This window comes from Periophthalmus magnuspinnatus, chromosome 18 (genome assembly GCF_009829125.3).
Source record: "Periophthalmus magnuspinnatus isolate fPerMag1 chromosome 18, fPerMag1.2.pri, whole genome shotgun sequence".
Lineage (NCBI taxonomy): Eukaryota > Metazoa > Chordata > Actinopteri > Gobiiformes > Gobiidae > Periophthalmus > Periophthalmus magnuspinnatus.
The window spans coordinates 26,027,778-26,288,233 of record NC_047143.1 but is presented as its reverse complement, the minus strand read 5'-3'; the positions used below and the strand labels follow the sequence as shown (position 1 = coordinate 26,288,233).

General features: G+C 41.5%; 15 protein-coding genes and 1 non-coding gene across 20 annotated transcripts in view; 6 read left to right on the top strand and 10 right to left on the bottom strand.

Annotated features, from left to right (window-relative positions):
- The window catches only part of LOC117386109 (mucin-5AC-like), a gene marked incomplete at both ends in the record, with an annotated part of 4,545 nt that extends 364 nt beyond the window's left edge, over nucleotides 1-4,181 (bottom strand). The window contains 3 exons of the mRNA XM_033983418.2: nucleotides 1-116; nucleotides 1,698-2,939; nucleotides 3,267-4,181. The exon at nucleotides 1-116 is cut by the window's left edge and continues 364 nt beyond it. Of these exons, the coding sequence (XP_033839309.2) occupies nucleotides 1-116; nucleotides 1,698-2,939; nucleotides 3,267-4,181 (2,273 nt within the window). The remainder of the gene's footprint in view (nucleotides 117-1,697; nucleotides 2,940-3,266) is intronic.
- Nucleotides 4,182-21,188: 17,007 nt separating this feature from the next.
- Nucleotides 21,189-21,879, bottom strand: LOC117386108 (integumentary mucin C.1-like; the record flags this gene model as incomplete). Its single annotated transcript, XM_033983417.1, has 2 exons — nucleotides 21,189-21,221; nucleotides 21,325-21,879. Coding segments are annotated over 2 exons (588 nt in total), but the record flags the coding sequence as incomplete, so codon positions are not given.
- A 357-nt stretch (nucleotides 21,880-22,236) lies between these two features.
- On the bottom strand, nucleotides 22,237-32,361 carry LOC117386594 (mucin-2-like; the record flags this gene model as incomplete). Its single annotated transcript, XM_055228902.1, has 5 exons — nucleotides 22,237-23,889; nucleotides 26,512-26,803; nucleotides 28,061-28,266; nucleotides 31,210-31,610; nucleotides 31,755-32,361. Coding segments are annotated over 5 exons (3,159 nt in total), but the record flags the coding sequence as incomplete, so codon positions are not given.
- Nucleotides 32,362-36,162: 3,801 nt separating this feature from the next.
- On the bottom strand, nucleotides 36,163-44,513 carry LOC129457081 (mucin-2-like; the record flags this gene model as incomplete). Its single annotated transcript, XM_055228901.1, has 2 exons — nucleotides 44,492-44,513; nucleotides 36,163-37,175 (listed from the first exon to the last, which is right to left on the bottom strand). Coding segments are annotated over exons 1-2 (1,035 nt in total), but the record flags the coding sequence as incomplete, so codon positions are not given.
- Nucleotides 44,514-50,939: 6,426 nt separating this feature from the next.
- LOC117386595 (mucin-2-like) lies at nucleotides 50,940-57,974 on the bottom strand (the record flags this gene model as incomplete). Its single annotated transcript, XM_033984002.2, has 2 exons — nucleotides 50,940-51,015; nucleotides 57,277-57,974. Coding segments are annotated over 2 exons (774 nt in total), but the record flags the coding sequence as incomplete, so codon positions are not given.
- Nucleotides 57,975-62,431: 4,457 nt separating this feature from the next.
- Nucleotides 62,432-64,420, top strand: LOC117386107 (uncharacterized). Of its 2 annotated transcripts, XM_055228959.1 has the most exons (4): nucleotides 62,520-62,730; nucleotides 63,392-63,493; nucleotides 63,557-63,703; nucleotides 64,225-64,420. In XM_055228959.1, exons 1-4 carry the CDS (start codon nucleotides 62,569-62,571, stop codon nucleotides 64,363-64,365), a joined length of 552 nt encoding a protein of 183 aa, XP_055084934.1. In that variant the 5' UTR covers nucleotides 62,520-62,568; the 3' UTR covers nucleotides 64,366-64,420. The 2 variants fall into 2 exon arrangements, with proteins under 2 accessions (XP_033839307.1, XP_055084934.1); XM_033983416.2 differs by having other exon boundaries at nucleotides 62,432-62,730; nucleotides 63,392-63,703.
- A 2,777-nt stretch (nucleotides 64,421-67,197) lies between these two features.
- Nucleotides 67,198-75,510, top strand: LOC117385938 (uncharacterized). Of its 2 annotated transcripts, XR_008649098.1 has the most exons (9): nucleotides 67,243-67,353; nucleotides 68,162-68,271; nucleotides 68,357-68,441; nucleotides 68,525-68,720; nucleotides 69,513-70,528; nucleotides 71,386-72,185; nucleotides 72,909-73,115; nucleotides 73,184-74,737; nucleotides 74,895-75,490. XR_008649098.1 is itself a non-coding variant. In XM_033983219.2 (8 exons), the coding sequence occupies exons 1-8, from the start codon at nucleotides 67,262-67,264 to the stop codon at nucleotides 73,432-73,434; spliced, it is 2,757 nt and encodes a 918-aa protein (XP_033839110.1). In that variant the 5' UTR covers nucleotides 67,198-67,261; the 3' UTR covers nucleotides 73,435-75,510. The 2 variants fall into 2 exon arrangements, 1 of the variants encoding a protein (XP_033839110.1); XM_033983219.2 differs by having other exon boundaries at nucleotides 67,198-67,353; nucleotides 73,184-75,510.
- A 221-nt stretch (nucleotides 75,511-75,731) lies between these two features.
- Nucleotides 75,732-81,028, bottom strand: LOC117386106 (butyrophilin subfamily 1 member A1-like). The gene is made up of 9 exons (XM_033983415.2): nucleotides 80,983-81,028; nucleotides 80,796-80,861; nucleotides 80,177-80,530; nucleotides 79,816-80,109; nucleotides 79,658-79,753; nucleotides 79,552-79,581; nucleotides 79,445-79,477; nucleotides 79,319-79,357; nucleotides 75,732-78,979 (listed from the first exon to the last, which is right to left on the bottom strand). Exons 1-9 carry the CDS (start codon nucleotides 80,984-80,986, stop codon nucleotides 78,402-78,404), a joined length of 1,494 nt encoding a protein of 497 aa, XP_033839306.1. The 5' UTR covers nucleotides 80,987-81,028; the 3' UTR covers nucleotides 75,732-78,401.
- A 3,017-nt stretch (nucleotides 81,029-84,045) lies between these two features.
- Nucleotides 84,046-89,867, bottom strand: LOC117386104 (butyrophilin subfamily 2 member A2-like). 2 transcript variants are annotated; one of them, XM_055229080.1, is made up of 10 exons: nucleotides 89,805-89,852; nucleotides 89,699-89,739; nucleotides 89,514-89,579; nucleotides 88,888-89,241; nucleotides 88,527-88,820; nucleotides 88,369-88,464; nucleotides 88,267-88,296; nucleotides 88,161-88,193; nucleotides 88,035-88,073; nucleotides 84,390-87,712 (listed from the first exon to the last, which is right to left on the bottom strand). In XM_055229080.1, exons 2-10 carry the CDS (start codon nucleotides 89,700-89,702, stop codon nucleotides 87,138-87,140), a joined length of 1,491 nt encoding a protein of 496 aa, XP_055085055.1. In that variant the 5' UTR covers nucleotides 89,703-89,739; nucleotides 89,805-89,852; the 3' UTR covers nucleotides 84,390-87,137. The 2 variants fall into 2 exon arrangements, with proteins under 2 accessions (XP_033839304.2, XP_055085055.1); XM_033983413.2 differs by having other exon boundaries at nucleotides 84,046-87,712; nucleotides 89,699-89,867.
- A 2,842-nt stretch (nucleotides 89,868-92,709) lies between these two features.
- On the bottom strand, nucleotides 92,710-98,512 carry LOC117386103 (butyrophilin subfamily 1 member A1-like). Its single transcript, XM_033983412.2, has 9 exons — nucleotides 98,359-98,512; nucleotides 98,174-98,239; nucleotides 97,548-97,901; nucleotides 97,187-97,480; nucleotides 97,029-97,124; nucleotides 96,927-96,956; nucleotides 96,821-96,847; nucleotides 96,695-96,733; nucleotides 92,710-96,370 (listed from the first exon to the last, which is right to left on the bottom strand). Exons 1-9 carry the CDS (start codon nucleotides 98,360-98,362, stop codon nucleotides 95,796-95,798), a joined length of 1,485 nt encoding a protein of 494 aa, XP_033839303.1. The 5' UTR covers nucleotides 98,363-98,512; the 3' UTR covers nucleotides 92,710-95,795.
- Nucleotides 98,513-101,346: 2,834 nt separating this feature from the next.
- Nucleotides 101,347-107,231, bottom strand: LOC117386102 (butyrophilin subfamily 1 member A1-like). The gene is made up of 9 exons (XM_055229079.1): nucleotides 107,054-107,231; nucleotides 106,866-106,931; nucleotides 106,240-106,593; nucleotides 105,879-106,172; nucleotides 105,721-105,816; nucleotides 105,619-105,648; nucleotides 105,512-105,544; nucleotides 105,386-105,424; nucleotides 101,347-105,062 (listed from the first exon to the last, which is right to left on the bottom strand). Exons 1-9 carry the CDS (start codon nucleotides 107,055-107,057, stop codon nucleotides 104,488-104,490), a joined length of 1,491 nt encoding a protein of 496 aa, XP_055085054.1. The 5' UTR covers nucleotides 107,058-107,231; the 3' UTR covers nucleotides 101,347-104,487.
- Nucleotides 107,232-107,654: 423 nt separating this feature from the next.
- mfsd8 (major facilitator superfamily domain containing 8) lies at nucleotides 107,655-112,654 on the top strand. Its single transcript, XM_033983221.2, has 12 exons — nucleotides 107,655-107,979; nucleotides 109,087-109,166; nucleotides 109,295-109,338; nucleotides 109,599-109,839; nucleotides 109,915-110,028; nucleotides 110,090-110,234; nucleotides 110,310-110,368; nucleotides 110,449-110,557; nucleotides 110,649-110,783; nucleotides 110,849-110,952; nucleotides 111,076-111,293; nucleotides 111,353-112,654. The coding sequence occupies exons 1-12, from the start codon at nucleotides 107,927-107,929 to the stop codon at nucleotides 111,554-111,556; spliced, it is 1,506 nt and encodes a 501-aa protein (XP_033839112.1). The 5' UTR covers nucleotides 107,655-107,926; the 3' UTR covers nucleotides 111,557-112,654.
- Nucleotides 112,655-114,704: 2,050 nt separating this feature from the next.
- Nucleotides 114,705-114,786, bottom strand: trnal-aag (transfer RNA leucine (anticodon AAG)). Its single transcript has one exon. It is a non-coding gene; the product is annotated as a tRNA-Leu (tRNA).
- An 8,813-nt stretch (nucleotides 114,787-123,599) lies between these two features.
- Nucleotides 123,600-136,124, top strand: slc3a2a (solute carrier family 3 member 2a). Its single transcript, XM_033983220.2, has 11 exons — nucleotides 123,600-123,682; nucleotides 126,768-126,975; nucleotides 127,608-127,792; nucleotides 130,199-130,372; nucleotides 130,695-130,789; nucleotides 131,130-131,266; nucleotides 131,511-131,617; nucleotides 132,543-132,745; nucleotides 132,934-133,008; nucleotides 133,427-133,646; nucleotides 134,404-136,124. The coding sequence occupies exons 2-11, from the start codon at nucleotides 126,785-126,787 to the stop codon at nucleotides 134,541-134,543; spliced, it is 1,527 nt and encodes a 508-aa protein (XP_033839111.1). The 5' UTR covers nucleotides 123,600-123,682; nucleotides 126,768-126,784; the 3' UTR covers nucleotides 134,544-136,124.
- A 9,052-nt stretch (nucleotides 136,125-145,176) lies between these two features.
- Nucleotides 145,177-166,386, top strand: LOC117386101 (transcriptional-regulating factor 1-like). Of its 2 annotated transcripts, XM_033983410.2 has the most exons (12): nucleotides 145,177-145,242; nucleotides 146,852-146,926; nucleotides 152,629-153,815; nucleotides 154,455-154,627; nucleotides 155,358-155,551; nucleotides 157,263-157,423; nucleotides 159,259-159,362; nucleotides 159,489-159,549; nucleotides 162,903-162,991; nucleotides 163,763-163,888; nucleotides 164,439-164,539; nucleotides 164,624-166,386. In XM_033983410.2, exons 3-12 carry the CDS (start codon nucleotides 152,654-152,656, stop codon nucleotides 165,027-165,029), a joined length of 2,577 nt encoding a protein of 858 aa, XP_033839301.2. In that variant the 5' UTR covers nucleotides 145,177-145,242; nucleotides 146,852-146,926; nucleotides 152,629-152,653; the 3' UTR covers nucleotides 165,030-166,386. The 2 variants fall into 2 exon arrangements, with proteins under 2 accessions (XP_033839301.2, XP_055085035.1); XM_055229060.1 differs by lacking the exons at nucleotides 145,177-145,242; nucleotides 146,852-146,926 and adding an exon at nucleotides 151,827-151,898.
- Nucleotides 166,387-190,171: 23,785 nt separating this feature from the next.
- LOC117385935 (pyruvate carboxylase, mitochondrial-like) overlaps nucleotides 190,172-260,456 on the top strand; it is a 683,990-nt gene continuing 613,705 nt past the window's right edge. Inside the window, exons 1-9 of the mRNA XM_033983216.2 lie at nucleotides 190,172-190,297; nucleotides 192,962-193,098; nucleotides 204,591-204,684; nucleotides 207,102-207,192; nucleotides 214,204-214,369; nucleotides 214,493-214,638; nucleotides 225,178-225,295; nucleotides 226,138-226,205; nucleotides 229,267-229,350. Coding sequence (XP_033839107.1) covers nucleotides 192,963-193,098; nucleotides 204,591-204,684; nucleotides 207,102-207,192; nucleotides 214,204-214,369; nucleotides 214,493-214,638; nucleotides 225,178-225,295; nucleotides 226,138-226,205; nucleotides 229,267-229,350 — 903 coding nt within the window. The 5' untranslated portion in view covers nucleotides 190,172-190,297; nucleotide 192,962. The remainder of the gene's footprint in view (nucleotides 190,298-192,961; nucleotides 193,099-204,590; nucleotides 204,685-207,101; nucleotides 207,193-214,203; nucleotides 214,370-214,492; nucleotides 214,639-225,177; nucleotides 225,296-226,137; nucleotides 226,206-229,266; nucleotides 229,351-260,456) is intronic.

The following is a 260,456-nucleotide window of genomic DNA, read 5'->3' as shown; positions in this document are numbered from 1 at the left end:
GCCACTGTCGTAGTCGTTGGAGTAGCTGATGTGGTTGTAGGTGCAGCTGTCGTAGTTGTAGGTGCAGCTGTTGTTGTTGTTGGAGCAGCAGTAGTGGTTGTAGGTGAAGCTGTCGTAGTTGTAGGTGCAGCTGTTGTTGTTGGAGCAGCTGTAGTGGTTGTAGGTGCAGCTGTCGTAGTTGTAGGTGCAGCTGTCGTAGTTGTACGTGCAGGTGTCGTAGTTGTAGGTGCAGCTGTTGTTGGAGCAGCTGTAGTGGTTGTAGGTGCAGCTGTCGTAGTTGTAGGTGCAGCTGTCGTAGTTGTAGGTGCAGCTGTTGTTGTTGGAGCAGCCTTAGTGGTTGTAGGTGCAGCTGTTGTAGTTGTTGGGGCAGCTGTCGTAGTTGTAGGTGCAGCTGTCGTAGTTGTAGGTGCAGCTGTTGTTGTTGGAGCAGCTGTAGTGGTTGTAGGTGCAGCTGTTGTAGTCGTTGGAGCAGCTGTAGTGGTTGTAGGTGCAGCTGTCGTAGTTGTAGGTGCAGCTGTCGTAGTTGTAGGTGCAGCTGTCGTAGTTGTACGTGCAGGTGTCGTAGTTGTAGGTGCAGCTGTTGTTGAAGCAGCTGTAGTGGTTGTATGTGCAGCTGTCATAAGTGTAGGTGCAGCTGTCGTAGTTGTTAGTGCAACTGTTGTTGTTGGAGAAGCTGTAGTGGTTGTAGGTGCAGCTGTCGTAGTTGTAGGTGCAGCTGTTGTTGTCGTTGGAGCAGCAGTAGTGGTTGTTGGAGCGGCTGTCGTAGTCGTCGAAGCAGCTGTTGTGGTTGTAGGTGCAGCTGTCGTAGTTGTAGGTGCAGCTGTTGTTGTCGTTCGAGCAGCAGTAGTGGTTGTAGGTGCAGCTGTTGTAGTTGTTGGTGCAGCTGTTGTTGTTGGAGCAGCTGCAGTGGTTGTAGGTGCAGCTGTTGTAGTCGTTGGAGCAGCTGTAGTGGTTGTAGGTGCAGCTGTTGTAGTCGTTGGGGAAGCTGTCGTGGTTGTAGGTGCAGCTGTCGTAGTTGTAGGAGCAGCTGTCGTAGTTGTAGGTGCAGCTGTTGTAGTCGTTGGAGCAGCTGTAGTGGTTGTAGGTGCAGCTGTTGTTGTTGGAGCAGCTGTAGTGGTTGTAGGTGCTGCTGTTGTAGTCGTTGGGGAAGCTGTCGTGGTTGTAGGTGCAGCTGTCGTAGTTGTAGGTGCAGCTGTCGTAGTTGTAGGTGCAGGTGTCGTAGTTGTAGGTGCAGCTGTTGTTGTTGGAGCAGCTGTAGTGGTTGTAGGTGCAGCTGTTGTAGTTGTTGGGGCAGCTGTCGTAGTTGTAGGTGCAGCTGTCATAGTTGTAGGTGCAGCTGTTGTTGTTGGAGCAGCTGTAGTGGTTGTAGGTGCAGCTGTTGTAGTCGTTGGAGCAGCTGTAGTGGTTGTAGGTGCAGCTGTTGTTGGAGCAACTGTAGTGGTTGTAGGTGCAGCTGTCGTAGTTGTAGGTGCAGCTGTTGTTGGAGCAGCTGTAGTGGTTGTAGGTGCAGCTGTTGTTGTTGGAGCAGCTGTAGTGGTTGTAGGTGTAGCTGTTGTAGTCGTTGGAGCAGCTGTAGTGGTTGTAGGTGCAGCTGTTGTAGTCGTTAGGGAAGCTGTCGTGGTTGTAGGTTCAGCTGTCGTAGTTGTAGGTGCAGGTGTCGTAGTTGTAGGTGCAGCTGTTGTTGTTGGAGCAGCTGTAGTGGTTGTAGGTGCAGCTGTTGTAGTCGTTGGAGCAGCTGTAGTGGTTGTAGGTGCAGCTGTTGTAGTCGTTGGAGCAGCTGTCGTGGTTGTAAGTGCAGCTGTCGTAGTTGTAGGTGCAGCTGTCGTAGTTGTAGGTGCAGCTGTTGTTGTTGGAGCAGCTGTAGTGGTTGTAGGTGTAGCTGTTGTAGTCGTTGGAGCAGCTGTAGTGGTTGTAGGTGCACCTGTTGTAGTCGTTGGGGAAGCTGTTGTGGTTGTAGGTGCAGCTGTTGTAGTCGCTGGGGAAGCTGTCGTGGTTGTAGGTGCAGCTGTCGTAGTTGTAGGTGCAGCTGTCATAGTTGTAGGTGCAGGTGTCGTAGTTGTAGGTGCAGCTGTTGTTGTTGGAGCAGCTGTAGTGGTTGTAGGTGCAGATGTCGTAGTTGTAGGTGCAGCTGTCGTAGTTGTAGGTGCAGCTGTCATAGTTGTAGATGCAGCTGTTGTTGTTGGAGAAGCTGTAGTGGTTGTAGGTGCAGCTGTCGTAGTTGTAGATGCAGCTGTTGTTGTTGGAGCAAATGTAGTGGTTGTAGGTGCAACTGTTGTAGTCGTTTGGTCAGCTGTCGTGGTTGTAGGTGCAGCTGTTGTAGTCGTTGGAGCAGCTGTAGTGGTTGTAGGTTCAGCTGTTGTAGTCGTTGGAGCAGCTGTCGTGGTTGTAGGTGCAGCTGTTGTAGTTGTAGGTGCAGCTGTTGTTGTTGGAGCAGCTGTAGTGGTTGTGGGTTCAGCTGTTGTAGTCGTTGGAGTAGCTGTTGTGGTTGTTGGGGCAGCTGTAGTGGTTGTTGGTGCAGCTGTTGTAGTCGCTGGATCAGCTGTCGTGGTTGTAGGTGCAGCTGTTGTAGTTGTAGGTGCAACTGTCGTAGTTGTAGGTGCAGCTGTTGTTGGAGCAGCTGTAGTGGTTGTAGGTGCAGCTGTCGTAGTTGTAGGTGCAGCTGTTGTTGTCGTTGGAGTAGCAGTAGTGGTTGTTGGAGCTGCTGTCGTAGTCGTTGGAGTAGCTGTTGTGGTTGTAGGTGCAGCTGTCATAGTTGTAGGTACAGCTGTTGTAGTCGTTGGAGCAGCTGTAGTGGTTGTTGGAGCCGCTGTCGTAGTCGTTGGAGTAGCTGATGTGGTTGTAGGTGCAGCTGTCGTAGTTGTAGGTGCAGCTGTTGTAGTTGTTGGAGTAGCTGTTGTGGTTGTTGGGGCAGCTGTAGTGGTTGTTGGTGCAGCTGTTGTAGTCGTTGGAGCAGCTGTCGTGGTTGTAGGTGCAGCTGTTGTAGTTGTAGGTGCAGCTGTTGTTGGAGCAGCTGTAGTGGTTGTAGGTGCAGCTGTCGTAGTTGTAGGTGCAGCTGTTGTTGGAGCAGCTGTAGTGGTTGTAGGTGCAGCTGTTGTAGCCGTTGGAGCAGATGTCGTGGTTGTAGGTGCAGCTGTTGTAGTTGTAGGTGTAGCTGTTGTTGTTGGAGCAGCTGTAGTGGTTGTTGGAGCAGCTGTAGTGGCTGTAGGTGCAGCTGTCATAGTTGTAGGTGCAGCTGTTGTTGGAGCAGCTGTAGTGGTTGTAGGTGCAGCTGTTGTAGTCGTTGGGTCAGCTGTCGTGGTGGTAGGTGCAGCTGTTGTAGTCGTTGGAGCAGCTGTCGTGGTTGTAGGTGCAGCTGTCGTAGTTGTAGGTGCAGCTGTTGTTGTTGGAGCAGCTGTAGTGGTTGTAGGTGCAGCTGTTGTAGTTGTAGGTGCAGCTGTTGTAGTTGTAGGTGCAGCTGTTGTTGTTGGAGCAGCTGTAATGGTTGTAGGTGCAGCTGTTGTAGTCGTTGGAGTAGCTATTGTGGTTGTTGGGGCAGCTGTAGTGGTTGTTGGTGCAGCTGTTGTAGTCGTTGAAGCAGCTGTCGTGGTTGTAGGTGCAGCTGTCGTAGTTGTAGGTGCAGCTGTCGTAGTTGTAAGTGCAACTGTTGTTGTTGGAGAAGCTGTAGTGGTTGTAGGTGCAGCTGTCGTAGTTGTAGGTGCAGCTGTTGTTGTCGTTGGAGCAGCAATAGTGGTTGTTGGAGCGGCTGTCGTAGTCGTCGGAGCAGCTGTTGTGGTTGTAGGTGCAGCTGTCGTAGTTGTAGGTGCAGCTGTTGTTGTCGTTCGAGCAGCAGTAGTGGTTGTAGGTGCAGCTGTTGTAGTTGTTGGTGCAGCTGTTGTTGTTGGAGCAGCTGCAGTGGTTGTAGGTGCAGCTGTTGTAGTCGTTGGAGCAGCTGTAGTGGTTGTAGGTGCAGCTGTTGTAGTCGTTGGGGAAGCTGTCGTGGTTGTAGGTGCAGCTGTTGTAGTTGTAGGTGTAGCTGTTGTTGTTAGAGCAGCTGTAGTGGTTGTTGGAGCAGCTGTAGTGGCTGTAGGTGCAGCTGTCATAGTTGTAGGTGCAGCTGTTGTTGGAGCAGCTGTAGTGGTTGTAGGTGCAGCTGTTGTAGTCGTTGGGTCAGCTGTCGTGGTGGTAGGTGCAGCTGTTGTAGTCGTTGGAGCAGCTGTCGTGGTTGTAGGTGCAGCTGTCGTAGTTGTAGGTGCAGCTGTTGTTGTTGGAGCAGCTGTAGTGGTTGTAGGTGCAGCTGTTGTAGTTGTAGGTGCAGCTGTTGTAGTTGTAGGTGCAGCTGTTGTTGTTGGAGCAGCTGTAATGGTTGTAGGTGCAGCTGTTGTAGTCGTTGGAGTAGCTATTGTGGTTGTTGGGGCAGCTGTAGTGGTTGTTGGTGCAGCTGTTGTAGTCGTTGAAGCAGCTGTCGTGGTTGTAGGTGCAGCTGTCGTAGTTGTAGGTGCAGCTGTCGTAGTTGTAAGTGCAACTGTTGTTGTTGGAGAAGCTGTAGTGGTTGTAGGTGCAGCTGTCGTAGTTGTAGGTGCAGCTGTTGTTGTCGTTGGAGCAGCAATAGTGGTTGTTGGAGCGGCTGTCGTAGTCGTCGGAGCAGCTGTTGTGGTTGTAGGTGCAGCTGTCGTAGTTGTAGGTGCAGCTGTTGTTGTCGTTCGAGCAGCAGTAGTGGTTGTAGGTGCAGCTGTTGTAGTTGTTGGTGCAGCTGTTGTTGTTGGAGCAGCTGCAGTGGTTGTAGGTGCAGCTGTTGTAGTCGTTGGAGCAGCTGTAGTGGTTGTAGGTGCAGCTGTTGTAGTCGTTGGGGAAGCTGTCGTGGTTGTAGGTGCAGCTGTTGTAGTTGTAGGAGCAGCTGTCGTAGTTGTAGGTGCAGCTGTTGTAGTCGTTGGAGCAGCTGTAGTGGTTGTAGGTGCAGCTGTTGTTGGAGCAGCTGTAGTGGTTGTAGGTGTAGCTGTTGTAGTCGTTGGAGCAGCTGTAGTGGTTGTAGGTGCAGCTGTTGTAGTCGTTGGGGAAGCTGTCGTGGTTGTAGGTGCAGCTGTCGTAGTTGTATGTGCAGCTGTCGTAGTTGTAGGTGCAGGTGTCGTAGTTGTAGGTGCAGCTGTTGTTGTTGGAGCAGCTGTAGTGGTTGTAGGTGCAGCTGTTGTAGTCGTTGGAGCAGCTGTAGTGGTTGTAGGTGCAGCTGTTGTAGTCGTTGGAGCAGCTGTCGTGGATGTAGGTGCAGCTGTTGTAGTTGTAGGTGCAGCTGTTGTTGGAATAGCTGTAGTGGTTGTGGGTGCAGTTGTTGTAGTCGTTGGAGTAGCTGTTGTGGTTGTTGGGGCAGCTGTAGTGGTTGTTGGTGCAGCTGTTGTAGTCATTGGAGCAGCTGTCATGGTTGTAGGTGCAGCTGTCGTAGTTGTAGGTGCAGCTGTCGTAGTTGTAAGTGCAGCTGTTGTTGTTGGAGAAGCTGTAGTGGTTGTAGGTGCAGCTGTCGTAGTTGTAGGTGCAGCTGTTGTTGTCGTTGGAGCAGCAGTAGTGGTTGTTGGAGCGGCTGTCGTAGTCGTCGGAGCAGCTGTTGTGGTTGTAGGTGCAGCTGTCGTAGTTGTAGGTGCAGCTGTTGTTGTTGTTGGAGCAGCAGTAGTTGTTGTAGGTGCAGCTGTTGTAGTCGTTGGGGAAGCTGTCGTGGTTGTAGGTGCAGCTGTTGTAGTTGTAGGAGCAGCTGTCGTAGTTGTAGGTGCAGCTGTTGTAGTCGTTGGAGCAGTTGTCGTAGTTGTACGTGCAGCTGTTGTTGTTGGAGCAGCTGTAGTGGTTGTAGGTGCAGCTGTCATAGTTGTAGGTGCAGCTGTCGTAGTTGTAGGTGCAGCTGTTGTTGTTGGAGCAGCTGTAGTGGTTGTAGGTGCAGCTGTCGTAGTTGTAGGTGCAGCTGTCATAGTTGTAGGTGCAGCTGTTGTTGTTGGAGCAGCTGTAGTGGTTGTAGGTGCAGCTGTTGTAGTCGTTGGAGCAGCTGTAGTGGTTGTAGGTGCAGCTGTTGTAGTTGTAGGTGCAGCTGTTGTTGGAGCAGCTGTAGTGGTTGTAGGTGCAGCTGTTGTAGTCATTGGAGCAGCTGTCGTGGTCGTAAGTGCAGCTGTCGTAGTTGTAGGTGCAGCTGTTGTTGTTGGAGCAGCTGTAGTGGTTGTAGATGCAGCTGTCGTAGTTGTAGGTGCAGCTGTTGTAGTCGTTGGAGCAGTTGTCGTGGTTGTAGGTGCAGCTGTCGTAGTTGTAGGTGCAGGTGTCGTAGTTGTAGGTGCAGCTGTTGTTGTTGGAGCAGCTGTAGTGGTTGTAGGTGCAGCTGTTGTAGTCGTTGGAGCAGCTGTAGTGGTTGTAGGTGCAGCTGTTGTAGTCGTTGGAGCAGCTGTCGTGGATGTAGGTGCAGCTGTTGTAGTTGTAGGTGCAGCTGTTGTTGGAATAGCTGTAGTGGTTGTGGGTGCAGTTGTTGTAGTCGTTGGAGTAGCTGTTGTGGTTGTTGGGGCAGCTGTAGTGGTTGTTGGTGCAGCTGTTGTAGTCATTGGAGCAGCTGTCGTGGTTGTAGGTGCAGCTGTCGTAGTTGTAGGTGCAGCTGTCGTAGTTGTAAGTGCAGCTGTTGTTGTTGGAGAAGCTGTAGTGGTTGTAGGTGCAGCTGTCGTAGTTGTAGGTGCAGCTGTTGTTGTCGTTGGAGCAGCAGTAGTGGTTGTTGGAGCGGCTGTCGTAGTCGTCGGAGCAGCTGTTGTGGTTGTAGGTGCAGCTGTTGTAGTTGTAGGTGCAGCTGTTGTTGTTGTTGTTGGAGCAGCAGTAGTTGTTGTAGGTGCAGCTGTTGTAGTCGTTGAGGAAGCTGTCGTGGTTGTAGGTGCAGCTGTTGTAGTTGTAGGAGCAGCTGTCGTAGTTGTAGGTGCAGCTGTTGTAGTCGTTGGAGCAGTTGTCGTAGTTGTACGTGCAGCTGTTGTTGTTGGAGCAGCTGTAGTGGTTGTAGGTGCAGCTGTCATAGTTGTAGGTGCAGCTGTCGTAGTTGTAGGTGCAGCTGTTGTTGTTGGAGCAGCTGTAGTGGTTGTAGGTGCAGCTGTCGTAGTTGTAGGTGCAGCTGTCATAGTTGTAGGTGCAGCTGTTGTTGTTGGAGCAGCTGTAGTGGTTGTAGGTGCAGCTGTTGTAGTCGTTGGAGCAGCTGTAGTGGTTGTAGGTGCAGCTGTTGTAGTTGTAGGTGCAGCTGTTGTTGGAGCAGCTGTCGTAGTTGTAGGTGCAGCTGTCATAGTTGTAGGTGCAGCTGTTGTTGTTGGAGCAGCTGTAGTGGTTGTAGGTGCAGCTGTTGTAGTCATTGGAGCAGCTGTCGTGGTCGTAAGTGCAGCTGTCGTAGTTGTAGGTGCAGCTGTTGTTGTTGGAGCAGCTGTAGTGGTTGTAGATGCAGCTGTCGTAGTTGTACGTGCAGCTGTCGTAGTCGTTGGAGTAGCTATTGTGGTTGTAGGTGCAGCTGTCATAGTTGTAGGTGCAGCTGTTGTTGTTGTAGCAGCTGTAGTGGTTGTAGGTGCAGCTGTTGTAGTTGTAGGTGCAGCTGTTGTTGTTGGAGCAGCTGTCATGGTTGTAGGTGCAGCTGTTGTTGGAGCAGCTGTAGTGGTTGAGGGTGCAGCTCTCATAGTTGTAGCTGCAGCTGTTGTAGTTATTGGAGCAGCTGTAGTAGTTGCATGTGCTGTTCCTGCCCCTTTTACATTGAGACATAACATATTGTTTGATCATTTAGTGGAAATTACAGAGTAACTTCTTTTGATTTTATTTACTGAAGCTTAGCGTGGGAAAATTTGTAATTACTTAACCTTGAGCTAGATAATAAATGGATACTTATTGTATTTACTTAACTCATACATATAGAACAAATAATTATCAGAATCAGTACATTCAGTTTTAAAATACTAAACAAAAACAAAATGAACTTTCATTATCATTTTGATCATCATCATATTTCTCTCTCTCTCTCTCTCTCTCTCTCTCTCTCTCTATATATATATATATATATATATATATATATATATATATATATATATATACACACATATATATATATATATTTGGTAGTAAATTATCAATATTCTCTGTTTATTCAGGCAAAGCAGAGAATCTCTGTAGAAATCAACATAATTGTTTAAAGGCTTTATTTCACTGGATAAATTAGTTAACAGTTTTTTCTTTTTTTTCTGGCAGATTCAGGTCTTTTTCTCACTGCTGTCTCATTTTGGGCTGCAACTAACAATTATTTTCCTAGTCGTCCAGTGAATGATGATTTAGTCGATTAGTTTTTAAATACATTATCAGCCAAATAAATGTTGAAATATGGGAACTGAAGGCTGTAGGATTTTACAAATGTGTTTTACTGATAAAATGTATAAATTGTTATTCTATGTTGACATCTTGATTCAATAATAACAATGCTTTGCTATAATAGGACCTTTTCGTGTGTTTCAGAGTCTCTAGAGTCCAGATAACAATTACAATGATCAAAATATCAGTAGGGTAATTTTTTTTTAAGATGACTAGTCATAATTGCATTGTAGCCCTTATGTCATTCTGCAGTTTTTAACACCATACTTTAGCAAAGATGGATAATAAAACACGCACTAATGTATTGGAATAGAGTTATTCTTTCACTTGATGGGATGCAGTACAGTTACTTTCTAGAATTGAAAGAAAACATTGAGGTACCTGATCTGGTTTGAAACTGCATTGTTTTAGTGCAGAAAATGGACAACACAGATCTTGTGACGACTGCATGTGCAATTTTTTTGTGATAAATAAATGCAAAACGAACAGTGCAACGAACATAAACTTGTTTTTAAATCATGTTTTTTCCACTATAATATAATGCAGCTTGGTGAAAAAGTATTCAGAATACAGTACTCTGTATGGTCCATGTAACAGAATACATTACACATAGTATAATAGTATACAGTATAACTAAACTAACTAAATATAATTTTCAAAGTATTCTTCCCATCGATATATATATATATATATATATATATATATATATATATATATATATATGTATATATATATGTATACACACACACATATATATATACACACGCACACACACACACACACACACACACACACACACACACACCCCTATATATATATATATATATATATATATATATATATACACACACGCACACATACACACACACATTCGTTCATAAATATTTTTAACACTTACCCATTGCAATCAATAATATTGTCATGACGCCTCCAAAACCCATATTTTCTGTGATCCTTTTTCATGAAAGACACAAGAAATATTATCCATCATCATCATGATATCACTTTTTTCTATCAATACCACATTCATTTTAACATTTAAAAAAATAAAACTTTAAGTGACTGCTTGGGAAATATTATGGTATTTTATGTGCAAGTCAAATCGCAGGTATAAAAAACTTAAAATATGATCATACTCACAAGTGAGAAAATAATTCCAAATTCCCTTTTGTGCTGTTTCTTTTAAAATGGAAATAACCATTGAACTGATGTCGTTTATATATCCTCACAGCAAAAGGGCGCTGGCTACATACACTTATGTCCTTTATTATTTTAACTTATTGTATTGTTAAAATCATTATGACACGCTCTTCAAAATTTCTCTGGTATTTTATATTTATTTACTTTTGATATTAACACAACAACAGTAGATCTATTTTCTACCTCACCGCAGAATGTGTGCTCCCAGTAGTCGCCCATCCAGCCACGCCCCACCCTGCTTCTTAAACGGATGAAACGAATTATATAGAAGACAAAGTATTTCATTTGATTTTGAATTTAACTTTTTTTTTCAATTGCTTTAGCACTTTTTTGAAACTTTTTATAAATCTGACAAATTTTTGGCACAGAAGACACAAAACAAAATGCTTAAAATCCAAAATGTTTGAAAAAGTTAATTTTGTGAACAAAACATTAAACATTATTGTAAAAAGGAAACTTTGCAGTTAAAATATAAACACAGTGATGAGATGTATAAACTTAATCTATCCATCATCCAGACCCTGGCTGGAGAATGCTCTGACACTTTTAGATGTGTAGTGTGACAGAGTCAGAGACCTGTAGGACCAGTATGTTTCTGAGTGAGGCATGTTCTGTGAATATTGTCAAATATCACTCAAATATTTAGGAAACAAAAAGCACAATTTTCAAATCTGTGTTTTTAGCTGTTTGTATCTGGACTTTGTGTGATTTGGGCTCATTGTCTCTGAATTAAAACTTGGACGCAGGTTTTCACTGCAAATGTCTTTTACATTGTGGTTTCTAGTGCTTCTATGTCTGTTTATAAAATGTATTCATATTTTGATTCCTGTGTGTTCTCTTTTATTGTTTGTGTGTTTGGTCTTTGGACTTTGGTAAGGGTGTCCAGTATTTAGACAAACTAAAGTATAAAAAGAGTCCAGAAATTATAATCTGTGTTTAAATAGTTAATTGTATCATTGAGTTTTAGGTTCTGCAAAATGTGTTTTGTAATTTTAATATGAGTGTTAAGACTTGAAAATGGATATAAGGTTGTGCCAACGTGAACTGAGTGTTTGCTCACTGAGTGGCAAGTTTTGACATTTCTGCAGAAATCTATTCTTTAGTGTCAAAGCGACACTGGATAGGGCGTTGCCAGCTGTTGGACTTGTGATCAGCCTGTGGTACGGCAGCATAAAATCCTCATTAGCTGCTGTATAAGAAGCGTGTTGTTTTTTTTAAATCCACGCCTTACCAGTTTGTTGTTGGTACTACGCCTCTGTTGTTGTGTTTGGAGGTTGCCTGCCTGTTTCCTCGCCTGTTCCACACCTGCCTGCACCTCTGACGACATCCTTCTCCTATTTCTAAATATTTTTGTACTTGTATTTATTGATGTAAAGCAATCACACTCTCTTCAAAATAGTTTAAACTTAATTATCCAATGTAAGTATAAACAAAAAATAACAAATTTATATGTTAAACAATCTGAAAATTAACTAGACAATTTTGTTAGTAACAAAAACTATTTAGGTAATCACATGAGGCCATCAATGTTTATGTCTACTTATTGTGAAGATAATGGGGTAGGGGTAAAAACAATTTGCTCTTCATCCCACTCCTGCCTTTAATGTGAATGTATCATGTGTTTTTCCCAATTCCATGATTCTACAAATAGTATGATCTTTATGTTTTGAACAAGTTGGGACATAAAATAGACACATAATTAAACATGCCCAATGTAATTAATAGCACTATTGTGACTCATCTACTCCTCATATTGTCCGCAAACCTTTGTTAAGGAAGACAAAAATCATGGCTTTACATTATTTTAGTTTTTTCAATTACATGTAACTTACATGTGATTGAATAAAAAACTAAAATAATACATGCTGTATTGTAATACTATATCTTACATGATGCAAGACATAGTATTAAATAATATTCACAAGGAAAACCAAATAGTTGTCTTTGCAATGATTTAACTTGATCTGAGTGCCTGTTTGTATCCACGGGCTTTGATGGTTTAGTCATTACAGGTGATTTTAATGTCCATGTGGATAATGTGTGTGACAGAAATGCTAAAGAGCTCAGTTTTGTCCTTGAAATCTTTGGTCTGACTCAGCACGTCAGCGAGCCCACCCACAACAGAGGACACACTCTGGACCTGCTCATTATAAAAGGAGTAAATATTTAAAATGTCAGTGTGGTGGATGTTGCTCTGTCTGATCATTTCTGTGTCTTCTTTGACATGTCTGTTATTCACAAACCAGGTCCTACAGTTGTTCAAAGGAGACACATAAATGATAACACAGGTGCACTGTTTGTGGAAATGATACACTCAAGCCTCATGTTCTAATGTTGATGATCTCTTGCCCTCTGTGACTTCAAGTCTTTTGAATGTTCTGGAGACCATTGCTCTGATGAAGATTAAATGCTCTTGCTTTGCTCTTATCAAAGTGACAAATAACATCCACTTGAACACTGATGCAGGTAAAGTCTTAGTCTTGATCCTGTTGGATCTGAAGTCATAGTCTTTGGCTGACAGAAACATAGAGAAAGTGTCAACAGCCTCCTCCAGTCTGTCTCTCTAAAACCTTCAATTCAGGCCAGAAAGCTGGGATGTAATAATGTAATAATGTAATAAAATATATTGCAAAAGTCAAAGGTACACTGTATAAACCAGACTTGCAGAGACTTATCCATGCATTTGTCTCCAGTAGATACAGACTACTGTAACGTCCTGCTCACTGCAAGACAACTGCAGTACACCCAGAACACTGCTGCTTGTGTCCTGACTAGAACCAGGAAGTACTTCACACATGTGTCCTGTGGCTCAGTGCACAGCACTGGCTCCTGTGGCTCAGAGACCTTAAAGCAGCTCTGCTTGTGAACAAGTCTCTCCATGGACCAGCACCAAAGAACATCTCCAACATGTTAGTGCCATATGAACCATCTCACACTCTGGGGACTTCAGAGACCAGACCAGGGCTAAACCAGGGCTAAACCAGGGCTAAACCAGGGCTAAACCGGGACTAAACCAGGGCTAAACCAGGGCTAAACCAGGGCTAAACCAGGGCTAAACCAGGGCTAAACATGGGGAATAAATGAATAACTGAAAGGTTTTTTATTCTACCTCTTTTAATATTAATTTTATAATAATTATTTATGTTTTGATTTGTTGTATTGTTATGCCTTTTTAATTCTGTAAAGGACTTTGAATTACTTTGTATACAAATTGTGTCATACTAATTAAATTGCCTTAATGTGTTAAGAGTCAGGTTTTAAGGAGTTTCATATTTATCTCTTATCCAAATAACTGAAAAATAATTTTAAGCAGCCCGAAATGTGCAATTTGTAATCTGTAACCAAGTGCAAGGGAAAAGTCAGGTGTTTTAATAATGGATAAATAAATACACACATAACACTCCCAATCCACTGACTTGACCTTTTAGGTTTTGTGCCAAAAGAGCACCAAGAATAATAGTTTATATTATTCTTTGTTCAATGTTGCACCATAATTTGTGAATTTTGTTTCCTGACAATGGCAATAAAACTGGTGTAACTGAGCCAAGTTTATAGGCCACCTTACTCGCACATGCCTTTTCATGTCTGCACATACATTTTCTATAGGATTGAGATCAGGGCTTTGTGACAGCCCATTCCAAAACATTGACTTTGTTTTCCTTAAGCCACTTTGCAACCAGTTTGGCAGTATTCTTCGGGTCATTGTCCATTTGAAAGACCCATTCATCCCCAAGTTTTAACTTCCTGGGCGATGTCTTGAGATGTTGCCTCAGTATTTCCACACGATGTTCTTTCCTCATGATGCATCTATTTTGTAAAGTGCACCAGTCTCTCCTGCTGCAACCCCACAACATGATGCTGCCACCCCCGTATTTCACAGTTGCGATGGTGTTCTCAAGCCTGCAAGTTTCCCCCTCAAATGTAACAATGCTCATTATGGCCAAACTTTTCAACTTTAGTTTGGTCAGACCACAGGACATGTCTCCAAAAATGAAGGTCTTTGTCCCTGTGCATTTGCAAACTGTAATCCAGGGGTGTCAAACTCAATTTCACCGAGGGCCACATTAGCAAAATGGTTCGTCTCAAATTTGCAAAGATATAAAAAATATGTCTGTGTAACTGCAGAACTCCCGATAAACTGACATTTATGTTTACCTTGTCACGGGCCACATAAAATGACATGGTGGGCCGGATTTGGCCCCTGGGCCTTGAGTTTGACACATGTGCTGTGTCTTTTTTTAGGTTTCTTTTGCAATAATGTCTTCCTGCAGAGTGGCATTACATCTCATTAAAATAACCTATTGGATATTTTTTTTTTAGTAGTCTCTTGGATTTCTGAGTTTCCTTTTATTATATTCTATTGATTTTTCAAGTTATCACTTTGATCTATATCCAAAAGATCAGAGGACTCAGACTTCTAATTATTTTGTTCAGGTCACACTTGATAAATAAAACACAAAACACACAGAAATAATCTTAAACAACTGTATTCTGATCATGCTAAGTTAAACAGAATGTACAAATAAATAGCAAACAAATTCACAAATCTGTCAAAACATCACAGAATACATTATAATTTAAAGTTATAATATAGCTGCTGTTTGCTGTCAGTGAGATATAATGCATATTCCGTGCCTGAACTCATAAGCTACTAAGCAATGTTGGAACTGAATAGTAGTAGAATACTAGTGCTATTTTTGTATCAATAATCAAGCTAAACAAAAAAACATATTTAAGAGTACTGCAAAAAACAACAACACTACGTTCAATAAATATTACTATAGTCTACAGATTACAGGCTTAAATAAACACCCGGAAACAGAAACTACGTACATAGTGTACACAATGTAGTCGCTCTGTGAGGTGTGATGATAAATGTGTGGATCGTGCTGGAGTCTATAGACGAGACAGTAGATAAGAAAAAAATATGATGAAAAATGTATTGCCAAAGCTGATCTTGAGGGTTGTTCCACTTGATGCTGCAACACATTTAATATTTTAAGATTTATTCAATGGTTCAATATTTTCTTTGTAACTGGTTATAAAATAATTTATAAATTACCTGCAGTTGTTGTTGTTGTTGGAGCAGCTGTTGTTGTTGTTGTTGTGGGAGCAGCTGTTGTTGTTGTTGTTGTTGTTGTTGGAGCAGCTGTTGTTGTTGTTGGAACAGCTGTTGTAGTTGGAGCAGCTGTTGTGGGTACTGGAGCAGCTGTTGTTGTGGTCGCAGGTTTAAAAGCAGGAAAAGAAAATATGAATTAAAATTAAGTCATTTATTTGTGAGATTGTTGCTTTACGTTGTTTTGTTATACATACCGGTCACAACAGTGTTACCAAAGGTGCTATTCCCTCTCTCGAGAGCCTGAGCAAGATTGGATCTTGATGGAAGATTGGCAGTAGGCACCGAAGACGGAAATGTAATTGTCATTTCTACATCAGTGGCACTGACTCTGATTTGTTGCGCAGATTCCCTGTGTTGAAAAACATCAAATAAAAAACAAACATTGAATATTAACTCACATGAACTAATTATTATGAGCCAACATCATGTGTGGAGCAACACCAATGTGTAAATGTAGTGTAAATATTGAGCAGATCGATCCATGTTTAGAATAGGATAAATGGTGAAAGGCTTTTGAACATTCACCCATAATTAAAAATAAGTAAAAAGTAAACCATTGGCTTAGCTCTTACCTAAATCCGTTTACACTGCATACAGAACCTGGAACTCCATAGGCTTCGTCGAGTTTTTCTTTGCACTAAAACAAAAATATTTCATCAATATGTTAAAATTAAGAGCCACATTTTCAAAATAAACAGATGTACTTACATTTTTCTCTACTTTGGTTTTGAGATTTTTATAATCTTCACTGGTACTGTCTGCATAAGTGGCACGATAGGGTTCAAATTTCAAAGTGGTTTGGGTTTCATACGTTGACGGTGTGGCTGTAGGGGCAGCTGTTGTTGTTGGGGCATCGGTTGTTGTTGTTGTGGGGGCAGCTGTTGTTGTAGGGACAGCTGTTGTGGTTGTAGGAGCACCGGTCGTGGTTGTTGGAGCAGCTGTTGTAGTCGTTGAAGCAACTGTCGTGGTTGTAGGGGCAGCTGTTGTGGTTGTTGGAGCAGCTGTTGTTGTTGTTGTTGTTGGAGCAGCTGTTGTTGTTGTTGGTGCAGCTGTTGTGGTTGGAGCAGCTGTTGTGGGTACTGGAGCAGCTGTTGTTGTGGTCGCAAGTGTAAAAGCAGGAAAAGAAAATATGAATTAAAATTAAGTCATTTATTTGTGAGATTGTTGCTTTATGTTGTTTTGTTTTACATACCAGTCACAACAGTGTTACCAAAAGTGCTATTCCCTCTCTCGAGAGCCTGAGCAAGATTGGATCTTGATGGAAGATTGGCAGTAGGCACCGAAGATGGAAATGTAATTGTCATATCTGCATCAGTGGCACTGACTCTGATTTGTTGCGCAGATTCCCTGTGTTGAAAAACATCAAATAAAAAACAAACATTGAATATTAACTCACATGAACTAATTATTATGAGCCAACATCATGTGTGGAGCAACATCAATGTGTAAATGTAGTGTAAATATTGAGCAGATTGATCCATGTTTAGAATAGGATAAATGGTGAAAGGCTTTTGAACATTCACCCATAATTAAAAATAAGTAAAAAGTAAACCATTGGCTTAGCTCTTACCTAAATCTGTTTACACTGCATACAGAACCTGGAACTCCATAGGCTTCGTCAAGTTTTTCTTTGCACTAAAACAAAAATATTTCATCAATATGTTAAAATTAGGAGCCACATTTTCGGAATAAACAGATGTACTTACATTTTTCTCTACTTTGGTTTTGAGATTTTTATAATCTTCACTGGTACTGTCTGCATAAGTGGCACGATATGGTTCAAATTTCAAAGTGGTTTGGGTTTCATAAGTTGACGGTGTGGCTGTAGGGGCAGCTGTTGTTGTTGTTGTTGGGGCTTCTGTTGTTGTTGTGGGGGCAGCTGTTGTTGTAGGGACAGCTGTCGTGGTTGTAGGTGCAGCTGTTATAGTTGTAGGAGCAGCTGTTGTGTTTGTAGGGGCGACTGTCGTAGTTGTAGGGGCAGTTATACTGGTTGTAGGGGCAGCTGTTGTGGTTGTAGGCGCACCGGTCATGGTTGTTGGAGCAGCTGTCGTGGTTGTAGGTGCAGCTGTTATAGTTGTAGGGGCAGCTGTCATGGCTGTAGGGGCGACTGTCGTAGTTGTAGGGGCAGTTGTACTGGTTGTAGGGGCAGCTGTTGTGGTTGTAGGCGCACCGGTCATGGTTGTTGGAGCAGCTGTTGTGGTTGTAGGTGCAACTGTCATGGTTGTTGGAGCAGCTGTTGTAGTCGTTGAAGCAACTGTCGTGGTTGTAGAGGCGACTGTCGTGGTTGTGGGGGCAGCTGTTGTGGTTGTTGGGGCAGCTGTTGTGGTTGTAGATGCACCCGTCGTGGCTGTTGGAGCAGATGTACTGGTTGTTTGGGCAGCTATGGGGGTTGTAGGTGCAGCTGTTGTAGTTGCTGGAGCAGCTGTAGTGGTTGTTTGGGCAGCTGTTGTGGTTGTAGGTGCAGCTGTGGTGGTTGTAGGCACAGCTGTCGTGGTAGTTGGAGCGGCTGTTGTGGTTGTAGGGGCAACTGCAATGGTTGTTGGGGCAGCTGTTGTAGTTGTAGGAGCAGCTGTTGTGGTTGTAGGGGAAACTGTAGTGGTTATAGGGGCAGCTGTTGTGGTTGTTGGAGCAGCTGTTGTAGATGCAGCTGTTGTAGTTGTTGGAGCAGCTGTGGTAGTCGATGGAGGAGCTTTTGTAGTTGTAGGGGAAGCTGTCGTGGTTTTAGGTGCAGCTGATGTTGTCATTGGAGCAGCTGTCATGGTTGAAGGCGCAGCTTTTGTAGTCGTTGGAGCAGCTGTCCTGGTTGTACGGGCAGCTGTTGTGGTTGTAGCGGCCGCTGTTGTTGTCGTTGGTGCAGCCGTTGTGGTGGTAGGGACAGCTGTTGTAGTCGATAGAGCAGCTGTTGTGGTTGTAAGGGCAGATATTGTAGTCATTGGAGCTATAGTGGTTGTAGCTGCTGCGGTTGTTGTCATTGGAGAAGCTGTCATGGTTGTAGGGGCAGCTGTTGTAGTCGTAGTTGCAGCTGTAGTGGTTGTATGGGCAGCGGTTGTGGTTGTAGGGGCAGGTGTTGTGGTTGTAGGGGCCGCTGTTGTCGTCATTGGAGCAGCTGTTGTGGTTGTAGGGAAAGCCGTTGTAGTTGTAGGGGCAGCTGCAGTGGTTGCACGGGCAGCTGTTGTTGTGGTCGGGGCAGCAGTTGTAGTTGCAGGGGCAGCTGTAGTGGTTGTTGGAGCAGCTGTTGTTGTTGTAGATGAAGTTGTTGTAGTTGTTGGAGTAGCTGTGGTGGTTGTAGGTACAGCAGTGGTAGTCGATGGAGCATTTGTTGTAGTAGTGGGGGAAGCTGTGGCGGTTATTGGAGCAGCTGTAGTGGTTGTAGTGGCTGCTGTTGTAGTTGAACCTGCAACTATGCTGGTTGTAGGTGCAGCTGTTGTAGTAGTTGGGACAGTTGTTGTGATTATCGGGGCAGATGTCGTGGTTGTAGGGCCACCCATAGTGCTTGTATGGGAGGCTGTTGTGGATGTAGGTGCAGCGGTAGTGGTTGTGGTGGCAGCCGTTGAGGTTGTAGGGGCAGCTGTTTTGGTCGTAGGAGCAGCTGCTGAAGTTGTAGGTGCAACTGTAATGGTTGTTGGTGCCGCTGTTGTAGTCGTTGGAGCAAGTGTTGTGGTTGTTGGGGCAGCTGTTGTGGTTGTTGGAGAAGGTATTATTGTAACTGGAGCAGCGGCAGCGGTTGTAGGGGAAGCTGTTGTAGTTGTTGGAGCAGCTGTTGTGAATGTAGGGGCAGCTGTTGTGGTTTTTGAGGCAGCTTTAGTTGTAGGGACAGCTCTCGTGGTTGTAGGGGCCGCTGCTGTAATCGTTGGAGCAGCTGTAGTGGTTGTAGTTGTTGGAGCTGCTGTTGAGGTTGTCGGCATAGCTGTTGTTGTCGTTGAAGTAGCTGTTGTGGCTGTAGGGGCAGCTGTTGTAGTCGTTGGGGAAGCCGTCTTGGTTGTAGGGGCAGCTGTTGTGGTTGTAGGGGCAGCTGTTGTGGTTTCTGGGGCAGCTATTGTGGTTGTAGGGGCAGCTGTCGTGGTTGTAGGTGCAGCTGTTGTAGTTGTAGGTGCAGCTGTTGTTGTCGTCAGAGCAGCTGTAGTGGTTGTAGGTGCAGCTGTTGTGGTCATTGGAGCAGCTATAGTGGTTGTAGGTGCAGCTGTTGTAGACGTTGGAGCAGCTGTCGTTGCTATAGGTGCAGCTGTTGTTGTCGTTACAGCAGCTGTAGCGGTTGTAGGTGCAGCTGTTGTAGTTGTTGGAGCAGCTGTTGTGGTTGTAGGGGCAGCTGTTGTGGTTTTTGAGGCAGCTGTAGTTGTAGGTGAAGCTGTCGTTGTTGTAGGTACAGCAGTTGTTGTCGTTGGAGCAGCTGTAGTTGTTGTAGGTGCAGCTGTTGTAGTCATTGGAGCAGCTATAGTGGTTGTAGAAGCAGCTGTTGTAGTTGTAGGTGCAGCTGTTGTTGTCGTCAGAGCAGCTGTAGTGGTTGTAGGTGCAGCTGTTGTGGTCGTTGGAGCAGCTATAGTGGTTGTAGGTGCAGCTGTTGTAGACGTTGGAGCAGCTGTCGTTGTTATAGGTGCAGCTGTTGTTGTCGTTGCAGCAGCTGTAGCGGTTGTAGGTGCAGCTGTTGTAGTTGTTGGAGCAGCTGTTGTGGTTGTAGGGGCAGCTGTTGTGGTTTTTGAGGTAGCTGTAGTTATAGGTGAAGCTGTCATTGTTGTAGGTACAGCAGTTGTTGTCGTTGGAGCAGCTGTAGTTGTTGTAGGTGCAGCTGTTGTAGTCATTGGAGCAGCTGTAGTGGTTTTTGGTGCAGGTGTAGTTGTTGGAGCAGCTGTCGTAGTTGTAGGTGCAGCTGTCATTGTTGTAGGTGCAGCTGTTGTTGTCGTTAGAGCAGCTGTAGTGGTTGTAGGTGCAGCTGTTGTTGTCATTGGAGCAGCTGTTGTGGTTGTAGGTGTAGCTGTTGTCGTTATAGGTACAGCTGTTTTTGTTGTTGTTGGAGCAGCTCTAGTGCTTGTTGGTGTAGCTGTTGTAGTTGTTTGAGCCGCTGTCGTAGTCATTGGAGCAGCTGTAGTGGTTGTAGGTGCAGATGTTGTAGTCGTTGGAGCAGCTGTACTGGTTGTAGGTGCAGCTGTTGTAGTTGTTGGAGCAGCTGTTGTCGTTGGAGCAGCTGCAGCGGTTGTAGAAGCAGCTGTTGTAGTTGTTGGAGCAGCTGTAGTGGTTGTAGGTGCAGCTGTTGTTGTCATTGGAGCAGCTGTAGTGGTTGTAGGGGCAGCTGTTGTAGTCGTTGGAACAGCTGTAGTGGTTGTAGGTGCAGCTGTTTTAGTCGTTTGAGCAGCTGTCGAGGTTGTAACTGCAGATGTCGTTTTTGTAGGTGCAGCTGTAGTTGTCAGTGGAACAGCTGTAGTGGTTGTAGGTGCAGCTGTTGTAGTCCTTGGAGCAGCTGTTGTGGTTGTTGGGGCAGCTTTTGTAGTCGTTGGAACAGCTGTAGTGGTTGTAGGTGCAGCTGTTGTAGTCGTTGGAATAGCTGTCGTTATTGTAGGTGCAGATGTAGTGGTTGTAGGTGCAGATGTTGTAGTCGCTGGAGCAGCTGTTGTGGTTGTAGGTGCAGCTGTAGTAGTTGTAGGTGCAGCTGTTGTTGTCGTTGGAGCAGCTGTAGTGGTTGTAGGTGCAGCTGTTTTAGTCATTGGAGCAGCTATAGTAGTTGTAGGTGCATATGTCTTAGTTGTAGGTGCAGCTGCGGTAGTCGTTGGAGCAGCTGTAGTGGTTGTAGGTGCAGCTGTTGTAGTCATTGGAGCAGCTGTAGTGGTTGTAGGTGCAGATGTCGTAGTTGTAGGTGCAGCAGCTGTTGTCATTGGAGCAGCTGTAGTGTTTGTAGGTGCAGCTGTTGTAGCTGCTGGAGCAGCTGTAGTGGTTGTAGGTGCAGCTGTTGTAGTCGTTGTAGCAGCTGTAGTAGTTGTAGGTGCAGCTGTTGTAGTCGTTGGAGCAGCTGTAGTGGTTGTAGGTGCAGATGTCGTAGTTGTAGGTGCAGCTGTTGTAGTCGTTGGAGCAGCTGTAGAAGTTGTAGGTGCAGCTGTTGTACTTGTTGGAGCAGCTGTCGTGGTTGTAGGTTCAGCTGTAGTGATTGCAGGTGCAGCTGTTGTAGTCGTTGGAGCAGCTGTCGTGGTTGTAGGTGCAGATGTCATAGTTGTAGGTGCAGCAGCTGTTGTCATTGCAGCAGCTGTAGTGTTTGTAGGTGCAGCTGTTGTAGTCGTTGGAGCAGCTGTAGTAGCTGTAGGTGCAGCTGTTGTAGTAGTTGGAGCAGCTGTCGTGGTTGTAGGTTCAGCTGTAGTAGTTGTAGGTGCAGCTGTTGTAGTCGTTGGAGCAGCTATCGTGGTTGTAGGTGCAGATGTCGTTGTTGTAGGTGCAGATGTCGTTGTTGTAGGTGCAGCTGCGGTAGTCGTTGGAGCAGCTGTAGTGGTTGTAGGTGGAGCTGTTGTAGTCGTTGAAGTAGCTGTTGTGGTTGTTTGGGCAGCTGTAGTGGTTGTTGGAGCCGCTGTCGTAGTCATTGGAGTAGCTGTGTTGGTTGTAGGTGCAGCTGTTGTAGTCGTTGGAGCAGATGTAGTGGTTGTAGGTGCAGATGTCGTAGTTGTAGGTGCAGCTATTGTAGTCGTTGGAGCAGCTGTAGTGGTTGTATTTGCAGCTGTTGAGGTCATTGGAGCAGCGGTAGTGGTTGTAGATGCCGCTGTTGTAGTTGCTGGAGTAGCTGATGTGGTTGTTTGGGCAGATGTAGTGGTTGTTGGTGCAGCTGTTGTCGTTGTTGGAGAATCTGTCGTGGTTGTTGGAGCCGCTGTCGTAGTCGTTGGAGTAGTTGTTGTGGTTGTAGGTGCAGTTGTTGTAGTCTTTGGAGCAACTGTAGTGGTTGTAGGTGCAGCTGTTGTAGTCGTTGGAGCAGGTGTAGTGGTTGTTGGAGCAGCTGTTGTTGTCGTAGCAGCAACTGTCGTGGTTGTTGGAAGAGATGTCGTGGTTGTTGGTACATCTGTAGTGGTTGTTGGAACAGCTGTTGTGGTTGTTGGGGCAGCTGTCGTGGTTGATGGGGCACCTGTCGTGGTTGTTGGGGCAATTGTTGTTGTGGTTGGCGCAGCTGTAGTGGTTGTTGGAGCAGCTGTTGTGGTTGTTGGGGCAGCTGTTGTTGTGGTTTGAGCAGCTGTTGTGGTTGTTGGAGCAGCTGTTGTGGTTGTTGGGGCAGCTGTCATGGTTGTTGGGGCAGCTGTTGTTGTGGTTGGAGCAGTTGTTGTGGTTGTTGGGGCAGCTGTAGTGGTTGTTGGAACAGCTGTCATGGTTGTTGGGGCACCTGTCATGGTTGTTGGGGCAATTGTTGTTGTGGTTGGCGCAGCTGTAGTGGTTGTTGGAGCAGCTGTTGTTGTCATAGGAGCAACTGTCGTGGTTGTTGGAAAAGATGTTGTGGTTGTTGGCACATCTGTAGTGGTTGTTGGAACAGCTGTCGTGGTTGTTGGGGCAGCTGTCGTGGTTGTTGGGGCAGCTGTTGTTGTGGTTGGTGCAGCTGTTGTGGTTGTTGGGGCAGCTGTAGTGGTTGTTGGAACAGCTGTTGTGGTTGTTGGGGCACCTGTTGTTGTCGTTGGAGCAGCTGTTGTGGTTGTTGGGGCAGCTGTCGTGGTTGTTGGGTCAGCTGTTGTTGTGGTTGGAGCAGCTGTTGTGGTTGTTGGGGCAGCTGTAGTCGTTGTTGGAACAGCTGTCGTGGTTGTTGGGGCACCTGTTGTTGTCGTTGGAGCAGCTGTTGTTGTTGGAGCAGCTGTCGTGGTTGTTGGGGCAGCTGTTGTTGTTGTTGGAGCAGCTGTTGTGGTTGTTGGGGCAGCTATTGTGGTTGGAGCAGCTGTCGTGGTTGTTGGGGCAAATGTTGTGGTGGTTGGCGCAGCTGTAGTGGTTGTTGGAGCAGCTGTTGTTGTGGTTGGAGCAACTGTCGTGGTTGTTGGGGTAGCTGTTGTTGTTGTTGGGGCACCTGTCGTGGTTGTTGGAACAGCTGTCGTGGTTGTTGGGGAAGGTGTTGTCGTTGGAGCAACTGTTGTGGTTGTTGGGGCACCAGTTGTGGTTGGAACAGCTGTTATGGTTGTTAGGGCAGCTGTAGTGGTTGTTGGAACACCTGTCGTGGTTGTTGGGGCAGCTGTTGTTGTCGTTGGAGCAACTGTCGTGGTTGTTGGAGCATCTGTAGTGGTTGTTGGGGAAAATGTAGTGGTTGTTGGAACAGCTGTCGTGGTTGTTGGCCCAGCTGTTGTTGTGGTTGGAGCAACTGTTGTGGTTGTTGGGGCAGCTGTTGTGGTTGTTGGCGCACCTGTTGTGGTTTTTGGGGCAGCTGTCGTGGTTGTTGGAGCAGCTGTTGTGGTTGTTGGGGCAGCTGTGGTTGTCGTTGGAGCAATTGTCGTGGTTGTTAGGGCACCTGTTGTTGTCGTTGGAGCAGATGTTGTGGTTGTTGGGGCAGCTGTTGTTGTCGTTGGAGCAGCTGGTGTTGTTGGAGCAGCTGCCGTGCTTGTTGGGGCAGCTGTTGTTGTCGTTGGGGCAGCTGTTGTTGTCGTTGGAGCAGCTGTTGTGGTTGTTGGGGCAGTTGTCGTGGTTGTTGGGGCACCTTTTGTTGTCGTTGGAGCAGATGTTGTGGTTGTTGGGGCAGCTGTTGTTGTCTTTGGAGCAGGTGTTGTTGGAGCAGATGTCGTGGTTGTTGTGGCAGCTGTCGTGGTTGTTGGGGCAGCTGTTGTTGTGGTTGGAGCAGCTGTTGTGGTTGTTGGAGCAGCTGTTGTGGTTGTTGGGGCAGTTGTCGTGGTTGTTGGGGCAACTGTCGTGGTTGTTTGGGCAGCTGTAGTGGTTGTTGGAACAGCTGTTGTTGTCGTAGCAATTGTCGTGGTTGTTGGGGCAGCTGTTGTTGTGGTTGGAGCAACTGTTGTGGTTGTTGGGGCACCAGTTGTGGTTGGAGAAACTGTTGTTGTGGTTGGAGCAGCTGTTGTGGTTGTTGGGGCAGCTGTCGTGGTTGTTGGGGCAGCTGTTGTTGTGGTTGGAGCAGCTGTTGTGGTTGTTGGCGCACCTGTTGTGGTTTTTGGGGCAGCTGTCGTGGTTGTTGGGGCAGCTGTCGCGGTTGTTGGAGCAGCTGTTGTGGTTGTTGGGGCAGCTGTTGTTGTCGTTGGAGCAATTGTCGTGGTTGTTAGGGCACCTGTTGTTGTCGTTGGAGCAGATGTTGTGGTTGTTGGGGCAGCTGTTGTGGTTGTTGAAGCAGCTGTTGTTGTTGGAGCAGCTGTCGTGCTTGTTGGGGCAGCTGTTGTTGTCGTTGGAGCAGCTGTTGTGGTTGTTGGGACAGCTGTAGTGGTTGTTGGAACAGCTGTCGTGGTTGTTGCAACACCTGTTGTTGTCGTTGGAGCAGCTGTTGTGGTTGTTGGGGCAGATGTTGTTGTCGTTTGAGCAGGTGTTGTTGTTGGAGCAGCTGTCGTGGTTGTTGGGGCAGCTGTTGTTGTGGTTGGAGCAACTGTTGTGGTTGTTGGAGCAGCTGTTGTGGTTGTTGGGGCAGTTGTCGTGGTTGTTGGGGCAACTGTCGTGGTTGTTTGGGCAGCTCTAGTGGTTGTTGGAACAGCTGTTGTTGTCGTTGTAGCAATTGTCGTGGTTGTTGGGGCAGTTGTTGTTGTGGTTGGAGCAACTGTTGTGGTTGTTGGGGCACCAGTTGTGGTTGGAGAAACTGTTGTTGTGGTTGGAGCAGCTGTTGTGGTTTTTGGAGCAGCTGTTGTGGTTGTTGGGGCAGCTGTCGCGGTTGTTGGAGCAGCTGTTGTGGTTGTTGGGGCAGTTGTCGTGGTTGTTGGGGCAGCTGTTGTTGTCGTTGGAGCAATTGTCGTGGTTGTTAGGGCACCTGTTTTTGTTGTAGCAGATGTTGTGGTTGTTGGGGCAGCTGTTGTTGTCGTTGGAGCAGCTGTTGTTGTTGGAGCAGCTGTCGTGCTTTTTTGGGCAGCTGTTGTTGTCATTGGAGCAGCTGTTGTGGTTGTTGGGAAAGCTGTAGTGGTTGTTGGAACAGCTGCCGTGGTTTTTGCGACACCTGTTGTTGTCGTTGGGGCAGCTGTTGTTGTCATTGGAGCAGGTGTTGTAGTTGGAGCAGATGTCGTGGTTGTTGTGGCAGCTGTCGTGGTTGTTGGGGTAGCTGTTGTTGTGGTTGGAGCAGCTGTTGTGGTTGTTGGAGCAGCTCTTGTGGTTGTTGGGTTAGTTGTCGTGGTTGTTAGGGCAACTGTCGTGGTTGTTTGGGCAGCTGTAGTGGTTGTTGGAACAGCTGTTGTTGTCGTTGTAGCAATTGTCGTGGTTGTTGGGGCAGCTGTTGTTGTGGTTGGAGCAACTGTTGTGGTTGTTGGAGCATCTGTTGTGGTTGTTGGGGCAGTTGTCGTGGTTGTTGGGGCAACTGTCGTAGTTGTTTGGGAAGCTGTAGTGGTTGTTGGAACTGCTGTTGTTGTCGTTGGATCAATTGTCGTGGTTGTTGGGGCAGTTGTTGTGCTTGGAGCAACTGTTGTGGTTGTTGGGGCACCAGTTGTGGTTGGAGAAATTGTTGTAGTTGTTGGAGCAGGTGTTGTGGTTGTTAGGGCAGCTGTTGTGGTTGGGGCAGCTGTTGTGGTTGGAGCAACTGTCGTGGTTAGTGGGGCAGCTGTTGTTGTGGTTGGAGCAGCTGTCGTGGTTGTTGGAAAAGATGTTTTTGTTGTTGTTACATCTGTCGTGGTTGTTGGGGCAACTGTTGTGGTTGGACCAGCTGTCGTGGTTGTTGGGGCAACTGTTGTGGTTAGAGCAGCTGTAGTGGTTGTTGGAGCAGCTGTTGTGGTTTTTGGGGCAGCTGTCGTGGTTGTTGGAGCAGCTGTTGTGGTTGTTGGGGCAGCTGTTGTTGTCGTTGGAGCAATTGTCGTGGTTGTTGGGGCAGTTGTTGTTGTGGTTGGAGCAACTATTGTGGTTGTTGGGGCACCAGTTGTGGTTGGAGAAACTGTTGTTGTGGTTGGAGCAGCTGTCGTGCTTATTGGGGCAGCTGTTGTTGTCGTTGGAGCAGCTGTTGTGGTTGTTGGAACAGCTGTAGTGGTTGTTGCGACACCTGTTGTTGTCGATGGAGCAATTGTCGTGGTTGTTAGGGCACCTGTTGTTGTTGTTGTTGGAGCAGATGTCGTGGTTGTTGTGACAGCTGTCGTGGTTGTTGGGGCAGCTGTTGTTGTGGTTGGAGCAGCTGTTGTGGTTGTTGGGGCAGTTGTCGTGGTTGTTGGGGCAACTGTCGTGGTTGTTTGGGCAGCTGTAGTGGTTGTTGGAACAGCTGTTGTTGTCGTTGTAGCAATTGTCGTGGTTGTTGGGGAAGTTGTTGTGGTTGGAGCAACTGTTGTGGTTGTTGGGGCACCAGTTGTGGTTGGAGAAACTGTTGTTGTGGTTGTTGGGGCAGCTGTTGTGGTTGTTGGGACAGCTGTCATGGTTGTTGGGGTAGCTGTTGTTGTGGTTGGAGCAGCTGTTGTGGTTGTTGGCGCACCTGTTGTGGTTTTTGGGGCAGCTGTCGTGGTTGTTGGAGCAGCTGTTGTGGTTGTTGGGGCAGCTGTTGTTGTCGTTGGAGCAATTGTCGTGGTTATTAGGGCACCTGTTGTTGTCGTTGGAGCAGATGTTGTGGTTGTTGGGGCAGCTGTTGTGGTTGTTGGAGCAGCTGTTGTTATTGGAGCAGCTGTCGTGCTTGTTGGGGCAGCTGTTGTTGTCGTTGGAGCAGCTGTTGTGGTTGTTGGGACAGCTGTAGTGGTTGTTGGAACAGCTGTCGTGGTTGTTGCAACACCTGTTGTTGTCGTTGGAGCAGCTGTTGTGGTTGTTGAGGCAGATGTTGTTGTCGTTGGAGCAGGTGTTGTTGTTGGAGCAGCTGTCGTGGTTGTTGGGGCAGCTGTTGTTGTGGTTTGAGCAACTGTTGTGGTTGTTGGAGCAGCTGTTGTGGTTGTTGGGGCAGTTGTCGTGGTTGTTGGGGCAACTGTCGTGGTTGTTTGGGCAGCTGTAGTGGTTGTTGGAACAGCTGTTGTTATCGTTGTAGCAATTGTCGTGGTTGTTGGGGCAGTTGTTGTTGTGGTTGGAGGAACTGTTGTGGTTGTTGGGGCACCAGTTGTGGTTGGAGAAACTGTTGTTGTGGTTGGAGCAGCTGTTGTGGTTTTTGGGGCAGCTGTTGTGGTTGTTGGGGCAGCTGTCGCGGATGTTGGGGCAGCTGTCGCGGTTGTTGGAGCAGCAATGGTGGTTATTGGGGCAGTTGTCGTGGTTGTTGGGGCAGCTGTTGTTGTCGTTGGAGCAATTGTCGTGGTTGTTAGGGCACCTGTTGTTGTTGTAACAGATGTTGTGGTTGTTGGGGCAGCTGTTGTTGTCGTTGGAGCAGCTGTTGTTGTTGGAGCAGCTGTCGTGCTTTTTGGGGCAGCTGTTGTTGTCGTTGGAGCAGCTGTTGTGGTTGTTGGGAAAGCTGTAGTGGTTGTTGGAACAGCTGCCGTGGTTTTTGCGACACCTGTTGTTGTCGTTGGGGCAGCTGTTGTTGTCATTGGAGCAGGTGTTGTTGTTGGAGCAGATGTCGTGGTTGTTGTGGCAGCTGTCGTGGTTGTTGGGGCAGCTGTTGTTGTGGTTGGAGCAGCTGTTGTGGTTGTTGGGTTAGTTGTCATGGTTGTTAGGGCAACTGTCGTGGTTGTTTGGGCAGCTGTAGTGGTTGTTGGAACAGCTGTTGTTGTCGTTGTAGCAATTGTCGTGGTTGTTGGGGCAGCTGTTGTGGTTTTTGGGGCAGTTGTCGTGGTTGTTGGGGCAACTGTCGTAGTTGTTTGGGAAGCTGTAGTGGTTGTTGGAACTGCTGTTGTTGTCGTTGGAGCAATTGTCGTGGTTGTTGGGGCAGTTGTTGTTGTGCTTGGAGCAACTGTTGTGGTTGTTGGGGCACCAGTTGTGGTTGGAGAAATTGTTGTAGTTGTTGGAGCAGGTGTTTTGGTTGTTAGGGCAGCTGTTGTGGTTGGAGCAACTGTCGTGGTTAGTGGGGCAGCTGTTGTTGTGGTTGGAGCAGCTGTTGTGGTTGTTGGAAAAGATGTTGTTGTTGTTGTTACATCTGTCGTGGTTGTTGGGGCAACTGTTGTGGTTGTTGGAACAGCTGTCGTGGTTGTTGCGTCACCTGTTGTTGTCGTTGAAGCAGCTGTTGTGGTTGTTGGGGCAGCTTCTGTTGTGGTTGGAGCAGCTGTTGTGGTTGTTGGGGCAGCTTCTGTGGTTGTTGGGGCAACTGTTGTTGTTGTTGGAGCAGCTGTTGTTGTTGGAGCAGTTGTCGTGGTTGTTGGAAGAACTGTCGTGGTTGTTGGGGCATTTGTTGTTGTGGTTGGCGCAGCTGTAGTGGTTGTTGGAGCAGCTGTTGTTGTCGTAGGAACAACTGTCGTGGTTGTTGGAAAAGATGTTGTTGTTGTTGTTACATCTGTCGTGGTTGTTGGGGCAACTGTTGTGGTTGGACCAGCTGTCGTGGTTGTTGGGGCAACTGTTGTGGTTGGAGCAGCTGTAGTGGTTGTTGGAGCAGCTGTTGTTGTCGTAGGAACAACTGTCGTGGTTGTTGGAAAAGATGTTGTGGTTGTTGTTACATCTGTCGTGGTTGTTGGGGCAACTGTTGTGGTTGGAGCAGCTGTTGTGGTTGTTGGGGCAGCTGTAGTGGTTGTTGCAACAGCTGTTGTAGTTGTTGGGGCACCTGTTGTTGTCGATGGAACAGCTGTTGTGGTTGGAGCAGCTGTCGTGGTTGTTGGGGCATCTGTTGTTGTGGTTTGAGCAGCTGTTGTTGGAGCAGCTGTCGTGCTTGTGGGGGCAGCTGTTGTTGTGGTTGTTGGGGCAGCTGTAGTGGTTGTTGGAACAGCTCTCATGGTTGTTGCATCACCTGTTGTTGTCGTTGAAGCAGCTGTTGTGGTTGTTGGGGCAGCTTCTGTTGTGGTTGGAGCAGCTGTTGTGGTTGTTGGGGCAGCTTCTGTGGTTTTTGGGGCAGCTTCTGTGGTTGTTGGGGCAGCTGTCGTGGTTGTTGGGGCAACTGTTGTTGTTGGAGCAGCTGTTGTTGTTGGAGCAGTTGTCGTGGTTGTTGGAAGAACTGTCGTGGTTGTTGGGGCATTTGTTGTTGTGGTTGGCGCAGCTGTAGTGGTTGTTGGAGCAGCTGTTGTTGTCGTAGGAACAACTGTCGTGGTTGTTGGAAAAGATGTTGTTGTTGTTGTTACATCTGTCGTGGTTGTTGGGGCAACTGTTGTGGTTGGACCAGCTGTCGTGGTTGTTGGGGCAACTGTTGTGGTTGGAGCAGCTGTAGTGGTTGTTGGAGCAGCTGTTGTTCTCGTAGGAACAACTGTCGTGGTTGTTGGAAAAGATGTTGTGGTTATTGTTACATCTGTCGTGGTTGTTGGGGCAACTGTTGTGGTTGGACCAGCTGTCGTGGTTGTTGGGGCAACTGTTGTGGTTGGAGCAGCTGTAGTGGTTGTTGGAGCAGCTGTTGTTGTCGTAGGAACAACTGTCGTGGTTGTTGGAAAAGATGTTGTGGTTGTTGTTACATCTGTCGTGGTTGTTGGGGCAACTGTTGTGGTTGGAGCAGCTGTCGTGGCTGTTGGAGCAACTGTTGTGGTTGTTGGAACAGCTGTCGTGGTTGTTGCGTCACCTGTTGTTGTCGTTGAAGCAGCTGTTGTGGTTGTTGGGGCAGCTTCTGTTGTGGTTGGAGCAGCTGTTGTGGTTGTTGGGGCAGCTTCTGTGGTTGTTGGGGCAACTGTTGTTGTTGTTGGAGCAGCTGTTGTTGTTGGAGCAGTTGTCGTGGTTGTTGGAAGAACTGTCGTGGTTGTTGGGGCATTTGTTGTTGTTGTTGGCGCAGCTGTACTGGTTGTTGGAGCAGCTGTTGTTGTCGTAGGAACAACTGTCGTGGTTGTTGGAAAAGATGTTGTTGTTGTTGTTACATCTGTCGTGGTTGTTGGGGCAACTGTTGTGGTTGGACCAGCTGTCGTGGTTGTTGGGGCAACTGTTGTGGTTGGAGCAGCTGTAGTGGTTGTTGGAGCAGCTGTTGTTGTCGTAGGAACAACTGTCGTGGTTGTTGGAAAAGATGTTGTGGTTGTTGTTACATCTGTCGTGGTTGTTGGGGCAACTGTTGTGGTTGGACCAGCTGTCGTGGTTGTTGGGGCAACTGTTGTGGTTGGAGCAGCTGTTGTGGTTGTTGGGGCAGCTGTAGTGGTTGTTGGAACAGCTGTTGTGGTTGTTGGGGCACCTGTTGTTGTCGATGGAGCAGCTGTTGTGGTTGGAGCAGCTGTCGTGGTTTTTGGGGCATCTGTTGTTGTGGTTTGAGCAGCTGTTGTTGGAGCAGCTGTCGTGCTTGTGGGGGCAGCTGTTGTTGTGCTTGTTGGGGCAGCTGTAGTGGTTGTTGGAAAAGCTTTCGTGGTTGTTGCAACAGCTGTTGTTGTCTTTGGAGCAGCTGTTGTGGTTGTTGGGGCAGCTGTTGTGGTTGTTGGAGCAGCTGTTGTTGTTGGAGCAGCTGTCGTGCTTGTTGGGGCAGATCTTGTTGTCGTTGGATCAACTGTTGCGGTTGTTGGGGCACCAGTTGTGGTTGGAGAAACTGTTGTCGTTGTTGGAGCAGATGTTGTTGTTGGGGCAGCTGTCGTGGTTGTTGGGGCAGCTGTTGTGGTTGTTGGGGCAGCTGTAGTGGTTGTTGGAACGGCTGTCGTGGTTGTTGGGGCACTGGTTGTTGTCATTGGAGCAGGTGTTGTTGTTGGAGCAGCTGTCATGGTTGTTGGGGCAGCTGTTATTGTGATTGGAGCAGCTGTTGTTGTGGTTGGAGCAGCTGTTGTGGTTGTCTGGGCAGCTGTAGTCGTTGTTGGAACAGCTGTCGTGGTTGTTGGGGCATCTGTTTTTGTCGTTGGAGCAACTGTTGTTGTTGTTGGAGCAGCTGTCGTGGTTGTTGGGGCACCTGTTGTTGTCGTTGGAGAAACTGTTGTGGTTGTTGGGGCAGCTGTCGTGGTTGTTAGGGCACCTGTTGTTGTCGTTGGAACAGCTGTTGTTGTTGGAGCAGCTGTCGTGGTTGTTGGGGCAGCTGTTGTTGTGGTTGGAGCAGCTGTTGTGGTTGTTGGGGCACCTGTTGTTGTCGTTGGAACAGCTGTTGTTGGAGCAGCTGTCGTGGTTGTTGGGGCAGCTGTTGTTGTGGTTGGAGCAGCTGTTGTGGTTGTTGGGGCACCTGTTGTTGTGGTTGGAGCAGCTGTTGTGGTTGTTGGCGCACCTGTTGTGGTTTTTGGGGTAGCTGTCGTGGTTGTTGGAGCAGCTGTTGTGGTTGTTGGGGCAGCTGTTGTTGTCGTTGGAGCAATTGTCGTGGTTGTTAGGGCACCTGTTGTTGTCGTTGGAGCAGATGTTGTGGTTGTTGGAGCAGCTGCTGTGCTTGTTGGGGCAGCTGTTGTTGTCGTTGGAGCAGCTGTTGTGGTTGTTGGGACAGCTGTAGTGGTTGTTGGAACAGCTGTCGTGGTTGTTGCAACACCTGTTGTTGTCGTTGGAGCAGCTGTTGTGGTTGTTGGGGCACCTGTTGTTGTCGTTGGAGCAGGTGTTGTTGTTGGAGCAGATGTCGTAGTTGTTGTGGCAGCTGTCGTGGTTGTTGGGGCAGCTGTTGTTGTGGTTGGAGCAACTGTTGTGGTTGTTGGAGCAGCTGTTGTGGTTGTTGGGGCAGTTGTCGTGGTTGTTGGGGCAACTGTCGTGGTTGTTTGGGCAGCTGTAGTGGTTGTTGGAACAGCTGTTGTGGTTGTTGGGACAGCTGTAGTGGTTGTTGGAACAGCTGTCGTAGTTGTTGCGACACCTGTTGTTGTCGTTGGAGCAATTGTCGTGGTTGTTAGGGCACCTGTTGTTGTTGTTGGAGCAGATGTCGTGGTTGTTGTGGCAGCTGTCGTGGTTGTTGGGGCAGCTGTTGTTGTGGTTGGAGCAGCTGTTGTGGTTTTTGGGGAAGTTGTCGTGGTTGTTGGGGCAGCTGTCGTGGTTGTTGGGGCATCTGTTGTTGTGGTTTGAGCAGCTGTTGTTGTTGGAGCAGCTGTCATGGTTGTTGGGGCAGCTGTTGTTGTGGTTGGAGCAGCTGTTGTGGTTGTTGGAACAGCTGTCATGGTTGTTGCGGCACCTGTTGTTGTCGTTGGAGCAGCTGTTGTGGTTGTTGGGGCAGCTGTTGTTGTGGTTGGAGCAGCTGTTGTGGTTGTTGGGGCAGTTGTCGTGGTTGTTGGGGCACCTGTTGTTGTCGTTGGAGCAGATGTTGTGGTTGTTGGGGCAGCTGTTGTTGTGGTTGGAGCAGCTGTTGTGGTTGTTGGAGCAGCTGTTGTGGTTGTTGGGGCAGTTGTCGTGGTTGTTGGGGCAACTGTCGTGGTTGTTTGGGCAGCTGTAGTGGTTGTTGGAACAGCTGTTGTTGTCATTGGAGCAATTGTCGTGGTTGTTAGGGCAACTGTTTTTGTTGTTGGAGCAGATGTCGTGGTTGTTGTGGCAGCTGTCGTGGTTGTTGGGGCAGCTGTTGTTGTGGTTGGAGCAGCTGTTGTGGTTGTTGGGGAAGTGTTCGTGGTTGTTGGGGCAACTGTCGTGGTTGTTTGGGCAGCTGTAGTGGTTGTTGTAACAGCTGTTGTTGTCGTAGCAATTGTCGTGGTTGTTGGGGAAGTTGTTGTGGTTGGAGCAACTGTTGTGGTTGTTGGGGTACCAGTTGTGGTTGGAGAAACTGTTGTTGTGGTTGTTGGGGCAGCTGTTGTGGTTCTTGGGGCAGCTGTCGTGGTTGTTGGGGCAGCTGTTGTTGTGGTTGGAGCAGCTGTTGTGGTTGTTGGCGCACCTGTTGTGGTTTTTGGGGCAGCTGTCGTGGTTGTTGGAGCAGCTGTTGTGGTTGTTGGGGCAGCTGTTTTTGTCGTTGGAGCAATTGTCGTGGTTGTTAGGGCACCTGTTGTTGTCGTTGGAGCAGATGTTGTGGTTGTTGGGGCAGCTGTTGTTGTCGTTGGAGCAGCTGTTGTTGTTGGAGCAGCTGCCGTGCTTGTTGGGGCAGCTGTTGTTGTCGATGGAACAGCTGTTGTGGTTGGAGCAGCTGTCGTGGTTGTTGGGGCATCTGTTGTTGTGGTTTGAGCAGCTGTTGTTGGAGCAGTTGTCGTGCTTGTGGGGGCAGCTGTTGTTGTGGTTGTTGGGGCAGCTGTAGTGGTTGTTGGAACAGCTGTCGTTGTTGTTGCGTCACCTGTTGTTGTCAATGAAGCAGCTGTTGTGGTTGTTGGGGCAGCTTCTGTTGTGGTTGGAGCAGCTGTTGTGGTTGTTGGGGCAGCTTCTGTGGTTGTTGAGGCAGCTGTCGTGGTTGTTGGGGCAACTGTTGTTGTTGTTGGAGCAGCTGTTTTTGTTGGAGCAGTTGTCGTGGTTGTTGGAAGAACTGTCGTGGTTGTTGGGGCATTTGTTGTTGTGGTTGGCGCAGCTGTAGTGGTTGTTGGAGCAGCTGTTGTTGTCGTAGGAACAACTGTCGTGGTTGTTGGAAAAGATGTTGTTGTTGTTGTTACATCTGTCGTGGTTGTTGGGGCAACTGTTGTGGTTGGACCAGCTGTCGTGGTTGTTGGGGCAACTGTTGTGGTTGGAGCAGCTGTAGTGGTTGTTGGAGCAGCTGTTGTTGTTGTTGGAGCAGCTGTTTTTGTTGGAGCAGTTGTCGTGGTTGTTGGAAGAACTGTCGTGGTTGTTGGGGCATTTGTTGTTGTGGTTGGCGCAGCTGTAGTGGTTGTTGGAGCAGCTGTTGTTGTCGTAGGAACAACTGTCGTGGTTGTTGGAAAAGATGTTGTTGTTGTTGTTACATCTGTCGTGGTTGTTGGGGCAACTGTTGTGGTTGGACCAGCTGTCGTGGTTGTTGGGGCAACTGTTGTGGTTGGAGCAGCTGTAGTGGTTGTTGGAGCAGCTGTTGTTGTCGTAGGAACAACTGTCGTGGTTGTTGGAAAAGATGTTGTGGTTATTGTTACATCTGTCGTGGTTGTTGGGGCAACTGTTGTGGTTGGACCAGCTGTCGTGGTTGTTGGGGCAACTGTTGTGGTTGGAGCAGCTGTAGTGGTTGTTGGAGCAGCTGTTGTTGTCGTAGGAACAACTGTCGTGGTTGTTGGAAAAGATGTTGTGGTTGTTGTTACATCTGTCGTGGTTGTTGGGGCAACTGTTGTGGTTGGAGCAGCTGTTGTGGTTGTTGGGGCAGCTGTAGTGGTTGTTGGAACAGCTGTTGTGGTTGTTGGGGCACCTGTTGTTGTCGATGGAGCAGCTGTTGTGGTTGGAGCAGCTGTCGTGGTTTTTGGGGCATCTGTTGTTGTGGTTTGAGCAGCTGTTGTTGGAGCAGCTGTCGTGCTTGTGGGGGCAGCTGTTGTTGTGCTTGTTGGGACAGCTGTAGTGGTTGTTGGAAAAGCTTTCGTGGTTGTTGCAACACCTGTTGTTGTCGTTGGAGCAGCTGTTGTGGTTGTTGGGGCAGCTGTTGTGGTTGTTGGAGCAGCTGTTGTTGTTGGAGCAGCTGTCGTGCTTGTTGGGGCAGATGTTGTTGTCGTTGGATCAACTGTTGCGGTTGTTGGGGCACCAGTTGTGGTTGGAGAAACTTTTGTCGTTGTTGGAGCAGGTGTTGTGGTTGTTAGGGCAACTGTTGTGGTTGGAGCATCTGTCGTGGTTAGTGGGGTAGCTGTTGTTGTGGTTGGAGCAGCTGTCGTGGTTGTTGGGGCACCTGTTGTTGTTGTTGGAGCAACTGTTGTTGTTGGAGCAGCTTTCGTGGTTGTTGGAGCAGCTTTTTTTGTTGTAGGAGCAACTGTCGTGGTTGTTGGAAAAGATGTGGTTTTTGGGGCAGCTGTTGTGGTTGTTGAGGCAGCTGTAGTGGTTGCTGGAACAGCTGTCGTGGTTGTTGGGGCACCTGTTATTGTCGTTGGAGCAGCTGTTGTGGTTGTTGGGGCAGGTGTCGTGGTTGTTGGGGCAGCTGTTGTGGTTGTTGGGGCAGCTGTCGTGGTTGTTGGGGCAGCTGTTGTTGTGGTTGGAGCAGCTGTTGTGGTTGTTGGGGCAGCTGTAGTGGTTTTTGGAACAGCTGTCGTGGTTGTTGGGGCACCTGTTGTTGTCGTTGGAGCAGCTGTTGTTGTTGGGGCAGCTGTCGTGGTTGTTGGGGCAGCTGTTGTGGTTGTTGGGGCAGCTGTAGTGGTTGTTGGAACGGCTGTCGTGGTTGTTGGGGCACCTGTTGTTGTCATTGGAGCAGGTGTTGTTGTTGGAGCAGCTGTCGTGGTTGTTGGGGCAGCTGTTATTGTGATTGGAGCAGCTGTTGTTGTGGTTGGAGCAGCTGTTGTGGTTGTCTGGGCAGCTGTAGTCGTTGTTGGAACAGCTGTCGTGGTTGTTGGGTCATCTGTTTTTGTCGTTGGAGCAACTGTTGTTATTGTTGGAGCAGCTGTCGTGGTTGTTGGGGCACCTGTTGTTGTCGTTGGAGCAACTGTTGTGGTTGTTGGGGCAGCTGTCGTGGTTGTTGGGGCACCTGTTGTTGTCGTTGGAACAGCTGTTGTTGTTGGAGCAGCTGTCGTGGTTGTTGGGGCAGCTGTTGTTGTGGTTGGAGCAGCTGTTGTGGTTGTTGGGGCACCTGTTGTTGTGGTTGGAGCAGCTGTTGTGGTTGTTGGGGCACCTGTTGTTGTGGTTGGAGAAACTGTTGTAGTTGTTGGAGCAGGTGTTCTGGTTGTTAGGGCTGCTGTCATGGTTGTTGGGGCAGCTGTTGTGGTTGGAGCAACTGTCGTGGTTGTTGGGGCACCTGTTGTTGTTGGAGCAACTGTTGTTGTTGGGGCAGCTGTAGTGGTGGTTGGAACAGCTGTCGTGGTCATTGGCCCAGCTGTTGTTGTTGGAGCAACTGTCATGGTTGTTGAGGCAGCTGTCGTGATTGTTGGGGCAGCTGTTGTTCTGGTTGGAGCAGCTGTTGTGGTTGTTTGGGCAGCTGTTGTGGTTGTTGGAACAGGTGTCGTGGTCGTTGGGTTAGCTGTTGTGGTTGGAGCAACTGTTGTCGTTGTTGGGGCAGCCGTGGTGGTTGTTGTGGCAGCCGTGGTGGTTGTTGTGGCAGCAACTGTTGTGGTTGTTGGGGCAGCTGTCGTGGTTGTTGGAGCATCTGTAGTTGTTGTTGGAGCAACTGTCGTTGTTGTTGGAGCAACTGTCGTTGTTGTTGAGGCAGCTGTTGTTGTGGTTGGAGCAACTGTCGTGGTTGTTGGGGCAGCTGTTGTTGTGGTTGGAGCATTTGTCGTGGTTGTTGCCGCAGCTGTTGTTGTTGGAGCAACTGTCGTGGTTGTTGTGGCAGCTGTAGTGGTTGTTGGATCACCTGTCGTGGTTGTTCGGGCAGCTGTTGTTGTCGTTGGAGCAACTGTCGTGGTTGTTGCCGCAGCTGTTGTTGTTGGAGCAACTGTTGTTGTTTTTGGGGCAGCTGTTGTTGTCATTGGAGCAACTGTCGTGGTTGTTGGAACAGTTGTCGTGGTTGTTGGGGCAACTGTTGTTGTTGTTGGAGCAGCTGTTTTTGTTGGAGCAGTTGTCGTGGTTGTTGGAAGAACTGTCGTGGTTGTTGGGGCATTTGTTGTTGTGGTTGGCGCAGCTGTAGTGGTTGTTGGAGCAGCTGTTGTTGTCGTAGGAACAACTGTCGTGGTTGTTGGAAAAGATGTTGTTGTTGTTGTTACATCTGTCGTGGTTGTTGGGGCAACTGTTGTGGTTGGACCAGCTGTCGTGGTTGTTGGGGCAACTGTTGTGGTTGGAGCAGCTGTAGTGGTTGTTGGAGCAGCTGTTGTTGTTGTTGGAGCAGCTGTTTTTGTTGGAGCAGTTGTCGTGGTTGTTGGAAGAACTGTCGTGGTTGTTGGGGCATTTGTTGTTGTGGTTGGCGCAGCTGTAGTGGTTGTTGGAGCAGCTGTTGTTGTCGTAGGAACAACTGTCGTGGTTGTTGGAAAAGATGTTGTTGTTGTTGTTACATCTGTCGTGGTTGTTGGGGCAACTGTTGTGGTTGGACCAGCTGTCGTGGTTGTTGGGGCAACTGTTGTGGTTGGAGCAGCTGTAGTGGTTGTTGGAGCAGCTGTTGTTGTCGTAGGAACAACTGTCGTGGTTGTTGGAAAAGATGTTGTGGTTATTGTTACATCTGTCGTGGTTGTTGGGGCAACTGTTGTGGTTGGACCAGCTGTCGTGGTTGTTGGGGCAACTGTTGTGGTTGGAGCAGCTGTAGTGGTTGTTGGAGCAGCTGTTGTTGTCGTAGGAACAACTGTCGTGGTTGTTGGAAAAGATGTTGTGGTTGTTGTTACATCTGTCGTGGTTGTTGGGGCAACTGTTGTGGTTGGAGCAGCTGTTGTGGTTGTTGGGGCAGCTGTAGTGGTTGTTGGAACAGCTGTTGTGGTTGTTGGGGCACCTGTTGTTGTCGATGGAGCAGCTGTTGTGGTTGGAGCAGCTGTCGTGGTTTTTGGGGCATCTGTTGTTGTGGTTTGAGCAGCTGTTGTTGGAGCAGCTGTCGTGCTTGTGGGGGCAGCTGTTGTTGTGCTTGTTGGGACAGCTGTAGTGGTTGTTGGAAAAGCTTTCGTGGTTGTTGCAACACCTGTTGTTGTCGTTGGAGCAGCTGTTGTGGTTGTTGGGGCAGCTGTTGTGGTTGTTGGAGCAGCTGTTGTTGTTGGAGCAGCTGTCGTGCTTGTTGGGGCAGATGTTGTTGTCGTTGGATCAACTGTTGCGGTTGTTGGGGCACCAGTTGTGGTTGGAGAAACTTTTGTCGTTGTTGGAGCAGGTGTTGTGGTTGTTAGGGCAACTGTTGTGGTTGGAGCATCTGTCGTGGTTAGTGGGGTAGCTGTTGTTGTGGTTGGAGCAGCTGTCGTGGTTGTTGGGGCACCTGTTGTTGTTGTTGGAGCAACTGTTGTTGTTGGAGCAGCTTTCGTGGTTGTTGGAGCAGCTTTTTTTGTTGTAGGAGCAACTGTCGTGGTTGTTGGAAAAGATGTGGTTTTTGGGGCAGCTGTTGTGGTTGTTGAGGCAGCTGTAGTGGTTGCTGGAACAGCTGTCGTGGTTGTTGGGGCACCTGTTATTGTCGTTGGAGCAGCTGTTGTGGTTGTTGGGGCAGGTGTCGTGGTTGTTGGGGCAGCTGTTGTGGTTGTTGGGGCAGCTGTCGTGGTTGTTGGGGCAGCTGTTGTTGTGGTTGGAGCAGCTGTTGTGGTTGTTGGGGCAGCTGTAGTGGTTTTTGGAACAGCTGTCGTGGTTGTTGGGGCACCTGTTGTTGTCGTTGGAGCAGCTGTTGTTGTTGGGGCAGCTGTCGTGGTTGTTGGGGCAGCTGTTGTGGTTGTTGGGGCAGCTGTAGTGGTTGTTGGAACGGCTGTCGTGGTTGTTGGGGCACCTGTTGTTGTCATTAGAGCAGGTGTTGTTGTTGGAGCAGCTGTCGTGGTTGTTGGGGCAGCTGTTATTGTGATTGGAGCAGCTGTTGTTGTGGTTGGAGCAGCTGTTGTGGTTGTCTGGGCAGCTGTAGTCGTTGTTGGAACAGCTGTCGTGGTTGTTGGGTCATCTGTTTTTGTCGTTGGAGCAACTGTTGTTATTGTTGGAGCAGCTGTCGTGGTTGTTGGGGCACCTGTTGTTGTCGTTGGAGCAACTGTTGTGGTTGTTGGGGCAGCTGTCGTGGTTGTTGGGGCACCTGTTGTTGTCGTTGGAACAGCTGTTGTTGTTGGAGCAGCTGTCGTGGTTGTTGGGGCAGCTGTTGTTGTGGTTGGAGCAGCTGTTGTGGTTGTTGGGGCACCTGTTGTTGTGGTTGGAGCAGCTGTTGTGGTTGTTGGGGCACCTGTTGTTGTGGTTGGAGAAACTGTTGTAGTTGTTGGAGCAGGTGTTCTGGTTGTTAGGGCTGCTGTCATGGTTGTTGGGGCAGCTGTTGTGGTTGGAGCAACTGTCGTGGTTGTTGGGGCACCTGTTGTTGTTGGAGCAACTGTTGTTGTTGGGGCAGCTGTAGTGGTGGTTGGAACAGCTGTCGTGGTCATTGGCCCAGCTGTTGTTGTTGTTGGAGCAACTGTCATGGTTGTTGAGGCAGCTGTCGTGATTGTTGGGGCAGCTGTTGTTCTGGTTGGAGCAGCTGTTGTGGTTGTTTGGGCAGCTGTTGTGGTTGTTGGAACAGGTGTCGTGGTCGTTGGGTTAGCTGTTGTGGTTGGAGCAACTGTTGTCGTTGTTGGGGCAGCCGTGGTGGTTGTTGTGGCAGCCGTGGTGGTTGTTGTGGCAGCAACTGTTGTGGTTGTTGGGGCAGCTGTCGTGGTTGTTGGAGCATCTGTAGTTGTTGTTGGAGCAACTGTCGTTGTTGTTGGAGCAACTGTCGTTGTTGTTGAGGCAGCTGTTGTTGTGGTTGGAGCAACTGTCGTGGTTGTTGGGGCAGCTGTTGTTGTGGTTGGAGCATTTGTCGTGGTTGTTGCCGCAGCTGTTGTTGTTGGAGCAACTGTCGTGGTTGTTGTGGCAGCTGTAGTGGTTGTTGGATCACCTGTCGTGGTTGTTCGGGCAGCTGTTGTTGTCGTTGGAGCAACTGTCGTGGTTGTTGCCGCAGCTGTTGTTGTTGGAGCAACTGTTGTTGTTTTTGGGGCAGCTGTTGTTGTCATTGGAGCAACTGTCGTGGTTGTTGGAACAGTTGTCGTGGTTGTTGGATCACCTGTCGTGGTTGTTGGCGCAGCTGTTGTTGTTGTTGGAGCAACTGTCGTGGTGTTTTGCGCAGTGACCATTCCGTGTGCCATTACTACCCCTTTCCCAGTGAAACATAACATAATGATACATTATTTAGTAAAACATACAGGGTAACTCTTTTTTTTTTTTTTTTTTTTTTTCCCCTTAAGGTAATAATGTCAAGATTTATATTACTTAACACTGACCTAGATTTCAATTTGAATTCTTACACCTGTGTATTTACTTAAAAATTTGTTTTACTCACTGTATAAACATGCACAACTTTCCAGAATCTTGGATCAATAATGATTCATCCAGTTTTAAATGCTAAACAACTATATATATATATATATATATATATATATATATATATATATAATAACTTTTAATATCATTTCCATCATCTCTGTGAGTTTTTTTACTCCAAACATAAGGGAAAAAAGAGCACAGTCTGCGGCCCGGACGCCTTGAAATAAGTTTGAATGTAAATACATCTTAATGCAATCCAGATTAATTAAGGAAACATACTTGAAATATATGCATGTCACGGGCAGAAGGAAATCAGGAATTCTAAAACCTGTCTGAAGTGGTCTAGTAAAGAAGGAAATAATCAATATTCTCTACTTTCCTGTACTCTGATTGGAATTGGAATACATTACAAAATATATTTTAATGCAGGTATTCAGTATTCCGTAACTTAATACATTTTCAAGTAGTAGTAGTAGTGTGTGTGTGTGTGTGTGTGTGTGTGTGTGTGTGTGCGTGCGCGTGTATATGTATGTATATATATATATATATATATATATATATATATATATATATATATATATATATACATACATACATATACACACACACAGATACACATATATATCACATTTTTAACACTTACATATTAAAATCCATCGTATTGTCAAGATGCTCCCAAAACCCATATTTTCTGTAATCCTTTTTATGGAAGACACAAAAAATATTATCCATCATCATCATGATATGAGTTTATGTATTTAGTAAAATCAAACCTAACTGCTTGGAAAATATTATGTAATTTTTTTCAAGTCATATAGCAGGCATAAATGATCATACTCACAAGTGAGAAAATAATTCCAAATTTCCTTTTGCAAATGCAAATAAAGTTGGAGCGCTTGCTGTTTATATATCTTCACTGCATATGGGGGCGGCTACATGCACTTATAAGATTAATAATTTCAACCTCATTATCTTGTTAAAGTCATCATGGCACGCCCTTTAAATTGTCTCAATTATTTTTTCAATTTAATCAGGCATTGGGATTATTGATATTGGAATAAAGCCCTACCTTCATTGGGTGGCAGTGCAGTGCATTCATTTGTAACACTGTGTCTGGATGACTGTAATTCTTTGTATGTAGAGTTGGACTAAGGTTCCCTGAAGTGTGTGAGAATGTAGAACGCTCCAGTTTGTCTGCTGACTAATATTCTGAGAGCAGTGCACATTATGCCTGCTCTGTGCAACCTGCACTGGTCAACATTACAGTTCAGGTGCAGTTTAAAATAGTATTGATTGTTTTATAAATACCTGCACTTTATTTGAGAGAGTTATGCACCCACAGCCCTAAGGTCCTGCTGTCTGTATCCACAGCTTTAGTCTAGACTAAAAACACACCTATTCTCCCTGGCATTTAATACTAGCTAGCAACAACCTATATTGGTATTTTTAATTTTATTCTATGCGTTTAATCCACTCCTCTGATGTATGGTGTTGCATTTGTCTTGTCTTTGATATTGTGACTATGTGAAGCACTCTATTCATCTGAAGTCGTTTTAAATGTGCTATATAATAAACTTGAATTGAACTGATTCAAGTTTGTGTGAATCAATTCAATTCAATGAGAGACAGACTTCAGACAGAGAATCACATTGTCTATTTAAAAGTATATCTAGGCCAGTGGTCATCAATTATATATTCTTCAGATAGATATAAGCCAGTGTTCATCAGTGATTTGACCAGAACTGAAGAAGCGGCTTGGATGAGCAGCAAAACATCTTCACTCCTACAACTTTTTGTCCAGCTGACAGATTTAACTATTTGCTTTTACTCACATATACAATAAAACAAATTCCTTCTCTCTCTATCTCTCTTTCGTGCCTCTCACTTGCTCATGTGTATCTGCCTGTCGAAGCTTCCAGTCTGAATCTACCCATGTGTCTTAAGATGTGTGTGTAATCCCTCGTCCATGTATGATCCACAGTAAAAGAAGATTTCAAATCTGTCAAATGCTAAACTGTTAAATGCTAAAACTTTTTGTCTAGTTGACAGAATAGATTTTTTCTTTTACTGTGTGGATTAACCTTAATGCAGGGACGGCGCCAAGGGGAGGTGGTTGTGCTGAGATTGATGACCTTAGCACCCCTTTACCTCTTCTAATCAAAAAATGTCTGGCAGCGCCCCGCCTTAACAGCACATAGCAGACCAAAAACTATAGCAACAGTTGAGAGTCCATAAACACATTTTACACCACCTAAGTTTTTAGCCAGTTTTCATTTTTGGACAATGATTATTATTTGTGGACATCTTATTCACGATGTGGGAGCAAAACAGCTGATGCCCTAACCCTACCCTGTGGACCCGATTCAGTAGCGCAAGTATATCGCTGCTGCACATGAGATCAGAAAGATCAGACTTCTTCAGAAAAGCAACATAGCACATGTCTATGTGTGTGGACGAGAGTTTGAGACTGTTGTCTGGAGCATTTATCCACAGCTCAGTTCGAGGCTACACTCAGTGCGCTGTAGAGCAGCGGAGGAGCCTGGGAGGGAGTGGAGGCCAGTTGGAGGCCAATTGTTTTGATCTAAAACAAATAACTTGTGTTTTGAATCTTTGTGAGAAGTACCTTACAATAATTGACCTATGTCATGCTCCTGTGGGAGGACCCCCAGACCCCCCTCACATAGTTCTTTTTTGCTTTCTGTCATTTTTGTAATATTCTTATTGGTCCCTCAGCTAATATAGCCTACACCCACATGCACAAAGCAAAATCATATTTGTTTACTTACATAAAAAGCGCCAGATCACATATATTTGTATGAATGGGTGCTGATTAGGCAATTTGGATCAACTTAATATCAGCGACAGTCTCCTCCTGCATCTACGCAGGTGAATGAGTCTGCCTGTACAGCTGAGTCTGGTTCTGTCTGCGCAGGTGAGTTTGGATCTGTCTGCGCAGGTGAGTTTGGATCTGTCTGCGCAGGTGAGTTTGGATTTGTCTGCGCAGGTGAGTTTGGATCTGTCTGCGCAGGTGAGCCTGGGTCTGTACAGGTTGTTGGGGCAGCTGTTGTGGTTGTAGGTGCAGTTGTTGTTGTTGTGGCCATTGCTTGTGGCTGCTGCCGTTAGAACTAATTTCCACATCTAAGTGCAATGAGTTTGCAGTATTCTTTAATGACAAGGTTCAGGGCATTAAAATTTACATCAATTCCACAATGCAAATAACAACCTTCACCCACCTGGACACTTAGAGCTGACTCACTTTGCGCCTGTAACTGACAAAACTGTCCAAGAGATTATCACCAGTCTGAGTTCATCTACATGCTGCCTCCATGTGTTACCCACTAAACTTGTAAAGTCTGTGCTCCACAGTTTGCTGTCACCATTCACTTGCATAGGTAATATGTCACTTCAATCTGGAACATTCCCAAGAGCTTTGAAAACTGCGGTTATCAAGCCTCTCCTAAAGAAGAGCGGTCTTGATGCCACAATATTGAACAATTACCGACCAATCTCAAATCTGCACTGGTTTTCTGTAGCTCAAAGAATAGACTTTAAAGCAGCTCTGCTTGTGTATAAGTCTCTCCATGGCCCAGCACCAAAGTACATCTCCGACATGTTAGTGCCATATGAACCATCTCGCACTCTGAGGACTTCAGGGACCGGCCTCCTGCTGGTGCCCAGAGTCAGGACTAAACATGGGGAATCAGCATTTCAGTTTTATTCAGCTAATACCTGAAACATTCTTCTTGAAGATGTGACACAGGCCTCTACTTTGACAATGTTTAAATCCAGACTCAAAAAACAGTTCAGTTTATCTGTGCATATGACTGAAAGGGTTTTATTCAGCATTTTTCTGTTTTAATGGTAATTTTATGATTATTTGTGATTATTAATGTTTTTATTTGTGTGATTTTTATGTCTTACTTATCCTGTAAAACACTTTGAATTACCTTGTGTATGAATTGTGCTGTACAAATAAACTTGCTTTGCCTTGTGCTGTTCCTTTCCCTTTCACATTGAAACATAACGTAGTGATTCATTATTTAATCAAACATAAAACATAAGTATTTTCTTTTTCTTTTAACATTTTATTTCCTGAATCTAAGACTAGGAAGATTTTTATTACTTAATATTGACCTAGATATGAATTGGATTCTTACACCTGTGTAATTACTTAATTATATGTTCTCACACTATAAGTATGTATAACTTGTCATAATCTTAGAATGATAATTATACATACAGTTTTAAAATGCTAAACAAGAAGAAGATCAGATCAGTTTCCTTAACCACTAAAAACGAGGACTTGAAATAACATTGAAAGTAAAATAAATACAAATAAAATAAAACTTTAAGTGACTTCTTACGAAATATCATGGTATTTTATTTGCAAGTCATATAGCAGGTATAAATGATCATACTCACAAGCAAAAACATAGTTTTCTTTCGCTCTGTTTATTTTCTAATGAAAATAAAGCTTGAATTCATGCCTTTTACATATCTTCACTGCATATGGGGCGGCTACATGCACTTATAAGATTAATAATTTCAGCCTCATTATCTTGTCAAACTCATCATGGCCCGCCCTTTAAATTGTCTCAGTTATTTTTTTTATTTATTTAATCAGGCATCGATTTCTGTAATTCTTTGTATGTACAGTTGGACTAAGGTTCTCTGAAGTGTGTAGAGAGAATGCAGAACGCTCCAGTTTGTCTGCTGACTAATATTCTGAGAACAGTGCACATTATGCCTGCTCTGTGCAACTGGTCAACATTACAGTTCAGGTGCAGTCTAAAATAGTATTAATTGTTTTATAAATACTTTATTTGAGAGTCTTATACACCCACAGCTCTAAGGTCCTGCTGTTTGTATCCACAGCTTTAGTCTAGACCAGACATGAGCAAACTACGGCCCGGGGGTAACGGGCTTATTAATCCGGCCCACTGAATGTGATCAAATTATATTAAAATTGGTAAGGGTAAACCATGTTCAATTTACCTTTTCCCTGTAATGCCAACATTTCCCCAAAAGATGGCTCACGTCAGCTACATCAACCTTGTTCGCATGAATTACTCTTTTATTCTCTCTTGTAAAAATTAACTTATCAAAGAAAAGAAATGTGGACAGTGAGCGTCAAGTATTTAATACAGAGTGGACAAGAAAATATTTTTTCACTGAAGTTCGATCAAAGGCTCTATGCCTAATATGCCAAGAAACATATCAATGACAATATCAGCCGTCACTTTGGTACAACCAGTCAACGCAGGAACGGGCGGCTACGGCTCAGAGGTCGGCACCTAATTTACAGACTCAGCAAAGTTTTTTTCACCGGTAAACAGCGATTCAAGAGTCAAGTACCAAGACAAGTTTTTTGCTGGTATTCAAATTAGCATAAGCTAGAAAGACTTTCTCCAAAGGCAAGTTTATATATATATATATATATATATATATATATATATATATATATGAGAGAGTATGTGTCAGGCCCCCAGTCCTGTTTAAGGAAGGATTATCTTTCCTAAGAAAAATTGCTTCTTTAACTCCACTCTTTAACCATTTCTTTTCTCTGGCCCAGATCTGAACCTCACTCTCTTCAAACGAGTGGTTAGTGTCTTTAAGATAGAGATGTACAGCAGACTGGGGTCCTCTCACACCGGTGTTGGTTCATTCTCTTATGGAGCAGCTGTTTAGTTTCTCCAGTGTGACGCTGCACTCTTCACTTCACTGAATGGAGTAGACACATTACTTTGTTTATGACTCGGGGTTTTGGTCTTTTGGGTGGACCGGTTTCTGTCTTAAAGTGTTTGTAGGTGTGAAATATACTCAAATCTCAAACTGTCTGAAAATTCAAGTGAAGTTTTTCAGACAAGTGGTGCCCACAAACACAGAAGGAAAAGTGAAGGAGGAACAACACGTGGAGAAAGGCGTCTCTGCCTGTGGACGTCCAAAATGGGCCTTCAATAGATCTAAGAGAGCGAAAAAACAGGACAACAGGGAATCTGAACCCAGAAGGAAAAGTGTAACTATCCCTTACACAGTGGGTGTGTCTGAAGAACTTCAGAGAATTTTCAGACTGTATACTCATCACAGTATTGGATGAGCAGGTCTTCACTCCTACAACAATTTGTCCAGTTGACAGATTTAATTTTGTCTTTTGCTATGGATCAGACCTGGACGACTGAGGAATTACACAGACTACTTTTGGAAGATATTACACAAAGCAGCAGTGTGTTTCAGGTGCACCTTTTAAATATATAAACAGTTGTGTCTCTAATTAACTCAAATGTCAATAAACCTCAAAATCAGAGGCTTCCAAACACATGACATCATCATCTGGGTTTTCCCAACTTGTTTAAAGGCAGAGTAATATTACTGTATGTAAACTTCAAACTTTAATGGAACTAATGAAACATTGACAAAGAAAAATGTCTTTATTGACATTATTCTGGCTTCAAGAAAACAGAAATAATTTTGGTAATCCTAATTGACATAAAACAGGAAAGGATTAGTCTGATTTCATGTCAGACTGTCAAAAAAAAGTGCATGTGTCTTTTTATATATTGTATGTAAACTTCTGGTTTCAACTATAAATGTTGAACCTGATTATTTCTATGAGTGACTAGACCCAAGAATACATGAATTAAGTTCATAATTACTTTATTAAATTTCAAAGAATTTGAAAAAAAGAATTTTAGTTAAATAAACACAGCAGAAAAATTCTGAAATATCTATCAAATCTATCAATTTTAATGTAATTTGACCACGTTCGGTGGGCCAGATTAATTAGCCCAAAGGGCCGTGTGTGGCCCCCAAGCCATAGTTTGCCCATGTCTGTTCTAAACCCGAGCAATAAGGTTATATCACCATATTCTGAATCATGTTAGTATTTCTTGATCCTTCATAACTGTGACACTGCATGTCACTATAGTAAACCATTTGACTTTTTACTGTTTATCTTATCTTTTATCTGGGTCATGATAAACTTAAGTAAGCTCATCTAAATGAGCAATTTATTTTATTTTTTTGTCTGGTTTTGTCTGGTACAACAACAAGATCTGATCATTTTATTTATTACTGAAATCTCTGTATTTTTTCTTTTTACTCATTAACATAACCTATTGGATATTTTTGGAGCAGTCTCTAGAATTTCTGAGTTTCCTTTTATTATATTCTATTGATTTTTCAAGTTATCACTTGGATCTATATGAATGAATGAATATTGTTTATTTGAACAGGCATAATATAAAATAAATATATCCAAAAGATCAGAGGACTCAGACACCTTATTATTTTGTTCAGGTCACACTTGATAAATAAAACACAAAACACACAGAAATAATCTTAAATTAAAACTGCAAGCAGTGATAAAGGCCTTCACCACCCCTTGCAACCACGGGGTACATGCCACCATAGAGTTCCTGCCTCTTGTTCCCGCTGACATCGCCCCTCCCCCCAAAATCAGCGACTGAGTAAAACGACTCCATTCATTCCTATGAGAGTATTTCAGACATTTTCACTCCTGTACGGTTAGAAATAGAGGTATGTCTTCATTGGCTTTTTTGTTCAGTATGATGTGGGGAGTATGTCTACCAAATTTCAATGGTCTATGACAAAGTAATTTTTTTCATTCCATTTTCTCAAAAAGCCCATGTAGTTCAAATGAGAAATGTCAGACATTGCCATGGCAACACACTTTCAAAAACAGGTATGTTCTCATTGGCTTTTTTTGTTCAGTATGGGAATACAGATGTCCATGCAATATTTCAAATGTTTTTGACAAAGAAAAACTTTTTGGATCCCATTCAAAATTTCAAGGGGGCGCTGTGGAGCAATGGATTGTCAGTTATGTAAATTGTATATCATTAGGTTCAGATCATCAGTGTGACCAAAAGTTATATTAATGTCGCTTTGCAGGACACTGCATTGTTGAGTTAAATGCAAGTAAAGACTTAAAAAAAAAAAACGCATTTTGGTTTGCGTGTTGGCCACACCCACATTTTATTACTTATCAAAATCCAAAAGAGTAGCCAATAATTCCACATGGGTCTAGTTCATTTTAACCAGTTTGCGCGTTTCTTGAATGAACATCCATGGTGTAAAAAATTCAAACATGAGAGTAAAAATTTTGAAAAATCTGGGTTCCGCCCACAATGGCCGACTTCCTGTAAGGTTTAGGGTGGGGTCATAATATAATTTTTTACTTGTCTTGACATGTTCTATGTTTGTACTAAATTTCATTTGTCTACGATGAAAAAGGTCTCTCATTTTTTTGCACATGAAAATACAAACTTTTTCACCAACTTTGAATTTTAGGCCATAGTTTGATGAGTGTAGAGCATCTATTTAGTCTACAACAAAGTGCAGTACTCTGAACCCCATTCATTTCAATGACACATTTATTATGTTACCACGGTAACATAGTTGCAAATAGAGGAATATTCTCATTGGCTTTTTTGTTCAATTTGTCAAGCCAGATGTTCATGCCAAATTTAAAATGTTTTTGACAAAGTATTTTTTTGGTGCTATTCAAAAGTTCAAGGGGGCGCTGTGGAGCAATACAATGTCTGAAATATGAAAATTTATATCATTACATTAAGAATAAGATTTTGAACAAAACGTACATTGATGCCGGGAAATAGGACACTGCATGTTTGAGTTAAGGCCATTTAAAACTTCAAAAAACGTCTTTTTTCTTTGCAGGCTGGCCACACCCACATTTTTATAACTAAAAAAATTCAGGAGAGTAGTCTAAAATCCCACATGGGTCTAGTTGATTTTGACCAATTTGCAAGTTTCTTGAATGAAAATCCGAGACGCAAAAAAAAAAAAAGGGGGGGGGGCTCTGCCCACAATGGCCGGCTGTAGGGTTTAGGGTGGGGTCATAATATAATTTTTTACTTGTCTTGGTATGTTCTATGTTTGTACCAAATTTAATTTGTCTATGATGAAAAGGGTCTCTCATTGTTGTAATGTATTTTGATATTTGAGGTGGCGCTATTGAGTCATTTTGATATGTAAATTTTTTGAACATCAAAATAATACATTTTTCACCAACCTTGAATTTTGGGTCCAATAAAATTAACTTCGTTTTTCACGTTAAGTTCTAATTTTCGATACCACTCACTGACATGTTGGGGCATGTTTACTACTTGATTTTTGGCATTTTCTGGGCTCCTCGCCGGGACGTTGTCCCAGGCTCGGACCTCATATCTGTATTCTGATCATGCTAAGTTAAACAAAATGTACATATAAATAACAAAGATATTCACAAATCTGTCAAAACATCACAGAATACATTATAATTTAAACTTATAATATAGCTGCTGTTTGCTGTCAATGAGATGCTTTGTGGCTACAACACATTCTCCATGCCTGAGGTCATAAGCTACTAAGCAAGGGTGGAGATGAATAGTACTAGTGTTATCTTTGCATCAACCATCAACAAAAACAAAAAAAATTAAGAGGAATACAACAAAAACACTATATTTAAAATAAATATTACTATGTTATATAGATTACAGAAACTACATACATAGTGTAGTGGGGGCAGCTGTTGTAGTTTTGGAGCAGCTGTTGTAGTTGTAGGTGCAGCTGTCATGGTTGTAGGGGCAGCTGTTGTAGTTTTTGGACAAGCTGTTGCACTTGTTGGAGCAGCTGTTCTGGTTGTAGGTGCAGCAGTTGTAGTGTTTGGAGCAATTGTTGTTGTGGTTGGAGCAGCTGTGGTGGTTGTAGGTTCAGGTGCATTTGTTGTAGTTGTAGGAGCAACTGTTGAAGTTGTTGGGCCAGATTAATTAGCCCAAAGGGCCATGTGTGGCCCTAAGGCCATAGTTTGAACATGTTCTAAACCCGAGCAATGAAGCATATTCCGAATCATGTTAGTATTTCTTGATCCTTCATAACTGTGACACTGCATGTGACTATAGTAAACCATTTGACTTTTACTGTTTATCTTATCTTTTACCTGGGTCATGATAAACTTAAATAATCTCATCGAAATGAGCAATTTATTTTATTTTATTATTTGACGACAACAAGATCCAATAATTCTATTTAATAACTGAAATCTTCTTTCTTTTTACTCATAACATAAACTATTGGATATTTTTTTTTAGCAGTCTCTAGAACTTCAGAGTTTCCTTTTATTATATTCTATTGATTTTTCAAGTTATCACTTTGATCTATATCCAAAAGATCAGAGAACTCAGACACCTTATTATTTTGTTCAGGTTACACTTGATAAATAAAACACAAAACACGCAGAAATAATCTTAAATAATTGTATTCTGATCATGCTAAGTTAAACAAAATGTACATATAAATAACAAACAATTTCAAAACATCACAGAATACATTATAATTTAAACTTATAATATAGCTGCTGTTTGCTGTCAATGAGATGCTTTGTGGCTACAACACATTCTCCATGCCTGAACTCGTAAGCTACTAAGCAAGGGTGGAGATGAATAGTACTAGTGCTATTTTTGCATCAACCATCAAGCTAAACAAAAAACATCTTTAAGAGGAATTCAACAAAAACACTACATTTAAAATAAATATTACTATGTTCTACAAATTACAGAAACTACATACCTAGGGTAAACACTGTAGTAGCTGTGTGAGGTGTGATAATAATAATAATATGTGGATTGTGCTAGAGTCTATAGACGAGACAGTAGATAAGAAAAAAACATGACGAAAACTGTATTGCCAAAGCTGATCTTGAGGGTTGTTCCACTTGATGCTGAAAAACATTTAATATTTTAAGATGTATTTATTGGTTCAATATTTTCAATGTTACTGGTAATAAAATAATTAATAAATTACCAGCAGTTGTTGTTGTTGTTGTTGTTGTTGTTGTTGTTGTTGGAGCAGCTGTTGTTGTTGTTGTTGTTGTTGGAGCAGCTGTTGTTGTTGTTGTTGTTGTTGTTGTTGTTGTTGGAGCAGCTGTTGTGGTTGGAGCAGCTGTTGTGGGTACTGGAGCAGCTGTTGTTGTGGTCGCAGGTTTAAAAGCAGGAAAAGAAAATATGAATTAAAATTAAGTAATTTATTTGTGAGATTGTTGCTTTATGTTGTTTTGTTTTACATACCGGTCACAACAGTGTTACCAAAAGTGCTATTCCCTCTCTCGAGAGCCTGAGCAAGATTGGATCTTGATGGAAGATTGGCAGTAGGCACCGAAGATGGAAATGTAATTGTCATATCTGCATCAGTGGCACTGACTCTGATTTGTTGTGAAGATTCCCTGTGTTGAAAAACATCAAACAAATATTGAATATTAGGTGACATTATTAATTATTGTCAGGCAACATCATGTGTGGAATAATATCAATGTGTAAATGTAGTGTAAATATTGAGCAGATTGATCCATGTTTAGAATAGGATAAATGGTGAAAGGCTTTTGAACATTCACCCATAATTAAAAATAAGTAAAAAGTAAACCATTGGCTTAGCTCTTACCTAAATCTGTTAACACTGCATACAGAACCTGGAACTCCATAGGCTTCGTCAAGTTTTTCTTTACACTAAAACAAAAATATTTCATTAATATGTTAAAATTAGGAGCCACATTTTCAAAATAAACAGATGTACTTACATTTTTCTCTACTTTGGTTTTGAGATTTTTATAATCTTCACTGGTACTGTCTGCATAAGTGGCACGATATGGTTCAAATTTCAAAGTGGTTTGGGTTTCATAAGTTGACGGTGTGGCTGTAGGGGCAGCTGTTGTTGTCGTTGTAGCAGCTGTTGTAGTTGTTGGAGCAACTGTTGTGGTTGTTGGGGCGGCTGTTGTTGTCGTTGTAGCAGCTGTTGTAGTTGTTGGAGCAACTGTTGTGGTTGTTGGGGCAGCTGTTGTTCTCGTTGTAGCAGCTGTTGTAGTTGTTGGAGCAACTGTTGTGGTTGTTGGGGCAGCTGTTGTTGTCGTTGTAGCAGCTGTTGTAGTTGTTGGAGCAACTGTTGTGGTTGTTGGGGCGGCTGTTGTTGTCGTTGTAGCAGCTGTTGTAGTTGTTGGAGCAACTGTTGTGGTTGTTGGGGCGGCTGTCGTGGTTGTTGGGGTGGCTGTTGTAGTTGTTGGAGCAACTGTTGTGGTTGTTGGGGCAGCTGTTGTTGTCGTTGTAGCATGTGTTGTAGTTGTTGGAGCAACTGTTGTGGTTGTTGGGGCGGCTGTTGTTGTCGTTGTAGCAGCTGTTGTAGTTGTTGGAGCAACTGTTGTGGCTGTTGGGGCAGCTGTTGTTGTCGTAGCAGCTGTTGTAGTTGTTGGAGCAACTGTTGTGGTTGTTGGGGCAGCTGTTGTTGTCGTTGTAGCAGCTGTTGTAGTTGTTGGAGCAACTGTTGTGGTTGTTGGGGCGGCTATTGTTGTCGTTGTAGCAGCTGTTGTAGTTGTTGGAGCAACTGTTGTGGTTGTTGGGGCGGCTGTCGTGGTTGTTGTAGCAGCTGTTGTAGTTGTTGGAGCAACTGTTGTGGTTGTTGGGGCGGCTGTTGTTGTCGTTGTAGCAGCTGTAGTAGTTGTTGGAGCAACTGTTGTGGTTGTTGGGGCGGCTGTCGTGGTTGTTGGGGTGGCTGTTGTAGTTGTTGGAGCAACTGTTGTGGTTGTAGGTGCAGCTGTCGTGGTTGTTGGGGCAGCTGTTGAGGTTGTTGGAGCAGCTGTTGTGGTTGTTGGGGCAGCTGTCGTGGTTGTAGGTGCAGCTGTTGTGGTTGTTGGGGCAGCTGTTGTAGTTGTTGGAGCAATTGTTGTGGTTGTAGGTGCAGCTGTCATGGTTGTTGGGGTGGCTGTTTTGGTTGTTGGAGCAGCTGTTGTGGTTGTTGGGGCAGCTGTCGTGGTTGTTGGGGCAGCTGTTGTAGTTGTTGGAGCAACTGTTGTGGTTGTAGGTGCAGCTGTCGTGGTTGTTGGGGTGGCTGTTGTGGTTGTTGGAGCAGCTGTTGTGGTTGTTGGGGTAGCTGTCGTGGTTGTTGGGGCAGCTGTTGTAGTTGTTGGAGCAACTGTTGTGGTTGTAGGTGCAGCTGTCGTGGTTGTTGGGGCAGCTGTTGTAGTTGTTGGAGCAACTGTTGTGGTTGTAGGGCCGGCTGTTGAGGTTGTTGGAGCAGCTGTTGTGGTTGTTGGGGCAGCTGTCGTGGTTGTAGGTGCAGCTGTTGTGGTTGTTGGGGCAGCTGTTGTAGTTGTTGGAGCAATTGTTGTGGTTGTTGGGGCAGCTGTTGTGGTTGTTGGAGCAACTATTGTGGTTGTAGGGCCAGCTGTTGTAGTTGTTGGAGCAACTGTTGTGGTTGTAGGAGCAGCTGTCGTGGTTGTTGGGGCGGCTGTTGTGGTTGTAGGGGCAACTGTAGTGGTTGTTGGAGCAGCTGTTGTAGTTGTTGGAGCAGCTGTTGTGGTTGTTGGGGTGGCTGGCGTGGTTGTAGGTGCAGCTGTAGTGGTTGTTGGGGCAGCTGTTGTGGTTGTAGGTACAACTGTAGTGGTTGTAGGTGCAGCTGTTGTAGTCATTGGAGCAACTGTCGTGGTTGTAGGGGCGACTGTCGTAATTGTAGAGGCGACTGTAGTGGTTGTTGGGGCAGCTGTCGTGGTTGTAGGGAAAGCTGTTGTGGTTGTTGGGGCAGCTGTTGTGGTTGTAGGGGCAGCTGTTGTAGTCATTGGAGCAACTGTCGTGGTCGTAGGGGCGACTGTAGTAATTGTAGAGGCAACTGTCGTGGTTGTTGGGGAAGCTGTCGTGGTTGTTGGGGTGGCTGTTGTGGTTGTAGAGGCAGCTGTTGTAGTTGTTGGAGCAGCTGTCGTGGTTGTAGGGGCAGCTGTTGTGGTTGTAGGTGCAGCTGTAGTGGTTGTAGGAGCAACTGTTGTGGTTGTAGGAGCTGTTGTAGTTGTTGGCGCAACTGTTGTGGTTGTAGGTGCAACTGTCGTGGATGTAGGTGCAGCTGTCGTGGTTGTTGGGGCAGCTGTTGTAGTTGTAGGAGCAGCTGTCGTGGTTGTAGGTGCAGCTGTTGTGGTTGTAGGCGCACCTGTTGTAGTTGTAGGGGCAGCTGTCGTGGTTGTTGGAGCAGCTGTTGTGGTTGTAGGGACAGCTGTTGTGGTCGTAGGAGCAGCTGTCGTGGTTGTAGGAGCAGCTGTTGTAGTTGTAGGAGCAGCTGTTGTGGTTGTAGGAGCAGCTGTTGTGGTTGTAGGGGCAGCTGTTGTAGTTGTAGGAGCAGCTGTTGTAGTTGTTGGAGCAGCTGTTGTAGTTGTAGGAGCAGCTGTCGTAGTTGTTGGAGCAGCTGTTGTGGTTGTAGGTGCAGCTGTTGTAGTTGTAGGAGCAGCTGTTGTGGTTGTAGAAGCAGCTGTTGTGGTTGTAGGAGCAGCTGTTGTGGTTGTAGGGGCAGCTGTTGTAGTTGTAGGAGCAGCTGTCGTTGTAGGAGCAGCTGTCGTAGTTGTTGGAGCAGCTGTCGTAGTTGTTGGAGCAGCTGTTGTAGTAGTTGGAGCAACTGTGTTGGTTGTTGGGGCAGCTGTTGTAGTCGTTGGGGCAGCTGTTGTAGTTGTAGGAGCAACTGTGGTGGTTGTTGGGGCAGCTGTTGTAGTCGTTGGGGTAGCTGTTCTGGTTGTTGGGGCAGCTGTTGTAGTTGTTTGAGCAGCTGTTGTAGTCGTTGGAGCAGCTGTTGTGGTTGTAGCTGCAGCTGTTGTAGTTGTTGGAGCAGCTGTTGTAGTTGTTGGAGCAACTGTTGTGGTTGTAGGAGCAGCTGTTGTAGTTGTTGGAGCAACTGTTGTGGTTGTTGGGGCAGCTGTCGTAGTTGTAGGGGCAGCTGTCGTGGTTGTTGGAGCAACTGTTGTGGTTGTAGGAGCAGCTGTCGTGGTTGTAGGAGCAGCTGTTGTAGTTGTTGGAGCAGCTGTCGTAGTTGTTGGAGCAGCTGTCGTAGTTGTTGGAGCAGCTGTCGTGGTTGTAGCAGCAGGTGTTGTAGTCGTAGGAGCAGCTGATGTCGTGGTTGGGGCAGCTGTGGTCGTGGTTGGGGCAGCTGTTGTCGTCGTTGGGGCAGCTGTTGTGGTTGTAGCTGCAGCTGTTGTAGTTGTTGGAGCAGCTGTTGTGGTTGTAGGTGCAACTGTTGTAGTTGTTGGGGCAGCTGTTGTGGTTGTAGGTGCAACTGTAGTAGTTGTTGGAGCAGCTGTTGTAGTTGTTGGAGCAACTGTTGTGGTTGTTGGGGCAGCTGTTGTAGTTGTAGGGGCAGCTGTTGTGGTTGTTGGGGCAGCTGTTGTTGTCGTTGGGGCAGCTGTTGTAGTTGTAGGGGCAGCTGTTGTGGTTGTAGGTGCAGCTGTTGTGGTTGTAGGAGCAGCTGTCGTAGTTGTTGGAGCAGCTGTTGTAGTTGTAGGAGCAGCTGTCGTGGTTGTAGGTGCAGCTGTTGTAGTTGTAGGAGCAGCTGTCGTAGTTGTAGGTGCAACTGTTGTAGTTGTTGGAGCAGCTGTTGTAGTTGTTGGAGCAGCTGTTGTAGTTGTAGGTGCAGCTGTCGTAGTTGTTGGAGCAGCTGTTGTGGTTGTTGGAGCAACTGTTGTGGTTGTAGGAGCAGCTGTCGTGGTTGTAGGAGCAGCTGTCGTAGTTGTTGGAGCAGCTGTCGTAGTTGTTGGAGCAGCTGTCGTGGTTGTAGCAGCAGGTGTTGTAGTCGTAGGAGCAGCTGTTGTCGTGGTTGGGGCAGCTGTTGTCGTCGTTGGGGCAGCTGTTGTGGTTGTAGCTGCAGCTGTTGTAGTTGTTGGAGCAGCTGTTGTGGTTGTAAGTGCAACTGTTGTAGTTGTTGGAGCAACTGTTGTGGTTGTAGGAGCAGCTGTTGTAGTCGTTGGGGCAGCTGTTGTGGTTGCAGGTGCAACTGTTGTAGTTGTTGGAGCAGCTGTTGTAGTTGTTGGAGCAACTGTTGTGGTTGTTGGGGCAGCTGTTGTGGTTGTAGGTGCAACTGTTGTAGTTGTTGGAGCAGCTGTTGTAGTTGTTGGAGCAACTGTTGTGGTTGTTGGGGCAGCTGTTGTAGTTGTAGGGGCAGCTGTTGTGGTTGTTGGGGCAGCTGTTGTAGTTGTTGGAGCAGCTGTTGTGGTTGTTGGGGCAGCTGTTGTAGTTGTAGGGGCAGCTGTTGTGGTTGTAGGTGCAGCTGTTGTGGTTGTAGGAGCAGCTGTCGTGGTTGTAGGGGCAGCTGTTGTAGTTGTAGGAGCAGCTGTCGTAGTTGTAGGTGCAACTGTTGTAGTTGTTGGAGCAGCTGTTGTAGTTGTTGGAGCAACTGTTGTGGTTGTTGGGGCAGCTGTTGTAGTCGTTGGGGCAACTGTTGTGGTTGTAGGAGCAGCTGTTGTAGTTGTTGGAGCAGCTGTTGTAGTTGTTGGAGCAACTGTTGTGGTTGTTGGAGCAACTGTTGTGGTTGTTGGGGCAGCTGTTGTAGTCGTTGGGGCAACTGTTGTGGTTGTAGGAGCAGCTGTTGTAGTTGTTGGAGCAACTGTTGTAGTTGTTGGGGCAGCTGTTGTAGTTGTAGGGGCAGCTGTTGTGGTTGTTGGTGCAGCTGTTGTGGTTGTTGGAGCAACTGTTGTAGTTGTTGGGGCAGCCGTTGTAGTTGTAGGGGCAGCTGTCGTGGTTGTAGGAGCAGCTGTCGTAGTTGTTGGAGCAACTGTTGTGGTTGTAGGGGCAGCTGTCGTGGTTGTAGGGGCAGCTGTCGTGGTTGTAGGAGCAGCTGTTGTAGTTGTTGGAGCAGCTGTCGTGGTTGTAGGTGCAGCTGTTGTAGTTGTAGGAGCAGCTGTCATAGTTGTTGGAGCAACTGTTGTGGTTGTAGGGGCAGCTGTCGTGGTTGTAGGACCAGCTGTTGTAGTTGTTGGAGCAGCTGTCGTGGTTGTAGGTGCAGCTGTTGTGGTTGTAGGAGCAGCTGTCGTAGTTGTTGGAGCAGCTGTTGTAGTTGTTGGAGCAACTGTTGTAGTTGTTGGGGCAGCTGTTGTAGTTGTTGGAGCAGCTGTCGTGGTTGTAGGGGCAGCTGTTGTAGTTGTTGGGGCAGCTGTTGTGGTTGTAGGAGCAACTGTTGTGGTTGTTGGGGCAGTTGTTGTAGTCGTTGGGGCAACTGTTGTGGTTGTAGGAGCAGCTGTTGTAGTTGTAGGTGCAACTGTTGTAGTTGTTGGAGCAACTGTTGTGGTTGTAGGTGCAGCTGTTGTAGTCGTTGGGGCAACTGTTGTGGTTGTAGGAGCAGCTGTTGTAGTTGTTGGAGCAACTGTTGTAGTTGTTGGGGCAGCTGTTGTAGTTGTAGGGGCAGCTGTTGTGGTTGTTGGGGCAGCTGTTGTAGTTGTAGGGGCAGCTGTCGTAGTTGTAGGTGCAGCTGTTGTGGTTGTAGGAGCAGCTGTTGTAGTTGTTGGAGCAACTGTTGTAGTTGTTGGGGCAGCTGTTGTAGTTGTAGGGGCAGCTGTTGTGGTTGTAGGTGCAGCTGTCGTAGTTGTTTGAGCAGCTGTTGTAGTTGTTGGAGCAACTGTTGTAGTTGTTGGGGTAGCTGTTGCAGTTGTAGGGGCAGCTGTCGTGGTTGTAGGTGCAGCTGTTGTGGTTGTAGGAGCAGGTGTCGTGGTTGTAGGTGCAGCTGTTGTAGTTGTTGGAGCAGCTGTCGTGGTTGTAGCAGCAGCTGTTGTAGTCGTTGGGGCAGCTGTTGTCGTGGTTGGGGCAGCTGTCGTAGTTGTTGGAGCAGCTGTCGTGGTTGTAGGGGCAGCTGTTGTAGTTGTTGGAGCAGCTGTCGTGGTTGTAGGTGCAGCTGTTGTGGTTGTAGGAGCAGCTGTCGTGGTTGTAGGGGCAGCTGTTGTAGTTGTTGGAGCAGCTGTCGTGGTTGTAGGGGCAGCTGTTGTAGTTGTTGGAGCAGCTGTCGTGGTTGTAGGTGCAGCTGTTGTGGTTGTAGGAGCAGCTGTTGTGGTTGTAGGAGCAGCTGTCGTGGTTGTAGGTGCAGCTGTTGTAGTCGTTGGGGCAGCTGTTGTCGTGGTTGGGGCAGCTGTTGTAGTTGTTGGAGCAGCTGTCGTGGTTGTAGGGGCAGCTGTTGTAGTTGTTGGAGCAGCTGTCGTGGTTGTAGCAGCAGCTGTTGTAGTCGTTGGGGCAGCTGTTGTCGTGGTTGGGGCAGCTGTCGTAGTTGTTGGAGCAGCTGTCGTGGTTGTAGGGGCAGCTGTTGTAGTTGTTGGAGCAGCTGTCGTGGTTGTAGGGGCAGCTGTTGTAGTTGTTGGAGCAGCTGTCGTGGTTGTAGCAGCAGGTGTTGTAGTCGTTGGGGCAGCTGTTGTCGTGGTTGGGGCAGCTGTCGTAGTTGTTGGAGCAGCTGTCGTGGTTGTAGGGGCAGCTGTTGTAGTTGTTGGAGCAGCTGTCGTGGTTGTAGCAGCAGCTGTTGTAGTCGTTGGGGCAGCTGTTGTCGTGGTTGGGGCAGCTGTCGTAGTTGTTGGAGCAGCTGTCGTAGTTGTAGGGGCAGCTGTTGTAGTTGTTGGAGCCGTTGTCGTGGTTGTAGCAGCAGCTGTTGTAGTCGTTGGGGCAGCTGTTGTCGTGGTTGGGGCAGCTGTCATAGTTGTTGGAGCAGCTGTCGTGGTTGTAGGAGCAGCTGTTGTGGTTGTAGGAGCAGCTGTCGTGGTTGTAGGTGCAGCTGTTGTAGTCGTTGGGGCAGCTGTTGTAGTTGTTGGAGCAGCTGTCGTGGTTGTAGCAGCAGTTGTTGTCGTGGTTGGGGCAGCTGTTGTCGTGGTTGGGGCAGCTGTTGTAGTTGTTGGAGCAGCTGTCGTGGTTGTAGGTGCAGCTGTTGTGGTTGTAGGAGCAGCTGTTGTGGTTGTAGGAGCAGCTGTCGTGGTTGTAGGTGCAGCTGTTGTAGTCGTTGGGGCAGCTGTTGTCGTGGTTGGGGCAGCTGTTGTAGTTGTTGGAGCAGCTGTCGTGGTTGTAGGGGCAGCTGTTGTAGTTGTTGGAGCAGCTGTCGTGGTTGTAGCAGCAGCTGTTGTAGTCGTTGGGGCAGCTGTTGTCGTGGTTGGGGCAGCTGTCGTAGTTGTTGGAGCAGCTGTCGTGGTTGTAGGGGCAGCTGTCGTAGTTGTTGGAGCAGCTGTCGTGGTTTTAGGGGCAGCTGTTGTAGTTGTTGGAGCAGCTGTCGTGGTTGTTTCAGCAGCTGTTGTAGTCGTTGGGGCAGCTGTTGTCGTGGTTGGGGCAGCTGTCGTAGTTGTTGGAGCAGCTGTCGTGGTTGTAGGGGCAGCTGTTGTAGTTGTTGGAGCCGCTGTCGTGGTTGTAGCAGCAGCTGTTGTAGTCGTTGGGGCAGCTGTTGTCGTGGTTGGGGCAGCTGTCATAGTTGTTGGAGCAGCTGTCGTGGTTGTAGGGGCAGCTGTTGTGGTTGTAGGAGCAGCTGTCGTGGTTGTAGGTGCAGCTGTTGTAGTCGTTGGGGCAGCTGTTGTAGTTGTTGGAGCAGCTGTCGTGGTTGTAGCAGCAGTTGTCGTGGTTGGGGCAGCTGTTGTCGTGGTTGGGGCAGCTGTTGTAGTTGTTGGAGCAGCTGTTGTGGTTGTAGGTGCAGCTGTTGTGGTTGTAGGTGCAGCTGTTGTGGTTGTAGCAGCAGCTGTTGTAGTCGTTGGGGCAGCTGTTGTAGTTGTTGGAGCAGCTGTTGTGGTTGTTGGAGGTACAATTGTGCTTGCATCGATAATTACTCCTTTTACTGGAATTACAACAAAAAATATTTATATGCCTACATTTGTTTTTGTTTTTTTAATATTAATTTTGATTAACTACATCTATCGCTTATTTTATTTATAATTTTCATCAAATTGCAGGGTTTATAATAACATTTTTAATAAATTTTTACTCACCTAATAAAATTAATAGCACAGTTGTGATTTTTCCAGGTCCCATATTGTCTATAAACCTTAGTTAAGGAAAACATAAAAACATAATCAATTACAGTTCTATTTTTGAATCGTTTATAACATATAGTATTAAATCATACTCACAAGAAAGTGCAAATAGTCCTGAATTCTTCTCGATGTGATGATAACTTCTCAAGGTTCTCTTCCAACTTGTTCCTTTTGAGGAGCACCTGCCTCTTAATATACCTTTGTGGCCCGTGACGTGTAGTTGATGATACACTGAGCTGAAATGTTAGTTTTGTGATGTCATTCACGGTTGGCTTAGCGTCATTAAGACACTCCTTTCACAAGATATTTTGGTATTCTCACACTGATATAAATTAGTTTTTTTTAATTCTGTTTAATTCAGAATGATATTTGTATTTGCTTAGCGTAAATACACATTTTACAGTTGTTTTTTTCAAGATTTAGAGAAATATCACAAATTTTATACTTTGCCAAATGTAGGATATCTGTTCGGTTTAATAAAGAACTGTTATAAATGGATTATTTCCCTGTGAACATTTTTCAATACTTTTGTACATTTTTGTACAGTTTCTTTTAACAGACATGAGAAATATACCACAACACAAAAAGAAATAAAGAGTTGAAGAAAGGGGAGGTACATATTTTGCATCTGTAAAGTTACAGCTTTTATTCTCATTTTATTTGTGTATATATCAGAGCAGCAGTCGTACATCATCTTGATACATCTTCTATCTTTAGTTTGCTGCCTGTTTGTCTCTTAGGCTTTTGCAAATAAAATACAATCTTGAATATAAATTATCTCAGGAAACATGGTTACAATCTTCCACTGACAATTCAACTCTTGCGACTGTGATTTGACAACTGGTAAGATATGAGACATAGAACATAACTCACAACAGCACCACCGTGTGGTAATATGTGTACATCAGATCTCCACAGAAAAGCCTGTGTGTTTTCAATATGTCCCATTTACAGTTTAAATCATTGTTATTTGCCTTCAAATGCTATGGTCTTCTCTGCCCCATCCACCTGGACTCAATTATGAACTAGGAAGTAGACAACAAATCTACTGGTTAAAAATGCTCTGTGATTCTGATAATGCCAGCACAATGTTTTGACTGGCCACATACCATTTTATTGGATAATATCTGATCAGGAATTCTGTGCCAACAATAATTAACATTTGTGTACAGGTGAAACAGGTCATTTATGGGACAATGTGTTCTGCTGTGCTATATACACTGTTGGAATAACACAATGAGGTGAACAAAGATAGCCAAAAAATTCCCAGCATGTCCACAATGATCTTTGGAGCCTTGAGTCCTCCAGGGAAACCTAAAATGGCAAGCTCCTTAAATTAATTAAAGTTTATGTGTGTTCAGTCAGCAGCACCAAATCTAAAAAAGGAGTCCCAATTTGAAGTTTACTACTGGATCTTACTCCAACAAACAGAATGTATTTCCTTGTTTTGTTTGTTAATTTATCCGTGCAATAGTTTTTGCCTGTTTTAACTTTAACAAAAATAGGCCACAGTGCTTATTTTGCAGACTGTTAAGAGCACAAAAGGCACATAAAACCTGTGGATATGACTGAAAGGTTTTTATTCTGCCTCTTCTCCTTTAATGTTAATTTTATGATGATTATTTATGTTTTGATTTGTTGTATTGTGATTTTAATGTCTTTCTTATTGTGTAAAGCACTTTGAATTACTTCGTCTACTAACGGTGCTGTAACTTGCCTTGTCTTGTCTAAAACCTAGGCCTTTGCTTCCCCCTTGTGGTGACAGGAGGTACTGCTGGCGTCCTATGACCGAAAAATGAGCCTGTCCTTTTGGTCCTATGAAGACTGTTAGAAGACCCCTCTCAGGGACAGCATGAGACAGCATGAGACAGCATGAGACAGCATGAGTTGTGTATCATTGGGCACGACATTTCAGACAGGAGAAAGGCACACAGTTACTGGAAACACACAAGCAAAATGTATAGCGCGGGTTGGTTGACATTAAAATATCTCTTTTAGTAACATATACAATTATTCACTTGTGTAATTAATTTAGCGCTCAGTTTTTCAAGAGTACGGGATGAGAGAGTCTAACCCACTCTCACCTCACGGTGCATACCCGTCTAAAGAACTGCCCAGACAGCGTTTTGGGATGGATGACAATTGTTCTTTCTGTGATGTCAATATTGAATCGACAGAACACTTTTTGAATGTATGGTTTCTAAAGCCTTTTGGGATGATATTCACTACTGGCTCTTCCCCGGGATTACAAATTTAAAAGACTTTACCAGCAAGGACATCATCTTTGGTATTCTTATGCATGACAAAAAATGTGAAATGATCTTAAACGTGATCTTTGTTATGGGTAAATTCTTTATCCACAAGTGTAGTTTTTTAAAAACCAGACCATCCTTCCTCTCTTTCCATAAAGAACTTTGTGTCTTTTTCTCATCTGTAAGTTTTATGGAAAAGAAAGGTGCTGTAAAAATGTAGTAGATTATCTAAATCTCATGGATAACCCCTGGTGTGTGTGTGTGTGTGTGTGTGTGTGTGTGTGTGTGTGTGTGTGTGTGTATGTATGTATGTATATATATATATATATATATATATATATATATATATATATATATATATATATATATATATATATATATATATATATATATATATATATACTCGTTATTTATTTTTCTATATTTTTTTGTTTATTTATCTTTTATCTTATGCATTTCGTCATAATACTCTGTCTGTTCTGACTTTTAATTGTGGAACTGTTCTGTTATGCCACAAATGTTGTATATCTTTACTATTATTGAATAAAATAATAATAATCTCACGGTGCATCACCCTAAAGTGCCCCCCACTGCTCACGGAACCAACGGCGCTGAGAGCAAATGTGACAGGGACAGCTCCACACACAGCTACTCCCCATATTATTTGTTTATATTTCATTAGCTCGACAAGATTTTGTAATGGTAACGTTTAATAAAATAAAATAAAAATAAAAAAAATAATTTTAAAAAAAGGAAAAAAAGCTCCACACACAGCACCGGGGGACAACAGCGCCACCCACAGCACCGGGGGACAACAGCGCCAGCCACAGCACCGGGGGACAACAGCGCCACCCACAGCACCGGAGGGGCACTGCGGCTCTGCGGCTCTGCGGCTCTGCGGAGTCGGACCATCACCCCCGGCTCTGACAAACAGCGGGACACTGAACCGGGGCTTGACTAATATTTACAACATTACGGAAAATCTGCCGTCGACGTGCAGCTTGTTGGTCCCGCAGACAGAACACGGCCAAATGGCAGCGCGGGAGACGCAGATGAGCGAGGACCCGCCGGAGCAGGAGGAGCAGCGGGGGTCCGGCGCGGGGCTCCCGGGGTCCGGCGCGGGACAGGCGGGCAGAGCGGTGGCTCTCGCTCGGCTGCTGCACCGTGAATGCTCCCATCTCCTCCAGCTGTTTGTAAGACGAGTCTCCCTTTATGTGGTTTTATTTGCACTAGACACAATCCTCTCTTTTTACTCGTAGACCTTCATAACTGTTTTGGCAGGTTTAAAACTAGCTAGCTTACCTGCACGCACTGTAGGACTTACTCTGTTTCACATGTAGGCCTGTTGTATTTACATTGTTTCACATGTAGGCCTGTTGTATTTACATTGTTTCACATGTAGGCCTGTTTTATTTAGAATGTTTCACATGTAGGGCTGTTTTATTTAGATTGTTTCACATGTAGGGCTGTTTTATTTAGAATGTTGCACATGTAGGGCTGTTTTATTTACATTGTTTCACATGTAGGGCTGTTTTATTTAGAATGTTGCACATGTAGGGCTGTTGTATTTACATTGTTTCACATGTAGGGCTGTTGTATTTAGAATGGATGCTTAGATGCAGAGCAGAATCACACCAAGAGCCGTCCACCCAGTGTTTTCTCTCCTGGGAATGTAAAGTGCATTGGATTTTCTTCCATCCTGCTGTAGCTGCTGTCGCCTGTGTTAAAGCTGTTGACTCATACATTATTTAGCCTACACTTTTCACTTCAATGTCAGATTAGTCTAGAATATAGCAAAAGAAGTGCACATTGTGGTGTTTCTTAGTTTAACAGAGTAATTGTTGTTGCTTTTAGAAGGAGAAGGAGGCGTTCTTTGAGAACTACACCCCTGATGGTGGTCGTATAGTGTCCTTATCTGCAGCGTCTGAAGAGCCCAGCACTGAGGAGCAGGTACTGGTGATGCACTCAGCACTGCGGCAGTGTCTGGGGCTCATTCACTGTGTCATACTGAAAGAAGAGGAGGAGTGGGGTGAGTTGGAGGGAGACTATGAAAGCATGAGGAAAAACGTCCACCAGCGGCTGGAGTACCTGCTTCACACCACCAAAGCCTTGATGGAAACTGAGGAGACAATCCTGGAAGTCACTCCAGATCATCAGTGCACTGAGGTACAAGCCACGTCTTATGCAGAAACAGAGCCACATATTTTATATCTTGGTTTCACCTTTTCATTTAATTTAATAATAGTTTAACATACTCTTCTAAATCAACGCCTTTCTGAGTGTGGTACTGACATCTCAAGGTCTAGTGCAAGTTTAATAGCACCTCAAATCTATCGTGTAATATTCCAGTTTCATATATTTAAACAACAACATCAGCTGCACGGATTTGTTCTAGTTAGTGCTGTTTTTGACTACAAATGTTTGGACTTTGCGTAAGGAATGCAACATCCCAAACACCCACTATACAAATGATGCACAAACAACGGCATACCACACGAACAGGCAGTGCTTTCACAGAAGAAACACAATAACTACAAGACAAAGCCCAATTAGTAAAAGAGGCTTCAAGGCATTAAGGCTCAGACAATGTTTAATTAGTACATTTTGAAGTTTTTATCTTAACAATTAACTTAAAAGAATAAAATCTGATATGTGACTTTTACGAATGTTCCTACTGTCTTACACAGGAAGTCGATGGTTCTGCTGGGGTGTTTGCACTCAAAATGTGGACCTATAGAGTGTTGTTGGAGCTTGTCCACTGGGCTGACCATGCAGCAAACACTCTTTACAAACTCCAGTCGGAGAGGGAGGAAAAAGACCAAAATTAAACTCAACGGCTCTGAATGAACTCATGTGACACTAACAGCCAGCTTCCCCTGTTAAAGGCCCATGTTACACTATTTTCTTATCTGTGTTTTGATGTCGTTTCCTCGTCACAAAACAGACGTGGAGCTGTGTTTTGTTTCATTCACACATGTTTAACAAACCTGCAGATTTAGGCTGAGTTCTTCTCTCAAACTGAAAACACTCTGTTCCACCTTGTGATGTCATCATGTGGTGATACAGGAAGTGCTCCACTGTGTTTTTAAACTCCACACACCTTCACAAGAGTCATTTGGATCATTTCAGCCCTAGAACTGCCAATCTCTGCTGAAAAAAAGGGGCTGTTAGCTTGAAAACTACCACTTCATGACATCACAAGGTGGAACAGAGCGTTTTGAGCTTTGTAGATGTAGACAGACTAATAATAAACATGTGTGAATGAAACAAAACACAACTCCAGGTCTGTTTTTGAGGAGGAAACAGCGTTATAACATGGCTAAAACCTCAAAAGAATCAACGTTGCATAATATAGGACCTTTAAATATTCCAAATCAAAATGAAACTGTGGAATCAAGGCGTGTGAACACTCGACGAACTATTTAGCCAAAACATTACAAAAGCTCCTTGAACAAAGCCTTTTCAAACAGCTTTTGCCAGACATTGGTATTTCCAAAGCAAGTGCTAAATGACCTTCATTTTCCCGCAGCTGCCTGTAGAGTTATAACTTAAAATGACTGAATTGTGAAGTGGTTTATTTAGGTATTATTTTTGGATGTAACGTTGTATTTATTTTATTTATGTAACTGATACTAACAAATGCATTATATTTAGAATGTAGCCAAAACACGACTGTTATACTGTGACCTAAGTGCAACCAAGTCTGTACCTTTTACTATTTCAAATCTAATATTCCTTTACTAAACGTATTTATTCAGATCACTTTCATGTTTTGATAAATAGATAGAATGCCTGTGTCGTTTTGGTTTGAGACACTTTCTGGTGTTCAGATGTTTGCTGCTCACATTTCTCCTGATAAAACTGTATACTTGAATGTGCTGCTACACTGTCATTACCCATTATTGTATTGTTTGGCATTGGAGAAGCTGCAGTAAAGCTTTTAATAGTTGTCAAAACGTGACCGTAAACTTTCTACACTGTAGCATTTCTAACACACATGTGTGTAACTCAGCTGTGACTTGACTAATTTTGTAACATTGTGGATTATTTTATTTTTGTGATAGATTACAGTGTGCATCAAACAATAAAACAAATATAACCCCTTAGATGTCTAGACTTGCACTTTTAAAATGGCTTGTAAAAAACGAGCACCTGATGTGTTTATGCATTTTGAGTTATGCTTCCCTGTGTATCTCACTTATTACTCAGAAATTTGGGGAAATGCCTGTAAAACAACCGTATATCCTGTAATTAAACTACAGAAAAGGGCAATAAGAAGAATTAATAAAGCAGGATTCCATGATTCTACTAATGAACTATTTATAAACTTGAATATTATAAAATTAGTTATGTTAAAAAATGTTGACGGTTCTGTTTTGTGAACAGGGATATATCCATTGGCATCAGTCCTTCTTTAAATAGTCGCTGTTACTTAAAAGGTTTGCTTCAGTTTGAATCTAGTAAAATAAGAACTAACGTGACTCAAAGATGTGTCTGTTTGAGGAATGAGACTTTGGAATAATCAATGATGAATGTATGTTAATTAAAACTGTCTAAATTAAAAACAAACTTTAAAACATGGTTTCATTCATACATATACACTCCTGTAATTAATGAAGAAAATGTTTTGTTTTGTCTTTTTCAAAAAATTGTGAATAACCAAAATAAAATTCATTCATTAAAAAGAATAAAGAGAAATAAGAACCTGACACTGTTTTATATTTAGGAGAAATTGTAGTATTGATTATAGTATTGACTGTAGTATTGACTGTAGTATTGATTGTAGTATTGACTGTAGTATTGATTGTAGTATTGTAGTACAGTATTGACTGTAGTATTGTAGTATTGACTGTCGGGTTACAGTATTGGATTATTGACTGTGGTATTGTAGTTTTGTAGTATTGACTGTAGTTTTGTAGTATTGACTGTAGTATTGTACTATTGTTGTATTGACGTAGTATTGTAGTACTGTACTATTGTAGTATTGTAGTACTGTAGTATTGTAGTAGTATAGTACTGTTGTATTGACTGTAGTACTGTAGTATTGTAGTACTATAGTATTGTAGTACTATAGTACTCTTGTGACTGTAGTATTGTAGTACTATAGTACTCTTGTGACTGTAGTATTGTAGTACTATAGTACTCTTGTGACTGTAGTATTGTAGTACTGTAGTAGTATTGTAGTACTATAGTACTCTTGTGACTGTAGTATTGTAGTACTATAGTACTCTTGTGACTGTAGTATTGTAGTACTATAGTACTCTTGTGACTGTAGTATTGTAGTACTGTAGTAGTATTGTAGTACTATAGTACTGTAGTATTGTAGTACTATAGTACTCTTGTGACTGTAGTATTGTAGTACTGTAGTAGTATTGTAGTACTATAGTACTCTTGTGACTGTAGTATTGTAGTACTGTAGTAGTATTGTAGTACTATAGTACTCTTGTGACTGTAGTATTGTAGTACTATAGTACTCTTGTGACTGTAGTATTGTAGTACTATAGTACTCTTGTGACTGTAGTATTGTAGTACTGTAGTAGTATTGTAGTACTATAGTACTGTAGTATTGTAGTACTATAGTACTCTTGTGACTGTAGTATTGTAGTACTGTAGTAGTATTGTAGTACTATAGTACTCTTGTGACTAGTGTTTGTGGCTGATGATGGTTGGTGTTGTGCGCATGCGCGCTGCTTCCTACAGGAGCCTGAGAGGACGGGACTCCTAATGGCGGAGAGTGTGCGCTCGCCTTTTGACTACCGCGAGCCCCCGACCCTCGACAGTGACGGGGATGGCAGCAAACCGCCGCCGCCTCCGGGGTGAGTGCTGCCCGGTGTGTCCTGCCCGGTGTGTCCTGTCCGTCTGTGGGTTTACAGTGTTTGAGCAGAATGTGCACGGTTTCATGTAAATATGCAGAAAAAGCGCCTGAGTAAATGTGTTCCGGGCGGTTTGTTTGGTGTAGCCGTGGATATTCCGGGTGCACTTGTCCTCTGTCCCGTGTACAGCCCGGGGACTGTCGAGTCCTTGTTGATTTTCTTGTGTTTGATGAGAGTAAAAGTCCCGATGTTTAGCCGTTAGGGGCTAATGAGCTAGCCCTTAGCAGCAGTGTATGCTAGCACATACACGGACTGTGCCTTCTGTTTGGGATCTCAGTCCTTCTGTTTACTCTGCATGAGCCACCGTCACGACTTTATCAGCTGCTCAGTCTGTGGTCACTGTGTGGTCACTGTGTGGTCACTGTGTGGTCACTGTGTGGTCACTCTGTGGTCACTCTGTGGTCACTCTGTGGTCACTCTGGTCACAGTTGCCTCAGTGCACAGGGACTGAGAAGATCCATGTGTGGTGCAAAATGTAAAACCTGGTTTGTCTGTGTAATCCCTCAGTCGTCCAGGTCTGATCCATAGTAAAAGTTGAAGTTATAGCTGTCATCTGTTCACTTTACAACGTTTTGTCCAATTGACAGATTTAATTTCAGTGTTTACTATAAAACCTGGTATGTTTTATAGACATAATGGTTTTATCTGCAACATCAAAGTTCGTCTTAACCCTTTTACATCAGCTCTGTGCACATCCCAGAGCCTTCTTCAGTTATTCATTTCGTTGTATTTTTGCGTTTTGCTTCTGCAGCCGGGTGTGTGGCAGAAAGAGAAAGGGGACTCCTGTGAAGGTGTGTGACCGAGTGTATGTAACAGAAGATGAGGAGGAGGAGAGCATGTCTGAACACAGCTACAGTCCTGGTAGGTCTGCTGTCCTCTGAAGATTAAAAGCCATATATGTTTGACTCCGATAATACATGATTTACCTTCTGGGATCATCTCTCAGGTGAGGGCCAGTACCCGGAGGGAGCAGAAGACCGCCTCGCTCCACCTGGAAGTCCATACTACCTCCCTGATCCAGCCCAGCTTTGGTAAGATAGAACTTAAACTATACAATTAAACCTTCCTGGAGTCAAGTGTTGTATTTGCATTGTTTTGGTCTGTGTGTTATTAGTGTGCCAGAGCTCGGAGAGGACGGAGGCGCTGGTGTGGGGGGCCCAGTCCTGTTTCACCCTCCTCCAAACTGTCGTATTCGGGAAGTTCACTGTGGCTCCCAAGTACGGCTGGTCGTCATCGCGATACGTGACATCGCCAAAGGGGAGGAAATCACTGTCGACTACAGCCTTGGTGACTGGGGCGACACTGCAATGGTGAGCTCAAATATTCAATAAGTGGGCGCTGCTATCGTGATTCGGATTGTTTTATTTTGCATGAGTTTGCTGATAGAATAGGTTCTATACGGACTACAGAGCCGTTTTGAAGCTTCCCAGAGAATCGGTGCAGTGTTGACTTGTTACACATAAACATTGAACATTTGACACAAATCAACCTACTTTAGATGATATTTTGGTGTCAAAACTTTTCCCAAATGCTTAATCGAAAGGAACGGGATTCCCACATAACCAGAAAAGTCACCCCAAAGAAGCACGGTGTAGTTGCATTTACAGAAAAAGTGGGCGGGGCTGAATAAGATCAATAAGAAGCTCCATGGATAAGCTCCATGTTTAAACAACTTTTATATAATTCTATTTTCTTATCAGTGAAAATAACTACGGGCCATCGACAGAAATTTGGGGCCTGGGTCAAGAAGCCTCACAATTCTGGGCCCCTGACATCCTGGGGCCTGGAACAACAAACCTTTTTATCCTCCACTGTCGACGCTCCTGCGCTTACATGGGTTTTTTCTGCACATTCTGGAGATATAATGATGATTATCTTAGTTGGGGATTATCACAATTATAAGGTGATATATAAATGTTCCATGTACGATTAATGTCGACCCTTTTTATCACGATAAATGAAATTATTGTTTATTGTCCCATCCCTAGTCAAAACCAGGATTAATGTTATTGTTGATCCAAGTCTAAAATATATACCCAAGCTGCACTTAATTGTTTTGTTATATTTATTAACTGGTCTATAATGTGTTTGCGTTGCACCAGGAGGACGACGCCGGTCCACACCCGCTGTCCCTCTCCGTGTCGGATTACCTCACTCCCTCCTGGTCCCTGTCCCCGTCCTCTTCCCCGCTGACCCACTCTGAGGCCAGCGACTCGGACCGCGAGGAGGACGAGGAGGAAGAAGACGACGACGACGATGACGACGACGAAGAGGAAGAGATCGAGGACATTCGAGGCAGGATGCTTCGGCGACGCAAAAAACGCAAGATCCCCCTTTCCATCAACTCCAAAAAGAAAAGCCCCCCGACTACATCGCACAGAGGTCCGGGCCGCCCTTGCTCCTCTTTCTCTGCGGTTAGGTCCCAAGTTCAAGCGCCTCTGAGCGCCATAGCTCCCCCTACGACTAACATCAACAATAACATTAATATAAACATCAGCAGTTCCAGTAGCACAGTATTGAATCATCGGCAGCATTGTCCTTACTGCGGGCGCCATTTCCGCTCTCTGGCCCGTCACCTGGAGAAGTACCACAGCAACCAGCCTGAAGTAAGGACTGCAATGGAAATGGCTCACCTTCATAATCACTCAAATGGGAACGCCTCGCACAATCACTCCACGATGTCCACCTCGGCAACCCAAAACCATTCGTTCGCGGTCCCACAACACTCAAGCGCTCCCTCTCTTTTCTCCATAGACAGAGACTCGCCAGCGGGACGCTCCAGCCAAGTCTCTTTCTCACTTTCACCGCAATCTTCGACTCAGCACTCCAGCAAAAAGGGATCTGGTTTATCCTCAGGGAGCCCAAAACCTCACGCAGCGCCCCCTGTTGTTCAAAGGGTTAAAAGTCCATCTCCTCCTGTATCTTTGCATAAGAAAGGACGGAGGATGAAGAAGGAGAATAACACGGTTCCCCAAAAGCCTGAAGTGGACAGTTTGGGAACCCAAGATGAGCTGGTACCTCCCCCGACGCCAGAGCCCGATGTGGATCCAGAGGAAGATTTAGACTTATGTGCTGGAGAAGTAGAATTACCTGCTCAAAAGAATGGAGAGATGGGGAGGTTTGTATGTTTAGTGACTCCTAGAGCTGGCGACTGTTATTTTTTTCATTTAGTGAGAGCTTGTAGTTAAACGATACATTGAAAATTACCTAAACTATTCTAACGTACACTAACCATGATTTAGAACCAAAAAACAGAACAGTTTTTTTGTTGTATTTGACTATATATATATTCCCACTCATATTTTTATATCAAGTGAAACATTTAAGGTCCTATGAGCTTCTAGTCATGTTTTAAAGCTGTTTCCTCCTCAAAAACAGACCTGGAGTTGTGTTTTGTTTCATTCACACATGTTTGAGTAACACTTTATTATTAGTCTGTAACATCTCCAAAGCTCAAAACGCTCTGTTCCACCTTGTGATGTCATGAAGTGGTAGTTTTCAAGTGAACAGCTCCTTTTACCTTTAGTTCAGTCGAGATAAGTGGCAATTCCAGAGGCTGAAATGATCCAGATGATTCTAGAAATGAAGGTGTGTGGAGTTTAAAAACACAGTGGAGCACTTCCTGTATCACCACATGATGACGTCACAAGGTGGAACAGTTTTTTGCGTTTGAGAGGGTGTGCTTGTGATGAGGAAACAATATTATAACAGATCCGAAAACGGCGTAAAATGGGCCCTTTTAAGCTTAGAAAAATTACTGTCAGCAGCTTATAAAATAGTTTGTGCTTGGAACAAAATGATACTGAGTCTGTTCACAATATCTGACCCAAAGCACATCATTGCAAATGGGCCAAGTGGCATTTGATTTTTATGTATAACAGTCACTTTTTGTAGTATTATGTGACCTCAAACATGTTTTTTGTTGTTGTTTTGTTTGGATCAGTGAGTCATTTATTCTTCTGTATTTCCTCCCAGTTCGAGCAAACCGCACACGTCTTCGCTCCTGTCCTCGCTCTCCTGCCTGGTCCGGTACCTGTGTCATCAGCAGCACTCGTCCTTCCAGTCCCTCACCCGCTCCCCTCACTCTGCCGAAGCTTGGCGCCTCCTCTGCCACTCCAGCTTGTCCCTCCTCATCCTCTACAACCGACACCGTGAATGTGAAGTCGCTAAGCTCACCATCCAAGACTATCGCAACCGCTCTTTGCCCCACGGAAACCCCCCCAGCAGCCCGGCCTCGGGTATGGAGGCTCTCCTCACCCCCTTCGAACGCCACATCTTGTGTCACCTGCCGCGCGCTGGCGTTTTGGGCAAAAGAGGCCGCGTGCAGCCGCTCATTCTGCCGCCACACTCGGAGTCCTGTTTAGACCTGCTTCTCCAAACCAGCCCGAACGTGGGAGTAGATCCGCAGAGCCCTTACGTGTTCTCGCGGCCGTATCATTCGCCAGCGACGCCGTTAAGAGGTACTGACCTTTTAAGGAACTTGGCTCGGGCCAGCGGTGCAAAGAACCCTGGGCCGCTGACAGCCGCACGAGCGAGGCGGCAGGTAGCCATCCTCACTCAGCTGCTGTTACTGGACGAGGGGGAGGGGCAGTCGGCAGCGATCAAACGCCTGGAGGACTTTCTAGATCGGCAATATCAGGTGAACCAGAACTGTGCCGGTATTATCCAGGATCATTCACTCATGGGTCGGGTGGGTCGAGTTGTACTTTATGGAGAGAAGCAAGGGGTGCTTTTCCGAGGAATGAGTCTGCAGCAGATCTGCCTAGAGTTGGATGGTAAGAAAATACAAAATAGTTTGTTACATATAATTTTCTTTTTTGTTTTTTAAGGCCCTATATCACACAAAATAAATTCTTGTGAGCTGTAAGCCATGTTTGAATACTGTTACCTCATCAAAAACCTGGTGCTGTGTTTTGTTTGAGTAAGGCTTCAGGAGTAACATCTCCAAAGCTCAGAATGCTCTGTTCCACCTTGTGATGTCATGAAGTGGTAGTTTTCAAGTTAGCAGCTTCTTTTTACCTTCAGTTCAGTAGAAATTGGCAATTCCAGGTCTGAAATCATCCAAATGATTCTAGTGAAGCTGTATGGAGTTTAAAAACACAGTGGAGCACTTCCTGTATCACCACATGACATCACAAGGTGGAACAAAGTGTTTTCTGAGGTGGAACAGAGTGTTTTGAAAGAAAAACAAAAAGAATGAAACAAAACACAACTCCAGGTTTGTTTGTGATGAGGAAACAACATAACAGCAGAAAACAGTGTTAAATGGGACCTTTTAATATTGGCTTTCTTTTTTTATTTTGCCTTTGTGTTCCAGTCGCTCATTTATTTGTATATTTACAACATAAATGTGACACAGTGCAGATACAACAGAAATATGTTCGTCAGTATATTTATGCAACTTACGTTATTGTTTGAAATAAATTACTTTTTAAGGGTTCTTTATGTAAAGAAAAACATTCAACAATTAAAAAATCTTCAAATCTTTTTTTCTACAGTGATGTCTGGCAACTCTGCAGAATCTTTTTCCGAAGAGTCTGAGGCTGAGCAGGTGAAGGAGGAGGTGAAGCAGAAGGTGGAGGCCCCTGTGAAGAAAAAAGGCCGAGGACGACCTCCGAGGAAGAAGAAAACACCAGGTGCAGCTCGTCCTGCGGCTCCAGCCACGCCCAAGGAACCCAAGAAGAAAGCCACGCCACAGAAATCAGGTAAACATAAACATCATTACAATATACCTTTTCTGTGGAAATTAATAGCTGATTTTTTATTTTTTCAGGAAAGCGAGGTGTATTGAAGCGTCCGTGGTCGGAGGCGGAGCGTTTGGCAGTAGAGACTCATTTAAAGCAGAACCTCCTTGAGCATCGAGTTCCTGCTAAAGCAGACTGTGAGCGCTGCCTCCAGCTGTGCCCGATGCTCGTGGGCAACCACCGAGACTGGAGGGCCATAAAGTTTTATGTTCACAACAGAATCCAGCTCCTCAAGAAGCAGGACAGGAGGCTGATCGCGGCCGCAGCCACTGTCTCATAGGGTAAGTGCAGAGCAGAGGTCAGGGGTGGGCAAAACTTCCAGAGAGACACGTTTGAATATGGAGAGCCAGATCTGTACTACTGCGACTACTGCTACTTTTACATTTTGGTACAATTAGTTTGGACAAAATGATTTTCACTGCAAATAGTTTACAAAGAAATTAACTAGGAATAAAAAGGCCCAGTCTGCATGTTTGATTATAACAGCTGAGTAAACTGTGGGTTTAAACCATAGACTGTTTATATAAATGGACATAGCTAACCTGCTAGCCGCCGCGTTACAAACAGGAAGTGATCTTGGGCGTGCTTCTGGATCTATTTCACTTTACATTAAAAATGATCACCCCTCTCTCTCTGTACCTGCTGCTGTCAGACTCATTTTGGTCTTAAATGTTCGTATTAACCCTCTACATGATCCTGGGTTTTTTATTTCAGTATTTTGTCTGTAAATCAAGATATGAACATTAATAACAGACAAATCAGGTGCCTTCTTTCCCTGAGGTCACTCCCGCTAGCGTTAGCAACAGGTTTGATTGACAGCGTTTCTAAGCGGGAAAAGGCATTATCTTCATCAGCGTCGCTCTGGATTGGCTCTTTGGTTGCTATGATACTCACGATCGGAATTACAAATATGAAACTCTGCTCCAAATTCGCCGCTATAACTGCTCTAGCCTCGATGAGCTTCATTTGACTCGAGCGTAACGTTGTGGGTGACGTCACACTCACTCAGTCCACTTCTTTATACAGTCTATGGTTTAAACAGCTATTGAGTCTTCAAAAAGGCCCAAGTTAGACAAAATACTGCTATTTTCAAAGTTTGTCAGTTAGAAATATTAACTTGTTCACAAAAAGCCCACCTCTGCTTAGGCACCAGCTTTGACAAACGAACATTAACCCCACAGTTTGGGTCTGGACGGGGGTTTTGTGTCACAGCGTTGCCTAAAATTGGGTTCATCTGTTTTGTTTTTTTGTACTTGAGGTGATGATGAGGGAACTCCCCAAACATTCACTGTTAAACAAGCTGTGAATGTTTTCATATTGTATGTAATTTCTACTTTGCATAAAAGATTGACGATGAAAAAACTAGAGTTGGCTTCTGTGGAAAGCTAATGACCAAACCTGAATGTGCATAACTGTGGAGGAACAGTTTTTTTCAATGAATAAACCTTTTGTTATCGGGACTGATGTAGACTGTGTTTGTAGAGTTTGTTTCATATCGAGCAGAGTGTAAAAAAAAAACGTATTCTTGGACTCAGCAGTGCAGTGGTTCTTGCATACCTCGAGTCTAAACCTTTCATAAATATGTAAGTATTAATTAAGGCACGTCTACTTGAATTCATTGTACAGGGCATCAATTAAGTCGCTTTACAATTTTAAAATTCAATCACAAAGGCACTTGGTAAAATACATTAATTCGATTTGTTCTGTTGTACTCGGTTTTTATCACATTATATTTTTAAGTTCAGACATTCTGTTGATTAAAGAGGCATCTTTTTGAATGAATGTGGCACAACTGCAGCACCATCATTGTCCAGCAGATGGCGCCACCACACTGGGCTCTGCATGTTTGTGAGTTTCTCAAACATTTCCAGCCCGATGGATGGACCAGTTCTGTTTGCACCACATTCACCAGATCTCACACCTCTGGATTTCTTTCTACGTGGCTGTGTTAAATATATCGTGCATCGAACAAACATACGAGACATCACTGAACTAAAGCAAAAGATACAGATGAGACTGAACCATCGATGAGGCTCTGCTGCAGAAATCCAGTCCCGTCTTGATGTGCTTCATGTGACTAATGGAGCTCATATAGAGGTGAATTAAATTAAGTCACTTTGGAAAGCACAAGTACAACAGAACAAGTCTGGTTAAGGTCTGATCAACTGCCTTTGAAATACATTTTTAAAGTGTAAAGAGACTTCCTGGACACTCTGTATATCATTTCTTTATTTGTTGCAACATATGTTCACATTCACAGTGTAAATACATGAAAACTTGTTATAAAGTCAGTATTGTGTAATGGTGTATATAATGTAAATGCTACCTGTACTTATTAAAATGTATGACATTATTTAATGTTTTTTCAAACTGGATTTCTGACTTTAAACCAAATGGACAAGAACATGGCAATATTTTTGTTTATTTATAGAAACAGGCAAAAAACAAACTGCAAAAACAGCACTATAAAACAAAACTATATAAAATGTATTAGAATGATGAAATGTACTTCCAGTTTTAACGACAAATGTTAATATTAAAACTAAATATCACTGACACAATAATCCTAAAGCTGGATAAACAAAGTAAAAACAGTTGGTTTGTACCGATAATGATTCAACCAAGTTATATTTTCAAACATCTACAGCTCAAATCTCATACAACAGAAAAATAACAACTGCAGAACAAACTAAACGAGTCCACGATAAACTGACTCCCAAACATTACTATTCCATCTAATCACATATTGAACAAACCGTCGATATAATAATAATCATGACACACTTAATTACATTGTTAGTTCATCACACAAAATGAAAGTACATACAAAAAATAAAACTTTTTTACAGGATACATTCAAAATAACTGTCTGTGACCCTTTTTCTTCTTACATCTCTGACACTAAGAGACACGTTCAAAACATCATGATCAGCCGGTGTTTAACCTTATATGTGTTAAGAAGAGGCAGCACAAATTTGTCACATTAAACTTACGTCTTACAATCCTTCAAATGAAATAAAAAATATAGATATATGTACAATTCTGCTGACAGAGAAGACATTGATCTTTTTGTAGGCTCCATAATTGAGAGAATTATGAGCATTTATCGATCCAAGACTTCATTCAGACTGGACTATTTAAGGTGCACTGCGTAACTTTTCTGGAGATTCACGACCTACTTGTCTCCATGGAGATGTTATTGCTTTGCCTGGAATGTTTCACGGTATGACATTAAACATATCCATCTGGAATTGGTTTATTATGGGCGTTTGTGCTGCTTAAAAATACATCGGTTCCTTCTGTGAATACGGGCGACGCTCCACAGATCTGAACTGTAACGTAGCGTCGTGCTTGTCTCCCGTGGGATGGACGGATTTCGTTTATACTGCGGAACGTTCTAGACAAAGCTGTAGCATTTCCATGTGGACAAATGTTCCACAGTGCACCTTAAAGTACGGCTGTAGTCGACTTCAGAAAACTTGTCCTGCTGATCGATTATTCGCTAAACGAGGGGGCGGGGCAAAAGTGTTTATGTATCTGACCCAAACTGCACTGACAGCACAAGACACAACAGCACCAGAGTCAAGCAAAAACAGCTTTTTATACAGAAAACAGCACGAGGAAGCAATGCACTTACATAAAAAACAGATTAAACCATTAAATCATGAGTTTAATCTGACTTTTTACACATAAATATATTTAAAAAATCAAATCTTCAAGCTCACTCACTCACTTTTTTTTCTTTTCTCCTGTTGCCCCATAGAAATACTTATTATATCTAAATAAAACGATTAGTCGACCAACTGCAAACTCTTATCGTTAGTATACCGTAAATTTTGGACTATAAGCCGCGACTTTTTCTCCCACGCTTTGAACCCTGCGGCCGATACAACAGTGCAGTATTTATAGAATTTTACTGGATAACGGCCACCGGGGGGCGCTCTCTAGCTGTAAACGTAAAAGTGAGACAGACGTGGGGAAAGATTATGCTCTGAAGAATTCACTAGTTTTGATTTTGAGCTGTCATTTTGTGCTTCATGGAAAACACACGAAGAAATGGACACGATGCAGTTTTTAAGATAAAGAAGGAAATGGAGCCACTGCACGTAAGTTTGACCATTAAAGAAGGAAATGGAGCCACTGCACATGAGCTCGGCATCAATGAATCCAACTCGGTCAACGTAAAAAGACGACAAAAGGAAATAAAAGCAGAGGCCCCGTGTTGGTGCAGCTTTATTCCCTAAACCTGCAGGTGTGTTCATCCCGTGTTGATGTCGTGTTGGTGTCCATTTTCAGGCACAGTTTAAAAAAAAGCGTGTCTGTGCATCATCTTTCTGCGTAAATATCTCGCGTTACAATATGAAAACCTGTGGCTTATATTCAGGTGCGCTCTATAGTCCCAAATTTACGGTAAGTATTTTGTAGAGTGCACAGGTTTTATTCCCTGTGATCCAGCACACACACTTGTTTCATACTTTATGAACATGTGAGTCTGGTCACTGGTGAATCCCCTCGTTTTCAAATGGGCGTGATTGACAGGTGGATTAGCCAATCAGAGACATGCATGGTAAATGGTCAGAATTTTATATCGCGCTTTTCCATCTTGAATGCATTTAAGGAATCACTCACACATTCATACACCAGTGCACACAGACACTAGGGGCGAGGTGGGTTAAGTGTCTTGCCCAAGGACACAACAGTGTTCATCTATGGGACTGGACCGTCCATATCGGAAAAAATAAAGAAAAATTATCATGGGGCTGAAAAACGTGGTGGATTTCTGCAGAATCAATGACCGAAGCCTAAACTCTGTTAATCTGAGGTGAGATCAATTTGATTTTATTTGTAAATCATAGACGACCAATGAGCTCCTTCATTTCACATGTCACTGGAATAAACTGATCTGATTGGACTGTATAAAAGAGAGAGATCTGTCTTTGCGGCAACACGTTTTCGACTACCGCACATAAAATAATAAAAGTAAAATAAGTGGCTTTCATGGTTTTACTTTTTATATAAAAAAATCTGTGAAGATAATCCTAACCTGTGTAATCCCTCATTCCAGGTATGTCCTAATCCTAAACATTAAAACTAAAGTATACATGCAGCTAGACAACATTTTATTTATCGTATCATAATAAAAAAAGAGCCACTGGATTTAACACTTTTGATCATTAGATTAGACAATGACACCAAAACTGTACATTTTAACCTGCTGAGGGATTTTCAGGTGGATTCTGATTGGATTTATGTAACATTATTAGTCTCATTTTCAGAGCCTTTGTCAACTTTATGTTTAATCTTCATTGGCGCTTTGTCCCCTTTACCTGGATTGAAAAGAGGAAACACCTCCCCTGAAAATTTGGTGCAGAAACAGCCAATGAGACTTTTATTTTGCACATTGTAGAATGCAAGTTTTTCACCGTCATAATCTAAAAACACACCAACCCTTTTTGGTTGGACTTGAATCGGGATTAAAATCTCAGGATTTGAACCGAATTTTAAGACTCCAGCTTTATCATGAGAAGAGGAAAGGAACCAAAAACCATTACCAAATGTTGGAGAAAGATCACGGTCTTTGGGGATCTGTGAGTGACTTGTTACACCAATCCACCAGGACGTTTTGGGGGGAATTTCTGTATTTCCAGTTATGTCCAGAGAGACTTCCCAGTAGTGCTTCCCAGAAGTGAATCCAGGTGTTCCTGTGACAGCTGTGATACAGGTGACTCTGTCTCCGTCAGGAAATTCAACATCGCGAGGATCTCTCAGTAGATTACCTTTTATTGTAATAAATGTATTATCACTCTTTTCAATCTCAATGTTCTCTGTGGAAAAATACAAAAATACAAAATCACATTTAGCCTTTAACAGTGTTTCCCAAACTTTTTCTCCCAGCGACCCTTATTTTGGATATGATTGTTCAAATCAGTCCCTGATAAACTACGATCTTTTAAGACAAAACATACTTTTTTCTGGTTAACAGAGATGTTACAGAACAGTAATGGTTATAAAATACTTTACAGAGGCAACATATCATGACTTCATTAAATTCTCATAATCTATCTCCTCTTTTCTAATAATCTCTGGGAATCTGCTGAGAATCTTTGGGGACGAGCCTATAATGTTGTGTAACAATTTAACAGAATTTAAAAAAGGCTGTTTACCATAATGTGTTTTAGCTGCGTCCAGATCTGATATCACAACTGCAAAAATAAAAACACATTTAAAGGCACAGTTCAAATCTCTATCCATTTGTGATCACACACACTTGAATGCTGCTTGTATCTCACCTGTGGAAAGAAGTTTCTGAGATTCGCCTGGATCTTTAAAACAGAAAAAAGTAGCATTAACAAAGAATCAGAGTAAGCACTTGTAAAAGGGACATTTAGCTTCTTACCTTCAGCACTGGCAGGTTTAGAAACTGAACCTTTACCAAACATAAATCCTGATTTAGATATTGATATATTGACATTCAAAATTATTGTGTTTAAATGTTTGTTTACCTCTATATTTCTTGAACAAAAAATATCCCAGTGTGGCAATAAGTGCGATTAATGTAACTGCAAATAGGATCCATCCTGCACCTGAAGACCCTGAATCTGAAAAATACCAAGATTGTGTGAGTCGGCCACGGTTTTAATAAATATATTCACTTTTCTACCTTCTTTTTTTGGAGGAATGATGTTATTCAAGTCAATTTTTCCCTGCATGAGTTTTTCTCCAGGTAAACCCACAGAACACGACAGTGCAGAGGAGCTGGGCACAATCATCCAACTGTGGACCGAAAAGAGGCCAGACGAGGCTTTTCTGTAGACCGGAGCTTCAGGGGTGAGCGGCGTATTACCACTGGACCACTGCAGCTGAGGCTCGGGGTACCAGCCGTCCGACTCACAGCTCACATTGATTTGGTTGTTTTCCTTCACGACTGGTGTCAGCAAAGGTGACGCTCCAAGTTCTATAATAACATAAAATATTTCATTTGGATCGACACTTGTATTTGTATAATATTTTTAAATACTTACGTTTCACAATGAGGTTGACACTTGCCCTGTCGTGATGCTTGTCACTGCTAACATAACACGTGTATTTTCCTTCATCCCCAACTGTGACTTTTTCCAGTTTAAGGGTCACGTCTCCTTCCTTCAAACCTGTTGAGGAGGCATGCTTCTGGCCAAATGAAACTCTGCCACTGTAAGTTGGCAGAGGGACACTAGCCTTGTCCTTGTACTGCATAATGGGAGCGTCAAATTTGTCACGATGAAACCAGTTGACCTCCATGTCTTCAGCGCTCTGTTGTGGACTGAGCCAGCATGGTAAAACTGCAGTCTGCATGGTGTGGACCGACACGTTGGAATCCACAGACACCACAAAGTTTTCTGACAAAAGTGAAACAAAATAAGTGAAATCTGGTCACTTTTTTCATAGACAAAAAGTCATTAATTTCATTGCACTGACACATTTAGACACATTTAGTTTCACTTTCACATCTGGGAAATTGGGGAACAAAACCTTTCTAAAACTTTTCTGACATGAGGATTAGGTTAAACTGTTCCATTTGTCTTGAGATGTGAAAGATAATCCTCTTCCCTCCAGTCTGCTCTGGGGCCCCTGTCTCACCTGTAAATGCTGAAGGTGACTCACCTGGCGCAGCGTCACTGAGCCACACACAAAGAGAAACTTTGAGCCAGAAGACGAGATATTGTGAATCTGTAAGAAAAAAACACATTATGTTTTATTTTTACTGCATAGTTTTAAAGTAGAACTTGTGCATGTCGCGCACAAAGACCAACTGTCATCACAGGCCTGTGCGCTGTTAAACGGTCCTTACCCATCCTGAGCCTGGAGCAGCTGGACTCTGCAGAGCTGGAACTACATCTTACAAACACATGTGATTGTAATATAATAATAATATAATATAATTAATTAATTATATTATATAATATAATATAATATAACCCTATTTATGCGCGAACTCAGATTGTACCTAATATTTGTACAACGCCCTTACGCGAAGCAGCAAGTCGGATTTAAATTTCAGTTTTAACTTTCGTTTTCCAAAAATGGACAGAGGAGGAGCTTCAATTTTTATTTTTATTTATTTATACATTTTTTGCTTTTGAATAGAGCAAATTGCACAATGTTTGAGTTATTATTTTGCTACTCTGGTTTCATCTGTAGAAGGAGTTTTGAGTCTGTAGACGTGAAAGCTAAAATAACAACACATTTACGCTCACGTGCTCACTGTGACGTTCAAACTGTGTGCGGAAGTAGAGCGGAAGTAGTTAAGTGCACTTCAAAATAAAACTTTTAGTGCAAAATTATAAAACTAGGTCTGCAATAAATAAATTACACTTTATAAAACAATACAATTAAGCTAAATCTTTGTTGATGCTCAAACGATTATTTTGTGCTATAAAAACACTCACCCGCTGTCACTGCACTGAGGAGTTTGATGTTTTATTTCGAAAGGATAACCGGAAATGTGTGTAATCTGTGTCAAACATGACTGAGGAAGTTGGATCAAAGGATCGTAGTCCACTTTGTAAATTATTATATTAGTTTTTTTTGTTAACATGTAGTTTTATGACGTTGACATTAATAAATCAGAATCTCGGTACAAACGCAGTGTTTGCGGAACGGCGCCATGTTTTGTTTGCGTCAACGGTTGAGACGTTGATCGTTTGTTTTTAAATGTTCTGTTTGGACTAGATCACTGCTCATTTTAATCTTTATCTTTATATTTTTGTTTAATTTTGCTCAAGATGTCTGAAATAGTCGATGACACCACTCCGTTGCTTAGAGATGATCACAGCAGGTCAGTCCAGTGTAAAGTACTGTTACTGTGTACTTTTACTCTAGTACAGTTTCAAATGGATACTTTTTACTTTTACCTCACTACTTTTCAGAGCAGTGGCTGTACTTTCTACTTTTTTTTTTAATCATTGTTTAAGGCCTGCAAAAGCTGTGGGGTTTATTTTTATCTGATCGATTTTTTATTTTTATTTTTTTTCAGGAAAGCGAGGTGTATTGAAGCGTCCGTGGTCGGAGGCGGAGCGTTTGGCAGTAGAGACTCATTTAAAGCAGAACCTCCTTGAGCATCGAGTTCCTGCTAAAGCAGACTGTGAGCGCTGCCTCCAGCTGTGCCCGATGCTCGTGGGCAACCACCGAGACTGGAGGGCCATAAAGTTTTATGTTCACAACAGAATCCAGCTCCTCAAGAAGCAGGACAGGAGGCTGATCGCGGCCGCAGCCACTGTCTCATAGGGTAAGTGCAGAGCAGAGGTCAGGGGTGGGCAAAACTTCCAGAGAGACACGTTTGAATATGGAGAGCCAGATCTGTACTACTGCGACTACTGCTACTTTTACATTTTGGTACAATTAGTTTGGACAAAATGATTTTCACTGCAAATAGTTTACAAAGAAATTAACTAGGAATAAAAAGGCCCAGTCTGCATGTTTGATTATAACAGCTGAATATGACTTTAAACTATAGACTGTTTATATACACTACCTGGCCAAAAAAAAGGTCACACACTCTGGTATTTGGTTGTTCCTTTAGCTTTGATTACGTCACATTCGCTGTGACATTGTTTCGATTTCGCTTCTGCAGTGGCACAAAATTTATTTCCATCCAGTGTTGCATTAATTTTTCACCTGTTGCATTGATGCTGGTCGAGTCTGACACTGCACAAAGCTTCTCCAGCACATCCCAAAGATTCTCAATGAGGTTAAGGTCTGGACTCTGTGGAGGACGATCCATGTGTGAAAATGACGTCTCATGCTCCTGATCCACTCTGTCACAATTTGAGCCCGATGAATCCTGGCATTGTCGTCTTGGAATATGCCCAAAAATCCATTGATGGAATAACCTGGTCATTCAGTATATTCAGGTGTCAGCTGACCTCATTCTTTGAGCACAGACTGTTGCTGAATCTAGACCTGACTCGTACCTATAGGCTCTTACCTATTTGCTTAGTTAAATCCAGGTGGAGATTTTTTTTTTGGCCAGACACTGTAAATGGGCATAGCTAACTTGCTAGCCACCGTGTTCCAAATAAGAAGTGATCTTGGTGCGCTTTCAGCTCCATTGACTCTGGCTCCAATTCACTTTACATTGAAAAAGTGTGTCCTCTCTCTCTGTCACTGTTGTAGTGAGCCTCGTCATTCTGGTCTTAAAATGTTCGTATTAACCCGCTCTACATGATCCTGGGGGTTTCTGTAAATCAAGATATAAACATCAGTAACAGACGAATCAGGCGCCTTCTTTGAGGTCGAACCCACTAGTGTTAGCAACAGGTTTGATTAACAGCGTTGCTAAGCACCCACTACCTGCTAAACCAGCGGTGCGGGCAGGAACCATTACCTTCATCATCGTTGCCCTGGATTGGCTCTTTGGTTGCTATGATACTCGGGGTATAAGAAGAAATGTCTCCCTTGACTTTTTGACTGAATCTGTGGCACCACAACTGCAGCATCTTCAACCATCACTGTCCAGCAGATGGCGCCACCACACTGGGCTCTGCATGTTTGTGAGTTCCTCAAACATTTCCAGCTCGTGGGACCAGTTCTGTTTGCACCACGTTCACCAGATCTCACACCTCTGGATTTCTTTCTACGTGGCTGTGTTAAATATATCGTGCATCGAACAAACATACGAGACATCACTGAACTAAAGCAAAAGATACAGATGAGACTGAACCATCGATGAGGTTCTGCTGCAGAAATCCAGTCCCGTCTTGATGTGCTTCATGTGACTAATGGAGCTCATATAGAGGTGAATTAAATTAAGTCACTTTGGAAAGCACAAGTACAACAGAACAAGTCTGGTTAAGGTCTGATCAACTGCCTTTGTAATACATTTTTAAAGTGTAAAGAGACTTCCTGGACACTCTGTATATCATTTCTTTATTTGTTGCAACATATGTTCACATTCACAGTGTAAATACATGAAAACTTGTTATAAAGTCAGTATTGTGTAATGGTGTATATAATGTAAATGCTACCTGTACTTATTAAAATGTATGACATTATTTAATGTTTTTTCAAACTGGATTTCTGACTTTAAACCAAATGGACAAGAACATGGCAATTTTTTGTTTATTTATACAAAACAAGCAAAAAACAAACTGCAAAAACAGCACTATAAAACAAAACTATATAAAATGTATTAGAATGATGAAATGTACTTCCAGTTTTAACGACAAATGTTAATATTAAAACTAAATATCACTGACACAATAATCCTAAAGCTGGATAAACAAAGTAAAAAGAGTTGGTTTGTATCGATAATGATTCAACCAAGTTATATTTTCAAACATCTACAGCTCAAATCTCATACAACAGAAAAATAACAACTGCAGAACAAACTAAACGAGTCCACGATAAACTGACTCCCAAACATTACTATTCCATCTAATCACATATTGAACAAACCGTCGATATAATAATAATCATGACACACTTAACTACATTGTTAGTTCATCACATAAAATGAAATACATACAAAAAATACAACTTTTTTTTTTACAGGATACATTCAAAATAACTGTCTGTGACCCTTTTTCTTCTTACATCTCTGACACTAAGAGGTCGTGTGCTTGATCAAGAGTTTAACGACGTTCAAAACATCATGATCAGCCGGTGTTTAACCTTATATGTGTTAAGAAGAGGCAGCACAAATTCGTCACATTAAACTTACGTCTTACAATCCTTCAAATGAAATAAAAAATATAGATATATGTGCAATTCTGCTGACAGAGAAGACGTTGATCTTTTTGTAGGCTCCATAATTGAGAGAATTATGAGCATTTATCGATCCAAGACTTCATTCAGACTGGACTATTTAAGGTGCACTGCGTAACTTTTCTGGAGATTCACGACCTACTTGTCTCCATGGAGATGTTATTGCTTTGCCTGGAATGTTTCACGGTACGACATTAAACATATCCATCTGGAATTGGTTTATTATGGGCGTTTGTGCTGCTTAAAAATACATCGGTTCCTTCTGTGAATACGGGCGACGCTCCACAGATCTGAACTGTAACGTAGCGTCGTGCTTGTCTCCCGTGGGATGGACGGATTTCGTTTATACTGCGGAACGTTCTAGACAAAGCTGTAGCATTTCCATGTGGACAAATGTTCCACAGTGCACCTTAAAGTACGGCTGTAGTCGACTTCAGAAAACTTGTCCTGCTGATCGATTATTCGCTAAACGAGGGGGCGGGGCAAAAGTGTTTATGTATCTGACCCAAACTGCACTGACAGCACAAGACACAACAGCACCAGAGTCAAGCAAAAACAGCACGAGGAAGCAGTGCACTTACATAAAAAACAGATTAAACCATTAAATCATGAGTTTAATCTGACTTTTTACACATAAATATATTTAAAAAATCAAATCTTCAAGCTCACTCACTCACTTTTTTTTCTTTTCTCCTGTTGCCCCATAGAAAAACTTATTATATCTAAATAAAACGATTAGTCGACCAACTGCAAACTCTTATCGTTAGTATACCGTAAATTTTGGACTATAAGCCACGACTTTTTCTCCCCACGCTTTGAACCCTGCGGCCGATACAACAGTGCAGTATTTATAGAATTTTACTGGATAACAGCCACCGGGGGGCGCTCTCTAGCTGTAAATGTAAAAGTGAGACAGACGTGGGGAAAGATTATGCTCTGAAGAATTCACTAGTTTTGATTTTGAACGGTCACTTTGCGCATCATGGAAAACACACGAAGAAATGGACACGATGCAGTTTTTAAGATAAAGAAGGAAATAGAGCCACTGCACGTAAGTTTGACCATTAAAGAAGGAAATAGAGCCACTGCACGTGAGCTCGGCATCAATGAATCCAACTTGGTCAATGTAAAAAGACGACAAAAGGAAATAAAAGCAGAGGCCCCGTGTTGGTGCAGCTTTATTTCCTAAACCTGCAGGTGTGTTCATCCCGTGTTGATGTCGTGTCGGTGCCAATTTTCAAGCACAGTTTAAAAAAACCGTGTCCGTGCATCATCTTTCTGCGTAAATATCTCGCGTTACAATATGAAAACCTGTGGCTTATATTCAGGAGCGCTCTATAGTCCCAAATTTACGGTAAGTATTTTGTAGAGTGCACAGGTTTTATTCCCTGTGATCCAGAACACACACTTGTTTCATACTTTATGAACATGTGAGTCTGGTCACTGGTGAATCCCCTCGTTTTCAAATGGGCGTGATTGACAGGTGGATTAGCCAATCAGAGACATGCATGGTAAATGGTAAATGGTCAGAATTTTATATCGCGCTTTTCCATCTTGAATGCATTTAAGGAATCACTCACACATTCATACACCAGTGCACACAGACACTAGGGGCGAGGTGGGTTAAGTGTCTTGCCCAAGGACACAACAACAGTGTTCATCTGTGAGACTGGACCGTCCATATCGGAAAAAATAAAGAAAAAATATCACGGGGCTGAAGAACATGGTGGATTTCTGCAGAGTCAATGACCAAAGTCTAAACTCTCTTAATCTGAGGTGAGATAAATTTGATTTTATTTGTAAATCATAGACGACCAATGAGCTCCTTCATTTCACATGTGTCACTGGAATAAACTGATCTGATTGGACGATCAGGTTTGACGGGTTTAAGGACGTGGGACCAGACTCATATCAATCTGTATAAAAGATACAGAGAGATCTGTCTGGATTTGTGGCAACAGGTTTTCGACTACCGCACATAAAATAATAAAAGTAAAATAAGTGGCTTTCATGGTTTTACTTTTTATATAAATGTTTATGTAAAAAATCTGTCAAGATAATCCTACCCTGTGTAATCACCTCAGTTCAGGTATGTCCTAATCCTAAACATTATAACTAATCGTATCATAATAAAAAAAAGAGCCACTGGATTTAACACTTTTGATCATTAGATTAGACAATGATACCAAAACTGTACATTTTGACTTGCTGAGGGATTTTGAGGTGGATTCTGAGTTGGATTTATGTAACATTATTAGTCTCATTTTCAGAGCCTTTGTCCAGGTGTATAATCTTCATTGGCGCATTGTCCCCTTTACCTGGATTGAAAAGAGGAAACACCTCCCCTGAAAATTTGGTGCGGAAACAGCCAATGAGACTTTTATTTTGCACATTGTAGAATGTGAGTGTTTCACCGTCATAATCTAAAAACACACCAATCTTTTCAGGTTGGGCTTGAATCGGGATAAAAATCTCAGGATTTGAACCGAATTTTAAGACTCCAGCTTTATCAGGAGAAGAGGAAAGGCTCCAAAAACCATTACCAAATGTTGGAGAAAGATCACGGTCTTTGGGGATCTGTGAGTGACTTGTTACACCAATCCACCAGGACATTTTGGGGGGAATTTCTGTATTTCCAGTTACGTCCAGAGAGACTTCCCAGTAGTGCTTCCCAGAAGTGAATCCAGGTGTTCCTCTGACAGCTGTGATACAGGTGACTCTGTCTCCATCAGGAAAATGAACGTCTCCATTTTCTCTCAGTACATTCCCTTTTATTGTAACATATGTATTATCACTCTTCACAATCTCAATGTTCTCTGTGGAAAAATACAAAAACACAAAATCACAATTAGCCTTTAACAGTGTTTCCAAAATTTTTCTCCCTGTGACCCTTATTTTATCTCATTCCCTGATAAACTACAATCTTATAAGACAAAACATACTTTTTCTGGTTAACAGAGATGTTACAGAACAGTAATGGTTATAAAATACTTTACAGAGGCAACATATCATGACTTCATTAAATTCTCATAATCTATCTCCTCTTTTCTAATAATCTCTGGGGACCTGTTGAGAATCTTTGGGGACGAGCCTATAATGTTGTGTAACAATTTAACAGAATTTAAAAAGGCTGTTTACCATAATGTGTTTTAGCTGCGTCCAGATCTGATATCACAACTGCAAAAATAAAAACACATTTAAAGGCACAGTTCAAATCTCTATCCATTTGTGATCACACACACTTGAATGCTGCTTGTATCTCACCTGTGGAAAGAAGTTTCTGAGATTCGCCTGGATCTTTAAAACAGAAAAAGTAGCATTAACAAAGAATCAGAGTAAGCACTTGTAAAAGGGACATTTAGCTTCTTACCTTCAGCACTGGCAGGTTTAGAAACTGAACCTTTACCAAACATAAATCCTGATTTAGTTATTGATACACATTCAAAATTATTGTGTTTAAATGTTTGTTTACCTCTATATTTCTTGAACAAAAGAAATCCCAGTGTGGCAATAAGTGCGATTAATGTAACTGCAAATAGCACCCATCCTGCACCTGAAGACCCTGAATCTGAAAAATACCAAGATTGTGTGAGTCGGCCACGGTTTTAATAAATATATTCACTTTTCTACCTTCTTTTTTTGGAGGAATGATGTTATTCAAGTCAATTTTTCCCTGCATGAGTTTTTCTCCAGGTAAACCCACAGAACACGACAGTGCAGAGGAGCTGGGCACAATCATCCAACTGTGGACCGAAAAGAGGCCAGACGAGGCTTTTCTGTAGACCAGATCTTCAGGGGTGAGCGGCGTATTACCACTGGACCACTGCAGCTGAGGCTCGGGGTACCAGCCGTCCGACTCACAGCTCACATTGATTTGGTTGTTTTCCTTCACGACTGGTGTCAGCAAAGGTGACGCTCCAAGTTCTATAATAACATAAAATCTTTCATTTGGATCGACACTTGTATTTGTATAATATTTTTAAATACTTACGTTTCACGATGAGGTTGACACTTGCCCTGTTGTGATGCTTGTCACTGCTAACATAACACGTGTATTTTCCTTCATCCTCAACTGTGACTTTTTCCAGTATAAGGGTCACGTCTCCTTCCTTCAAACCTGTTGAGGAGGCATGCTTCTGGCCAAATGAAACTCTGCCACTGTAAGTTTGCAGAGGGACACTTGCCTTGTCCTTGTACTGCATAATGGGAGCGTCAAATTTGTCACGATGAAACCAGTAGACCTCCATGTCTTCAGCGCTCTGTTGTGGATTGACCCAGCATGGTAAAACTGCAGTCTGCGTGGTGTGGACCGACACGTTGGAATCCACAGACACCACAAAGTTTTCTGACAAAAGTGAAACAAAATAAGTGAAATCTGGTTACTTTTTTCACAGACAAAAAGTCATTAATTTCATTGCACTGACACATTTAGAACAAAAGCTTTACTTTCACTTTCACATCATCTGGGAAATTGGGGAACAAAACCTTTCTAAACCTTTTCTAACATGAGGATTAGGTTAAACTGTTCCATTTGTCTTGAGATGTGAAAGATAATCCTCTTCCCTCCAGTCTGCTCTGGGGCCCCTGTCTCACCTGTAAATGCTGAAGGTGACTCACCTGGCGCAGCGTCACTGAGCCACACACAAAGAGAAACTTTGAGCCAAAAGACGAGATATTGTGAATCTAAGAAAAAAACACATTATGTTTTATTTTTACTGCATAATTTTAAACTAGAACTTGTGCATGTCGCGCACAAAGACCAACTGTCATCACAGGCCTGTGCGCTGTTAAACGGTCCTTACCCATCCTGAGCCTGGAGCAGCTGGACTCTGCAGAGCTGGAACTACATCTTACAAACACATGTGATTGTAAAATATAACCCTATTTCTTCGCGAACTCAGATTGTACCAAATATTTGAACAACGCCCTTATGCGAAGCAGCAAGTCGGATTTAAGTTTCAGTTTTAACTTTCGTTTTCCAAAAATGGACAGAGGAGGAGCTTCAATTTTATTTTTATTTATTTATACATTTTTTGCTTTTGAATAGAGCAAATTGCGCAATGTTTTAGTTATTATTTTGCTACTCTGGTTTCATCTGTAGAAGGAGTTTTGAGTCTGTAGACGTGAAAAATAACACATTTACACTCACGTGCTCACTGTGACGTTCAAACTGTGTGCGTCAGTAGAGCGGAAGTAGTTGAGTGCACTTCAAAATAAAACTTTCAGAGCACATTACACGTTACATAAATACATTAATTACACGTTATAAAACTATACGATTAAACTAAATCTTTGTTGATGCTCAAACAATTATTTTGTGCTATAAAAACCCTCACCCGCTGTCACTGCACTGAGGAGTTTGATGTTTTATTTCGAAAGGATAACCGGAAATGTGTATAATCTGTGTCAAACATGACTGGGGAAGTCGAATAAAAGGATCGTAGTCCACTTTGTAAACTATTATATTAGGTTTTTGTTAACATGTAGTTTTATAACGTTGACATTAATAAATCAGAATCTCGGTACAAACGCAGTGTTTGCGGAACGGCGCCATCTTTTGTTTACGTCAACGGTTGAGACGTTGATCGTTTGTTTTTAAATGTTCTGTTTGGACTAGATCACTGCTCATTTTAATCTTTATCTTTATATTTTTGTTTAATTTTGCTCAAGATGTCTGAAATAGTCGATGACACCACTCCGTTGCTTAGAGATGATCACAGCAGGTCAGTCCAGTGTAAAGTACTGTTACTGTGTACTTTTACTCTAGTACAGTTTCAAATGGATACTTTTTACTTTTACCTTATTACTTTTCAGAGCAGTATCTGTACTTTCAACTTTTTTTTTTTTTTTTTTTATCATTGTTTAAGGCCTGCAAAAGCTGTGGGGTTTATTTTTATCTGATCGATTTTTTTATTTTTTTTTTTTTTATTTTTTTAGGAAAGCGAGGTGTATTGAAGCGTCCGTGGTCGGAGGCGGAGCGTTTGGCAGTAGAGACTCATTTAAAGCAGAACCTCCTTGAGCATCGAGTTCCTGCTAAAGCAGACTGTGAGCGCTGCCTCCAGCTGTGCCCGATGCTCGTGGGCAACCACCGAGACTGGAGGGCCATAAAGTTTTATGTTCACAACAGAATCCAGCTCCTCAAGAAGCAGGACAGGAGGCTGATCGCGGCCGCAGCCACTGTCTCATAGGGTAAGTGCAGAGCAGAGGTCAGGGGTGGGCAAAACTTCCAGAGAGACACGTTTGAATATGGAGAGCCAGATCTGTACTACTGCGACTACTGCTACTTTTACATTTTGGTACAATTAGTTTGGACAAAATGATTTTCACTGCAAATAGTTTACAAAGAAATTAACTAGGAATAAAAGGCCAAGTCTCCATGTTTGATTATAATAGCTGAATATGACTTTAAACTATAGACTGTTTATATACACTACCTGGCCAAAAAAAAGGTCACACACTCTGGTATTTGGTTGTTCCCTTAGCTTTGATTACGTCACATTCGCTGTGGCATTGTTTCGATTTCGCTTCTGCAGTGGCACAAAATTTATTTCCATCCAGTGTTGCATTAATTTTTCACCTGTTGCATTGATGATGGTCGAGTCTGACACTGCACAAAGCTTCTCCAGCACATCCCAAAGATTCTCAATGGGGTTAAGGTCTGGACTCTGTGGAGGATAATCCATGTGTGAAAATGACGTCTCATGCTCCTGATCCACTCTGTCACAATTTGAGCCCGATGAATCCTGGCATTGTCGTCTTGGAATATGCCCAAAAATCCATTGATGGAATAACCTGGTCATTCAGTATATTCAGGTGTCAGCTGACCTCATTCTTTGAGCACAGACTGTTGCTGAATCTAGACCTGACTCGTACCTATAGGCTCATACCTATTTGCTTAGTTAAATCCAGGTGGAGACATTTTTTTGGCCAGACACTGTAAATGGGCATAGCTAACTTGCTAGCCACCGTGTTCCAAATAAGAAGTGATCTTGGTGCGCTTTCAGCTCCATTGACTCTGGCTCCAATTCACTTTACATTGAAAAAGTGTGTCCTCTCTCTCTGTCACTGTTGCAGTGAGCCTCGTCATTCTGGTCTTAAAATGTTCGTATTAACCCGCTCTACATGATCCTGGGGGTTTCTGTAAATCAAGATATAAACATCAGTAACAGACGAATCAGGCGCCTTCTTTGAGGTCGAACCCACTAGTGTTAGCAACAGGTTTGATTAACAGCGTTGCTAAGCACCCACTACCTGCTAAACCAGCGGTGCGGGCAGGAACCATTACCTTCATCATCGTTGCCCTGGATTGGCTCTTTGGTTGCTATGATACTCGGGGTATAAGAAGAAATGTCTCCCTTGACTTTTTGACTGAATCTGTGGCACCACAACTGCAGCATCTTCAACCATCACTGTCCAGCAGATGGCGCCACCACACTGGGCTCTGCATGTTTGTGAGTTCCTCAAACATTTCCAGCTCGTGGGACCAGTTCTGTTTGCACCACGTTCACCAGATCTCACACCTCTGGATTTCTTTCTACGTGGCTGTGTTAAATATATCGTGCATCGAACAAACATACGAGACATCACTGAACTAAAGCAAAAGATACAGATGAGACTGAACCATCGATGAGGTTCTGCTGCAGAAATCCAGTCCCGTCTTGATGAGCTTCATGTGACTAATGGAGCTCATATAGAGGTGAATTAAATTAAGTCACTTTGGAAAGCACAAGTACAACAGAACAAGTCTGGATAAGGTCTGATCAACTGCCTTTGTAATACATTTTTAAAGTGTAAAGAGACTTCCTGGACACTCTGTATATCATTTCTTTATTTGTTGCAACATATGTTCACATTCACAGTGTAAATACATGAAAACTTGTTATAAAGTCAGTATTGTGTAATGGTGTATATAATGTAAATGCTACCTGTACTTATTAAAATGTATGACATTATTTAATGTTTTTTCAAACTGGATTTCTGACTTTAAACCAAATGGACAAGAACATGGCAATATTTTGTTTATTTATAGAAACAGGCAAAAAACAAACTGCAAAAACAGCACTATAAAACAAAACTATATAAAATGTATTAGAATGATGAAATGTACTTCCAGTTTTAACGACAAATGTTAATATTAAAACTAAATATCACTGACACAATAATCCTAAAGCTGGATAAAAGTAAAAAGAGTTGGTTTGTATCGATAATGATTCAACCAAGTTATATTTTCAAACATCTACAGCTCAAATCTCATACAACAGAAAAATAACAACTGCAGAACAAACTAAACGAGTCCACGATAAACTGACTCCCAAACATTACTATTCCATCTAATCACATATTGAACAAACCGTCGATATAATAATAATCATGACACACTTAACTACATTGTTAGTTCATCACATAAAATGAAATACATACAAAAAATACAACTTTTTTTTTTACAGGATACATTCAAAATAACTGTCTGTGACCCTTTTTCTTCTTACATCTCTGACACTAAGAGGTCGTGTGCTTGATCAAGAGTTTAACGACGTTCAAAACATCATGATCAGCCGGTGTTTAACCTTATATGTGTTAAGAAGAGGCAGCACAAATTCGTCACATTAAACTTACGTCTTACAATCCTTCAAATGAAATAAAAAATATAGATATATGTGCAATTCTGCTGACAGAGAAGACGTTGATCTTTTTGTAGGCTCCATAATTGAGAGAATTATGAGCATTTATCGATCCAAGACTTCATTCAGACTGGACTATTTAAGGTGCACTGCGTAACTTTTCTGGAGATTCACGACCTACTTGTCTCCATGGAGATGTTATTGCTTTGCCTGGAATGTTTCACGGTACGACATTAAACATATCCATCTGGAATTGGTTCATTACGGGCGTTTGCTGCTTAAAAATACATTGATTCCTTCTGTGAATACGGGCGACGCTCCACAGATCTGAACTGTAACGTAGCGTCGTGCTTGTCTCCGTTGGGATGGACGGATTTCGTTTATACTGCGGAACGTTCTAGACAAAGCTGTAGCATTTCCATGTGGACAAATGTTCCACAGTGCACCTTAAAGTACGGCTGTAGTCGACTTCAGAAAACTTGTCCTGCTGATCGATTATTCGCTAAACGAGGGGGCGGGGCAAATGTGTTTATGTATCTGACCCAAACTGCACTGACAGCACAAGACACAACAGCACCAGAGTCAAGCAAAAACAGCACGAGGAAGCAGTGCACTTACATAAAAAACAGATTAAACCATTAAATCATGAGTTTAATCTGACTTTTTACACATAAATATATTTAAAAAATCAAATCTTCAAGCTCACTCACTCACTTTTTTTTCTTTTCTCCTGTTGCCCCATAGAAAAACTTATTATATCTAAATAAAACGATTAGTCGACCAACTGCAAACTCTTATCGTTAGTATACCGTAAATTTTGGACTATAAGCCACGACTTTTTCTCCCCACGCTTTGAACCCTGCGGCCGATACAACAGTGCAGTATTTATAGAATTTTACTGGATAACAGCCACCGGGGGGCGCTCTCTAGCTGTAAATGTAAAAGTGAGACAGACGTGGGGAAAGATTATGCTCTGAAGAATTCACTAGTTTTGATTTTGAACGGTCACTTTGCGCATCATGGAAAACACACGAAGAAATGGACACGATGCAGTTTTTAAGATAAAGAAGGAAATAGAGCCACTGCACGTAAGTTTGACCATTAAAGAAGGAAATAGAGCCACTGCACGTGAGCTCGGCATCAATGAATCCAACTTGGTCAATGTAAAAAGACGACAAAAGGAAATAAAAGCAGAGGCCCCGTGTTGGTGCAGCTTTATTTCCTAAACCTGCAGGTGTGTTCATCCCGTGTTGATGTCGTGTCGGTGCCAATTTTCAAGCACAGTTTAAAAAAACCGTGTCCGTGCATCATCTTTCTGCGTAAATATCTCGCGTTACAATATGAAAACCTGTGGCTTATATTCAGGTGCGCTCTATAGTCCCAAATTTACGGTAAGTATTTTGTAGAGTGCACAGGTTTTATTCCCTGTGATCCAGAACACACACTTGTTTCATACTTTATGAACATGTGAGTCTGGTCACTGGTGAATCCCCTCGTTTTCAAATGGGCGTGATTGACAGGTGGATTAGCCAATCAGAGACATGCATGGTAAATGGTAAATGGTCAGAATTTTATATCGCGCTTTTCCATCTTGAATGCATTTAAGGAATCACTCACACATTCATACACCAGTGCACACAGACACTAGGGGCGAGGTGGGTTAAGTGTCTTGCCCAAGGACACAACAACAGTGTTCATCTGTGAGACTGGACCGTCCATATCGGAAAAAATAAAGAAAAAATATCACGGGGCTGAAGAACATGGTGGATTTCTGCAGAGTCAATGACCAAAGTCTAAACTCTCTTAATCTGAGGTGAGATAAATTTGATTTTATTTGTAAATCATAGACGACCAATGAGCTCCTTCATTTCACATGTGTCACTGGAATAAACTGATCTGATTGGACGATCAGGTTTGACGGGTTTAAGGACGTGGGACCAGACTCATATCAATCTGTATAAAAGATACAGAGAGATCTGTCTGGATTTGTGGCAACAGGTTTTCGACTACCGCACATAAAATAATAAAAGTAAAATAAGTGGCTTTCATGGTTTTACTTTTTATATAAATGTTTATGTAAAAAATCTGTCAAGATAATCCTACCCTGTGTAATCACCTCAGTTCAGGTATGTCCTAATCCTAAACATTATAACTAATCGTATCATAATAAAAAAAAGAGCCACTGGATTTAACACTTTTGATCATTAGATTAGACAATGATACCAAAACTGTACATTTTGACTTGCTGAGGGATTTTGAGGTGGATTCTGAGTTGGATTTATGTAACATTATTAGTCTCATTTTCAGAGCCTTTGTCCAGGTGTATAATCTTCATTGGCGCATTGTCCCCTTTACCTGGATTGAAAAGAGGAAACACCTCCCCTGAAAATTTGGTGCGGAAACAGCCAATGAGACTTTTATTTTGCACATTGTAGAATGTGAGTGTTTCACCGTCATAATCTAAAAACACACCAATCTTTTCAGGTTGGGCTTGAATCGGGATAAAAATCTCAGGATTTGAACCGAATTTTAAGACTCCAGCTTTATCAGGAGAAGAGGAAAGGCTCCAAAAACCATTACCAAATGTTGGAGAAAGATCACGGTCTTTGGGGATCTGTGAGTGACTTGTTACACCAATCCACCAGGACGTTTTGGGGGGAATTTCTGTTTTTCCAGTTACGTCCAGAGAGACTTCCCAGTAGTGCTTCCCAGAAGTGAATCCAGGTGTTCCTCTGACAGCTGTGATACAGGTGACTCTGTCTCCATCAGGAAAATGAACGTCTCCATTATCTCTCAGTACATTCCCTTTTATTGTAACATATGTATTATCACTCTTCTCAATCTCAATGTTCTCTGTGGAAAAACACAAAAACACAAAATCACATTTAGCCTTTAACAGTGTTTCCCAAACTTTTTCTCCCTGTGACCCTTATTTTATCTCATTCCCTGATAAGCTATGACCTTTTAAGACAAAACATACATTTCCTGGTTAACAGAGATGTTACAGAACAGTAATGGTTATAAAATACTTTACAGAGGCAACATATCATGACTTCATTAAAATTCTCATAATCTATCTCCTCTTTTCTGATAATCTCTGGGAATCTGCTGAGAATCTTTGGGGACGAGCCTATAATGTTGTGTAACAATTTAACAGAATTAAAAAAGGCTGTTTACCATAATGTGTTTTAGCTGTATCCAGATCTAATATCACAACTGCAAAAATAAAAACACATTTAAAGGCACAGTTCAAATCTCCATCCATTTGTGATCACACACACTTGAATGCTGCTTGTATCTCACCTGTGGAAAGAAGTTTCTCAGATTCGCCTGGATTTTCAAAACAGAAAAAGTAGCATTAACAAAGAATCAGAGTAAGCACTTGTAAAAGGGACATTTAGCTTCTTACCTTCAGCACTGGCAGGTTTAGAAACTGAACCTTTACCAAACATAAATCCTGATTTAGTTATTGATACACATTCAAAATTATTGTGTTTAAATGTTTGTTTACCTCTATATTTCTTGAACAAAAAATATCCCAGTGTGGCAATAAGTGCGATTAATGTAACTGCAAATAGGACCCATCCTGCACCTGAAGACCCTGAATCTGAAAAATACCAAGATTGTGTGAGTCGGCCACGGTTTTAATAAATATATTCACTTTTCTACCTTCTTTTTTTGGAGGAATGATGTTATTCAAGTCAATTTTTCCCTGCATGAGTTTTTCTCCAGGTAAACCCACAGAACACGACAGTGCAGAGGAGCTGGGCACAATCATCCAACTGTGGACCGAAAAGAGGCCAGACGAGGCTTTTCTGTAGACCGGAGCTTCAGGGGTGAGCGGCGTATTACCACTGGACCACTGCAGCTGAGGCTCAGGGTACCAGCCGTCCGACTCACAGCTCACATTGATTTGGTTGTTTTCCTTCACGACTGGTGTCAGCAAAGGTGACGCTCCAAGTTCTATAATAACATAAAATATTTCATTTGGATCGACACTTGTATTTGTATAATATTTTTAAATACTTACGTTTCACGATGAGGTTGACACTTGCCCTGTTGTGATGCTTGTCACTGCTAACATAACACGTGTATTTTCCTTCATCCTCAACTGTGACTTTTTCCAGTATAAGGGTCACGTCTCCTTCCTTCAAACCTGTTGAGGAGGCATGCTTCTGGCCAAATGAAACTCTGCCACTGTAAGTTTGCAGAGGGACACTTGCCTTGTCCTTGTACTGCATAATGGGAGCGTCAAATTTGTCACGATGAAACCAGTAGACCTCCATGTCTTCAGCGCTCTGTTGTGGATTGACCCAGCATGGTAAAACTGCAGTCTGCGTGGTGTGGACCGACACGTTGGAATCCACAGACACCACAAAGTTTTCTGACAAAAGTGAAACAAAATAAGTGAAATCTGGTTACTTTTTTCACAGACAAAAAGTCATTAATTTCATTGCACTGACACATTTAGAACAAAAGCTTTACTTTCACTTTCACATCATCTGGGAAATTGGGGAACAAAACCTTTCTAAACCTTTTCTAACATGAGGATTAGGTTAAACTGTTCCATTTGTCTTGAGATGTGAAAGATAATCCTCTTCCCTCCAGTCTGCTCTGGGGCCCCTGTCTCACCTGTAAATGCTGAAGGTGACTCACCTGGCGCAGCGTCACTGAGCCACACACAAAGAGAAACTTTGAGCCAAAAGACGAGATATTGTGAATCTAAGAAAAAAACACATTATGTTTTATTTTTACTGCATAATTTTAAACTAGAACTTGTGCATGTCGCGCACAAAGACCAACTGTCATCACAGGCCTGTGCGCTGTTAAACGGTCCTTACCCATCCTGAGCCTGGAGCAGCTGGACTCTGCAGAGCTGGAACTACATCTTACAAACACATGTGATTGTAAAATATAACCCTATTTCTTCGCGAACTCAGATTGTACCAAATATTTGAACAACGCCCTTATGCGAAGCAGCAAGTCGGATTTAAGTTTCAGTTTTAACTTTCGTTTTCCAAAAATGGACAGAGGAGGAGCTTCAATTTTATTTTTATTTATTTATACATTTTTTGCTTTTGAATAGAGCAAATTGCGCAATGTTTTAGTTATTATTTTGCTACTCTGGTTTCATCTGTAGAAGGAGTTTTGAGTCTGTAGACGTGAAAAATAACACATTTACACTCACGTGCTCACTGTGACGTTCAAACTGTGTGCGTCAGTAGAGCGGAAGTAGTTGAGTGCACTTCAAAATAAAACTTTCAGAGCACATTACACGTTACATAAATACATTAATTACACGTTATAAAACTATACGATTAAACTAAATCTTTGTTGATGCTCAAACAATTATTTTGTGCTATAAAAACCCTCACCCGCTGTCACTGCACTGAGGAGTTTGATGTTTTATTTCGAAAGGATAACCGGAAATGTGTATAATCTGTGTCAAACATGACTGGGGAAGTCGAATAAAAGGATCGTAGTCCACTTTGTAAACTATTATATTAGGTTTTTGTTAACATGTAGTTTTATAACGTTGACATTAATAAATCAGAATCTCGGTACAAACGCAGTGTTTGCGGAACGGCGCCATCTTTTGTTTACGTCAACGGTTGAGACGTTGATCGTTTGTTTTTAAATGTTCTGTTTGGACTAGATCACTGCTCATTTTAATCTTTATCTTTATATTTTTGTTTAATTTTGCTCAAGATGTCTGAAATAGTCGATGACACCACTCCGTTGCTTAGAGATGATCACAGCAGGTCAGTCCAGTGTAAAGTACTGTTACTGTGTACTTTTACTCTAGTACAGTTTCAAATGGATACTTTTTACTTTTACCTTATTACTTTTCAGAGCAGTATCTGTACTTTCAACTTTTTTTTTTTTTTTTTTTATCATTGTTTAAGGCCTGCAAAAGCTGTGGGGTTTATTTTTATCTGATCGATTTTTTTATTTTTTTTTTTTTTTTTTTTTTTTGGAAAGCGAGGTGTATTGAAGCGTCCGTGGTCGGAGGCGGAGCGTTTGGCAGTAGAGACTCATTTAAAGCAGAACCTCCTTGAGCATCGAGTTCCTGCTAAAGCAGACTGTGAGCGCTGCCTCCAGCTGTGCCCGATGCTCGTGGGCAACCACCGAGACTGGAGGGCCATAAAGTTTTATGTTCACAACAGAATCCAGCTCCTCAAGAAGCAGGACAGGAGGCTGATCGCGGCCGCAGCCACTGTCTCATAGGGTAAGTGCAGAGCAGAGGTCAGGGGTGGGCAAAACTTCCAGAGAGACACGTTTGAATATGGAGAGCCAGATCTGTACTACTGCGACTACTGCTACTTTTACATTTTGGTACAATTAGTTTGGACAAAATGATTTTCACTGCAAATAGTTTACAAAGAAATTAACTAGGAATAAAAGGCCAAGTCTCCATGTTTGATTATAATAGCTGAATATGACTTTAAACTATAGACTGTTTATATACACTACCTGGCCAAAAAAAAGGTCACACACTCTGGTATTTGGTTGTTCCTTTAGCTTTGATTACGTCACATTCGCTGTGGCATTGTTTCGATTTCGCTTCTGCAGTGGCACAAAATTTATTTCCATCCAGTGTTGCATTAATTTTTCACCTGTTGCATTGATGATGGTCGAGTCTGACGCTGCACAAAGCTTCTCCAGCACATCCCAAAGATTCTCAATGGGGTTAAGGTCTGCACTCTGTGGAGGATAATCCATGTGTGAAAATGACGTCTCCTGATCCACTCTGTCACAATTTGAGCCCGATGAATCCTGGCATTGTCGTCTTGGAATATGCCCCGTGTCATCAGGGAAGAAAAAATCCATTGATGGAATAGCCTGGTCATTCAGTATATTCAGGTGTCAGCTGACCTCATTCTTTGAGCACAGACTGCTGCTGAATCTAGACCTGACTCGTACCTATAGGCTCATACCTATTTGCTTAGTTAAATCCAGGTGGAGACATTTTTTTGGCCAGACACTGTAAATGGGCATAGCTAACCTGCTAGCCACCGTGTTCCAAATAAGAAGTGATCTTGGTGCGCTTTCAGCTCCATCGACTCTGGCTCCAATTCACTTAACATTGAAAAAGTGTGTCCTCTCTCTCTGTCACTGTTGCAGTGAGCCTCGTCATTCTGGTCTTAAAATGTTCGTATTAACCCGCTCTACATGATCCTGGGGGTTTCTGTAAATCAAGATATAAACATCAGTAAAAGACGAATTAGGCGCCTTCTTTGAGGTCGAACCCACTAGTGTTAGCAACAGGTTTGATTAACAGCGTTGCTAAGCGCCCACTACCTGCTAAACCAGCGGTGCGGGCAGGAACCATTACCTTCATCATCGTTGCCCTGGATTGACTCTTTGGTTGCTATGATACTCGGGGTATAAGAAGAAATGTCTCTGCAGCACCTTCAACTATCACTGTCCAGCAGATGGCGCCACCACACTGGGCTCTGCATGTTTGTGAGTTCCTCAAACATTTCCAGACCGTTGGACCAGTTCTGTTTGCACCACGTTCACCAGATCTCACACCTCTGGATTTCTTTCTACGTGGCTGTGTTAAATATATCGTGCATCGAACAAACATACGAGACATCACTGAACTAAAGCAAAAGATACAGATGAGACTGAACCATCGATGAGGCTCTGCTGCAGAAATCCAGTCCCGTCTTGATGAGCTTCATGTGACTAATGGAGCTCATATAGAGGTGAATTAAATTAAGTCACTTTGGAAAGCACAAGTACAACAGAACAAGTCTGGATAAGGTCTGATCAACTGCCTTTGTAATACATTTTTAAAGTGTAAAGAGACTTCCTGGACACTCTGTATATCATTTCTTTATTTGTTGCAACATATGTTCACATTCACAGTGTAAATACATGAAAACTTGTTATAAAGTCAGTATTGTGTAATGGTGTATATAATGTAAATGCTACCTGTACTTATTAAAATGTATGACATTATTTAATGTTTTTTCAAACTGGATTTCTGACTTTAAACCAAATGGACAAGAACATGGCAATATTTTGTTTATTTATAGAAACAGGCAAAAAACAAACTGCAAAAACAGCACTATAAAACAAAACTATATAAAATGTATTAGAATGATGAAATGTACTTCCAGTTTTAACGACAAATGTTAATATTAAAACTAAATATCACTGACACAATAATCCTAAAGCTGGATAAAAGTAAAAAGAGTTGGTTTGTATCGATAATGATTCAACCAAGTTATATTTTCAAACATCTACAGCTCAAATCTCATACAACAGAAAAATAACAACTGCAGAACAAACTAAACGAGTCCACGATAAACTGACTCCCAAACATTACTATTCCATCTAATCACATATTGAACAAACCGTCGATATAATAATAATCATGACACACTTAATTACATTGTTAGTTCATCACACAAAATGAAAGTACATACAAAAAATCAAACTTTTTTACAGGATACAATCAAAATAACTGTCTGTGACCCTTTTTCCTCTTACATCTCTGACACTAAGAGACACGTTCAAAACATCATGATCAGCCGGTGTTTAACCTTATATGTGTTAAGAAGAGGCAGCACAAATTTGTCACATTAAACTTACGTCTTACAATCCTTCAAATGAAATAAAAAATATAGATATATGTACAATTCTGCTGACAGAGAAGACGTTGATCTTTTTGTAGGCTCCATAATTGAGAGAATTATGAGCATTTATCGATCCAAGACTTCATTCAGACTGGACTATTTAAGGTGCACTGCGTAACTTTTCTGGAGATTCACGACCTACTTGTCTCCATGGAGATGTTATTGCTTTGCCTGGAATGTTTCACGGTACGACATTAAACATATCCATCTGGAATTGGTTCATTACGGGCGTTTGCTGCTTAAAAATACATTGATTCCTTCTGTGAATACGGGCGACGCTCCACAGATCTGAACTGTAACGTAGCGTCGTGCTTGTCTCCGTTGGGATGGACGGATTTCGTTTATACTGCGGAACGTTCTAGACAAAGCTGTAGCATTTCCATGTGGACAAATGTTCCACAGTGCACCTTAAAGTACGGCTTTCGACTTCAGAAAACTTGTCCTGCCCATCGATTATTCGCTAAACGAGGGGGCGGGGCAAAAGCGCTCAAAACGACTGCGTGTTTATGTATCTGACCCAAACTGCACTGACAGCACAAGACACAACAGCACCAGAGTCAAGCAAAAACAGCTTTTTATACAGAAAACAGCACGAGGAAACAATGCACTTAGATAAAAAACAGATTAAACCATTAAATCATGAGTTTAATCTGACTTTTTACACATAAATATATTAAACAAAAATCTAATCTTCAGCTCACTCACTCACTTTTTTTTTTCTTTTCTCCTGTTGCCCCATAGAAATACTTATTATATCTAAATAAAACGATTAGTCGACCAACTGCAAACTCTTATCGTTAGTATACCGTAAATTTTGGACTATAAGCCGCGACTTTTTCTCCCACGCTTTGAACCCTGCGGCCGATACAACAGTGCAGTATTTATAGAATTTTACTGGAGCCACCGGGGGGCGCTCTCTAGCTGTAAACGTAAAAGTGAGACAGACGTGGGGAAAGATTATGCTCTGAAGAATTCACTAGTTTTGATTTTGAGCTGTCATTTTGCGCTTCATGGAAAACACACGAAGAAATGGACACGATGCAGTTTTTAAGATAAAGAAGGAAATAGAGCCACTGCACGTACGTTTGACCATTAAAGAAGGAAATAGAGCCACTGCACGTAAGTTTGACCATTAAAGAAGGAAATAGAGCCACTGCACGTGAGCTCGACATCGATGAATCCAACTTGGTCAACGTAAAAAGACGACAAAAGGAAATAAAAGCAGAGGCCCCGTGTTGGTGCAGCTTTATTTCCTAAACCTGCAGGTATATTCATCCTGTGTTGATGTCGTGTCGGTGCCAATTTTCAGGCACAGTTTTTAAAAAAGCGTGTCCGTGTAGTGTCTTTCTGCGTAAATATCTCGCGTTACAATATGAAAACCTGCGGCTTATATTCAGGAGCGCTCTATAGTCCCAAATTTACGGTAAGTATTTTGTAGAGTGCACAGGTTTTATTCCCTGTGATCCAGAACACACACTTGTTTCATACTTTATGAACATGTGAGTCTGGTCACTGGTGAATCCCCTCGTTTTCAAATGGGCGTGATTGACAGGTGGATTAGCCAATCAGAGACATGCATGGTAAATGGTAAATGGTCAGAATTTTACATCGCGCTTTTCCATCTTGAATGCATTTAAGGAATCACTCACACATTCACACACCAGTGCACACAGACACTAGGGGCGAGGCGGGTTAAGTGTCTTGCCCAAGGACACAACAGTGTTCATCTGTGGGACTGGACCGTCCATATCGGAAAAAATAAAGAAAAAATATCACGGGGCTGAAAACATGGTGGATTTCTACAGAATCAATGACCGAAGTCTAAACTCTGTTAATCTGAGGTGAGATAAATTAGATTTTATTTGTAAATCATAGACGACCAATGAGCTCCTTCATTTCACATGTGTCACTGGAATAAACTGATCTGATTGGACGATCAGGTTTGACGGGTTTAAGGACGTGGGACCAGACTAATATCAATCTGTATAAAAGAGAGAGATCTGTCTTTGCGGCAACACGTTTTCGACTACCGCACATAAAATAACAAAAGTAAAATAAGTGGCTTTCATGGTTTTACTTTTTATATAAATGTGTATGTAAAAAATCTGTGAAGATAATCCTAACCAGTGTAATCCCTCAGTCCAGGTATGTCCTAATCCTAAACATTATAACTAAAGTATACATACTAGACAAGGTTTATTTATCGTATCATAATAAAAAAGAGCCACTGGATTTAACACTTTTGATCATTAGATTAGACAATGACACCAAAACTGTACATTTTAACTTGCTGAGGGATTTTGAGGTGGATTCTGATTGGATTTATGAAACATTATTAGTCTCATTTTCAGAGCTTTTGTCCAGGTGTATAATCTTCATTGGCGCTTTGTCCCCTTTACCTGGATTGAAAAGAGGAAACACCTCTCCTGAAAATTTGGTGCAGAAACAGCCAATGAGACTTTTATTTTGCACATTGTAGAATGTGAGTGTTTCACCGTCATAATCTAAAAACACACCAACCCTTTTTGGTTGGACTTGAATCGGGATTAAAATCTCAGGATTTGAACCGAATTTTAAGACTCCAGCTTCATCAGGAGAAGAGGAAAGGATCCAAAAACCATTACCAAATGTTGGAGGAAGATCACGGTCTTTGGGGATCTGTGAGTGACTTGTTACACCAATCCACCAGGACGTTTTGGGGGGAATAGTTGCATTTCCAGTTATGTCCAGAGAGACTTCCCAGTAGTGCTTCCCAGAAGTGAATCCAGGTGTTCCTCTGACAGCTGTGATACAGGTGACTCTGTCTCCATCAGGAAAATGAACGTCTCCATTATCTCTCAGTACATTCCCTTTTACTATAACATATGTATTATCACTCTTCTCAATCTCAATGTTCTCTGTGGAAAAATACAAAAACACAAAATCACATTTAGCCTTTAACAGTGTTTCCCAAACTTTTTCTCCCTGTGACCCTTATTTTATCTCATTCCCTGATAAGCTATGACCTTTTAAGACAAAACATACATTTCCTGGTTAACAGAGATGTTACAGAACAGTAATGGTTATAAAATACTTTACAGAGGCAACATATCATGACTTCATTAAATTCTCATAATCTATCTCCTCTTTTCTGATAATCTCTGGGGACCTGCTGAGAATCTTTGGGGACGAGCCTATAATGTTGTGTAACAATTTAAAAGAATTTAAAAAGGCTGTTTACCATAATGTGTTTTAGCTGTATCCAGATCTGATATCACAACTGCAAAAATAAAGACACATTTAAAGGCACAGTTCAAATCTCCATCCATTTGTGATCACACACACTTGAATGCTGCTTGTATCTCACCTGTGGAAAGAAGTTTCTGAGATTCGCCTGGATCTTTAAAACAGAAAAAAGTAGCATTAACAAAGAATCAGAGTAAGCACTTGTAAAAGGGACATTTAGCTTCTTACCTTCAGCACTGGCAGGTTTAGAAACTGAACCTTTACCAAACATAAATCCTGATTTAGTTATTGATACACATTCAAAATTATTTTGTTTAAATGTTTGTTTACCTCTATATTTCTTGAACAAAAAATATCCCAGTGTGGCAATAAGTCCGATTAATGTAATTGCAAATAGCACCCATCCTGCACCTGAAGACCCTGAATCTGAAAAATACCAAGATTGTGTGAGTCGGCCACGGTTTTAATAAATATATTCACTTTTCTACCTTCTTTTTTTGGAGGAATGATGTTATTCAAGTCAATTTTTCCCTGCATGAGTTTTTCTCCAGGTAAACCCACAGAACAAGACAGTGCAGAGGAGCTGGGCACAATCATCCAACTGTGGACCGAAAAGAGGCCAGACGAGGCTTTTCTGTAGACCAGATCTTCAGGGGTGAGCGGCGTATTACCACTGGACCACTGCAGCTGAGGCTCGGGGTACCAGCCGTCCGACTCACAGCTCACATTGATTTGGTTGTTTTCCTTCACGACTGGTGTCAGCAAAGGTGACGCTCCAAGTTCTATAATAACATAAAATATTTAATTTGGATCGACACTTGTATTTGTATAATATTTTTAAATACTTACGTTTCACAATGAGGTTGAAACTTGCCCTGTCGTGATGCTTGTCACTGCTAACATAACACGTGTATTTTCCTTCATCCTCAACTGTGACTTTTTCCAGTTTAAGGGTCACGTCTCCTTCCTTCAAACCCGTTGAGGAGGCATGCTTCTGGCCAAATGAAACTCTGCCACTGTAAGTTTGCAGAGGGACACTTGCCTTGTCCTTGTACTGCATAATGGGAGCGTCAAATTTGTCACGATGAAACCAGTTGACCTCCATGTCTTCAGCGCTCTGTTGTGGACTGAGCCAGCATGGTAAAACTGCAGTCTGCGTGGTGTGGACCGACACGTTGGAATCCACAGACACCACAAAGTTTTCTGACAAAAGTGAAACAAAATAAGTGAAATCTGGTCACTTTTTTCATAGACAAAAAGTCATTAATTTCATTGCACTGACACATTTAGAACAAAAGCTTTACTTTCACTTTCACATCATCTGGGAAATTGGGTAACATAACCTTTCTAAACCTTTTCTAACATGAGGATTAGGTTAAACTGTTCCATTTGTCTTGAGATGTGAAAGATAATCCTCTTCCCTCCAGTCTGCTCTGGGGCCCCTGTCTCACCTGTAAATGCTGAAGGTGACTCACCTGGCGCAGCGTCACTGAGCCACACACAAAGAGAAACTTTGAGCCAGAAGACGAGATATTGTGAATCTGTAAGAAAAAAAACACATTATGTTTTATTTTTACTGCATAATTTTAAAGTAGAACTTGTGCATGTCGCGCACAAAGACCAACTGTCATCACAGGCCTGTGCGCTGTTAAACGGTCCTTACCCATCCTGAGCCTGGAGCAGCTGGACTCTGCTGAGCTGGAACTACAATTTACAAACACACGTGTCTGTAAAATATAACCCTATTTATGCGCGAACTCAGATCTTACCAAATATTTGAACAACGCCCTTATGCGAAGCAGCAAGTCGGATTTAAGTTTCAGTTTTAACTTTCGTTTTCCAAAAATGGACAGAGGAGGAGCTTCAATTTTATTTTTATTTATTTATACATTTTTTGCTTTTGAATAGAGCAAATTGCGCAATGTTTTAGTTATTATTTTGCTACTCTGGTTTCATCTGTAGAAGGAGTTTTGAGTCTGTAGACGTGAAAGCTAAAATAATAACAACACATTTACACTCACGTGCTCACTGTGACGTTCAAACTGTGTGCGTCAGTAGAGCGGAAGTAGTTGAGTGCACTTCAAAATAAAACTTTCAGAGCACATTACACGTTACATAAATACATTAATTACACATTATAAAACAATACGATTAAATTAAATCTTTGTTGATGCTCAAACGATTATTGTGTGCTCTAAAAACCCTCACCCGCTGTCACTGCACTGAGGAGTTTGATGTTTTGTTTCGAAAGGATAACCGGAAATGTGTATAATCTGTGTCAAACATGACTGAGGAAGTTGGATAAAAGGATCGTAGTCCACTTTGTAAATTATTATATTAGTTTTTTGTTAACATGTAGTTTTATAACGTTGACATTAATAAATCAGAATCTCGGTACAAACGCAGTGTTTGCGGAACGGCGCCATGTTTTGTTTGCGTCAACGGTTGAGACGTTGATCGTTTGTTTTTAAATGTTCTGTTTGGACTAGATCACTGCTCATTTTAATCTTCATATTTTTGTTTAATTTTGCTCAAGATGTCTGAAATAGTCGATGACACCACTCCGTTGCTTAGAGATGATCACAGCAGGTCAGTCCAGTGTAAAGTACTGTTACTGTGTACTTTTACTCTAGTACAGTTTCAAATGGATACTTTTTACTTTTACCTCACTACTTTTGAGAGCAGTATCTGTAAATACAGCACAAATCAAAATCACTACATTTGAAGCCTTATAAGACCACAAAATATGCACAAAACACTTTTTTTTTACTCCTTAAGTTCATTTTTAAACAGGTATTTTAATATTTGATTATTATATTATTTTAATATATATATATATATATATTTTTTTCATTTGATGCTTGAGTACTTTTTTGCTTTTACTTAAGTACATTTTACAGTGGTACTTTTTTTGGTAGCTTTTTTGAGAGCAGTGTCTGTACTTTCTACTTTTTTCTATTATTGTTTAAGACCTGCAAAAACTGTGGGGTTTATTTTTTTCAAGTTAATTGTTTGAGCCACAAAAATAAGTAAAAACAGATAGAAAAAAAATCGATTAATTAGTTTCTACTGAACAAAATACAGCACAAATCAAAATCACTACATTTGAAGCCTTATAAGACCACAAAATATGCACAAAACACTTTTTTTTAACTCCTTAAGTTCATTTTTAAACAAGTATTTTAATATTTTTACTTAAGTTGAGTTTTTTTTTTTTTTTCTTCATTTGATGCTTGAGTACATTTTTTGCTTCAGTATCTCTACTTTTACTTAAGTACATTTTACAGTGGTACTTTTTACTTTTACCTCACTACTTTTGAGAGCAGCATCTGTACTTTCTACTTCTTTTTATTATTGTTTAAGACCTGCAAAAGCTGTGGGCTTTATTTTTATCAAGTTAATTGTTTGAGCCACAAAAATAAGTAAAAACGGGTAGAAAAAAAAAAGATTAAATAGTTTCTACTGAACAAAATACAGCACAAATCTAAATCACTACATTACAGTTCATTTTTAAACAGGTATTTTAATATTTTAATTTCCGTACATTTTTTTTATTAGATTTTTTTTACCCGAGTACTTCTTCGCTCTAGTATCTGTACTTTTACTTGAGTAACAAAACTGCGTACATCTTCCACACGCGCTGTAATGTAAATTCCCCCTAAACTCTGCTCTAAACTGCTGTTGTGTTGTTTGCAGTGACTCTCAGGATGCCGTGTACGACAGTCGATGGAGGTCTATTCGAGTCATGTACTTCACCATGTTTCTCAGCAGTGTCGGTGAGGCAGTAATCTTCAAATTATCATGTTTTGATGTCGTAAAGATTATAAATAAACCCATTGCTTTTGATATGTTTATTGTGTATAGGTAGTACCTCCTATAGTTTGTTCTTAATGTCTTTTTTAAGGTTTCACCATTGTCATAACATCGCTGTGGCCCTATTTACAAAATGTAAGTACAAGATTTTGCACTACTTTCTATATTTGAATTAAAACCTGTTGGGCGACTATTCAGGCAAACTTGGAAGATCGCAGACTTTGTCACTATTGCACAGTATCATCAAGGCGTTTTAATGTTTTTTCTGTGTAACTGTAGTGTATTGTGTGAATATTGTCATTACATAAGTCCACTCATAGACAAAAATTGCCTTCGTTATGAATAGTCCTGAGCTTTACTGTGTGTGTGTGTGTGTTCACTTTTTCTTTTCATAGACTGACCCGAGCGCTGATGCTAGTTTCCTGGGCTGGGTGGTAGCTGCCTATAGCCTCGGTCAGATGGTAGCCTCGCCTATGTTTGGTCTGTGGTCGAACCATCGTCCTCGCCGGGAGCCGCTCATCTGCTCCATCACCATCAACCTTTTAGCTAACATCTATTACGCTTACGTTCGTCTCCCAAAGACAGGGAATAAGTACCACATGCTGATAGCGAGAACTTTTGTCGGTTTTGGAGCAGGTACGGGAAAGACTTTTTAAAATAATATTTAGATTCATGTTTAACTTTTTACTAAACAAATTCCTCGTGTTGTAGGTAATGTTGCCGTGGCGAGGTCATATGTCGCCGGAGCTACATCTCTGGATGAAAGAACTGGTGCCATGGCCAATATGAGCGCTTGTCAGGCTTTGGGTTTCATCCTGGGTCCAGGTATGGATCTGCTCGTGCTAAGTTAAGTATAGAGGAAAAACCAACAGTAGTTTTTCTGTAGCTCTTCAGGCCTGTCTGTCCTTCATTGGCGAGCGTGGCATTACACTCAAGTTCATCGACCTTCAGCTTAATATGTACACGGCCCCTGCTATTCTGGCTGCAGCTTTGGGTGTCATCAATATTTTACTGGTTTTGTTTATACTGAAGTAAGTGAAAATGACTCGTTTGTTCACATTTGAATTTATGAAATAGTTTCATCTTAATTATCAAACTTTCATCAGAGAGCATCATGTTGACGATGATGGGAGATGTGTTCAGCCAAGCATCAACTACATAGATGGTATTTGCATAAGTTCTTTTTGGCACATTCTAGCACCTGCAATAATGAGCTCGACTCACATAATCTGGTCATTTCTTTAGATAATGTTGAAGACAGTGTTGAAGCTGCACAAAATGTGGACCAGGTGGCGGTGTTGACGTCAAATGTTCTCTTTTTTATTGTTATGTTTATCTTTGCTATATTTGAAACGTAAGTCTAAGGGTTTGATCTGTCAGTGGAATTATTGAGTTTTTGGTTTGTTTTGGGGTTTTTTTTCACTTTTTTTTTCTTCTTTTTGCAGTATTGCGACGCCTTTATCTATGGACATGTTTGCATGGACGAGAAAAGAAGCTGTGTTATACAACGGGATCATAATTTGCTGTATTGGATTTGAATCCATCCTGGTGTTTCTTGTTGTGAAACTGGCCTCTCAGAGGTTATTTATAACCTGTATTTTGACAAATAAATGTTTGCTGCTTCTTAAACTGTCTGTGATTTCAGGTTTGGTGATCGCCCTGTGTATTTAACAGGCCTGGCTTTTATTTTCTGTGGGTTTTTTATTCTGCTTCCTTGGGGAAATCATTACCCTAAAATACAGTGGGCAGGTTTGTCAAACCTTAGAGTGTTACAGTGTGTGCCATGCAGAATACATGTGTACATACGTCAGTGCTGTATGTCTGCTCTAGGTTTGTAATGACTGTTTGTGTGTGTGTATTTTCACTTTACAGATCTTAAAAACAGTACACAGGTACTGGCCCTATCGTCTTTGTCTAACAGCACAGTGGAGCCCACTGGATGCCCGTATGTGCAGACCTGGTGCCAGTACACCCCGGCCATAAACATTGCTCAGTACATCTCCGCTGATTTCCTTATTGGTGTGGGTTACCCAACATGCAATGTGATGTCGTACACACTGTACTCCAAACTACTGGGACCCAAACCACAGGTAAAATGAAGTAATATTTAATGGTCAATGTCTAATGACTAATCATAATGTTGAATCAGGGCGTGTACATGGGATGGCTCACAGCGGCCGGCAGTGGAGCACGGACACTTGGTCCTGTCTTTGTGTCAAACATCTACACTCACCTTGGACCTCGATGGGCTTTCAGTCTGATCTGTGGCTTGGTTCTTGGAGCCATCGTTCTCCTGGTCGCAGTTTACAAAAGACTTATTGCTTTCTCTGTTCGTCTTGGAAGGACTGGCTGAATAAATCAAAGAGAACTTTTCTATTTAACATTTTAACTGACAAATACAGGGACATTTTCCCAGGCTTAAGAGTCAATGTTATTACAGCCTGATCTAAGGATGAGGCTAATCTCTCCTTAATTTAAACAATAACGGTGAATGTTCTGCAGAGTAACATGTTTGGACGAAGGTGCACCCAGTCCAGCTTTTTCAATTCAGAGACTGATACTGTAGCTTTAAGGATCTGCCGATCCCGATATCAACTGACACCAGAGCAGTGACGGAAAACAGCATTTATTTACTTAAGACCAAAATAAAATAAGACTAAACTGACTAAAATGTGTTATAGAGCTGTTATTTATCTCTCAAAGTACAACAGAACAACTTTTTATGAATCAAAATTCAAACATTTTAGAGCCGACTATGAACAGAAAATAGTGTTATTACATCGATTTTATATGTTCAACCAGAATATCGACTGAACCGATATTTGGAAGCCGATATTCGATCCATAAATGTGTTCAATATGAGCACCAATATTCAATATCAGTATCAAATATCGGTGCATCCCCAGTTTGGGCCTGGACTTTTCCCAGGTGATACTTGTTGATTTTTTTTTTGCATTTCTTTGGGGGAATCAAGAGCTTCCATTTGTTTTTCATCTAGTTTGTGAAAGTCCAGGTCCTGGTCACATTCTGACTCACCCAGTAGTGCTTCACAAAGACTGAAATATCAAGAATAATGTAATGACGAACACGATTTTAACTTTCTATTAAAGTGACAGGCCTTCATAGTCTTTAAAAATGTCATTAATTTTGTGTCTGTTTTTTCTCCTGATTCAAAGCCCTGTGCAACGTGAAGTCCATCTTTTTAGTTTGCATTTGGTTATATTTCATCTGAAGTTTAATGCGTTTCTTCAATCCATTTTATTTTAATTACGTTTCTTTTTTCTCTGTTGTATTCTCCAACAAACAAAAAAAAAAACAATGCCTTTATAGATTATTCCAGTCCTCAGTTTTTCCATAAAGTCTTAGTCCCTGAACCGTGACAATAGAATGAACCTCTATGTGGTTTATTCTCAAGTTTAATAAAGACGGTTGGTTTGTCCTTATTCGGTGCATAAATATTTACTTTTACCTAATGTGATGAGAATCCGTCCTTCGTCATCTCTTATTTCTTCAACACATAACAGATGGAACAATCATTTACGAGATCAATATTTCTCGTGTTGACTATTTCTTTGCACAAACGAGAAATATTTGGTTAATTTCCTGAACTACGATCAAATTTGAGCCGTAGAAAGTCAAATTATGAACTTCTCTGACTCATTATAGACGCAGACTCACTACTTAAAGAGCTGCGTTCTGTTATTTACTCATTGCAGCTCATGTTTTTAACGATATTGCACATTTAGAATAGTTTTTGTGGGTAATTCTGCTTTATAGTTTGGTGTCAGTATTATTGTTTATCATCTATATGGTCATGGTTATGGTTGTCACATGTTTATACAGCGTTTTTCCACGTTCAAGTCACTCAAAATGCTCAAAATGTGTTCTCGTGACAGGCCTAAGAGTGAATTGTAAATGCCTTTTTCTAAGTGTTACTACAGCCCTACTGTCCCTGGACTCATCACTCTGAAAAACAGTCTTCACATAGTTGTTTCGATTGCTTCTTGTCTAATCAGGGCGTTTTGCAAGGACACAACATCACAATTTTTAGATTTGAAGAAGCTTAAGACTTTATTTCTCTTTGTAGGATGTGTCCTTTAACAATCCAAGTCACTTTAACTCCCCTAATGTTTAGTTTGACCTCTGTAAACGTGTTTTGTTTGACGAAAGCATCTTGTAAACCACATGTGTCAAACTCAAGGCCCGGGGGCCAAATGCGGCCCGCCACGTCATTTTATGTGGCCCGTGAGACGGTAAATTAAAAGGCATGACTGTCATTTTAAAGTAAATCCAGGCAAGAAAGTTGTAGGTGAATATAAGTTTGTGCTTCATGGAGAAAAACCTGTATGTTTTTTGTGTTTTGAGGCGGCGTCGGTTGTGAAAAAGTAGAATCTGAGTCAGCATTTTGACACCAACCCCTGATAAACTGACATGTATTATTTGCGACTTGAATAAGCAAGAGTTATTTAACAACAGAAAGAGCTATTTAACAAGTTAATAAGTAGTTAAATTTATTTTACATGACATTTGGTTACATTTAGTGACATTTACACTGCCGTAGTTATATCTGGCCCTTGATGGCGGCCATTTTGTTCATGTGGCCCTCAGTGAAAAATGAGTTTGACACCCCTGTTGTAAACACCCTATGTTAGCGATGGTCAGTTAAACTTCCATTTCACTCCCTCTTGTGAACACCCGTCCTAACTATGTGCCGTTACAGTCTGGACAAAGAGGACAGGAGCTGATGGAGGTCAATCTGAGTCACATACCTCCCTGTGTTCTTGGTGAGCATTTACAGAAGTTTTGTGCAAAGGGGATGTGGCTAAAATTTGGGTTTACTTAAGATATAGTTGGTTAATTGTTTCTAACTGAATGCAATGATTTGTTTTCAAGGTTTTACTATTGTCATGACATCACTTTGGCCATATTTACGAGGAGTAAGTTGAAAAGAAAAACTGGAAAAAGCTCAAATGTGATACAGCTGCAGTTGCCTGACAGGTCAGATTATTATTATTTGACTAAAACTGTAATTTTGTTAAACACAGAAGAGACAACAGCCCTTGAGTATACACTGGGAGTGAATATTTAAAGCGTGAGGGGATTTATGTGGATCAGTTTACATGTCTTTACACAATATGTAAGATTTGATTGTAATTAGTAAATAGTTTGAACAGTTCAGTGTCTTTGTTTACATGCACAGCAAAATCTGATTACAATCTGATTTTTGGATTAGATTAGATTATTAAATGAAGCGCAAAACTCAACATCTGATCTAGCTAATCAAGGCAACCATAATCAGAATGAAATTAGGTGATTTTGCTGTTTATTTGTCATTTTAACAACATTAAAACTCAAAAAAATATGTGTTAATAGTTAGTTTCAGTTGTGACAGTTTTATTGAACCATTTTTATAACTAGAATGTTTGACACTTGGTTTTGAGCAGACAGAGTAAAGAGATATTAGAAGTGTAATTATTCCTACATAATAAGTGTAAAAGTCTTGGCAGCGGTGGGATTCGAACCCACGCCCCCGAAGAGACTGGAGCCTTAATCCAGCGCCTTAGACCGCTCGGCCACGCTACCGTATACCACAGTGCGCAGACTCTACAGGTCACATGTTCAGCTCATTTTCAGCTCATTTCAAAACACAATTATAAAAGTTTGCGTTGTTTTTTAACAGACCGAACAGACACGCACTTTTACTCATAAAACGTTCTCCTCAGTAAACGTTATCAAAGTTTCCTGACTCGAGTCTAGATCAACCTCATTTTCTGGACAGTTTATGTTTACTTAGTGTCCTACATAATAAAACAAACTATTTTACACGAATTTAACACAAAACAAAAAAAAAATCCTTCAGAGAGATTAGTAAAATACTGTGTTGTTGACGTTGTAATGATTTTTCTGTCCTTTAGAGGGCGCCCACGCTCTTCTGCGCATGTGCAAAGAGCTGAAACAGGCTGCACTGTGGCACATCTGGGCCTGGGTGTGGTCACGTTACACTGATGGGTGTTAAAGATAAAGACAGTCACAGTTTGGTTCAATAGTGACTCATGATCCATTTGAAACAGACAAATAAACAAATATAAGACAAAAATAAGTTGGATAAACACATTTTAGACTCCACAGTGACAATAGGGGCAAGATTATTATGTCATTATCTGAGTTTATTCGGCGTTATAGCCTTTAAAAACCTTCAGTGTTGTTCACCTGCAGCAGATTGAAGTCTAAAGGTGAGCGACAGGCTACAACAGCTATTTTTTAAAACAATATCACCTAATTTAAAACAAACTTAATCAAATTCTTAATATGGGAGCACAGACTGCAGCAGGGGCGTCAGACTGAGGGGGTAACGGGGTCTATTACCCAGGGCCCAGTGCAGAGAGGGGCCCCTCAGAAAGTCAGAAATGGGCCTTTTTTCATTAGACAACACGAGGCCGAACAAGATGATTTTTCTGTCCAATTTTTCTGTCTTTTTTTCTTATTTTTCTGTCCAGCTTTTTTTTTTTATTTTGTTTTATAGGCTGTGGTCTGATAATCACTCACTAAATGGAAGGGAAAACGTCCATTCGATAGAAAATAGGTGAATGTTTTACCTTGATTGGACCGCGTCAGTTTCAGCCTCATCATGCGGTTTCAGCTCTGAAGTCGTCTGGGTTGAAAACATGTAAAAGTCTGTTATCTTAAAAAGTAATAATAATGTACGTTTTTATATGATACAAATGATGTCTCTGTCATAAAGCCCTGAGCACATCTGAACTGAAACTACTACTAAAACTGTATCTCTCATAACTGTAGAAGCTTAAACTACTTATTTTTACAGTTACAGCAAATTTAGGATTTTTTTTTTTTTCACAGCTTTATTTAAAACACACCCAATGCCGAGAAATGGATCTAGAGTTACATCTAAAATATGAACTTCTGTAATCGCACTTCTGTCTAACACATTATAGCCATAAATGTGACTTTATATCACGTGGCCTTTTTTTTTTCTTTTTTTTTTTGTACTTCCCCAGTTACAGCAGAAACAGTCAAAAGTCTGGACACACCTTCTCAGTTAGTCTTTTTTAGTCTCGAAAAATATTTTATAGAGTTATTTCCCTTTTTTTTTTATTTACTACATCCATCCATATATGTTACTTCATATATCTGAGGTCTTCTCTGTGTATTTAAAATGTAGAAAGTAGTAAAAAATAAAGAAAAAAACACTTCTTACTTTTAATGTATGTCCTCAGATTACATTTAAAGAATTTACATAAAGTTTAGCAGAGGATGGTTTCGATCCATCGACCTCTGGGTTATGGGCCCAGCACGCTTCCGCTGCGCCACTCTGCTGTGGCCTGTAGAGGGGGCGCGAGAGCCATGAACACTCTGACAACCGCCGAAGAAAACCTATACTCACCTATACTATATTTATACACTTTTTTTTTATTTTTTATTAATAGTAAAGGTTAATAAAATTTGTGGCAAAGTAGAAAAGTTCCATAATTAATACTCAGAACAGACAAAGTGTATCTGTGCTCAAAATAAATAAATAAATAAAGATATAAATAAATAAATAAATAAATAAATAAATAAATAAATAAATAAATAAATAAATAAATAAATACATATATAAATAAATACATATATAAATAAATAAATACATATATAAATAAATAAATACATACATACATACATACATACATACATACATACATACATACATACATAAAGTATTACATAGGAATGCAGATGAGGAAAATATTAAATTAAATGAATAAGTGCATAATAATACAACAGGTTAAGAAAGGATAATAATAAATAACATAATCATATATAAACATCTATGCACAATTCTAGGGGTTGTCCATACGTTTTAGATCATCTATCACATTTTAAAATTTTATAGCATCTTTCTTTTCCATAAAACAAACAGATGAGAAAAAAATGACAGTTCTTTATGAAGTGTGAGGAAAGACGGTTTGTTTTTAAGAACCTACACGTGTGGATAAAGATTTTACTCATAACAAAGATTATGTTTAAAATCATTTCACATTTTTTGTCATGCATACGAATAACACAAATGATGTCTTTTGCTGGTAAAGTCTTTTAAATGTGGAATCCTGTGGTGTATATCGTCCCAAAAGGCTTTAGAAAACATACATTCAGAAAATAAGTGTTCTTCTGATTCAATATTTACATCACAATAAGAACAACAGTTTTCATCCGTCCCTAAGCGCTGTCTGAGCAGTTCTTTAGACTTTTAAATGGACGTCCTTAGCTTTAGTTTCAAATAGATTGTACAAATTTTCTTCTTTTCCTGAGACGAAAACAACTGTGAGTTAGAACTTGGATTTGAAACACTGTACAGGAGAAAAGAGCGTCATTCAAGAAGGGGTGTTTCTTTCACTCTTACATAATACTGACCATTGTTGTGTTGTTTTCACAGGGGGAGGGGCAGAGGCTCACAGAGGGGGCCACCATAGACCCAGAGACTGTATAAATATGTTCTTTATACAGTCTATAGGGGGCAGCAGAGTGAAAAGAAGAGCACGTGCACTGAACTTGTCCAAAATCTTAAACTGAAGCTCTGAAGCAGGGGTCTCAAACTCAAGTTATCTGGGTGAAACTGGGCCACATCAGGTATTCCACACAAAAAAATTGTTAAAATCTTCTCAAACGTCATCACTGTTTTCAACGTACATGAGGAAATACGCCAATTCTTGTGGATTTTATGGAAATACGTCGTTATTTGTTAAATCTTCCGTGACGGTAGTACACAGCGTGAGTGACGTGTGTGTTTGGGGTGTACAGATTTGGCAGAACCTGGTAATTCCACACTAACATTATCTTTTATATTGTCCCGCGGGCCACAAAATATCATCTCGCGGGCCGCAATTGGTCCTCGGGCCGCGGGTTTGAGACTTCTGCTCTAAAGTAAACAAACCAAACTAGTGCAAAAACTGAGCACATTCTGATTCAATGTGCAAACCCAGAACACACAAAGCATTTAAACCAGAGGGGGAAGAAGTACAGTTTTGTGAAGTAAAAGTACAGATACGGGAGCAAAGAAGTACTCGAGTAAAAGTAAAAGTAACACATGGAAAAAGTATTAAAGTACCTGTTTTAAAAATGAACTTAAAGAGTAAAAAGTAAAAGTGTTTCGTGCAGATTTTGAGTCTTATAAAGCTTCAAATGTGGTGATTTTGATAAAGATTTGAACTCGATTTTGTTCAACAGAAACAAATGATTCGCTCGTTTTTTGTTTTTTTTCCCCCAGTTGTTTTTTATTTGTATATTTTTGTCATTTTTTGTCATATTTTTGCCCCAGACCTTTCAGCAGGTCCTAAACTACAATAAAAATACTTTAACTTTTCAGTCCAGTTCAAAAATTTAGTGGAGTAGAAAGTACAGATACTGCTCTCAAACGTAGTGAAGTAAAAGTAAAAAGTACACAGTATAAAATGTACTTAAGCTGCATGTTTACTTAAGTACAGTACTTTACTAGCTTTACTTTATTACATTTCATCACTGATTTAAACTTGGCGATCAGGCTTTTCAAGATGCCAAACGCTGGTGCATCGCTCTTAGGAATGTACTTCAACTGTACTTCAAACGTACTGTACTTGGCCACTTCATCATTCTCTGTGTATACACTTGTAGTACAGTAGACGCAGAAGTACTCCCACACATTCACAGCTCTTGCTACAACCAGAAAAAACGATTGCACCACCCTCCAAACCCATTTCCTAACACTTTAAAGGAGTTTTTATTTAGTCGGAAAAAAAACAAAGCGTGATTGTTTCTTGTTTCTCTTATTTAATTTTAACTTTGTCCTGAGGAAACCGTGAGTGGGAAGGCCACTGTTCCACTCAGACACAATGCCATGAAAGGGACCTGGACTGGTTTGAACTGGCTCTGCTTTTCTCTCCAGGTTTTTCTTTTTTTTTTTTCCTTCGAGCTCACACAGCCTCGAAAAACAAACTCCAACAGAAGGATCAGACAGGATTGCAGCCGCATAGCTCTGTGGGCCCCGCGTCGCTCCAGGCGTTTGTCAGAACACGCTGCTCCTGTTCACTGTATGTGCGATAAAAATGATCATATTTACACTAAGCAAGACGAGGAAAGTGTCTCTGTACAGAACAACTGGTACACAAAAAGTCATTCAAAGTGCTCTACAGAATAAGAAACACGTTAGAATCACAATACGACAAATCGAAACATAAATAATCATCCTAAAAAGAACATTGAAAGAAAAAAGTGAAGAAGAAACCCCTTTCGGTCACAGCAGATAAACAGAAGCGTCTGGAGGATTTAAACACTGTCAAAGTCGAGGTCTGAGTCACATCTTCAGGAAGAATGATCCAGGTTTAAACTGAACGAAACTGAAGCACTGATTCAACAGGTTTAGACCCGGTTTAGTCCTGGTTTAGTCCTGGTTCAGTCCTAGTTTAGTCCTGGTTTAGTCCTGGTTTAGTCCTGGTTTAGTCCTGGTTTAGTCCTGGTTTAGTCCTGACTTTGGGATCAGCAGGAGGCCAGGACTACACCAGGTCTAAACTAGGACTAAACCGGGACTAAACTAGGACTGAACATGGACTATTTGTGAAGTACTTCCTGGTTCTAGTCCTGACCCGAGCTGCAGTGTTCTGGATGTTCTGGATGTTCTGGATGTTCTGGATGTTCTGTTCTGGATGTTCTGTTCTGTCTTGAAGCTCTTTTGGAGAGTTCAGGACGTTACAGTCGTCTAAACTACTGCAGACTGGAGGTTAAAGCTCTAAAAACTACTTCAGTGTGACCTGGTTTATTTGTAAGTTGTATCTAAAAGAAAGTAGTTGAATACTTCAGTCATGTACATGTGTACTGCAGCAGATATGCACAATAATGTAAGAAGGGAAATGGTTGGAGATAGAAACATGAGATAACAAAGTACTTCAAACTTAAACTTGCATAATCTCATCCAGCAGCAGGAAAGACAAATGTAATACAACTCTCTTATAGTGATAGAAGTTATAGTAGTAGCCTAATAGTAGTAGTAGTAGTACTTTCTATTACATAACATTTTTGTGACATTTTGATATTAACACTAACGGCCCTATATTACGTAAAACTGACTCTTGTGTGCGTTAAGTCATATTCTAATGTTGTTCCCTCCATAAAAACAGACCTGGAGTTGTGTTTTGTTTCATTCACACATGAGTCACACTTAATTATTCGTCTGTAACATCTGCAAACCTCAAAACGCTCTGTTCCACCTCGTGATGTAATCAAGTGGTAGTTTTCTGTGCTAAAGGACCGTGGAGGTAAATTAGCAGAGCGGCTAACGTGCGTCCTCTGCCAGTCCCCCTTCTGACACTAAGCCACAGGCAAATGTTAAAGCCACAGTATGGAACTTTTAGCCTCAGTTTAAGCTTTATTTATTTAGCTTTTTTATTTATTTTTTAACTTTTCAGCTAGACCTAGTTTTGCTTTACGCTCTGTTCATTTCGTTGTCCTGAGTGAGTCGTCCACCGCCTCTGCTCTGATGGCGTAAATGCTCTTTTTGGGTTAATAAAACTTGTTAAAATTACAAAAAAAAATAAAATAAAAGTGGGAGTTTTCAAGTTAACAGCTCCTTTTACCTTTAGTTCGGTCGAGATAAATGGCAATTCCAAAGCTGAAATGATCCAAATGATTCTATAAATGAAGGTGTGTGGAGTTTAAAAACACAGTAAAACACTTCCTGTATTACCACACGATGACATCACGAGGTGGCAGCTCTGTGACTTATGCTTTCTAGAAAACATAGCCGAGCAGAGCGCATTTCTATTCATAGCCCAGTAAAACCAGTGGACATGTTCCAGTCTAAATCACAAACATGTTTACTCGCGCCCCTCCCCCTTTTCTTCAGTACAGTCTGCCCTTTACTCCATTTCCCCTAGCCCCGCCCCCTCCAGCAAAGACCACGCCCACTCCTCTGTCTCTGGCTCAACTTGTTTTTCCCATGGTCCCCCCCTGTGATTCTCCACCTCCTCCTCAGCGAGTGTTATTTTGATCCGGCAAAGTCGACCGTCGGAGAGGTGTTTTCGAATATCGCAGGGGCTATGTTTAGAATATAGTGGAGTAAATTGGAAAAGTACTACACAGAAGTAACACGCACAAACGCCATGTGTCTGTGTTAGCAACGTCAACAAGTCTGGGGTCGGGTGTATCGCTCAAATCTACAACTACGAATACAATTATGATTAAACTTTGTGTAGTAGTGTTTGTTCTGACTGAGCGAGGCGTTAAAAACAAAGAAGTAACTACATAGGATTAACTACCACAACGCAGTATCTCCATGTATCTGTACTAGAGACGCCGATTTAAGTATTTAAGTGTGGTGTTTAGAGTTGATTGGTCCAATAAAAGTACTTCTTACGTTGATTAATTGCGAGTAACAGCAACATCGCGCAACTCAAGCCAGTGCGAAATCGACCGGAATCTCAAACTGTCTGAAAATTCTCCAAAACTGCGTATGAAACAGTTACACCTTTCCTTCTTGGTTCAGATTCCCTGTCGTCCTTTTTTTTTTTTTTTTTTTGTAGCTCGCTTAAATCCATCGAAAGCCCCATTTTCGACATCCACAAGCCGAGAGGAATATTGTTACTGTGACCAAAACGTGTCTAATTTTGAATCAGTATCTCTAAATTTACACTTAAATGAACACTTGTGCGAAATACTTGTACTTTTTACTCTTTTACATTTACATTACAGTACATTTTGAAACAAGCACTTAAGCAGACGTACTTCATTACACTTTTAAACAGGTACTTGAATAGATTTGCTTAAGTAGACTGATACTTTTACTTGAGTACCTCTTTACCCCTCCAAGTACTTTCACTTAAGTACCAAAACTGAGTACTTCATCCACCATCTGCTAAAGAAACGTGCTTGTGCTGCATATAGTGTATTTAAATTTCAGAAGAATACCACTGAGTACTAATCCACTCTTGCCATAGTATTTGTCTTACTCGCAGTAGCAGTAGTACTCACTCTTGATTATTTTACTCAAAGTTGAAAAGCACAATATCACTCTCAGCAGAAGAGATTACACTTGATTACATTTAGTTTTGATCAGCAGATAATTACAACGACTGTGAGAAAAGTCGTTTTGTAAGAACCCGACCTACATTCGTACATTTTCGCTGCTGCTGAGGGCAAATTCATGTTCTAACATCTCCATCTGCCCTGGAACAAATATCCTGCACCGCTCCCCGCTGCTGTCCCGGGTTCAAACAGAGCACACAGAGGCGTTTACACTGTGTTAGTTTAGTGCTAAATGTGTAAATATTCAAATACTTCTTTCACAAACTTGGGTTAGCGTTAGCAATAGTGTTATTTCTTTATGCTATAACCCCGACTTCCATTCTACAGTCTTCAAACCGCTATGATCATATTTTTATTTCTCATTCTGTCCAAAATATCTAAAGTAAAAGTGTCTGACAGATATTGCAGCTATGGTTCTTATTCTTGTTTTGAAATAATGCACACGCTACCTGGCCTTTAACTGAGAATTTTATGTTTGATTTGTCCTCAGAATCCAAAGAGACAAACTCTATGAAGCAAAATGAAGTGTTAAACCCATAAGATCTGACTTTAAATGACTGTAAAATTATTCTTCACACTTATGTTCTTGTTTTATTAGAACTGAAAACTTAAATGCCCATATGACACAACAAAAACACTTCTGTCATTTAGGACAAAACGCTGCTGCTCGGGTCCTGACTAGAACCAGGAAGTGGCTCCTGTGGCTCAGAGACTTTAAAGCAGCTCTGAGTGAACAAGTCTCTCCATGGACCAGCACCAAAGAACATCTCCCACATGAGCCACATGAGCCATCTCACATGAGGAGGACGTCAGGGACACGCCTTCTGATTTAGACCTGGTTTAGTCCTGGTTTAGTCCTGGTTTAGTCCTGGTTTAGTCCTGGTTTAGTCCTGGTTTAGTTCTGGTTTAGCCCTGGTTTAATCCTGGTTTAGTCCTGCTTTATGTTTTGATTTGTTGTATTGTGATTTTAATGTCCTTCTTATTCTGTAAAGCACTTTGAATCACTTTGTGTACCAATTGTTCCATACAGATAAACTTGCCTTGTCTTGTGTGGGCTACTCATTAAAGCCCATGATGGTACATTTTAGGACCTTTAAATTGTGCACTTTTTGATTATATTTCTGTAAAGTACTTTTTGATTGTGAAAAGGCCATGGGTTGTAGGAAAAGTTATGTAAAAGCTGAAGCGTGCACAGGACACGAGTGTAAAAACATCACATCCACAGACCTTATCTCAAATAACCAGTGCAACGTAACGTGAGAAGAAACAAACAGACGTGCGCGCTGATTGGCCAGAGCTTAGAGATATGGGCGGGGACTTTCAGTCTAGTACAAATACCACGGGAGAGAGGCTTAAGCGCTTAGAAAACAAGGATTTAACTAAGAAAAAGGCGAACAAACGACACGGACTGTGTGTTTTCGGCTTATTGCAGGTATTCATACTTATTTCCACTCTTTTTCTGTATTTCCTGTGTGTGTTTTTCGAGTTTGACGACTAAATGAGCACCAAAGGGTTTCCCTAGTGCGGGATGACGTAGCGCAAGATTTCATCAGCTCGTAAAAAGCGCACGAGACGATTTAGAGCTTTTCCTCCTGATCAAACAAAAAAAATTAATTATTAAATATATGTTGTTGGGGTTTTTTTTACATTTTAGCACTGTTATGTTTCTTGCCAGTGCTTAAAACGAGATATTGAGTTAAAATATTCGGATCAAAACCGATTTAACAAATAACGACTATTTATTTAATGTTTCTTAATTTAGTAAAAAAAATAAAAAAAATAAAATTAAATTAAAATAATAATAAAAAAGATGAATATTATGGATTTTATGCTTCATAATTTAATAAATACATAAATAATAAAAAACATGATAAATATAACGCATTCTTAATATAATAATAAAAATATAATGAAAAAAATATAAGTGATAAATATTCATATGATAGTTATTTTTTATTATTATTATTTTTATTTTTTTTAGCTGAAATGTCCGTTGATAACGTTAGCTTGTTTCTATTTTTTTTTACAGAATGTATTTAACGTGCAGATATAGGTGTGCTTTTATGTTGTTAACTAGTCAAACATGTTTAAAAAGTAGTTTTTCGTGATAAATGTGCAGTATTTTTGCTGTATTCCTCACTTTATCCTGTCATATGTGTTTCATTCATACAGTTGACGCCGGTCTGTGCCACGTGACGTAGCTTTAGCCGCTAAACTGGTTCAATGGGATCACAGTGGCGCCCATTGTAAAGTTCATTACCGTTAATTACACAGTTGTGCCCTAGATTTTGAGTTTTTAGGCCCGAGCCCCTACAGGGCGTAGGGCCTATTGCTTCCGCAACGATGAGTGCGAAGCACTCATCGTTGCAGACTGTCTTCACGAAGTTGCGCGCGAAGCGCGCAACTTCGTGGCAGCACCGCGACCTTGCACAGACTCCTGTGTCCTAGCAACCCATGCCGTAGGCATGGGTTTTCATACTTGTTGTTGCTAGCATGTCAGCGTCAACATCGAGTCAATGGGCGAAGCCCATTGACTCGATGTTGACGCTGACATGCGTTAACAAAACTCAATAGGAGGAGTCGTCCCCCATCGCCCCCTGCACAGACTCCTGTGTCCTAGCAACCCATGCCGTAGGCATGGGACAGACATATTTGTTGTTGCTAGCATGTCAGCGTCAACATTGAGTCAATGGGCGAAGCCCATTGACTCAATGTTGACGCTGACGCAGCGCGAAGCGCTCATGTCCCCAAACACACTCCTGGCATCGAGCCCTATCCAAGCCCCCATGCCTGCGGCATGGGCCATACTTGTTACTGCTAAAATGAATGGAAGTCAATGGGACGTCAATGGCGGACCCCGACGCCATGGCGAATGACGAGCGCGTTAGCGCTCGTCATTCGCCATTGACCCCACGGTGACGTGGGGAAAGTCGAGAGCTTTCAAAAAACGTATAATTTGTCATTCTAATGTTATCGGATATATTGTTTTTGCTAAAAATATTATTATTTTTTTTATTTTTTTTATTTTTATTTCTTCCTGTTCTGCTCTTTGAGCAGTAATTTGACCCCCTGAACATATTCAAAAACTCACCAAATTTTGCCCAAAATTCAGGTCTGGCGAAAAATTTATTTTTTTATGTGGTGCATCATTGGACATAAAAAAATGGCGTGACAGCGCCCTCTGCAAAAGTCAAAATACATTGCGTCAATGGGAGACATCGCGACGTCAAGTTTGGCGTAGAGCCAACAAATTTGGTACACGCATTCTTCAAGTGATGCCAAATAAAAAAGATTATTATGGCCACGCCCCCTGACGCACTGGAAGTCGGCCATCTTCGATTGAAAATTCCAAAATGCCGAGTCAGCGTTTTCGCTGACCTCGCATTTTCGTCAACTCCTCTGAAGGCGCTTCACCAGCAGGGCTGAAATTCACTGTACATCATCTAGACAAGTGGGGCATCTAAAGTTATCCAATTTATGATGAACCCTTTTACGGTTTCCGTGCGGCGTAGCCGCAAATTTCCATCGGAATTTTTGCAATTTTCAAAAGGCAAAATTTGCTCCCGTTTGCGCATGCAAAGTCCGATTTCGCTCAAATTCGAATCAGTTGTAAAACTTTCGGGCCTAAAGCTACTCATTATCACAGAAAGTAAATTGGCGCGATAGCGCCCCCTACAGAACATCTAATACATTTGTATGGAGGACCGAAAATTTTGTTTTCCCAAATGTTACCAAATTTGACACAAAATTCCATTGGGTCATCCCAATCAATAAAGTCAATCAGACCTATGTCGTCTTTTGCACCGTGTTGCCATGGCGATGCGCCAAACTGCCAATGTTATCCTAATGGGAAACCTCACAATTTTTCCCATTCATGGGAAAAATATTAGTTTCATGGAATAATGTGAAATTTGGCACCATGACTCGTCATGTCATCCTGATCAAAAAAGTCAATCAGACCCATATCATATTTTTCATTGGATTGCCATGGCGATGCGCGAGAGCGCCCATGTTATCCTAATGGGAAAATTTCCAAATTTTCGTACATTTCAAAGTCTTATAACGACTTATTACCGTCAACGACGGACATAAAATTTGGCACAGTGATTCTTCAGGTTGTCCCCGTCAAAAAAGTCTAGGGGGCCAAGTTTGTATTTTGTACGGTGTTGCCATGGCGATGCCTGGAAAAACCCAAATTTTGCCATTTTGTGCATCAGCACTTCCGATGTGTTTTGACTTGTTTGGTGACAAGTGCAGCCCAAAGCACCAATAAAAAAGGGACAAGTGGCGCGTTAGCGCCACCCACAGGGAGTGCCGGGTCGTCCGAGTGCGAAGCACGGCCCGCGAGGGCCGTTCGATGCCGCTTGCGGCTTTAATTTACTATTGTTCTTAATGTAAGCACCAGTTATGTCTTTGTTTCACATAGTTTTAAGCATTTTCCTCATTGTTCTACTCACTGAACTACTCCCATTCATATCAATAGCATTTAAAATGACAAACTATTTCATCTGTTCAAGGCGAATAGCTGTGAACCATGACAAAGGACACGGAGATCGACATGAAGGAGGTGGAGCTGAATGAGATGGACCCGGAGAAGCAGCCCATGACGGGTGATGGTCAGACCGGGGAGAAGAACGGCACCATTAAACTCAAAGTCCCAGAAGATGAGGTCACGTTCACCGGGCTGTCCAAAGAGGAGCTCATGAAGGTTGCTGGGACTCCTGGGTAAGATATAGAATAATAATAATAAAATAATAGAGCTGTTTTTGATGTTTCTAAACAACTGCGGCAAGAAATGTATCACAAGAATGTTTCTGGTGACAACGAAAGAACAAAAAATGACGTCCAATTACACAAAATCACCATTAAGGTCGTAAGAAGTATCGAAACTCGGATGCTAATTGATACTAAAACTACTATCGAAACTAGATGCTCATGTCACCAAGTATTGGTAACAAAAAAGTCCCATTCGCAAGACAGAAATTGTGCTTTCCTGAATATCTTTAGCTCATCTTTTACAAGTATAAGACACATAGACCAGTATACACCCGTGGACCACTATGAACCTACTGGACACTGAGGGATTACAGATATACGGCCACATGGGAATAGAACACAAAGTACTACCATTTAATGTGGAAAATCACATTCTATTGTCTAAAGAAAGATGTTTTTTATTATCATTGTGGTATCGGAATTGGTATTGAGTATCAAGTATATTCCTCAGTATCGAAAAAGTTTGACATTTTAGTACCATGACATATTTGCGAAGCTTCCAAAATGGCTTCACTACTTCTGTTCACAAACTCATAGCAGTCAGTTTCAACTATTTAAACGTATTTTGTGTGTGTTTGCAGATGGGTGCGCACTCGCTGGGTGCTGCTGATCCTCTTCTGGCTCGGCTGGCTCGGCATGTTGGCCGGAGCCATCGCGATCATTGTGAAGGCTCCTCCCTGCAAACCCATCCCCGAAATGAACTGGTGGAACGAGGGGCCGCTGTACCAAATCTCTGACCTGGAAGCATTCTCTGATGGACTGGAAGGTAATGTCCAGTTGTCATTGACCTGAAAATAGAACTGCATTCTTCTCTGGAGTGTCTGGGTGAACAAAACAAGAGCTCAGATGGTCAGATAGCGGTTTAGGATGAATCAGCGTTGGTTTAACTGTGGATGTGGTTCAGTGATGCTCCTCACGTGAGAACTTCTGTCATCAACATCAAAATGGCATCAAATTTTAGTTAAAAAAAAAAAAAAAAAAAACGCAAAAATTACAAGTAAAAAAAGAGACTGTGGAAATCTTTTGTCAAAAACTAAACAAAAAAAATTGGGGAAAATATTTGGCTTGGAAAGTAGCTTCAATCCTGACCTAAATTGGCTTTGGATTTCTAACTTTTAACTACTCTGCTAAAAATGGTTTTAAGAAGACTCCTTGGCACAGTCTCACTTTTGTTAGTACGTTTCGATCCCACGGACCTTCCTCAAAGTTATTCATTTTATTTTTTTAACTACTGCCAACTATAACCTTTTTAAACTTCAACATAAGACCGGATTAAACCGTGACTAACTAAGCCTAAAGAATCATGGCCACTTGGAAGACCACAAAAGCCTTTTCAGTGGTACATAAAGAAGACATGAGTGCACTGTTTTTGTTTAGCTCCCAGATACGAAACTGCTTCAATCCTGACCTAAACTGTTATTTTGGGTTGTTTTTTTTTATTATTATTTCTGCTTTAACTACATTTAACCATTCAAATCTTATACCACTACCTTATTTGTCTCACTCTTGGTTCACTTTTATTAATGTTTCGATCCCTCAGACCTTCCTCAACAAAAAAAAAAGTTATTTATTAAATGTTTTAACTACTACCAACTATAATCTGTTAAAATTAACAAGACAAAGTAAGCCTAAAGAACCATGCTGTGAATTTCAGTGCTACACAAAGAAGACATGAGTGCACTGTTCTTGTTGAGCTCACAGAACAATCCTGACCTAAAACAGTTTAACCACTGACCTAAAAGGGTTTTTTAAGAAGACTCCCACACAAACGCACTCTTGGTTCACTTTTATTAATACGTTTCGGGCACTCTGACCTTGCCCAAATAAAAAAAAAAGGCATTTAATTACCTACTACCTTTATAATCTTTTAAACTTGACATGATTAACTAAGCCAAAAGAATCAAAGCCACAAAAACCTTCCAAGTGCCGTATAAAGAAGATATGAGTCCACTTCTCCCAGATGCCAAACTGCTGATAAGGCTTGTTCTCCAGAATGCTCAAAGTCTAAAGGACACAAAAAATACTGAGTCAGTCTCTTGCCATATCAGTCACCAGATTGTCTGTCTGCTGCTAACCTCCCTGACCCTATTTATTACAAAAGTACTGATTCAACATGCCCTGCTTAATGTGCGTAACAGCATTTACACAGCTGCTGTTCTCAAAGGCGTTGCTAAGGAACGCTCGGGCCTCCTGCGGGCGTTTGGACGACTTCCAGGGAGAACATGTGACCTGGTGTTCGGTCCATGTGAGCTCCGGTACAAGGAGAAAGTGTTTATGTGTAGGAAACTATTCACGTGATCCTTCCCCTAGGCCTCAAGATATAAATGTCACACAGACGCAGTACTTTAATACACATCCATGGTGTTCAGAAGGGTGAAAAATTGAAAACCGTTTGCTGTAGTGATTAACAATTTAAAACAAAAATAGCTATTGAATGGGGAAAACATTTGTGTACAACAGAAAGTCGAAATCGGTGAATAATTACAAGACCAGTGGTGGTAAAAGTACTCGTAATTTTTTTTTTTTTGGTCAAAGATCTGTACTTTTACTTAAAATCAAGTAAAAGTACCACATGAAAAAAATTGCTTAAGTAAAAATGTTAAAAATGTACTTGAATAGTAAAAAGTAGACATATTTTGCGCAGATTTTGAGGTCTTTTCAAGCTTCAAATGTCGTAATTTTGTTAAAGATTTGAGCTAAAAATTAACACTCAGCCTTTTCAAGCAGGTCTTAAACAATAATAAACAAAAATACTTTGTACTTTCTACTCCACTACATTTTTGAACATGCCTGAAAAGTAAGATACTGCTCTCAAATGTAGTAAAAGCAAAAGTAATCCACTGTAAAATGGACTTCAGTACAAATCTATCTGTACTTTACTTCAGTACAGTACTTCACGACTGTTCAAGACACTATTTAAAGCAGAACAGTAATGCAAAAGGCACATAATGAACTCCACGGGGATCGGCCTGGATTAGAAACAGAGCGAGTAACTGGAGCGAGTGTTGGGCCACACTGTGTGAAGAGTCGAATATTATGAACTAAACATGTGCATTAGCGTGACATAATTTCCTTCCTGCCTCAATAACCGTAATTTCACCACTTCCGTTTTAACACATGCTCTTTGTGTAGTCACGTTTCTTCTTTTTTTGTTTTGTTTTTTTACCTGTAGGTGTGGAGGCCAAGTTGGACAACATGAACCAGCTAAAGGTCAAAGGTCTCATCATAGGCCCTCTTCACACGGTCCAAGCCGACCAGCCCGCCACCCTCAACCTCAAACTCATCGATCCCAGCCAGGGCTCGGAGGCCGCCCTGCTGTCCGTGGTGAACAAGGCTCAAAAGAAGGGTAGGCGTCTAGTTGGTTTGTTTATTTTAGGAGAATATTTTCACATTTTGATGGAAATTGAAGCCACCATCAGGCGAGGAAGTGGCTCAGTTGGTAGAGTTTGTCCACGGATTTGAACGATGGCAGTTCAAATCCCTCTCTTGACTTAAACATCATCGGTAGAGCGTTCAGATCCACTGTCCAACAGGTTGGCGGTGTGATTTCAGCTTCCATAGTCGTTGTGTCCTTGGGCAAAACACTTAACCCACCTCACCCCCAGTGTCTGCGTACAAAAGTTCTATATAAAAATGTGATTGTTTACCATTTACCGTCTTGTCTTTAGGTATTTCTGTGATTCTCGACCTGACTCCGAACTACGAGGGATCATCTCCCTGGTTCTCTGAAAATGCTGATGCTGATTTGATTGAAAAAGTCAAGGTATGTAGTAAAATATATATATATAGAATCGGTACTATTCAATACACCTTTTCCTGAACAATATTATCTAGAACCAAGACACAAAATGATACATAAATCTATTAAAATGCAGTTTTATTGAGCAGATACACAAACACTGCTGGGTTTCAGATGTTTATTTTTTGAAATGCAGTGAGTTCTTAGGTCAGGTCACTACTAGAAATGATCAGGTTCAACATTTTTAGATTTACCTTTTGAATATTTCATGACTCATTCAATGTGATTAAAGGGAAAACTGTCTCTTGCTTCATCTGAGATTATAATTTAGTTGTTTTGCACTAAAAGTTATTTTAAATTTTAGGACGCAGCTGAGTACTGGTTGAAATTAGGCGTGGATGGCATCAAAGTGTCCGATGTCACTGTCCCGGCTCAGTCTCCGGATTGGTCCAAACTGGCGGCCGTCGTCCAGGGAAACCGCACGGAGGGCACCAAGAACAAGTGAGTGGAGCTTTCACTGGGTAGAGAATACAAATACTTTTAAATTCAGGACATAATGGGTGAATAAGAGGTTGAAAACTTGGGACAGATTGTACCTTTCAAAAAAAAAAACAACTTGATATTTTAGAGGCCAGGTCAGAGCAGGGTGTGGGTCAGGAAGAGGCCTCAGCGCAGTGTAAGTGTGACCCCTTGTGGAGAGAAGAAGTCACAACAACACATAAAACTTTGCTCTTTTTTGTTGCAGGCTGCTGATGGGTGTGGCCAAAGGAATTTCACCTCCAGATGTTTCTCAACTTGTGAACACCTCAGGCATCGACCTGCTTCTGTCCGACCTGCTCACCACGCAGAACGGTAACGCCGCAGTTTGGGATAATGAGAGGGAATCTTAGCAATTAAGTGTAACAAACAAACCTAGTAATGGAAACGGTCACAAAAATGTAAATTAAAGCGGAGATGGTGAGTGATTGTGTCTAAGGTGTAAAGATTAAAAAAAATTTAAATAATGTAAATAAAAAAAAAGGATTTGTACAATTTTTAGAGTGGAAAAAATTTAAGCAAAAAATAATCTTTGCACAATTTACACTGCCAGTCAAAAGTTAGTAAATTAAAACATATATAACTGCACACACAAAATACTACACGTGGCAAAAACCAATAAAACACCAAGATAACCTGCCGAGCTAGAGCCAAATTCAATCTCATTCAGTGTTTTTTTTATTTTTATATAGATATACATACAAAAGACATCAAATATATGAAGCAAAATGTGTGGAATTATGTAGTAAAGAAAACCCCTTAACTCTAATAAATATTTTTGTCTACGTTGAGGATTTGAATATATATTTAAAAAAAATCATAGTTCATTTACTTTATTTTTTCCCACTTTACTACATAACTCCACATATCCTACCTCATATCTGATGTCTTCTGTATGTTTATAAAATGTAGAAAGTAGTAAAAAAAAACAAAAAAAAAACATGAATGAGAGTGTGTGTCCAAACTTTTGACAGGTAGCTTGTGTTTAAACTATTATTGAGCATAAATAAGTGAGAAGTTGGAACTATGACCTGAAATGTGTAGGATTCTGGTATTCGTTTTGTCAGAACATGTTTTGTAGAGGTCTTAAGTGCATCGTCGGCAGGTTTAATACAACACACAGCCCCCAGAGAGACAGAATGAGACTAAAAGTTTGCAGAGAATGTGACAAAAGTACATCTGAGCCTCGTCATAAACTCTTCATTAGTGCAGTGATACTTACGCCGTTTACCCTCTGCAGCTGTGATGGAGAAGCTCACCAGCATGGACTTGCTCAGTGAACTGAAGATGCAGTTGGGATGGGGAGTGGGCGCGGCTCAGGGGGAACAGCTGACCAATCAAATCTCAGCTCCAGGACTGACCCGCCTCTACCAGCTCCTGCTCTTCACGATGCCCGGGACGCCTGTGTTCACCTACGGAGACGAGATCGGCCTGATGGGACAGGTAGACCGCTTGTTTTTTTCTAGTAAAGATCATTAATTGTTTTTCTACACCTGTTGGATTTATTATTTTTGTGTTGTTTTGTGAGTATGTAATATAACATCTCACAAAAACGACATGTACATTGATGGAAAAACTGATTTAAAGACCCAAAACGTGCCACAACTGTAACGCCGTCTGATTTCTTTCAGGGCGGAGCTTCTCCTAAAATGGTTTGGGACATTGAAAAGGAACCAGCAGAGGGCAGCGTTAACGAGACGGCCGAGGTAAGTCTACAGTCTCACCCTTTCATTTTATATTACTAATAAACAGATGGAGAGAAGACTTTAAGAAGTTACTCGAGTAAATGTGAGGGACTATCCACCTCTGGTCACGAGTTACATTATTCAAGATTTGTGTTTCTTGCTCTTTTCCTTCAGATATGAGTTGGTTTTTTTTCTCATTTTTACAAAACTCCATTATTTGTTTGAATGTTTTGTCCCTAAAAATTACATCAACTCCAACTTGATCAGATCTTGCTTCCCAAAAGTTACTCTTTAAGTTGAGTACTGGAGTAATTTCTTGGACCACTACTTGGCAAATGGTCTCAAGTACAATTTTGGGCCACTCTAGCACCTCTAACTGCTAACAAAAATAATCCTCAACTACTATTTTTAAATGTTAAACTTGTGTCTTTTTTTCCAGGCTATTCGTAAGGAGCGAGTGGAGACTAGAAAATGGTTCAGATCTCTGAGCGACTTGAGGGGGAAGGAGCGCTCTCTGCTCCACGGCGACTTTTACAGACTGGAGGCTTCCAACGAGGCGCTGTCCTTCCTCCGACTGTGGGACCAGAGCGATCGTTTCATCACAGTCCTCAACTTCGCCTCCGCTCCAGAAACCATCACGCTCAAACTTCAAGCAACAGGTTTGTGCATTTAAGTAAAATATTTTGATATAATAACATTAGAAAACTGTCCTCTCTCTGTACCTGCTGCTGTCAGACTCGTCATTTTGGTCTTAAATGTTCGTATTAACCCTCTACATGATCCTGGGGTTTTTATTTCACTATTGTGTCTGTAACTCAAGATATGAACATTAATAACAGACAAATCAGGCATCTTCTTTCCCCGAGGTCGCTCCTGTTGCATTAGAAACAAGTTTAAATAACTTAGTCCACCTTTTTTTACAGTTTATGGGTAGAACAATAATTTTTGGGATCAATATTTATCACGGGGATTTTTTCCTTGGGACTCGTTGGGAACTTTTTGTTATTCTATGATTAGATTTGAGATGTAGAGGGTTGAATAAATGACTTCTATGACCCGTTATAGATACAAACAAACTACAAAAGTGTTTCATTCTGCTATTTTTATCAATTTTATATATTTAGAATGTAGTTTGTTTGTTTCAGTGACAGAAAGAGCATCTGTTATAAACCAAAACCAGCCAAATCACTAATGCAACTGCTTCAAACTCTGGTATATAATGACTGAACTGACACTTAAGGCGTAACCATGGGCTGAAATCCGGATCCTCCCCAGAGCAACACTTTAATATGCAAATAACATCTAAACAAACCGCACCTAAACCACAAAATGAGGATTACTGGACCAGACGTCAAAGGTTTCCCTCCTTAAACTAACAATGTGGTGTTTGTTTTTTTGTTTTTTTTGTTTCTACAGAAGGAGTGGAGTTACCAGAACAAGCCAAAGTCCGGCTCTCCACTGATCCAGATCTAGAGCCGGAGACGATGTTGGACCTACACTCCATCAAACTGGGGCCCGGACAGGGGGTCCTCCTGCAGTTCCCTTATGTGGCGTAAAGAGGGCGCTGTCACACAGAAGAGATTACACATAGATGAGTTCATGATGCAAAAAGAGCGAGAAGAAATGGGAAGATAAATGTGTCATAAACAAACTTCACTTCTGAACTAAGGAAATCAGTCTCAAGTATTTTATAAGAAGCACTCCGTTTGAGTCGAATACGTCTACGACTTCGTGAAACATTCCATTCCTGTTGCTAGGTCTGTCACGATGGCACATTTTGAAGCTACACAGAAATACGATAATGACACTACATGTATTTATTGTGACAGACCTACTTCTTGGGCATTTCTATTTCTTTTTTTTTTCCATTTTGTATTTGGCCTTGTTAAGAATTTGGCTTGTCTAGTTTTACTCGGGTGGTTGAGGGTTTTGTAAATTGAACTTTGAGTGTTGGTGAAAAAAAAGTTACAATGCAGTTTTTGTCCAAGTCAATGTGGAAACTAAACAAGTGATGATGAAGAAGAATAAACAAGTTCTCCTCTCTCTACTTCTGTCTGTCGTATGTGTCCAAACCAGACTGTTTAACCTGCTGGCCTCCGCGTTACCAATCAAAAGTGAGCATGGACGCACTTCCGGCTCTGACTCCACGGCTCCAATTCACTTTACACTGGAAAAAAATGTCACTATTGATGAAACTTACAGCTCTTTTATGGGATTTGTTCATTTAAAAAGCCGTTTAAAAGACAGAAGCCAATGTGGGAACTCATTTTAACAACAAACTAATCAGAGACGAGGCTTAAATGTGTTTAAACTGGTTCAAACTGAGAGTGGAGTGAGTTTACGCTTTGGAATTATGCAAAATCGACCTAAAATGTTCCACTACAATAATAATAATGAAAAATCAAGCTGTTATTATGATGCCAAATATATTTTTCGGTGTAAAAAGTTGTGCTCCTGTGATGATTCTTGTTTTGTTGCAGCGTTAATCAGGATAAAAGTGCATACAAATCTGCAAAAAATCGATTCTTTTACAAAAAACAAGATCCGATTCTAGCTTTTCTCATTAAGGAACCGTTCAGAAGATCCGATTCTTTCATGAATTGTCACCTCTCGCTCTGTAATGATCTTATTTATTCAGTTTAAATGTTTCTAAACTATAAAAATCCCATGTAATTCCTCACGTTAACTACTTACTTTTGAAATGTTTTAAACGACGATAAACCGTTGAAATTGCAGTAAACGTTTCTGCCGTATTTCGAACTTTTTATCGTCTACATTTGGTTTAAGTTAAATTTAGTGATGCCACAAACAAAGCAGCTTCTTTGAAAAGGGGAATATGCTTCATGTCAAAGCTCTGCAGCGTTTCAAAGCAGATCTGTGGCCGACGCGTGTTTCCCATAAAGACGCCGCCAAGAAACGGTTTTAAACTTTGAATAAACTCAATGACACAGACGCCATTTTAATCCCACAATAATATGACGATCTGGATTAGATAAAAGTTTGTTTATTGATTAGATAATATTTATTTACATGCAGGAATTTGTCTTTAAACTGAGAAATCACAATAACAGATTTGAAGTTTGAAGTAAATATAGACAATACACGATAATACCGAAACTAATTTATGCCACGGACACAAAAAACAAACAAAAAATGAGCGGATTTACACCACAAAAACTATTCTAAATCTACAATATTGTTAAAAAAATCACGAAACAGTTGAAAGAAACACTTTAGTTTGCATCTGTAATGAGTCAAACAAGCAATTTACTCAAACTTTTACAGCTTAAATCTTAAAATATGATTAAAAAATAACCAAAAATCTCATAGTAGCGCAAAGAAAATGTGCACAAGATAAATACTGAGCCCAAATATACTGTTACAACTTTAATAAACAGAACAATAAATCAATAAAAAGTGATTACAGAGACTTTTGTAACGGCTTTTTTGAATCAGCTGTGCTCAGGTTTTGTGTTATTCTGTGTGAAATAAATAAAGTGTCTGCGCTTCCAAAAACAAACACACTTCATATAAATCTATCGCTACATCTTTATACAGTTTATGGTTGAAACGTGGATTGATTTATTTAATTCTGGTGTTTTTTTGTTTTGTTTTTTACATTTTTACACGTTTTTTGTATTTTTTGTCTTAAAAGTGACGGTTTTAACCTCTCTGTCGTGTTCAGAGTGTTGCCGTGACGATTCCAAGTAAGTTTTATTATTATTCCAGGGATAATTTTGGGATAAATTTGAATTAATTGAACGTAAAGTTTGTTTACAGATGGCAGCGCTACATCACAAGAAGAAAACATTATCAGGTCTGCATGTCCTCTAAGTCAGTGAGCATGTGTTCTCGTCCCTCATTATTATCTTTTCCATAATCTCCCATTAAAAAGATGCTATCGTCTTTTTTATTTTATTTAATTAAACATGACGTCTGATACATTTTAGTGTTTATTATTTGCTCTGTAACTAAAGAGCGTCTGTAAACTTCCACTGAAACCTTCAGTCAGAACATCTTCCACGATTACTACAACTGTACTACGATTACTGCAAGTACTTTATTACTGTCAGTGTATTTTGTGGTATTTAGAGCTGGAGAGTGGCCCGGGACGAGGGGACGAGGGGACGAGGGGACGAGAGGACGAGAGGACGAGGATCAGAGTCACTGCTGCAGACGTCTGAGGGTCCGGTACGTGACTTTTAATAAACTTTTTGGTGGTACTTTGTGTTGTGTCTAAACTTTTTTCCCAAATACGCGTGAACTTTATCGAGTGTTTATCGCGAGGCCGTGTGTGTAGGTACAAGTGATGTATTTGTGCAGAATCAGAATGACTTTTATTCAAGGGGGAATTCTGTAAAGTTTGATCCTGTGTGGGTAAGAAAAGAAGAAGAAAATGAAAATAAGATATAAATATGTTTTGCAGCACAGATGGAGGATGTAACCAGGTAAAAGTAGTAAAATATTGTGCTTAAGTGTACATTTATGTGTCTGTACTTTTTACTTTTACTTCAGTACATTTGAGAGCAGTATCTGTACTTTTACTCCACTACATTTTTATTTTTTATTATAGTTTGAGACCTGTAGAAAAGTCAGAAGGTTTATTTTTAACACGTTCAGAATAAAAAAAAACAAAAATAAACAAATAAAAACAGCTGGAAAAAAAACTCGATCGATTTCTGTTGTTTCTGTTGAACAAATTCCAACTCAAATCTTTATCAAAATCACCACATTTGACGCTTTATAAGACTCAAAATATACGCAAAATACTTTTACTTTTTACTCTTTAAGTACATTTTTAAACAGGTACTTTAATACTTTTACTTAAGCTGATTTTTTCATGTGATACTTTTACTTTTATTCTACACTTTTCTCTTTTAATGTTCATTTTACGATGATTGTTTATGTTTTGATTTGTTCTTTTGTGATTTTAAAGTCTTTCTTATTCTGTAAAACACTTTGAAATACTTTGCGTACAAATTGTTCTATATAAACAACCTTGGTTTTCCTCCTTGAGTTTTGTTTTTGTTTTGTTTGTTTTTTTTGCTTTTCACGTTCATAATTTAAACAAACAAAAATTAACAAATAAAAACAGCTGGAATGATCAATTCAATAAGAAAATTCAGCTCAAATCTTTATCAAAATCACCACATTTGAAGCTTTAAAAGACTCAAAATCTGTACAAAATACTTTTACTTTTTACTCTTTAAGTACATTTCTAAACAGGTACTTTAATACTTTTACTTAAGTTGATTTTTTCATGTGATACTTTAACTTGAGTATGTTTTTACTTCAGTATCTGTACTTTTACTTCAGTATGTGCAGTTTTACTTCAGTATTTGTACTTTTACTTCAGTATCTGTACTTTTACTTCTGTTTGTGTACTTTTATATGTGTACTTTTACTCTATAAGACTCAAAATCTGCGCAAAATACCTTTACTTTTTACTCTTTAAGTGCATTTTTAATACTTAAGTTGATTTTTCCTGTGATTTTTTTTGTACTTTTTTGGTCAAGTATCTGTACTTTTACTTAAGTTACAATATCGAGTACTTCTTCTAACACTGAACAAACGACTCCCATGTTTCTTCTTAGTGTTTTTTTACCTTTTACCTTGTACTTTTTCTCTTTTTATCACCTTCTAAAGCTGAACCAGACGGTGTTTTGTGATGTTTTGTGTTCCATCCCCCACATCACCCCAGCGCCGGCTCTGGGGGTAAAGTGTGAGCGTGTTTTTTTTTGGGGCTAATTCGGAGCCGTCTTGTGGTGCTCAGGGGAGGTTTGTGCGTAATAACGGGAATCAGGGCCCGTCACAGAGCCCGAAACCATCCTCCGACTCACTCACTCAGATCACGTCTCATTTTTACTGTGACTTCCAGCGTGACCTTTACATCACATCTGCAGACGCTGCCAAACCTACGTGAACACGCCTCTGGTATGATTCACTCTGCACTTACAGTACATGGAAGAACTACACACGCTTGGTATTTAAGTAAAAGTACAGATACGGGAGCAAAAAGAAAGTACTCAAGAAGACGAGGGAAGTTTATTTAAGTCGTTCAAAGTGTTTTACAGAATAAGAACGACATTAAAATCACAAAACAACAAATCAAAACAGAAATAATCATCATAAAACTGACATTAAAAGAGAAAAAATACAGAATAAAAGTAAAAGTATCATGAAAAAATCCGCTTAAGTAAAAGTATTAAAGTACCTGTTTAAAAATGTACTTAAAGACTAAAAAGTAAAAGTATTTCACACAGATTTTGAGTCTTTTAAAGCTTCAAATGTGTTGATTTTGATAAAGAGTTGAGCTTTTTGTTCAACAGAAACAACTGAATCCATCGTTTTTATTTGTTTATTTGTCGTTATATTTTTTCTTTACTCAAATTATTGAGCATTTATCGCTTTTTTGCATTTTCAGCAGGTCTCAGACAATAATAAAAAATACTTTTACTTTTCAGGCCTGCTCAAAAATGTAATGGAGTAGAAAGTACAGATACTGCTCTCAAATGTACTGAAGTAAAAGTAAAAAGTACACACTGTAAAATGTGCTCAAGTAAAGTACAGATACCTAAAAATTCTACTTGAGTACAGTACTTTACTACTTTTACTTCATCACGTTTCCAGGATTAACCGTGCACATTTTAAAAGATTAATCCTGGTTCAGTCCTGGTTTAGTCCCAGTTTAGTCCCAATTTAGTCCCAGTTCAGTCCCGGTTTAGTCCTGGTTTAGTCCCAGTTTAGTCCCAATTTAGTCCCAGTTCAGTCCCGGTTTAGTCCTGGTTTAGTCCCAGTTTAGTCCCGGTTTAGTCCTGGTTTAGTCCTGGTTTAGTCCTGATGTAGTCCTGGTTCAGTCCTGGTTTAGTCCTGGTGTAGTCCTCGTTTAGTCTTCGTTTAGTCCTGATCTCGTCTGTTTCACTCAAGTCTCAAATCATTTTGTGGTTTTGCACTTTCAGTATATTTTTGTTGTTTTTTCATCTTTCTATTGTTTTGTGTAAGTTTGAAAAGATGAAAAATCTTCCCAGATGATTATTATCTGGAGAAAAGTGCAGCATTATTTCATGTTTTGGAGTTTCTGTGTGTTCATAGATATTATATAAGTCGCCTGCTCTTACTTGAATATTTATACTCTATATTTGAATTACAAACAAGTTCTTTCTTTCTTTCTTTCTCTTTCTCTTTCTCTGTAGTGACTGTCGGACACGTCTGGTCTCTGCTGGTTTTAATTTGTGAGTTTGAAATAAAACATTGGCGAGTTTCTGTGAAGCAAAGAGAAAATTTAGATTTTATTAAAGAAAACTTTACAAAATTACAGTATTTTAGTCAGTGGTGGAAGAAGTACTACTTTTTTTTACTTAAGTAAAAGTACACTCACTGGAGCAAAAAAATACTAAAGTAAAAGTATCACATGAAAAAATGGACTAAAGTACCTGTTTTAAAATGTACTTAAATCAGGGGCGAGGGCCACATCAGCAAAATGGCTGCCATCAAAGGGCCAGATGTAAAATAGATGTGACTACTTTTTTAACTTGTTAATTAACTGTTTCTGTATTTATTACTTATTCAAGTTTCAAATACTGCATATTAATTTGTATAGATGTAAAAACATGGCTGTGTAACGACATATCTCTTGATAAAATGACATGTTAAGACCGTCGTACCTTTTAATTCACCCTGTCCAGGGCCACATGAAATGATGTGGAGGGCCACATTTAGCCCGTGGGCCTTGAGTTTGACACATGTGACTTAAAGAGTAAAAAGTATTCAGTATTTTAGGATCTAATAAAGCTCTAAATGTGGTGATTTTGATAAAGATGTTTTTATTTGTCTCACACGATAATAAAAAATACTTTTACTTTTCAGTCCTGTGCAAAAATATAGTGGAGTAAAAGTACAGATACTGCTCTCAAATGTACTCAAGTAAAAGTAAAAAGTGTCAACTGTAAAATCTATTTAAGTAAAGTACAAATACCTAAAAATTCTACTTAAGTACTGCACTTTACTACTTTTACTTTATTCCGTTCTGCTCCTATGAGGACAGGATTGTACCTTTTTGTTTCGCAGGACGAGCTCTGGTTATATCAGAGGAAGCACGTGCCTTAAAACGTCCAGTCCAAATGCGATGGTTTTGTAACGTGAAACAAATAAACACGATACTTTAGTAGAAGAAGAGTTGTGCTTTTACAATCCTGCATCAAACCTCAGAGCCACAGAACTAAAGTCTCAAAGTGTGAATCTGTTTTGGCGTAAAATAAAACACAGTGAACCATGAGCAGCAACAAAACCAGGTCAGATTTAAACTTTCAGATCTTTGTCACGTTTTTACATAGATTTACTCTGAATTAACACAAACAAAACGGGACTGAGTGAGCTTAGCGACGCTGTCAATCAAACCTGTTGCTAACGCGGGCGGAAAGAAGGCGCCTGATTCGTCTGTTATTAATGTTCATATCTTGATTTACAGACACAAAAGTGAAATAAAAACCCCAGGATCACGTAGAGCGAGTTTATACGAACATTTAAGACCAAAACGACGAGTCTGAGTCACAGTTTTTTAATAGAAAGTGAATTGGAGCCAGAGTCGATGGAGCAGGAAGCGCGCACATGATCACTTCCTGTTTGGAACGCGATGCTAGCAGGTTAGCTCTGTCCATTTAAATAAACAGTCTGTGGTTTGGTCATATTATCGTAAAAAAAAATGAGAAAATGCGGCTCAAACGAAACACCAAAAGTCCCATAACTGCTGATTTTTCATTACATTCTTAATTACAAGTTAACTGCATGTAATTAAAGCACAAAATACGTACGTTTAAAGCCATACTGTGGTATTTTAAAGGTAAATTAAAAGATCTCTTTTTCTCTCCTTTCTATATTTGTGTTACTATTAATATATGTGTGTATTTATCTATTTTTTATTGTGGAAACTATGAAAATAAACAGTTTGAAACAAAAAAAAAGCATCTCCGTGGAACCCCACTCCCACCCGCACCCACCCGCACCCACCCGCCGTCGACTACTACAAACCAACGTGATTTTTTTTTTTTTAACTACAAACCATATTTTAAACCCCAAAAAAAATCCTTCAGTCTTGATTTATGAACTTCCAAAACAAAATCAGGTTTGTGTTCATATTTTTAAGTCAAATATAAAAAAACACCGAACTGAAAAACACCGTGAACCAAATAAAACGCAAACGAAAAGTGGCGTCCACACCTCTGCCCCACGCCCGATACAGAAACTGTGTCACAGTCATGTAAAAAAAACACGACACAAACACAGTACTACAGTTTCACTCTGTCAGATCATTATCAGGTGGAACGTCACAAAGTACAAGTAGTAAAGTACTGCGGTGAAGTATACATTTATGTGTATGTGTGTTTTACAGTGTGTACTTTTTACTTTTACTTGAGTACATTTGAGAGCAGTATCTGTACTTTCTACTGCGCTACGTTTTTGAACAGGACTGAAAAGTAAAAGTATTTTGTCTTATAGTTTGGGACCTGCTGAAAAGTCTGAGCAAATTCAAATATACAGATAAAAATATATCGTTTCAGTTCAGTCAAATTCAGCTCAAAGTTTTATCAAAATCACCACATTTGAAGCTTTAGTCAAAATCTACACAAAACACTTTTATTTTTTACTCTTTAAGTGCATTTTAAACAGGTACTTCAATACTTTTACTTTAGTACATTTTTTCATATAATGCTTTTCAATTTTTTTTACTCTATCTGTCTTCTCTCTCTGTCCTCGCCTCTCTGTGTCCTCTATCTGTCCTCTGCTTTCCTCCTCTCCTCTCTTTGTGTCCTCTCCTCTCTGTCTCCTCTCTGTGTACTTTCCTCTCTGTGTCCTCCCCTTATTGTGTCCTCTCCTCTCTGTCTCCTCTCTGTGTCCTCTTCTTTCTGTGTCCTCTTCTCTCTGTGTCCTTCCCTCTCTGTACTCTTTTCTCTCTCTGTCCTCTCCTCTTTGTGTCCTCTCTGTGTCCTTCCCTCTCTGTCCTCTCTGAGTCCTCTCCACTCCGTGTCCTCTCCTCTCGGTGTCCTCTCTTTGTCCTCTCTGTCTCCATATATCTAACTCATCTCCAAATCGTCCTCTATAACCTCTATCCTCAGTGAGCTTCATTTTGGAGCTGATCTCTGGGGGTGACGTCTCACTCCCTCCGTCACGTCTCACTCCCTCCGTCACGTCTCACTCCCTCCGTCACGTCTCACTCCCTCCGTCACGTCTCACTCCCTCCGTCACTTCTTTAAACTCTCTGTGTGTCTTTTTTCTCTTTTCCTGTGGCGATGTCATAAACTTCAAACATATCAGGTCAAAATTATCAGCGAGATACGAAAAAATACGTCAAATCGATCTAGAAACTTTAATCCTGTGTTTATAAATGAACTTCTGGCTCCAATTCACTTTCTATTGTAAAAACGTGGCCTCTCTCTGTATCTGCTGCTGTCAGACACATCATTTTGGTCTTTGTTTCTCTAGAACATGTGTCAAACTCAAGGCCCGGGAGCCAAATGCGGCCCGCCATGTCATTTTATGTGGCCGCGACAAGGTAAATTTAAATGTGCGTCATGTTAAAATGTCAGTTTCTCAGGAGTTACGCAGTTACACAGACATATTTTTTATATCTTAGCAAATTTGACACAAACCATTTTGCTGATGTGGCCCTCGGTGAAATTGAGTTTGACGCCGCTGCTCTAGAAAATCTCACACACATCGTTCATGTCAGTGCAGATCTGTGTTTAAAGTGTGTGTTTTTTGTCTTTTGTCCTTTGTAGATCTTACATTTTTATTTTATGCTGCATTTGTACAGATCACCGGGCTGTTCTCTGTTCTGTTGTTTTATTTGTGAAGTTTAAACCATAAAAATGAGCATAAAACGAACACTTTACCTGGAGTTTATCTGTAATAATGAGCCTCAGTCAAATCAAACGCACAGATGTGAGTGACTGACGCTGCTCCACCAAAGCGAAAGTATTTTTTTTTCATTTTTGTTTCCAGCCTCAGAATGACACAGCTCAGAGTCTCTGCAGCAGACGACACACACAGCACCTCAGCTCTGCACACGAGAGACGACCCAGAGACGAACCAGAGACAAACCAGAGACGAACCAGGGACACAGACGAGAGAGACACATGTGAGACACCAGAGACACAGCAAAGACACAGGCAAGAGCGGCTTTAAATGTGACTTTTATGCACGTTTTAACCCATCATAATGTACTTTTGGAGTATTTCTTTACACGTTTATCCATCTGAGTCTCTTGATCAACTTTTTAGCCTCCTTTTTTTGCGTCAAAATGTTGTTTTTAACTCAAAAATTAGATTAAAAAGCAGAAATAGTTTGTTTTCTTCGTTGTTTTTTGGCTTTTCTACTATATGGACAACTCATACTAAGCTATTATGTAATGTAGTACGCTCAGGATGGAATGTAACAAAGTAAAAGTAGTCAAAAGTACTGTACTTAAGTAGGATACAGTGTGTACTTTTTACTTTTACGTCACTACATCTGAGAGTAGTATCTGTACTTTCTACTCTGCTACGTTTTTGAACTGGAAAAGTAAAGTATTTTTATTATCGTGTAAGACCTGCTGAAAAGTCTGAGGTTTTATTTTTATGATTAAAATTTGAGTAAATTAAAATCAACAAATAAAAACAACTAGAACGATCGATTCAAAACAAAATCCAGCTTAAATCTTTGTCAAAATCACTGTATTTGAAGCTTTTTAAGACTCAAAACCTGAGTGAAATACTTTTACTTTTTACTCTTTACGTGCATTTTTAAACAAGTACTTTAATACTTTTACTTAAGCAGTTTTTTCACGTGATACTTTTACTTTTACTTGAGTATTTTGTCTGTACTTTTTTGTACTTCTCCTCTGATCTAACGTTTTCTGACCTTGTTTCTTCAAATACTCGTCCGTTCACTTCGCAATAAAATTAAAAAACAACTATCGATCAGTACGGACGACTTTATACTTTACACTGCGGGACTTTATCTGAGTTCTGTTGTCACGGAAACCAGTTTGGCATTTTTAATAAAAGACGTTTGCAGAGGAGGGAGGGTCTGAGGACAGAGGTGGGGGGGGGGGGCTCTGGAACAGCCCATTTTTTACATTATTGGTCAAATAAAAAATTATAACTTCTAACTATTTACCGACATTTTTTTTTCTTTTCCCACGCTCACGCAGATCTAAACCGGCCGATGTCCACGTTTGGCGTTGGCGAGCGACGGTCCGAGGTTTCTTACATAACTCAGGTGAGATACGACTTTGACGATGGCGTTTTGACTCATTTCTTTTTCATTTTAACGACAGAAAACGAGTGATTTAACAGTGTTACCAAAAACATGTGTGTTCTACAGTTAAGTAAACATGACAAATACAAAAAAAAAGTTCCGTATTTGTTTGTTTCTGGTTGTAAATCCCCTTCGTAGGCCTGTCTGGAGCAATATTGAGGCTCAAAACTTCTCGTGGGCACAGTTTCTTCGCAAAAAACGAGGAAATTTCGGATATTTTTGTTGTTTTACGCTACAATTTAAGCCGCAGCCTGTTGAAAAAGTCACTTCTCCGCCTAAATATCGCTTCATTCTGCTGTTTACTTCACGATTCTGTCTATTTAAAAATGGTTTACGTTGCGTTTGCGTCGTTATCGTGACAGGCCGACCTCTTTGGCACCTGTAGATTACGCTCTTTTTGTTGATTTATTTCAAAATTCACACGTTAGATTTGACATTTGTGGAGCAGCGCTAATGCTACGACCTCATTTCACATCTGTAAACGTAACACGACCAACGACTGCTTTTGCGTCTCTCGGTAACGCCGCACATCTGCACGTCACCGAACCCTGAATCTTGAAGTTCCCTTTGCGCTTTTGCAGTACAGGTTTTTTTTTTTTTTACTATAGGTATTTTGCAGCTAAAGCTTCCGGAGTCTTTGTTTTTCACATTTCAAACATAAAAAAGGTTCAAAGTGGCTTCCCCCAAACTGTGCTCAAGACTCACAGCGAACACACGGAAAAATCCTGTTTTTGTTTTAAAAAATAGGTTTAAAACAAAGAAAAACGGCACGAAAAACTCCACGCCGCCATCGTACGTACGTCTTATACTCCAGGCCTGTTTGGAACTGTGTTTTAATTTGTATTTATTTGTTTATTTATTGATTTGATTTGTTTTAGGGCACTTAAACACTTGAGTTTCTTTAACAGTGGAACATAAGTGTTGACAGGAGCGCGGTTATGCTAACAGAAGCAAGAACAGAACAAAAAAATGAAAGAAAACGTATTTAATCCTTTCTCCATGTTCAAATTTAAAATAATGAGCGTTCTGCAGAGTTTTTATGTCAAACTATATGGACGATTTACACGAACGAACAGAAACAAACACACATACTGAGGAGCTTGCTTAAAATGCTAACGCTCAAATGCTCAGTTGGATTAGCTCAAGTTCAGAGCTCTCGAGTAAAAATCGCTCGAAATGTGAACAAAAACTGCGCTAAAGCTGCTTCATATGGATCTGCGTGCCACCTGAGACGTGAAACTGTTTGTGTATTTTGTTTATTTGTGTCGAGACAAAGACAGGACAGTGTTAGCATTAGCTTTAACATTAACTCCTTGTACCAAACTGCAGCTTTGTCGTCCCAGAGCAGCAAATTTCCAACTAATCAGATTCTAAAGTAGCTCTACGTTTACCACAGACGTCCCCAAACGTCACTGTAAGTCTAAAACACAGACATTTTTGTGTTTGTTCAGATTAAAGTTAGTTCTGTCCATTGAACATATGAAAAAATTCTTATCCCGTTGCATCTCTGAAGTTCCGTGTTTATGCGTAAAACGATATTCATTATTTCTATGTCTTCTTCTTTTTACAGATGATGTTCTTTGAGCGAACACAGCGTTTTCTGGAGACTCCGCAACAAGAAACAAGATCGTTAAACGGTTAAATAGTAAGTGCAAAACATATTTACATAAAAAACATCTTCATTTATTTGTACGTGAGTTAAAACGTAAACATTTATTTAGCTGGTTTTTCACATTTCAAAAACAGTGACTATTTTAAAAGTGCAGCTTCACGGTCCAAATCAAAGTTTTATCTCCCAACAATTTCATTTCAAGACTTTTTTTTCTTTCTTTTTTTTTTTTTTTTTTTACTTCTGAAAATCAGTAAAAGTTAGATTGACGAGTTCGTGCAAACCAAACCGTACAAACGCGTCGAGAGATGCTTCAGATTGATCACAAAGGGCCCTCATTTGCATACGCCGCTGCACTCTGAACCAAACTGTGGGAAACCAGCGAATTTTTAAATGTGAATGAAAGTTTGTGAGAAAAGACAGAGCAGTGAGGAGGAGTACGGAACATTATCACCGACTCTCTGAAGCTAAAAACGAGGGAGAAGCATAATTTTGACTTTTGAAAACTTATATTGGTGAGCTTTTCGAAACTTGGTCGTGATCAGCGTAGTATTTTTTAGTAGAACGAACGTTTGTGAGAAAAAACAGAGCAGTGAGGAGGAGTACGGAACATTATCACCGACTCTCTGAAGTTAAAAAGAAGGAAGAGGTCAAGTTTGGACTTTGGAAAACGTTTTTTTGGATTTTTTTTAGTGAGTTCGTCCCATGTCACGATTAGTGTTTTAACAAAATACCCCAAATATGTATTCAGCCTACTTTTTTTTGTAGAAAGTGAGTAGAAAGTTTGTGAGCAGATGACAAATACGGAACATTATCGCCGTCTCTGTAACGCTAAAAAGAACGGAGAAGCAGAATTTGGACTTGTGAAAACTTATATTGGTGAGCTTTTTGAAACTCGGTCATGATCAGCGTAGTATTTTTAGTAGAATGAAAGTTTGTGAGAAAAAACAGAGCAGTGAGGAGGAGTACGGAACATTATCACCGACTCTCTGAAGCTAAAAAAAACAAAGAGGCTGAATTTGGACTTTGGAAAACGCATTTTTTTAGTAAACTCCTTGGACCCGTGTCATGATCAGCGTTGAAACTATACTCAAAAAATATGTATTCAGCCTACTTTTTTAGTAGTATTTTTTGTGGCACTTTCAGTCTTTCATTTGGTGGTGTTTTTCGAGTACATATTTAAAGTTACGCTCTTAAAATCAAAGGAATACACTGCAGTATTCCAACGTATAGTTTAGGCTTCCAGCTTTGTGTTTTTTTAGTGAGAGAAACACAAAACGCAGGTCTTTAAGTGAGCATGGGTTCATTTCTTCTTCTTCTTCTCTTTTTCTTTTAAACTAATTTAAATAAACACATTACAATCACATATTTTTAACCTTTACTATAAGGAAGATGAGAAGTATTCAGCGTGTAAGCGTCTAAGTATTCAGCGTTCTGTAACTACGTACTGTATATTTTCAAAGTATTTTTTCCCAATACGGAGTTTAAAAATACATGAAACAACAATTCTGTAAAATTATTTCGATTCTGTACCAGTTCTCAAGGATCTTACTTCAGTAAATAAGACTTTTAACACTTTTAAATATAATAGTTTGATTATTTGACAGTGCGTTTAGAACAGTATGACTTCCAGAATTACTCAAAAGCAAAATATTACACAAGAAAAAACATTCCGTACTGTAGTAATGCCTGGTATGCTAATCCCGGGTTAGCGGGTCAGCTCGTATGACTATTTCACACATTCTTCCTTCAGATACGCCGTACACAAAACCTCAACATTTACATGAACCCGCCTACATCGTTTGGACTTTCTGCACATAAGAACAACAGTATTACAGATTTTTATTCATTTGCGTGCAGTAAAGTCCATTTTGTTTGACGTTTGCCCCTTTTTCTAAACTCCGGCGCGTCCTCAGTCGCTCTGGTCTTGCTGTAGTTTACGTGTGATATTTGGCTAACGCTTTACGTGCTGTTAATCTCCGTAGAAAACATATTTATCGTCAAAGTCAAAGCGGCGTTTGTTTGCGTTACGTGCTGTTCTGAGGCGCGTCGCATCCGTACACAATCTGTTTGTGAAGGACGCAAATGCTAAAATAATAGTTTCACTTTTAATTTCTCGTTTGACACTTGCTTATTAAGTTTAAAAACTGAGCTAGGACTCGCCCACGCGCGCACAACGGACACAACGGCTAACGGTGCTAGCGTCACTGCAGCAAACGTTTTCCCATTCCAGTACGTAGCTTTCACCTCTGAGATCAGAAAAAACGCTGAAAGACACATTGTTTTAGCGTCTGATTTAAATAAATGCTGTTTGTTTTGTATTTGGCCTCGCGTTTTTTTTTGTGCTAACCAGAATCTGTCACTCAAACTCCAGCAACATTTTGTGTTCGGTCACAGTCGCGCAGCAGCGTTTATACGACACACAACACATCGACACGTTAGCGAGAGCGACGGCCTCAGCTAACTCAACGCTGCATCTGTTTTGAGCTGTTGTTAACGGCAACACAATTTACTACAAGAGGAAAGAGAGTTATTTTGGTGCAGTTTCAGAGTGTCTATCTTTGACGTTTGCTGTTTGTGTGTGTTGTGTGCGTTGTGTGTGTTTGCAGTTTGTGTGAGCTCTTGTGAAAGTGGCTAAAAGGCAAAAGGGCCCATTTTGGATTGTGGTGGCGAGTGGGTGGGATGGCGGTGTTTCCCTGAGCCTCTTCGTCGGTCGCTCTCGTACTTCCTGTTTCACACTCTCTACTTCCTGGTAAACATTTCGCACTATGACTGTTTGTGTATGGGTGGCTATGACTGGAATTACACCTGTGTGGATGCAGTCACATGTGTTAGAAAGATTTTAGGTTCAAATAGTGTTCGTTTTTTATTATTTTTAGTTTTATTTTTTATCATTCTCAATATGGGGTGAGTAAAGAATATTCCTGTAACTTTGGACGATGGGGATGGAGGCCATTTTGAACGTCGACCGCTCAAAAACGAGAAACTAATTTAAACAAACTTTTTTAATACACAAAATAAAGTACTTGGACACGTTCGCTACCAGTCAAAAGATTGGACACGCCCTCTCATTCAGTGCTTTTTTTTCTTTACTTTTACAACTTTCTCCATTTTTTATACACACAGAAAACATCAGACATATGAAGTAACAAATATGGAATTATACAGTAAAAAAATAATCCTCAATGTATTAACATTTGGCTTTGTTGAAAAATATTTAGTAGAGTTATTTAACTTTTTTTCTTTGCTACATAATTCCGTATATCTTACTTTATATATTTGGTGTCGTATGTGTGTATAAAATGTAGAAAGAAGTGAAAAAAAATTAAAGAAAAGAAAAAAATTTAATGAGAGGGCATGTCCAAACTTTTCAACTGGCAGTGTAGCCAAAAAATATATATATATGAAAATAGCAATATGATGGCATGGGTATAAAATGTAGAAAGTAGTGGGAAAAAAATGAAAAAAAAAAAATAAAAATAGCATTAAAATGTGGAATATACATTTAAAAAAAAAAAGTAGAAAATACTGAAAAAAAATAAGAAAGAAATTATGTGTAAATTATTGTATTTAAATATTAAATTTTGCTACATAATTTCATATATTTAATGTCTTATGTGTGTATAAAATATAGGAAGTAGTCACAAAAAAAAAATTAAAATTGAATGAGTGGGTGTGTCCAAACTTTTGACTGGCAGTGTAGCTGAAAAAAAAAAAAGGTTATAAAAATAGCAATAAAACAGCATGAGATTATAGTAAAGTAATGAATATATATTTTTGGAAACGTATTTAAATATTGAATTTAGCTACATAATTCCATATATGTTACTTTATATATTTGATGTCTCATGTGTATAAAATGTAGGAAGTAGTGACAAAAAAAAAAAAAAAGAAAAGAAATTGAATGAGAGGGCGTGTCCAAACTTTTGACTGGCAGTGTAGCTGAAAGGAAAAAAAATGTATATAAAAATCGGAATAAGGCAGCACGACAATATAGTGAAATAATGACTATATATATTTTTAGAAATTTATTTAAACATTGAATTCTGTCTCGGCAAAACACATTTTTCTCTTCATCTTTTTTTTAAAATGACTTAAAAAACAGACAAACAGACATAGATTCCAAAATATGAATTACACCTTAAGTTCATATAAAACAAAATCAGATAAGATGAGTAAAGACGTAAAGACACGGCTCAAACACACACTTGCACACACTCTTACACACACACACTGCGCTGGGGTGTTGTAGATAAAGATAGCTGAAGATGGGAGATCCGTCAAATGTTTGTTTCCTCAGGATGTGGTTACCGCGACGACAAAGGCACACAGAGAGAGAGAGAGAGAGAAAGAAAGAGAGAGACACCTGCTCTTCTCGGGCTTCAGTGACGTTCGTGCGGTGTGTGTTATCAGCGGTTTTACTCTGGCCATTTGATGTAACGCTCAAGATGTTTTGCGATTCTTGTGGGGACCCGGGTTTAGAGCGAACAATCGAAAGGCTTAACAATGGAAGGAAGACTGAGACGGGCGCGAAAAGAGTCAAATCTAAACCGTAGCACGAGTATTAAACGCCGCGAGTCTCGTATAAAAGTCGACTCAGTGGGGGTTTCGTGCACAGACTAACCCGCTAACCTCCCACTTCTGACACCTCCACACTCAAAAAAACGCATGTGATTCTCGTGTTCGTTTCAAGCCTTATCTCGCGGTTCTGACTTCTGCAAAACATATTTACATTAGCGTTCAAAGGAAGCACATCGCTTCAAATCGTCCTCACACGACAGCGACACCAGCCTGGGCGTGCGTTCTCGCCGTTCTGATTGGAAGCCGAGATGTGCTTGTGTGTAGGTGCCAAATCTCAAATGGGGAAATTATGAACGGAGAGAGAGAGAGAACGAACGCAGACACGTGAGCATGAAGTCTCCAGAACACCTCGCTTTACGGAGTGTACACAGTGCTAAAGTATAACCTGCAAGTTTTTTTGTGAAAAGGAAATAACGAGTCGAGCCTGGTAAAGACAAAAAAAACCTCAAAACGTATTCAGTGTTTGGCTTTTGATGTGCCGTCTCCACAGTGTTTCTCTATCTGACTCTCTGCCCTATTTACTCAAGTTTGTGGTTTATCGAAGGCGTACAGTGGCCTAAGGGTTTCATGCTAACTAATGATGTAAAGACTGTCGTGTTAACTTAAATGTCAACGCTAAGCTAGCCTCTCTGTAGCATTTTAACATGTGCTGCGTCACGTTAAATAGTAATAGTTCTGTGTATAACTTCACTTCCCATCGTGTCATTCTGGTCAAAGTTAAAGTCGCCTGTTAATGTTCCGCGAACGTCTTTAGCGGCACGGAGACAAGCGGGTAGATCTGTGGAAAGGCGGTGCTGCGAACAATGAGGACGCTTGTGAGTTTATTTGCGAAGTACGTGAGTGTTTTTGAGCAATAAACGCACGTGTGATTCTGTTTATGCCGGAGAGAGTCGTTTTTTTCTGAGTTACTTCTGCAAATTTGGACAAAAAGTGACCGTGTACTAGTAGTATTTTTATTTAAAATCTGAATTTCTAAACAGTATTTTTCCCGATGAAGACTTTATGTTAGTTTATAGCACTAATATCACCGCGTTAACAATTGCAGAGGGCGCCATTTTGATTTCGTGAGCATAATCTGGTTGTAAATGTAAAGTTTTAAAGGGGATGTCTTCACACTTTCCCAATGCTTTTTTAAACTTTCTCTCTTTGTCTCGTAGGTCTCGCTAACCTCTCACCGCCAAAATGGAAGACTGTTCACCAACCCACGCCTTCCCCAACCTCCACCTACCCCAGCCTTTCCACATCGTCCTCCCCGACCACCACAGCTCCGAGCCGGGATACGCCTCCGCTCAGCCGCCCTTAAATTTACCCACGCAGCACGACCAGACCATCCCCTGTTTCCCGAATTTTACCGACGACCAGCACGAGGTCTGCAACGAGGGAGAACGCAGCCTTCTCAGCACGAACAGCTTGGACGAAGAGTTCAACATGGGCGGACATTTTGAAGGCGAGGAGCGGCACTCGTGGTACATCCCGAAAGAATCCTGGGACGGGAACGCCGAAAGCTCTACTGATGATTATTATGCTAATTGCTACAGAGGCCACAGAGGGACAACAAGCTACAATAGTTGTTCGCAATTGACTTATAACAGGAAAGCTAACGCTGGCTACGTCGCTAAACAAGCTAATGCTACGTATTTCAGAGATAACGAACATAACTCAGGTCATATTGGGTTAGATTATTCCAGGACCAGTTCAGTAACGAGCGATTTGGACAGAGAGGACTTCACGGGAGGTTTACACGAAGAGCAGCTGCAAACGTCGGAAGCGGATAGCGGCGATCCGTGGCTAACCGGAGAAACGGTCTGGAAAGAGGAGCCGTGTCCTTCCAGCGTCACGCCTCAAAAGAGTCTAAACAACAGGACTTACACGCAGAAACTAGACTCCTTCTCGGACGCGTTCATGTCCCAAGCGAAAAGACGGCTTCCGGTTATAACCACGACTGATTCGCACAACTGGGACGCCGCCGTTAGACCCCGATTGAGCTGCTCCCTGGACTCGGACTCCTCGTCTCCCTCGCTCCCGTCGTTCCCTTCGCCTCCGACCTCCCACCTCCTCAGCCCGCCTCCTACGCCGCTGCCTCCCGCGTCCCACTCGCCCTCCAAAGTGGACTCCCCTGGTGGCGGAGGCGTGTTGGTGCACGTGGGAGCGCAGGGGGGCGAGGCGGTCGGAGCGCTCCAGTTCTTCCCGGTGCGGCCTCCGTCTCTGCTCGGTCCGAACTCGCCTGGGATGGTCTGGAGGTTCCCGCTGTTGTCCCACTGCTTTAAACAGTTAGCGGGAGATGCTAGCGGCTCTGAGGGGAATGCTAGAGCCTCCGTCGCTAGCACCTTAAACTACAATACGGGTAAGATCAAACACAACGCATTTAAAGCTGCACTGCGTAACATTTCTGCTCGATCGTGCGCCACCCGCTTGTCTCTATGGACTTATTATAGCTTTGCGTAGAATGTTCCACAGTAGAGCTTTGAAGCATTACACTTCTATCTCAATGCAAAACAAGCAAACAGAGCCAGCAGACCAGGTGTCAGGTCAGATCTGTGGAGAGGAGGCTCCCCCTTACACTAAGAATGCATGTTTTTCGAGGTAAATTTGAGCAATAAAAACACCTATAATGAAATAAATATTAGACGCATACGTTTAATGCCATAATGCAGAATATTACGGTTAAACAAGACCATGGAGACATGCCCACTATCAGAAAAGTTCCACCGTGCAGCTTTAATAATGTTTGCAGGGTTATATTGTAGATTTAATATATTTCATATACTTGATTCTTTTGTTGTTTTGTTATATTAATACATCTTTATACCTTCATTTAAAATATTTTATGTTTTTTGTGGCTAGATTTATAGTTTTATTTTTACAGCATTATCTGAATACAATTTATTATTATTATTATTATTATTATTATTATTATTATTATATGTTATTTTTATTTTTTTTTTATATTTAATTTTTATATTTATTTATTTATTTTTTTTAGGCCCACATACCGTCCCGTCACTGGTGTCGTCCTCTCCTCTCGTCCCTGTTCTTCAGACTCCCAGAGGCCTGTGTTCAGCTGTACATCCCTTCATCTATCATCCATCTAACCATCAAAACGAGGAGAATACAAAACAGAAATCCTCCTCTCTTCTCGGGACGTCACACGATCAGGTAACAGGATTTTATTTTTAATCTACAAACAAATCAAACAATATTTTAGATTAAAGGTGCTATATTAAACTTATATATATTATACAAAACTGACTCTTGTGAGGTTTAAGTCATGTTCCCTCATCAAAAACAAACCTGGAGTTGTTTTTTTGTTTCACACATGTTTGAGTCACACTTTATTATTAGTCTGTAACATCTCCAAATGTCAAAATGCTCTGTTGCACCTTGTGATGTCATCAAGTGGTAGTTTTCAAAGTCGTTAACAGCTCCTTTTACCTTTAGTTCAGTAGAAATCGGCAATTCCAGGTCTGAAATGATCCAAATGATTCTATAAATGGAGGTGTGTGGAGTTTAAAAACACAGCGGAGCACTTCCTGTATCGCCACATGATGACATCACAAGGTGAAACAGAGTGTTCTCAGTGTGAGAGAAGAACAAAACACAACTCCAGGTCTGTTTGTGACGAGGAAACGACATTAGAACAGATCAGAACATAGCGTAATATCTCAAAACCACCCACGTCCCCCGACCTTTTACTTCTGTTAATCGCTATGGCAACAACAGTCCTAATTTTCGATGGATAGGAAGAGCGCGTAAGTCGCTTCCTGTTTGTTAATGTCTATTTCGGTGTAAGTGTGTCACAGATGTTGCCATGATAATATCTTTTGTACCACACTCATATAAAACCAGCGCAGGTGGTACAATAAAAACTTATCTGTCGTTCTCACAGGATCCAGGATGCCCCGTCTACACCGGAACCACATTTCCCAGCATGCTTCAGTGTGAAAGCAGGCAGAGACGTGCCCACTTCACTCCCCAGCCTCTGCTCAACCCGTTACGAAGAGGAACGGGGCTGTACTCATCTGTGTGTCACAAAGGCCGAGAATGTGGAGAGGGACGGCAAGATGGAGCGGGGGTTTTACCGTGAGAAAATACACACTTTTTTTTTTTTTTTACAATTTGAGAATTTATCTTTGTTTTATTTTTTTATTTACACGAAACACAATCACATTTTTTTTGTTACTTATTTATTTATTTACTTTTATTGCCAGAAGTAAATAGACAACTCACATCAACAAAGTGTCCTGAGACTGGGCCTTCACATTTTTACATAATTTCTTTCTTTTTTTTTTTTTTTTTCTTTCAAGTTTATTATTACTTATTTTATTATTTTTAATTTTTTTTTTTACGATTTGAAAATATTTATCATTATTTTATTTTTTTATTTACACAAAACACAATCACAAAAAACACATTATTTATTTATTTATTTTTTTTAATATTTATTTATTTTTTTACTGAGCCTTGACAGTTTCACATAATGATTTTTTTTTTATTTTTTTTTTTACAATTTAAAAATATTCATCTTTGTTTTATTTTTTTATGTACACAAAACACATTTTTTTATTTTCTTATTTATTCATTTTTTTACTTTTACTGCCACAAATAAATAGTCAAATCACATTAACAAAGTGTCCTGAGACCGAGCCTTCACACAGTTTTACATAATTCCTTTTTATTTATTTATTTTTTTCAAGACTAATAAATTGTCCGATTTGAAAATTGGATCCCAGTTTCTTTCCAAACTTGTCACTTTTAGCCGTAGTTGAGCTGCTGAAACTTCATCGTATAAACACGCAGCAGATCGTGGACATTTTTCTCGCAGTCGTCAAGAAAAGACACGGCAGAAAACACTGATCATGAGAGAAGTATATCAGAAAAAACACACTCAGAACTAAAATGTGTCACATGTAAAAACATAAACAAACGTGTAAAGAAAACACAAGATTCATGAGCTGGAACAAAGATGCATTTCAGTCTTTTTGTACTTTTCTTTCAACTGTAGAAGAATTATTCTGAATGAAACAACACTGAGATTTGACCGTTTTGATTTTTAAACCCTTCACGATCTATTCTTTTTTACTGGAAGCGTCGCAGCGTCTGTTTATTCACCTGAAAAACATATTTAAACATTAGTAATGACAGCGACTGCACTGAATAACCTTCATTTATTCATGGATTTCAGTTTGTCGGCGCCATTTTGAGGACTTTTTACCGCGCCGAAGCTGTACTATTTTGATTTAATATTATCAGAGTTGGACGTAATGAATTAAAAGCAGTAAAGTGCTGTACTTAAGTAAACATTTATCTGTATCTGTACTTTACATCAGTACATTTTACAGTGTGTACTTTTTACTTTTACTTCAGTACATTTGAGAGCAGTATCTGTACTTTCTCCACGACATTTTTGAACAGGACTGAAAAGTAAAAGTATTTTTTATTAGGAAAAGTCTGAGGATTTATTTTAACACGTTCATAATTTGAGCAAAAAATAAAAATATACAAATAAAAACGACAAAATTCAGATAAATATATAAAAAAAAAAAATCAAAATCACCACATTTGAAGCTTTAAGACTCAAAATCTGCACGAAATACTTATATATTTTTAAAACAGGTACTTTAATAGTTTTACTTAAGTCGATTTTTTCATGTGATACTTTTATTTGGGTATTTTTTGCTCCTAAAGTAACAAAACTAAGTACTTCTTCTTCCGCTAATTGAGCCCATTGACACACACATTTCACGTGTTTCTTTCTTTTATAATCATTTCATTCTCATCCCTCGCTCTGCAGATGCATAAACGTGGGGCCAGACTTCCAGGCGGATATTCCTCCGTGTTTGTTTGACGATGGGGCGGAGGAGCGGTCACATGACGAGGACGAGTCGCCACGGGAGCATCTGCTGTGGAAACCGTGGAACGAGCTCACGTACAGCTCCGCCGCACAAGAGCGAGGTGAAATACTGCACGGGAGGATTTGTGTGAAAAAGTACAACAACAGGGAAAAGTCTGGATACACCGTCTTATTCAAGGCTTTTTTTGTTTATTTTTATGATTTTCTTTTACATTTTATACACACACAGAAGCATCAGATATATGAAGTAAGATATATGGAGGTAGTAGTAAAGAAAAAACTTTAAATAACTACTAAAAATAATTTGTCAAAATATATTTAGTAGAGTTTTTTTCACTTTTTCTGTTGCTTCATAACTCCATATATTGTACTTCATATATTCAGTGACTTCTGTCTGTATATAAAATGTAAAAAGTAGTACAAATAAAGCAAAAAAACTAAACTTTGAATGAAAGGGTGTGTCCAAACCTTTGCCTGGTCGTGTACTATCAGTCGTGTACTATCAGTCGTGTACTATCAGTCGTGTACTATCAGTTGTGTACTTTCAGTTGTGTACTTTCAGTAGTACATGAGTAAACTTCAGTGAAACGTTTGCTGGAGTGACTTTGTGGAATATGTAAATGTGTCTTAGTTTCACATTACACTGGTGAAAGTTCTGTATGTGCAGGTGTGGGTAGTAATCAGGTACATTTTCTAGTAGTGAACTTTTATCACTACTTGAGTAATATTTTTAAAGTAACAGTACTCTTACCTGTGTAAAAGTTGTGGTTCCTCTTCCCAGTGTGAGTGAGTCTAAAGTGACATGAGTTTTATGTAACAATATGAAATATGGCTCACCTGGTTTGGACCTGGTTCAGTCCTGGTTTAGTCCTGGTTCAGTCCTGGTTTAGTCCTGGTTTAGTCCTGGTTCAGTCCTGGTTTAGTCCTGGTTTAGTCCTGATTTAGTTCTGGTTTAGTCCTGGTTTAGTCCTGGTTTAGTCCTGATTTAGTTCTGGTTTAGTCCTGGTTTAGTCCTGGTTTAGTCCTGGTTTAGTCCTGGTTCAGTCCTGGTTTAGTCCTGATTTAGTTCTGGTTTAGTCCTGGTTTAGTCCTGGTTTAGTCCTGATTTAGTTCTGGTTTAGTCCTGGTTCAGTCCTGGTTTAGTCCTGGTTTAGTCCTGGTTTAGTCCTGGTTTAGTCCTGGTTCAGTCCTGGTTTAGTCCTGGTTTAGTCCTGGTTCAGTCCTGGTTTAGTCCTGGTTTAGTCCTGATTTAGTTCTGGTTTAGTCCTGGTTTAGTCCTGATTTAGTTCTGGTTTAGTCCTGGTTTAGTCCTGGTTTAGTCCTGGTTTAGTTCTGGTTCAGTCCTGGTTTAGTCCTGGTTTAGTCCTGGTTTAGTCCTGGTTCAGTCCTGGTTTAGACCTGGTTTAGTCCTCGTTTAGACCTGGTTCAGTCCTGGTTCAGTCCTGCTTTAATCCTGCTTCAGTCCTGGTTTAGTCCTGGTTCAGTCCTGGTTTAGTCCTGGTTCAGTCCTGGTTTAGTCCTGGTTTAGTCCTGGTTTAGATTTGGTTTAGTCCTGGTTAAGTCCTGGTTTAGTCCTGGTTCAGTCCTGGTTTAGTCCTGGTTCAGTCCTGGTTTAGTCCTGGCTTAGTCCTGGTTTAGTCCTGCTTTAGTCCTGGTTTGGACATTTGTGTTTCTGTCTCCAGATTTCATTTTTGTCTCATTTTTGTGTCTATTCTTAAAAAAAACACCAAATGTTGTGACTCATTTAACATTTTGTTCCAATTCCATGAACCTCACGTCATAAACCAGATACTTCTTCCCGATAGTTACTCTTCAAGTTACTTTTCCTTGCGTAGTACTTTTCCTAAACACTCATTTGTTGCTCCAGTACTTTACATTTCTCCTTGAATACCCTCATTTTGAAGTATCTGAGTATGTGTGTACATTTGTGTCTCAGTGGAGAAGCTGCTGCAGATGTGTAGTTCCAGTTGTCTACCAGGAGGGGGCACTAACACAGAGCTGGCCCTGCACTGCCTGCACCTCTGCCATGGAGACGTCCTGGTATGCACGAGCACACGGGGCTTTTTTCTCCTTTTAGTTTCACTTTTTTAACCTAAACTAGATCTATCGAAATGTTTAAGTCTTTTTTCTTCTTGTAAAGTTTAATGATGTGTTTGTTTTGTTTAGGCGACTCTGGAGATGCTGCTTTTTACCCGTCCCAGACCAGCAGGGGACTACCACTACCCCGGTAACCTTTGACCTATATCTGTCAGCTCCAACACAAAAGTCCCACACAGACTGCAGTTTATGTGTTAGTCTGTTAGTTTTGTTGCTTAAAACAAGACGAGATACTCAAGTAAAAGTAAAAGTATCACATGAAAAAAGCGACTTAAGTCAAATTATTAAAGTACGAGCAAAACGTCAAATTAAATGTGGAGATAATCGATTAAAAATGACACATATTTTGTTCAACAGCAGCAAAACAAATCAGTTTCTCAAAGTTTTTTTTAATGATTTTTCTGTATTTATTTTTGTTTTGTTCAGGATGTTTCCACGAACATGGTAAAAATAACTCCTCAAATCAGACGAAAAGTACTTTTTACTTTGCAATCCTGTTCAAAAATGTAGTGGAGTTGGAAGTACAGATACTGCTCTCTAATGTATTGAAGTAAAAGTAAAAAGTACACACTGTAAAATGTATTTATGTAAACTACAGATACCTAAAAATACCACTTAAGTACAGAACTCTACCAATTTTACTTTGTTACGTTTCAAAACTGATGCAGTCAATTAAATTTACAAGGAATCAAAAAATAGACTAAAAATAAGCAGTTCAAGGACAGTGGGAAAAAGATTTGCTATTAGACCAAAAATATCACAGTGCAACGTGGAAAAGTGATGAGAAAATGAGCGAAAAGTGAAGTATTTTAGCTGTGAACCCAAACCACAAACAAACAACGTCCTGGTCCAGCTCCTCCTCACTTTGCACAAGTGATCTGAACTTTAGCTCAAAAATACATGTACTTTACTGAAATAGATGAGCGTGGTGACCTGGTTTAGACCTGGTTTAGTCCTGATTTTGTCCTGATTTAGTCCTGGTTTAGTCCTGGTTTAGACCTGGTTTAGTCCTGGCTTAGTCCTGGTTTAGCCCTGGTTTAGTCCTGGTTTAGTCCTGGTTTAGTCCTGGTTTAGCCCTGGTTTAGTCCTGGTTTGAACATTTGTGTTTCTTGCTCCTTCAGATTTGATTTGTCTCATTTTTGTGTTTGTTGTGTCAGATTTTGTGTCTTATTTAACCTAAACTGCATTTTCCCACATAAATATATGATCATTTAAAGAGACCGAACAGTCCCGCGGATCATTTAAAGGGGCAGAACAGTCCCGCGGATCATTTAAAGGGGAGGAACAGTCCCGCGGATCATTTAAAGGGGAGGAACAGTCGTGTAAATCATTTAAAGGGGAGGAACAGTCCTGTGGATCATTTAAAGGGGAGGAACAGTCCTGTGGATCATTTAAAGGGGAGGAACAGTCCTGTGGATCATTTAAAGGGGCAGAACAGTCTCGCGGATCATTTAAAGGGGCCGAACAGTCCCGTGGATCATTTAAAGGGGCAGAACAGTCCCATGGATCACTTAAAGGGGCAGAACAGTCCTGTAGAGGCGTCACAATAGGGTCTTTGTGGACTTGGACTTGCACCCTGTCCCCCTTTAAACTCTGTGTGAGGACAGACCAGCCATTGTTCACTTTGGTCTCTAAGTGCAACTAGAAATTTAAGAATGAAAGAACGTTTGCAGAACAAGCTCGCACCCCGGTTATGTAAGATGGGATTTTGTGCGTTTGGAAAAAATGTCATAGCAGGTTAAAGAGGGTTTGTACGGTGTAAGTGGCCGGTTTGATCAAAATTGGTCCAAAAAAGGAGCAGGAGTGAACCAACAACAGGGACTTCACATACAAACACACTGGTTTATAGACTGAATATTTGTTTTTTCCCCACACAGACGTCTGTTTGATGTCTCTCCCCACTCCTCACCCCCGTTTCACAATGATTAAAGTCCTATTTAAAGCTCCTATATCACACAAAACTGACTCTTGTAGCTTTAAGTCATGTTCTAAAGCTGTTTCCTCCTCAAAAACAGACCTGGAGTTGTGTTTTGTTTCATTCACACATGTTTGAGTAACACATTTCCACCTTGTGATGTCATCAAGTGTTATTTTTGAAGTTAACAGCTCGGCAAAGGATGGATATGTAAAATAGAGGAAGTTGTGTGGCAAAAGTGCAGGCTGATACTTCCTTTAACATGATTTTTATGGCTAAAAAAGAAAAGAAAACAAGTCTAGGCGAGCTGTAATGGTCTATAATGTGCACACACTGGAGCACTTCTTGTATCACCACGTGACATCACAAGGTGGAACAGAGTGTTTTCTGTTTGAGAGAAGAACTCAGACTAAATGTGCAGAGTTTGTTTGTGTTAAACGTGTGTGAATGAAACAAAACACAACTCCAGGTCTGTGTGTGACGAGGAAACGACATTAGAATATGGATTTTAAAACAGCGTCACATGGGCCCTTTAAGTTGAGCTTTAGACAGGTGCTTCTTGGTCCTGTCTGTCTCTCTTGCTCCTGTCCCTCTCGCTCCTGTCTGTCCTTCTCGCTCCTGTCTGTCCCTCTCAGTCCTGTCTGTCTCTCTCGCTCCTGTCTGTCTCTCTCGCTCCTGTCCGTCCCTCTCAGTCCTGTCTGTCCCTCTCAGTCCTGTCTGTCCCTCTCAGTCCTGTCTGTCCCTCTCGCTCCTGTCTGTCCCTCTCGCTCCTGTCTGTCCTCCTTGCTCCTGTCCGTTCCTCTCGCTCCTGTCCGTCCCTCTCAGTCCTGTCTGTCCCTCTCAGTCCTGTCTGTCCCTCTCAGTCCTGTCTGTCCCTCTCGCTCCTGTCTGTCCCTCTCACTCCTGTCTGTCCTCCTTGCTCCTGTCTGTCCCTCTCGCTCCTGTCTGTCCCTCTCAGTCCTGTCTGTCCCTCTCAGTCCTGTCTGTCCCTCTCAGTCCTGTTGGTCCTGTCTGTCCCCCTCGCTCCTGTCCGTCCCTCTCGCTCCTGTCTGTCCCTCTCAGTCCTGTCTGTCCCTCTCGCTCCTGTCTGTCCCTCTCAGTCCTGTCTGTCCCTCTCGCTCCTGTCTGTCCTCCTTGCTCCTGTCTGTCCCTCTCGCTCCTGTTGGTCCTGTCTGTCCCTCTCAGTCCTGTCCGTCCCTCTTGCTCCTGTCTGTCCCTCTCGCTCCTCTCGCTCCTGTCTGTCCCTCTCGCTCCTGTCCGTTCCTCTCGCTCCTGTCTGTCCCTCTCGCTCCTCTCGCTCCTGTCTGTCCCTCTCGCTCCTGTCCGTCCCTCTCGCTCCTGTCCGTCCTTCTCGCTCCTGTCCGTCCTTCTCGCTCCTGTCCGTCCCTCTCGCTCCTGTCCGTCCCTCTCGCTCCTGTCCGTCCCTCTCGCTCCTGTCTGTCCCTCTCGCTCCTGTCTGTCCTCATTATTGACACCTGTAATGGAAAGTCAGTGTTGTGTGTAATGTGTCTATTATCGGGGGCAGACGTTCACCTCGTGTTTGTCCTGTTTGTTTGACTTGTCTCCAGGAGCTGATGTTTGGACAGAGAGAGAGACGAGACTCTTCACTGCAGCCGTGGAGACGCACGGAAAAGACTTGAGCCGCATCCGCACGACGGTAAAAGAGTCTGAGCAGAGTGAGGAGAGCAGAGGGACGAGAGCAGAGTGACGAGAGCAGAGTGACGAGAGCAGAGTGACGAGAGCAGAGGGACGAGAGCAGAGGGACGAGAGCAGAGGGACGAGAGCAGAGTGAGGAGAGCAGAGGGACGAGAGCGGAGGGACGAGAGCGGAGGGACGAGAGCAGAGGGACGGAGGGACGAGAGCAAAGGGACGAGAGCAGAGTGACGAGAGCAGAGGGACGAGAGCAGAGTGAGGAGAGCAGAGGGACGGAGGGAAGAGTGACGGAGGGAAGAGTGACAAGAGCAGAGTGACAAGAGCAGAGTGACGAGAGCAGAGTGATGGAGGGGAGAGAGCAGGGGTTAAAATCCAAGTGTTAAACAGTCGGGTGTTAAAATGGTCGGTGTTAAATGACGGGCGATACTTTTCAGTCCCCTTCATAAATGTAGTGGAGTATAAAGTACAGATACTGCTCCCAAATGTACTGAAGTAAAAAGTATCCACGGTAAAATGTACTGAAGTAAAATACAGATACTTAAATGTATACTTCAGCACAGTACTGGCTCTAACATTCTACAGTACGGCATAAAACTCGTCCATCTCCGTGAAGAATGCTCCACCTCTAGAAAGTTCCACACTGTCACTTTAAGTCACTTTCATATAAGTCGTGTTCGTTGTCGTTGGAGCATTTGAAGTCGTTTTGAATGAGCTTAAAGTGATAATGTTGTTCTTTATTTTTCACGTTCGCAAAATACGTTTGTGTGTGTCGCAGGTAAAGACCAAAACACTTCGTCAGTGTGTGGAATTTTACTACCTGTGGAAAAGACTCAGAGACAAGCAAAAAACCTTCACCGTAGAAGAAGACGGGACAGTTGAAGACACAGAGCGACTGAAAAAGGTCAAAGGGCATATTATGTTCTGATCTGTGTTATAATGTTGTTTCCTTATCAAAAACACACCTGGAGTTGTGTTTTTTTGTTTCATTCACACACGTTTAACACACAAACAAACCTGCATATTTACGCCGAGTTCTTCTCTCAAACTGAAAACACTCCGTTCCACCTTGTGATGTCATCATGTGGTGATACAGGAAGTGTTTTTAAACTCCACACACCTTCACTTCTAGAATCATTTGGATCATTTCAGCTTCTGGAATTGCCAAATCTCTACTGAACTAAAGGTAAAAGGAGCTGTTCACGTAAAAAAAATACCACTTGATGACATCACAAGGTGGAACAGAGCATTTTTCAGGTTTGGAGATGTTACAGACTGATAATAAATGAAACAAAACACAACTCCAGGTCTGTTTTTGATGTATGAGCAGTTTTGCGTAACGTATCAGCTTTAAAAATCGCCCTCGTTGCTGTTTTTGCCAGTGTTTTTTGACAGATTTAGTCACATTCAGCTTGGAATGTAGTCTCTGGTTTACAATTGGCTGTTGCTTTTAGGCACCGCCCACCAGGCAGCCAATCACGCGTCGGATCCGGCTGGAGGAGATGGTCCCTGTGCCCTTAGTGGCCGGCTCGTTCCCGTGTAAGCTCTGTGGAAAGTGAGTATTTAAGTGGGTGCAGTTATTCCGCTCCAGGGCAGCGTTTGCACATGGTTTAAATTTACTTTGCTCATGTTGTTCCAGGATGTTTTACAAAATCAAATCTCGCAACGCACACATGAAGATCCACAGACAACCGCAAGAAGATTGGACGGAACGGAAACTCCAGCAGCAGATGTTAAACCGAGCTCTGAACCGCGGCCTCGTAGTTCAACCGCAAACATTTACAGAAAACACCGTCGCCAACGGCAACGGGATCAGTTTGTTGGACCCCGGCGTTCAGGACCACAGTTTGAGTTTACTGGCGTTTAACAGTCCCGCTTCCCACGTTATCCCCAGCGCAAACGCGTCGCAAGAGCCCGCCGGCGTGTTGCAGTTCCAGTCCATGTGGAGTTCGTTTGGGCAAAACTCGGACGCTTCTTCGTTTTACTGCGGCGCAGAAGTGAAGGCGGAGGCGGGGGGAGGAGCGGCCGCCGTGAAGTGGAAATAATTTCACAAGTAATACGAAAAAAGTACTGAAAATTGAGGTTATAATTGTTTTTGTTTGCAGATTTGTATGTTTTTTATATATTTTTTTATTATTATATTTGTATTGATTTTGCGGGACAATATATACGTACGTCTTACAATCGTCCGTCCATTTTCTTTCACTTATCCGAGGCCGGAGTCTGAGCAGGACCTCTCAGACTTCCCTCACCCCAGACGCTTCCTCCAGCTCCTCCAGTGGGACCCCAAGGTGTTCCCAGGCCAGACGAGCGCCTCCTCCTGGTGGGACATGCTCTTATAATCAGACAGGCACAATGCAATTAACAAGAACGTCGCTAAGTAGCAGAACAAAATTTGGGTAATAAAGATAAAATGAGATAAATCAGGTCGTATTTGGTTTACAAAGTCATCCACGGTTTGCATTTACTCGCAAATTTCTCTGTTTCTGATCTTTAAGTACTGTTAAAGTCAGTTTCTGTAAAATATAAACGGAAAACATCACATCAGAGTCCATCAACTTTCCAGTTTTGGTGCTTCTTTCTCGCTAACAACATGATCTAAACATCCTCATATTCAAGTTCTTTTTACAGTTAGCGTCAGGTTTATCCAAATAGAACAAGTCAGAAGTATAAATCAAAGATATTCTTCAAAATTAATTATGTTCTAGTCGTTTCTTCTCATGGAGCCGCTGAAGTTGTATTTGGAGTGATTCATGTTTGAGTTTAATCTTTAATCCGCTATTTTCAAGACGCCATTTTGTCAATAAATCCCTGTTTTCACCTCCACTGTGACACGCCCACTGTGACACGCCCACTGTGACACGCCCACTGTGACACGCCCACTGTGGCACGCCCACTGTGACACCCCCACTTCCTTCTCCAGTTTTGTTTCCTTAATCGTTGATACTCGTAGGATTCGGCAGCGTCGCGTCGTCATTTTGGTACAAATTTTTAAAAACCTGCTGCTCTAGTGTGACGTGCATCTGTCCATAGGGGGCGCTGCAGCTACACGGCGCTTTGTTGTGATGAGGTTTACGGCGACGTCAGCTCCTATTGGACACCACAGTTTCTTTTATTAAGTCGTTTTAGATGAATATTGTGATTTAAAACTTGCAAATTATAACAGAACGATCCACGAGTGTCAGAGACGGCCAAGTACAAAAAAAAAAAAAAAAAAATCAACACAATTTGCCATTTCTTCCTCACACTTTGAGCTGGACTTCTATAAACCTCACTACATTTTTCCAGATCTGTTCTCTCCACATTAACGATGCCACCGTTTCCGTATACGTTTATTCGTCTCATCTCATTCCTCTTCAACTTTAACTTCCCATTTTTCGCTTTTTTTCACTTTTTAAATGTTCAAACCCTGTGTACATCTTCAAACTATATATATTTTTGTGTTTAGTTTGGACTGTTTTGCCAAAATAAACATGTGAATAATTTGTGAATCCACTGCATAATCTTGCTTGTTAACGTGACGCTCTGAAATCACACTGGAGCACTTCCTGTATTACCACCTGATGACATCACAAGGTGGAACAGTGTGTTTTACTCAGCCTAAATCTGCAGGGTTTGTGTGTTAAACATGTGTGAATGAAACAAACGCAGTGTAATGTGGCCCTTTGACTGCAAGAATCTATAGAAACGTTGTTCTCTCATCTCTTGGAAGCTTTAGCGTTTGTTATTTTCCGGAACTTTCCACAACATCCGAGGAAAATTGCCATCCCGTATTTGAAATTGGCTTCTATGAGGAGTAAACTCAGTATCGTATCCATCCCGTCTCAGCAGCTCACAGGACGTTATCGAGTTATTCTTTGGAACAGTTTCACATCGCGCTTTAAAAGACACTCAAAGACATCGATTTAACGGTTTATGTAACGTAATATCCCTAATTAGAGCTTTAACTGGAACCCCATGTGTTCTACTGATTTACATGAGGGATTACACAAGTTTTATAACGTTTTTATTTGTTTTACTTGAGAATAACTCCTTAAACCGCGTAAAGAAAACCCTTCGTCCCTTTGGCCAACGCCTCAGTGCTGGATGAAGTACTCAGTTTTGTTACTTAAGTAAAAATACACTTGGTACTCGCCTCCCGTAGAACGACTGACGCACCACCAAACCTCCCCCAAAGATTTCTGCCGCAGCTTCCTACTGTAGCGCATCCAACCTCGACTAAAAATGCTCAAATTGCAACCGCGGAGTGTTCAAAATGAGACTACAAAAATAAAAGAAAACCATATTAGTTTTTATAAATCACTACAGGGGGCAACTACATTTAAACTTGGGTAAAACAGAGACGCAAACATGGCAAAAGGAGTGATTTAAGACTCTAAATAAACATGTTAAGTGAGGCCCCCTATTGAACAACTTGGCCCCCCCATAACTCCTCTAATTAAAAAAAATCTGGCGCCGCCCCTGGAAACAAATGATCCTTTTGTTTTTGCTTAATTTGATTAATTATTATGTTAATTTTAATAGGAAAACTGTTACAAACAACATTTACAAACCTATTTCAAACTGATTACTTCTTATTCGCTGGTGTAGTACTTTTAAAACGTATATTTCTTCGTATTTTACTGACTCCATGTGTAGTTTTGTTCGACTGAAACAATTGAGATGTTTTTATTTGTGTATTTTTTTGTGTGATTAAATTATGAACGTGCTAAAAATAAACTAAAACTATGATGAAAATACTTTTACTTTTCCAGTTCTAAAATGTAGTGGAGTAGAAAGTACAGATACTGCTCTCAAAAGTAAAAAGTACACAGTGTAAAATGTACTTAAGTGAAGTACAAATAGCTAAAAATTCGACTGTGTTCACTGATTTTCACAGTGATTTTCAAATATGTGAGTAAGAAGTAACACAATATACAGTATTGTTGTTGTACCCGGTGCGCTGTGTGTTTAACCAAAATAAATCCTCCCTCTTCTTGGCAAAAGTCCAACATATTTTGAACAGCGTGCGTTCACTGTTCCTCTAAATGTTGCAAACTGTATTTACAAAACACAGGCTTTTACGCAAATGTGTAAACTTTGTGCGGTAGAACGAAAGAAGAAATCACAGCGGAATTAGAGAAGAAGAAGTAAACAAAGAGAGAAAGTGGGTTAAGTGAGAGTGAAAACACAGGCTATAGTGTGTGTTCATGTCTGTATTAACACGCTGAACGCACACAAACACTGGTGGCGGCCATCTTGGAAATACCCCCCTAAAAATATCCAACATTAAAGACGCTGTGTTCTGATCTGTTCTAATGTTGTTTCTTCGTCACAAACAGACCTGGAGTCGTGTTTTGTTTCATTCGCACACGTTTAAACACAAACCCTGCACGTTTAGACTGAGCAAACGCCCTGTTCCACCTTGTGATGTCATCGTGTGGTAATACAGGAAGTGCTCTGCCGTGTTTTTAAACTCCACACGCCTTCATTTCTAGAATCATTTGGATGATTTCAGCTCTGGAATTGCCACTTTTCTCGACTGAACTAAAGGTAAAAGTAGGAGGAGTTAACTTGAAAACTACCACTTGATGACATCACAAGGTGGAACAGAGCATTTCGAGGTTTGGAGATGTGTTACTCAAACATGTGTGAATGAAACAAAACAAAACTCCAGGTCTGTTTTTGATGACGTAACAGCTTTAGAACATGACTTAAAGCTCACAATAGTCCATTTTGTGTGATATAGGAGCTTTAAATAGGACTTTAAACATTGTGAAATGGGGGTGAGGAGTGGGGAGAGACATCAAACCGACGTCTGTGTGGGGGAAAAAACAAATATTCAGTCTATAAACCAGTGTGTTTGTATGTGAAGGTCCCGTCGTTGGTTCACTCCTGCTCCTTTTTTGGACCAATTTTGATCAAACCGGCCACTTCTACTTCAAAACGCAAAAGGAGCTGTTCAAAACTCCCACTTGATGACATCACAAGGTGGAACGGCGCATTTTGAGGTTTGGAGATGTTACAAACTAATAATAAAAAGTTACTCAAACACGTGTGGATGAAACAAAACTCAACTCCAGGTCTGTTTTTGAGGCGATAACAGCGTTAAAACACGACTTAAAGCTCATAAGAGTCAGTTTTGCGTAATATTGCTCCTTTAAGATAAGAGTTCCCCTGCGCTGATTGGCCATTAGGCTCTTTGACTTCTACAGATACAAGACGCCAGACATTTTATTGACCGCTTTCAGAGATATCGCTTGACGGGAGCCACAGTAAAAACGCTAAATATAAATAGGTTTAAGGCTTTAAAGGTTCCATATTCCACCAAACTGACTCTTGTGAGCTTTAAGTCGAGTTATAAACACAAGTCCAGGTCTGTTTGTGCAAGAAAACGACATTAGAACACAAAAAAAACAAGAGAAAACAGTGTAATACGGAGCCTTTAATGATTATTCTGCAAGTAATTAAAATGCATGTCCGGCACAGTTCATGTTTGGAGAAATTCCTGCCTCGGTTTCATTGTGTCCAGAGTTACAAATAGCTGTGATGTAACAGTTTGGCACAGCGTGATTGGCCGACTTGGCACACGGCTCCTTCACACAGTTTTTCAGGAAAGAAACAAAAATATTGACATGTAAAAGGTTAAATCAAAGCGTTTTTAATCACGTTTTGGTTGTTTCTTCTCATTGACCCTCTGAAGTTACATTTACAGTGATTCACGTTTGAGTTTAACCTTTAATCGACTATTTTCAAGACGCCATTTTGCCGTTAAATCCCCGTTTTCACCTCCACCTGTGACGTACGCGCTTCCTTCTCCGCTTTTATTTTCTTTTTTTGATACTCGTAGGATTCGGCAGCGTCGTGTCGTCATTTTGGTACAAATGAACAAAAAAACAAAACAAAAAAAACTCTGATTGCTGCTCGCTGGTGTGACGTGCAGCTGTCCATAGGGGGCGCCAACAGCTACACGGCACGGAAATCAGCAAAAATGTGTCTTTTATTAAGTCGTTTTAGGTGAATATTGTGATTTAAAACGTGCAAACTATAACATAATGATCCACGGGTGTCAGAAGTGAGAACCATAGAGACACAAGCACATTAGAGTTGATTTAAAGTTGTTATAATCTCAGAGTTCGTGCAGATTTAAGCGACAAACTGACGAGCTGCAGGTCTGTGCAAACTGTGTCATGTCTGAAGTTGATGCAGGTTTGAATGAGGCTCTGATTTGCACATTTAGTCTAATGTGCCCTCCCTGGAATGTCATTGACACAGGGTTTTATCTGCGTCGATAAGTGAACAAACACACGTTGAGAAATAGTGTGTGTGTGTGTGTGAGTGTGTGTCAGAGGCAGCGTAACCACCCAGACCTATTTTTCACATCTTTTAATCATGTTCTAGTTGTTTCGTTCTCGTTTACCCTCCCCAAGTTGTTTTTGAAGTGATTCGTGTTTGAGTTTCATCTTTAATCGCTTATCTTCAAGACGCCATTTTGCCGATAAATCCCCGTTTTCACCTCCCCTGGTCCACGCCCACTGTGACGTCCTCCAGTTTTATTTTCTTTTTTTGATACTCGTAGGATTCGGCAGCGTCGCGTCGTCATTTTGATACAAATTTTAAAAAATCCGCTGCTCTAGTGTGATGTGCAGCTGTCCATAGGGGGCGCTACAGCTACACGGAGCTTTGTTGTGATGAGGTTTATGGCGACGTCCGCTCCCGTTGGACACCACAGTTTCTTTTCTTTATTTTTTTATTCATATTTTAACATTTTACAGCCGTCCCATCCCTCACCCCTGGGCCCCGGGTCAGCGCAGGAACAGAAAAAAAAAAAAAAAGTATATATACATACAAACATATCTCAATATACATGTACATGCACACAAAAAAAATAAATAAGTAAATAAATAAATAAGTAAATAAATAAATAAGTAAATGAGTAAATAAATAAATAAATAAGTAAATGAGTAAATAAATAAGTAAATAAATAAATAAGCAAATAAATAAGTAAATGAGTAAATAAATAAGTAAATAAATAAGTAAATAAATAAATAAATAAGTAAATAAATAAATAAGTAAATGAGTAAATAAATAAATAAATAAGTAAATGAGTAAATAAATAAGTAAATAAATAAATAAGCAAATAAATAAGTAAATGAGTAAATAAATAAGTAAATAAATAAGTAAATAAGTAAATAAATAAATAAGTAAATGAATAAATAAGTAAATGAGTAAATAAATAAGTAAATAAATAAGTAAATAAATAAATAAATAAGTAAATAAATAAGTAAATGAGTAAATAAATAAAAAAATAAATAATAGCCAAGTATGTTAAGCCTAATAAGTGATGGTACTAATGGAAAGCAATAATACGGGCACAAAAGTTGACCAGAAAACAAAACACAAACCGCACAGAGTATGTAAAAAAAAGATAAAATAAATACATAAATAAATCAGAAAAAAATAAAAATAAAAATAACACTTTTCTAACACGGAAATCAGTGGACTTGTCTCTTTTATTAAGTCATTTTCGATGAATATTGTGATGTGTAAAATGTGTAAAATATAACAAAATGATCCAAGAGTGTCAGAGATTATAGGACTGATTTAAAAAAGTGATGCTACAGTACATTTTTTAAGGCTGACCATAGTTTTGTTCAAACTGTACAAGTCAATACAGTTAACCTTTGATCTTGAATCTAATTAAATGATGATTCTGCTCTGAATCTCCCGGCTGCTTCCACCTCTGGCTCTGTGTATTTGGACTAAAGCCACAGTTCTATTGTGCAGTTTTCAAAGGCCTGTTTAAAGCGGCTGTAATCAAACCCGTGTCTTTTTAAAACCTGCTCCACTTCAGACAAAGACGAGCTTCATAACTGCACATCGTTTTTTCTTCACGGTGCATTTATTACATGATCAGATTCTGTTTTTAAACTCAGCCAAGTCTCCCGCGTCCTTCTCATTTGTACATTTTTTGAAAGTGTTTCTTATAATCTCTCGCGTCGGACTTTCATATCTCGAGTTGACCGACTTATCTGGCGAAACACTCATGAAAAAAAGTAAAAAAAGAAGTGGTTTCCAGTTTGGGCACCACGCCTGGCTGTAAATCCCCTGTGGAAATAACTGATAAACCCAACGCCCATCACTCAAACTGCTGATAAAAACTGCAATCAATGTTGTTTTTTAATTAGATATTTAGCAAACCTTTCCCAAAACCATCAGAGAATGCAAATCTGTCAGTATAATCGCGCTTTTGGGTGGCCTTGCATAATAATTACGCATTAGTTATTCAGTGGCGCACGTTTGAAGCGCGCGCCCCCGTCCTCTGCTCTGATTGGCTGAGAGCTGCAGAGGGGGGGCGTGCCCGGTTGCGTCACGTCACACGGAGGGATGGAAGCTTTAGAGGAGAGAGAGGAGAGGCAGATTAGCACAGAGCAGAGCCGAGGCAGGCGCAGAAGACTCCTATATCCGCCAGACGCACACAGGAGCCAGCTGCTAGCCACGTTAGCTCCCACAGACTGTTAGCCACTAGCCGCACGCTCCTAGCTCCTCTGACAGCACATGTGGGACTGAGCCAGAGCGTGCCAGTGCGTGCCAGAGCGTGCCAGTGCGTGTGTGTGACGCAGCTCGGCCGTCCCGTGGCGTCCCGAAGTCACTCCAGTGCGCGTCCATAAGCTCTCCCCCCCTCTCTCTGTGCGCTCCTCTTCCTCCTCCGTGCGCTCCTCCTCTTCTTGCTCTTCCTCCCCGCGTGCGGAGAGGGACCCGCAGCGCGCACACTTTGTTTACACGCGCTGTCCGGTGGCTCCAGAGCGGATCCTGTGGGTTTAAAGGGCTCGTCCTCAGCGCGGAGCACGTGAGTACAGCTCTGGAGAGGGGCACGTGCGCGTCTGGATGAATGAGAGCGCGTGAGCTGTCAGCGTGGACCTGCGTGCGTGTCTGTGCGTGTCAGTGCGTGTCTGTGCGTGTCTGTGCGTGTCTGCTGTGGGGTGTCCTGGACCTGCTCTCTCCAGGTGTGTGTGTGTGTGTGTGTGTGTTTGTGTTTGTGGGAGCCTGAGTTGCTAAAATGCTACACGCTCTGCAACTTCTGCAACTTTACGCGTCTGTCAGTCACATGATCGATTAAAATGAGGTGAGACGATTAACCGGCGTGTGTCTGGAGCTGGTGTGTGTTTGGAGCTGGTGTGTGTTTGGAGCTGGTGTGTGTTTGGAGCTGGTGTGTGTTTGGGTTGTGTTTGTTTTGTTTTTTTTATAAGGAGGAACGAGAAGTGTTTAGTTTGAAGGAGTTGTATGAATGAACAGCGCGTGAGGAGGAGCAAGTGTCAGTTTACACGCACGCACACCCACACGCACACGCATGCACACACACACGCACCCCCGCATATACATGCATACACACACACACACACACATATATATAGACATTTACACACACATGCACACCCCCACACAAACATATGCACAAATATACACACACATATATATACATGCACATATATACACACACTTATATACACAACATTTAAACACACACATACATGCACATAAATACACATACATATACACACACACAGACATATATACATGCACATAAATACACACACATACACAGAGTCCTTGTGTTTAACTCTTATCCTGTGTTGTTTACATTGTGTAGTTGTGTAATCCTCCTGTGATGTTGTACGTTGCTCCTCGCAGATACACAGACGCGGCTCGTTTCATCCAGACTGTCTGGGCTCATGACCTTTGACCTTTGATTGTGTCTAGTTCTGGTGTTTTTATGGGTTGGTTAATGTGCAAACTTTGCTCTGTGTGGAAACGGCCTTTACTCTCGTTTTTGGACGTAATAAACCGTAAACCAGGGAGTCCTGACTTGACCTTTGACCCTGACAGTCCCAGGTTTGACCCCTGTGCCCCCCCTGTCCCAGCAGATTTACACAAAAGCAGTGATTTCCTGCAGTTTTATACAAGAAATGTCCCAGTTGTCACTATTTTTGACCAATTTGATCCCCGCTAATAGTAAAGTAAAGTATTTGTTTAGCCAAATTAAAGAAAAAAATGCTTGAAAATGCTGAAGTCTCTCAGATTAAATGGATTTATAGTTCTTGAATCAGGCAGAAATGGACTGAGCGCATAACATTTCTCCATAATAATCAGTTTTTAATTAATTATTATTACCAACCAGGCCAAAACACTGCACCATATACATATAAATATACACATACATATAAATATACACATAGATATACATATAACCAGTGATGGGAAGAATACTGGCTACACAAGTACTGTATAGAGTACTGTTTTCTGAATACTTACGTACTTTTACACTAAGCTGCTTTATATTATAGTGAAAAACATGACATTTTTGTTATTATGCATTTATTTATGTCTAATTAGCGACGAATAATCACACCTGCCTCACCACAAACGCTGTATTTGATATTTTTCTCACTAAAACTGCAGTTCAAAGCCAAAACTACATGATAAAATACCTTTAAGTATTTCTTTTATTCAGTAAAGTAACTCTGAATACCACTAAGGCTGAGTATTATTAAGAAAAGTGAATCAAACGTCAAATATTTTGCATAAATTAGTTTCTTTCCTTTAAACAAGCCGCACAATTGTAGCTCTGTGATGGAATAATTTGATAAAATACAGAAAAAAATATATCGATACAGCAGCCCATGATATCGATTCTGTATCATTACATTAAACAATACGATATATCGATATTCCAGTATTTTTGCACAGCCCTAAATATCATCAAATGAGAATAAAAGTACTCAACCTGATCACCGTTTACTTCTATTTTAAGCGTAAAAATCAAATAAAAAGCATCTTATTAGTTTGTGAGGTGGAGGAGGAGGATGTGTTTGTCGCCACGGTAACCACTGATAAAACAGGAAGAGACAAAAACACTGGGACTGAACAGGGACATGTTGATGCGTTTATGAGTAAATTGAAACAAACTCGCCAAAGTAAATGTTTTTGGACCAGAGCAGGACTAGAGTAGACGCTGATGGACCCGTCTGAGGACCTGGACCACATTTTGAGAAGCACAGATCTGATAATACGTCCGAAATTGAGTGTGTTTAGTAGATGAAGCAGTGGAGTGTGTGGTCAGTGTCTTAATGTCATGTTCTGTACAAATACACACATCAGGGGTTACTTCACTCGAATAAAAGTAAAATGGAATAGAGATGGAAAGAATAAACATTTAAAACAGGAACTGAAGTCCAGATTTTTGATATATTTTTTCCTTTAATTATAATATTTTTACCTTTAATATCGCCTGAAATTTGTAAAAACAGTTCAGTTTTACTTTCTCAAAACAGAACCAAAATGTTACTTAATATAATGTGAATTTGTACTTTTGGATGATGCAAACGAAGTGGACACAGCGGATTAAAAACATGTTTCAATTAAATTTAAGTTTATTTCTAAAGAACATTTAAAACAGATGGACAACTTCACATAGCTTCACATAAAAGTCAATAAAAAAGAACAATAAAATAGTAAAATATCGTGTCTAGCTAGTGTTAAATACCAGGGAGAAGAGGTGGGTTTTCAGGCGAGTCTTAAACTGCGTTAGGATCTGACAGGCAGAGGGCGCTGTTCCATAGTCTGGGCACTGCCACAGAAAAGGAACTCTGGGTTTGAGTCTGGGGCAAGGACACATAGAGCGCAGACGGAGGACACATAGAGCGCAGACAGAGGTGCACATAGAGCGCAGACGGAGGACACGTAGAGCGCAGACGGAGGACACGTAGAGCGCAGACGGAGGACACGTAGAGCGCAGGAGGACACGTAGAGCGCAGACGGAGGACACGTAGAGCGCAGACGGAGGACACGTAGAGCGCAGACGGAGGACACGTAGAGCGCAGACGGAGGACATGTAGAGCGCAGACGGAGGACACACAGAGCGCAGACGGAGGACACACAGAGCGCAGACGGAGGACACACAGAGCGCAGACGGAGGACACACAGAGCGCAGACGGAGGACACACAGAGCGCAGACGGAGGACACATAGAGCGCAGACGGAGGACACATAGAGCGCAGACGGAGGACACATAGAGCGCTTTGGGAGTGACTGGATAGTAGACATGGGATGATATTTAAATTTTATGTGACGATTATCATGGCCAAAATAATTCCGCTTAACGATTATATCACAATCAATTAAAACTTTAACAGAGAATATTATGTATTATCAGGGCCGTCAACTGAAATTTGGAGGCCCAGGGCAATAAGCCTCCGAAAACTTTTTATCCAGTTTTATCCATTTTTTTTCTCCGGATCAGACCTGGACGATCGAAAGACGACACAAAAACACAAAAACACAAACACAATAACACAGTTTAATTGCTATAAACAAAATAAATGTAAAATATGTGTAAATGTGGACGTGCTGAAATGAAAAAGACGCTTGTTTGTTTAGCGTCGTGTGTTTTCAGGTTGGAACAGCAGGGGGCGTCCATCATGTTGACTCAGCTGCTCAAACGGCGACTTTGAAAGAGAAAGAGCATCAGAGTCGAACCAAGTTACAGAATACTGAATACTTGGAGTACTTATACAGTGAGTTACTTTTAAATTATAGAGTAAAGACGCAAACGTAGGATTAAAAACAGATTTAAGTTTGTTTCACTGATCAGAAGAGCAGAGTTTTATGTTTGAAAGTCTAAATCGTCTGATCAAATACCTCCATGTGTTTCTTTAGTTTAAAAAGTAACTGTAATCTTATACTACTATAGTTACTATAAATGACTATTCTGAATATGTAATCTCTGTGTACTTTAATTTAAGTTTTTAATTATCAGCACAGACTAAAGTCAAATCTACGCAAATGTTTTCAACTCATAATTTGTCCTGATTCAGATAAGATCTATTTTCACTTTATAATAAGTTTGAATATCTTTAACAAAGCATGAACAAAGGGTTACTTCATAATGAACAACAAGTGTACTAAGAGTGAGTCAGGCAAACCCTAGCTCCTAACCTTAGCTCCTAACCCTAGCTCCTAACCCTAGCTCCTAACCTTGGCTCCTAACCCTAGCTCCTAACCCTACCTCCTAACCTTAGCTCCTAACCCTAGCTCCTAACCTTAGCTCCTAACCCTAGCTCCTAACCCTAGCTCCTAACCCTAGCTCCTAACCTTAGCTCCTAACCTTAGCTCCTAACCCTAGCTCCTAACCCTAGCTCCTAACCCTAGCTCCTCACCCTTGTCCTAACCTTAGCTCCTAACCCTAGCTCCTAACCATACCTCCTAACTCTAACCCCTCTAGCCCTAAATCCTATCCTGAACTCTCAGCCATAGTTCATAGCTCTAGCTCCTAACCCTTGCTACTACCCTTGCTTCTATCCTAACTCCGAAAGCCTAACTCTAAACCCTAAATCCTATCTCTAACTCCCAACCCTAGCTCCTAACTCTAACTCCTACTCTAACACCTATAGCCCTAATTCCTAACCTTTGCTATTACCCTTGCTCCTAACCCTAGCTCCTAACTCCTAATGCCGAACCCTAACCCTAGCTCCTAACCCTAGATCCTAGCCCTTGTCCTAACCCTAGCTCCTAACCCTAGCTCCTATCCCATCTCCTAACTCCTAATGCTGAACCCTGACTCTGAACCCTCACTCTTAGCTCCTAACCGTAGCTCCTGATAATGACACGAGCCTAATCGCTGTGTCTTTATGATGAAGTTTTACCAGTTTGCACGAGTTTAACAGTGAAGTTCTGAACCTCTCCTTTAAGGTGGAGGAATGTTCCACAGTATGACATTAAACTTAACTAAACTATTCCAATATTAGGCATAGAGACAATTATGGTGGAACATTTACCAGAAAAGATACATATTGCACCATTATATTATATTAATGTCCATCTAAAACATAATTTAAACAGTATTATATCTGTGAACAGTTTTATCTTTCATCAATTTTCAAATCCAGTGCCATTTCCTCAATCGTCCGCGGTCTAGAGATTCATAAAACGTTTGAGAAAACTAGTTTAGGAGTTCAGAGGTAAATCCCGTTGCCAGATAAAGTGCAAACACAGCAATAAAAAAATGTGAACCTTTAGAACGGAGGTAAGTCGAGGCGGAGGAGTCAGGAGCGTGGACTGTGAGGTTAAAACATTCATTAAACGGAGAAAACATCGCGTTTACAAACAGAAGACGAGGAAGAGGAAGGAAAGAAGGGAGAACTCCTCGATATTTGTGGTTTATTTATTGATTCTCATTTAGCGACGAAGACAGAGCATAGGACAACTAGTGCGTTCTGTGAATCTGAAACGACACAGACACGTTTAGACTTGTGATTATGTCTGTCAACCTCTGTAATTATTCTGTGATGTAATCTGTTCTTTTCTTTTATGTAACTTTGGAAACACGTTTTTGGATCCAGTCGTGTGAGTTCCGTGCACTTGTTTTAGTGAACGGTGTCGACAAATGTCTCGGGGCAGAATGAAGTGAAGTGGCTGCTGTTCTGAGCCTTTAGCCTCCCTGAAAATGTATTTGTGAGGGATTACTTCACTTTTTTGTTGAACTTTGCTTCACAAAAATGGAATTTATTTGAAAGGACAAGCAAAACTGGAGACTTTCGTGCCACAAATGAACTTTAATAATGTGGAGACGAACATTTATACTCACACACTCCTGTTTTTAATGTTTTAAATGGACCTATGTACTTATTTATTACTTATTATTTTTGTATTTTTCTGTATTGGATGGAAAAGTGAGTTTCATTGGGCTCAGAAAAGTGCGTGAGTGTCTTGCTCAACGACACATCAGCAGTTTATAAAGTGAATATGTGATGGGATACGTGAACCTTTAGTAGAGTTTGAGTCTTTTTTACAAATCTCTGCTCACTTTTTTAGTTGTTTTTTGTGTGTAATGCAGTTGGATGAGCATCTTTCAGTCGGAGTCTAACATTGCGAGACGGGGCCAGCGCCTTAAAGGTTCTATATAAGACAAAACTGACTCTCGTGAGCTTTAAGTTACGTTATAATGGTGTTTCCTCCTCAAAAACAGACCTGGAGTTGTGTTTTGTTTCATTCACACATGTTTGAGTCACACTTTATTATTAGTCTGTCACATTTCCAAAGCTCAAAACGCTCTGTTCCACCTTGTGATGTCACGAAGTGGTCGTTTTCAAGTTAACAGCTCCTTTTACCTTTAGTTCAGTCGAGATAAGTGGCAATTCCAGAGCTGAAATGATCCAAATGATTCTAGAAATGAAGGTGTGTGGAGTTTAAAAACACAGTGGAGCACTTCCTGTATCGCCACACGATGACATCACAAGGTGGAACAGTGTTTTCAGTGTATGCAAGTGTTTGTGTGTTAAACATGTGTGAAAGAAACAAAACACCACTCCAGGTGTGTTTGTGATGAGGAAATCAGAAAATAGTGTAATACGGGCCCTTTAAACAGTGTAATATGGGCCCTTTAAGAGTGTAATATGGGCCCTTTAATGGAGTAATATGGGCCAGTTTAACAGTGTAATATGGGCCCTTTAATAGTGTAATATGGGCCCTTTGATGTCTATGTTTTGAAAGTAGTTTAGACATATTTACTTTGTATAATATTAAAATGCGTTTGTTTATTTTTAATTTGTGTTGCCTCATGTTGGGACAAGGCCATGGCGTGTGCGGTGTATGTTTGTGTTTCACGTCGCACGTCTGTGTCAAAACGAGCACTTTGAACAGACCAAAGTTAAACTATAAACTGGAGAATACCTCTGCACCACCGCGTTAGTACTTCAAATACACGTGGTACTGTGTTTGTACTCCAAAGGTTTTCGCTGTGGAGTGAAGTGATTGTAGGAGCAAATATTAAGGATGAAGGTCAGCAGAGGTCACTGAGGTCATCTGGAGTTTAGCGAGTCACGCTCCATGTGGTCAACAGCTGTAATGACGTCCACTGCCCCCTGCACAAAAGAAACAGAGTTTAAATTAGAAAGTGAAAGATATTGTTGTTTGTATACATTGTTTCCCTGTTGTTTCAGTGTTTGTTGTTATTTCAGTCTTGTTTGTTTCAGTGTGTGTTGTTTGTGTTTGTTGTTTCAGTGTTTGTTTGTTGTTGTTTCAGTGTTTGTTGTTATTTTAATGTTTGTTGTTTCAGTGTCGGTTGTTGTTTCAGTGTCGGTTGTTGTTTCAGTGTCAGTTGTTGTTTCAGTGTCTGTTGTTGTTTCAGTGTCGGTTGTTGTTTCAGTGTCTGTTGTTGTTTCAGTGTGTTTGTTGTTTCAGTGTCAGTTGTTGTTTCAGTGTCAGTTGTTGTTTCAGTGTCTGTTGTTGTTTCAGTGTCGGTTGTTGTTTCAGTGTCGGTTGTTGTTTCAGTGTCGGTTGTTGTTTCAGTGTCGGTTGTTGTTAAAGTGTCGGTTGTTGTTTCAGTGTTGGTTGTTTCAGTGTTGGTTGTTTCAGTGTTGGTTGTTGTTTCAGTGTCGGTTGTTGTTTCAGTGTGTGTTGTTTGTGTTTGTTGTTTCAGTGTTGTTTGTTGTTTCGGTGTCGGTTGTTGTTTCAGTTTTGGTTGTTGTTTTGGTGTCGGCTGTTGTTTCGGTGTCGGTTGTTATTTCAGTGTGTGTTTGTTGTTTCAGTGTTGTTTGTTGTTTCAGTGTCGTTTGTTGTTTGTGTTGGTTGTTGTTTCAGTGTCGGTTGTTGTTTAGGTGTCGGTTGTTGTTTAGGTGTCGGTTGTTGTTTCGGTGTCGGTTGTTGTTTCAGTGTCTGTTGTTGTTTCAGTGTCGGTTGTTGTTTCAGTGTCGGTTGTTGTTTCAGTGTCGGTTGTTGTTTCAGTGTCTGTTGTTTCAGTGTCGGTTGTCTCGTTTCGGTGTCGGTTGTTGTTTCGGTTGTTGTTTCGTGTCAGTTGTTGTTTCGGTGTCGGTTGTTGTTTCAGTGTAGTGTCGGTTGTTGTTTCAGTGTCGGTTGTTGTTTCAGTGTTGGTTGTTGTTTCAGTGTCGGTTGTTGTTTCAGTGTCAGTTGTTGTTTCAGTGTCGGTTGTTGTTTCAGTGTCGGTTGTTGTTTCAGTGTCGGTTGTTGTTTCAGTGTCGGTTGTTGTTTCGGTGTCGGTTGTTGTTTCGGTGTCGGTTGTTGTTTTGGTGTCGGTTGTTGTTTCAGTGTCGGTTGTTGTTTCAGTGCCGGTTGTTGTTTCAGTGCCGGTTGTTGTTTCAGTGCCGGTTGTTGTTTCAGTGTCGGTTGTTGTTGTTTCGGTGTCGGTTGTTGTTTCAGTGTCGGTTGTTTCAGTGTCAGTTGTTGTTTCAGTGTCGGTTGTTTCAGTGTCGGTTGTTGTTTCAGTGTCAGTTGTTGTTTCAGTGCCGGTTGTTGTTTTAGTGTTGTTTTTTGTGTCAGTGTTGGTTGTTGTTTCAGTGTCGGTTGTTGTTTAGGTGTCGGTTGTTGTTTAGGTGTCGGTTGTTGTTTCGGTGTCGGTTGTTGTTTCAGTGTCTGTTGTTGTTTCAGTGTTGGTTGTTGTTTCAGTGTCGGTTGTTGTTTCAGTGTCGGTTGTTGTTTCAGTGTCTGTTGTTTCAGTGTCGGTTGTCTCGTTTCGGTGTCGGTTGTTGTTTCGGTTGTTGTTTCGTGTCAGTTGTTGTTTCGGTGTCGGTTGTTGTTTCAGTGTAGTGTCGGTTGTTGTTTCAGTGTCGGTTGTTGTTTCAGTGTTGGTTGTTGTTTCAGTGTCGGTTGTTGTTTCAGTGTCAGTTGTTGTTTCAGTGTCGGTTGTTGTTTCAGTGTCGGTTGTTGTTTCAGTGTCGGTTGTTGTTTCAGTGTCGGTTGTTGTTTCGGTGTCGGTTGTTGTTTCGGTGTCGGTTGTTGTTTTGGTGTCGGTTGTTGTTTCAGTGCCGGTTGTTGTTTCAGTGCCGGTTGTTGTTTCAGTGCCGGTTGTTGTTTCAGTGTCGGTTGTTGTTTCAGTGTCGGTTGTTGTTTCAGTGTCGGTTGTTTCAGTGTCAGTTGTTTCAGTGTCAGTTGTTGTTTCAGTGTCGGTTGTTTCAGTGTCGGTTGTTTCAGTGTCGGTTGTTGTTTCAGTGTCAGTTGTTGTTTCAGTGCTGGTTGTTGTTTTAGTGTTGTTTTTTGTGTCAGTGTTGGTTGTTGTTTCAGTGTCGGTTGTTGTTTCAGTGTTCTTGTGGTTGACACTGTGGTTTATTTTACTCTTGATGACACTGATTACAGTCACTTCATGAGAGACTGACTGAAACTTACACAATCACACCTGGCGTAGCAGATTCTACTCTCTGTTAGCAAGAAACTGTTTGTGACTTTGCTCTGCCTGAAGTCGACTGAATGTAGAAATGAGATTCGTTGTAGCTTTTTACTGGTGTGAATAATTAGCTCTGTGCACGAGTAGCTAGTTCCAGTCAGAGAGACGCAATGTCGAGGTTTTTGTTGAGTCACATTAAAATCAATAAATCCTGACAGACCAGACTGTGGACAGAGAGCTTGTGTTAGGGGTCAGGGGTCAGAGGTCAGAGTTTAAGGAGTCAGACAATGAACAGGCAGCTGTGGGTGGATGTCACAACAGGTTAAACATGTTAAACTTCAGACAGATAAAACCACTAATCTGACCAGAACTGAAGAAACGTCTTGAATAATCAACAAAACGTCTTCACTCTTACAACGATAGGTCCAGTTGACAGATTTAAACTTCATCTTTAACATGTTAAACACTTTATAAATGAGAGGAAAACTTTGAGGTACAGCTTTGTGTGGCAATGCTAATGCTAACTTTTATTAAAACGTTAACTGTAACATAACAACACGATTAAATTTGACGACCCAATTATTTATAGGCACAAATTATTCAAAGACGACCCAGTTATTTTTTTCGGTGTAGATTATTTAGTCAGTGGCATTATTTAAATATCATTATAAAATTAGCATTAGCATTAGCATTGACACAGATTAGCATTAAACTAGCTGTCTACTGTTGTGCAGAGCAGGTTCTGATGTCATCTGTGCTTCTGAATCCAAAGCTCATGTTTCTATCTCTTGTGTTACATCACAGGCCAAATATTAGTTTACGTGATGAAAAAGACGTGACGTTTGACAGTGACATGATCCAAGACACGTTTATTTGTGTGGTACGATAATTCAAAGAAAGACAATAAATCACAGTATAAACAAATCAAAACATAAATAATCATCATCATTTTTTTAATTAAACGAAACAAAATACTCGTACTAAGGTGGTTTAAATCAGAAAGTGAAAGATGTTTCAGTGTTTGTTGTTGTTTGAGTATTTGTTGTTTGTGTTTGTTGTTTCAATGTTGTTTCAGTGTTTGTTGTTCGTGTTTTTTGTTTCAGTGTTTGTTGTTGTTTCAGTGTTCGTTGTTTCACTGTTTGATGTTTCAGTGTTGTTGTTTCAGTGTTTGTTATTTCGGTCTTGTTTTAGTGTTGCTTGTTGTTTCGGTGTTTGTTGTTTCAGTGTTCATTGTTGTTTCAGTATTTGCTTTTTCAGTCTTTGTTGTTTGTGTTTGTTGTTTCAATGTTTTTTCAGTGTTTGTTGTTGTTCGTGTTTGTTGTTTCAGTATTTGCTTTTTCAGTGTCTGTTGTTGTTTGTGTTGTTTCAGTGTTTGCTGTTGTTTCAGTGTTTGTTGTTTGTGTTCGTTGTTTCACTGTTGTTTCCTGTTTCAGTGTTTGTTATTGTTTGTGCTTGTTGTTTCAGTGTTTGTTGTTTGTGCTTGTTGTTTCAGTGGTTGTTGTTTCAGTGTTTGTTGTTTCCTGTTTCAGTGTTTGTCGTTTGTGTTCGTTGTTTCAGTGTTTGTTGTTTGTGCTTGTTGTTTCAGTGTTTGTTGTTTGTGCTTGTTGTTTCAGTGTTTGTTGTTGTTTGTGTTTGTTGTTTCACTGTTGTTTCCTGTTGTTTCAGTGCTTGTTGTTGTTTCAGTGTTTGTTGTTTCACTGTTGTTTCCTGTTGTTTCAGTGTTTGTTATTATAAAAACAGAGAATAGCGTTAGCTTTAAACGCACCTTTGCTCTTCTTTTACGTGTGAAGGTTTAGTGTTTGTTGTTTCACTTTTGTTTCCTGTTGTTTCAGCCTTTGTTATTGTAAAAACAGAGAATAGCGTTAGCTTTAAACGCACCTTTGCTCTTCTTTTACGTGTTAAAGTTTACTGTTTGTCCGTGTCTTTAAGCCCAGGGTCAAATTCCTCCAATGGTCCAAAACTAGTAAAATACTTAAACCAGAGTGCCCCTCGCTGACCGACTTGTGACTGATAAAACGCCGACAAAGACAAACCGTAAAACACTTGGCAGGCGTGTTCTCGAGATTAGGTTCAGATTATGTCGTTTGTGTAATTAACGAGTTGTGAATTTAATGGCATTACCCCAGAGAGTCACATGACGTCTACATTAAAACACTACTCGGGATTAGTTTATTGGCTCCTGAACACACAGCCCCAACGTGAACTCTGTAATCTGTTTGTTTATTTGTTGCGATGGAACGACAGTATTTGGGTTTTAAAATGTTTTCACGCAGCTATTTATTCCAAAGAGAAAGTTTAAAAAAGTAAAAATATGATTGTTAATTAAAATGTGAACTGATATAGGTGTAAAAATTGACTTATTGACTTAAATATTCACTCCTGTTCCTGCTTTTTTGTGTGTTTTCCATAGACTTTTTACATAAATGGACATAGCTAACCTGCTAGCATCGCGTTACAAACAGGAAGTGATCATGTACGCACTTCCTGCTCCATCAACTCTTGCTTCAATTCACTTTTTATTGAAAAGCTATGTCCTCTCTCTGTAACTGCTGCTGTCAGACTCGTCATTTCGGTCTTAAATTCGTATTAACCCGCTCTACGTGATCCTGTTTTTTTTTAAATTTCGCTATTGTGTCTGTAAATCAAGATATGAACATTAATAACAAACAAATCAGGCGTTTTCTTTCCCTGAGGACGTTCCCGTTAGCATTAGCAACAGGTTTAAACCGTTTACACTCTCCTTTTAAAAGCTCTACACCTGATTTTTTCCTCTGTTACGTGAAAAACTAATTCATTTTAAACCGTTTTCAGTCGTCCAAAGTTATTCCTCACTTAGTTTATGCATTCAGAACATCCTAATGACTCACCATGATGAGTTTAAAAGCGCGTTTCACAACTTTCAGAGACCAGAGTGGAGTTTTTTTGATGGTGTTAGCGATGGTAATGCTATAATTAGAAGCAGACAGTACACAGTTGACTTATTTTGACGTCAAGAAATGCTTTTTTAATATATCTGTGCTGCGGAACGACGTGTTTTGTTGAAATACTTGGGAAAACTTCAGGTACAAGGCCGAGGAAGTGTTCAGAACATTCAAAGAACACATATTTCATCTCCTCTGGGTCCATTTCTTTGTCATAAGTTTTCCATTTATGTCCCAGTCCACAGTTTAGGGATTAGCAGAGTTTACAGTCATATGTTTGTACTGCTGCCCCTTTGAAACTAAAGTACATTTATTATTTTTTATTTATTTACCCAATGCGAGCGCTGAAAACGCTCTTTTTCATGGACGTCCTGTTCATAATACAAGACAAACAAAAGAAATAAGTCCATAAATTCATATAAAACATTCAAAACAGAAGCAGGTGTAAGTCTAAAAGTTCGTTACCAGATTATTAAAATGCTCTGTTCCACCTCGTGATGTCATGAAGTGGTAGTTTTCAAGCTAACGACTACTTTTTAGCTTAAGTTCAGTAGATTTAGAGGCGATTCCAGGGTGGAAAAAGTGCAGAAAACAGCGTAACATGGGCCCTTTAAGCAGAAACGATACACAGTTATGGCTAATCTGATAAAATCCCGGTTATATTTGGACGTTATAATCTAAATCTGGCTCTGCTGTAGTTTTATTTAACGGCGTCGGCAGTTGCAGATTCTTGCTCTGTGTGATCATTTGATTCTATTGTTTCTCTAAAGCAGAAGACAAACCCGACGTTCTACCTCTATGAGTCTTTGTACATTCTTCCCATACCACGGTTTATCCCAGCGTTTGCCTGAGTGCGTTTCAGTGTCGCACGGGCACAAAACCGTCTCAGCTGCTCGTCACTTTGTTCAGTAGATCTATGGAGAGAACTTGACGAAACGGGAAAAAAATCAGTTCAAAATTCAAGATAATCTTCTTTAAGTTGGTTCTACGACGTTTAAATTATACAGTCTATGTGTTTTTACCATAGACTGTTTATATAAATGGACGTAGCTAACCTGCTAGCCGCCATGTTCCAAACAGGAAGTGATCATGGGCGCACTTCCTGCTCCATCAACTCTGGCTCCAATTCACTTTCTATGTAAAAACCGTCCCCTCTCTCTGTCTCTGCTGCTGTCAGACTCGTCACTTTGGTCTTAAATGTTCGTATTAACCCTCTACATGATCCTGGGGTTTTTTATCTCGCTTTTGTGTCCGTAATTCAAAAAAGGAACATTAATAACAGACAAATCAGGCGCCGTCTTTCCCCGAGGTCGCTCCTGCTAGCGTTAGCAACAGGTTTGATACTTCTATTTTGCTTTTACTTGTCATAGTGGAAATACTGCTACAAAACTCTACCACTTCTACATCTGCAATTTAAGACAATGATTTGTGTGTCAGTTCTAATGCTAATGCTAATGCTAATGCTAACTTCTATTAAAACGTTAAATGTAGCATAACAAACAATTAAATTTGTTGGAAGGATGACCCAATTATTTTTATTTTTGTGTGAGGATTATTTCAGTCAGTGGCGTTATTTAAATATGTATTAGACTCTGAAATTAGCATTAGCATTAGCATTAGCATTAGCATTGACACAGACACACATTAGCATTGAACTGGCCGGCTACTGTTGTGCACTTTTGGTTGTCATACTGCAAATACTGTTACAACTTCTTCTACTTCTTCTACATCTGCAATTTAAGACAATATTTTCTGTTTATTTATGTAAATTTGGTGTAGATGAGGTCTTGTTTCCACGGAGATATTGTAGCTTGGGCTGACATGTTCCACAGTGTAGCATTAGACTTGTATTAGGTCCTTTTACTGTACCTTGAAAATGATGCATTCTGTTGTGGATGGGCTCGCCTCTCCACAGACGTTAACTCCAGCCTGGTGTTAGCGTTACTTCCTCTGATAGTTTGGTTGCCTAGCGCTCCATGAAACATTCCAGCAGCTGAGACAGACAGAAAAGTGACATAGTGAAGCTTTAAATACGCCTCATTGTTCTACTATGTTCGCTCGTTGTTGTTTTTTTAGCTGCAGTAAAGACTTAAATCAACTCAAATAATATTGTACGCAGATGTTTAACGGGGCCATATTACTCCGTTCCACCTTGTGATGTCATCGTGTGGCGATACAGGAAGTGCTCCACTGTGTTTTTAAACTCCACACACCTTCATTTCTAGAATCATTTGGATCATTTCAGCTCCTGGAGTTGTCACTTATCTCGACTGAACTAAAGATAAAAGGAGGAGTTAACTTGAAAAAACTACCACTTGATGACATCACAAGGTGGAACGTCGCGTTTTGAGCTTTGGGGATGTGACAGATTAATAATAAATGAAACAAAACACAACTCCAGATCTGTTTTTGAGGAGTAAACAGCTTTAAAAACATGGATTAAAGCTACAAGAGTCAGTTTTTTGTAATATAGGAACTTTAAAATCCTAAATCCATACATTTTAATGACATGGGAGCTCGTTATTGTTGCCATGGTTTCCGGTGCCTCCCCTGATAATTGCGAGACCTTTGACTTCCTGTGCGCTGTGGGTGTACTGTTCAGGAATGGGACACCCTACACCTGCTCTAGTGTGAAGCTTTTGTCCTCACGTGGGATTATCTTTCAGACCTCGGCCGTGTAAATCAGATCACGTTCACGTTTTTTAGCAAAAGATTTTTCGAATTGGGACGAAACACGACTGAATCGAAATAAAAAAAAAATCAGAAATCAGTTGATGAACTCGACTCAAAGCCACAGTGTGTGACTTTCTTAAGGTGGCACGTCACATCACCGTGGAGACAGACATGTTTTATAGCGCTGTGTAAAAGATTATAACCAACATCTCCATGGAAACGAGCACCTCCAGGCTGAATATGGGTCAGGTTTGTGGAGATGCAAGCCCCGCTCACAGTAGGGACGTGTGTTTTTTGAAGTTTTTCAGTGATATAAACACAACCAAAATGTATAAACACGCTTTTATTTTGGTCTATATTGGCTAAAAAGTTGTGTACTGTGGCTTTAATATGATTATGACATTAAAGGGCTCATATTACGCTGTTTTCTGATTTGTTCTAATGCTGTTTCCTCATCAAAAACAGACCTGGAGTTGTTTGAGTAACACTTTATTATTAGTCTGTAAAATCTCCAGATCTCAAAACGCTCTGTTCCACCTTGTGATGTCATCAAGTGGTAGTTTTTTTCAACTTAACAGCTCATTTTACCTTTTAGTTCAGTCGAGATAAGCGGCGACTCCAGGCCTGAAATGATCCAAATGATTCTATAAATGAAGGTGTGTGGAGTTTAAAAACACAGCGGAGCACTTCCTGTATCACCACACGATGACATCACGAGGTGGAACAGAGCGTTTGCAGTTTAAGAGAAGTGTTAAACGTGAATGAAACAAAAAAAAAAACACAACTCCAGGTCCGTTTGTGACGAGGAAACGGCGTTAAAACAGATGAGTCATGAGTCTTTAAATGAACCGAACGACCTTTTGGCATCTGGGGTCAAATATGTGTCAGTCGTACTACGGCTCGTACTCCCGGGGCATGCTGGGATATATTTAATAGCGCTGTTCTCTCTAAAGATTACATTACAGGAGGCTGGGAGCTACAGGCCGGTCTCAGGTGTCCAGACGCTCACATGTGACCGCTGTTAAACGACGCCACGGAGACGAGTCGCAGGAAACGTCGCATTAGCCGCACGAGCCGGGGACACTTTAAATACACGAGCAGACGGACGTACACAACGCGATTTACATTTATATACAGATTAATTCACTTTGTGCTGGTGTTTGGATATTTATTATGCCTCAGAATTAGCGTTAGCGTTAGCGTTAGCATCGAGACACGGACATGTCCATTTCTCTGGTGAAGTTTTCATTTTACTCGTGTTATTTGTTTAAAGTGTGACCCTGACCTCTGACCCCTGACCTCTAACACACCTGCAGCTCCCTGTCGACTTCAGAATCTTTGAATATTTAATCATTTTATTGCGATTCTGCGAAAACCTCAGAGATAAAACTGAACAGGAAGTAGTGACGCTAACAGTGACGTTGCACAGAGCTAATAGTTTTTTTGTATTTTTACTTATATTGTCTGAAATAATGAAAAATGTTGTGTGTAGGTTTGTATTTCGATGTTGTTGCTGCAGTGTTGTTTGTTTTATATAATTTCTGTACAGTTTTAGGCTTTAGAAAGACGTTTAGGATTAGATAAGTACATATATTTAAAGAAAAATACAGTAAGTACTATAATAAGAGCTAAAGCTGCTTTATTTGTTTATAATAATTTCTGATGAATAAACAAATTTGATGATAAAGCCGGAGTTAGAGTTCAGATTCTTCTTCTTTTTTTTGTTTATTTATGAAAAAATGAAAAAGTGCAGTACAAAACATAACCGGACTTGACAAGAGATAGAAACAAGCAAAGGAGATGAAGAAACAGACAAGAAAATAAATGATAAACCTGGTACAAAGCAGAGGACAAAAAAAACAAAACAATGGGCTAGAGGCTTTTAATGAGCTAATATTTTATTTTTGAGCAGGTAAAATGAATGAATGAGTGAGCATAGTTATTTTTTCCTTTTCGTTTCTTTCCTTTTTCCTCTTTTCCTTTCTCCCTTTCCTTTCCATCCTCTTTTTTTCCTCCCCTCCTCCTTTTCTTTTTTCCCCTTCCCGTTTCTTCCCTTTTTCCTCTTTTCCTTTCTCCCTTTCCTTTCCATCCTCTTTTTTTCTCCCCTCCTCCTTCTCTTTTTTTCTCCCCTCCTCCTTTTCTCTTTTTTCCCCTTCCCGTTTCTTCCCTTTTTCCTCTTTTCCTTTCTCCCTTTCCTTTCCATCCTCTTTTTTTTCTCCCCTCCTCCTTTTCTCTTTTTTCCTCCCCTCCTCCTTTTCTCTTTTTTCCCCTTCCCGTTTCTTCCCTTTTTCCTTTCTCCCTTTCCTTTCCATCCTCTTTTTTCCTCCCCTCCTCCTTTTCTCTTTTTCCCTCCCCGTTTTCTCTTTCCCCCCCTCTTTCATCACATTTATCACACACTTGTGATCTAAAAGCCCCTCTCTGTGCGTGTACTGCCCGTGTTTGTCCACAGTGTGGCAGCAGAGCTCTGTCATAATCCACAGCACTGGAGCACAGCGTCAGAAGAAGAGAAGCACAGTGTGTTTGAGGCTCTGCTCACGTCTCCACCTGCTCTGTGTCACATCCGCTGGGTAAATATTCAAACGCTCGTGATGGTGGAGGAGCAGACCGGGCGTCGTGTGGAGGCGTGGTCTCGTTAGGCGCCGCGTCTCGTGCGTTTGACAGAGGATTTGATTTCGGGACTAGCTCCAAAATCCAGTCAAATGCAATGCAAGCTTTACAAACCAAACATGTGAAAAGCTAGTGTTAAATGTAATTCAGAATTGTGTTATTTAAGAATATGATGGTGAACTTTGACAAAAAAAAAAACAGTTCCTGATTTGCTCCACCTGCTGCTAATTAACCTCGTTATCGCTCGAATCTGATTGGCTGAGAGCGGAGTGTGGATGTAGACAGACTAATAATAATAAAGTGACTCAAACGTGTGTGAAGTGAAGCAAAACTCAACTCCAGGTCTGATTTTGAGGAGGTAAAAGCATTAGAACATAACTAAAAGAGTCAATTTTGTGTAATATAGGAGCTTTAACAGGACAAATGCAGTACTTTTTAGTCGTTTTGTTACTTAAAAGTACAGATACAGAAGTAAAAAGTGTGACGTGAAAAGATCTGCTGAAGTAAAAGTGTTTAAAAATGTACTTAAAGAGTAAAAAGTCAGAGTTTCGTGCAGGTTTTGAGTCTTTTAAAGCTTCAAATGTGGTGATTTTGACAAAGATTTGAGCTGAGTTTTGTTTTTATTTGTGTATTTTTGTTTAAATTGTGAACGTGAAAAGCAAAACTCAAGCAGGCGAAGCAAAGTTGTTTGTATAGAACAATTTGTACGCAAAGTATTTCAAAGTGTTTTACGGAATTAGAAAGACATTAAAGTCACAAAAGAACAAATCGAAACATAAATAATCGTCGTAAAATGAACATTAAAAGAGAAAAATGCAGAATAAAAGTAAAAGTATCACACGAAAAAATCTGCTTAAGTAAAAGTATTAAAGTATGTTTAGAAATGTACTTAAAGAGTAAAAAGTAAAAGTATTTCACAGGTTTTGAGTCTTAAAGCTTCAAATGTCGTGGATTTTGTTCAACAGAAACAGTTGAATCGATTGTTTTAATTTGTTTATTATATTTTTTTGCTCAGATTATGAACTTATTAAAGATAAACTCTGATTGTTTAAGACCTTTTCTGTCCTGTTCAGAAATATAGTGGAGTAGAAAGTACAGATACTGAAGTAAAAGTAAAAAGTACACGCTTTAAAATGTACAGATACCTAAAATGTACTTTTACTGAACTTCATAATCACATGTCTGATTTAACCTGTAACTTTCATATCTGCGCCGATGTTTTATAATATCAGCTGCGTACTTTCTCCTAAAACTTAAACTTTAACTGTTTATCTCCATGGAAACGAGCAGGAAGCATCACCAGACCACGTTAGGTTAAGTTACAGTTCAGATCTGTGCAGAGGCCACACGCTCTCTGGTTAAAAATACATTGAAAAGTGTGTAATCTTACAGTTAATTTCCTGGTTTTTCCCCCTCAGCAGCCAATCAGAACGCAGCTTTTTTTTTCGATTCGAGACACGATTCATGAAGATTAAACGCGTCTTTCGTGTTAATTGCGACGTACGCGGCGAGCCACACCGCGCTTTGTCATTAACTTCAATTATGGTCGTCATTAGCGAAAGGAGAGAAAGTGGAGATGGGTGACATTTTTATTTCAAAGTCGTTCAACCGTCGCGCTTTGCTTCTGTGTTTAAATTATGAGCGTTTCATTCGGGACATTTGGGTTTTTTTTTTTTGGTTTTTTTTTGTCAAATAATGTCCCGTTTATTTGACAAAGGCAGTTAAAAAATAGATTTGTTTTCAATAGTTTTGGAGCGAGCTTTTATTCATTCAAATTAATAGCACTTTGTCGCTGCTGCCTTTTGTCTGCGTTCTCTTTGAATAACTTTACAATGCATTCTGGGAAAAAATTATACAGATTATCTAAAGATGACAATGAATAGCCACAGGGTGAAGCGTCACCAACTGCATTCTGGGAGTTCCCTTTAATATATTACACCACGTTTCTACTTAAAGAGCCCATGTTACACCCTTTTCTGAGCTGTTATAATGTCGTTTCCTGGTGTTTTTTTTGGCTGAGTTCTTCTCTCAAACTGAAAACGCTCCATTCCACCTCGTGATGTCATCGTGTGGCAATACAGGAAGTGCTCCGCTGTGTCTTTAAACTCCACACACCTTCATTTCTAGACTCATTTGCATCATTTCCGCTCCTGGGATGGCTGATCTCGACTGAATAAAAAGGTCAAAACTGCTGATTTAAACTGCCACTCGATGACATCACGAGGTGGAACGGAGCATTTGGAGGTTTGGCGATGTAGAAAGACTAATAATAAAGTGTTACTCGATGTGTGAATGAAACAAAACGTGACTTTAGATGTGTTTTTGATGCGCTAACTTCATTATAACCTGGTTTAAACCTCATAAACGTCCATTTTGTGTGATATAAAACACAAATATTCTGTAAAAATGGGTTTGTTTTGATATTAAAGTGGCGTCTCCTGTTTTGCGTCACTGCTCCTTCTATTCCTGTGTCACTGGGCAACGCACTTCGCTTTCCTCCAGCGTCCAGGTGCACGATGTATGGAAGTCTGAGTGAATATTTGCAGCGTGCGTGTGTAAATCTGACGTTTTGCGCTTGTACCGTGTTCATCACTCATGTTTTTTTTCTCTCTCTCGTCTTGCAGAATGTTGGGATACGCGGTGATCCGAGGCGGGCTGGGACTCCTGGCGGTGCGGAGGGTGTGCGTGGTGTCCCGCTCGGGGCACTCCGTCGCGCGCGTGGAGCACCGCCCCATCAAAAAGGTCATGGTGGCGAACAGAGGTGAGAGCGACGCACATCGGAATAAAAATGTACACCGTGGTTTTTGTTTGGGTGAAAGTTTTACCGTTTATCAGATGGGAGAAAATGAAAAGATTAAGTAGTGATGGCGAGAAAAAGGTCATAGGTCAAGCCACGTCACACTCACTTAGTCCACTTTTTTATACAGTCTGTGGTGGATATTTTTAGCATTTAAATATAAAATACTTATTAGTTATTTACCTTTTGTTTCTTTGCTACATAACTCCATATATCTGACGTAAAAAATAAAAAATAAAATGTAGAAAATAGTAAAAATAAAGATTAAAAAACATTAAATGAGAGGATGTGTCCAAACTTTGGCCTGTGTCACTGAGATCCACACGACCAAAGATCATTAGTTGTGTTTTTGGAGTGACCGTGGCAGAGTGAGGCCTCCTCTCTCTGCGTCTCATACGTCTCTGTCAGACGTGAGGCCGACGGTAAAAACACGACGCTCTGTCAAAAAAGACGCACAGGTCGGCAACAAATGGGGCTTTTTCCTCTGCCTTTACTAAATATGTAAGAGATGCCTGGAGTACGACGTGTCAGCCGACGTGCAGGACTGATATTTACAAGAAATACTCCATTTTCTTAAATAAAAGTACAGATGTAAGAGCAAAGAAATACTCAAGTAAAAGTTTATTAAGTGTTTAAAAATGTACTTGAAGAGTAACAAGTAAAAATAAAACTTCAATTGTAGTGATTTTGATGGATTTGTGCTGAATTTATATTTTCATAGCGTTTTTTTTTTTTTAATTTGTATTTTTTTTGCTAGTACAAAGTACAAGTACATTGACAAGAAGTACTAAGTTTTGTGAAGTAAAAGTACAGATACCAGAGCAAAAAAAAAAAAAAGTAAAAGTATTAAGTTAAAGTACCTGTTTAAAAATGTACTTGGAGTAAAAATAGGTTTTGAGTCTTTTAAAGCTTCAAATGTGGTGATTTTGATAAAAGTTTGAGCTGAATTTTGTTCAACTGGAACAAATGAATCGATTGTTTTTCCAGCTGTTTTTATTTGTATATTTTTGTTTTGCTCAAATTATGAACGTGTTAAAATAAACCTCAGCCTTTTCAGCAGGTCTGAGTATTAAAAAAATACTTTCTTTTCAGTTCTGTTCAAAACTGAGTAGAAAGTACAGATACTGATCAAATGTACTGAAGTAAAAGTAAAAAATACCCACCGACTACTTGAATTTACATTTTAGGTACAGTAGTTTAAATTTTTTTTATATATATATATTTTTTTTTTTCCTTTTTAATTTAATGTTTTTAATATTTATTTTTATTTTATTTTTTATATTTATATTTATTTTATTTTATTATTAATTTTTTTCACTGTTTATTTGAACAGAGACAGACACAACAAACACAGTAACAGTGGAATAATCTGACAGCCTAAACTACTTCACAACACAGACAGACCTTGAAGTACTTTACTACTTGTGTACTTTTACTAGTACTCAGAGCCTGATATTTGCTCAAACGTTGGTTGACGTCGTGATCGATCCTCGGACACTTTCCCTGAGCCTTTTATTGTGACATCCAAACATATTTAAGACGAAAAAACTCAAATAAAAAGCATCCAGTGAACAAAAGGTGTAAGTATCAAACGGAGCTACAGATTCACAACATTCTAAACATATTTCCTGTTGTAAATTCTCTCCACATCGTTATTTCTCACATCTTCTGAGTCCACATTATCTGGCGGCGGATAGTGTATCTCTAATAACACGCGGTCTAATTGAATTTGCTAATGCTATTTGATGTATAATGTAAAAACACACTGACATTTAAAATCTTCCCGAGGCAAGAGCGGACGCCGTTTTTAATTTTTAATGATTCCAGTTCCTCCACGTACATATCCAAATATTTAAACTGCGTGCGTACAGCGGGCGGAGGCGGCTCTGTTGACTTTTTGCCAACTGCTTCCGCGGCGTTTTATCCCGAGTTAAACCGGCGTTTTCTGACACGGTTAACCTTTAATTTACCAGTTCAAACGCCGCGTGTGTGAACAGAGGTCGAGCTGTGGAGTCGTACTGTTTGTAGATGCAATAATGTACATTTTTGGAGTTATTTTTTATGTTTTATAGTGTGATTATTGCTGTGATGTGATAAAAACTGAATGAAATGACGTTCTGACTCAGATTGTGGCTCGTTCTCTGCACAAAACCTGTAGCGAAGTGCGTTTATCTAATCCGCAGTGGCTTTTGCTCTTCTGTAGTGTAGATTTTGACTTAAATACGTTTAAAATGATGAGATTTTTCAACATTTGTATTCATTTTTCTTAGCCTTTTGTTTAGATCTGGGTGATACGGAGAAAGAAACAACGAATCACTATTTTTTATTTTATTTTTTCATATTGATTTTTATTTTTTATTTGATTTTCTTCCATTTTCTTGAAAACATAAACAGGCATAAAGAGCACAGTGTCGGGATCATTATAGTTTTTATTTTGTGTTGATGGGACCAATAATTCAGTTGAAAAACATAAAAATTTTGGTGTGAGTTTGTACATTTTTGCCGTTTTATGAAGCTTAAAAGTGAAACGCACGACGTCTGAGTTAAATGACGACTTAAGTTTCACTCCTAAATAGTTAGAAAATAATAGTTTAATTTCTGTAACTTGGCTTAAAATGACAAGAAGTTTAAGAGGAGAGAAGGGAAGGGGAAGAGGGAGGGACACTCTTGATTTTTAGTCAAATTGTGGAGGTTTAAGTCAAAACTTTGGAAAAACAAAGACACAGGAGACGTTCAGATGAGACTCCGAGCTTTAAACGAGAGAGCGGTCAGTCCTGGTCAGCACCACAGGACCGGTCAATGTCGATGAGGAAAGTGCATTTTAGTGAAAGTTTAGATGGTGCAGCTCTACTTTTGACTTTTGTTGTGCGGTTTGTGTTTTTCGTCATGTTAAGAACTGACTTGTGTTTAATTTTCTTTATCAGCTTTAACTGGGTTCCCACACATCCTGGAAAACCTGGAATTATTCACCTGTTTTCTAACCATGGAAAATTAGAAAAAGAACCAAATTTCCTTAAAAATGTCTCCCACCCTTTGCTTTTAGACAATAAAAAAGAGCAGTTGTGATTCTAAAAAACTCTAAAACCCACAAACACGCTGGAAATTACACTTTATTTATGCAAATATTCTTGGGGGAGGACCTCCAAACCCCCTGTTCTTTCTCTTTTTTTCTCATTTACCTGCTCTGGACGTGGTCTGGGCGTCACTAATTATTTATTTCAGGACCATTATAAGAACAACGCATGGTCAACACTAAAAAAAGTTGATTTTATGGATGTTTTTCGTCTTTTATGGATGTTTTCGTCTAATTTTTTCAGGTCTAACATAAGAACATTTTTGGTGATTTATGACTAAAACTCCAGTGCAGAGTAAATATACAGACTACATGAGGTGTGTTCTGTCGTGTGTGAGACGTATGAACAGTTGGAGCGCATCTTTTATTAGAAAAAAGCAGGTAATGTGTTTTATAGACGCCGCGATTATGTCATTTAAAAAGTCGTGGAGAATGTTTTCAGACCAGATGTGACGACCCCGTTTAATTCCTCTTGATTTAGCGTCGACACCTGCGCAAATCAGTTTCAATACTTGTTTTTAATATCGATTAGAATCAGATTTTTGAGACAAGCCTATAATAAATGGCTTTAAAACGTACAGATCTTGCCTTACTGTGGGTTTTTTTGGCTTTTAAATCTGCTGTTGTGCGTCTTTAGGATTGTATTGCGTCGTCTTTGTTGGAAAAACACTGTTTTTTTGCACGTTTTCTACTGGCGTCTGTGGAAATGAACCGTACGAATAAATACAGACGACGCAGGGCTAATGTGAGTTTGTAGCTAACGCAATTTGAGGCGAGAAATGCAGCGAAACGTCCGAGTAAAACGGGCTCGGAATGACACGAGGATCAGAATCAAGGAAATACAACTTAAAGTACAAACCGTTCATTTGGCCACAGGACTCTATTTATGTTGCAATACTAAAAATTCACTCCATTTCGATACTAAGGAATAAACTCGATACCGATACCCAATATTCTGTGTTTAGAGCAGGGCCCCCCAACCTTTTTTGCAGCACAGACCAGAACAATGTAGGTTTTATTTTCACGAATTGACCTTCTACACGTGGCAAATAAATGACAAAAATAAGTAAAGTGCATCAAAAAATAGTCCTTCTTGTTCACGTTTGTTTCTTTCAAAAATCTCTAAAGGTTTATCTTTTAATCCCGGCGCTTAGTCTCCATGTGCTGAAGCAGATTTGAACGTTTCATCGCCTCGTTCGCCTTCGTTTGAGACTCACCTGTAGCGACAAACTCATATTTTACGTAGGACTCCTGGTGTCGTCTGTTAAATTTATCTTTCTTTTTCTTGGAGGTCGTAGTCTCCTCTTCTGGCTCCTCTTTTGGCCTTTTCCTCTTTGCAAAAACGCTCGCCAAAGACTTTTGTTTTGTCTCATTTTCACTCGCTCGTGGCTCTACTTTTGTGCGTCGTGTCTGATGCGTTTTACGTGATTCGTCGTCGTGGAGACAAGAGCAGATCCAGCACAGATATAATAAACTCGCCGTTATATCAAATGGATTTCTGTGGCTATTTCCTGTCAGGATTTTCTTAATTTATCTATGGTCAAGTTTATTACCGTGTCATGAGGGACGGGCGAAAGTTACGTCGGAGAAGATGCGGTCGCTGATGAAGTATTTACTGTTTTTGTGATTAGACAGCGCTGCTTTTTAGACGATAGAATGTGATTTTCAACGTTAAATGGTGGAACTTTCTTTTCGTTTCACGTGTGGCTTCTGTGTAATCCCTCAGTCGTCCTCAGGTAGGTTTAAGTTTAGAAGAAGGAAGGAAGGGAAAGGAATGGAGAGAAGAGGATAAATGAGAGGCAAGTGGAGATGAGAGGGAGCGGAAAAGGTTCATTTCTGTCCCGTAAATGTGACTTTTTAGTATCGACACCTGCGCAAACGAGTGTCTAGTTTCGATACCAGTTTTATTATCGATTAGCGTTTGATTTTGTTGCCAGATTTTCATGTCAAAAGTCTCCAAACTCGTCCTCGCACAGCCCGGTGGAGCCTCCCGTTTACAGAGCGGCCATCTTTAATCCATCACTTGTATTCAAAGGGACCGGCGCTGCCCTCACGTTCTCCACGAGTCCATGAGATTCTCCCCGTCGCTCTCTCTCCTCTTTCATGCGTTCTCTCTCGCTCGCTCTTTCTCTCCGTCTGTCTCTTTCTCCCGCACCTTCTTCTTCTTCTTCTTCACCACATTAAGGCAAATCCATCAGGCCGGAGCGCACTGGACCGTGCTCCTTTCTGCCCGTGTGAGATGGCGAGGCCGCGGCGCCGACCATCATATCATATCACGCCGGCTTCCGCTTGACCAAGCACATCTCCTGCCCTCCTCCACTAATCTCCTGCTCCCTGCCTCCGCCTCCTGCCTCCTCCTCTGCCTTCTGCCTCCTCCTTTTACCTCCTTCTATTTCCCCCTGCATCCACCCTCTGTCTTTTCCTGCCTCTCCTTTTTACCTCCTCCTGTCTCCTTCTGTCTCCTTCTTCCTCTGCGTTCTGCCTACTCCTCCTCCTCCTCCTCCTCCGCCTTCTGTCTTTTCCTGCCTCCCCTTTTTACCTCCACTTGTCTCCTCCTTCTTCCTCTGCCTCCTCCTCTGCCTCCACCTTCTGTCTTTTCCTGCCTCTCCTTTTTGCCTCCTCCTTCTTCCTCTGTGTTCTGCCTCCTCCTCCTCCTCCTGCCTCCTCTTCCCTCCCGTTGTCTCCTCTTCCTCCTCTTTCCATTGTCTCTTAACTCCTCTTCACTTGTCGGCTCTGATCTGTGTCACTCATGTTTATTCTGTTCATTTTGTACTTATTTATTTCTTGTGAAGTGATTTTAAAAAGGTCTAGTCCTGGTTTAACTTAAACACATTTAAACTTAAACACATTTAAACTTAAACACATTTAAACTTAAACACATTTAAACTTAAACACATTTAAACACATTTGACTTAAACACATTTAAACTTAAACACATTTAAACTTAAACACATTTAAACTTAAACACATTTAAACACATTTGACTTAAACACATTTAAACTTAAACACATTTAAACTTAAACACATTTCTGTTTTCCTCACAGCTCAGTGAATCTGTTGTTTTAAATGTTTTTATTGCGTTCTCTCTCTCTCTGTGTTTGTTCAGTGTGATGCAGATGTTCACGTCTCATGTAATAAATATTGTGTTTCTTTTGCAGAGTGAGGTGTTCAGTCTCGTCTGATGTTGATAAAGTCAGAATATTAAGTTTGTGTTTGACAGAGCTGATAAACTTAAGGTTTTGTTTTTTTCAACGTAAGAAATTTACAGCATGATTTAAAAGAAAACTCTGACCCAATCACACTGAAGAAATACAAATATACACTAAAACTACAATAAAACTACACAAATGACACTAAGTGTAGTGTGTGTAGTTTGTGTGTAGTTTGTGTGTAGTTTGTGTGTAGTGTGTGTGTAGTGTGTGTGTAGTCTGTGTGTAGTTTGTGTGTAGTTTGTGTGTAGTTTGTGTGTAGTCTGTGTGTAGTTTGTGTGTAGTCTGTGTGTAGTTTGTGTGTAGTCTGTGTGTAGTTTGTGTGTAGTCTGTGTGTAGTTTGTGTGTAGTTTGTGTGTAGTTTGTGTGTAGTTTGTGTGTAGTTTGTGTGTAGTTTGTGTAGTTTGTGTACCTGCAGTCAGGTCCTGTGGTTTATTCTAATCAGATTAAAGTTGTTTTGGTGTCACATTTTAAAACATTGCTCCAGTTTCCTCTTTACTAAACTTTATTATTAAAAATTTAAACTTGTCATTTCTTCAGCTGCACATTTTCCACAGCTCTAAAACTCATAGAAACATTTCAATCCAAACATATTTAAATATTGGAGCTGTCGCCTTGAACAGGAAGAAACACGTGGATGTTCTCCTCATGACGTTTGAACCTCATCAGATCTTTAGAATGTTGAAAAATGAGACTTTGAGACTTGGACACGTTTCATGTTGGAGCTCGTGGAGCAGCGTCTGTGAAAACAGGTAAGAAACACTTTTGTATTTGGAGTTTTATGTGTGTTTGTTTGTCATGGCCTCGTTTAGACTGGGCTTCATATAAACCTTAAACTCTAAATATACTTCATTTTTATATTAAACAAATGCACAGAGAAAGTCTTTAGTTTTATAAGAGTTAAATCAATGAGACTGATGTGAATGTGGAGCAGATCCTGGAGGGAAAGAAAATACACATTAGAATCAAGCCAAAACTTTTATTTATAAATAAATTATTTAAGTTATTTTGTATGAACAATTATTATTTTCTATATATTTATTTTGAATAAAATGATGAACTCAAAATGGTGGTAAATTTGTGGTTATATTAGAAAACTCAACATAAAACTGCAGTTTGAGGGTTTTCTGTCCAGTGCAAAGTTAAAGACGAGGCAAAAACACCATATTAAAAGGTTTTAATTGCTGAATTGTAAGTCAAAGTGTTGACATAGAATCACGCGAGAAAATTCGAATGTGACCGATTCCGAATGGCCGATATCACGGTTGCTCGGGAGACCGTGATGTCATAAAGTGTAGAAGTTTATTTGGGGACCATTCCCGCCACTTTTGGTCATTTGAGCAGAAGCACTCGTTGTGGACGCAGCACAGAACCTTTTCTCCAGAGAGTATCTCATAAACCCTCGACATTATGGCACCGCACACAGACAAAGTGAGGACCTGACTCTACAGTCTGGAGTCAGCTGTAGATGTGTTTTTACTCATGATTAACACTTGTGTAGTTTTTGTTCTGACTTTGTGTTCATGATGTTTGTTTCAGAAGACAGAGACCTCTGGTCCTGCCACCAGCAGCGCTCCTGTCAAAACTATTGACAAAAAGAAGCAGCAGCAGCAGCAGCGTTCTTCTAAAAAGAAGCCTGCTCCCTCTGATGAGACCTGCACCAAGGCCTTCATCGTCTCAGAGAAGACCAAACCTAAGCCTGTTTGTGCTCCCCTCATGAAAAAGAGCTTAAAGACCTTTAAGCTTCTCCAGTATATGAAGCCCATGGTCCCCGTGGCTCCTCGGCCTAAACCGGCCTGTCCTGTGCCCAAACCTCCAGTGGACTTCAGCGAGAAGCGTTTGGCTGAGGTCTGCAACAAGATCAGGTCCAAGGAACGGTCTGCTCCTAGGTCTGCAATCCTGTATTACGACGACTCGGACCCCCTCAAGGTACAAGGCTGTTTCTGTTCTTCTCTTCATGGTTTGTAAAGTTGAGTCTATAAATGTCTAACACTGTGTTTTTCATAGATAAAGACCACTGCAGCGGCCATCTTCAAAAAACCACATCAGAGCATGTCCCCCGGCTCTTCAAATGTGGACGACCGCGTCGTGGACAAACCTGTGTCCACAAACTTCAGGAGCAAGACCTCAGGAGCGTCTCGGTCTGCTCCACAGGAGCACAGCGCTCGCAGCTCTAAGGTAAGAAGAACTTCACATCATTTTTGAATTTCAGTTAAACTTACACATTTGAACAAAATAATAACCAGTGTTATTTCACTTTCTCAGACCAGTGCAGGAGTTTCTTCAGCCCGGGCTCAAAAGCGCTCCCGTCCCACTGAGGACAGTCCCACTGAGGACAGTCCCACTGAGGACAGTCCCACCTCCAAACGACCGTGCACAGCCCCTTCTGCTGTGAGGAAGGTGGCCTGTAAACGTAGGATTTCGTCTGATGAAGAGGAGGGAGCGAGTCCGGCAAAGCGCCAAACTGTAAGACCCTGTCCAGAGTCTTAAACACGTGGACAGTTCATCCACAGCCCGACTGTGAGGGAGGGGCTTATGAACAGACAGGGGATGAAGAGGGGCCCCGTCCCTGCGGTGGGGATGAAGAGAGGCCCCGTCCGTGCGGCGGGGATGAAGAGGGGCCCCGTCCGTGCGCCGGGGAAGAAGAGGGGCCCCGTCCGTGCGCCGGGGAAGAAGAGGGGCCCCGTCCGTGCGCCGGGGATGAAGAGGGGCCCCGTCCCTGCGGCGGGTAAGAAGAGGGGCCCCGTCCGTGCCCCGGGGATGAAGAGGGGCCCCGTCCGTGCGCCGGGGATGAAGAGGGGCCCCGTCCGTGCGCCGGGGATGAAGAGGGGCCCCGTCCGTGCGCCGGGGATGAAGAGGGGCCCCGTCCACATGGAGGCTCTTGTGCTCAGATGTTTCTGTGGATGTGACCGGACGCCCTGACCCTCTGAGCCTCACTTTTATTCGTCTGCTTCAGAACTGAACTGTCCATTTTATTCCTTTTCTCCGGGTCACGGGGGCAGCAGTCTGAGCAGGGACTCCCAGACTTCCCTCTCCCCAGACTCGTCCTCCAGCTCCTCCGGTGGGACCCCAAGGCGTTCCTCGGCCAGAGAGACATAGTCCCTCCGGCGTGTCCTGGATCTGCCCCGGCGACAGTTTCAGAACCGAACTGTGTGTTTGTGTCTGTGGGGAAGCTGGTCTGAAGTGATCAAATAGGAGGCAGACTCAAAAGAAAGTCCCATGAGACACATTTTATTGCCCGTGTAGTGGTGCCACGTGTGCCCTGGCTGCACTGATGTCTCTCCTCTGTCTAATTAGCCCTGCTCAAATACTCTCCTGCACCGGTTTACTCCACCTTTTCTCCAGGTGCTGTGGGTGTAACATGAGCATTTCCTTCAATATAAAACCTAAATCTAAATAAAGTTTCTTTGCATTTAAACTTCACTTTGTTGCATTTCTTAAATGTTTGCACATAAAAAAACAATATTAAAGACAATATTAAAACATTAAAAGGTCAGTTATTTTGTTTTATAAGAGCACATCCATCACCACCTGACAATAGCAAAGATTTATTCCACTATGGCCCGAGCAGAACGACGGTGTAATCCCCCGTTTGTCCAGTAGTGGTTCATTGTAGAGAAGGTTTCAGCTGTGGTCACCTGGATCTGGAGATGTTTCAGCTTCATCCAGAACCCATTTTACATTTGATGGAACTGTGATTTGAGGCTGTAGAGTTTATTAACGAGGTCCAGCCCCAAAGGGAGGAGTTTTAGACTGAAACTGCCCTGCCTTTCTTCACTTAATAACATTTTTACGGGTCTTAATGTCCCTATTGTGCATTAGCTCTCACCTTCAGTGTTGTTAATTCCTCTTGGCATTTGTTTGTCTTATTCCATGTTTTGAGAATGCTTCTGTAGAAAACTTCACGTGGAAATCTCAGTCCTATTTCTGTTCTGTTTTGAGTGATGATTTCTTCACAAAAGTAGCTCCCTTTACACCGTCTTGCAAACGTTTTTTCTGTCTTAAAATGTGCACTTTACCGTCTTCAACTGAGTCGTTTTAAATCAGACGAGTTGTGTTTGTGTCGCTCTATAGTTATAATCTCTGACAGTTGTGGATCGTTGTTATAATTTGGCTGCGGAATATCCCAAGTATCCTCGATTTAAGAAAATAAAACTGGAGAACGAACTAAGTATACAGTTATGTTCTAAAAATAACCCGCAGTAAGTGAAATCTGCGAAGTATCAGCTTTATTTTTTACATTATTCTCTGTTTTTGTCTGTAAAACCCCTCACCACACACTTTATACACTTTTCTCACAGGCATCAACATTTTCTCACATTTCTCTCTCGTTTAAACTCTCTCAAAGTTCAAACCTTCGTAGGCGTCTTTGTCGGTGCAGAACGTTTCATCGACATTGTGGGTTTTGTCGGGGAGAAAACAAATCGCAAACGTACAGCACTTCAGAGTCACACTGAGATCCAACGTTTATGTAAATTTGTTTGAACACATTCTGTACTGGACAGGAGACACGGCACGGAGGAGACTGATGGACAATGGTCTACAGTCCAACAGCCAATCAGGACGCACGACACAATGGTCTACAGTCCAACAGCCAATCAGGACGCACGACACAATGGTCTACAGTCCAACAGCCAATCAGGACGCACGACACAATGCACGCTCAGACGATGTAAAAAAGCAAAAATTTGCGAAACAGTGAGGCGGCGAAAGGTGAACCGTGACGTAGTGAGGGACAAGTGTACAGTGGTGAAAAACGGGGGCACATCTGCAAAATGGCGTAGTGAAAATAAGCGATTGAGTCACTCCAAGTACAACTTCAGAGGGTCAGTGAGAAGAAACGACTAGAACAGGATGAAAAGCTCTTGATTAAAAGTCCATTTTGCAGAATAGGTCTGATTTAAGATGAAGGTGAACGTGTTGATAGAAAAGTCTCCAGACGACCACAGCTCAAACCTTCTCTACAAAATGTGATGTCGACGTCCACAGCTCTGCTCTGGTACAACTACAGACTCTTTATGAATCTGCACCTTCACCAAAACCAAACCAAACCTTAAGACCGTTTTTGACCAGACACTTCAGATGCACTTTTCTGTCTCTGTATTCGTAAAACAGTTTTCACTTCTCTCAAAACGAATCCTTGATCTGTATCTGTTTTTGTTTTGTTTTTCCAGGTGAGATTGCGATCCGAGTTTTCCGAGCCTGCACAGAGCTGGGGATTCGCACCGTGGCCGTTTACTCCGAGCAGGACACCGGACAAATGCACAGGTACCAACTCGGAAACGTCCGGAGGAGCCAGTTTTGACTATAGGATGATGAAAAAAATCCAACTTTTAAGACACGTTTTTCAAAATCCTTCCGGCTAATCGATAAAACCGTCACGTGGAGAGGTCGGGACGCTTTTGGAAGAGAGTTTTTTTTAATTTCCTGGTTAAATAAAGGTTAAATAGATAAAAAATGACATGTTTGATTGTGACGTTTGACAGTTATAAAGTAAATTAATTCAGTATTTGACTAAATCTTTGACTGTGACATTGTGACTTCCGTATGGAGCCGTTTCCGCTGCGCACACTGAAACTCAAAGAAGCCTGGAGTGAGCCGAGCAAAGCGAAGAATCACCTGCAGATATCTGACAGCTGCTGAAGGCTTCCTCTGTCGCTATCGACCGCAGCTCGAGCGGCCAGTCAGGCGTGTTCTCCCACTGATTTGGTTAAAGATTTAAGTGTAAGTGTTTAAGTACTGTTCTAATTTGGAGCAGGGGCGGCGCCAGGATGGGGGCTCGAGGGGGCCTAGCCTGTCCGAGAATGTTCAACGCACCCCCATAGCTCCCTTAAAGATCTTCACCCCACTTTTACAGCACATCCATGAGTAAAAATGTTCAAAATGAGACTGAAAGGTTAAGAAAACTCCCACACACCGTCTCACTCTTGGTTCGCTTTTATTCACACGGCGTTTCGGTCCGTCTGACCTTCCTCGAGTTTGAGATCAGCCCCTTCCGTTCAACTTAAGGTCATGAAACAGCTGGAGGCGTCTTTACACGATCACTTCTTCTAAAACCCGGACGCTCCGACCAATCACAACAGTGAAAAAACATTTACTTTTACAATTAGACCCTAATGCACCTGCAAAATTGTGCATAATTCAGTTTACATCAGTGTTTTGTGAGTTAAAACACCTGGACAATGATGAGAAAAATGTAAAGATGATGATCAAACTAAAAAGGTAACAGTTGTAAACCATAAATTTGACTTTTTTTTAGCAAAAGTCAGAGGGATGTGCGCTCTTCTTTTTAACATCATAGCATTACATTAAACAACAGTTAATTTAAACCTTTTGTGCTCAAAGTTTGTAAAGTAAAAGTCCAACAGGCTTCTTGTATTTTTTGTGGCGTGGCTCCTGTTCGATGTCACGCAAACGAAGTGAAGACACGTCACGTTTAAACAGATTAAAATGAGCAGCGACAGGAGAGTCCGGGTCTTGGCGTCTTGGGACCGAAACGTCGCGTGAAGAAAAGTGAATCAGGAGTGACACAGTGTGAGGGAGTTTCCTTAACCTTTTAGATCAAATGCTTCTCCTCCACCTGTCGCTCTCAGGTGTGCAGAGTCTACACGGAAACGAGCTCAAAATGAGACTCCAGTGAAAAACAGAACTCTGTGTTAGATTTATAGCTCACTACAGGGGATAACTACATTTAACACGTATGTAAAAATGGCAACGCAAACATGGTAGTGAGTTAAAGATCTCTAAATTAATATAAGTGAGCGTCTACGTTGAAGATCTTAGCTAAACGTTAGCGTCTCCAACCAAAAGTGTCTGGGGCCGCTCTTGTTTGGAAATCCCGAGTTTGTTCTTGGTTTAAATCCAGTTTAGCTTGATCGTTTTGTGCTGGAATCATAATTTGTGCTGGTTTTGCTTCTTTAGATCTACTTTAATGCCTTGGTTTGTACTTTTTTTTTAAACTTTTCCCCCAAATTCATCTTGGTTCAGTCAGTAATACACAGGCTAAGTTCAGGTTTAACACATTTTTATTTGATTTACTTGCGTTTGGTGTAGTCCAAGGTTTTAACTGAGCTTAAAGCTGCATTGCGTCACTTTTCTGATGCAGCGTACGCCGTCAGCTCGTCGCCGTGGAGATCTTATTCCTTTTCCCGACGCGTTCCAGCGCATTAATCCTGTCTGGCATTTTTAAATCGGCTCAAAAATATCTCTGAAAAAACATGCGGTGTTGCAGTAAACCAGGCTGCCGCTCCACAGATCTGACCTGTAATTCCTCTTGGTGGCGCTGTTTTCTTTCTGGACATGCATATATTTAACGCCATAGTGTGGAACGTCTCTCGCAAACCCCATAACGTTGAGGTTTGTGTCAAAATTGGCTCGAAAACGGCGCAGTGTTTTGAAATGTGACGTACGTAAATGCTCAAGGCTCATGGACACCCACTAGCATGCTAATCAGGGTTTTAAGTCTTCTTCCAGTGACAAATCTGACCGTTTTCACGCGTTTAGTCCATTTTACATGTAAATCGTCTCCACGTCTCTTACCTGTCCGTGTATATTCTTTAAAACGCAGCTAAAAAAAACACACAGGTCGCGTTATCCGTCCATCCGTTGAGATCTCGCTAACGCCGCGTGAAGCTAAAGACGGATGTGGAGTGTGTCAGATAATTAATAACGTCTTGTCTCCTCAGGCAGAAGGCCGATGAGGCGTATTTGATTGGAAAAGGCCTGGCTCCCGTCGCTGCCTACCTGGACATCCCCGACATCATCAAAGTGGCCAAGGTAAAAAAAAAAAAAACTAAAAGAAGTGATTTTTTTTGAAGAAGTTTGACGTGTTTTAAGGGAAAATCATTGTTTTAAATCAGCCTCACTGTGTTTGTCGCTCTATAGTTTTAATCGTTGTTATGATTTGCACATTTTAAATCTCAAAATGGCGTCTTGAAAATAAACGATTTAAAGATGAACAACTTCCAAAAACGACTTCGAGAGGATAAATGAGAAGGAAACGACTATAACGTGTTTAAAAGTCATTTTGCAGGAAAGATCTGATTTAAAAAACTAAATATTGTTCTGAAGAATCTGTAACAAACACTGGAGTAAAATATTATGAACTGAATATGTTTAAAAATACTTTGCTCTGTATTTTTCAAATGAAGAAATACACGCTTTACTTTTTCTCCATTTTCATTTTCATCTCATTTCTTTTATGTTGCATTTGCATCACAGGAGTATTGTGTCTGGGACTTGTCTCCCTCTCTCCCTTTATATCTCCCTCCCTCCGTCACTCCCCCTCTCTGTCAGTCCCTCGCTTTGTCTCTCCTTCACTTCCTCTATCTCTCTCTCCCTCTATCACTGTCACACCCTATCTTCTTCCCTCCCTCCCTTCCTCCCACTCTTTCTCCCTCCGTCACTCCCTATCTCTTTCACTCCCTCCCTCCCTCTGTCTCTCACTCCCTCCCTCTGTCTCTCACTCCCTCCTTCACCTCCTTCCTCTGTCACTCACTCCCTCCATCCCTCCTTCTGTCTCTTCTATTTCCCTTCCTCTATCTCTCACCACATCCCTCCCTCCGTCTGTCTATCCCTCCCTCTATCTCTCCCACCTTCCCTCCCTCAGTTACTACTTGCCTTCCTCACTCCCTCTGTCACTCCCTCCCTTCCTCCGTCAGTCCCTCCCTTCCTCCCTCCCTCTGTCTCTCCCTCCCTTCCTCCCTCACTCCCTGTGTCACTCCCTCCCTCCCTTCCTCCCTCCTTCCTTCCTCCCTCCCTTTCTCCTGCTCTGTCACTCCCTTCCTCAGTCTCTCCCTCCTTCCCTCCCTCCTTCCCTCCCTCCCACTCTCTGTCCCTCTGTAACTCTCTTAACCCCTCCCTCCCTGTGTCTCTCCATCCCTCTCTCCCTCCCTCCCTCCCTCCCTCTCTCAGTCCCTCCCTCCCTGTGTCTCTCTCTCCCTCCCTCCCTCCCTGTGTCTCTCCCTCCTTCCCTCCCTACCTCCCTCCCTGGAGCACGCACTGCCACTTGTCCATTATCGTTCTTCGGATCAATCTCTCGGTTGATAATTTTCTGTGTGGGCGTGTGGTCACTGAGCCGAGCTGAGAAAACCTTCACCGATGTCCAACTCATTTTTCCGAATCCGTCTGTCTGTCTGGGAGCGCCGCCACAGAGATTCCGAGTGCGTCCGTGTGTCCGAGTGTGTGTCCGAGTGTGTGTCAGTGTGTGTGTGTTTAGGTCTTCACTGTCTGTATTTAAATGTACATCACAACATGAAAAACGTGGAAATACTGGAAATGTCTCAGGTTTTAGAAAGGCCTGCTGTTTATGATCAGTTAAAGTGCAAAAAAAACACAAAACATCTTGATCTTTTCCGTTGTGTTCTTAAAATTAGAGAAAGTACCATGTTGCTGTAATACTGAAAGTGAACACAAGAGGGCGCCCCGCCAAACACAAACAAATATTCAACAAAAGGACAGGAGAGGAGGCGTTTAGAAGAGTGAACATGGAGGAACAGCAATTTTACATGGTACAGGACGAGCGTAGTGTTTATCCTTTGACCCAAATGCTGTTGTGTCCTTGGGCAAGACACTTCACTCCCCCTCGCCGCCTCGTACACTGGTCTGTGTGTGAGTGTGTGAGTGTGTGAGCGGTCCCTTGATGTGTTTTGAGTTCCTTGAAGGTGGAAAAGCGCCGTATAAAAATGTTCCAGTTTCTACTTTGTGACTAGTTGTAGTAAAATCCACCGTGTTCATGTAGGAGTTTAGTGAAGATTAGATTTTTGACTGTTTTGTGACACAGAGAGGAGAGATCTCCTCCAAGGACCAGAGTCACAGGCCGAGGGCTAAACATAATAAAGTTTTTGTGGTTATAAATCTTGGGCAGAGAAATTGGTTTTTAAATCTTGTGGTTTTGGGACGAGTGGGAGTCGAGGAGGAGTGGGAGGGTAGAGGAGGAGTGGAGGGTAGAGGAGGAGTGGAGGGTAGAGGAGGAGTGGGAGTGGAGGGGAGTGGAGGGTAGAGGGGGAGTGGAGGAGGGTAGAGGAGGAGTGGGAGGGTAGAGGAGGAGTGGGAGGGTAGAGGAGGAGTGGAGTAGAGTTGTAGGTGTAGATTTGTAGGAGGGTTAGAGTGTGGAGGTAGAGTCTAGGGTTAGAGGAGGAGGAGGGTTGGAGTCTAGGGTTAGAGGAGGAAGGGTAGAGTGTAGAAGTAGAGGAGGAGGGTTAGAGGAGGAAGGGTAGGGTGTAGGGGTAGAGGAGGAGGGGTAGAGTGTAGGAGTAGAGGAGGAGGGGTAGGGTGTAGGAGTAGAGGAGGAAGGGTAGAGTGGAGGGGTAGAGGAGGAAGGGTAGGGTGTAGGAGTAGAGGAGGAGGGGTAGAGGAGGAGGGCTTCAAACTACTGTACTTTGTTGTATCTGATGAAAATTCACATTCCCACTTTGGACAAACCCTAGAAGGACAAACATGGTTGTTTTTAGTCAGTAGTAGTAGTAGTAGTAGTTGTAGTAGTAGTTTACTCCTTCGCCGTTAGGACGGAGCACAGTCTGTCAAGATGAAGTAGTAAATATTAAATCCAGGTGTTTATCTAAATTATATTGTGATTATCTACAACTACAGAGACTCAGTATAAATTTAAACCTAAACACATATTCTGAGATAAAAACGTGGCTGTACTATAAAAATCCTATGAAATTAATTAGATTTACCACGAGAATCAAACCTCAAAATGAAGTACTTGTTTTGATGAAGTACTATTGTTGCATCCTGAGCATCAAACCACAAAGACTCTGATTATTTAGACAGAATATTCTGCAGAACAAAATGTTTTATACAGTAAAATCATGTACTGCAGTGTAGTTTGTTCTGAAGTCCATGAGATTCTTGTGATATTTATACTTCAGTCTCCTGGAGTTTACCTTGTGTACTTTGAACAGAACTGCACTTTTAAAAGTATAACCTCAGCTGCAGTACTTGTATGTGTGTGTGTGTCTCTGTGTGTCTCTGTGTGTGTGTGTCTCTGTGTGTGTGTCTCTGTGTGTGTCTCTGTGTGTGTGTGTCTCTGTGTGTGTGTCTCTGCGTGTGTCTGTGTCTCTGTGTGTCTGTCTCTGTGTCTCTGCGTGTGTCTCTGTCTCTGTGTGTGCGTCTCTGTGTGTGTCTCTGTGTGTGTCTCTGTGTGTGTCTGTGTCTCTGTGTGTGTGGGGGTGTGTGTGTCTCTGTGTGTGTCTCTGCGTGTGTGTGTCTGTGTGTGTCTCTGTGTGTGTGTCTCTGTGTCTCTGTGTGTGTGTCTCTGTCTCTGTGTGTGTGTGTCTCTGCGTGTGTGTGTGTCTCTGTGTGTGTGTCTCCGTGTGTGGGGGTGTGTCTGTGTGTGTGTGTGTGTGTCTCTGTGTGTGTGTCTCTGCGTGTGTCTGTGTCTCTGTGTGTGTGTCTCTCTGTGTGTGTGTCTCTCTGTGTGTGTCTCCGTGTGTGTGTGTGTCTGTGTGTGTCTCTGTGGGGATGTGTCTGTGTGTGTCTCTGTGGGGATGTGTCTGTGTGTGTCTCTGTGTGTGTCTCTGTGTGTCTCTGTGTGTGTCTCTGTGTGTGTCTGTGTGTGTCTGTGTGTGTCTGTCTCTGTGTGTGTGTCTCTGTGTGTGTGTCTCTGTGTGTGTCTCTGTGTGTGTCTGTCTCTGTGTGTGTCTGTCTCTGTGTGTGTGTCTCTGTGTGTGTCTCTGTGTGTGTGTCTCTGTGTCTCTGTCTCTGTGTCTCTGTGTGTGTCTCTCTGTGTGTGTCTCTGCGTGTGTCTGTGTGTCTGTGTGTGTCTCTGTGGGGATGTGTCTGTGTGTGTCTGTCTCTGTGTGTCTCTGTGTGTCTCTGTGTGTGTCTCTGTGTGTGTCTGTCTCTGTGTGTGTGTCTGTGCTGTTCTCCCTGTATCTGCCCCTTCACAACGGGACGGCCCATAATTCTAGTCGGGCCCCGTGTCCAGGAGCAGATGGTCCACAGTGATGCAGAGACGGGTCTATCCGTCAGCCTCAGCGTCTCCCGCTCCCTGTGTGTGCACGCGGGGGAGCGTTTATCACTTTGCGGGGACTAAAAATCAGCACACACACACTCGATTTGTGCGGAACTCGCCTCAAAAATCACTCCCGTCAAGTTGTGCGTTTAAATGTGTTAAGGTTAAGGGTTAAGTTGAGGTCGGAAATGAATGTAAGTCAGAGTAATGTCCCGAAAAAGAATGGAAACGCAACGAGTGTGTGTGTGTGTGTGGGGGTGTGTGTGTGTGTCCATTGTAGCTCAGCACTTTGACTGTGACCCCGTTACACACACACTCTCACACACTCTATGGGGGATTTGAACAAAGATGGAAACAAACTACAGGGTTTTTCTGATCTAAAATGGGAGCGGTGCAGTTTGGAGTGTGTTTCAGGAGCAGTTTGAGTCGCAGGTTCGATTCCTGGACGGGCTGGGGCTGTTCGTTTTCCTCTGGGTAGACGAACTCGAGTATTAAAGTGTGTCGGGAAAGAAGTGGATTAACTGAGTGCGACGTCACCCACAGCGTTAGGCTAAAGCTAAATGAAGCTAATCGATGCTAGAGCAGTTATAGCGACGAATTTGGAGCAGATTTCCATATTAGGAATTACGACCGCGAGTATCATAGCAACCAAAGAGCCAATCAGGAGCGAGGCTGTTGAAGGTAACGCCCCTTCCTGCTCACACCGCTGGTTTAGCAGTGAGCGGAAGCTTAGCAACGGCGTCAATCAAACCTGTTACTGACGTTAGCGGGACTGATTTCGGGGGAAAAAGGCGCCTGATTTGTCTGTTATTAATATTTATATTTTGATTTATGAGCACAATAGTGAAATAAAAACCCCAGGATCATGTAGAGGATTAATATGAACATTTAAGAACAAAATGACGAGTCTGACAGCAGCAGGTACAGAGAGAGTGGGCGCCGTTTTAAAAAACTAAACTAAAACAAAAAAAACAACCCACAAAATAACAAAAAAAACCAAAAAAAAAAACACACAAAATAACAAAAAAATAAATTACTCAATATAACAAAATATAAAATCAACTTGAGATAACTAAAAAAAAAAAAAAAAACTCAAAATAAATTTAAAAAATGAAGAAAATTAACAAAAAAAGAAACTCAAAATAACTAAAAAAACCAACCTCAAAATAACAAAAAAAAACCCCACACACAATAACTAAAAAAAAAAAAACCCAAAAAAACTCAATATAACAAAATCAACTCAAAAATAACTAAAAAAAAACAACCTCAAAATAACAAAAAAATGAAGAAAATTAACTAAAAAAAAATGGATACACTCAATACCCCCCCCAAAAAAAACAGGATCATGTAGAGCAGGTTAAAACGAACATTTAAGACCAAAACGACAAGTCTGACAGCAGCAGCTACAGAGAGGAGACAGTTTTTCAATAGAAAGTGAATTGGAGCCAGAGTCGATGGAGCTGGAAGCGCCCCCGCGCTCACTTCCTGTTTGGAACGCAGCAGTTAGCAGGTTAGCTATGTCCGTTTGTATTTGTACGTAGCAAATGCCAAATAAAAAGATCCTTAGATTAAGACTTTTGGCTTTAAACTCTATAAATCTCACATGTCTAATCAAAATATAACCCCAATAATTAGCAGGTAAAGTGCATAATGATGTTTTTCCCATCTTGTGAAACTCTATTGGCAACTGGAGAATAACAAAGACGGCACTGGGCTGTTTCACTGCTGCTAAGAGTCTCTTGTTTGTCTCGCTAACAGGAGAAGCTAAAGCAGTTTCCTTGTTGTGTAATGGTTCGTATCCCTCATTAATGCTGACTGTTAACCAGGACCCACTGGGGCTCTTTACAGGATTCCTCTTGTATCATGTTGTTGTACATTCCCCCAACACAAACACTTGAAAGAAAACGAAAAAAATACGGAAACTAAAACGTTACACACATAATTTTAAGTGGGAATGAACAAGTATCAGGTAAGCTGTAAAGTTATGTAATATAAGGACACTAAATAAAAATAGAGCTATAAAAACTTCCTCTTCTTGGTTCAGGCGTCTATTAATTTTAGATTTGCATGTGATTCTTGCGTTAGTTTAGCTGAAATTTTGTGTGACGATTATCATGGCCATCACGATAATTATTTAAGTTTAAAAATATTATGGATGTGAACGATTATCTTTTTAATATTACGAATAATTTCCATGTTTAAACAGCTGTTACAGGGTCTTCTTGGCTTTGAACCAGCAGCCTCGTGCATAATAGAGCTATAGTGTGATTGACTTTTTTGCGTGTTTTGATGCCTACGATTATATCCCCAAGTTTCATGCGAATTGGACAATGTTGACTCTTTTATGTGTACTGTAGAGGGCGCTGTTGTACTTTGTTATGAGTAAAAATGACAACAATCTAGCAGAATATAATGGATTAGCAGGGCTGTCAACTGGAATTTGGGGGCTTAGGGCAGGACATCTGACACGGGCCTCCCTCTGTCCCGGGTTTGAGGGTCTTAGGGTCCTATTCTGGGCCCCCTAAGACCCTCAAACCGGGGACAACAGACCGCTTTGTCCCCCCCCCCCCCGTCGACGCCCCTGTGGTTAAGTAGCTTTTTTCTGCACATTCTGGTGATATTAATCTGGCTAACAAAGATGATCCCCATTGTTTGTCGTTTACCTCATTTTTTAACCTCAAATCTTCCTGAATATTGATTAAAATAACACAGAAATATCCTTGTAAATCTGTCACATGCACAGATTTGCTTCAGATCCACGGAAAAACCAAAGGCTCAACGTGGTTTCTGTTTGTAATTCCGTGTTTCTGCTCTCCTCTTTTCTTTAGGACAATAACGTCGACGCGATCCACCCGGGCTATGGCTTCCTCTCAGAGCGGTCAGACTTCGCCCAGGCCTGCGCCGACGCCGGGGTCATGTTCGTGGGTCCTACCCCTGACACGGTGCGCAAGATGGGGGACAAGGTGGAGGCGCGGTCCCTGGCCATCAGCGCAGGTGTGAACACGAGCTGGATTCTGCGTTGGCGGGTTTCTCAGTCTAGCTCTTCCGTTGTACGCTGAAAGAATCACCGTTCTAGATCATCTTTTAATACTATTCATTTACCCTCCCGTCCTGCAGGTGTCCCCGTGGTGCCGGGAACAGACTCTCCCATCTCCAGCCTGCGAGAGGCCCAGACGTTCGCGCAGACCTACGGCTTCCCCATCATTTTCAAAGCGGCGTACGGAGGCGGCGGGCGTGGCATGAGGGTGGTCCGAGAGATAGAGGTCAGTTTGAAGATCGCGACGGACGACAAACGCCACAGATCGATGCGGTTTAAGGCGGATAAAATGATTCAGAACGGTTATTTGCTGAGTTTCAGACGACAACACAACACGGTTAAGTGGTAATTTGTGAAAAGTTTTGCAGATAAAATATAAAAAAGAGTCAAAGTAGGATCCATAGTAAAAGAAAAATTCAAATTTGCCAAATGGACTAAAGTTTCTGCTCATCCAAGCTGCTTTCAGAACTGAAGAAGTGTCTCGAACGAGCAGCCGAACGTCTTCAATCCTACAACTTTTTGTCCAGTTGACAGATTAGAATTTCTTTTACTATAATATAAAGCAGTTGGAACAAATTTATACGGAAAAATATTCTAAATGGGGCGATATCGGCTCAGTTAGTAGAGCATTTGTCCGCGAAGTTTGGCCGTTCGAATCCCGCTCTCGACACTAAAAACATAATTGGTAGAGCTGTCAAAAAGGTCAAAGGTGTGATTCCAGTTCTGCCGTCATGTCTGGCGTGTGAATGTGTGTAAAAAGACGAGCAGTTCCTTGACGTAAAGCGTGTCGAGTTTCTTTTAAGATGGCAAAACCATTGACCAAAACATGAGCGTCATCGACTAAAACGGCAGAATGAAACACTTTAGTACTTCCTCTCCGTCTGTAGTGAGGCAAAGAAATTATTTATTCAACCTTCTACGCCTCAAATCTCATCGTATCGCCAAAAAATACCCAAATTTCACGTGATACCGACCCCGAAAAGCACCGTTCTGTGTATCATCCATCGAACGATAACTTGATATAGTCATTATCGTGACAGGCCGACGGACAAATCCTTCTCTTTACGTTAACAAGTCCAGCGGAGTGTTTTGTTGCGTCCTTCATTTCCTCGTTTACATCTGCCCCCCGCGTCCCCCTCTCTCGTGTTTACGTAGGCCGTCGTAATGATAGGCTGTCGTACGGGCTCCTCGCCGTAATCACCGGGTTTATCGTGCAGCATCTTTTTATATTCTAAAGCGTTTATGTTCTGGTAAAGACGGCCCGTTTCCACACACTCAGCGTTCGTTAAGTTTGCAACTGCCAGCGAAACTTTAAGGTTTTGTTACTGCTTTAGTTTTGAAACGTGAAAGACAAAACGGTATCGGATCAGATTAGCCGTTATTGTGTTGGTTTTTATGGCGGAAAAAGCTGACCGCGTCAATCCAGTGCAATAACATTTGATTCGACGCAATATAAATTCATCAGAACTTTCCGGTCTGAGGCACAACGGCGTCTGTTCCATGATGCTCCTGTAGAACAAGCATGAGACTAAGAAAGAAGTGATTTGGTAGTTGGATTTTGGTGTTAGGTTGAGCTAGAACAGAACAATTAGGGAGCGGTAAAGTGGAATAAAACGGGCGGACACAAAGATTTAAGGCAGGGGTCTCAAGCTCAAATGAGCCAGGGGCCGCAGGAGGCAGAGTCCGGGTTAGGCCGGGCTCATCAGGCTTTTAAAATTTTCTCAAACGTCATCGCTGTTTTCAACGTACATGAGGAAATCCGCCAATTCTTGTGGATTTTATGGATATACGTCGTTATTTGTTGAATCTTTTGCGACCGGAGAACACGGCCACACCAGGTAAAGCCACGCTAACATTAAACTTTCATATTTTCCTGCGGACCAAAATTATCCTCTTGCTTGAGACCCCTGATTTAAGGGTTAGGGTTAGTGGCTTGTTCCATATATTGAGTGAAAAGTGAAAAGAAATACAAATAAATACCCAATTTTTACACATTGGCAGAATAAAATAACTAGAATGTCAAGCTTGAAAACATTTTGGCTTAATAGTTGACCTTTATATTAACCCTCTGGTGCACAGCGGTCACTGCAGTGGACAGCTACTAAAACATAACTCTCTCTTTAATGCATTGGTTTATGTGGTGGAGCCTCTAGAGTGCTCTCTGCTGCCACACTCCATTGAGGTCAATTCAGTGGTCAGTTGGTGTAACTGCAAGTAAATTTCCTCTGGTTTTCTTATTCAGGCCTAAACAGTGTTGAAATTTCCCCAAAAAATTGTTGAAATGTTTTTCAAAGCATAAAAAGAAACATGTGTTTGTATATTTACAATAGAACACAAGTTAATTCATTTTTACAGGCAGTTCACAAAGTTGTTTTATGTCCTGAGAAGAATAAAAACACTCTTGACCATAATTCATGCATCAGAGGGTTAACTCAAATTACATATTTTCTGCACTATAAGCCAAAAAATGCATAATAACAAAGAAAAAAATGTGGTTGTCCGTGTGACCGTGACAAAGAAGTGAAATTATATACTCAGATGTGACTTATATTCCACATTTAAGTCACATCTGAGTATAAGTCGCACCCCCGGACAAACTATGAAAAGGAAAAAAAGTGCGATTTGTAGTCCGGAAAATACGGCACGTGCACTTCCAGGTTATAATCCTATAGTCAGCGGTGTGTAACTCAAAAACTCTTAATGATTCAATGTTGTTTGTGTTGTTATTTATGAGTTTCTAATGATAGACTGTATAAAAAAATGGACTAAGGGAGTGTGACGTCAACCAGACAAATGAAGCGCATCGAGCTCGTTTCACAACAAAACACAAACTGAAGTGACAACTCCCCAAAACGGGAGTCACAGAAACGAAATAGATTCACAATAAAGGAAAGTTATTCGTCGCCGTGATGCAAAACAAACGACCAGACTCGCCAAATCCCTCGTTTAGATCGGTCACAGTGGTCTATATTTGACGTCAGCGGCGGTGGTAAAGGTTTTAGGACGCGGGTGGCATTATTTAATAGCAAAAATAGCAAAAACGCAGCCGTCTTGTTGCGCTTTCCTTCCAGTTTTGCCAGGAGAGCAGCGCGAACGAGCACATTGTAAAAATATGCAGATGAATTTAATCAAACATTTAAACAAGGACTAGACGGACTGGATAACCCGAGACACAGGGTTTGACATGATCGGAGCTGAAATGAACAAAACGCGTCAGAAATCTCCTTTTAAACGAGCGTAATGTGAAGTGAATGTGACCCAGAGACGCCGTCAAGTGTCGGGTTGTCATAGCCGTTTAGCGGAATGGTCCCTGGCGGCGTTTTTTCCCCACTACAACAACACGTGTGACTGCTGTAGACTCGAGTTAACCGCACTCACGCAGCAGATGGTTTTTCCTCCAGACTGACAGAGAGCGGAAGATCAGGTCCCTGGCAGAGGTGGGCGAAACTAGTGCACCTTCTGTCGAGGGAAGAGGCTGATTTGAAGGGATTCGCGAGTGAGGAAAAACGTGGAATATTTGGCGATTGAAATGGGTCTGATTCAGAAGAAAACGACTAAATAAAACCGTTTTTTGACTACAGTGCGGCTATTAATATCGATACTCCTAATAAAGTTTGAATGCTGTACTTTTTAGGTCGTGTGACGTCGCGCGCAGCGTTCAGCTCCAGTCAAATGAAGCTAACCGATGCTAGCAGTTATAGCGGCGAATTTAGAGCAGAGTTTTATGTTAGAATTTCCGACCGTGAGCATCATGGCAACCAAAGAGCCAATCAAAGTGCGAGGCTGTCGAAGGTAACGCCCCTTCCCGCCCGCACCGCTGGTTTAGCAGGGAGTGGGCGCTTAGCAACGCTGTCAATCAAACCTGTTGCTAACGCTAGCGGGAGTGACCTCGGGGAAAAGGCGCCTGATTTGTCTGTTATTAATGTTCATATCTTGATTTACAGACACAATAGTGAAATAAAAAACGCAGGATCATGTAGAGGGTTAATACGAACATTTAAGACCAAAATGACGAGTCTGACAGCAGCAGGTACAGAGATGAGTTTTTCTTTTCTTTATTTTTTTATTTATTTAAAAAAATACCATACAAAACGTAACAGGACTTGACAAGAAACATGTAAAGGAGACGAAGAAATAGACAAGGAAATGATAAACCTGGTACAAAGCAAAGGACAAGAAACAGAAATAAAACAGTGATCAGAGCTCGGGCGGGTTAAGGGGGTGGGGCTGGAGGCGGGGCTCAGGGGGCGGGTTAAGGGGGTGTGGCCTTACAATGAGCTAATGTTTGATTAATGAGAAGGTAAAATGAATGAATGAGTTTAGTTTTGAAGTTATAACTAGTTTTGACATTCAGTTTCAGGGTTGCGTCGCCATTCTCTTTTATTTCCATTTTCCTTTCTTCCCTTTTTATTTTCCTTCCTTTTGTGTGTGCGTGTGTGTGTGTGTGTGTGTCAAGTGATGTCCAAAGTGGATTAAAAGAAGGGCCTTTTGTGAGTATTTCTACAGTTTTTCAATAGAAAGTGAATTGGAGCCAGAGTCGACGGAGCTGGAAGTGCGTCCATGATCACTTCCTGTTTGGAACGCGGCGGCTAGCACGTTAGTTCTGTCCATTTATATAAACAGTCTATGGTTGCAAGTTGAGGCTGTAGTTGTGTCTAAGTTCCAGGATCGTTTTGACTCTTGTAGACGATGGTTTTGTCGCTCTGGTGTCACTTAAATTTTATATCGTATTGGAAAATGTATTTTTTTTTAAGCTGTTTTTAGGCCATATCCTCCAGCTCTGCTCCCAAATGGAACATGAGCCACTTTTCCCCCCTGAAGATATTTCCATAAACCGTATCCAAAGAGAATATCACCACACGCTCGGGCTGAGGTCGTCTCTCAAAGCGTAAACACTCTGTTCCACTTTGTGATGTCGTCATGTGGTAATACAGGAAGTGCTCCACTGTTTTTAAATGCCACACACCTGGAATCTCTGCTAATTTTTACTGAACTCGACGTAAAAGGAGCTGTTCACTTGAAAACTACCTCTTCATGATGTCACAAGGTGGAACGGAGCGTTTTTAAGCAGGTACTTTAATACTTCAGTCGATTTTCTCATGGGATTCTTTTACTTTAGTCACTTTTTACTTCTGTGTCTGTGCTTTTTCTTGACAATATTGAGCGTTTCATCCTCCACTGTTATGATATAATTTGAAACTCAGCACTAAAGTAGCAGGTTTATGAAAGTTTACCTTGAAAAATGTGTTTTTTTCTTGTGCCTGGTCAGTGATCTATACAAAATGGCGACGCTGTGCAATCATTGAGACATATGTGTGAGCCATACATCAGAAACGTGACCTTTTCCCTATTGTTCTCCGTCTAATTAATTAGGTGTTGACATTTCGCACTGTTCCCGACTGTTCTCAGGGGATTCACCTCCAGCAGATGTGAAGAAATGGCTCTGTGTCATTGTGTATTTTATTGGTCCGGTCCCAACACGGGACACGGGGAGTTATTATAGCCGGTGTTAACAGTGCCTCTCGTTAATAGACACACATATTTTAGTTAACGTTTGAGTGTAATTTTGATTATTAGACACATTCAGTTCACATTATTTCCCTGCTGGAGGAGGAAACTTGCTCATTTGAATTCAGAGGTGCCGTAACGACATAATTTAAACATATTTGCAGTGATCTGGATTAGACCTAAGCCTTATCCACAAAGATAATTAATGTGACTCACTAGCTTAGCAGCATTAAAACTAATTTAAAGCAAAGGTGGAGCAAATAGAACCTGTGCACCTGTATAAAGAAATGGTTTGTAAGAGTTAAAAAAGCAGTTTTTGGTAGGAAAATCCCTCCAACTTTGAGCAGGAATGGAGGCCTTAGACATTGACCTATCTCCCATTTACCCTCCTGAGACCTGGTGTCCTCATCTGTGGACAACACATTTTGGGTTGTTTAGGCCACACTGCAAATTTTTAGAAGAACAGCAACAAGAACATGTTCAATTTTTAATAAGAGTTTAGAATATTTATTCATTTTTTATATTTATTTATTTTTATTTAATTTTGTAATTTAATTTTTTTTTATGTATTTATTATTTTTTTTACCTGTTTATTGTATTTTAATTAAATAAAAAAAACAAGATAAAAAAATAAATTAATCTTTTTATTTTATTTTGTATTTATTTTTATTTAATTTTAATTATTTATTTATTTTTTATTATATTTTTTTTATTTAAAGGCACACATCTTCCTGCACCTGTCAGCAGCACAAATGAGACACATTGTTCCAAGAGGCACATTTGTTTCTCATTTTTAGTTTTTTACACAAAATGTATGTGAAAAAATGTAGTTTTTGCAAATAAAGTCTTGCAAGAGCTCGGGTCTCAGGAGGTTATAACTCCATCTTGAGACCCAAAGCTAACAAAGAGAACAATAGGGTTAGCCAGGATGCTAATAAGTGACATCACTCATTAGGCGCTTGTATGACTCAGGTGCTTTCAGTTTTAGTGTAGTTTGCCTTATCTGTCTGAAGGGAGGGGCAGTGTCCAGCTTTAATCTGACCAGAACTGAAGAAGTTGACAGATTTTATAATTTTCTTTTGCTTTGGATCAGACCTGGACGACTGTGGCATTACAGAGATACGTGTATATTATGTAAAAATGTCGCAGAGTAGTCATGTAAACGAAAAATTTACTCCAACTTTTTGTCCAGTTGACAGATTTGATGACATTCGTCTGCCCGTCCAAGACACTTTGTGGTCAGATTACTGCTGGACACTGACTTAAATGTCTAACTACAACGAAACTAGACCTAGCCGACAAACAGGTGGATTAGCGTCAGTGTCGTTAGCGCCTCCTTCAGACAGATATAAGTCAGTGTCCAGCTTTAATCTGACCGGAACTGAAGGAGCGACTTGGACGAGCGGCGAAACGTCTTCACTCCTACAACTTTTTGTCCAGTTGACACGTGTGAATTTTCCTTTTTTGTTTGATGGATCAGACCTGGACAACTGAGGGATTACACGGACTTGTTGTCGTGTGTTTTTTGTCCGTATGTCGCCTGTGATGTCACGTTTAAAGCCACTGTAGGTCACATTCTTAAGGCGGTATTATCAAAGGTGGTAGCACTAAATGTACAAGAAACAACACAGCTCCCGTTTAGTACTACAAAAAGAATAAATACTAGAGATACTCGTGTTCGATATTGGCTCCGATACTGAAAATGTTCATGGATCATATGTCGTTTTGAAGGTATCGGTTCAGTCGATATCACGTTTTGGTTTATAAATCGGTGGAATAACACGATTTACTGTCCAGTGTCGACTCAAAACATCTCGTAATGTCAAACTTGTATTTTTTCAAAGTTGTTCTGTCGCTACTTTAAATAATCAACACTTACGCAACACATTTGGATGATTTTTTTTTACATGCGCTGTTTATGTTTAAAGGAAATAAGTTGGATCTCAGTTCAGTATTGGCTACGGGCGGATATTTAAAGCCAAAGTATTGGTATCGAAACAGAAGAACACTGAGCCTTTTGCACATATAGTAATGATTATAACGGACGTCCATATGTGAAGTAAAGATAAGTCGGCTCTGATGTGACAAAATATTAAAAATAAAGCTTTGAATCAGCTCCAAACCTGATATTTTTAGTAAATTCGTAAAGCTAATATTTCAAAACGAGCCTTATAATGTCCAAAGCGCTGCGTTCGTGTGCGGCGCTGTGGAGACGCGCCATCTCTCGTCCTTTTGTGCCGACGTGACGTGTTTTTTTTTCCGCCGTTTCACTTTAACACGCGGCGCTTTTGGACGACGACCGCGGCGTTTGTAGCGAGAGAGTAATCCAAAGTTTCCAAAGAGTGTGAATATTTTAAAGAGCCCGTATTACTCTACTTTCTGATCTGTTCTAATGTCGTTTCCTCGTCAAAAACAGACCTGGAGTTGTGTTTTTAGTTCATTGAGGTCTTCTCTCAAAGTCAAAACGCTCTGTTCCACCTTGTGATGTCATCATGTGGTAATACAGGAAGTGCTCCGCTGTGTTTTTAAACCCCACGCACCTTCACTAGTTCAGTAGAGTTTGGAAATTCCAGGACTGAAATCACCCGAATGATTCAAAATGTAAAAGGAGCTGTTAACTTAAACTAACACTTGATGACATCACAAAGTGGAACAGAGCGTTTTGAGCTTTGGAGATGTAACAGATTAATAAGTGTTACTCAAATGTGTGAATGAAACAAAACACAACTCCAGGTCTGTTTTTGAGGAGTTAACAGTAACAACATGACATAAAGCTACAAGAGTCAGTTTTTGTGTAACGTAAGACATTTAAAGAGGAGGTGTTATGTAAAATTGTCTTGTATAATGTTGTAATCTCTCCCGGGCCCTGTTTGAACCGTTCTTATGGTTAGCAGTACGATCCGATCCAAAGCTCCGCCCACAAGCCGACGTCACTCTGCTGTTTTTCATAAATATTCAAAAACATGACACAAAACAATGCACTACAACTTCACAAACCTGGTGCAATGAACATAGTCAACCCCCTAGCGGCCGTGTTCCAAATAGAAAGTGAGCGCATGCGCTTCCTGCTCCATTGACTCTGACTCCAATTCACTTTCTATTGAAAAACTGTGGCCTTTCTCTGTACCTGCTGCTTCAGACTCGTCATTTTGGTCTTAAATGTTCAGATTAATCCTCTACATGAGCCTGAGGTTTTTATTTTGAGTTTATTTAATTTTCTTTTTTTTATTTTGAGGTTGTTTTTTTTTTTTAGCTTTTTCCTTTATTTTATTTATTTATTTTAGTTATTTTGAGTTAATTATTTTTTTTTTTTTTGTTATTTTGAGTTTATTTTATTTATTTGTTATTTTGAGTGTATTTAATTTTCTTTTTTCTTTTTAGTTATTTTGAGTTTTTTTTTAGGTTTTTCCTTTATTTTATTTTTTTATTTTATTATAATATTTTTTTTGTTATTTTGAGTTAATTATTATTTTTTTGTTATTTTGAGTTAATTTTGTATTTATTTTTTTTTATTTTGAGTTTTTTTGTTTTGTTTTTGTGTCCTCTCTCTGTCTCTGCTGCTTCAGACTCATTCTGGTCTTAAATGTTCGTATTAACCCTCTACATGATCCTGGGGTTTTTATTTCACGATTGTTTCTGTAAATAGAGATTTGAACATTAATAACAGACAAATCAGACGACTTCTTTCCCCCGAGGTCATTTCCACTCGCCTTAGCAACAGGTTTGATTGACAGCGTTGCTAAGCGCCCGCTCCCTTCTCTAGTCTGGTCGTTTATGTGGAGGAATCTGGAAGTTCGTTTTTTCGTTGCCTCCGTCGCCTCGGGGCGTGTCGCCGTGTGACAATCCAGCCCGTCTGTCAGGAGAGGGCTCAGGGTGGGGCGCTGTGAGCACAGAGAGGAGGAGAGAGGAGGAGAGGGAGAGTGGGGCGACACTATCTGACAAACACAGATTGAGTCACGACCTTTGACCTCCTCCAGTCTCCGCCTCCGAGTGATCCTGTCCCTGCTGCTTCCCCAGAGGACGAGTAAACAAGTGTGTCCAGAGAGACAGAGAGGAGGGATGGAGAGAGAGAGGAGGGATAGAGACAGAGAGGAGGGATGGAGATAGAGGGATGGAGAGAGGAGGGAGAGAGGAGGGATAGAGAGAGGGAGAGAGAGGAGGGAGAGAGACGGAGACGAGGGATGGAGAGAGGGAGAGGAGGGATAGAGAGAGGGAGGAGGGATGGGGAGAGAGAGGAGGGATAGAGAGAGGGATAGAGAGAGGAGGGATAGAGGAGGGATAGAGAGGGAGAGGAGGGGGGAGAGAGAGGGAGAGAGGAGGGATAGGGAGGGAGAGAGAGGAGGGATAGAGAGGGAGAGAGGAGGGATAGAGAGAGAGGGAAGGGATAGAGAGAGAGAGGAGGGATAGAGAAAGGGGGGTCGAGAGAGGAAGGGATAGAGAGAGAGAGGAAGGATAGAGAAAGGGGGGTCGAGAGAGGAAGGGATAGAGGGAGAGGGGGGATAGAGAGACAGAGGGGATAGAGAGAGAGGGGGGTTGGAGAGGGGAGATAGAGGGGGAGGGGGCTAGAGAGAGACGGGGGGTAGAGAGAGAGAGGGGATTGAGTGAAAGAGGGATGGAGAGAGAAGAGGATAGACACAGAGGAGGAGATGGAGAGAGAAAGACAGAAGAGGACACGAGGAGAGGGATAGGGAGCCAGAGAGGACGGACGGGGGTAGAAACAGAAACAGAGGGAGGGAGGTGGGGGTGGGGATAGAGAATTGCCAATAAATATAAAAAAATTCAAAATGCTTTTGTTAAAAATGTTATAATTAGTTTGCACACACAGATACAGAAGAGACGATACAAAGAGGAAAGACTTTAATAATAATTCATAATAAATACTTGATGAATACTTAAGTACTTCAGTATTTGTAACTACAGCTCATGAGGTTTAAATGCTACTAGAGATGGTCAAAACGGGTTTTATCGTGGCCGATACCGACACCGATTTAGGATCCAAAATATCGGCCTCTGCTGGAGATTTAAGGTCGATATCCCATACGCTGAAAAGGTGAAATATCGGCGTGGTAACTGTGTATCTCTGTTGTTACTGTTTGGTGTTTTGTTTTTAATTGGACAGCGCGTCGCTCCAGACAGTCCCAGATGTGCTGCTGCGGACGCTTCTGTTTCATAAATGAGATTCATGTTGTGAAGAGTGAAACACGCTGTACGTCTCAGCGGCGGTGACCCGGGCGTATGGATTTGTGTTGTTTTTCAGGAGCTGGAGGAGAATTACCAGCGGGCCTACTCGGAAGCGCTGGCGGCTTTTGGGAACGGAGCGCTGTTTATCGAGAAGTTTATTGAAAAACCCAGACACATCGAAGTCCAAATCCTCGGTAAGAGCCCTCAGACGCTTAAACTGTGTCTTTTTGTTGTGATCGAAGCCGTGTTCATTAAGTCGGAGGAGTCGGCGTCTGTGCGTAGGAGACGGGCAAATGAACTGGTGTGAACGAGCCAGGGGCCAGTCGGGGCCAGTCGGGGCCATTATTTCAACTCATTATGGTCAGTGTTGAACCTCTGCTGTCCGGAGGGTGAAATAAAACACTAAAGGAGAAAGTGAGCGTGCGGAAAGGTCTTTGCTTTGAATATAACACGATGACAACAGGCTTCCCTCACCCCAGACATGTCCTCCAGCTCCTCCGGTGGGACCCCAAGGCGCTCCCAGGCCAGCCCAGAGACACCGGCCAAAGCACAAACTTGTATTCACCTTCACTTTTCTTCTTTCCAACTTCCTTCCACGCCGACAATTTTCCTCTTCGTGAACATTTTGTGATGATTATTTGCAAATATTTCTCTGGGAAAATCTCATTAGTTTATTGTCAGTGCAAACATTAAAGCAGCATCGACTTAAAATGACAGTCATGCCTTTTAATTCATCTTCTCGCGGCCACATAAAATGACATGGCGGGCCGCATTTGGCCCCCGGGCCTTGAGTTCGACACTTGTGATGTAGAGCGACAGCAGCTCAGTCGGTCGATTGTCCACTGATCCGCTCCTTCAGATATAATATATGTAATTTTGTGTCTACGCTTTGAAAATACCAGATTTTGTGCATCATTTCATTTTCCGTTTTGCTCCACACTCTTTCTAAACTCCATCCTCACTTCCTGACCGTATTCTCACCCGTTTCTCCTTGCGTTTTTGTTTCATTTCTCTTCTTCTTTTCTCTTTTCCGTAGGCGACAAGTACGGAAACGTCATCCACCTGTACGAGAGAGACTGCTCCATCCAACGCCGGCACCAAAAGGTAAAAACTACCATCGTTTCCAGCTGTTCTCGCTTCCTCGCTTCTCTCTGGCGTTATGCTAATTAGCCGAAGCCCGCGGCACGCACAAAGGTCACCCGCCGGAGCTCCACCTGCGAGCCGTCCCCCCCCGCTCCCCTGCGTCTCTGCCTTTTTTTATTTCCACTAAAAGGCCAATTAGCAGCGTTAATAAATAAGGGGATTACGGCTGATGGCGGTTAGACCTGCGATGGCCGTGACTCTCCGCTTCAGCCGGGAGTAAGCGGATTACCCGACGAAATTAACCGGAGCGAATGCCGCGTGAATGGACTCCAGCGCGAGGACGCCACGCCAAGCCGTCGTCAACGAAATTACCTTAAAGCGCCAAAGAGAGATTTATGGCGCTGTACCGCTCCGTCCTGAAGGAAGAAATGAGCAGAGGAGAACAAACCAGTGACAAACCTTTTTATTTTTTTTATATATACTGGAAAAAACCCGATATTTGTTGAGATATTTGAACCACAAACCCACTGGTAAAGAGGCTGATGGGCCTAATGTCGTAATAGTTTTACAGTGTGACTTTAAACTGAGATCAAATGTCCCTGAATAGTTTTCTAAATGTCTTCTAATCATTTTAAATAATTACTGATCAGTGTTAATTTGCAAAACTAATGTGAGTACTGAGTCTAATTACCACTCTGAGTACTTTATTACAAATTTAAGTACTGATTACTATAAGTTACTTTGAAAAAAATGAACCGCGCAGCCGAGGAACCGACTTATAAACGTCTCGAGTTCTTCTTTCTGCTGTAGAGCCTGATTTCAGACACAGGGGGCGCCACTGTCCTCCACCGATGTTTGTGTTTTGTTTGTGCGTCTGACTCGATCACGTCCTGTACTTGTGTTTTATAGTTTTATAGTTTAAGACACAAATCTATGGATTACACACAAGTAACTGTAATCCAAGACATTTTCAATAGTAACTAAAGTAATCTGATTACATTCTTTGTAGCTAGTTACTCCCCAACACTGTGACTGATACACGGTCAAATACATCTGAAGATAAAACCTGAATAGACTGACTCCTCCAGTGAGGTGCTCTGTATGAATAGACTGACTCCTCCAGTGAGGTGCTCTGTATGAATAGACTGACTCCTCCAGTGAGGTACTCCGTGTGATATCGAGGCTCCAGACCCTGCAGTCGCTCGCTCCTCCTCAGTCTGCTCCTCGAGGTTAAACGCTGAGGGCAAATCTTACAGGACAATTAAAGTTTTATCTTCGTCTTCACAAACGACTTTCAAACTAAAAAAAAAAAAAAAATCTATAGCTATTAGCGCATTTTATTAAAGCTGCACACTGCAACTTTTCTGCTCGCCTCCATGGAGTAACGTGAGCAGTGGAGCAGTGGAGGCCAGGTCACAGGTCAGATCTGTGGAGAGGGTTTGTAGTTGAGTAAACGCAGGACAGAGGAGGATAACGCCGCGCTGTGGAACCTTATCTCCGTGGAGACGAAGAAAGCGACCCTTTGGCATTTTCCCCCCTTTTATCTGAATCTCCACGTCGTCCTTTGAGAATGTGCCGCGTCGTCAGAGTCGACCGGAGCCGCCGCTTTAATCACAGACTCCAGATTAGTATGGCTGATATTTAATTATGCGCCAAAGCACTTTTCAATCTTATATTTTCATCACTTGGCTCCTTTTAATCAAATTACAGTTTCTAATCCTATCTGTGTCAGAGGCTCGTCTCTTCTTAATCTGCCTCTGTTCCTAATCTCAGATCTGTTTGAATGTGAGAGCGGGGCGGCTCGGAGCGGGGCGGCTCGGAGAGAGGGGCAACTCGCTCAAACTGATCTGGGATTTAGGGAGTGACAACATTTTCTGAGTTTTTATCTACTCTTCTTTTTGCCCGTGTAGTGTTTTTTTCTTCAGATTAAGACGAGGCTCAAACGTGACACTTGAGTAAATGTAAAGTGAATAAAATCTGTAGCGACGGAAGACGAGTCGACTGAAGTAAAAGTGTTAAAGTACCTGTTTAAAAAGGTACTTGGAGTAAGGAATAAAAGCGTTTCGTGCAGGTTTTGAGTCTTGTAAAGCTTCAAATGTAGTGATTTTGTTCAACAGAAATCATTAAATCAGTATTTTTATTTGTATATTTTTGTTTTCTCAGATTATAAACGAGTTAAAACGACTTTTCAGCAGGTCTCAGACGATAATAAAAATACTTCATCTTCTCAGTCCAGTTCTGCAAAGTAGTGGAGTAGAAAGTACAGATATTACTCTCAATTGTAGTGAAGTAAAGTTAAAAAGTATCCACTGTGAAATATACTTAAGTACAAATTTTAGGGATCTGTACTTCACTTCAGTGCAGTACTTTACTACTTTTACTTTGTTTTGTTTTGTTTCACTGCTGATCAAAATGGATAAAACCGACTTTAAACTTCTGGTTGTGTTTTGATATTTGGTGCAAAGATTTTCCACAACATTAGTTTAAGACAAAAGCTGTTCACAAAAATGTCTTTCCAAAAAAAAAATCTAAATATTTGGAGTTTTTTTTTCTCCATTAGTTTAAGAATGTTGTTACTATAGTGAATCTTTTGCCTTATGTTTTAAATCCTCTACTTCAGACCTCAGACTACTTATCGTCCTTCAAACCAGGTTCATCTTTCCTTTGGCTCTGTGTTTAGGCTGATTAAATGCCCTGTTCCACCTTGTGATGTCATCATGTGGCCATACAGGAAGTGCTCCACTGTGTTTTTAAACTCCACACACCTTCATTTCTAGAATTATTTGGATAATTTCAGACCTGGAATTGCCGATTTCTACTGAACTAAAGGTAAAAACGTAGCTGTTAACGTGAAAACTACCACTTGGTGACATCACAAGGTGGAACGGAGCGTTTTGAGCTTTGGAGACGCAACAAAGACACAACTCCAGGTCCGTTTTTGACGAGGCAACGGCATTTTGTGTAATACAGGCTCTTTCGATGCTCTAGTTCATGCTGTATTTCTGTTTGTCTTCCTTTTATTTAAATTCTTTTCTGCGTTTTTGTTTCGTCGTTATAAACTGGATGTTGTTTTTTTTCAAAGGTTGTGGAGATCGCACCCGCTTTCCAACTGGACCCCCATCTGCGAGCTCGCCTTCACGCCGACGCCGTCAACCTCGCCAAGCTGGTAGGATGAAGTTTTGTCTCGATTTTTTTCGCCTTTATTTATTGTTTTTAGACAAAGATGAAACACGTGCAGGTATCGACATCCGAGTATCGGTTCAGTCGATATATTTGGACGTGTAAATTGATGTTTTTACTGGCGGTAGTTGCTCCAGAAAGTCTCGTAATCAGGGAAGTCGACGAGGGGGGACAAAGGGGTCTGTTGTCCCGGGCCCCCTAATATTAGACAGGGGGGGCCCATTTGCGCTTTCTCGCCCCAGACCCTGCAGATTTGTGTGGACGGCCCTGCTCCTAACGTTTGAATTTTGATTTAAACCAAATTTTCTATAGTTTTTTGTGAGATAAACGGCTACAGAACACGTTTAGATCATTTCTGTCTTATTTTATTTGTGTTTTAAGGAGAGACGTGCTTCAGTTTGTGCTCTGGTATCGGTTAATATCAGCAGATTCTTAAAGCTACGGTATCGAAATGGGTATCGGCGCTAAAAAGCCTGGATCGGCGACTCTGTTTTTAGCTCATTTTCTACCTGAAGAATGAGGATATCGATCTGGGTGTGAGGCAGAACTGGAACATATATATTTATTTTTGTTTTTTTATAATAAAGACGGCTGTTCCTGTAGATATTTGGGAGAAGGTTGGACAGGTCAGACGGAGACGGACTCGGGGATCTTCGAAACAGGATGCATCATGGGTAGAAGTTTGCTAAGGCCAAATGAATCGATGTAACTGATGGGGTTTGGAGGTTGACTCGAGCAGAACTTTAACTTTGAATATATTTATCAAGTCCAGGCCAAACCCCATTACTGTTTAGTTTCCATTTGTTATTGGTTTGTGCGAAACTGGATTCTCTCGAGGAATTTTAATGCGGCGCTATCAACCTGTGACCAACAAACGGCAAAATAAATGACTCTATTTGCAAAAGGTTTGAACAGAAAGTCAACAACGTGAAGGAAAATGCACTTTGAACAGTGTTTATTTGAGCAGACACTGGTTTGACTTTGTTGATTCCAAATGCAAAAAAAAAACAAAACAAAAAAAGTTATTATTCTGTGAAAAATCCAATTGTGTAAAAGCCGAGGTAAAACCAGGTGAGTCCTACTGTAGTACTACTACTATCACCACTGTAGTACTACTACTATCACCACTGTAAATGTGTTTACTCGTACTACTACACACAGTCTAGTACATGTACTGCAACTACTTCTGTTACTGCTCCTACTGCTACTACTACTACTGCTGCTATTACTACTACTACTTCTTTTACTGTTACTACTGCTCCTACTGCTGTTGGTATTAGTACTGTTACTACAACTACTGCTATTGTGACTGCTACTAATACTACTACTGTTACTACTGCTACTACTGCTATTGCTCCTACTGCTACCATTACTACTACTACTAAACTGTTGAAACAACTTTTATGACTCCTCCTCCTGTTCCTCCCAGTACCACAGTCCCTGGTGTTGTACGCAGGTGTGTGTAGTTGTACTGTGTTGTGTGTAGTAGTTGTACTGCGTCGTGTGTAGTACTTGTACTGCGTTGTCTTTGTCGGTGCACATGTCGTCGCTCTGAGGTGTGTGTAGTAGTTGTATTGTAGTACTTGTACTGCGTTGTCTTTGTCGGTGCACATGTTGTCGCTCTGAGGTGTGTGTAGTAGTTGTACTGAGGTGTGTGTAGTAGTTGTACTGTAGTACTTGTACTACGTTGTCTTTGTCGTATTTCCAGACCACAGGGAGCTCTTGTTCTAGTAGAAAAGTTTCCCTCACACGAGTGTTTAAAGTCCAGGCTCGCGTCTCCGAGGAGCTGAGCTGTAATGTTCTTCAGTGTTAATGGAGCAGCTGAGGATGATGGGTAATGAGCAGTGATGTGCCACAGGAACGACCTTCACGCTCCAGTTACACAAATACAAAATGGAGGGGAAAAACTTTGAGCTGATAAATGAAATGAGCTTTGTGCTGTAGGATGTCGTGTCATTTCAAACTATTTCAGTTCTAAATAGAATTAGATTGGACTCGATACCGATTCCCGATACCACGATGATCAAAAACACACTTTTATACACTACAATGTGATTTTCAACATTACATGGTTGTACATCCGAGTATCGGTTCAGTCGATGTCATATTTGGACGTGTAAATTGATGTTTTTCTGGCGGTAGTTGCCCCAGAAAGTCTCGTAATCAGGGAAGTCGACGAGGGGGGACAAAGGGGTCTGTTGTCCCGGGCCCCCTAATGTTAGATGGGGGGCCCATTTGTGCTTTCTCGCCCCAGACCCTGCACATTTGTGTGGACGGCCCTGCTCCTAACGTTTGAATTTTGATTTAAACCAGATTTTCTATAGTTTCTTGAGAGATAAACAGCTACAGAACACGTTTAGATCATTTCTGTCTTATTTTATTTGTGTTTTAAGGAGAGACGTGCTTCAGTTTGTGCTCTGGTATCGGTTAATATCAGCAGATTCTTAAAGCTACGGTATCGAAATCGGTATCGGAGCTAAAAAGCCTGGATCGGTGACTCTGTTTTTAGCTCATTTTCTACCTGAAGAATGAGGATATCGATCTGGGCGTGAGGCAGAACTGAACATATATATTTATTTTTAGTTTTTTATACTGAAGACGGCTGTTCCTGTAGATCAGCGGCGTTAAACTCATTTTCACCGAGGGCCACATCAGCAAAATGGCCGCCATCGAGGGCCAGATGTGACTGTGCGGCAGAGTAAATGTCACTAAATGTAACCGAATGTCATGTAAAATAAATGTAATTACCTTTTTAACTTGTTAAATAACGGTTTCTGTGATAAACTGATATTTTTAAAAGTGTGTATCTGGTCAGAACCTTCAGCTCTGCTTCAAATTTGTCCTTTTACAGACTTTTAATTATTGGACAATTTGTTGTTTTTTCTTGCAGACAAACTTTTTCATACTTAGCTCCGTGTTTGGGGTCAAAATGTCGACGTAGATTGTACCGACTCCGCCTCAAAACACAAAAAACACACAGGATTTTTTCGCCTCAAAGCACAAACTTGTATTCACCTTCTCCTTTCTTTTTTCCAACTTCCTTCCACGCCAACAATTTTCCTCTTCGTGAACATTTTGTGATGATTATTTGCAAATATTTCTCAGTTCCACTTGCTGAGAACATCTCAATCTCAAACATTAAAGCAGCATCGACTTAAAATGACAGTCCTGCCTTTTAATTTATCTTCGCGCGGGCCACATAAAATGACGTGGCGGGCCGCATTTGGCCCCCGGGCCTTGAGTTTGACACATGTGCTGTAGACATTTCGGTGATTTAATGTTGAAAATCACATTCTACTGTCTAAAGAAAATGTTTATCATGGTATCGAGTCTAGATTTAAATTTGACTTTTGTGATAACACGACATCCTACAGCAAACATCTTTTCATTATTCAGCGGAACAAAGTTTTTCTCCATAGTACTTTCTTCTATATTCCCTTATGCCCTTCATTTCTGTGCTGTGAGTGTGTTTTTTAGTATCGATACCTGCTCAAACGAGTATCTAGTTTCGATACTTGTCAAAACTATCAAAAATCGGATGCTAATCGATACTGAAACGACTCCAGTCTGATATTAAAACACATTTTACCAGAATTGTGAACGTCTTGAAATGGTTTGACTTACACATTTTAGTTTGGCTTAAAGTTTATTTATGTTTCCTTTCCGTTTCCATGTGAAGTTTTGATGTTAATTAAAATTATACATCTGGATTTTGATCAACATGACATAATTAAATTGAAAGGATTATATTTCATGCACAAAATACAAACCACACAGATTCATCTTTCTGGTAAATACTGCGCTCGTTTGATGTAACTTTGACTTCGTTTCGTCGCCCGGCCCCTCGTGTTATCAGAAAATAAGTTTAATCAAAATCAAAACTCAAATCTGCTGGTGTCGGTGCCAACTTTTGGTTTCTCGGATTGAAACGGCAGCATCAATGAGCCAATTTTATGTATTTAACAGAAGCAGGTCACGTGTCTGTTCTTCAAATACGAATGGAACAGAAAACGAGTCAAATATGAACCAAACTCTGCCCAAATCAAAAGTGAAAGTAAACGTGTCGTACATTTAAAGTGTGGAGCGTTTGCGTAAAGACACGACACGTAAAGTTGAGTAAAAGTGTAAAGTTATTTGACGTAAAGTTCCATATGTGGAGAAAGTGAAGAGCACAGATCTCTGCTTCTTTTGCACGTTTCTTTTGAATTAGAACTGGACCTTGTAGAGCCGTGTTATTTATTTTTATTCTTTTATGTCACATGTGTCAAACTCAAGGCCCGGGAGCCAAATGCGGCCCGCCATGTCATTTTATGTGGCCGCGAGAAGATAAATCAAAAGGCAGGACTGTCATTTGAAGTCGATGCTGCTTTAATGTTTGCACTGACAATAAACTAATGAGATTTTCCCAGAGAAATATTTGCAAATGATCATCACAAAATGTTCACGAAGAGGAAAACTGTCGATGTGGAAGGAAGAAAAGTGAAGGTGAATACAAGTTTGTGCTTTGAGGAGAAAAACCTGTGTGTTTTTTGTGTTATGAGGCGGAGTCGGTACAATCTACGTCGACATTCGGTTACATTTAGTGATATTTACTCTGCCGCACAGTCACATCTGGCCCTCGATGGCGGCCATTTTGCTGATGTGGCCCTCGGTGAAAATGAGTTTGACGCCGCTGCTCTAAGCCATATGTGTAAATTTAAGGCCCGAGGGCTAAATGCGGCCCTCCACATCGTTTTACGTGGCCCTCGACAGGGTAAATTAAAAGGTACGATGGTCTTAAAATGTCGTTTTATCAGTAGATACAGTTACACAGACATTTTTCACATCTTTGCAAATACATATGTGATATTTGTAACTTGAATAAGGAATACAGAAAGAGATGAAAATGTGACGCCCCTGCTTTATTCTCTTCTCAGTCTTGTTTTCTCTTCTTAAATCACATTCCCATCATTTTAACAAAGAAAACAGAACAAATGAAACCAAAACGATCACAAATTGCACATTATTTCCTTACGTTCTCAAAATAAAGTTGGCCTTTTTTAGATTTATATATTCGACCTGCTCCTCCCAACGAGACACAAACCAGCCTCGTTTGTTATTTTCAAATGCTCTTTGATTTCATAAATGTCTAGTGTTATTTCCCGCCGCGTTGTCAACTTGACCTTTCCTGTTATAACCATTTCTTTGTTATACATTTCTTGGCGCTAAAGAGGCATTTATCCTTCATCTAATCCTGTAGTTTTTATGTACGTTTGAATAAATCCTGCGGTGTCCAGTGTTGTTTCATCAGTGGACAGTCGCTCTGAATATCTGCTCGTCATCTGCTCATTGATTTCCGCATTTTCTCCAACCGATGGGAGGATTTCTGTCATAGTGAGTCAATAAAGTATCTGTGTAGCTTTGTTATAAAATAGATCATTACTATAGTTGTAACCAGGGCCGGTTCAGCCGATAAGCAGAAAGAGCAGCTGCTTAGAGCCCCCGAGATCACAAGGGGGCCCCCAAGAGCACGTAGATTTATATTAAAATAATGTAATATATCATGTTTTATTGGACTTGGCTTGTGTGTTTACAGCAGACTAAATTTACCTCAAACAATTGCATTTGTTTTATATCTATAGTAGTAAAAATCTGCTGCTGCTGCGTTTGTTTTTGAGTCGGGCAGAGGTGAGGACAGCTCTGTGTTTAGGACCCGACATAATGTAAATGTAAAACACTGTCGCCAACGGGAACAGATTAAAATCCACTAGAAATGAAGAAAAAAATGTCTAGAATTATAGGTAAAGGTAAAATGTCACAGTATTTAATTGTAGTATTAATCTGCATAACACGTAACATATTTAGTTATTTTTTTATTGTTTTAAAAATGTTGTAATCGCCAAAAAATAACATATTAGCATGTTTTATAGGTTAAGTCTCTCCACGCTAAGTCACTCCCCCTTCAGAGCGCTATCACAACACTACGCCGTGTAGTTTTGTGTCATATTTTTGTATATTTATGGAGAGTTGTCATATGGGGAACAGATTAAAATCCAGCAGAAAAGAAGAAAAAATGTCTAGAATTAAAAAAATGTCAGCCCCCCTCTCCTTATATATTTGTTTTCTGTTGTTGTGACTGTGGTCGTTGTGTCATTCTGGATGTTTTCAGTCTGATGTCGGTCAAATAAACACAAAAACAACTGTTAATCACCGACAGCTGAACCAGGAGGGGGCCCCAGAGACACATTCAGCTCGGGGCCCCCCTGAAAGCTGGGACCGGCCCTGGATGTGACATAATTCAAGTACTAAAAAGTATTTTCCTCATGATATTCACTATTAATTTACACAAAAATACAAGCATGGGAAAAAAGAACCGTTTAGGAGCTGGTATCGAAAAGCAGGTATCGTTAAAAGTACTGATACTGAAAAGAATCAAACGCCGTGACTCGCTGGCTCCTGCACTAAAGCTCATAGGCTCCGTCAGGGTTCTTTGAGTTGTTTTTTTTGTTGTTGTTGTGGTGTTTATTTAATGACTGCTTTCCCACTGAGCCGCGGCGTTTGTGTATCCGCTGTTCAGACCTTCACCGCCACGATCCAAGGACGTGTTTTTGTTTACGCGCTTTAACCATAGGCACAGCGAGGAGCCGGGCCGTAATTAACAAGTTTACTTCAATTAATCAAGTGGTTTTCAATGTGATGAGGCCTGCAGCTGGTAACCGTGACGACAAAGTAATATAGAAAAAATAGCGGTAATGTTTCTCGTAGATTGTGCTAAACCATGGCGGCACCGGCGACCCATTTATATTTTGATTTAATTGAATTTTTGTAGGTAAAATGTCACAGTATTTAATTGTAGTATTAATCTGCGTAACACGTAACATATTTAGTTATTTTTTTATTGTTTTAAAAATTTAATCGCCAAAAAAACTCTCCAGGCTAAGTCACTCCCCCTTCAGAGCGCTATGCTGTGTAGTTTTGTGTCATATTTTTGTATATTTATAGAGAGTTGTCATGTGGAAGCGCAGGGGGTGTAGTTTTGTGGGCGGAGCCTTGCACAGCTTATCGTTTAAAAGGGTTTAAATCACATGTCAAACTCAAGGCCCCGGGGCCAAATGCGGCCCGCCATGTCGTTTTATGCGGCCCGCGACGAGGTGAATTTAAATGTATGACTGTCTTAAAATGTCAGTTTATCAGGAGTTACGCAGTTACACAGATATATTTTTATATCTTTGTAAATTTGAGACGAATCATGTTGCTGATGTGGCCCTCGGTGAAATTGAGTTTAAATAGTCCCCGGGAGAGATCGCTAGATTACTCAAACGTGCATGGATGACGTCTAAAAGCTCTTCAGACATGTTTTTGATGAGGGAACAACGTTAAAATAAATCTTACATAACTCAAAACTATCTTTAACTTTGCCGTTTCCTCTTGTGTTACTTCACGTGTAAATCAAAACCACATTACTCCACGGACATGTTTTTGTTTACACGCTTCAAGCATAAGCACAGTGAGGAGCCGGGCTGTAATTAACAAGTTTACTTCAATTAATCAAGTGGTTTTCAATGTGGTGAGGCCTGCAGCTGGTAACCGTGACGACAAAGTAATATAGAAAAAAAACCCCCAAAAAACAGAAGATGTTTACCTCCATAGTTCAGCAGAATCTTTGGGACGAGTGATTTATTTATTTATTTACTTTTTCAAACTATTCTTAAAGTAAAAACATCACTGTATTTAATCGTTAAAGCGCGGTTGCTAATTGCTAACGGCTAACGGCTAACACATAACATATTTACATCAACTTTTTGCCTTTTAGTGTTTTGAAAATGCTATAATCACGAAAAAACAACATATTAACGTGTTTTATAAGTTAATATAAAACCCAATCTCCGCTCCTTTTGCTCTCTACACTAAGTCACTACCCCTTCAGAGCACTATAACAACACATAATATAATAAAACACCATCTTCCGCATTGCCGTTTGCTTTTGTGCTACTTCAAATGTAAATCAAACCCGTATTATAAGACTCTGAATGCTCAAATTTAATGTAGTATATATATTTTTCTCTTTGGACACCCGCGGTTACCTCTACGTACTTCAAAATGTCTCACGTTTTTTGTAAGGACAAGTTATTTTCAGCTGTTTTTAAATGAAATTAGACGGAACACGCCAGTCTCCAGAGCGATGAGGATGTAGAATCTTATTGTGAATTGAAACGTCTGTATTATTCATAACTGTGTTGAGTTTGGTTATTCCAACAGGGCCCGGGTTTGTCGCTGTAGAACTGTCAGACTGGGGCAGGCGGTGTCACACAAACCAACACCTCTCCAGATGTGCTGAGCTGAAAACTTGTCAGCGCTGATGCAGAATTCTCACACAAGCCCCCAGTGTGACCAAAACCGTAAAAATAACATTGCAATATTAACGTGAGCACAATACGAGCTTTATCACGGGCGCGGAGACAGATGTATTATTGTGTTCACAGACTGGAGCTTTCCTGCGCGCCGTGACGCTGCACAAAAATGAAAATTACATTACGTTGAATGAAAAGTTGGTGTCCTCATCTGTGGACAACACCTTTTGGGTTGTTTAGGCCACAGTACAAAGACAAGAACATGTTCAATTTTGAATATTTCTAGGGGTTTAGAATATTTATTTTTTTATTTGATTTTTTAAAAATTATTATTTATTTGATTAGATTTTTTAAAATTGTTTTTTTATTTATTTATTTTTTTATTTTTTTATTTTTATTTGATTTTCTATTTTTGTGTTTTTATTTTTATTATTTTTTATTTTATTTTTTTATTGTATTTTAATTTATTTATCTTATTTTATTTTTTTATTTTTATTTGATTTGATTTTTTAAAATTATTATTATTTATTTGATTAGATTTTTTTTGTTTTTTAATTAATTTTTTTATTTTATTTATTTATTTTTGTTTGATTTTATATATTTTTTTGTATATTTATTATTATTATTATTATTATTATTATTATTATTTATTTATTTTTTTTTATTGTCATTGTCATTTTGCTTTTTACAATATATGTGTTCAACCACTTAATAGTTTTCCAAATAATGTCCCGCAGGAGCTCGGGTCTCGGGAGGTTATTCTTGAGGTGTAGGACTGTCGTGGAGGAGCTGAGTCCAAAGACAAAGCTCTCCATTTACAGGTCGTTCTACGCTCACCTGTGGTCATGAGCTTTGGGTAATGGCCGAAAGAACAAAGATCACGGATACTAGCGGTCCAAATGAGTTTCCTCTGCGGGGCGCTCCTTTAGAGATTGAGGTGAGGAGCCGCTGCTACGGTGGCTCAGGCGTCTGTTCTGGACGCCTACGTGGGGAAAGTGTTTCGGGCACGTCCCACTGGAAGGAGGCGCCGAGGAACGCCCAGGACATGTCTCTCAGCTGGCCTGGGGAACACCTCGGGATCCCCCCAGAAGAGCCAGAGGAAGTGTGAGCTGGAGGTTCAGACACAAACTACGGCCTCCAGGACCCGCTCCCTGATAAAATGAAAGAAATGGATGTATGATAATTGTAGTTGATGTTGTTCCGATACCATTTTTTATTTATTTGATTGGATACAGATACTTGGCCTCATTGTACTCACTGATACCGATGCTAGTCTGATACCACAGTGTGAAGAAGTTGACTGAGTTGACTAAATGAAAGTGTCAAAGAGCTAACACAAATACCTTTTAAGTCATTATTGTCGTGCTTTAAGTGTCCGTAGAGCCTCCACAGTCTGTATTCTGTGATTTGGTCCGAGCACTGACCGATACCTGGAACACCTGCAGTATCGGACCTTTTCTGATACCGATATCGGTTTTGGAACGACCCAAATTGTTGTATCAGAACTGGTATAGACCATCAAGCTCATAATTGACAATCTGGTATCATGGCAACACCTCCAGCTCTACTGAACCAAACAGAAAACGCTCTGTTCCACCTCGTGATGTCATACAGTGATACAGGAAGAGAATGGTACTTTTAAACGGCTCATATTACGCCGTTTTCTGATCTGTTCTAATGTTTCCTCGTCACAAACGGACCTGGAGTTGTGTTTTGTTTCTGAAGATTTAGGCTGAGTTCTTCCCTCAAACTGAAAACGCTCCGTTCCACCTTGTGATGTCATCGTGTGGTGATACAGGAAGTGCTCCGCTGTGTTTTTAAACTCCACACACCTTCATTTCTAGAATCATTTCAGCTCTGGAATTGCTAATCTCTACTGAACTAAAAGGTAAAAGGCAGATGCTGACTTGAAAACTACCACTTCATGACATCACAAGTTGGAACGGAGCATTTTGAGCTTTGGATTTGTAGCCAGACTAATGAAAAAAGATCACTCAAACAGCTCTGGGTTTATTTTTGAGGAGGTAACATCGTTCTACGTCCTGTCTCCTCTCTATCCCTCTTTCCCTCTCTCCTGTTTCTCCCTCGTATCTGCATCGTTCTGAACTCTCCTGTTTGCTCCCCCCAGCCTTGTAACGCTCCCTCACGACCACCAGGGGGGCTCTTTTCCTCTCAAACTCTTATGTCACTGCAGCATCCCCCCCCCGCACCCCTCCCCGTCCCTCTTCCTCCCTCGTCTGCCTCCTCTTCCTCCCTCGTCTGTCGCATATCTTTCTCAGGATTACACTTTGCTTTTCGAGTCTCTCCTTATTTACATGGACGCCTCCACTTCAGATATGAGCTCTCGGTTCCCGCAGGTGTCCGGTCCGCTCCCTTAGCAACGCTCCGAGCTGAACTTTGCTCCTTCGTTTTTTGTTTTTTTTGGGGTCTTATTAAAATGTGTCGCGCTCGGTTCCTCTCACTCTGCGTTGGGACATCTATTTTTAATGCGCGGCTGGTTGAGTGTTGTATAGAGACGTGGGAGAGTGGGATTTACTTGTGCATGTTCGCGTCTCTCTCCAGACACGGAGGTTATGTGAGGAGGGCACGACGCCGCAGCCGAACTCTGCTCCTTATTGTTTAGTCTCGCTGAAATACGTCGCTGTCGGTCGGCGCTAGTTTAGTTTAGTTTTATCTTTCTCAAACTACGCGGCGATTGGTAAAGAGTCAGATCTTTAAACGGCGCTTTTCCACCTTCGAGAGGAACGACTCGCTCATTTACACGCACTCATTTACGCCAAAGTGTACGCTGACGTCGGGTTAAGTGTCTTGCCCAAGGACACGACGACGGCGTTCATCTGCAAGAGCCGGAATCGCACCGCTAACCTTCAGATCAGACGACAAACGCTCTACCGATATGCAGCGAAATCGGTGTAAAGACGTCATGACTGATTATTTAAGCTGTTAGCTGTGATAGTAGGACAGTCTTAATGCTGCACTACGTAACTTTTCCGGTCTGGTACCCGCTTGTCTCCGTGGAAATGAGTGTACTTCGGAAGATTCCAGGTAAAACGATGACGTGTTCTTCGAGACAAGCAGGTGGTGAGAACGTTCCGCTAGAAAAGTTAGCTTCAACATGAGGTAGAGGTTGGTGGTTTGATCCCAGGTTTAAGTGTTGACTGTTGTTGTGTCCAAAGGCAAGACATTTGATAATTGAGGACGAATCAATACCAAAACTAATATTAAAACTAGATACTCATTTGAACAAGTATCACTGCTTAAGAATATGACTTAAACAGGACACACAGTCTTAAACTAGCGTCATCAAAACAAGTGTAAAACCCATAGACCACATGTGTCAAACTCAAGGCCCGGGGGTCAAACGCGGCCCGCCATGTCATTTTATGTGGCCGCGAGAAGATGAATTAAAAGGCATGACTGTCATTTTAAGTCGATGCTGCTTTAATGTTTGCACTGACAATAAACTAATGAGATTTTCCCAGAGAAATATTTGCAAATGATCATCACAAAATGTTCACGAAGAGGAAAATTGTCGACGTGGAAGGAAGAAAAGTGAAGGTGAATACAAGTTTTTGCTTTGAGGAGAAAAACCTGTGTGTTTTTTGTGTTATGAGGCGGAGTCGGTACAATCTACGTCGACATTCGGTTACATTTAGTGACATTTACTCTGCCACAGTCACATCTGGCCCTTGATGGCGGCCATTTTGCTGATGTGGCCCTCGGTGAAAATGAGTTTGACGCCGCCGCCATAGACTGTTTATATAAATGGACGTAGCTAACCTGCTAGCTGCCGTGTTCCAAACAGGAAGTGATCATGTGCGCACTTCCTGCTCCAAATCACTTTTCTAATGACTGTCAGACTCATCATTTTGGTCTTAAATGTTCGTATTAACCCGCTCGACGTTTTTATTTCACTTTTGTGTCTGGAAATCAAGATCTGAACGTTAATAACAGACAAATCAGGCTAACGCTAGTGTTAATTTACACCATTTCTAAGCGCCCGCTCCCTGCTAAACCGAAAGGGGCGTTTCCTTCAACATCCTCGCTCCTGATTGGCTCTTTCGTCGCTATGACATTCGCGGTCGGAATTCCAAATACAGAACTCTGCTTCAAATTAGCCGCTGTAACTGCTCTAGCCTCGATTAGCTTAATTTCTCTGGAGCTATAGGCGACATCACACCGACTTAGTCCACGTCTTTACACGGTCGATTATTTTGTGTCACGGTTGTCTGGAAATCCGCGTGGAGTCAATCCCGTAGCGTCAAAATCGAGTCGTAAATGTTTGCATCGTGACGACACCAGAACAAATTAAGAGCCGTGTTGTTTTGTCCATTTTTTTTCCTCATTTTCCGATGCACAACGCCTCCCCACTTAAAGACTCACGCTCCTTTGTTATCCCGACACAGCGGCAGCAGCAGAGTGGTCACTTCACACAAGCTGTTTTCTATTCTGGGAGATGGCATTTTGGGAAATCGCTCCGAGTCCTGCGGTATAGGGGAGGTGCTCACACGTTCCAACGCTCCAGACCAATTTGAGCTCTAATTAGAACCTTTTTATTTGACTCGTCCGCGTTATTGGGGCCGTAATTGCTCTGTGGTGGAGGTATTATTCTGCCGCGGTGGTGGTGTATGCGTGTCTATGGCCATGGATTGCTCTCACTTCTTGCTCCGACTCCCACTCGCCGCACAACGAGTCCTGCGTCACGTGCTGTGGAGAAATGGACCGCATTCTGCCGTGTGCTGCCTATAGCCGTCTGCTCGCCTCTATACATAGACCTGAGTGTCGTCATGATGCTGAAATACTGAGGAAACGTAACATTAAACAGACGATAGAATAATAGTTTTAGTCTCAAATTAAGAGATGTTTGTTTAATATGGTTCTGTTTGAGTCGGTCTGACGTGGATTAAAAGTGTTTTTTTCCAGTTTCATCTGCTCAAATGTCTAGTGTTGATACTAGTTTCTGTGTCAGTTCTGTAGTGGGAATATGTTTTATTATTGTGTGAAAGATAAGTCTAGTGTTCTGAGTCTGTTCTGTCTCTGTCTCTCTCTCTCTGTGTCTGTCTCTCTCACCATCTCTGTCTCTTTCTGTCTTTGTCTCACTCTGTCTGTCTTTCTATCTCTGTCTGTCTCTGTCTTCATCTCTCTATGTGTCTGTCTCTGTCTCTCTGTATCCCTTTCTGTGCCTCTCTTCACCTCTCTTTCTGTCTGTTTCACTCCATCTCTCTCTCTCTCTGTCTCTCTCTCTCTTCATCTGTCTCCCTCTGTCTCTCTCTGTCTCTTCTGTGCCTCTCTTCACCTCTCTCTGTGCTTCTGTGTTTCTCTTCATCTCTGTCTCTCCATCTGTCTCCCTCTGTCTCTCTCTCTGTCTCTCTCTGTGTCTGTCTTTCTGTGCCTCTCTTCACCTCTCTCTGTGCTTCTGTGTTTCTCTTCATCTCTCTGTCTCTCTCTCTTCATCTGTCTCCATCTGTCTCTCTCTGTGTCTGTCTCTTTCTGTGCCTCTCTTCACCTCTCTCTGTGCTTCTGTGTTTCTCTTCATCTCTCTGTCTCTCTCTCTTCATCTGTCTCCCTCTGTCTCTCTCTCTGTCTCTCTCTGTGTCTCTGTCTCTTCTATGCCTCTCTTCACCTCTATCTTTCTGTCTCTGTGTTTCTCTCTCTCTCTGTCTCTTCATCTGTCTCCCTCTGTCTCTCTTCGTCTGTCTTTTCTGTGCCTGTCTTCACCTCTCTCTTTCTGTCTGTCTCTGTGTTTCTCTCCATCTCTCTTTTCGTCTGTGTCTCTCTTCGTCCGTCTGTCTCTCTTCATCTGTCTCCCTCTGTCTCTCTTTGTCTCTGTCTCTTTCTGTGCCTCTCTTCACCCCTTTCTGTCTGTCTCTGTTTCTCTCCATCTCTCTCTGTCTCATCTGTCTCCCTCTCTCTTCGTCTGTCTCTTTTTCTGTGCCTGTCTTCACCTCTCTGTCTGTCTGTCTCTGTTTCTCTCCATCTCTCTCTGTCTCTCTCTCTTCATCTGTCTCTCCCTGTCTCTCTCTCTGTCTCTCTCTCTCTCTCTGTCTCTCTGTCCATAGTGTCCCATGTTCGTATATCCTTCTCTAGCTCATTCTAAATCTATTAAAGGTTCATTTCTGTCGTGTCAGTGGGACTTTTTAAGTATTAAAACGCTGCTAAAATAATCATCTCGTCTCAGTTCTAGTTTTCATATTAGTATCTGCTTTCGATACTTTCGAGCCCTAATATCCCAGTAAATGATCTTCCTACAGTAAATCCTCCGGAGTAAAAGTTCCTTCCTCCTCGGTCCTTCTTCCTGTGCATGTTCTCTCTGTGGTTCTCTCCGTTCGTGAAACCTGCCGTGTTCCAGTTGTCTGACATTAATATTAATAACACATTATAATTCAATCAGTTCAGGATGAAAAGCTCTTGTGCATCACTCAGTATAAATTTTCCCGGGCACTTGATTTGTGAATCCCGCTGCGAGCTGCTCTCTGCCTCAGAAAAGCTCACACGCACAAAGAAGCACTGGGACTGTCGAGGAAACTTGACCACTGTTCGCACGATGAGGGGAAATATATGATACAGTTGGTGTTAGGACGTATTTAATCCCCGGAATATCTGAATTTAGAAGTGTGGGGCAGTGGGAATTCTTGGGTCTTGAGTCAAACCGGGACTAAACCAGGAATTAAAACTGGACTAAACCAGGACAGGACCAAAATACGTCACGGTTTTTTGTAACGCTTTAACCGTTGAAGCGTTTTACGTCAAGAGATCACTCACTCATTCACAAACACGCATTCATAAGTGGGTTAAGATAAGATAAGATGGGCGTTTATTAGTCCCACAGTGGGGAAATTCCAGTATTGCACCGCACAGTTAAAGAACAGAAGGAAAATGGTACATGCAGTAAAACAAGATAATGGATAAATAGCTTAAAATAATTAAAAAATAGACTTAAAATAAACTAAAAATACTCTAATGTCACATCTCCGTAAAGTGACTTGAGTATTGCACATGGGTCTGGTTGAATGACACATGTTCAGTTAAATGTCTTGCCCAAGGACGCAACAACGGCGTTCCTCTGTGGGAGCTGGGATTGTAGATCAGCGGACGAACTCTACCGACTGAGCCGCTGTCGTCCTGCGCTGCCATCTCAAGACTAAATCAATTCCATAAACCATAATCTGAGTTATATCTGAGTTTTTCCCTCACAAACGTTGAATAATTAAACGTTTTCATGATATAATCTAGACACGACGTTCCTTTAGCATCGTTAGCGGCGCTGGTTTAAATGGACATGTTTGCACTGTTGTTCTGATGTTGTTGTATATACTATTTTATTTATCTTTTTTAACTTGTATATTTTTATTATTCAGTGTTTTATCTTGCACTTTATCACCGAAGAAAGTTCATAGTTTGTGAGTTGTGTTCACCGACAATGGAAATAAAAGTCTTCTGATCTGGAAATAACGACAGATTTTAGCTTTGAGTGCGACCGAAACTAGAAGCTAACACAGATTTTAGCTTTGAGTGCGACCAAAACTAGAAGCTAACAGATTTTAGCTTTGAGCGCGACCAAAACTAGAAAATAACCCAGATTTTAGCTTTGAGCGCGACCGAAACTAGAAAATAACGCAGATTTTAGCTTTGAGTGCGACCAAAACTAGAAGATAATGACAGATTTTAGCTTTGAGCGCGACCAAAACTAGAAGCTAACAGAGATTTTAGCTTCGAGTGCGACCAAAACTAGAAGATATAGACAGATTTTAGCTTTGAGCGTGACCAAAACGAGAAGATAACGCAGATTTTAGCTTTGAGCGCGACCAAAACTAGAAGATAACGACAGATTTTGATCGTGCATGACTGAAGTTTTTGATGAGTAATTTTGAAATTTGTTTCGAAACAGTTTGGCGTCCATCTTGTTCTGCATCGTCGCGTATTTGCAGAAGAAGAATGTAAACCTGATGTTCAAATCGCTGATGTTTTTTCTGATCAGTTTAGTCTTTTTTGGATTGAACTTGTCTTTAGCTGTTCATCTGTCCACAGAAATTGCCTTTTTCAGTTCACAAATGCACAGTAAGTTTGGATTTTAGTTTAAAACGTTACCTGCAAATGGGCTGTTCATCATCCCGCTGACGTGTGTCTCTTGATATACGTACACAAACAAAACATTTATCAAAACCAAAATTCAAATGTGACGATTATTCTAGTTGTTTCAGTCCTGGAAGCCAATAGTAATAACTTTGTCCATATTTCAGCGATCGTGTAGAGCTATAATATATTGATTTATCAGCCTAACTTTACATTACAAACTGTTATAAAACTTGGCCCTTTAGCGTAGCTGCTATCGGCCTGAAATCTGCTTGTTTTGGTCGATCTGCCTCAAAAATCCACACAAAGCTTTAAATTAACACATTAACACTAAAAACGGCTGCACAAAACGTAATCGCACAGCTCTCTTAAAAAGCTGTGGTAAAAAAAGGGGCTTTCGGGTGAATTTAAATGACACATGTCGGGGAAAATGATCAAAATCGGCTCAAAGTATCGCTCCAAAAATAGCCATAAACATCCATAGCAACACATCAGTCGATTTCTAATAAAACCTGGAGAATATGTCGGACCCCAGTGAACGATTTACCCCCAAAGATGTGATAAAAGCAGGACATATTTGGCAACTCTGACAAGGGCCAAATTGGACATAGTCTGCAGTGGCCCAGAGTGGCCCAGAGTGGCCCAGAGTGGCCCAGAGTGGCCCAGAGTGGCCCAGAGTGGCCCAGAGTGGCCCAGAGTGGCCCAGAGTGGCCCAGAGTGGCCCCGTGTCCTTGTCCCTCGACTTATCCCTCTAAAGCCTTGGAAAATGACTCCTGAAATAAAATGGTGGCTCTGTCACCTGTCTGTGTTCAGACTGTATCAGATGAGCGTCAGGGGCGGAACGCATGTAAAATCAATTTGTGCTTGGTAATATTTTTATATCTATTGTGGGCGGCAATAGAAACTCACACATTACCTCTGTGTTTTATATAAGAGCTCGAATGTAGGATTTGTGTTTTATCTGAGTTTTCCACATGAGTCAGGACTTGATTCAAATCACTGATGTGACGTTTGAATTCACAGATGAAGCTAAAGATGAAGTGACTCTAGGCCAAGTTTGGACCAGGACTGGGACTAGGGCCAGTGCTGGACCAGGGCTGGGCCAAGATTGAACCCGGACTGGATCAGGACCAGGACTGGACCCAGGCCTGGGACTTGGACCGGAACTGGACCAAGGCTGAACTAGTGCTGAACTGGGGATGGACCAGGACTGGACCAGGGTTAGACCAGGGCAAGACCAAGACAGGACTGGGCTGGACCAGGGGCTGGACTGGAATGGACCGGGGGCTGGACCAAGATTGAACCTGGATTGGACCAGTGCTGGACCAGGATTGAACTTGGACTGGATCAGGACCAGGACTGGACCCTGGGCTGGGACTGGGACTGGGGCTTGACCAAGGCTGAACTGGGATGGACAAAGACTGGACCAGGCCTAGACCAGGGCAAGACCGGGGAGGGACTGGGGCTGGTACCGAGGCTAGACCAAGACAGGACTGGACCGGGGTTGGACCAGGACCAGGGCTGGACCAAGATTGAACTTGGATTAGACCAGTGCTGGACCAGGACTGGACCAGGACTGGACCAGGATCTTTTCTTGTAGCTAAAATGACAAAATTGATCCTATTTGCTGTGACCGTTTTGTGTTGTGGGACTTGGGCTCTCAGAAATGTTGGTGCGTTTCCAGAGGATTAGAGTCGTGTTTATGTCGCAGTTTGGCACAGATCTGGTCCACTTTTTATATCATTACTTTGGCCCTGCTCATTACAGCCACAGTGCGATGAGGCTGTGCAGTTTACGGTTTTTGGCCCAGTGTGACGCTGTCCTTCCTCATAATGTGTTTATCGGAGCTGGAATTGAGCTGTGTATTTAAGGCAGAAGTAGCACTATACTGAAGCACAAATCCAAGTATTCAATCAGTATCTGTGGCATTTAAAGGTCCTATATTACACAAAATGGACTCCTGTGAGCTTTAAGACGTGTTATAACGCCGTTTCCTCCTCAGAAACACCTGGAGTTGTTTTGTTTCTTGGTGTTTGTGATGAGGAAATGACATTAGAACATTACTGACGTTTATGTGACTCACTTTGGTCAGCTGAACGTGTTTTAAATGTGTAAAAAAAAAACTGAATTTGAATGGACAGTTTGGCCAATTTCCAAAGCTACACTTGTTCAAGCAGCAGAGACTTGCATGTCCCCGTGTCTCCTGTCTTGTATAAACATTTCTAACCCTGTAGCACAGACTTTGATTGACCTGTTGATGTTTTGTAGTTTATAATTGGACCCAGTTGTTGTGTGACCCTGTGGTGCTGTTGTGATTTATATCCACACTATACCTGTATGGTTTTTATATCAGTCTGGTCGTCTCTCCGTCTGTCACGCCTCCAGACGGATCCAGACAGAACCGAACGATCAGATTAGTTTATTTCAGTGATGCAAGTGAAATGAATATAACAATTGCTGCATAAATATGTTTCTCTTTTGCCTTTATTAGCAGCCATATTTGTTTTGATGTAGACGAACTGTGTGTGTTTCTGATTGGCTCATTCACCTGTCAATCACGCCCATCTGAAATGGACCGGGACTGAAGCAGGATGAAAGAACGAAAAGGAGGATGAAGGGAGGACGGAAAGGAGGACAGAAGGAGTGCGGAAGGGAAGGAGTGCGGAAGGGAAGGAGTGCGGAAGGGAAGGAGTGCGGGAGGAAAGGAGTGCGGGAGGAAAGGAGTGCGGAAGGGAAGGAGTGCGGAAGGGAAGGAGTGCGGAAGGGAAGGAGTGCGGAAGGGAAGGAGTGCGGAAGGGAAGGAGTGCGGAAGGGAAGGAGTGCGGAAGGGAAGGAGTGCGGAAGGGAAGGAGTGCGGAAGGGAAGGAGTGCGGAAGGGAAGGAGTGCGGAAGGGAAGGAGTGCGGAACCAGTACGAAACCAGCAAAAATGTGTATGTGTATGTTTCGGTGTATCTGAAATGAAGGACGAAGGCAGGACGAAGGCAGGACGAAGGCAGGACGAAGGCAGGACGAAGGCAGGACGAAGGCAGGACGAAGGCAGGACGAAGGCAGGACGAAGGCAGGACGAAGGCAGGACGAAGAAATCCGCAATCTCTTTTTCCTTTTCTTCCACATTAGCAGCCATGTTTGTTTTGATGCAGATGGACCATGTTTGTCCCTGGATTACTCAGCCTCCCCGTCAATCACACCCGTCTGCACTTGGGACGCCCAGACTCATATTTTCCTAATAATACCGTGTTTTCTGGATCCCTGGCAGCTCTCTACCCTCTACACGTTCCCCACATCAGAACTATAAAGTCTTTTATTGCTGGAGCAGAAATGGCTGCGTTCAGTTGTATCAAGTGTGTCATTGTCTGACCCACGTGTGCGAGTACTAGAGAAATAATTAGTTTTTGTGACTGCGGCGTGCTCGCTCCTCTCCCCGGAGAAAACCACTTCAAAAGTACAAATATTGGACCAACTCATCAGCGCGCTCTCCATAAGCCCGTCGTTATGTCCAATATGGCCGCCGCTGTTCCTTAGAGTCAATTTCCCTTTCACAGAGATGTAATATCGTTAGCATGTTGTTAGCGCGGTCCTGGGCGTGCGATAACCAGGTGTCAACACTAGTTTATGTTTGCTGGAGGGGTGATTAGAGCTTCCTCGTCGAAACCTTTAGCGCTAATGTGACCTGTCTGTATACATAGGGTTTACGGTGCTGCGGAGGTGCGGGCTCCAGTCTCAAGAGCTCCATTTACTCTGATATTTAAAGCTCTATCAAAGTCCATGTTTATCCATAGATCTGGTTAACTGTAGCGCTGTTCTCAAGGACAAGTGTAATTGTTAAGTGTGCTGCTTTTTTATACGGCCTCTGTGTATTAAAAGATATACAGTACAATTATATAAAAGGTAAACAAGGGGATGTATCTGCTTATAAACTGCATTCCTTCTGGGCCCGGATTTACATATTTTTTTGTTTTTTGTCTGAATTATTATGCTACATGCCCAGTAAGCAGTAAGCCATTATTAAAGAGGGGGTATTATGCAATTTTATTTATATTTTTTTGCGTTCTGCCATGTTATAATATTGTTTCCTCATCAAAAACATGCCTGAAATGTTTTTAAATTTCATCCATGCACGTTTGAGTAATCTAGCGATCTCTCCCAGGCCATATTCAAACCCTATTTATGGTTAGCTGTAGGATTCTGTACGAGGCTCCGCCCACAAGCCGACATCACCCACGCTCCCGCACGACAACTCTCCATAAATATACAAAAACATGATGCAAAACTGTACACTACGACTTCACAAACCTGATGTGATGTGCAGTAGTTTCATTAGTGGGACGCAGCTGATTGTGTTGTGATAGTGCTCTGAAGGGGGAGCGGTTTAGCACAGAGAGCAAAGGAAGGGGAGTCTAAGAGAGGGGGACCCGCTGAGTGCCTTTCGGGACCCGCAGAGCGCCTTTCGGGAACCTCAGAGCGCCTTTCGGGACCCTCAGAGCGCCTTTCGGGACCCTCAGAGCGCCTTTCGGGACCCTCAGAGCGCCTTTCGGGACCCTCAGAGCGCCTTTCGGGACCCTCAGAGCGCCTTTCGGGACCCGCAGGACCCGGAGAGCGCCTTTCGGGACCCGCAGAGCGCCTTTCGGGACCCGCAGAGCGCCTTTCGGGACCCGCAGGACCTGCAGAGTGCCTTTTGGGACCCTCAGAGCGCCTTTCGGGACCCTCAGGACCCGGAGAGCGCCTTTCGGGACCCTCAGAGCGCCTTTCGGGACCCACAGAGTGCCTGGACCCAATTTACCAACCATCCATCCATTTTCTTCCTCTTATCCGGGGCCGGGTCGCGGGGACAGCAGTCTGAGCAGTGACTCCCAGACTTCCCTCACCCCAGACACGTCCTCCAGCTCCTCCGGTGGGACCCCAAGGCGACCCAATCTACATTAAGACTAAAAACTGTGTTGAATCCAGGATCAAAGTCATCAAAATCCAGGATGTTTTACGATTCTCCCAGTGCATTTGTTCAGGCCTGTAGCTCCGTCCTCGCTCTCATGAGACATATATTGTACAGTCCTTGCTTCTTACACGAGGTTAATTCAGCCGTCTATCTCCATGACAACGGAGCGCAGACGAGTCCCTGACAGACAGCCTAAACACAGAATGCTTCTTTAGATCTGTCAGACCGAGGACTGGGCTCTGCTACTGGCTCACTTTGATACTGCCTATTAGGGCTGTCAAAAGAATCTGCGCCCAGATACTGATTTATACAGAAACTATGACTGAAACCAGAACAGACACTCATTTGAACGAGCGCTGATACTGACAAAAATGTAGATAAAATTGGACCTTTCCTGTATAGTTTTTGATTTAGTGCATAAAGGGCTCGGTGCAAAATGTGACTACACAAGTTTGATCAGTTTACAAAGTTTATAATTGGGAGAAATAAACAAAATAGTTCGGTTAAAAAAATATCCGTTGCAGTGGATTCTAAACAACCAGCATCAACCGTGGACAAAAAACAGTCAATCTCGAGTTTAAATCTTTTTTTTCTTGATTTTTATTTGAATGTCATTATGTCATTTTGTCTTATCGAGTTTTTGGAAATCCCCAAATGATATAAAATGACAGAGACGCCTGCTTTTCTCTATGGAATACACTGTCAGAGCCGCTCCAGCAGAGACGAGCTGAGCCGTGGAGGTCTCCCATGTCAGGGTGACACCGAGCTGTGACTGAACCAAGGCCTTACGCAACGCCCAGAACTGGAGCCCATTGTGTGGCACCGTCGTCCATCTTTAACCATGCTGTAAAGTGCAATATTCAGGCTTTTTGTAATACTCTTTTAGCTATACCACGTAAGCTAATGCACATTTTCAAGTAAAATTCAACACGAAATCAACTTTTTTGCTGCTAAATCTGTCTATGATATTTAAATATGACTTTCTACTGTTCTAGTGACTTTTTTCAGAGGAATTTTAGTGCAAACGAGGTAAATTTCCAGCTGTGTGGTCAAAAAATGCATAAAAAATGTGTTTCCCGGCTCCAGTGGCTGCTATAACTTCAGGTAGTTGGTGACATCACAAAAGACTGTCCTGATTATAGCCAGATGTTTCTGGTCTGGCTGCAGGGGCGGAGTTTAAAGTGTGGTTACCTGTTCAACCAGTCACACTGTTTCTCAAAGGGATGCACTGATACCGATACTGGAATCAAATATCAACATGGATAGTGAAAAAATTGCTGAATCAGGTATCGGTTCCTTAATATCTGTCAAAATCCTGGGTCGGGGTGTTAATTGGATGTAAAATCTAAAAAATAAAAATAAACTACTTTTTAAACTTGTTAATTAACTGTTTCTGTATTTACTACTTATTCAAGTTACAAATATTAAAGATGTGTTTGCCGACATGTTAAAATATGGCTATGTAACTGCATATCTCCTGATAAAATGACATTTTACAGACATACCTTTTAATTTACCCTGTCGAGGGCCACATAAAATGATGTGGGGGGCCACATTTGGCCCGTGGGCCTTGACTTTGACACATGTGGTCTAGAAAGTCTCATAATGTTTGAAGTTTTATTCGTACAAACCTGTTCAGCAGTGATTTGAAGAATAAATAAGTTGCATAACACATTTGGATCTTTGTAATAAGTGAACAGTGTTTTAAGGAAATAAGTGCTGTTTTCCATCGCAACACGGGTATCGGTTCATCTCGGGTATCGGCAGACAGTATCGATATCAGTATCAGAGCTGAAAAAGTTGGATCGGTGCCTCCCTTGCTCCTCATTAGTCCAGACCCCTCACTCTTTTCTTTAGTCCTCCAGGCACTGCCCAGTTTAACTGCTGTGTTTGAAGTGGGCGGAGTCATCCCACTTAAAGCGCCGGGACAGCGCTCCATCTTGAATTATGACTTTGTTTAATGGGACATGTCCTGAACAGTTGAGAGTGACAATGATGCAATGAAATGGGCAGTATAACCTCGTGCTGCACTTTAAACACACGTGATTCATAACTCAGTGTGTCGAGACGCAGCGTCGTGAAGACATTTCCGCTCGTGCGAAGGTGTAACTTTAAAAATAACGCCACCTAATGATGTCATAAAGTGGAACAGAACATTTTGAGGTGTTGAGAAGCAGATTACTCAAACGTGCTTGAATAAAAGTAAACGATTGTGTGTTCAGTGAGGGAATAAATAATTAAAATAGTTATTTCTGAACACATTAATCATAGTTCGCGGTCAGCCATGTTCTGCCACGAAACCTGTAAACGAGAAGCAGCACAGAAGGTCACTGGGCTTTAATCAAAAAGGGCCATTGTGTAGTGAAGAGAGGAAAGCTGAAGCAGAAACGGACAGAGGAGGATTCTATAGGAAAACATGAGACGAGCCGAGACGCACGGGGACAAAGAGAGAGGCTATCGACCCACCAGACACCGGGACACCTGAAGGCTTCATGTGTGCTCAGATTACACAAGGAGAGCGAGGGAGGGGCCTGAAGGAGCCACAGACGGCGTATACGAGGGTCGTTCAATACATTTTTCAGTATAAGGACTTTTAATACAGTTAGAAGCTTACTTTTTTTTTTTTTTTTTTCACATTGATTTAATTTCTTTTGCAGATTTAAAAAAAAAACGTTGAGAGTTTTGGCGATTAACAAAGATGGCCGACCAAGAAGCTCCAGGATTGAACAGCGGTCAGTTATCAAGTTTTTGTGTTGCTGAAGGTGCAAACCCGTTGAAATTCATAGGAGAATGTCACTGTGTCCGGTGCCACATGTTTCAGCCAAAAAAATGTCTACAAGTGGCTAATTTGTTTAAAGAAGGACGGAGCAGCGTTGAGGATGAAGGCAGGGAGGCTACAGAAGTGACGTCTCCTGAGGTGGCCGTCTTTGTTAATCGCCAAAACTTTCAACGTTTTTTTTTTATCTGCAAAAGAAATTAAATCCATGTGAAAAACAAGTAAAAAAAAAAAAAATACCTTATACAATACTTATACCAAAATTTATTATTTATTGAATGACCCTTGTATAAATGGACGTAGCTAACCTGCTAGCCGCCGTGTTCCAAACAGGAAGTGATTATAGGCGCGCTTTCAGCTCCATCGACTCTGGCTCCGATTGACTTTACGTTAAAAATCTGTCCTGTAAAATGCTCATATTAACCCGCTGAACATGATTCTGGTGTTTTTATTTCGCTTTTGTGTCTGTAAATCAATGTATGAACAGAGAAATCGAGCGAAACCCGGTCAAATCTGATCTAAAACAATGAACCAAACCAGAATCCAACCCAAACATCTTCTGCAGGAAACCGTCAGAGGCCCTTGTGAATAATGAATGATCAAAACAGCCAACTTCTCCCCCATTCAGACGTAGCGCAGTTTAACATCAGGTGGTTTAAAAGATACTCCTAATTTATGCAAACGACTCCTGAGCTAGTAATCAAAAACATCTTGGCTGACGAACTACTTCCAAACGAGCAAACAAATCAAGCTGTCATTTGGAAAAAACAACAGCGGAAAAGCAGAGATTGTGATATAGTGCCTGTCGAAAGCTCCTCCGTAGACACTATTGGCAGATTTCTGACTTGCCTTGGACCATAAATAACATACATTGGGTTTGCGCTCGTGTTGGGACGTGGCTCAGTACAGAGGCAGAGCGCGGAGGACGCCATCGTCAACATTTACCTGCCGAGATAAGCGCCAAGTGAAATAATGGCTGGTCGTCTGCTCTGTTTTACACGGAGTATAGATAAACGCAGAGGAAATGGCGGCGTTTGTTAAGATCACGTGTGTTTCTCGCTTTCCCTGTGGCTCATTTTTATCTAGAGCGATGATGTAAGAGTATGTACGTCCAATTTAAAGTTGAAGGTCCACTTTATATCGTCTCTATAGGGAAGTTTGTCCACGGCGATGAGGGACGTTTAATCGATGCGACTTACATAATAAAAATCCACTCTGAACTCCTTCCATTTACATTTATTTACACGGGGAAAACCCAACGAGAGCACTCAGACTCGCCTTTTCACGAGCGCCCTGTTCAAACGCAAGTTCAAGTCGATTTAAAACATTAAAAACGGGAGCAGGTGCGAGTATAAATGTTTATCGCCGCATTATTAAAGTGCATTTGTGGGACCAAAGTTTCCAATTTTGCATGTCCTTGAAATGTGCTCCATTTTTTTTAAGAAGCAAAATGGGCAAAAGCTTTTTAAGGAGACCTAAGCTGATCTTTGACAATAATTGCACAACCGTAATAAGTCTAATTACTATGTTTTTTGTTACTATGGCGTTGACTCATGGAAACACAGTGGATTTCGTGGTAATGTGTCGACTTTTGACGCCAACCCAGTACGAAAACTCAGTAAAATAACCAAGAAACATGCTCAGTATTTTCTTGAGATCACATGCAAACCCGCTGCAAAATACTACGTCAACCCGATATTTGTACTTTTTAGCGTTTGGGCTTTTATTTCGGTTTGTTTGATGCACAGAACATGCACACAAAGCTTTATTTTGAACATTTTAATCTATAAGGGGCGACTTCGAAAACTCCCAGAATGCCTCACCTGCTTGATAATCACTGACAGACGAACATTTAACCCTACGGAGGCGGATGCTATCACCGCGTTTGTGGACTTTCCATTACCGTAACTCCGCGGCCAATCGTGCTTTGTGTAAATTCAAACTGCGTCTCAAAGCAGAGGCACGAGGCTCTTTAAATGTTACTGTCGTTACGGTAATGTGCCTTCGTTGTCCCTCGAAAATGACGAATCCCAGTCACGTCAAAGAAAAAATACAGGTGGATGTGTAAAATAGAGGTAATTGTGTGAAAAATGCAGTACATTCTGATACTTTAACATGATTTTTATGGCTAAAAAACAAAGTCTAGGCGAGATCTGCTGGTCTATAGTGTGCTCAGTCCTTAAAGGGTTAACACCAGATCACATGACTGCGTAAGGCTCATAACGAACCGCAACAAAACTGACAGGAAAGAGGCTTTTGGCTGTTTATTTTAGCCGTTTTTTAAGGAAAAGCAAAAAAAACCCAAAAAACTGGAGACTTGGTTACCAGATTCTTAAATTGCGATTGTGTCACCAAACTTTTATACGCACACCTGCTTTCATGTCTTTATTAATTTCTCTTTGTTATTTAGGCTGTTTGGGACCTGATGAGTGTAAAAACAAACAATTATCTTTTTACATTATGTAGTTTCTGAAAAAAAAAATGATATAAAACTGATGTCCTCATATGTGGACGTGTTAATCATTTGATAAAACATTTAAATGATGATTTGCAAAAACTATTAAGACCCTGAAACGGCAACATTTGTCCTGAGTAAAAACAAAATGAGAAATGACAATTGTGCCTCTTGGAACAAAGTGTCTCATGTGAAGAGACAGGAGCAGGAGACATGTTATGTAATTATGACATGTAATATTCTAAACTCTTAAATTGAATATATTTGCATTGTTGCTGTTCTTCTAAAAAATTGCATTGTGGCCAAAAATGTGTTAGGTCCTCGGAGGTTAATGTTTTATATGGACTTGTATACTTTTTGTTTTGTTTTTCTGGCTGTATTGTATTTTAAAAGGTTCTGAAGTGTTGTATAAATAAGGAAAAAAACAAAAAAAAGTCAACATCGTCCTTGAAAAACCCCATACCCGTCGATCTCCACAGAGTACACACATCCCTCGCCATCCCGTGCCGTTTACCACACTATTTCCATCCCATTACCGAGCTCAAACTTTAGCGCAACAAACAGCCGTATTAGAAAACACGATTCATCTGAGTTTGCTGTCGGGACGTTTAATAATCAGTCTGACATAGTGACAATATTTAGTCCCCCGAAGACACGACGCTACACAATCTCGAACCCAAACAGTCGTCCGGTGTTTGTTGACTTCCAGGACGTCCATTTTGTCCGTCATTAATAGAATAAACGGGCTACAGTTGCCGCTAAAAAGCCCCCGGTCCCTGAACGTTTTTTTTGGAGCCGTGCTGAGCTAGACTTTGGCTGAACGCCTTTAAATTACATTCAGGCTTTTAATGAATTCCTCACATTGGGGTGTTGATTCCCACATCACATCTCATTTCCCATCAGTCCAAAGCAGGCCAAGCGGCGTCCTCCCTACTTAGCATCCTAATGGTGTACAGTAGCGCTAAATAGTCCCAGTTTAGCGCTCGACTGGCCTGTTTTCTTGTCAGTTCTTTCCTCCGAGGACCAAAACATGAAATGAGAAACTAATCCAGCGCCGTGATAACTTGAAGTGAGCGCGACATCAGCAGTTTTTCCGCGCGTGGTTTTCTGTAAGTATAATGAGAATTTAGTGCGTTCTTGTTTGAGCATAAAATGAAAAGCGGTACACAGAAGTTATTAAGAAAGTAGTAAATGCAAAGTTGAAGTCTGGAAACATCAGCGGCGGCGGCTCAGGGATAAGAGCGTTCACCCGTAAACTAGAAGGTTTGTGGCCACTACTTTTGGGTTGGATCATTAAAAAAAACACACTAGATAAAGTTTAATTTGATCATTGATGTGACAAAATTTAACCCCAGATCATCTATACACCTGACTGTATAAGGCTAAGGACAAGCTGCACCAAAACTGAGCCGGGAAAGAGGTTTTTTTAGCTGTTTTGCGTCACAAAAATGGGAAAACACTCCAAGGAAAAATAAAACTGGAGACTTTGGAGACACAATCGCACTTTAATAATCTGCTAACGTACTTTTACACACACCTGCTCCTGTTTTTAAAGTTTTATATGGACTTGTATACTTGTTTGTTTTTCTGTTTGTATTTTATTTTAAACAGGGCGCTCATGAAAAAGAGCTCAAGTTCTCTTATTGGGTTCCCCTGTAGAAATAATGTGTTTTTTCATGGGCGATGCCAATCCAGAGGAAAGCAATGGCCGATAAGCTCTGCCGATATTTTTGGGTCGATATGTAGGCCATTTATTTATTTATTGATTCATTTATTTATTAATTATTTTATTTTTATTTTTAATTTTGTTTTATTTAATTTTTTTTAATTTTGTTTATTTATTCATTATTTTATTTTATTTTTAATTTTTATTTTATTTATTTTTAATTTTGTTTATTTATTAATTTTATTTAATTTTATTTTTAATTTTTATTTTATTTTTTTAATTTTATTTATTTATTCATTATTTAATTTTTATTTTATTTATTTTTTATTTTATTAATTTTATTTTTAATTTTATTTTTTAATTTTGTTTATTTTTTTTATTAATTTTTTTTTTCCTTCAATTTCTGCAATTTAAATCTCTACTTGTGACTAACTGTAAAGACATAATTTAGTGTTGATTTGACAATGAGCTACGTCATTTAAGCATCACTCATTTGCATTCTTTTTTTTTTTTTCATTTTTATATCTGCAAATCCATTTCCAAAACCTCAACACATTTATTTTCAGACAATCAAGTCACACTTTGCTCCACAACACGACGTTAACGCCCATAAAAAGCGACACACACAGACGTGAAACTGCAGCGCTGTGACCGGCAGACAGGTGGCGCCGCTGCTCCTCTGGCTCTGTGCTCTCATTGTGCCTGTTCTGCCTGTGTTTACCTGTCGACAGTGTCCTAATGGAGGAGGAGCACAAACTCTCAAACTCCAGACGTCAGCAGTTCTTTGCTCGAGCTCATTATGCGCTCACAATAAAACTGTTCAACACTTCAACAACGTCGCCCTCTGTTTGTGATGAGACGCTTTTTCTTCTCACCGTGGGAATTATGCCACTGCGCCTCTTGGGCCATATGATAAAATAAATCTACACTTTTATTTATTTATATGTAGTGTTAAATGTGCTCTAAGGGTTTTTGGTGTGATTTTTATTTTTAAATTTTTACTTTTGACCCCATAATGTCTCCAAAGACGCTTGAGGTCCTGGATTGAGTCCTGACTGAGTCCTGGTTGAGTCCAGGGTTTAGTCCTGCATCGAGTCTGGGTTTAGTCTTGGATCAAGTCCGGGTTCGGTCCTGGGTTGAGTCCTTGATCGAGTCTTGGTTTAGTTCTGGGTTGAGTCCGGGTTTGGTCCTGTTGACTCCAGGGTTTAGTCCTGGGTTTAGTTCTGGATCAAGTCTGGATTCGGTCCTGGGTTGAGTCCTTGATCGAGTCCAGGTTTGGTCCTGGTTGAGTCCTGGTTTAGTTCTGGGTCGAGTCCGGGTTTGGTCCTGGTTGAGTCCGGGTTTAGTCCAGGTTTAGTCCAGGGTTTAGTCCTGGGTTTAGTCCTGGATCAAGTCTGGATTTGGTCCTGGGTTGAGTCCTTGATCGAGTCCAGGTTTGGTCCTGGTTGAGTCCTGGTTTAGTTCTGGGTCGAGTCCGGGTTTGGTCCTGGTTGAGTCCGGGTTTAGTCCTGGTCGAGTCCTGGTTGACTCCAGGGTTTAGTCCTGGGTTTAGTTCTGGATCAAGTCTGGATTCGGTCCTGGGTTGAGTCCTTGATCGAGTCCAGGTTTGGTCCTGGTTGAGTCCTGGTTTAGTTCTGGGTCGAGTCCGGGTTTGGTCCTGGTTGAGTCCGGGTTTAGTCCAGGTTTAGTCCAGGGTTTAGTCCTGGGTTTAGTCCTGGATCAAGTCTGGATTTGGTCCTGGGTTGAGTCCTTGATCGAGTCCAGGTTTGGTCCTGGTTGAGTCCTGGTTTAGTTCTGGGTCGAGTCCGGGTTTGGTCCTGGTTGAGTCCGGGTTTAGTCCTGGTCGAGTCCTGGTTGACTCCAGGGTTTAGTCCTGGGTTTAGTTCTGGATCAAGTCTGGATTCGGTCCTGGGTTGAGTCCTTGATCGAGTCCAGGTTTGGTCCTGGTTGAGTCCTGGTTTAGTTCTGGGTCGAGTCCGGGTTTGGTCCTGGTTGAGTCCGGGTTTAGTCCAGGTTTAGTCCAGGGTTTAGTCCTGGGTTTAGTCCTGGATCAAGTCTGGATTTGGTCCTAGGTTGAGTCCTTGAGCGAGTCCAGGATTGGTCCTGGTTGAGTCCCAGTTTAGTTCTGGGTGGAGTCCGGGTTTTGTCCTCATTGAATCCGGGTTTGGTCCTGGTTAAGTCCAGGTTTAGTCCAGGTTTAGTCCAGGGTTTAGTCCTGGGTTTTGTCCTGAATCGAGTCCGGGTTCTGGATTGAGTCCCAATTGAGTCCTTGGTCGAGTCCAGGCTTAGTCCTAAATCGACTCTAGATTTACTCCTGGATCGAGTCCGGGTTTGGTCCTGGATCGAGTCCCGTTTGGTCTTGGTCAAGTCCGGGTTTAGTCCTGATAAAATCCGAGTTTCTTCCCGATCTCGAGTGTAAATCCACCGTCGCTCACAAGGCCAAGTATTTACAGCCACATCATAAACAAACTACAACTTCCAATTTGCACATGAAGCTTTGAGCGAAACAAACCAGGATTTCTTTTGTTGTTATTATTATTATTATTATTATTATTATTTTTTCCTTATTTCCCTGTTTCACCAATTAGTGCAAATTCAGACATGAGAAAACGCCGTCATTTAGCAGAATCGGGCTGAATCTTCTCCCGTATTCCCCGACTTCACACTCGGATAACGGCCGTTGTGCAGTTTTCTGGCGTATTCTCTGTACAACACGTTTACCAATCAGATCTGCGCTCCGTCGTCCTTGTTACGTTTCACTCTGCGCCTCCTCCATCTGTATGCGGGGCTGGTTTGGGCCTGAGTGTGTGCGCCGTGTGTGTGTGTGTGTGTGTGTGCTTCTTGAATAATGCATCAAA

Excerpts from the sequence above, each read along its gene's own strand:
- LOC117386107 (XM_033983416.2), top strand. The coding sequence starts at position 62,569 with ATGGCAGCGCGGGAGACGCAGATGAGCGAGGACCCGCCGGAGCAGGAG. Across the intron at positions 62,731-63,391 it reads CCCATCTCCTCCAGCTGTTT|AAGGAGAAGGAGGCGTTCTT; the intron begins GTAAGACGAGTC and ends TGTTGCTTTTAG. Across the intron at positions 63,704-64,224 it reads CAGATCATCAGTGCACTGAG|GAAGTCGATGGTTCTGCTGG; the intron begins GTACAAGCCACG and ends TGTCTTACACAG.
- LOC117385938 (XM_033983219.2), top strand. The coding sequence starts at position 67,262 with ATGGCGGAGAGTGTGCGCTCGCCTTTTGACTACCGCGAGCCCCCGACC. Across the intron at positions 72,186-72,908 it reads GATCTGCCTAGAGTTGGATG|TGATGTCTGGCAACTCTGCA; the intron begins GTAAGAAAATAC and ends TTTTTTCTACAG. Across the intron at positions 73,116-73,183 it reads AGCCACGCCACAGAAATCAG|GAAAGCGAGGTGTATTGAAG; the intron begins GTAAACATAAAC and ends TTATTTTTTCAG.
- LOC117386106 (XM_033983415.2), bottom strand. Across the intron at positions 80,531-80,795 it reads GCTCAGTGACGCTGCGCCAG|AAAACTTTGTGGTGTCTGTG; the intron begins GTGAGTCACCTT and ends CACTTTTGTCAG. Across the intron at positions 79,358-79,444 it reads TCAGAAACTTCTTTCCACAG|TTGTGATATCAGATCTGGAC; the intron begins GTGAGATACAAG and ends TTATTTTTGCAG.
- LOC117386104 (XM_033983413.2), bottom strand. Across the intron at positions 89,242-89,513 it reads GCTCAGTGACGCTGCGCCAG|AAAACTTTGTGGTGTCTGTG; the intron begins GTGAGTCACCTT and ends CACTTTTGTCAG. Across the intron at positions 88,465-88,526 it reads CATTCCTCCAAAAAAAGAAG|ATTCAGGGTCTTCAGGTGCA; the intron begins GTAGAAAAGTGA and ends GGTATTTTTCAG.
- LOC117386103 (XM_033983412.2), bottom strand. Across the intron at positions 96,957-97,028 it reads TTTGTTCAAGAAATATAGAG|GTTCAGTTTCTAAACCTGCC; the intron begins GTAAACAAACAT and ends TGTTTGGTAAAG. Across the intron at positions 96,371-96,694 it reads TACAGCTAAAACACATTATG|AGAACATTGAGATTGAGAAG; the intron begins GTAAACAGCCTT and ends GTTTTTCCACAG.
- LOC117386102 (XM_055229079.1), bottom strand. Across the intron at positions 105,425-105,511 it reads TCAGAAACTTCTTTCCACAG|TTGTGATATCAGATCTGGAT; the intron begins GTGAGATACAAG and ends TTATTTTTGCAG. Across the intron at positions 105,063-105,385 it reads TACAGCTAAAACACATTATG|AGAACATTGAGATTGAGAAG; the intron begins GTAAACAGCCTT and ends ATTTTTCCACAG.
- mfsd8 (XM_033983221.2), top strand. The coding sequence starts at position 107,927 with ATGTCTGAAATAGTCGATGACACCACTCCGTTGCTTAGAGATGATCAC. Across the intron at positions 110,235-110,309 it reads CTGGTTTTGTTTATACTGAA|AGAGCATCATGTTGACGATG; the intron begins GTAAGTGAAAAT and ends AACTTTCATCAG. Across the intron at positions 110,784-110,848 it reads GTGAAACTGGCCTCTCAGAG|GTTTGGTGATCGCCCTGTGT; the intron begins GTTATTTATAAC and ends CTGTGATTTCAG.
- slc3a2a (XM_033983220.2), top strand. The coding sequence starts at position 126,785 with ATGACAAAGGACACGGAGATCGACATGAAGGAGGTGGAGCTGAATGAG. Across the intron at positions 127,793-130,198 it reads ATTCTCTGATGGACTGGAAG|GTGTGGAGGCCAAGTTGGAC; the intron begins GTAATGTCCAGT and ends TTTTACCTGTAG. Across the intron at positions 130,373-130,694 it reads GAACAAGGCTCAAAAGAAGG|GTATTTCTGTGATTCTCGAC; the intron begins GTAGGCGTCTAG and ends TCTTGTCTTTAG.
- LOC117386101 (XM_033983410.2), top strand. The coding sequence starts at position 152,654 with ATGGAAGACTGTTCACCAACCCACGCCTTCCCCAACCTCCACCTACCC. Across the intron at positions 157,424-159,258 it reads CTCCGCCGCACAAGAGCGAG|TGGAGAAGCTGCTGCAGATG; the intron begins GTGAAATACTGC and ends TTTGTGTCTCAG. Across the intron at positions 164,540-164,623 it reads CCGTGTAAGCTCTGTGGAAA|GATGTTTTACAAAATCAAAT; the intron begins GTGAGTATTTAA and ends ATGTTGTTCCAG.